Genomic DNA, 288,358 nt, shown 5'->3' with positions numbered 1-288,358 from the left:
CTCGTACCTAGCCGGTGGAAAGTCCGGTGGAGTAACCCCACCCAGGTAGTGACAGAGCTGGCAACACTGGCTACAGTAAACCATGTGGAGGGGGTCACACTAATACAATCAGGTGGAGAGGGGGGGGGGTAAAATAATTGGGGCCCTGGAAGAACAAAATAATCAAATGGTCTGACTGCAGAGGTGCTTAGCAAGTATGGTTAGTCAGTATGGTACCAGCGTGTGTGTGTCTGAGGGAAGGAGATTATCCAAGCTCCACCAGCTAAGCTTAGACCTTAGTTAATCAAATCTCCCCACACCTGCTCATTTTTGCATGCCTTCTCAAACAGCTACAACTGTATACACATTCACACATCAAGTCTTCCCTTGAGTCGGGCTTGGGTATGGAACAACTGTTGAACATATGGTTTTGTACAGTATGTGAGTGTGTGTGTGTGTGTGTGTGTGTGTGTGTGTGTGTGTGTGTGTGTGTGCGCGTGTGTGCGTGTGTGTGTGTACATGTTTACCTATTCTTGTGGGGCACATTTTGCACTGCATTAAGTAAGTCTGAATACCAACTACTGAGAAGTGGGTAGGAAAGGCTGAATCAGGCCCATACTACACTGCTGGAGCTAGAAACATAAGCATTTTGCTGCACTTGCTTTTTAACATCTACTAATCTCTGAATGCGACAAATACATTTTGATTTGACACACTAACACACTCTACACACACATATTGTAATATTGTTTTATTGTTATATTGTAGTAATGTACATTTTGTATTGTACATTTTTTAAATTGGAGTGAAGATGTAATAATGTCTTATACAATGTATTGCTTTTTTTATGATGTGGGCTGTTGCGTTTTTGTTGTGATGTAATTGTTTTAATCCTGTTTGGACCGAAGGAAGAGTAATGGGGATCCTATTAAATACACATAAAAAAGTGGATGTTTTGCAAGTGCCTGGGTTAATTATTTAACTTTGTCTCTGATTAATTTTCTCAACATTGTAAAATGCCACAGTTCAGTAATTCGGAGTTATGTAAACAATACATTTAAAAGTTTAATTTTACAACTGTAAAGCCCTCAGATTATAGAAGTGAGTAAATCAACATAATTTATAAATGAGGACTGAAGCAACAATTGTCACGACTTCCAGCTCCTCTCCCTGTTCGGGCGGCGCTCGGTGGTCGTCGTCACTGGTCTACTAGCTGCCACTGAATCCTTTTTCTTTTCTGTTGGTTTTGTCTTGATTGTTTTGACCTGTACCTTATTTGTTGTTAATTCAGGGCTATTTAAACTTCCAGGGATCGCCTTCTTTTATGCGGGCTTATTCCTGTGTCAGTGGTAGATTTTTGTTTTGCTTATACGTATTTTTGCTGTTCGTTATTTTCCCTGGTTTTGGGGGACTTGACTGTTTATTGGTCATTGTGCCTGTATGGACCCAGCTGAATAAATACGTCAACATTGGAAGCTTTGCTCTCTGCGCCTGACTCCACACCCACCACTCCTAGCTTTGCTCTCTGCGCCTGACTCCACACCCACCACTCCTAGCTTTGCTCTCTGCGCCTGACTCCACATCCACCACTCCTAGCTTTGCTCTCTGCGCCTGACTCCACACCCACCACTCCTAGCTTTGCTCTCTGTGCCTGAATCCACATCCACCACTCCTAGCTTTGCTCTCTGCGCCTGACTCCACACCCACCACTCCGAGCTTTGCTCTCTGCGCCTGACTCCACACCCACCACTCCTAGCTTTGCTCTCTGCGCCTGACTCCACACCCACCACTCCTAGCTTTGCTCTCTGCGCCTGACTCCACATCCACCACTCCTAGCTTTGCTCTCTGCGCCTGACTCCACATCCACCACTCCTAGCTTTGCTCTCTGCGCCTGACACCACACCCACCACTCCTAGCTTTGCTCTCTGCGCCTGACTCCACACCCACCACTCCTAGCTTTGCTCTCTGCGCCTGACTCCACACCCACCACTCCTAGCTTTGCTCTCTGCCCCTGACTCCACACCCACCACTCCTAGCTTTCATGGCAACAATGCTACTATGAACACAATGCCTTGGTATTGTAGGCTTGATGAGCTATATACATTTTGCAATATTTACAGTATAATAGTATTGTATAGTGATGGTATATTATGCCTTCAGAAAGTATTCACACCTCTTGACTTTTCCCACATTTTGTTGGTACAAAGTGGGATTAAAATGGATTTTATTGTATTTTTTGTCAATGTTCTACACAAAACACACTGTAATGTCAAAGTTGAAGACAATTTTTTGTAAACATTTTATTCATGGAAAATTAACAGTAATATATCTTGATTAGGTAAGTATTCAACCCCCTGAGTCAATAAATGTTAGAATATCCATTGGCAACAATTACAGCTGAAAGTATTTCTGGGTAAGTCTCCAAGAGCTTTGCACACCTGGATTGTCGAATAATTGCCCATTATCCTTTAAAACATTATTCAAGCTCTGTCAAATTGGTTGTTGATCATCGCTAGACAGCCATTTTCAAGTCTTGCTAGGCCACTCAGGGACATTCAATGTAATCTTGTTAAGCAACTCTAGTGTATGTTTGGCCTTGTGTTTTAGTTTATTGTTCTCCTGAAGAGTGAATTTGCCTCCCGGTGTCTGTTGGAAAGCAGACTGAACCTGGTTCTCCTCTAGGATTTTACCTGTGCTTAGCTTTATTCTGTTTCTTTTATTCAAAACAACTCTCTTGCCAATGACAAGCATACTCATAACATTTACATTTGAGGCATTTAGTAGACGCTCTTACCAGAGAGACTTACAGTTGTGAGTGCATACATTTCAATACTTGTTTCATATGAGGTTCACCTGACATGATGCAGCCACTACCATTCTGAAAATATGAAGAGTGGTACTCAGTGTTGTGTTGGATTTGCCTCAAATTTGTATTCACAAAAATGTAATTTATTTTTTGCAGTGTGACTTTAGTGCCTTATTGCAAGCAGGATGAATGTTTTGGAATGTTTGTATTCTGTACAAATATTATTTTCACTTTCATTTAGGTTAGTATTGTGGAGTATCTACAATGTTTTTGATCCATCCTCAGTTTTCTCCTATCATAGCCATTAAAATCTGCAACTGTTTTAAAATCACCATTGGCCTCATGGTGAAATCCCTGAGAGGTTTCCTTCCACCACAGCAAGTGATTTAGGAAGGGCTCTGTGTCTTTGTAGTGACTGGGTGTATTGATACACCATCCAAAGTTTAAAATTAATAACTGCACCATGCTCAAAGGGATGTTCAATACAGTATCTGTTTTGTTTTTTTACCCATCTACCAATAGGTGCACTTTGCAAAATATAGGAAAACCACCCTAGTCTTTGTGGTTAAATCTGTGCTTGAAATACACTGCTCGACTTACGGACCTTACTGATAATTGTATGTGTGGGGTACAGAGATGGGGTAGTTTATTTAGAAATCATGTTAAAATCATGGTATTAATGCACACATTAATCCATTAGTCCATGCAACCTATTATGTCTTGTTAAGCACATTTTAACTCCTGAACTTATTTAGGCTTGCCATAACTGTCACGTTCTGATCTTTATTTCTTTGTTTTGTCTTTATTTAGTATGGTCAGGGTGTGAGTTGGGGTGGGCAGTCTGTGTGTTTTTCTATGTTGGGGTTTTGAGTTCAGCCTAGTATGGTTCTCAATCAGAGGCAGCTGTCGTTAGTTGTCTCTGATTGAGAATCATACATAGGTAGGCTGGGTTTTGAGTTGTGGGTGTTTGTTTCTGTGTGAGTGTTTGTTGCCACACGGTACTGTTTCGGTTTCGTTCATGTTCACGTGTATTGTTTTGTATTTCATAGTGTTCAGTTTATGTCTTAAAATAAACGGTATGGATACTTACCATGCTGTTCATTGGTCCTCCGATCCTTCTCGCTACTCCTCAGAAGAGGAGGAAGAATGCCGTTACAATAACAAAAGGGTTGAATACTTTTCAGCTTTTAATTTTTTATTTAATTTGTAAACATTTCTATAAACATAATTCAACTTTGACATGATGGGTTATTCTGTGTAGATCAGTGACACACAATCTCAATTTAATCAATTTTAAATTCAGGCTGTCAAACAACAACATTTGGAAAAATCATGGGGTGTGAATACTTTCTGACGGCGCTGTATAGGGAAAGATACATGTCTCTCTTTTGGACTGCAGTCTCTCGCTATTAGTAAATCAATATAGATGTAGAATCTTAATTTGATCACCCTGTTGCAGTAGAACTTTCCTGCAAGAAAGGAAAAAATGTCAAACTTGCAGTGTATTTGAGGTTTAGAACGTTTTCTGAAGTTTGTAATTTCCACTTAGAGATTTCAGACTTGATTTTCTGCTACAAAAAATGTATCAACCCCAACATAAATGTCCTTTAATTATAATCCACATAATAATTAACATGTCTTGTTGCTGCAAGATTATTTTCCTGCTCTATAAAACTAGCTCAAATGAATATGCTCCATCTGTACACGTCCTTAGAAGGGGTGGTTAAAATCTAAACGTCTGCTGAAATCTCCATCACAGCAAATTACATTTAAGCAATGTCTTATTCTCGCTTTTGGGCTAATTAAGTTATTTTCCAGAGTAAACCAAGGCAAGGCACCTGTTAATGTTCTTTAATTTGCAAAGATAATTACAAGGCTCCACTTAACATGTCAACAAATGCTTCCAGTCTGTCAAGACTGGTAATGCACAGAGGTAATTATTTGACTCATAGATATGCTATATGTATGACAATGATCAGATTGTTGATGTAAGCATAGGACATTTTAGTTTTAATCAAACTCCCTACAGTATTTGGCAAATAACAATGCTTGCATACTGTATGATGCTTATGCCTACTTTCTGAAGAGAAATTAATTGAGGCTACTACAGCTTGTGCCACCAAGATCATATGAAGTACCAGAACATACTTCATAACGTACTTCGTACTTCACTAGAACGTTATTATCTTAGACACAAATCAGACTGTCTTTGTTGAGGAGAACTGATTGAGGCTGGGAGATTTAGCAGGCGTGATGATTTTAATGACGTACAGTATTAATTAAAATGTTGCTCACAGCATCTCTGGAGGTGTGGTTCCTGTCAGAGTTGTCGTGCTGAGTTAGTGCTGGTGCTGAATGTGAACAGCACCATATGGTCTGCCTGTTTGACAGAACTGTAACCCAGAACAGATGTGCTCTCCCATGATGTTGTAGTATACTCAGTCAGACCTGTGTTTTCCCCTAAGCCACACAAAAACTACAACAAATAAGACTGTTACATTGCCCTTTAAATGTCTGAGCCTCTTCAACAACTGAACAGTTGACTTCTCCATAATGATATCAAAAGAGCATGGTATTGAACGCCTGGCTCACTGTTTCATTGAGAAAATTGAGTGAAAGCTATATCAAAATCCTAACAGTAACCCAGAGTAAAATAGTTTTTCTCAATGTCACATATTTGCATATTGATATAGTGGATGGCACTCAGCAGTACCATGGATTCCAAGAGAGAGGACATGACTTTTTGGACTGGTTGTCTGGATGTCCAGATGGTTTGCATTCAAACTGAAATCTCAATTTGTCACTGAGACAAATGATAGACAGACTGTGCAGCTAGATTCCATGTCAGTGGTGATTTAGAGGGTTATCTTGCCCAGTCTGTCCTGTGCTATACAGCTTATGTAACCCGTGAGAAATGGCTAGCTAGTTAGCGGCGTGCGCACTAATAGCGTTTCAATCGTTGACGTCACTCGCTCTGAGACCTTGAAGTAGGTTGCTCTTGCTCTGCAAGGGCCACGGATTTTGTGGAGCGATAGGTAACGATGCTTCGTGGAGATAGTTGTTAATGTGTGCAGAGAGTCCCTGGTTTGAGGCCAGGTAGGGGCGGGGTGAGGGACGGAAGCAAAACTGTTACATTGATGCTGTTGATCCATGGTTGCTGTGAAAAAAGGAAGAGGTCAAAAAGGGGGTGAGTGTATCCGGTGTGAAATGGCTAGCTCGTTAGTGGGGTGTGTGCTAATAGCGATTAAATTGGTGACTTCACTCACTCTGAGACCTTGAAGTAGTTGTTCTCCTTGCTCAGCAAGGACCGTGGCTTTTGTGGAGCGATAGGTAACAATGCTTCGTGGGAGATAATTTTTTATGTGTGCAGAGGGTCCCTGGTTCGAGCCCAGCTAGGGGTGAGGACAGGGACGGAAGCAATACTGTTACACTTATAAAGAGCATACAAAGCATACACATGATAAAATGACAGTAATTCATACTCGATGGAAAAGCAACTTCATAAGAACATGCCTGAATGCTAATGATCAGATTTCAAATATGGACCTGGCAATTCAGCTATGTGGGGAACTGATTGTTCATATAGACAGAAATGAACTATTCTGTGAATTGTTTACCTTCATTTCCAACCTGGTTATGGCATCCCTTTGCTGCATTCAGGTTTGAAGGTTGAAGGTATGAGCAATAAGAAGGAAGTTACTTCACCTGGAAGTGATGTCACACACCAGGATTCCTTGTGCAAACAATAAAAGAGAGATTTTTTACATACAAACATTAAATTGAGATCAATTGACACCCTTTACCATGGCACTTTGAGATTTATTTTAAACTGCAAAACCATTACGCACCACTGAACTTTGTATACCAGGGTTGGCTAGTCACTCATAAGGCTCAGGCGCTGGTATACTTTTATTTACAAAACCATTTTGGGTTTACTACCTTTTTATTTGGGCATTTTTAATGTTCAGAAATGTGGTGGGAACTCTCTTCGTTCGCTGGACTTTATCGTGCTAACTGTTCCAAATGTCCCAACTGAATTTGGTAAAAGGGCTTTTATGTACTCTGCGCCATCATCTTGGAACGCCTTACAAAATACTTTTAAACTGGGAGAACTTGTCCCGATTGGTATTTTTAAATCACTGATGAATGATCTTGAGACTGATTCCCTGACCTGTCAATGTTTTTAATTTGCTGTTTTTGATTTTGTTATACTCTACTTACTTGAATTCTATGGTTTTTACTAGATTACTTGTAGTTTTTCTTGTTGTCTGTAATTTTTGTAATGACTTGATGCTGCCTATCTTGGCCAGGACGCTCTTGAAAAAGAGATTTTAAATCTCAATGAGCTGATCCTGGTTAAATAAAGGTTAAGTAAATAATAAATCAAATAAATGATGAGGGTCTATAATGCCTGTCTAATTGTTATGAATGTAATTGTCTATCTACAGCAGCAGCGGTCTGCTGTCACCATAGTCTAATCCATCTCAGTTTGAAGTAAATGTCAATTCCTCCTTTATATATGCACATGCATAAACCTGGTAGAGTGGAGTGGCCAGTAATCACGGCATAGGGGCATAGGGGAGGAAGAATATCTGCAGGCAAACACTGTGCTGCGGCACTAGTCTATCTGCAATAAGAGCAAGGTCCATAGAGTTTAATGGATGTCCCCTAGTGAAATGCCATCTGGAGAGAAGCAGGGGACTATGGATTAATCACTTGAGGAGTTGTCTCTAGCCTCAATTATGCATCCTGCATATATTTATTATTTGCTGTAACCTTCTGAACAGGTGGGAGAATCATATTTTTACCTGTGGTGCTGCTGTTCTACACTGTAAAACCAAGTGTTTAGGATCTGAACCCATAACTTAACACTTTTCTGGAAAACTTTTTAAACGCCTGAAGGATTTAGAATTGCAATCGAAATGCATCACAGTGTTTACATTTAAACACCAGAACATGTTCATTCACTGTAACATGTTTTAAAAGCAGGAACACATATTCAAAACAAGGCATTTAGGTTTTAAACACTAAGCACCGGGGTATTGTTTTAACACTGTAGGGTTTAAAGCCGTAATTGCGTTTTTCCCAGCATGCCTTTCGAGTAAATGTGAGAGATACCCACCAATGGCACACCCACCCACCCGTGACATAGAAATGGTTGTTGCATTCAATATTTTATATTCCTGAAACCTTCACAAAGTGACCCTTAATAAAGTAAACACTTTATGACTAGATATTATACATTTCACAAGGCATTTAGTTATTGCCTAGCTTTTCTTGACACTGTAGTCTGAAAATCCTGGCTCATGGGCCACATCAGACCTGCACGTCACAATATGCTGGGTTGTGAAGTGATTTATAGTTCCTATCAGAATCCAGGCAGAGGGAAAATATCTAAATATCGGAATATTCTATTACCCACAACCTGCACTCAGAATGACTGCCATGTGAAAAGACGTTATAAGCAAGGCTACCAAAACCATCTCAACTGGAACAACCATCTCATTACTGGGTGCAATAAATTACATATTTGATTAGTTTACAGATTGAATTACTTTAGGAAAATGTAAGTTACAGTGCATTCAGAAAGTATTCAGACCCCTTTTAGTTTTTCCATATTTTGTTACGTTATTCTAAAATGGATTCTAAAAGCCTTATTCTAAAATGGATTCTAAAAGCCTTATTCTAAAATGGATTCAATTGTTGTTTTTTTGCCCACTCATTAATTTACAAACAATACCCCATAATGACAAAGCAAAAAATAGGTTTTTTAGAAATCTTTGCAAATGTATACAAAACAAAACTGAAAGTATTCTTGGCTATAACGCTATGAGCTTGGCACAACTGTATTTGGTAAGTTTATTAGTTAGTTTATTCCATTCTTCTCTGCAGACCCTCTCAAGCACTGTCAGGTTGGATGTGGAGCTTCGCTACCAGCTAATTTCAGGTCTATCCAGAGATGTTCGATCGGGTTCAGGTCCGGGCTCTGGCTGGGCCACTCAAAGACATTCAGAGACTTGTCCCGAAACCACCCTTGTGTTGTCTTGGCTGTGTGCTTAGGGTCATTGTCCTGTTGGAAGGTGAACCTTTATCCCAGTCTGTGGTCCTGAGTGCTCTGGAGCAGGTTTTCATTAAGGGTCTCTCTGTACTTTGTCTCCTGACTAGTCTCAAAGTCCCTTCCGCTGAAAAACATCCCCACAGCACTCCCACCACCATGCTTCACCTTAGGGATGGTGCCTGGTTTCCTCCAGATGTGATGCTTGGCATTCAGGCCAAAGAGTTCAGTCTTGGTTTCATCAGACCAGAGAATCTTGTTTCTCATGGTCTGAGTGTCCTTTGCATGCCATTAGGCAAACTACAAGCAGGCTGTCATGTGCCTTTTACTGAGGAGTGGCGTCCGTCTGGCCACTCTACCATAAAGGCCTGATTGGTGGAGTGCTGCAGAGATGGTTGTCCAATGATTTCGTACCCTTTCCCAGATCTGTGCCTCGACAGCTCTAAGGACAATTCCTTCCACCTCATGGCTTGGTTTTTGCTCTGACATTTAATAAAAAATGTAATGTAATGTAATTTAACCTTTATTTAACTAGGCAAGTCAGTTAAGAACAAATTCTTATTTACAATGACAACCTACCCCGGCCAAACCCTCTTGCACTGAGATGCAGTGCCTTAGACTGCTGCACCACACGGGAGCAAAAATGAACTGACATGCACTGTCAACTGTGGGACCATACATAGACCCGCTTTGAGGACAATACAGTGCCACTGACACGACCTGCAACGGAAACATGCGGTCTCTCCTTCACTGCAGCCGAGGTGAGTAAAACATTTAAACGTGTTAACCCTCGCAAGGCTGCAAGCCCAGACAGCATCCCCAGCCGCGCCCTCAGAGCATGCGCAGACCAGCTGGCTGGTGTGTTTATGGACATATTCAATCAATCCCTATACCAGTCTGCTGTTCCCACATGCTTCAAGAGGGCCACCATTGTTCCTGTTCCCAAGAAAGCTAAGGTAACTGAGCTAAACGACTACCGCCCCGTAGCACTCACTTCCGTCATCATGAAGTGCTTTGAGAGACTAGTCAAGGACCATATCACCTCCACCCTACCTGACACCCTAGACCCACTCCAATTTGCTTACCGCTCAAATAGGTCCACAGACGATGCAATCTCAACCACACTGCACACTGCCCTAACCCATCTGGACAAGAGGAATACCTATGTGAGAATGCTGTTCATCGACTACAGCTCGGCATTCAACACCATAGTACCCTCCAAGCTCGTCATCAAGCTCGAGACCCTGGGTCTCGACCCCGCCCTGTGCAACTGGGTACTGGACTTCCTGACGGGCCACCCCCAGGTGGTGAGGGTAGGTAACAACATCTCCTCCCCGCTGATCCTCAACACTGGGGCCCCACAAGGGTGCGTTCTGAGCCCTCTCCTGTACTCCCTGTTCACCCACGACTGCGTGGCCACGCACGCCTCCAACTCAATCATCAAGTTTGCGGACGACACAACAGTGGTAGGCTTGATTACCAACAACGACGAGACGGCCTACAGGGAGGAGGTGAGGGCCCTTGGAGTGTGGTGTCAGGAAAATAACCTTACACTCAACGTCAACAAAACTAAGGAGATAATTGTGGACTTCAGGAAACAGCAGAGGGAACACCCCCCTATCCACATCAATGGAACAGTAGTGGAGAGAGTAGCAAGTTTTAAGTTCCTCGGCATACACATCACAGACAAACTGAATTGGTCCACCCACACAGACAGCATCGTGAAGAAGGCACAGCAGCGCCTCTTCAACCTCAGGAGGCTGAAGAAATTTGGCTTGTCACCAAAAGCACTCACAAACTTCTACAGATGCACAATCGAGAGCATCCTGGCGGGCTGTATCACCGCCTGGTACGGCAACTGCTCCGCCCTCAACCGTAAGGCTCTCCAGAGGGTAGTGAGGTCTGCACAACGCATCACCGGGGGCAAACTACCTGCCCTCCAGGACACCTACACCACCCGATGTTACAGGAAGGCCATAAAGATCATTAAGGACATCAGCCACCCGAGCCACTGCCTGTTCACCCCGCTATCATCCAGAAGGCGAGGTCAGTACAGGTGCATCAAAGCTGGGACCGAGAGACTGAAAAACAGCTTCTATCTCAAGGCCATCAGACTGTTAAACAGCCACCACTAACATTGAGTGGCTGCTGCCAACACACTGACACTGACTCAACTCCAGCCACTTTAATAATGGGAATTGATGGGAAATTATGTAAATATATCACTAGCCACTTTAAACAATGCTACCTTATATAATGTTACTTACCCTACCTTATTCATCTCATATGCATACGTATATACTGTACTCTATATCATCGACTGCATCCTTATGTAATACATGTATCACTAGCCACTTTAACTAAGCCACTTTGTTTACATACTCATCTCATATGTATATACTGTACTCGATACCATCTACTGTATCTTGCCTATGCTGCTCTGTACCATCACTCATTCATATATCCTTATGAACATATTCTTTATCCCCTTACACTGTGTATAAGACAGTAGTTTAGGAATTGTTAGTTAGATTACTTGTTGGTTATTACTGCATTGTCGGAACTAGAAGCACAAGCATTTCGCTACACTCGCATTAACATCTGCTAACCATGTGTATGTGACAAATACATTTGATTTGATTTGATTTGATTAGACAGGTGTGCGCCTGTCCAAAACATATCCAATCAATTGAATTTACCACAGGTGGACTCCAATTAAGTTGTAGAAACATCTCAAGGATGATCAATGGAAACAGGATGTACCTGAGCTCAATTTTGAGTCTCATAGAAAAGGGTCTGAACACATGTAAATATGATGTTTATATTTTTTATAGTTAAGAAATTTGCAAACATTTCTACTAACCTGTTTTCACTCCGTCATTATGTGGTATTGTGTGTAGATTGATAAATTTGGTATTTAATCAATTTTAGAATAAGGATGTAAAAAAGTAAATGTGCAAAAAGGGATGGGGTCTGAATGTTTTCCGAATGCACTGTATTTATCTTTGTATAGTATAAGGTAAATTCATCAATGGAAACATAAACTATTAAAAAAACATCTACCTGCAACATTGCATGCTGGGAAATATGATAGTGAGGCCCCTTTCACATATTTTTTACTCTGAGAGAGTTAACAGAAATGAACTCAACACATTCGAGTAACAACACGCAATTGAAAAGATTTCTTTAATCATAAACTCAGCAAAAAAAGAAATGTCCACTCACTGTCAACTGCGTTTATTTTCAGTAAACATAACATGTGTAAATATTTGTATGAACATAACAAGATTCAACAACTGAGACATAAACTGAACAAGTTCCACAGACGTGTGACGAACAGAAATGGAATAATGTGTCCCTGAACAAAGGGGGGTCAATTCAAAAGTAAATGTCAGTATCTTGTGTGGCCACCAGCTGCATTAAGTTCTGCAGTGCATATCCTCCTCATGGACTGCACCAGACTTTCCAGTTCTTGATGGGAGATGTAACCCTAGTCTTCCACCAAGGCACCTGCAAGTTCCCAGACATTTCTGGGGGGAATGGCCCTAGCCCTCACCCTCCGATCCTACAGGTCCCAGACGTGCTCAATGGGATTGAGATCCGGGTTCTTCGCTGGCCATGGCAGACCACTGACATTCCTGTCTTGCAGGAAATCACGCACAGAACGATCAGTACGGCTGGTGGCATTGTCATGCTGGAGGGTCATGTCAGGATGAGCCTGCAGGAAGGGTACAACATGAGGGAGGAGGATGTCTTCCCTGTAATGCACAGCGTTGAGATTGCTTGCAATGACAACAAGCTCAGTCCGATGATGCTGGGACACACCGCCCCAGACCTTGACGGACCCTCCACCTCTCAACTGATCCCGCTTCAGAGCACAGGCCTCAGTGTAACGATCATTCCTTCGACGATAACCGCAAATCCAACCATCACCCCTGGTGAGACAAAACCGCCAGTCCTGTAGGGTCCAGCGATGGTGAGTATTGCAAACAGTCTGAGCACTGATGGAGGGATTGTGCGTTCCTGGTGTAACTCGGGCAGTTGTTGTTGCCACCCTGTACCTGTCCCGCAGGTGTGATGTTCGGATGTACCAATCCTGTGCAAGTGTTATTACACGTGGTCTGCCACTGCGATGACGATCATCTGTCCACCCTGTCGCCCGGTAGCGCTGTCTTAGGCATCTCACAGTACGGACATTGCAATGCATTGCCCTGGCTACATCTGCACTGTTCATGCCTCATGCCTCCTTGCAGCAGGTCTACCATCTTTCTTTAGGTGTTTTTCCAGAGTCAGTAGAAAGTCCTCTCTAGCGTCCTACGTTTTCATAACTGACCTTATTTGCCTACCGTCTGTAAGCTGTTAGTTTCTTAACGACCGTTCCACAGGTGCTTGTTCAATATTGTTTATGGTTTTTATTTTATTTATTTATTTCACCTTTATTTAACCAGGTAGGCAAGTTGAGAACAAGTTCTCATTTACAATTGTGACCTGGCCAAGATAAAGCAAAGCAGTTCGACACATACAACGACACAGAGTTACACATGGAGTAAAACAAACATACAGTCAATAATACAGTATCAACAAGTCTACATACGATGTGAGCAAATGAGGTGAGATAAGGGACGTAAGGGCAAAAAAATGCCATGGTGGCAAAGTAAATACAATATAGCAAGTAAAACACTGGAATGGTAGATTTGCAATGGAAGAATGTGCAAAGTAGAAATAAAAATAATGGGGTGCAAAGGAGCAAAATAAATAAATAAAATTAAATACAGTAGGGAAAGAGTTAGTTGTTTGGGCTAAAAATGGTTAATTGAACAAGCATGGGGAACAGTGTTTAAACCCTTTACAATGAAGATCTGTGAAGTTATTTGGATTTTTACGAATTATCTTTGATAGACAGGGTCCTGTAAAAGGGACGTTTCTTTTTTTTGCTGAGTTTATGTGCTCTTCTGTTGTGCTTAGTTGTAGGAAAGGTGGCAGACAGTCCTAACACTAATCTGAATAAAAGGCATGGAAACTCACATCAATTTCAAATGACTAAATGCACTTTCTAAGATGAGAACACTTATTGGCAAATATAAATGCCTAATGTTTAACTATTATTTAAACACTGACGTTTAGGCTGTAAACGTGTCACGTTTCATGGTTTTACAGTGTATTTGCTGTCCAGATATAGGTCCTCTCACAGCTCTTGCTATCCTCCAAACAATTTTTATTTTTTTTATTTTTTTTATTTTACCTTAATTTTACTAGGCAAGTCAGTTAAGAACAAACTCTTATTTTCAAACAATCCATCTGAATATGACTTTACAACAAGTAAACAAGTGTCATCACAAGTATCCTACATCCCATGTGAAATATCTGTTTTGTTTTTATGAATGACTTTGCCACAAAACCAATTCCCCCGTTGGGAATCATCAAGGACTATCATGCATTACAATTAGCCATAGATATTTCAGTGTCTCTCTAACCCTTTCCCTCTAGACAGACTGTATTAATGTAAAATAAACACACTGTTGTTATAGCCAACATCAATTATATACAATATAAAGTTGTTTAAAGACCACAGGAGGCTGCTGCAGGGAAAATGGCTCATAATAATGGCTGGAACGGAGTAAGTGGAATGGAATCAAACAGCTGGAACCCATGTGTTTGATGTATTTGATACCATTCCACTAATTCCGCTTCAGTCATTACCATGAGTGCGTTCTCCCCAATTAAGCTGCCACCAACCTTCTGTGTTAAAGATATATCTGATGTTTGGACTTGCAGCTCATCATACCAATTGCTTGCAGGATTGTATAGTGCCTCAGTTGCACTTTGATGATTTGCTTAATATGGCTATTGCGTACTTGTGACAGCTAGGCTACACAATTAATACACAAACACAGAAATGCCTCCCAGCAGCTTTGTCCATGTGAAATGTAACAAGGTCAATTGGTTGGTGCACTGATGATTAGAGTATATAGTATGTCCTCATATCACTGGATACTAGATGTGCAAGCCTTATACACAAATTGAGCACATTTGCAGAAGGTCTTGTCTGGACGAGCTCTATTTTATTTATTTAGTTAGACATAACATCCAAAATCTCATTCCCTCTTTACTGCCCTCTTCTGGTTAAAATATCCCCATAGATTCCTCAGAGGAAGGTAAGTCTTAATCTACTAATTAAACTACGATTATGTTCCACTAATCAAACTCTTTCCGGTTCCTCGATGGTTGGCAAAGTCAATTACATCATATCTATCAATTTTAATTTCTCATTATTTATTTTTTCTTTCAGTTTTAAATTAAAGCAAGTATTGAGTGCATTGAGCCTGGTTTAATCAAGTGGAAACCACCAAAGCCCTCTGACTCTGCAGCAGGCAATCTCACTGAGCCTCTCAGCATATCACTGTGAGGAGGGCTTCATCAGGCTTAGGTGCACTGTGTCATATCTGCATTACGGCTGATGGAACTAGCAGCGACCATGGAAATAACCTCCTGTGACTAATGAACGAGGTGAAGCAGAAGCCACAACCATTCGCTCCTTCTGGTGGCGAGAGGAGAGGGGAAAGGAAACGACCCCTTGACGTTGTTTGAAAACACACTAATATCTTAAATTATGACAGGATGTAGTCTTTATGAATTATTTATTCCTGGTGAAAATGAGCATCTGCGGAGGAACACAGGCTGTCAGCTGTCTGAAGATGAAAGCCTGGGATAGGATTGGCTTGCAGGGCTTGACGGCACCGTAGCTACAAGCTCCGGGACAATGAGTGGAAGGATGGGGGAGTCAGGGCCAGCTGTCGCAGTTACCCCTACCACCGTCATCACGTTGCATGGTGCTAAGGGGTCCAGGGCAGTGGAGGCTCGTGTCAAAATCAAATCAAATTGTATTTGTCATGCACTGAATGCACTGCATACAACAAGTGAAGACTTTACCATGAAATGCTTACTTACTGTACAAGCCCTTTCCCAACAAAGCAGTTAAAAAGTAAGAAAATTAACAAATAAATAAAAAGAAAATAGTAACAATAAAATACCACAATAAAAACTATAACGATGCTAGATACAGGCTATATACAAGCAGTACCGGTACCGAGTCAGTGTACTGGGGTACGAGGTAGTTGGGGTGATTGATTGAGGTAATATATACATGTAGGTTTGGTTAGGTGATTGATTGAAGTACAATGTACATGTAGATAGGGGTGAAAAGTATGAAGTCCAGGTAGCTGTTTAATTAATGGTTCAGCAGTCTTATGGCTTTGGGGTGGAAGCGGTTCAGGAGCATTTTGGTCCCAGACTTGTCATTCCGGTACCGCTAGTCGTACCGGAACAATTGATTGCTCTCAAAAACACTCTCTCTCTCTCTCTCAATTCAATTCAAGGGGCTTTATTGGCATGGGAAACACGTGTTTACATTGCCAAAGCAAGTGAGGTAGATAACAATGAACAGTAAGCATTATACATACAGAAGTTTCAAAACAATAAAGACATTACAGATGTCCTATTACGTATATATACAGTGTTGTAACGATGTACAAATGGTTATTTATTTATTTATTTTTATTTCACCTTTATTTAACCAGGTAGGCTAGTTGAGAACAAGTTCTCATTTACAACTGCGACCTGGCCAAGATAAAGCATAGCAGTGTGAACAGACAACACAGAGTTACACATGGAGTAAACAATTAACAAGTCAATAACACAGTAGAAAAAAAGGGGAGTCTATATACAATGTGTGCAAAAGGCATGAGGAGGTAGGCTAATAATTACAATATTGCAGATTAACACTGGATTGATAAAATGATCATGTACAGGTAGAGATATTGGTGTGCAAAAGAGCAGAAAAGTAAATAAATAAAAACTGTGGGGATGAGGTAGGTGAAAATGGGTGGGCTATTTACCAATAGATTATGTACAGCTGCAGCGATCGGTTAGCTGCTCAGATAGCTGATGTTTGAAGTTGGTGAGGGAGATAAAGGTCTCCAACTTCAGCGATTTTTGCAATTCGTTCCAGTCACAGGCAGCAGAGTACTGGAACGAAAGGCGGCCGAATGAGGTGTTGGCTTTAGGGATGATCAGTGAGATACACCTGCTGGAGCGCGTGCTACGGATGGGTGTTGCCATCGTGACCAGTGAACTGAGATGGAGCCGGTGGGTCTTGCGACGAATATGTAGCGAGGGCCAGCCGACTAGAGCATACAAGTCGCAGTGGTGGATAGTATAAGGTGCTTTAGTGACAAAAGGGATGGCACTGTGATAAACTGCATCCAGTTTGCTGAGAAGAGTGTTGGAAGCAATTTTGTAGATGACATCGCCGAAGTCGAGGATCGGTAGGATAGTCAGTTTTACTAGGGTAAGCTTGGCAGCGTGAGTGAAGGAGGCTTTGTTACGGAATAGAAAGCCGACTCTTGATTTGATTTTCGATTGGAGATGTTTGATATGGGTCTGGAAGGAGAGTTTGCAGTCTAGCCAGACACCTAGGTACTTATAGGTGTCCACATATTCAAGGTCGGAACCATCCAGTGTGGTGATGCTAGTCGGGCAAGCGGGTGCAGGCAGCGATCAGTTGAAAAGCATGCATTTGGTTTTACTAGCGTTTAAGAGCAGTTGGAGGCCACGGAAGGAGTGTTGTATGGCATTGAAGCTCGTTTGGAGGTTAGATAGCACAGTGTCCAATGACGGGCCGAAAGTATATAGAATGGTGTCGTCTGCGTAGAGGTGGATCAGGGAATCGCCCGCAGCAAGAGCAACATCATTGATATATACAGAGAAAAGAGTCGGCCCGAGAATTGAACCCTGTGGCACCCCCATAGAGACTGCCAGAGGACCAGACAGCATGCCCTCCGATTTGACACACTGAACTCTGTCTGCAAAGTAATTGGTGAACCAGGCAAGGCAGTCATCCGAAAAACCGAGGCTACTGAGTCTGCCGATAAGAATATGGTGATTGACAGAGTCGAAAGCCTTGGCAAGGTCAATGAAGACGGCTGCACAGTACTGTCTTTTATCGATGGCGGTTATGATGTCGTTTAGTACTTTGAGTGTGGCTGAGGTGCACCCGTGACCGGCTCGGAAACCAGATTGCATAGCGGAGAAGGTACGGTGGGATTCGAGATGGTCAGTGACCTGTTTGTTGACTTGGCTTTCGAAGACCTTAGATAGGCAAGGCAGAATGGATATAGGTCTGTAACAGTTTGGGTCCAGGGTGTCTCCCCCTTTGAAGAGGGGGATGACTGCGGCAGCTTTCCAATCCTTGGGGATCTCAGACGATATGAAAGAGAGGTTGAACAGGCTGGTAATAGGTGTTGCGACAATGGCGGCGGATAGTTTCAGAAATAGAGGGTCCAGATTGTCAAGCCCAGCTGATTTATACGGGTCCAGGTTTTGCAGCTCTTTCAGAACATCTGCTATCTGGATTTGGGTAAAGGAGAACCTGGAGAGGCTTGGGCGAGGAGCTGCGGGGGGGACGGAGCTGTTGGTCGAGGTTGGAGTAGCCAGGCGGAAGGCATGGCCAGCCGTTGAGAAATGCTTGTTGAAGTTTTCAATAATCATGGATTTGTCGGTGGTGACCGTGTTCCCTAGCCTCAGTGCAGTGGGCAACTGGGAGGAGGTGCTCTTGTTCTCCATGGACTTCACAGTGTCCCAGAACTTTTTGGAGTTGGAGCTACAGGATGCAAACTTCTGCCTGAAGAAGCTGGCCTTAGCTTTCCTGACTGACTTCGTGTATTGGTTCCGGACTTCCCTGAACAGTTGCATATCGCGGGGACTGTTCGATGCTATTGCAGTCCGCCACAGGATGTTTTTGTGCTGGTCGAGGGCAGTCAGGTCTGGAGTGAACCAAGGGCTATATCTGTTCTTAGTTCTGCATTTTTTGAACGGAGCATGCTTATCTAAAATGGTGAGGAAGTTACTCTTAAAGAATGACCAGGCATCCTCAACTGACGGGATGAGGTCAATGTCCTTTCAGGGTACCCGGGCCAGGTCGATTAGAAAGGCCTGCTCACAGAAGTGTTTTAGGGAGCGTTTGACAGTGATGAGGGGTGGTCGTTTGACTGTGGCTCCGTAGCGGATACAGGCAATGAGGCAGTGGTTGCTGAGATCCTGATTGAAGACAGCGGAGGTGTATTTGGAGGGCCAGTTGGTCAGGATGACGTCTATGAGGGTGCCCTTGCTTACGGAGTTAGGGTTGTACCTGGTGGGTTCCTTGATGATTTGTGTGAGATTGAGGGCATCTAGCTTAGATTGTAGGATAAGGGTACACAAGGGAAAATAAATAAGCATAAATATGGGTTGTATTTCCAATGGTGTTTGTTCTTCACTGGTTGCCCTTTTCTTGTGGCAACAGGTCACACATCTTGCTGCTGTGATGGCACACTGTGGTATTTCACCCAGTAGATATGGGAGTTTATCAAAATGGGGTTTGTTTTCAAATTCTTTGTGGATCTGTGTAATCTGAGGGAAATATGTGTCTCTAATATGGTCATACATTGGACAGGAGGTTAGGAAGTGCAGCTCAGTTTCCACCTCATTTTGTGGGCAGTATGCACATAGCCTGTCTTCTCTTGAGAGCCATGTCTGCCTACGGCGGCCTTTCTCAATAGCAAGGCTATGCTCACTGAGTCTGTACATAGTCAAAGCTTTCCTTAAGTTTGGGTCAGTCACAGTGGTCAGGTATTCTGCCACTGTGTACTCTGTTTATGGCCAAATAGCATTCTAGTTTGCTCTCTCTCTCTCTCTCTCTCTCTCTCTCTCTCTCTCTCTCTCTCTCTCTCTCTCTCTCTCTCTCTCTCTCTCTCTCTCTCTCTCTCTCTCCAGACAGTCCCTGAGACTGCACAGATGACTGAGAGGGGAGAGCTTTGGCAGCATGGACCGACCCAGGAGAGACCATGTCAAAATCCCATCTCACACAGAGGGAGGGAGGAATAGAGAGAGAGGGGATACTGTGTGCTTCCTGTGCTCGCTCATGTCTCAGCTGTTCAAAGAGAATTGATAAAGTAACATCCTCAGGCCTCAACAAACAGCATGGCTGTGTGGTCCATGCCTGGGTGCCTCTTCCTCACTGGGCAAACCAAACATGCCAGTCCTGGCATTTGGGGACTGCGCCCCCCCCTCTCCCCCTCTCTCTCTCTGTCTTTCAGCCCCTCTCTCTCTTTCTCTCTCTCATTTCTCCCCCATCTCTCTCTCTCTCCCTCTCCCTCTCTCCATTTCTATCATCTGTATGCACAGTGGACATGCTCAAAAGGGAGGAATTCTGTTTGTTTTTCTTTTTCGTTAGTGTCCTCTCCAAGTAGTCTCTAAGGGATGTTGGGGGGTGAAGTCGTGAGTGAGTTCAAAGATGGTAGCACACTAAAAGAAAACTAGATCATCTCAGTATCAATGATGTACTGTTTATTACCCCTGGAATGTCAGTGGGTATTTATTTTTACGTATTTACAGTCCCTGGGATAATCATGGACTTGAGAAGGGAATGAAGCATCTTCCAAATATCTTCCCACTTTGCTGTATAGTTTACATTTCATATATGGCACACTAGTTACTGCTTTAGTGATGCAGTGTCCCTTGAGAACAAACTTTCATAACTACTAGAATGAAATACAGAACTCTGAGTGTTGGATGCAATACATGTTTTCCCCACCATAACCAACAATGGATTTTGGATAGCCTTTGCCTCTAAAGCTTTACGTGACAAGTTGAACAAAAGACTGTCAAATCATCAACCCCTGAGTGGTAATGTGAAAAGTACAAAGCTTGCGGCGAGGGGAATATCTGGCTATGTTAGGAGCTGAGAGTGAATCTTCTGCTCCTATCTATCTGAACGAATCAGCTGCTCACAGTCTGTATCTTTCTTCAGCAAATTGGCCCTCAGACATCCTCCTGGCCTCATTGTCAATCCATTCTTGTTGATCTCCTCATGCTCCATGTGATACACATTGCACACCACAGCACCATTTCTTTGTGTGATACTGACAGAAAAGAACACCATTACTACCATTAGCTCGCATTCACTAAACAGACCAATTTCTGCTCTTTGAGACCGGCTAGAAGCAATGAAGAAAGACCATCTTTAACTGAAAGTCTGTGTCCCCGAAAAAGTTTGCTTCCCTCCTGACAGGAGCATCAGAGGGTGATGGGGTGGGATAGGGACAGACAGGACTTTAGGTTTACACTTCCTGAATGGGAGTTTCATTACCATGGAATTAATAATCATATCCACTCTAAATGATACATCTGATATTTCACATTTCATGCCATTCCTATTTTGATGCTCTGGTGATGTACATTAGAAAATGAAGACATGATATCGCTGCTGCCACAGTTATGATGAGTAGAATATGTTATGTAAATTCCACGAAATGACTGTCTTTGCATCCTTTGGATATTAGAGGACAAGTACATTAGAGTGTCTAGTTTGAGAAACAGATGCCTCACAAGTCCTCAACTGGCAGCTTCATTAAATGGTACCCGCAAAACACCAGTCTCAACGTTAACAGTGAAGAGGCGACACCGGGATGCTGGAATTCTAGGCAGAGTTCCTCTCTCAAGTGTCTGTGTTATTTTGCCCGTCTTAATATTTTATTTTTATTGGCCAGTCTGAGATATGGATTTTTCTTTGCAACTCTTCCTAGAAGACCAGCATCCCGGAGTCACCTCTTCACTGTTGACATTGAGACTGGTGTTTTGTGGGTACTATTTAATGAAGCTGTCTGTTGAGGACTTGTGAGGCATCTGTTTCTCAAACTTAACACTCTAATGTACTTGTCCTCTTGCTCAGTTGTTCACCGGGGCCTCCCACTCCTCTTTCTATTCTGGTTAGGGCCAGTTTGTGCTATTCTGGGAATGGAGTAGAACACAGCGTTGTACCAGATCTTCCGTTTTTTAGCAATTTCTCTCATGGAATAGCCTTCATTTTTCAGAACAAGAATAGACTGACGAGTTTCACAAAAAAGTTATTTGTTTCTGGCATTTTGAGCCTGTAATCGAACCCACAAATGCTGATGCTCAATAATACTCAACTAGTCTAAAGAAGGCCAGTTTTATTGCTTCTTTAATCAGAACAACAGTTTTCAGCTGTGCTAACATAATTGCAAAAGGGTTTTCTAATGATCAATTAGCCTTTTAAAATTATAAACTTGGATTAGCTAACACAACATGCCATTGGAACACAGGAATGATTGTTGCTGATAGTGGGCCTATGTAGACATCACATAAAAATTCTGCCGTTTACAAAATCTGTCATTTACAACATTAACAATGTCCGCACGGTATGTCGGAATAATTTGATATTATTTTAAAGGACAAAATATTGTATTTTCTCTCAAAAACAAGAACATTTCTAAGTGACCCCAAACTTTTGAACGGTAGTGTACAATAAAAACAACATACATTTAGAATCAAGGCAGGTAAAATAGCAATAGTGGGCTTAGTGCTAAATACATTTTAGATTGGGACTAGGACTATGAAAATGGCAGTCTGTAGAAGTGTTTTTTAAACAAGGGCTAGGGAGTAGAAGGCTGAGTCCCCCATATTACGGAGACGGGTCTTGGTGACTTGAAGCAATGGTGAGTTGCTAGAGCGAATTGTGTGAGGTGGCTCTCTGATTGAGATGATGTCGCTGATGAAGGTGGAGCTCAATCCATTCAAGGCTTTAAATACAAGCATGAGGATTTTGAAGTCGACCTTATAGTTGACCGGTAGCCGGTGGAATTGGGCCAGGATCAGGGTGATGTGATATGACTTCTTGGTCCTGGTCATGACTCTGACAGCCCTCCTTTGGATTAGTTGGAGCCTCTGTAGTGGTTTGGCTGGGAGGCGTCCAAACAGTGCATTGCCGTAGTCGATCCTAGAGAATATGAAGGCGTGGGTGAGTTTCTTTTCATCTGGCCGGGAAAGTGATGGTGATGACTCAGGTAATGTTTAATATGAATAAAATACAGCATTTTGACATGTCCGTCTGTCAACCCTGTGTCACTTCTAGGAAGATTTTAACCCACTTAACTCCCAAATGTATCCAAGTTTCAAAGTCATTGTAAAACCATAGTTATTGTGTTGCTTTGACAAAGTTATTTCTGAAGATGATTATTTATGTGATTAGTGATTCATTTAGGTCTGTCCCTCATTTTAAGGTCAACTGTCACACCCTGACCATAGTTTACTTCCAATTTGTAAGTCGCTCTGGATAAGAGCGTCTGCTAAATGACTTAAATGTAAATGTATGTTTCTATGTTTTGTTTGGTCAGGGTGTGATCTGAGTGGGCATTCTATGTTGTGTGTCTAGTTTGTCTGTTTCTGTGTTTGGCCTGATATGGTTCTCAATCAGAGGCAGGTGTTAGTCATTGTCTCTGATTGGGAACCATATTTAGGTAGCCTGTTTGGTGTTTGGGTTTGTGGGTGATTGTCTCCTGTGTTAGTACCACATGGGTCTTGTTTTTGTAGTTTATGCATGTATGGTTTCATTATTAAAAAAAACATGAATTATAACCACGCTGCATTTTGGTCCGCCTCTCCTTCACCAGAAGAAAACCGTTACATCAACCCCGTTACATGACCTGAACTCTTGTTTTAATATGGTGAAACTATTCCTTTTTCAATATTATTTTCAGAAGAAACATTAAACATCTAATCGACAAATCATAGTGTAAAAGCAGGTGAGCTGGTTCAACTCTTTACTTAAAAGCACTTGAGCTGGTTCTACTCTTTACTTAAAAGCACTTGAGCTGGTTCTACTCTTTACTTAAAAGCACTTGAGCTGGTTCTACTCTTTACTTAAAAGCACTTGAGCTTGTTCTACTCTTTTTGGCTGTTTTGTGGTGCTAAAAACTGAGTGTCGAACATCAACCCTGTTACCAATAGATAGACAGCCTAAAAATGTTTTTACCCCCCAAAAATATAGCCACTTACTATTGTAAAAAATATATTTAACCTCTTGAGATGGGATAAGGTGTTTTTATGAAGTTACTCTTTATGTCCAAATGTTAAAATAAGGTGAAATCAACATCTTTTTGGACCAAGTTACAGTTCTCAAAAGAAACCAAATTGATGGAATGACCCAGCTAGCTAAGCCATTTTTAATGGCTTTACTGCTGCTGTTGCTATGTTTTCATTTAACTATGTATACAGTATAAAGAAAAAATCTGCTTTCATCACTGGATATGGACAGTGTAATGGTTGCTTAGTGATGCATCATGCTGGCTTACAACCCGCTGACCCTCTGGCAGTAAATGTAACCAGAGCAACAGTATGTATTTTGAGTTACACCAATTTGTATCATTTTTTACATTGTTCTAATTCTAGACATTCAGTTACATAGCATTGTTTAAATCATAGATCCTATAAAATTACAAAATGACTCGTCTAATTCCTACTTCTGTGGTTTAAATATTCCCCATGTAATGTTAACGTGAGGCTAACATGGGTGCCATGGAATTTTGAAGTTTCATGTAAATGCATCATAATGCTCATTCTAGACATTCAATTACAGTACATAGCATTGTTTAAATATTCCCCATATATTGTTAATGTGGAGCTAACATGGGGTCAAGGAATATTGAGGTGTCATGTAAATACAAGCAGAACAGCTCCCAAGTGGTGCAGCGGTTGTAACGGTTCTCGTCTGGTGAAGGAGAAGCGGACCAAAATGCAGCGTGGTATCTTTGATACATGCTTAATGACGAAGAACGAACAATACAAAACAACAAACGGACCGTGAACACCTATACAGCCTATCTGGTGACAACAAACAAAGAGACAGGAACAATCACCCACAAAATACTCAAAGAATATGGCTGCCTAAATATGGTTCCCAATCAGAGACAACGATAAACACCTGCCTCTGATAACCACTCCAGACAGCCATAGACTATGCTAGATAACCCCCACTAAGCCACACACTCAATACCCAACAAAACTCCAAGACAAAACACACCACAATAAACCCATGTCACACCCTGGCCTGACCAAATAAATAAAGACAAACACAATAAACTTCGACCAGGGCGTGACAGCGGTCTAAGACACTGCATCTCAGTGCTAGATGCCTCACTACAAACCCTGGTTCGGTCCTGGGCTGCATCACAATCGGCCATGATCCAGAGTCCCATGGCCGGAGTAGGCCGTCATTGTAAATAAGAATTGGTTCTTAACCTCTTGAAACTCTAGGGGCGCTATATCATTTTTGGATAAAAATACGTGCCCGTTTTAAGCGCAATATTTTGTCACAAAAAGATGCTCGACTATGCATATATTTGGTAGCTTTGGAAAGAAAACACTCTGACGTTTCCAGAACTGCAAAGATATTTTCTGTGCGTGCCCTAGAACGTGAGCTACAGGCAAAACCAAGATGAAACGGCATCCAGGAAATGAGCAGGATTTTTGAGGCTCTGTTTTCCATTGTCTCCTTATATGGCTGTGAATGCGAGAGGAATGAGTCTGCCCTTTCTGTCGTTTCCCCAAGGTGTCTGCAGCATTGTGACGTATTTGTAGGCATATCATTGGAAGATTGACCATAAGAGACCACATTTACCAGGTGTCCGCCCGGTGTCCTGCGCCGAAATTGGTGCGCAAACCTCAGCTGCAAGTATTTTTCCATGGAATTCAGAGAAGAAAGCAGGCTTCCACGAACGATATATCAATGAAGAGATATGTGAAAAAACATCTTGAGGATTGATTCCAAACAACGTTTGCCATGTTTCGGTCGATATTATGGAGTTAATTCAGAAAAAGTTTGACGTTGTTGGTGACTGAATTTTCGGTTCGTTTCGGTAGCCAAATGTGATGTACAAAACGGAGCGATTTCTCCTACACAAAGATGCTTTCAGGAAAAACTGAACATTTGCTATGTAACTGAGAGTCTCCTCATTGAAAACATCCGAAGCTCTTCAAAGGTAAATGATTTTATTTATTTGGTTATCTGGTTTTTGTGAAAATGTTGCGTGCTAAATGCTACTCAAAATGCTAAGCTAGCTTAGCATACTCTTACACAAATTAGTGAATAGCGATGGTTCAAAAGCATATTTTGAAAATCTGAGATGACAGTGTTGTTAACAAAAGTCTAAGCTTGAGAGCAAATATATTTATTTCATTTCATTTGCGATTTTCATGAATAGTTAACGTTGCGTTATGCTAATGAGCTTGAGGCTATAAATAGAATCCCGGATCCGGGATTGCGCGACGCAACAGGTTAACTGACTTGCTTATTTATATAAAGAAAGCAAATTAAGGTCATTGTCCCAGCTCTCTAAATACATGGCTCGGTGTGTAAGTATCTCCACCTAATCTCCTGTATCATTGCACCGTTCTGCATTTTACCTAGTACAATACAACACTGAAAAGACTGGGGACATGCGTATTGAAGGACATCTGGGCTTTTAAACAATAAAACAGACATCCTGTAAGAGACAATCAATGCAAACAGAGTTGAAGGGCAGCAGTACACTAGCCCCCAGGGGAAATCTGTGATGGGGAGACATTTTACCTGTCATGCTTGTGATTTAACCACGAAGGAAAGTTACAGTTACAGCATGTCCCCGATGCTGCTATTGGCTGAATGTTAGAAGGATGAACATTCAGTGATTTTTTTTATCAAAATGCCCCATATATATCTAGTCTTTTTGGTGTGAAAATTTCACCTCAGGAAGTTGAGGTTGTCTCAGAACATGACCTTGAGCCTGCTAAAACCTGCCTGAAGAGAAAAGTTGTTTAGGGCACTATGATTAGAACAAAAAAGCTGTGTTTTTATTGACGAGACCGATACAAGGTTAGTCTCCATTCTCCACCTCCTGAAAGCTTTAGCTCTGAAGGTTCGAACATCACTCCAGTCTGGCTCCCCAGTAGCCCGTAGCTTGTGAGACCCACGCCAATACTAGATAAGGAATTTAATCTCGGCAGCCTTATATGTTTAATATAAAGGGATACCTTTGTGGTCTCAGTAAGTGCAGTCTAATGAACTGTGTGGAATGCAATTTGGCACTAACTAAAAATCATTTCCCCCTAATTTTCAAAGGGCATTGTTTTGAGACTTAAGAGACTGGCTATTTTTCAAACTGAGAAATTGTTGCTAGCATGTACTATAGCAATTCACAGGCTTCTTTTAACTTTCAGGGACATCTTAAAAGCATGACACTGCCATTCCGTGGAACTTAAGGACATGATTGTTGAGAGGTTCGCCTGCCTGCAGCTGCATTTGTACTTCAGTATCTTTACCCATGCTCTTAGTGAGGGCAATGGAAATAATGCAATTCATATCTGTTTTGTCTGACTGCCAGTCAAAGATGTCTGTAAAGAGGATTATGCTGAAGAGATGGAGTTTGGACAGAGAGGAATACTGGCTTGATGACAGAAATACTCAACAAGATGGTTGTGCATGTGCCAATCTAGCAGCCATATTTGGCTATTAACATATAGATAATCCATCAAGGTCTGATTACATGTCAACATTGTCTGGTTTCATTTAAATAAATAAAAAAGACTGAATCCCCAAGAACAACGAGGGTCTGAAGCTTAAACCTGAGCCCCACTATGTGCACAGACCACACAGCATGACACATATTTCCCTGGAACAGTCAGACAAACAAGTCATAGACACTTCCTCCTTCTTTTTCCCATTGGAACGAATGAGTGGTTATGCTGGATTCTATTATTACGTGTCAATTTGCAGTGAAGCCAAGGTACTCAGTGGTGTAATAAGCGTAGGCTCCATGAATTCCTGCTATAAAGTGGCCTGATCCAGGCATGTGTGACTGCTCTCTGTGGGCTTTTAGTGTTCAGATACCATAGGCCTCCAGGGAAGTCCCTCCAGGGAAGTCCCTCCAGGTTCCTAAATCAGCCCCAGGGACAGTTGCTTGAAAAAGCTGGGAGAAGGAGACAAGGACAAAGAGGACAATTGTTTGAGTTTCTAGGTCAGTGATGCATGACCCTGCTGATTGTTGACTGGGTCTACATGTACAGTAATGCCCCAGCAAACTATCAGGAGTTCTTCCACTGCCCTCCAGTGGCCCAGAAGATTAATATGGTTGTGTGGTTGATCGACTAAAGTAATGCTACATGTTTATTTCATTTGGTGTCCCTCTCTACACCCCTCAATAAATTACATTCAATGTAAATATGGAAGTTACAAGTTACCAACCCATTTCATTTAAGAATATGATACACAAATAAGCAGAATTATCCTCCATTTATTATCTGAAACCTATTTTTAAAACGTAATCAAAATTGGGGAAAGATTCTTGCTAGGCAAAACCAGATGTGGTTTCTTCGGCCTTTCCAAACCAAACCTTGAGGAATGTATGGCTCTGACTGGCTGCTTCTGAGCGTGAAAGTATGTGTGGTGAGGAAAAGAGGGTTGCGGGGTCGGAGGGTTCATTAGGCTGAATGTCTACATGAACAGTGGATGAGTTTTGGGGTCACACACCACCCCTGCTGCAGCCTGCAGCGCAGGGTGACTGAGGGTGCCAGGCAGGGGCTTTCTGAGAGAGAGCAGCCGTGGCTTAGACAGTCAGCAGGGGGCGATGTTGTCTCTCCAGACACACAGTCACACAGTCAATCAGATTGAGCCCAGAACCTAAAATAACACTGAGACTTATTAGTGAAGAGGACTGCTTTATTTCCTCTGAAGCTTGTTTGTTCTAATTCCACATCCAAATCACACTGGCCCTTTCAAGTTTCAAATCCGCCCGATGTTTAGGCACAAGGAATTGACATACATTTGCTGAATCTGGAGACAGAACAGGGAAACTTGAGGGGAAAGTATTTTGGTCAGTTTAACCATATCCTTTACACTTCTAAATTTACCAAAATCATCTTAAACATTGATTGTATTTGCCGTTCCATTTAACGAGTGTGGTTGCTGACACACGCACACACACACACACGTAGGCTTAAATACAGAAGACATACACACAGAGCCAACTTATAAATGCAACAGCAGTTGAACATTTTGTTATCTTGGCCAAAACAAGATTATCTAGTTAGAATTCCAATTGACCAACCCAATGATTAAAATATTTTTTCATCATTTTCAAAAGCAGCCTTCCCATTAGAGAAAACATTCAATTCACTTCATACATTAACTGGTTATTCATGTCTCCACTAATTTCCAGTTAACTTATTCATCTCAAAGTTTAATTTGATGACTTGTTCATTCTTACACTGTTTTCCCAGAAATAATATAATCCTTGAAATACTACAAATTATTGAATTTGATTTAAATCAGGTACGGTATGTCTCTTTAATAAACCATAGTCTCTGTTACAGGCCATAGTCTCTGGTACAGGCCATAGTCTCTGTTACAGGCCATAGTCTCTTTTATAAACCATAGTCTCTGTTACAGGCCATAGTCTCTGGTACAGACCATAGTCTCTGGTACAGGCCATAGTCTCTGTTACAGGCCATAGTCTCTGTTCCAGGCCATAGTCTCTGGTACAGACCATAGTCTCTGGTACAGGCCATAGTCTCTGTTCCAGGCCATAGTCTCTGTTCCAGGCCATAGTCTCTGGTACAGGCCATAGTCTCTGGTACAGGCCATAGTCTCTGGTACAGGCCATAGTCTCTGGTACAGGCCATAGTCTCTGTTACAGGCCATAGTCTCTGTTACAGGCCATAGTCTCTGTTCCAGGCCATAGTCTCTGTTACAGGCCATAGTCTCTGGTACAGGCCATGTTCTGGTACAGGCCATAGTCTCTGTTACAGGCCATAGTCTCTGTTACAGGCCATAGTCTCTGTTACAGGCCATAGTCTCTGTTACAGGCCATAGTCTCTGTTCCAGGCCATAGTCTCTTTTATAAACCATAGTCTCTGTTACAGGCCATAGTCTCTGGTACAGACCATAGTCTCTGGTACAGGCCATAGTCTCTGTTACAGGCCATAGTCTCTGTTCCAGGCCATAGTCTCTGTTCCAGGCCATAGTCTCTGGTACAGGCCATAGTCTCTGTTACAGGCCATAGTCTCTGGTACAGACCATAGTCTCTGTTACAGACCATAGTCTCTGTTACAGGCCATAGTCTCTGGTACAGGCCATAGTCTCTGGTACAGGCCATAGTCTCTGGTACAGGCCATAGTCTCTTTTATAAACCATAGTCTCTGGTACAGGCCATAGTCTCTGTTACAGGCCATAGTCTATTTTATAAACCATTGTCTCTGGTACAGACCATAGTCTCTTTTATAAACCATAGTCTCTGTTACAGGCCATAGTCTCTATTCCAGGCCATAGTCTCTGTTACAGGCCATAGTCTCTGGTACAGACCATAGTCTCTGTTACAGGCCATAGTCTCTGTTCCAGGCCATAGTCTCTGTTACAGGCCATAGTCTCTGTTACAGGCCATAGTCTCTGGTACAGGCCATAGTCTCTGTTACAGGCCATCGTCTCTGTCTCTGTTACAGGCCATAGTCTCTGGTACAGACCATAGTCTCTGTTCCAGGCCATAGTCTCTGTTACAGGCCATAGTCTCTGGTACAGGCCATAGTCTCTGGTACAGGCCATATTCTCTGGTACAGGCCATAGTCTCTTTTATAAACCATAGTCTCTGGTACAGACCATAGTCTCTGTTACAGGCCATAGTCTCTGGTACAGGCCATAGTCTCTGGTACAGAACATAGTCTCTGGTACAGGCCATAGTCTCTGTTACAGGCCATAGTCTCTGTTACAGATCATAGTCTCTGTTACAGACCATAGTCTCTGGTGCAGGCCATAGTCTCTGGTATGGTCCAGGCCATAGTCTCTGGTACAGACCATAGTCTCTGGTACAGACCATAGTCTCTGGTACAGGCCATAGTCTCTGGTGCAGGCCATAGTCTCTGGTATGGTACAGGCAATAGTCTCTGGTACAGACCATAGTCTCTGGTGCAGGCCATAGTCTCTGGTATGGTACAGGCAATAGTCTCTGGTACAGACCATAGTCTCTTGTACAGGCCATAGTCTCTGTTACAGACCATAGTCTCTGGTACAGACCATAGTCTCTGTTACAGGCCATAGTCTCTGGTATGGTACAGGCCATAGTCTCTGGTACAGACCATAGTCTCTGTTACAGACCATAGTCTCTGTTACAGACCATAGTCTCTGTTACAGACCATAGTCTCTATTACAGGCCATAGTCTCTGGTGCAGGCCATAGTCTCTGTTACAGGCCATAGTCTCTGGTACAGACCATAGTCTCTGTTACAGGCCATAGTCTCTGTTACAGGCCATAGTCTCTGGTACAGGCCATAGTCTCTGGTACAGGCCATAGTCTCTGGTACAGGCCATAGTCTCTTTTATAAACCATAGTCTCTGGTACAGGCCATAGTCTCTGTTACAGGCCATAGTCTATTTTATAAACCATTGTCTCTGGTACAGACCATAGTCTCTTTTATAAACCATAGTCTCTGTTACAGGCCATAGTCTCTATTCCAGGCCATAGTCTCTGTTACAGGCCATAGTCTCTGGTACAGACCATAGTCTCTGTTACAGGCCATAGTCTCTGTTCCAGGCCATAGTCTCTGTTACAGGCCATAGTCTCTGTTACAGGCCATAGTCTCTGGTACAGGCCATAGTCTCTGTTACAGGCCATCGTCTCTGTTACAGGCCATAGTCTCTGGTACAGACCATAGTCTCTGTTCCAGGCCCTAGTCTCTGTTACAGGCCATAGTCTCTGTTACAGGCCATAGTCTCTGTTACAGGCCATAGTCTCTGTTCCAGGCCATAGTCTCTGTTACAGACCATAGTCTCTGTTACAGGCCATAGTCTCTGTTACAGGCCATAGTCTCTGGTACAGACCATAGTCTCTGGTACAGGCCATAGTCTCTGGTACAGACCATAGTCTCTGTTACAGGCCATAGTCTCTGGTACAGGCCATAGTCTCTGGTACAGGCCATAGTCTCTGGTACAGGCCATAGTCTCTGGTACAGGCCATATTCTCTGGTACAGGCCATAGTCTCTTTTATAAACCATAGTCTCTGGTACAGACCATAGTCTCTGTTACAGGCCATAGTCTCTGGTACAGGCCATAGTCTCTGGTACAGAACATAGTCTCTGGTACAGGCCATAGTCTCTGTTACAGGCCATAGTCTCTGTTACAGATCATAGTCTCTGTTACAGACCATAGTCTCTGGTGCAGGCCATAGTCTCTGGTATGGTGCAGGCCATAGTCTCTGGTATGGTCCAGGCCATAGTCTCTGGTACAGACCATAGTCTCTGGTACAGACCATAGTCTCTGGTACAGGCCATAGTCTCTGGTGCAGGCCATAGTCTCTGGTATGGTACAGGCAATAGTCTCTGGTACAGACCATAGTCTCTGGTGCAGGCCATAGTCTCTGGTATGGTACAGACCATAGTCTCTTGTACAGGCCATAGTCTCTGTTACAGACCATAGTCTCTGGTACAGACCATAGTCTCTGTTACAGGCCATAGTCTCGTGTGCAGGCCATAGTCTCTGGTATGGTACAGGCCATAGTCTCTGGTACAGACCATAGTCTCTGTTACAGACCATAGTCTCTGTTACAGACCATAGTCTCTATTACAGGCCATAGTCTCTGGTGCAGGCCATAGTCTCTGTTATGGTCCAGGCCATAGTCTCTGGTACAGACTATAGTCTCTGGTACAGGCCATAGTCTCTGGTACAGGCCATAGTCTCTGGTACAGGCCATAGTCTCTTTTATAAACCATAGTCTCTGGTACAGACCATAGTCTCTTTTATAAACCATAGTCTCTGGTACAGACCATAGTCTCTTTTTTAAACCATAGTCTCTTGTACAGGCCATAGTCTCTGGTACAGGCCATAGTCTCTGTTACAGGCCATAGTCTCTTTTATAAACCATAGTCTCTGGTACAGGCCATAGTCTCTTTTATAAACCATAGTCTCTGGTACAGGCCATATTCTCTGGTACAGACCATATTCTCTGTTACAGGCCATAGTCTCTGGTACAGGCCTGGAGAATGTTATCCCCTCTCCTTCTCCCCTTCTCTCTCTCCACTGATCTTAAGGTTCCCCAGGTGTTGTTCTATTCCCCCAGAATCCATAATCTCATATTAGTCCCTCTTCTCACTCTGAGCTGTGTGTGCGTGTGCATGTGTGTGTGTGTGTACCACCCTACTGAACACCCATGTGTGCAAGTATTGTGATGTACAAAAAAATAACAATTCAATTAATTTTAGCAGTATTGTGTGTATTTGCTATGACTACTTTCAAAGTAAATGAACATTTAACGTTCAACTCTATCTCAACCTTCCAGTTTTTCTCTTTTAGTGAAGAGTTCATTTCTTTCTTTCTGCGGTACAGACTATGTTTTGGTAACCTATACCAAAATGCATGTCTTGCTGACATTACACAGTGCTGGCTTCAAACTGAAACCATTCTCCCATCTCAGAGCTTTTGCAATCTAAATGCCGTTCCTCTTTCAGGAGAATTTCTGCTGCACCTGGTCTATGTCAAGCGAAGCAGACACAAAGGGACAGTTGACGCGTATCCTTTTAGAGGGTCATATTTTCAGATTTCCTTTACATTTTCCTACCATGAACTTGGAGTGGTGTTTCTGAGGCTCTAAAACAGCTCTGATTGAGTGGGGTCATTACATGAAAAGCAGTTACAGTATACAGGTTTAGGTGATTCAAATTGCAGCAGCATGACAGCATGCCATTTGCAAAAAAAGGACAAAAAAAACATTTGGTCAACAATGCAGTCCTTTGTCATGGGGCCGATTGGAGAGCCGTTTAAACATTATTCCTGACAGATTTGTCATCTGCGAGTCAGAGAGATGGAGAGGTGCAGAAATGTTGCGTCAAGAGTTGTGTTGATTACAGGCGACAGCAGGGGTTATGTTGAGAGATGAGTGTGTTCTCTTCTCTCCCCACACAATGTGAATTAACTGGGAGCCAGTTCTCTCTCTCCGCTGAGTACTGCCAAGCCAACCAGAAAAGGTACCATGCATTCTGCCTTGTTCTGTGCTCGACATAAAAGGAGATACTGCTACTTGTACTACTACCGCTACTGCTACTACTGCTGCTACTACTACTACTACTATTACTAAATCAAATCAAAGTTTATTTGTCACGTGCACGTTTCTTGGCCTTCCTCTGACATCGCATTCTGTAGTGCCTTGTGGTCAGTGGCCGAGCAATTTCCTTACAAGGCAGTGATGCAACCAGTCAGGATGCTCTCGATGTTGCAGCTGTAGAACCTTGTGAGGATCTCAGGACCCATGCCAAATCGTTTTAGTTTCCTGAGGGGGAATAGGCTTTGTCGTGCCCTCTTTACGACTGTCTTGGTGTGTTTGGACCATTCTAGTTTGTTGTTGATGTGGACACCACTTGAAGCTCTCAACCTGCTCCACTACAGCCGCGTCGATGAGAACGGGGGCGTGCTCGGTCCTCTTTTTCCTGTAGTCCACAATCATCTCCTTAGTCTTGGTTGCGTTCAGGGATAGGTTGTTATTTTGGCACCACCCGGCCAGGTCTCTGACCTCCTCCCTATAGGCTGTCTCGTCGCTGTCGGTGATCAGGCCTACCACTGTTGTGTCGTCTGCAAAATTAACGATGGTGTTGGAGTTGTGCCTGGCCTTGCAGTCGTGGGTGAACAGGGAGTACAGGAGGGGACTGAGCACACACCCCTGGGGAGCACCCCAAGTTGAGGATCAGCGTGGCAGATGTGTTGCTACCTACCTTTACCACCTGGGGGTGGCCGGTCAGGAAGTCCAGGATCCTGTTTCCTCGAAGTGAGCATAGAAGTGATTTAGCTCGTCTGGTAGGCTTGTGTCACTGGGCAGCTCGCGGCTGTGTTTCCCTTTGTAGTCTGTAATCGTTTGCAAACCCTGCCACATATGACGAGCGTTGGAGCCGGTGTAGTATGATTCAATCTTAGCCCTGTATTGACGCTTTGCCTGTTTAATGGTCCGTCGCAGGGCATAGCAGGATTTCTTCTAAGCTTCTGGGTTAGAGTCCCGCACCTTGAAAGCGGCAGCTCTACCCTTTAGCTCAGTGCGAATGTTGCCTGTAATCCATGGCTTCTGGTTGGGGTATGTACGTACAGTCACTGTGGGGACAACATCCCCGATGCACTTATTGATAAAGCCAGTGACTGATGTGGTGTACTCCTCAAAGCCATCAGAAGAATCCTGGAACACGTTCCAGTCTGTGATAGCAAAACAGTCCTGTAGCATCTGCTTCATCTGACCACTTTTTTATAGACCGAGTCACCAGTGCTTCCTGCATTCATTTCTGCTTGTAAGCAGTAATCAGGAAGATAGTTGTGGTCAGATTTACCAAATGGAGGGTGAGGGAGAGCTTTGTACGCGTCTCTGTGTGTGGAGTACAGGTGACCTAGATTTTTTTCCCTCTGGTTGCACATTTAACATGTTGATGGAAATTTGGTAGAACTGATTGAAGTTTCCCTGCATTAAAGTCTCCGGCCACTAGGAGCGCCACCTCTGGGTGATTTCCTTATACAGCTGACTGAGTGCGGTCTTAGTGCCAGCATCTGTCTGGGGTGGGAAATAAACAGCCATGAAAATTATAGCTGAAAACTCTCTAGGCAAGTAGTGTGGCTTGCAATGTATCACAATATACTCTACTTCAGACAAGCAAAATCTAGAGACTTCCTTAGATTTCGTGCACAGACCGCCGCGCCCCCCCCTGTTAAATCCCGCTAGCTGAATATCCATGTCGTCATCCAGCCACGATTCCGTGAAACATTGGATAATAAAGTTTTTGATGTCCCGTTGGTAGGATATTCGTGATCGTACCTCGTCTAGTTTATTGTCCAATGATTGCACGTTGGCGAGTAGTATTGTCCAATGATTGCACGTTGGCGAGTAGTATTGACGGTAACGGCAGCTTTCCCACTCTCCTTTTTCGGGTCCTGACCAGGCATCCGGCTCTTTGTCCTCTGTACCAGTGTCTCATCCTCTTGGAATTTAAGGGGATGTTGGCCCGGTCGGGTGTTTGGAGAATGCCCTGTGCGTCTTGCTTGTTGAAGAAAAAATATTTGTCTAAACCGAGGTGAGTGATCGCTGTCCTGATATCCAGAATCTCTTTTTTGTCATAAGATATGGTTGCAGAAACATTATGTACAAAATAAGTTACAAAGAACGTGAAAAACCCCCACATAATAGCACAATTGGTTGGCCACCCATAAAACGGATTTCTTCCAACGCGTACTACTACTGCCGCTGCTACTACAGCTACTACTACTACTACTGCTGCTGCTACTAATACTACTACTGCTGTTACTGCTACTTCTGCTACTACTACTACTACTGCTACTACTAATACTGCTGCTGCTACTACTTGTTATGGGATTTTTATGAATAACTAGTATGTATACTAGATTATGTATACATTTAACTTAGAACTATAACTAAACAGAATACTACTATGTTACTGTATGAATGTATGGATCTTATTACAATCATAATACTGAATGTAATGTGTGTAGTTTTAGTCAAGAATTATAACAAGGCCTTTCTGTTCCTTGTTAGAAATGAATGGAGCTATCGTCAGACCGGCTGGAATACAGTGTTCCTTACAGGACATCCTGTCTCTACCCAGGGAGGGGAGAGACCTTGGGCTAGTAGTAGATTGTTTAACAGGTGGCAGACAATGTGGGAAGGCTTGTGAACTATACTGCCATTGTATCTGAGAGGAGGAGAGACATTTATGACGAAATATGTGTTATATAAACAAATGTACATGATTTTATGGAGAGAGTTCTCGGAGAATAAACGCTACTGATTAATTTTGAGACTGGTCTCTGTCCATCTTATGCAAATAAGTATCTTACAAATTCTTAGAAACGGACAGAGTGTTTTAAATGAATTGGTTAATGAACATATGGGAGTTAAATTCCTCTAACACTACTACTGCTACCACTACTCCTGCTACCGCTGCTGCAACTACTATTGCTACCGCTACTACTGCAATTACTAATACTACTACTACTACTACTGCTACTACAAATGCTACTACTACTACTACTACTACTACTACTGCTAATATTACTACTAAAAGAGTCAAGTCATTCTCCAAGTAGTCCCTGTGTCTGGATATTGTTAGTTCATGAATGAGAGTGTTGGTGCGTAGTCTACTGTACCTGCTTGCCATCTCTCTTATCCGGAGGTGTTCTGACTCTGATGCAAGTGATCATCACCCATTCCCTGATTAAAGGCTTTCTCATACACACACAAAGACATGAGAGACAACCATTCCTCCAGATCACAGTAGGCCCATAATGAGATGATCATATCATAAAACAACCTCTCTTTTTTCACTTGTCTTCAATTGTGAAATACCTACAGAATGTCCTGGGAATCTCAACATATGTTCAGAAGAAATGGCCCATACATGTTGGAGTATGGCTGAGAAAGTGCACTTAGTGTGGCAGCCACACATGGACTGGACTCTTGCCATTCACTGCCCTGTGTTCGGTGTTTACTTAGCGATGGCTAATAGATCCTCAGCATACTGCCGAAGAGGGTGGTTGATGCTCACATACATTGCTTCCATAAATTAGTCATACCCCTTCAGAGTTGGGTAGGTTAGTTTCTAAATGTAATTCAATACAGTTACTAGTTACCAATCCAAAACTGTAATCAGTAATGTAACTTTTGGATTACCCAAACTCAGTAACATTATCTGATTACTTTCATTTACTTTTAGACAACTTTCCCCTTAAGAGGCATTAGAAGAAGACAAAAAGGATCCATCAAAGCATTTCGTGTGTCATGATAGTGGTCTCTTACTTGTGGTCAGACTCGCTCAGATGCTGAACTGAATGTTCAGATGCTCAGATGCTGAGAATGTCAAAATAATGTACATTTTCACAAACGTCCTTTCTGAATTTAAAAGTAATCCAAGAAGTATAATCTAGATTTTTTTCAATATCTGTAATGTGATTTAGAATACTTTAGCTGCTTATGTAACTGATTACAGTTCCAACTTTTTTGAAATCAGAATGAATGTAACTCATTACATGTGATCAGTTAGTCCCCAACCTTGTACCCCTTGACTTCGTCCACATTTTGTTGCGTTACAGCCTAAAAACAAAATGGATTAAATCAAATTAAAAATTTCATCCATCTATACAGAATACCCGATAATGACAAAGTGAAAACATGTTTTTAGAAATGTTAGCAAACTTATTGAAAATTAAACACAGAAATATCTAATTTACATAAGCATTCACCCCCCTTTACTATGAGACTACAAATTGAGCTCAGGTGCATCCAATTTCCTTTGCTCATCCTAGAGATGTCACTACAACATGGAGTCCACCTGTGGCCAGTTCAATTGTTTGGACATGATTTAGAAAGAAACCCACCTGTCTGTATAAGGTCCCACAGTTGACAGTGCATGTCAGAGCAGTCATAAAAAATCAACACTGCAGTCCTCTCCCCGCCCTCTGCCATGCCCTGATTGTATTACTGTTGATTATATCTTGAAACGTGCATCTACTGTTGCTAGCCCCAACTCTGACTTGTGCTCTGATATCTGCTTCACTGATATCTGCTCTCGTAAAAGCCTGGATTTTCTACACATTAACACAAGCTTATTACCTACATTGATCAATTGAAAGTGTGGGTTCACAGCTCCAATCCAAATGTGTTGGTCATTACTGAGACGTGGTGGAAGAAGAGGAGGACCAATGCGCAGCGTGGTAAGTGTCCATATTGATAATTGATTATCATAAACACAAAACAAAATAACGAGAACGAAACTAAACAGTCCTAAACAGACAAAAAAAGACTGAACAGAAAATAATCAACCCACAACTCAAAGGTGAAACCAGGCTACCTAGGTATGGTTCTCAATCAGGGACAACGATTGACAGCTGCCTCTGATTGAGAACCATACCAGGCCAAACACAGAATTCCCAAATGATAGAAATGGAACATAGACTGCCCACCCCAACTCACGCCCGGACCATACTAAAACAAAGACAAAAAAAAGGAACTAAGGTCAAAACTTGACACCCCCACAGGTGCGGACTTCAGTCAGGAGCTGCCAAAGCTTCCGGTCAGTCAGGAGCTGCCGGAGCCGTCCATTACTCCGGTGCTGCCGGAATCGCCCTTCACTCCGGAGCTGCCGGAATCGCCCTTCACTCCGGAGCTGCCGGAATCGCCCTTCACTCTGGAGCTGCCGGAATCGCCCTTCACTCCGGAGCTGCCGGAATCACCCATCACTACGGCGCTGCCGGAATCGCCTTTCACTCCGGCCGGAGTCTCCCGCCTGTTTGGTGCTTCCTGAATCTCCCGTCCATTCGGGACCTGTGGCGAGGGTCGCCACTCCTAAGGTGCCACATAAGTGGGCCGAGACTATGGTGGAGTGGGGTCCACGTCCCGCTCCAGAGCCACCACCGCGGTAAATGCCCACCCAGACCCTCCCCTATAGGTTCAGGTTTTGCAGCCGGAGTCCGCACCTTTGGGTGGGGGGGGTACTGTCACATTCTGACCTTAGTTCTATGTGTTTGGCCTAGTATGGTTCTCAATCAGAGGCAGGTGTCAGTCGTTGTCTCTGATTGAGAGCCATATTTAGGTAGCCTGTTTTCTATTGTGTTTTGTGGGTGGTTGTATCCTGTGTTAATGTTTTCACCATACGGGACTGTTTCGGTTGTTTGTTTGAACTTTTGTTATTTTGTTCAGTGTTCTGTTGATTTATTAAATATATCATTATGGACACATACAACGCTGCACATTGTTCTGATCCTTGCTACTCCTCCTCTGAAGAAGAGGGATTCCGTTACATAACCTTTCTGGTTATAGCCTTTTTCGGCAAGACAGAACTTCCAAAGGTGGTGGAGTGGCAATCCTTACCAAGGAACACCTTCAGTGCTCAGTTGTCTCCACCAAGTCTGTTCCCAAACAATTTGATTTGTTGGTTTTAAGCATTAAACTTTCAAATAGCTATTTTTTTATATTGCTGGGTCTTATCGTCCACCATCAGCACCGGCCTGTACCCTAAATGCCCTAAGCTCTCTCCTGACCACTTACACAAAGGCTGAATTTGTCCTGCTAGGTGACCTAAACAGGGACATGCTTATACCACCTGACCAAGTCCTAAAGCAATGGGACTCAATAAATCATTCTCAGATTATTTCCAATCTTACAAGGCATGACTCCAAAGAATTGGCTACTTTCCTTGATGTTATCCTCGCAAATAATCCTGATAGTTATCAGTTTGGTGTTTTCTGTAATTAACTTGGTGATCTCTGTTTTACAGCCGGTGCTCATAGTGGCTGCTCAGTGAAATGATCTGTCCTGATTTGTCATAGACGCTTGCTTAAAAACTTTAATGAGCAAGTCTTCCCACATGACCTGGCCTCTGAAATTGGTATAGAATCAGCTTGATCCCCTCTTTCGAAGATGCTTGGACCTTCTTTTTTGATATTTCTAAAGGAATCATGAACAAACACATGAAGAAAATGAGAATAAAAAACAGGTTCAGCCCCTGGTTCGACCGTGATCTGGCAGTTCTCCTCTTCAAGAATTCCATTTGGAGAAAGGCTGGGCACACGCATACTCAGGCTGACTGCCTCTTGTTCAGGAAAATTTGAAATAAGTGCACTCAGGCCATCTGGAAAGCCACAGTTAGTTAATTTAAGGAGCAGTACTCTCTGTGGGTCTAACCCCAAGAAGTTCTGGAAAACTGTTAAAGACCTGGAGAATCAACCCTCCTCATCATAGTGCCCATGTCCCTTAATGTTGATGATGTGGTTGTTACTAACAAGGAGCACATGGCTGAGCTCTTTAGTCACCACTTTATTAAGTCAGGATTCCTATTTGACTCAGCTATGCCCCTCCCACCCCTTCTAATGTGTCTAGCCCCGATGCTCCTCCCTCTTTTCCCCCTGCCCCGCTACAAAGTTTCTCCTTGTAAGCGGTCACTGAGTCCCAACTTCTCTGGGGAAGTTCCCATTGATTGGAAGGCAGCCATCCTTAATTTAAAGGGGGAGATAAAGCTGTTCCTAACTTTTATAGGCCAATTTCTATTTTGCCCAGTTTATCAAAAGTGTTGGAAAAACTTATCAACTGACTGGCTTTCTTGATGTCCATACTATTCTCTCTTGTATGCAATCTGGTTTCAGCTCAGGTTACACAGGATGTGTCACTGCAACCTTAAAGGTCCTAAATGATGTCACCATTGTCCTTGAGGCTTTTGATATGATAGACCATTCCATTCTTGTGGGCCGGCTTATGAGTATGGTGTCTCTGAGAGGTCTTTGGCCTGGTTTGCTAACTACCTATCTCAAAGAGTGCAGTGTATAAAGTCAGAACATTTGCTGTCTCAGCCACTGCCTGTCACCAAGGGAGTACCCCAAGGCTCGTTCCTAGGCACCACGCTCTTCTCAATTTACATCAACTACATAGCTCAGGCAGGAGGAAGCTCTCTCATCCATTTATATGCAGATGATAGTCTTATACTCAGCTGGCCCCTCCCCATATTTTGTGTTAAACCATCCTTCCGGTTCCGGGTTGGAGCGAGCGGTCGCATCTACACTTCGGTCCGCAGGTAGTATAACTTTTCATTACATTTTCATTACATTTCATTATAGTACAACGGTTTGATTTGTCTAATCTTAGCAATTCCTTCTTAGCTAGCTACATAGCCGTCTTTGTATCAAAGATAATTGCGTAATTATCGTATTTCGTCGTCCTAACGTAGTCTACACTGCTATCTGCTATCTGCCCAGCAGCTAGCTAATCGTCCACCGTCTACCAGCACTGTAGAAACTATTACACTCAACTGAACGACTCGATTAGTGTAGTGTTAGCTAGCTACATAGTTGTCTTTGCTGTCTTCGTATCCAAGATAATTGTGTAGTTTAGAGTGTGTAGACTTAGAGTGATTATCTTAATTTACCGAGGTTAGCTAGCCAGCTATTTGTCGTCCTTAACGTAGGAGATACTGCTAGCTAGCTAGCCAACAGCTAGCCAACGTCTACCGAATAAGAACTTCAACAACCCGGTCAACATTCCGCTTCGCTCCACAGGTAGTATCACATTTTCATTTCACTTCATTACAGTACAACGGTTTGATTTGTTTGATCGTAGCTAGCTAGCTACATAGCCGTCTTTGTATCTAAGACAATTGTGTAGTCTAGAGCGATTTTCTAGGTTAGCTAGCCAGCTATTGTCGTTCTTTTAACGTAACGTAACGTAATCAACACTGCTAGCTAGCCGGCTAGCCCCCGAATAGCAGCACTGTAGAAACTATTACACTCGACGGAACGACTTGATTAGTGTAGTGTCAACAACGCAGCCACTGCCTGCTAGCCTACTCCAGCAGTACTGTATCATTTCAATCATTTTAGTCAATAAGATTCTTGCTACGTAAGCTTAACTTTCTGAACATTCGAGACGTGTAGTCCACTTGTCATTCCAATCTCCTTTGCATTAGCGTAGCCTCTTCTGTAGCCTGTCAACTATGTGTCTATCTATTCCTGTTCTCTCCTCTCTGCACAGACCATACAAACGCTCCACACCGCGTGGCCGCGGCCACCCTAATCTGGTGGTCCCTGCGCGCACGACCCACGTGGAGTTCCAGGTCTCCGGTAGCCTCTGGAACTGCCGATCTGCGGCCAACAAGGCAGAGTTCATCTCAGCCTATGCCTCCCTCCAGTCCCTCGACTTCTTGGCACTGACGGAAACATGGATCACCACAAATAACACTGCTACTCCTACTGCTCTCTCTTCGTCCGCCCACGTGTTCTCGCACACCCCGAGAGCTTCTGGTCAGCGGGGTGGTGGCACCGGGATCCTCATCTCTCCCAAGTGGTCATTCTCTCTTTCTCCCCTTACCCATCTGTCTATCGCCTCCTTTGAATTCCATGCTGTCACAGTTACCAGCCCTTTCAAGCTTAACATCCTTATCATTTATCGCCCTCCAGGTTCCTCGGAGAGTTCATCAATGAGCTTGATGCCTTGATAAGCTCCTTTCCAGAGGACGGCTCACCTCTCACAGTCCTGGGCGACTTTAACCTCCCCACGTCTACCTTTGACTCATTCCTCTCTGCCTCCTTCTTTCCACTCCTCTCCTCTTTTGACCTCACCCTCTCACCTTCCCCCTACTCACAAGGCAGGCAATACGCTCGACCTCATCTTTACTAGATGCTGCTCTTCCACTAACCTCATTGCAACTCCCCTCCAAGTCTCCGACCACTACCTTGTATCCTTTTCCCTCTCGCTCTCATCCAACACTTCCCACACTGCCCCTACTCGGATGGTATCGCGCCGTCCCAACCTTCGCTCTCTCTCCCCCGCTACTCTCTCCTCTTCCATCCTATCATCTCTTCCCTCTGCTCATACCTTCTCCAACCTATCTCCTAATTCTGCCTCCTCAACCCTCCTCTCTTCCCTTTCTGCATCCTTTGACTCTCTATGTCCCCTATCCTCCAGGCCGGCTCGGTCCTCCCCTCCCGCTCCGTGGCTCGACGACTCATTGCGAGCTCACAGAACAGTGCTCCGGGCAGCCGAGCGGAAATGGAGGAAAACTCGCCTCCCTGCGGACCTGGCATCCTTTCACTCCCTCCTCTCTACATTTTCCTCCTCTGTCTCTGCTGCTAAAGCCACTTTCTACCACTCTAAATTCCAAGCATCTGCCTCTAACCCTAGGAAGCTCTTTGCCACCTTCTCCTCCCTCCTGAATCCTCCTCCCCCTCCTCCCTCTCTGCAGATGACTTCGTCAACCATTTTGAAAAGAAGGTCGACGACATCCGATCCTCGTTTGCTAAGTCAAACGACACCGCTGGTTCTGCTCACACTGCCCTACCCTGTGCTCTGACCTCTTTCTCCCCTCTCTCTCCAGATGAAATCTCGCTTCTTGTGACGGCCGGCCGCCCAACAACCTGCCCGCTTGACCCTATCCCCTCCTCTCTTCTCCAGACCATTTCCGGAGACCTTCTCCCTTACCTCACCTCGCTCATCAACTCATCCCTGACCGCTGGCTACGTCCCTTCCGTCTTCAAGAGAGCGAGAGTTGCACCCCTTCTGAAAAAACCTACACTCGATCCCTCCGATGTCAACAACTACAGACCAGTATCCCTTCTTTCTTTTCTCTCCAAAACTCTTGAACGTGCCGTCCTTGGCCAGCTCTCCCGCTATCTCTCTCAGAATGACCTTCTTGATCCAAATCAGTCAGGTTTCAAGACTAGTCATTCAACTGAGGACTGCTCTTCTCTGTATCACGGAGGCGCTCCGCACTGCTAAAGCTAACTCTCTCTCCTCTGCTCTCATCCTTCTAGACCTATCGGCTGCCTTCGATACTGTGAACCATCAGATCCTCCTCTCCACCCTCTCCGAGTTGGGCATCTCCGGCGCGGCCCACGCTTGGATTGCGTCCTACCTGACCGGTCGCTCCTACCAGGTGGCGTGGCGAGAATCTGTCTCCTCGCCACGCGCTCTCACCACTGGTGTCCCCCAGGGCTCTGTTCTAGGCCCTCTCCTATTCTCGCTATACACCAAGTCACTTGGCTCTGTCATAACCTCACATGGTCTCTCCTATCATTGCTATGCAGACGACACACAATTAATCTTCTCCTTTCCCCCTTCTGATGACCAGGTGGCGAATCGCATCTCTGCATGTCTGGCAGACATATCAGTGTGGATGACGGATCACCACCTTAAGCTGAACCTCGGCAAGACGGAGCTGCTCTTCCTCCCGGGGAAGGACTGCCCGTTCCATGATTTCACCATCACGGTTGACAACTCCATTGTGTCCTCCTCCCAGAGCGCTAAGAACCTTGGCGTGATCCTGGACAACACCCTGTCGTTCTCAACTAACATCAAGGCGGTGGCCCGTTCCTGTAGGTTCATGCTCTACAACATCCGCAGAGTACGACCCTGCCTCACACAGGAAGCGGCGCAGGTCCTAATCCAGGCACTTGTCATCTCCCGTCTGGATTACTGCAACTCGCTGTTGGCTGGGCTCCCTGCCTGTGCCATTAAACCCCTACAACTCATCCAGAATGCCGCAGCCCGTCTGGTGTTCAACCTTCCCAAGTTCTCTCACGTCACCCCGCTCCTCCGCTCTCTCCACTGGCTTCCAGTTGAAGCTCGCATCCGCTACAAGACCATGGTGCTTGCCTACGGAGCTGTGAGGGGAACGGCACCGCAGTACCTCCAGGCTCTGATCAGGCCCTACACCCAAACAAGGGCACTGCGTTCATCCACCTCTGGCCTGCTCGCCTCCCTACCACTGAGGAAGTACAGTTCCCGCTCAGCCCAGTCAAAACTGTTCGCTGCTCTGGCCCCCCAATGGTGGAACAAACTCCCTCACGACGCCAGGACAGCGGAGTCAATCACCACCTTCCGGAGACACCTGAAACCCCACCTCTTCAAGGAATACCTAGGATAGGATAAAGTAATCCTTCTCACCCCCCCCTTAAATGATTTAGATGCACTATTGTAAAGTGGCTGTTCCACTGGATGTCAGAAGGTGAATTCACCAATTTGTAAGTCGCTCTGGATAAGAGCGTCTGCTAAATGACTTAAATGTAATGTAAATGTAAACACAGTTTGTTGGACACCAAGCTTTCTTGGTGTCCAACAAACTTTCTCGGCCCTTAACCTTATTCTGAACACCTCCAAAACAAAGGTCATGTGGTTTGGTAAGAAGAATGTCCCTCTCCCTACCAGTGTGATTACTACAGTGCCTTGCGAAAGTATTCGGCCCCCTTGAACTTTGCGACCCTTTGCCACATTTCAGGCTTCTAACATAAATATATAAAACTGTATTTTTTGTGAAGAATCAACAACAAGTGGGACACAATCATGAAGTGGAACGACATTTATTGGATATTTCAAACTTTTTTAACAAATCAAAAACTGAAAAATTGGGCGTGCAGAATTATTCAGCCCCTTTACTTTCAGTGCAGCAAACTCTCTCCAGAAGTTCAGTGAGGATCTCTGAATGATTCAACGTTGACATAAATGAATAATGATGATAAATACAATCCACCTGTGTGTAATCAAGTCTCCGTATAAATGCACCTGCACTGTGATAGTCTCAGAGGTCCGTTAAAAGCGCAGAGAGCATCATGAAGAACAAGGAACACACCAGGCAGGTCCGAGATACTGTTGTGAAGAAGTTTAAAGCCGGATTTGGATACAAAAAGATTTCCCAAGCTTTAAACATCCCAAGGAGCACAGTGCAAGCGATTATATTGAAATGGAAGGAGTATCAGACCACTGCAAATCTACCAAGACCTGGCCGTCCCTCTAAACTTTCAGCTCATACAAGGAGAAGACTGATCAGAGATGCAGCCAAGAGGCCCATGATCACTCTGGATGAACTGCAGAGATCTACAGCTGAGGTGGGAGACTCTGTCCATAGGACAACAATCAGTCATATATTGCACAAATCTGGCCTTTATGGAAGAGTGGCAAGAAGAAAGCCATTTCTTAAAGATATCCATAAAAAGTGTTGTTTAAAGTTTGCCACAAGCCACCTGGGAGACACACCAAACATGTGGAAGAAGGTGCTCTGGTCAGATGAAACCAAAATTGAACTTTTTGGCAACAATGCAAAACGTTATGTTTGGCGCAAAAGCAACACAGCTCATCACCATGAACACACCATACCCACTGTCAAAAATGGTGGTGGCAGCATTACGGTTTGGGCCTGCTTTTCTTCAGCAGGGACAGGGAAGATGGTTAAAATTGATGGGAAGATGGATGGAGCCAAATACAGGACCATTCTGGAAGAAAACCTGATGGAGTCTGCAAAAGACCTGAGACTGGGAAGGAGATTTGTCTTCCAACAAGACAATGATCCAAAACATAAAGCAAAATCTACAATGGAATGGTTCAAAAATAAACATATCCAGGTGTTAGAATGGCCAAGTCAAAGTCCAGACCTGAATCCAATCGAGAATCTGTGGAAAGAACTGAAAAATGTTGTTCACAAATGCTCTCCATCTAACCTCACTGAGCTCGAGCTGTTTTGCAAGGATGAATGAGAAAAATTTCAGTCTCTCGATGTGCAAAACTGATAGAGACATACCCCAAGTGACAGCTGTAATCGCAGCAAAAGTTGGCGCTACAAAGTATTAACTTAAGGGGGCTGAATAATTTTGCACGCCCAATTTTTCAGTTTTTGATTTGTTAAAGAAGTTTGAAATATCCAATAAATGTCGTTCCACTTCATGATTGTGTCCCACTTGTTGTTGATTCTTCACAAAAAAATACAGTTTTATATCTTTATGTTTGAAGTCTGAAATGTGGCAAAAGGTCGCAAAGTTCAAGGGGGCCGAATACTTTCACAAGGCACTGTACCTCTGAGGGTTTAGCGCTTGAGGTACTCACCTCATACAAGTACTTGGGAGTATGGCTAGACGGAACACTGTCCTTCTCTCAGCACATATCAAAGCTGCAGGCTAAGGTTACATCTAGACTTGGTTTCCTCTATCGTAATCACTCCTCTTTCATCCCAGCTGCCAAACTAACCCTGATTCAGATGACCATCCTACCCATGCAGGTAAGGGTGCTCTTGGGTGCTCTTGAGCAGCACCATTTGGCCATCAGATTTGCCACCAATACACCTTATAGGACACATCACTGCACTCTATACTTCTCTGTAAACTGGTCATCTCTGTATACCCGTCTCAAGACCCACTGGTTGATGCTTATTTATAAAACCCTCTTAGGCCTCACTCCCCCCAATCTGATATACCTACTGCAGCCCTCATCCTCCACATACAACACCCGTTCTACCAGTCACTTTCTGTTAAAAAGCACACACATCCATGGGTCTCTCCTCTTTTCAGTTCGCGACTGGAGCAATTTGCAGAAAACACTCTAACTGCACAGTTTTATTTCCATCTCTTCATTCAAATACTCAATCATGGATACTTACTGACAGTTGTGGCTGTTTCGCATGATATATTGTTGTCTCCATCTTCTTGCCCTTTGTGCTGTTGTCGGTGCCCAATAATGTTTGTACCATGTTTAGTTCTGCTACCATGTTGTGCTGCTGCCATGTTGTGTTGCTACCATGTTGTCATGTTGTGTTGCTGCCATGCTATGTGGTTGTCTGAGGTCTCTCTTTATGTAGTGTTGTGGTGTCTCTCTCGTAATGTGTGTTTTGTCCAACATTTTTATTTTTAATCCCAGCCCCCATCCCCGCAAGAGGCCTTTGCCTTTTGGTAGGCCGTCATTGTAAATAAGAATTTATTCTGAACTGACTTGCCAAATTAAGTAAAGGTTAAATAAATAAAAAGAGCATAAACTATATCATGAAGTCCAAGGAGCTGTCTGAAGATCTCCGAGATATAATTGTGATGAGGCATGTATCTGGGGAAGGGTATAAAACAAATTATAGAGTGTTGAAAGTTTCCAAGAACACAGTGGTCTCCATCATTGGGAAATTATGTAACTACCCAGACTCTTCCTAGAGCTAGTTGTCCGACCAAACTGAGCAACCGGGCAAGAAGGACCATGACCAAGAACTCAATGATCACTCTGACAGAACTACATAGTTCCTTTGCTGAGATGGGAGAACCTGCCAGAAGGACAACAGCATTTCCCCAATCTTGGCATTTTGGGAGAGTGGGCAGACAGAAGCCACTCCTGAGAAATAGGCTCATGACAGCATGCCTGGAGTTTGTAAAAAGGCACATGAAAGACTGGCCTGATAAGACAAAAATGTATATATTTGGACTGATTGCAAAGTGCTATGTCTGGAGAAAACCAGGCACAATTCATTATCCGTCTAACACAATCCTTACCGTGAAGCACGGTGGTGGCAGCATTGTGCAATGGGGATTATTTTCAGAAGCAGGGACTAGGAGACTGGTAAGGATAGAGGGAACAATGAATGGAACCAAATACAGGCACATCATTGATGAGAACCTGCTTCAGAGTGCAATCCACCTTAGACTGGGGCAAACAGGAATGTGACTTCCGAATAAGAATGTGAAAGCCCTTGAGTGGCCCAGCCAAGCCCACACCTGAATCCCACTGAAAATCTGTGGAAAGACTTGATGATTGCTGTTCACTGTCACTCCCCATCTAACTTAACAGAGCTTGAGAAAATTTGCAAAGAAAACCACCAAATCCAGATGTGCAAAGTTGATACAGAAATTGGTGCGGCAGCTACCCTAGTGGTTAGATTGTTGGGCCAGTAACCGAATCCCCGAGCTGACAAGGTAAAAAATCTGTCATTCTGCCCCCGAACAAGGCAGTTAACCCACTGTTCCAAGGCCGTCATTGTAAATAAAAATTTGTTCTTAACTGTCTGGTTAAACAAAAATACACAAATATAATACGCAGGATGACTCAAAGCTGTAATTGCCACCAAATGTGTTTCTACAAAGTATGGACTCGTGGGAGTGAATACTGTTCATTTTCAATACATAAAAAAAAATACTTTGTCATTATGGGGTATTGTGTGTAGATGGATTTAAAAATAAATTTATTCCATTTTGAATTCAGGCTGTAACACAACAAAATGTGGAATAAGTTAAGGGGTATGAATACTTTCGGAAGGCACTTTACGCCAGATATTCAACATTTTGTTTTAATCACCGTGGTAACAGAATTGCAGATTTCTTTTTTATTTCTTTTTTTTACTTTTCCCTGTGGCGAACATCTCCCCCTTTGTAAATCCAATCAAATAAACCTGATATTGCTGATATTCCGTAGATTTCTTGTCCATTGAACTTAATGTTTATATCACCATAAATTATAGATAGTGTTATAGTCTGGAAAAGCATATAATGACAATGTCACACCCTGATTTCACCTGCCCCTTTGCTTGTCTCCATCCCCCTCCAGGTGTCGCCCATCTGCCCCATTATCCCCTGGGTACTTATACCTGTGTTCTCTGTCTGTTGACAGTTCGTCTTGTTTGTCAAGTCAACCAGCATTTTGTCTCAGCTCCTGCTTTTCCCTAGTCTCTCTTTTTCTCGCCCTCCTGATTTTGACCCTTGATCCTTGACTCTGAGCCCGCCTGCCTGACCACTCTACCTGCCCCTGACCCTGAGCCTGCCTGCCGTCCTGTACCTTTGCCCCTACTCTGGATTACCGACCTCTGCCTGACCTGACCCTGAGCTTGCCTGCCGTTCTGTACTTTGCCGTTCTGTACTTTGCCCCACTACTCTGGATGATCAACCCCTGCCTGCCTTGACCTGTCGGTTGCCTGACCCTGTTGCTGTAATAAACATTGTTACGTCAACACAGTCTGCATTTGGGTTTTACCTGAAATGCGATAGTACGAACTGGCCATGACTGACCCAGCAGACTTGAACCAGCTCCACAATGCCATCTCCTCCCAAGGAGCCACCATTGGTAGGCAAGAGGATTTGCTTCATGGTCTGATGGAAGGGTTCCAGGACGTGGCTGAAAGTCACGACCTAGCATTGGACGCATTGCTGGAGCAATTCCGTAGGCAGCCTACCACGACGGTAACCTCCCAACCACGGTGGTGTGGGAGCAACAATCCACCATCTGCCTCAGTCTAGAAGTATTCGTGCGGAGGTGAGAAAGGTTTTTGAGGCTCCGGTGTCCGAGAGATAGGCTGGCCGGAAGTTACTTCAGCTTTGTCAGGACTCCCTCAGTGTGGCAGACTATTCTGTGGATTTCCGTACGCTAGCAGTGGAGGGAGCCTGGAACCCGGAAGCGCTGTTTGACACATTCCTGCACGGATTATTGGAGGACGAAAAGGACGAGATTTCAGCCCGAGAAATACCTACGGATCTCGACTCACTCATTGCTTTGACCGGCTACAGGAACTTAGGAGGGAGAAGAGGTATGATTGCGGTCACAATCACTCACTCAAGGATCCCACCGTGCATCTGATGAACTCCGGAAGTCCCCAGTGTTCCTGAGAGGATCCGAGTTTACCCGAGTTCCTCGAAGAGTCTCCGAAGTCTGCCAAGAGACCCACCCCTCCCTGTTGCTGTAATAAACATTGTTACTTCAACACAGTCTGCATTTGGGTCTTACCTGAAATGTGATCTTAATGTAATATTAACTCTCGCAAACCTAGCCTGGTTTTCAGTGGTAACCCCTACCCTGACATATGTATTTCTTCACACAGCAATAACGTACCTTGATGGCTTCTTCAATGCTGTCTAAAACACCTAATTCATTACATTACCACTGTAGTTGATTGAGAATGTTGCTTTGAACATTATACTTTATGTGGGCTACTGCTGCATATGAACCATTTTGTGCAAATAGATAGAGCATAAATGATCAAATGTTTTTATTACAACCAAATCATATCATAATTAATTGAAGAAGGGAACCCATAATGTTATACAATTTTTTCCGGAGTCATTTCACTGAACATAACGCATCAGAATTCAGAGAAACAAGAAAATGCTTGACTCCAAAATGGCCGTTTAATAGAGTGTTATGCATCTCTACAGCAGATCCCATAATTCAAGACAGTATCCTGGTTGTTTTATTTTCTCCCCCCACCCACACATTGTGGAATAAGTCAACCCACAAAGGAAGCATTCGAGTGGGCTTTTATCAGTGCAGGCATCGCCCTCTGAGTTCTCAGTGAGATTCTGAGATTCTCCATGTAATGGGAACTGACCAGTAAGACCTGCTGTATTGTGATCAATACATAGGGAGCCATAGGGAACATCCCTCAACATGTCTGTCTACAGAGACTAGTTTACCACAGATACTATGGATCTGACTCTGTTTGTGGGGTCAGGAATTTCGATTTGTGTGAATGAAGTGACCTGGTATACAACATTGAATTTAAACATATACAATTTAGAATGTTGGGGGGTTTACTATGTTTCACAAACCAGTCATAAACCAGCTGTTTCCTTGTGCAATCTATCATGCAAAACATCACCATGGGGCCTAGCATGTCCACATAATGTCTGTAATGTTCTGCATATCAATTATTCCACTCTATGCCAGCCCTGCAGTCAAAAGAGGAGTGACACCTCAACTGTGTGTTTAGAGGTGCTGTGTACGCTAGCTTCCTCTCCCTGTTGTTCAGACATGTTTCTATTTTCCGCCTTGGATCTGAATTGATGCATTAACCACATTCTTCTCACTCCAAAACATATGGGTTTCCAGCATTCTTCACAATCCACTATCCTCCTTTTCCCTCCTGGTTTTTGCATGCCCAGTGTCCCTCCTGGTTTTTGCATGCCCAGTGTCCCTCCTGGTTTTTGCATGCCCAGTGTCCCTCCTGGTTTTTGCATGCCCAGTGTCCCTCCTGTTTTTGCATGCCCAGCGTCCCTCCTGGTTTTTGCATGCCCAGCGTCCCTCCTGGTTTTTGCATGCCCAGCGTCCCTCCTGGTTTTTGCATGCCCAGTGTCCCTCCTGGTTTTTGCATGCCCAGTGTCCCTCCTGGTTTTTGCATGCCCAGTGTCCCTCCTGGTTTTTGCATGCCCAGCGTCCCTCCTGGTTTTTGCATGCCCAGTGTCCCTCCTGGTTTTTGCATGCCCAGCGTCCCTCCTGGTTTTTGCATGCCCAGTGTCCCTCCTGGTTTTTGCATGCCCAGCGTCCCTCCTGGTTTTTGCATGCCCAGCGTCCCTCCTGGTTTTTGCATGCCCAGCGTCCCTCCTGGTTTTTGCATGCCCAGCGTCCCTCCTGGTTTTTGCATGCCCAGCGTCCCTCCTGGTTTTTGCATGCCCAGTGTCCCTCCTGGTTTTTGCATGCCCAGTGTCCCTCCTGGTTTTTGCATGCCCAGTGTCCCTCCTGGTTTTTGCATGCCCAGTGTCCCTCCTGGTTTTTGCATGCCCAGTGTCCCTCCTGGTTTTTGCATGCCCAGTGTCCCTCCTGGTTTTTGCATGCCCAGTGTCCCTCCTGGTTTTTGCATGCCCAGTGTCCCTCCTGGTTTTTGCATGCCCAGTGTCCCTCCTGGTTTTTGCATGCCCAGTGTCCCTCCTGGTTTTTGCATGCCCAGCGTCCCTCCTGGTTTTTGCATGCCCAGCGTCCCTCCTGGTTTTTGCATGCCCAGTGTCCCTCCTGGTTTTTGCATGCCCAGCGTCCCTCCTGGTTTTTGCATGCCCAGCGTCCCTCCTGGTTTTTGCATGCCCAGCGTCCCTCCTGGTTTTTGCATGCCCAGTGTCCCTCCTGGTTTTTGCATGCCCAGTGTCCCTCCTGGTTTTTGCATGCCCAGTGTCCCTCCTGGTTTTTGCATGCCCAGTGTCCCTCCTGGTTTTTGCATGCCCAGTGTCCCTCCTGGTTTTTGCATGCCCAGCGTCCCTCCTGGTTTTTGCATGCCCAGCGTCCCTCCTGGTTTTTGCATGCCCAGTGTCCCTCCTGGTTTTTGCATGCCCAGTGTCCCTCCTGGTTTTTGCATGCCCAGTGTCCCTCCTGGTTTTTGCATGCCCAGTGTCCCTCCTGTTTTTGCATGCCCAGCGTCCCTCCTGGTTTTTGCATGCCCAGCGTCCCTCCTGGTTTTTGCATGCCCAGCGTCCCTCCTGTTTTGAATGTTTTCAGACTAGAGTCAGTCAGGTTAGAAAGATGGATGTTGTGTAATGAGTGTAATTGCACTAATCCTTCAATTTCACAGCACTTTAATTTGTTCATGCTGTTACCTAATCTTTATTGGGCCATAATTTGTATTCTGTATGTGATTACATTTCCTCTTTCGGTCAGTTGGCAATTATGGGCCTTGCACACTCATGCTGGCTTGCACAATACCTACCATCATTACTTTGGCACAGGCTTCTAAACAACAAAACAGAGGCCGTGGTTACAAGGGGAAATGCCGATATACTCTATGCACTATATAGTATACATGGGTATGACGAGCTCAGAAGCTACAAACAGAAATGTCATGTAAATCAGGAGAGATGGTTATTCCAGATGTCTATACTTTTTCTATTAAACTTTACTGTTATTTCACTCGCTACTGAACGCCACTGACTGGTCTTGGATATTGAAATGAACATCAACATTCAATTATCTGGTGCCTGTATGTCTCAGACTCAGAACCTTTTGCATTTTCTTACAATTACAACATATTCCCATTGAACAGCCTGGCAGGCAGATGGAATATTAGCGATGTCATTGTATGGTCTGTGGACGAGTGGATCGTGCTATCTGATATCTCGGGAGGAGGGAGACATTTTCAGGTCAACAAAATGTTTATTTTGAGACCCATTCAGCATGCGAGGGAATGGCTTCTGTCTGAATCAGAGCACACCTGAGCAGGGAATATGCAAAAGTAGTCCAATGGACGGCCATATCGACAACGATAAAGTAATTTATTTTTTTTACCTTTATTTAACCAGGCAAGTCAGTTAATTAAGAACAAATTCTTATTTTCAATGACGGCCTGGGAACAGTGGGTTAACTGCCTGTTCAGGGGCAGAATGCCAGATTTTGTACCTTGTCAGCTCGGGGGTTTGAACTCTCAACCTTCCGGTTACTAGTCCAACGCTCTAACCACTAGGCTACACTGCCGCCCCAATTGCAGCTCTGACCTGTGTTGAAGGATATCTCTGTACTAAATGATGCAAAACTCCTAGATAATAATAATTTCTGTACCAGATTATGCTAAACTCTCTGTACGAGATGATGATAAACTCTCTGTACTAGATGATAATAATTTCTGTACCAGATTATGCCAAACTCTCTGTACGAGATGATGATAAACTCTCTGAACTAGATGATAATAATCTCTGAACCAGATTATGCTAAACTCTCTGTACAAAATTATAATAATCTCCACACTAGATGATGCTTAACTCTCAGTACTAGACGATGCTAAACTCTCTGTATGTCACGCCCTGACCTGAGTATTCTTTGTTTTCTTTATTGTTTTGGTTAGGTCAGGATGTGACATGTGTGGTGTATGTGTTTTTTGTACTCTCTATGGGTTTTGTAGATTTATGGGGTTGTTTACCATCTAGGTGTTTATATATGTCTATGATTGCCTCGATTGGTTCTCAATTAGAGGCAGGTGTTTATCGTTGTCTCTGATTGGGAACCATATTTAGGCAGCCATATTCTTTGGGTATTTTGTGGGTTATTGTCTATGTCTATGTCTAGTTGCCTCTGTCTGCACTAGTATTATTATAGGTTTGTTGTTTTGTATAGTTTGTTAAGTGTTCTTCGTCTTCATTAAAAGTATGTATTCATCTTACGCTGCGCCTTTGTCTCCTTCATTCGACGAACGTGACACTGTACTAGATGATGATACACTCTCTGTACTAGATGATAATAATCTCTGTACTAGATGAAATAACCTATCTGTACTGGATGATGATAAACTCTCTGTAAAAGATGATGATAAACTCTCTGTGCTAGATGATAAAACTGCTGTAATAGATGCTGACAAACACTCTGTACCAGATTATGTTTAACAATCTGTACTAGTTGATGACAAACTCTCTGTACTAGATGATGCTAAACTCTCTATACTAGATGATAATAATCTCTGTACTATATGATAATAACCCCTGTAATAGATGATGACAAACACTCGTTACCAGATTATGCTAAACTCTCTGTACTAGATGATATTAAACTGTCTGTACAAGATGATGATAAACACTCTGTACTAGATGATATTAATATCTGTCCTAGATGATGATAAGTATTTGTACAAGATGATGGTAAACTCTCTGTACTAGATGATATTAATATCTGTCCTAGATGATGATAAGTATTTGTACAAGATGATGGTAAACTCTCTGTACTAAATGATGCTAAACTCTGTACTAGATTACAATATTCTGTGTATAAGATGATGATAAACTATTTTCTTAATGAACTCTCTGTTCTAGATTATAATAATCTCTGTACTAGATGAGAATAAACTATATGTACTAGATACACCCTCTGTACAATATGACACTATTCTGTGTTTTAGATGATGATAAACTCTTTGCTTAATGTTGATGAACTCTCTGTACTAGATGATGACAAACTCTATACAAAATTATAATAATCTCTGTACGAGATTATGATAAACTCTCTGTACTAGATGATGACAAACTCTCTGTACTAGATGACACTAAACTCTCTATACTAGATGAAATAACCTCTGTGTACTGGATGATTTTATTTATTTTTTTAAATTTTATTTCACCTTTATTTAACCAGGCAGGCTAGTTAAGAACAAATTTTAATTTACAACTGCGACCTGGCCAAGATAAAGCATAGCAGTGTGAACAGACAGCAACACAGAGTCACACATGGAGTAAACAATAAACAAGTCAATAACACAGTAGACAAAACAATACATTAAAAAAAGGGAAAAAAATGGAGTCTATATACATTGTGTGCAAAAGGCGAATAATTACAATTTAGCAGATTAACACGAGCGATAAATGATCAGATGGTCATGTGCAGGTAGAGATACTGGTGTGCAAAAGAGCAGAAAAGTAAATAAAGAAAAACAGTATGGCGATGAGGTAGGTAAATTGGGTAGGCTATATACCGATGGACTATGTACAGCTGCAGCTATCGGTTTGCTGCTCAGATAGCAGATGTTTAACCTGTTGAAACTCTGGGGGCGCTATATCATTTTTGGATAAAAAGACGTGCCCGTTTTAAGCGCAATATTTTGTCACAAAAAGATGCTTGACTATGCATATAATTGGTAGCTTTGGAAAGAAAACACTCTGACGTGTCCAGAACTGCAAAGATATTATCTGTGCGTGCCCTAGAACGTGAGCTACAGGCAAAACCAAGATGAGACGGCATCCAGGAAATGAGCAGGATTTTTGAGGCTCCGTTTTCCATTGTCTCCTTATATGGCTGTGAATGCGAGAGGAGTGAGTCTGCCCTTTCTGTCGTTTCCCCAAGGTGTCTGCAGCATTGTGACGTATTTGTAGGCATATCATTGGAAGATTGACCATAAGAGACCACATTTACCAGGTGTCCGCCCGGTGTCCTGCGCCGAAATTGGTGCGCAAAACTCAGCTGCAAGTATTTTTCCATGGAATTCAGAGAAGAAAGCAGGCTTCCACGAACGATATATCAATGAAGAGATATGTGAAAAAACACCTTGAGGATTGATTCCAAACAACGTTTGCCATGTTTCGGTCGATATTATGGAGTTAATTCGGAAAAAGTTTGACGTTGTAGGTGACTGAATTTTCATTTCGTTTCGGTAGCCAAATGTGATGTACAAAACGGAGCGATTTCTCCTACACAAAGACGCTTTCAGGAAAAACTGCACATTTGCTATGTAACTGAGAGTCTCCTCATTAAAAACATCCGAAGCTCTTCAACCAAATAAATAAAATCATTTACCTTTATCTGGTTTTTGTGAAAATGTTGCGTGCTAAATGCTACTCAAAATGCTAAGCTAGCTTAGCATACTCTTACACAAATTAGTGAATTGCTATGGTTCAAAAGCATATTTTGAAAATCTGAGATGACAGTGTTGTTAAGAAAAGGCTAAGCTTGAGAGTAGGCGCATTATTTTCATTTTATTTGCAGAAATCGTTAACGTTGCGTTATGCTAATGAGCCTGAGGCTTTAGTCACGATCCCGGGTCCGGGATGGGGAGTTGGTGAGGGAGATAAAAGTCTCCAACTTCAGAGATTTTTGCAATTCGTTCCAGTCTCAGGCAGCAGAGAACTGGAAGGAAAGGCGAGCAAATGAAGTGTTGGCTTTAGGGATGATCAGTGAGATACACCTGCTGGAGCGCGTGCTACGGGTGTGTGTTGCCATCGTGACCAGTGAACTGAGGTAAGGCGGAGCTTTACCTAGCATGGACTTGTAGATGACCTGGAGCCAGTGGGTCTGGCAACGAATATGTAGCGAGGGCCAGCCGACGAGAGCATACAGGTCGCAGTGATGGGTGGTCTAAGGTGCATTAGTAACCAAGCGGATGGCACTGTGATAAACTGCATCCAGTTTGCTGAGTAGAGTATTGGAAGCCATTTTGTAGATGACATCGCCGAAGTTGAGGATCGGTAGGATAGTCAGTTTTACTAGGGTAAGTTTGGCAGCGTGAGTGAAGGAGGCTTTATTGCGAAATAGAAAGCCGATTCTAGATTTGATTTTGGATTGGAGATGTTTGATATGAGGTTGGAAGGAGAGTTTACAGTCTAGCCAGACACCTAGGTACTTATAGATGTCCACATATTCTAGGTCGGAACCATCCAGGGTGGTGATGCTAGTCGGGCGTGCGGGTGCAGGCAGCGAACGGTTGAAAAGCATGCATTTGGTTTTACTAGCGTTTAAGAGCAGTTGGAGGCCACAGAAGGAGTGTTGTAAGGCATTGAAGGTCGTTTGGAGGTTAGATAGCACAGTGTCCAAGGAAGGGCCCGAAGTATACAGAATGGTGTCGTCTGCGTAGAGGTGGATCAGGGAATCGCCCGCAGCAAGAGCAACATCATTGATATATACAGAGAAAAGATTCTGTCCGAGAATTGAACCCTGTGGCACCCCCATAGAGACTGCCAGAGGACCGGACAACATGCCCTCCGATTTGACACACTGAACTCTGTCTGCAAAGTAGTTGGAGAACCAGGCAAGGCAGTCATTAGAAAAACCGAGGCTACTGAGTCTGCCGATAAGAATATAGTGATTGACAGAGTCGAAAGCCTTGGCCATGTCGATGAAGACGGCTGCAAAGTACTGTCTTTTATCGATGGCGGTTATGATATCGTTTAGTACCTTTAGCCTGGCTGAGGTGCACCCGTGACAGACTCGGAAACCAGATTGCACAGCGGAGAAGGTACGGTGGGATTCGAGGTGGTCAGTGATGTGTTTGTTGACTTGGCTTTCGAAGACCTTAGATAGGGCAGGGCAGGATGGATATAGGTCTGTAACAGTTTGGGTCCAGGGTGTCTCCCCCTTTGAAGAGGGGGATGACCGCGGCAGCTTTCCATTCCATCTCAGACGATATGAAAAGAGGTTGAACCTCCCTTTCATTCTAGATGATAAAACTGCTGTAATAGATGATGACAAACACTCTGTACCAGATTATGCTAAACTCTATACTATACTAGATGATAATAATCTCTGTACTAGATGGTAATAACCTCTATAAGAGATGATGACAAACACTCTGTACTAGATTTCTCTGTACTAGATTTCTCTGACAAGATTTCCTGTTCCAAGAAAGCTAAGGTAACTAACCTAAATGACTACCGCCCCGTAGCACTCACTTCCGTCATCATGAAGTGCTTTGAGAGACTAGTCAAGGACCATATCACCTCCACTCTACCTGACACCATAGACCCACTCCAATTTGCTTACCGCCCAAATAGGTCCACAGACGATGCAATCTCAACCACACTGCACACTGCCCTAACCCATCTGGACAAGAGGAATACATATGTGAGAATGCTGTTCATCGACTATAGCTCGGCCCCGCCCTGTGCAACTGGGTACTGGACTTCCTGACGGGCCGCCCCCAGGTGGTGAGGGTAGGCAACAACATCTCCACCCCGCTGATCCTCAACACTGGGGCCCCACAAGGGTGCGTTCTGAGCCCTCTCCTGTACTCCCTGTTCACCCACGACTGCGTGGCTACGCACGCCTCCAATTCAATCATCAAGTTTGTGGACGACACAACAGTGGTAGGCTTGATTACCAAAAACGACGAGACAGCCTACGGGAGGAGGTGAGGTCCCTCGGAGTGTGGTGTCAGGATAATAACCTCACACTCAACGTCAACAAAACTAAGGAGATGATTGTGGACTTCAGGAAACAGCAGAGGGAACACCCCCCTATCCACATCGATGGAACAGTAGTGGAGAGGGTAGTAAGTTTTAAGTTCCACGGCGTACACATCACAGACAAACTGAATTGGTCCACCCACAGAGACAGCATCGTGAAGAAGGCGCAGCAGCGCCTCTTCAACCTCAGGAGGCTGAAGAAATTCGGCTTGTCACCAAAAGCACTCACAAACTTCTACAGATGCACAATCGAGAGCATCCTGTCGGGCTGTATCACCGCCTGGTACGGCAACTGCTCCGCCCACAACCGTAAGGCTCTCCAGAGGGTAGTGAGGTCTGCACAACGCATCACCGGGGGCAAACTACCTGCCCTCCAGGACACCTACACCACCCGATGTCACTGGAAGGCCATAAAGATCATCAAGGACAACAACCACCCGAGCCACTGCCTGTTCACCCTGCTATCATCCAGAAGGCGAGGTCAGTGCAGGTGCATCAAAGCTGGCACGGAGAGACTGAAAAACAGCTTCTATCTCAAGGCCATCAGACTGTTAAACAGCCACCACTAACATTGAGTGGCTGCTGCCAACACACTGACTCAACTCCAGCTACTTTAATAATGGGAATTGATGGGAAATGATGTAAAATATGTCACTAGCCACTTTAAACAATGCTACCTAATATAATGTTTACATACCCTACATTATTCATCTCATATGTATACGTATATACAGTACTCTATATCATCTACTGCATCTTTATGTAATACATGTATCACTAGCCACTTTAACTATGCCACTTTGTTTACATACTCATCTCATGTGTATATACTGTACTCAATACCATCTGCTGTATCTTGCCTATGCCGCTCTGTACCATCACTCATTCATATATCTTTATGTACGCTTATGTATGCTTGTCGATATTGGCCAGCAATAAATTTTTCCACCTGAGATTGCTTCTACCAACCTTAGGCCAGACATGGTACTCTGGTCCCCTTCACAAAAGGCTGTGTACATCATAGAGCTCACATTCCCGTGGGAAAACTTTGTTGAAGAGGCCTACGAGCGTAAGAAACTGCGTTACACAGAGTTGGCAGCAAACGCAACTCAGCGTGGCTGGAATGCAAAAGTCTGGCCAGTTGAAGTGGGATGCAGAGGATTCGTGGCTTCTTCCACCATCAGGTTGCTGAAAGAACTTGGAATCCATGGACAGGCTCTGCGGCAGACCGTCAGAGCAGTTTCTCAAGCAGCTGAAAGAGGCAGCCGGTGGATCTGGATTAAACGGAAGGACCCTTGCTGGGCTATAACTTCATGACCCCCCACCTGAGAACCCAATTCAGATCCCTCCAACTTGAGGAGGGCATATGAGGTATGCGGTCAGCTGTAGGGCTGGCTCAGGGAAGAGGACGCCCCTGCCTTGCATAGTCCCGTGGGACATCTTAATTGGGCATGGGACACAAGCTAAGGCTTGATCACCCTTTAGCTGGCCACCTTTGATGAGGGTGTTTAGTGATTAAAGGCTGAAACACCCACTGATTCGAAGGCACACTACTGAGGATGTGTCCCAAAATTGACATCTTAACCCAGTCTAAGAAATAAACCTCCCATGCCACTCTGTCAACATCACGGCAAATCTCATGCGAGTGCATTCCATCTATTGGCACAATGGACAGTTTTTAACATCTCGTCCCGTGTTTTATAATTCTACATATTCTTTATCCCCTTACACTTGTGTCTATAAGGTAGTAGTTTTGGAATTGTTAGCTAGATTACTTGTTGGTTATTACTGCATTGTCAGAACTAGAAGCACAAGCATTTCGCTACACTCGCATTAACATCTGCTAACCATTTGTATGTGACAAATAAATTTGATTTGATTTGAGATTATACAAATCTCTCTTCTAGATTATAATAATATCTGTCCTAGATGATGATGAAGTATTTGTACAAGATGATGATAAACTCTCTGTACTAGATGATAATAATCTCTGTACTAGATGATAATAATCTCTGTACTAGATGATGATCATCTCTCTGTACTAGATGATGATAAACTCTCTGTTTTAGATAATGATAAACTCTCTGTTTTAGATGATGCTAAACTCTCTATACTATATGATAAAAATCAATACTAGATGATGATAAACTCTCTGTTTTAGATAATGATAAACTCTCTGTTTTAGATGATGCTAAACTCTCTATACTATATGATAAAAATCAATACTAGATGATGATAAACTCTCTGTTCTAGATGATGAACTCTCTGTTGACGATGATGATACACTCTCTGTACTAGATGACAATAACCACTGAACTAGATTTTGCTAAACTCTCTGTGCTCGATGATGAAAAACTCTCTGTACTAGATGAAACTCTCTGTACAAGATCATGAAACACTCTCTGTACTAGATGATAATAACCACTTTAATAGATGATGATAATCACTCTGTACCAGATTATGCTAAACTCTCTAAAATATGATGATAAACTCTTTGTTTTAGATGATAATAATATCTGAACTAGATGATGATAAACTCTCTGTTCTCGATGATGATAATATCTGTACGAGATGATAATAATCTCTGTAGTAGATGATATTACACTCTCTGATCTGTACTAGATTATGATAAACACACTGGACTAGATGATGATAAACTCACTGTTCTAGATTATACTAATCTCTGTACAAAATGATGCTAAACTCTGCACTAGATGATAATAATATTTGTACTGATGTACTGATGATCATTACTCTATACTAGATGATGATAAACTATCTGTCTTAGATGTTGCTAAACTGTCTGTACTAGATGTCAAAACAGATAATGACAAAAACTCTGCACCTGATCATGCTAAACTCTCTATACTAGATGATAAACTCTCTATACTAGATGATAAACTCTCTGTACTAGATGATGATAAACTCTCTGTACAAGATCATAATAAATTATCTGTGCTAGATGAGGATAAACTCTCTGTACTAGATGATTATAAACTATGTTCATGATGCTAAACTATCTGCACTAGAAGATGATAAAATCTCTGTAGAAGATGATAAAACCACTGTAATAGATGATGACAAATACTCTGTACCTGATTATGCTAAACTCTCTGTACTAGATGGTGAGAAACTCTCTACTAGATGATAAACTCTGTGTAATAGATGACAATAATCTTTGTACTAGATGATGATAAACTCCCTGCACCAGATAGTGATTAACTCTCTGCACTACATGATGCTAAATGAGATGATACTAATCTCTGTATTAGATTAAAATAAACTCTCTGTACAATATGATATTAAACACTTTGTACTAGATGATACACTCACATTACTAGATGATAATGAACTCTTTGTACTAGATGATGATAAACTCTCTGCACAAGATGATGATAAACTCTCTACCAGATGATTAATTAACTCTCTGTACTAGATGATGATAAACTCTCTACTAGATGCTAAAATCTTTGATCTGGCGGCACTGGTGGCCCCTGGCTGACTGGCGGCCCCTGGCTGACTGGCGGCACTGGCGGCCCCTGGCTGACTGGCGGCCCCTTGCAGACTGGCGGCACTGGCGGCTCCTTGCAGACTGGCGGCACTGGCGGCTCCTTGCAGACTGGCGGCACTGGCGGCTCCCTGCAGACTGGCGGCACTGGCGGCGCTGGGCAGACGGGTGGCTCAGGCGGCGCTGGGCAGACGGGTGGCTCAGGCAGCGCTGGGCAGACGGGTAGCTCAGATGGCGCTGGGCAGATGGGTAGCTCAGATGGCGCTGCGCAGAATAGCGACTCTGATGGCGCTGGGCCGACGGGAAGCTCCGGCAATGCTGGAGAGGAAGGCTCTGGCAGAGCTGGACTGAGTAGCTCTGGCGCCTCTGGAATGAGGGGCTCTAGCGCCTCTGGACTGAGGGGCGGGAGCTCTGGCAGCGCCGAACAGGCGGGAGACTCCGGTAGCGCTGGAGAGGAGGAAGGCTCTAGCAGCGCTGGACAGGCGGGAGACTCCGGCAGCGCTGGAGAGGAGGAAGGCTCTGGCAGCACTGGACAGGCGTGAGCACCTGTAGGGATGAGACGGAGAGACAGCCTAGTGCGGGGGGCTGCCACCGGAGGGCTGGTGTGTGGAGGTGGTACCGGATAGACCGGACCATGCAGGCGCACTGGAGCTCTTGAGCACCGAGCCTGCCCAACCTTACCCGGTTGAATGGTCCCAGTCGCCCTGCCAGTGCGGCGAGGTGGAATAGCCTGCACTGGGCTATGCAGGCGAACTGGGGACACCATGCAAGGCTGGTGCCATGTAAGCCGGCCCAAGGAGACGCACTGGAGACCAGATGCGTAGAGCCGGCTTCATGGCACTTGGCTCGATGCCCACTCTAGCCCGGCCGATACGCGGAGCTGGTATGTACCACACCAGGCTATGCACCCGCACTGGGGACACCGTGCGCTTCACAGCATAACACGGTGCCTGCCCGGTCTCTCTAGCCGCCGGTAACCACAGGAAGTTGGCGCAGGTCTCCTACCTGGCTTCGCCATACTTTCTGTGAGCCCCCCCCCCAATACAATTTTGGGGCTGACTCTCGGGCTTCCATCCACGCCGCCGTGCTGCCTCCTCATACCAGCGCCTCTCCGCCTTTTCCGCCTCCAGCTCTTCTTTGGGGCGGCGATATTCTCCAGGCTGTGCCCAGGGTCCTATTCCATCCAACTCATCCTCCCATGTCCAGTACTCCTCGCACTGCTCCTGCTGCTGCTGCCTGTCACCACGCCGCTTGGTCCTGTTGTGGTGGGTGATTCTGTAACGGCTTTCTTGAGTCGAAGGAGAGGAGGCCCAAAATGCAGCGTGGCTATTTAGATTCATGTTTAATGAAAAAAGAACACAACAGTACAAAAACAATAAACGTAACGAGAAAACCTAAACAGCCTATACTGGTGCAAACTAACACAGAGACAGGAACAATCACCCACAAAACCCATTACCAAACAGGCTACCTAAATGACTAACACCTGCCTCTGATTGAGAACCATATCAGGCCAGACATAGAAATAGACAAACAAGACATCCAACATAGAATGCCCACTCATATCACACCCTGACCAAACAAAACATAGAAACATACAAAGCAAACTATGGTCAGGGTGTGACAATGCTAATCTCTGTACTAGATTATGAAAAAGTATCATTACTAGATGATAAACTCTCTGTACTAGATGATAATAACCTCTGTAAAAAATGTTCATAAACACTGTACCAGATTTTGCTAATCTCTCTGTACTAGATGATGATAAACTCTCTGTTCTAGTCTCTCTACTAAATTATAAACTCTTTGTCCTGGATGAGGATAATCTCTCTTTATTAAATAATAATAATCAATGTACCACACAATGATAAACTCCCTACGAGATGATAAACTCTCTGTACTAGATGATGCTAAACTCTCTGTAACGGCGTTCTTCGTTTGTCGAAAGAGAGTCGGACCGAAATGCAGCATGTTGGTTACTCATGTTTTTTAATGAATGAATCGCGGTACATGAAATAACTTATAAATACAAAAAAAAAACGGAATGTGAAACCTATTACAGCCTATCTGGTGAACACTAACACAGAGACAGGAACAATCACCCACGAAATACACAGTGAAACCCAGGCTACCTAAATACGGTTCCCCATCAGAGACAACAAGAATCACCTGACTCTGATTGAGAACCGCCTCAGGCAGCCAAACCTAAACTAAACACACCCCTAATCAACCACAATCCCAATGCCTACAAAAATCCCAATACGACAACACAATAACATAAACCCATGTCACACCCTGGCCTGACCAACTAATTAACTAAAACACAAAATACTAAGACCAAGGCGTGACACTGTTCTAGATGATAAAAATCTCTGTACTAGATGATGATAACTCTCTGTACTAGATGATAATAATCTCTCTACTAGAAGATGATAAATTATCTGTACTAGATGATGATATTCTCTCTACTGGATTATAAACTCTCTGTACTGGATGAGGATAAACTCTCTTTATTAAATAAAATTAATCAACATACTAGAATATGACAAGCTCTCTAGGAGATGATAAACTCTCTGTACTAGATGATGATTAACATTCTTTACTAAATAATGATACCCAATGTACTAGGTTATGATAAACTCTCTACGAGATGATAAACTCTCTGTACTAGATGATGCTAAACTCTGTACTAGATGATGATAAACACGCTGTAATCGATGATGATAAACACTCTGTAATAGATGATGATAAATGATCTGCTTGATGATGAAAAACTGTGTAAAAGATGATGATAATCTTTTAATTAGATTATGCTAATCTCTCTGTACTAGATGATGATACATTTTGTACTAGATGATGATACACTCACATTGCTAGATAATGATACATTCTCTATACTAGATGATAATAATCTCTGTACAAGATGATAATAACCACTGTAATAGATAATGATAAACTCTCCGTACCAGATTATAATAAACTATGTACTAGATGATGAGAAACTCTCTGTACTAGATGATAATTATATCTGTACTAGATGATGATAAAGTCTCTGTACTAGATAATGATAACCTCTTTACGAGATGATAAACTCTCTGTACTAGATGATGATAAACTCTCTGTACTATATGATAATAATCTCTGTTCTAATGATGATAAACTCTCTGTACTAGATGATGATAAACTCTCTGTACTATATGATAATAATCTCTGTTCTAATGATGATAAACTCTCTGTACTAGATGATGATGATAAACTCTCTGTACTGCATTATAATAAACTCTCTTTACTATATGATGATAAACTCTCTGTACGAGATGATAATAATCTCTGTACTGCAGTCGTCGCCCCAAAAAATATTTCTCACAAAGTCTGATGCCTCAGTGTCTTTAGATATTGTTGTCGGATGTTACTATGAAATACTGAAGTGTAATTATTGTAAGGGGTGTGTAACTGGTGGCAGAGAAGTCAGACACAGTAGAGCAGAACTGGGTAATAACCGGAGCAGTTTAATATACAAAACCACCGGTATCCAGAATAACAACGTATGGGTACAAAACCCATTGCGCACCAGACAACAATGTCCACAAACACTTACAATAAACAATTCCCCCCAAAGACATGCAGGGGGAACAGAGGGTTAAATACACAACACGTAAATAGGGAATGAAAACCAGGTGTATGGGAAAAAAAGACAAAACAAATGGAAAATGAAAAATGGATCTGCGATAGCTAGAAGAACGGTGACATCGACCGCCGAACATCGCACGAACAAGGAGAGGAACCGACTTCGGTAGAAGTTGTGACAAATATAACCATTTCATTTGTGTCAAAGGCTTTTATTGACAATTACATGAAGTTGATGCAAAGAGTCAATATTTGCAGTGTTGACCCTTCTTTTTCAAGACCTCTGCAATCCGCCCTGGCATGCTGTCAATTAACGTCTGGGCCACATCCTGACTGATGTCAGCCATTCTTGCATAATCAATGCTTGAGTTTGTCAGAATTTGTGGGTTTTTCTTTGTCCACCCGCCTCTTGAGGATTGAGCACACATTCTCAGATTATGGTCTGGGGAGTTTTCTGGCCATGGACCCAAAATATAGATGTTTTGTTCCTCGAGCCACTTAGTTATGGCAAGGTGCTCCATCATGCTGGAAAAGGCATTGTTCATCACCATACTGTTCCTGGATGGTTGGGAGAAGTTGCTCTCGGAGGATGTGTTGGTACCATTCTGTATTCATGGCTGTGTTCTTAGGCAAAATTGTGAGTGAGCCCACTCCCTTGGCTGAGAAGCAATCCCACACATGAATGGTCTCAGGATGTTTTATTGTTGGCATGATATAGGACTGATGGTGGCGCTCACCTTGTCTTCTCCGGACAAGGTACTCACACCTGCCTGCTGCCATTCCTGTGCAAGCTCTGTACTTGTGAAGCCCCAATCCCGCAGCTGAATCAACTTTATGAGAAATCCTGGTGCTTGCTGGACTTTCTTGGGCTCCCTGAAGCCTTCTTCACATCAATTGAACCTCTCTCCTTTAAGTTCTTGATGATCCGATAAATGGTTGATTTAGGTGCAATCTGGCAGCAGTATCCTTGCCTGTGAAGCCCTTTTTGTGCAAAGCAATGATGGCGGTGCGTGTTTCCTTGCAGGTAACCATGGTTGACAGAGGAAGAACAATGATTCCAAGTACCACCCTTCTTTTGAAGCTTCCAGTCTGTTATTCAAATACAATCAGCATGACAGAGGGATCTCCAGCCTTGTCCTCATCAACACTCATACCTGTGTAATCAGAGAATCACTGACACGATGTCAGCTGGTCCTTTTGTGGCAGGGCTGAAATGCAATGGAAATATTCTGGGGGGATTCAGTTCATTTGCATGGCAAAGAGGGATTTTGCAATTAATTGCAATTCATCTGCTCACTCTTCATAACATTCTGGAGTATATACAAATTGCCGTCATACAAACTGAGGCAGCAGACTTTGTGAAAACTAATATTTGTGTCACTCTCTCAACTTTTGAACATGACTGTAGATGATAATAATCTCTGGAATAATGATGATAATAAACTCTATACTAGATGATGATAAACTCCGCATAGTACATTATGTTGTTTGTTCTCTCTCCAACTGTTCTGATTGAGATTCACAATCTCATCTGATTGTGGGCTCTCTCAGACTTGCACTGATTCTGTCAGTCCTTTCACTGTCAAGCTTGATCAGCAGTACACCAAGAAACAAAGTGATCTTTGAGCTCAGTCTTTTGTCTGCCTGTCTGCCTGCTTGTTCGCTCACTGGCTGCAAGTGAGGACAGAAATATTATTTACATGGGGAGGGAGGAGAGACAACGTGACTCCTGAAGGATATGATTTTGGTCACCATATGCCTCAGTCAATACCTTGAGTGTAACATCATGAATGGCCAGGATGATGGATAGGGTGCTGTAGAATGCCCTGCTAGACCCATTATCATCAGAGGAACATTCTTCGCTGGTCATGCTGGCTTCTGTATCACTACCATCTGACTCTCTGACTCGTCCTTTCCCTGCTGCTGATTCCCAGGGAATGTCCCTTTGAAGCTATCTACAGCGTCTAATTAAGCTGTCTATTGCCCATCCAATCTCTGTTCGTTCGCATGCTAGTGGCACAGAGGAGGTGGCCGGGTTGACGTAAAAACGGACTTGACCTGAATGTCCAAGAACATACAGGCTTCTGTAGAGGAACATCAAAACTTCATTAAATAAGCCTCTCTCAGCCTTATAAGACTGCCACAAACAGTTTTTTGACGGGTTTGTTCATTTGAAGAATGTTGCTAATTTCAACCAGACTTTCGATCCCTGTAAATTCACAGACTCTAGACACATTAAATAGGCAACATGGGATTGAGTGTAGATTGCATTCATTTTCGTAATGCAGCAGTTTATGTTAGAAATGCATTTCTTAATTTGAGCCAGTTTGCTACAGCAGGAAAATAATCCTGCAGCAACAGGAAATCTGAATTGTTACATGGATTATAATTCATTTATATGTCTAAGGCTTGATCATTTTTTTGTTAGGGCAAGTCAAGACATTTTAAAGTGGAAATTACAAACTTTAGAAGCCTTTTTAAAAGTTGAATACACAACAAGTTTGGATTGCGCAGGAAAATTCTCAGCGACAAAAAGGTGATCAAATTAAGATCCCATATCTGTAGATAAGCATGCAGCTAACATGTCAGGCTCCTCATCCCTGGCCTTGCTGTGTCTGTGTCTGTAGTGTAGCCAGAGGCCAGAGTGTCAGTAAGGACATTCTCCAACTGGTCTGTGAGAAAGAACAGCAGAGCAGTCACTGCTTTGAGACTGGTTCGTGTGACAGAGTGTATCAACAAGAATAGAAAGTCCAAAGTCAAGTCCACAATATGTTTTTACAATTCCCTGAGTTTTGTTCATGTCCATATTCTTTCCCTTTCGGAGTATGTCAACTGATGTGGGGTGGATGTATGTATCTGGATAGATGGATAGATGGATGGTTCTGTATGTGCTGACACTGAGCAGGAGCAGCTGTTGCTCTGTGAGGCCACAGGATCAGACACAGGAAGCAGATGCATTCACGTGTCAAACTCAGTGGAGAACATCACATCAACAAGCTCTATTCAACCTAACTGGGCATTGTCAAACAGATCCTGCATCTGAGGATGCGTTCTAATCCGGCCCCTCTGTTGGAGAGAATATTCCATTATCACTTGTCAAAGTGTCAACAGTGTGCAAAGAGGGAATGTCTTCTGGCTGTGAGATGTGACAGGGTATCACAGGACATCTGTAAGAGTTTACATCGCCAGGTTGTTGATTATTAATGGCATTTTTCAAATCGAGGGCATGATCAAAAGCAATGTGGAACCACGTGTTTATATTTAACAGTTGAGAGCACAGCCTCTTTCTACTCTCATACAAGCTATCCAGCTGTTTCTTATCAATATTTAGCACTAGCTCTCTTTTTGACACAGAAAGCAGTTTGCTTTAATGTTGTAAAGCTGCTTTTGTATTTATGTATTCGGAGAGTTTAAGAAGATCTGAAGTGGAAAATAGTGGAAAACTGTTTGAAATTGTTAGCAAACTGAGCTGTCAGCTATGCATGAAAATATGTGTGTCTCTTCAGTGTGGCAGGATGATTTATTTTATTTTTAATAATTCATTTATAGAGGTTCAAAGTGCTTCTATTCATCCATGATAAATTCGGGCAATTACATGGATTTATGTTTTGTTAAAAATAACATAAACTGCATAACCTTGTTCGGGTGACGAGAGGTTTTCATTATTTACAAAACAAAGATGTCTGACTCGTGTTCAGTTAACCTCGGGCGATTAAGACATGAAAAATAATTTGTACTTTTTAATAATGGTTGTTCTATGGCATAATTCCTAGTCTTTGTTTTCTATCAATTAGATAAAAGTCAATAATAATTTGTCTCTCTTGTCTGTGTGAAACTGCTCCGTAATCACAGTCAATAAAAATGTGGGACAATAACTTATCTTTGAAGACTTTTGGTTTAAAACACCATGCCATAAAATACTAAATTTACATTTACATTTAAAAGTCATTTAGCAGACGCTCTTATCCAGAGCGACTTACAAATTGGTGAATTCACCTTCTGACATCCAATATACAGTATATACAATTCAATAGGAACCCATTACTGGTATAATTTAGCAGGTGCTATGAAATCGGAAAGGTTTAAGCACTCATAGTTCTTCAGGTCCACTTCCAGGACAAAGTTTAGGCAGGGAGTTGGGGCGGGGAATTTCCTTGAACTTTCCTCCTCTAGCATATGATCATATACACCTGTCTGCACAGGACATAGCCATTAGACAGGTTAGAACCTGACTGACCGTTCCTATTCTCTGCCATCTCCCAACCTGTCGACCAGCCTTCAGACTGCATGAGCAGACGTGCCCCAATTGTCCCGCATGCATCCATCCCTGCCTGTGTATGTGAGGAGGATACCATGCCGTCAGTGGAGATAAGTAATTTGATTTTCGGGGTTAGGAACAAGCAAGTGCCAATGTTTCTCAAACCTCTGGCTTGATAAGGCCTTGTGATAATGGAGCAGCCACTGATTTAAGAGGATTCCTCTCCCCAGCTTGTGTTCCTCACACGTACATGGATCTCTGAGAAAGTGTAATGTTTCTCATAAATGTTGCATTCAAACTCCCATAAATAGCTTCGCATAACAATGCATGTTTGACCTAGTACTCTAGTGTTTCATAAGTAAGCTCATCTAACATTTTTGTGGACATGTTTCATTTAAGTGGGGTCATTTCTTTTATAGGTTGGATATTTTCTCTAAGCATTACATTGAATTCCTGCAAAAAATGCTAAGAAGATTCAGTACACATCTCACCTCTTCAAGCACCTCACTACTGATGAAAGAAATAGCTCATTATCAAGTGAGGTCATTAGCTAAACTGACACCAAAAGAAGAAGACATTAATTAATGTGGGATAATGAAAAATCAAGAATGAGAAATTAAGGCAAAATCACAGACAAGTACAAAAAAAAGTTCAATTAAATTATGTATTTTTTTTTATTATTACCTATTTTGGTTCAAAATTTGCAGTTACTTTATGAATAAAATTATATTAATTCAATCAACAGCTACATCACATCTAAGTAAATACATCTATCATTTGTTGTATTTCTTCAATTGTATCTAAGTTGTGTCTGCTGGCAGTTCCTTTTAGTGTCTCAGCACGGTAGGCCAGCTGTGAGGGTTTTACAAAGACTAATGCTCTGTGTGAACACAGTTCCTACATGATCTACAAACCCAGCAGCATGGGAGGTAATAGGCCACAGCATAAGAGAGAGCGAGCCGTCAGGGGAAGCCTCAGAAGTCACTTTGATACACAATCTTAGCATGCAACAGGGGAACAAGAATGTGCCCTCTAGAGAAGCGCTTCAATTTCCACATAATATAACTCTCTTTAGTGGGGTGTCTGGGCCTCTTGACCAGATCTCCTCAGGACAACACACTGCTTTATTGACATACATTCTGAACTGTTCACATTCTTTCTCCCTTCTTTCTCTCTCTCTCTCTCTCTCTCTCTCTCTCTCTCTCTCTCTCTCTCTCTGTCTCTCTCTTACCCCTCTCTCTCTCTCTGTCTCTCTGTCTCTCTGTCTCTCTCTCTCTCTCTCTCTCTCTCTCTCTCTCTCTCTCTCTCTTCCTCCCTGTCATCTCTCTCTCTCTCTCTCTTTCTCCCTGTCATCTCTCTCTCTCTCTCTCTGTCTCTCTCTGTCTGTCTCTCTGTCTCTCTCTCTCTCTCTCTCTCTCTCTCTCTCTCTCTCTCTCTCTCTCTCTTCTCCCTGTCATCTCTCTCTCTCTCTCTCTCTCTCTCTCTCTCTCTCTCCCCTCTCTCTCTCTCTCTCTCTCTGTCTCTCTCTGTCTCTCTGTCTGTCTCTCTCTCTCTCTCTCTGTCTCTCTGTCTCTCTGTCTCTCCCTCTCTCTCTCTCTCTGTCTGTCTCTCTGTCTCTCTCTCTCTCCTCTCTCTCTCTCTCTTCCTCCCTGTCATCTCTCTCTCTCTCTCTCTCTCTCTCACTCTGTCTCTCTCTGTCTCTCTCTCTCTCTCTCTCTCTCTCTCTCTCTCTCTCTCTCTCTCTCTCTCTCTCTGTCTCTCTGTCTCTCTCGGTCTGTCTCTCTGTCTCTCTCTCTCTCTCTCTCTCCCTCTCTCTCTCTCTCTGTCTCTCTCTGTCTGTCTCTCTGTCTCTCTGTCTCTCTCTCTCTCTCTCACTCTCTCTCTGTCTGTCTCTCTGTCTCTCTCTCTCCCTCTCTCTCTCCCTCTCTCTCTCTCTGTCTCTCTGTCTCTCTCGGTCTGTCTCTCTGTCTCTCTCTCTCTCTCTCTCTCTCTCTCTCTCTCTCTCTCTCTCTCTGTCTCTCTCTGTCTGTCTCTCTGTCTCTGTCTCTCTCTCTCTCTCTCTGTCTCTCTCTCTCTGTCTGTCTCTCTCTCTGTCTCCCTCTCTCTCTCTCCCTCTCTCTCTCTCACCCCCACTTTCCTATTTTCCCTTCTTCCTTTCTCTCCCTAGCTGTCTCTTTTGTTTTGTGTGATGAAATTCTTCCCCATCCTCTTGTTTATGCATTCGATAGTTGTTCCAGATGTTGTGGATTATTGAGTCAGTGTTCTGAGAAATTGCCTGCAGTTACAGTTGTGTGGGAAGCCTTCATCAACGACACAGATAATGACAGTTCTACTCAGCTACTGTGTCAGCACTAGCAGTGGGATGTTGAGTACCAAAAACTGCCAATGTTATGGCAGATGATGATGATGGATATGGATTTTAATTTGAATCTTTCATTGCACATATTTCTCAGCTTTGCAATGCACATCTGATCTGCTGTACTGTACATGATTTTGGTGAAGTATAACATGTTGGCACATGTCCAGAAGAGTGAATCTGTACCATATCAAAACAGCCAAGTCATCACAGTAATTTTGGGTGTCTGTCACTTCATTTTCTTTCTCCTTAATGGACTGAGTATCAGTAATAGACCAAAACAAATTAGCAAGGCAATAAATCTTGCCTATGTTGCATAAAAACGGAGTAGCTATCTTGAAACTATGCGAGCTGACGCCACTGACGCACCCCCCCTCCCCCCTCCCCCCCTCCACCAAGTGCAAGTGCGTGGTGTTTAAAAGATTCCAGGCACATATCTGTTAGACACACAAATAATGATAATCAGACCACCCTGGGGATGACACACTCTGGTTTGAAATAGAACTAATGTCCGACAGGCCAGGGTCTCTCAAAGCCAAGCTTGTGTAAATGCTTTCTGCTGATTTGCTAGTCTGTTGAAAGGTTTGTCACATTGATTGATTACTGACAGTGCTGGAAAAGGGAGAGAGACATGGGGTAAGTTTGCAAAGGCAGCTGGTTTCGACTAGACTGGACTATTATAATATACATGTGGAAAACAAACATCTGGAATAATTGATGAGATAAATGCATTTTATAACACTTATGATGTTCTTAGTGGTGCTCTTATGCAAATATTATTTGACTATGTTATACAATAAACCCATAATAATAAATTAACATTTGGCTTTTCAGTTAATTTCCTAATGCTAAAGAAACATATGTAACTTAATCATTCATTAGATCTAATTAATACAACCGAGACCAACGATGGTGGTGTTTGGGGTTGATATATGATGGTTTTTTTATTTTCCTCAGTACTTCACAAAATGTTCCTTTTTGCGATTAATGGTTACGGTTCTATTTCTGACTTTCTCATTCTTACAACTTTGATGGTCAATTATATTTAAATAACAGTTATGGTGCGGAAATAAATCAATATCAGGAGGACCTAGTCCTCTTCTGAAGCAGACTGTGAAGCCACAAATCCTGGAGAAATATTTGAAATGGGCCGTAATGGAACACATATGTCATGCTACAAAGGCCTCTGGGACAGCGATATCCCATACTGCTCTCTGCTAGGTGAAAAAATAAAGAACTGAAGTCAGGGAACTAAGGGATGAAGAAAGACTCTGTACTTCATCCATTGACTGCATGTCTATTTTCCCAGAGCAGACTTGTGAGGGATGGTTGTCTCCTGCTCTGGGCCCTGTATGGCCTTCAGATGAGGCCTTTTCATTAACCTAGCGTTTGTACATGACACAGTCACCATTTCTGCACTGCTGTTGAGCTCCACACGTGTGGTTGGGATAGTTTACAATCTGTTGGGTCAGACGGATAGTCCTCTCACCAGCCCGGTTAGCTTGGAAAACCTTGGGCGGGTCTGGCAGACACTCAAGTGGATCTCAACAACAGTCTCATTCTCCCGATTAGGATCCTCTAATGCAAGGAAAGGGGATATGTAGAAGTGCACTCTTCATGAATTGTCCTCTGTGGAAGATTATTTGTTTGAAAGCACTGAAGGTGTGCCATGGGTTGTGCAGTTGATTCGGTATGCTCAAGTTTGAGTGTCATATTGAGCAGGGGTTACCAAACTTTCTTACTCTGGGCCCCCTTTCAGCATTTGGGAGAGAATTTTACAAGTTTTAAAACTAATTTCCTCCAATCCTACACATTTTGTCATGGGGTGCAAAGAACATTTTGCCGTTTTAAAGCTAATTTTCTTGCAATTCTATAGATTTAGCCATGTCTAATGTGTATTCATGTGATATTTGAGTGACAAAAAATTACAACAATATCTATGGGCTAATTGATCTGGACATTTCTAGAGTTATAAATAGCTCTGTAAGGCAGGGTTTCCCAAACTCGGTCCTGGGGCCCCCTCCTGGGCGCACGTTTAGTTTTTTTCCTCGCAATACACAGCTAATTCAAATAACCATGTCATCATCAAGCTTTGATTATTTAAATCAGTTATGTAATGCTAGGGCAAAAACCAAAACAGTCCCCAGGGGGGGGCAGGAACTCTGCACCCCCTGTACCGACCCCTCGCGCTCCCCACAGTTTGAGAACGACTGACAAAGACTGTTGGATAACGTGCTGTTTTTGCTTTGTCCAGCCCACAAAAAAGTTCCAATATTGTGCAAACATTTACAATGTAATGATTATAATGCAGTTTCTTTGTGAATCATCCTACAATAAATGGCTGATAGGCCTGTATATGTCTCAAACATCTTACATGTCCCTTATGAATGTGTGTCTGTTTTGTCTAGTTGATTATCCATTGCTAAGCAACAGTGGCCATGTTCAGTTTGTGCTGGTACGAATCCAGAAGGTTGAGGATGACGCTTTGACTGCTTAATTAATTGAGATTTTAGGTTTAGATATTAAAGGATTGGCGAGAAGAGAGGCATCATTTTAGGAATTAAAAATAAAAATTTTGATGCAAAGGATTCTATGGCATTTCAGTGATGCTTCAAACTTTAAAAGGGAATTTTGTCCAATTTCTGTCAAGAACCATTCCCCCTTCACCATGCTTTCAATTATGCCAACAGCATATCATTTTAAAAAGTACATTTTTGAAAGAACACTAATGACCTGGTTCATAGTTCTAAATCATTTGTGTTGTACACAGCAAAAGAATGCTTCAATCACGTGGACTGGGATATGTTCCAGATAGCCTCAGAAAACAACATTGATGTATACGCTGACTCGTGAGCAATTTTACTAGCAAGAGCATCGGTGATGTTGTACCCACTGTGACAATTAAAACCTTCCATAACCAGAAAACCGTGGATTGATGGCAGCATTCGTTCAAAACTGAAAGCGCGAACCACATCTTTTAATCATGAAATATAAACAGTGTAGCTATTCCCTCCTCAAGGCAATCAAACAGGCAAAGCGTCAGTATAGAGACAGTAGAGTTGCAATTCAACTGCAAATATTCGTATGAACATAACAAGATTCAACAACTGAGACATACACTGAGCAAGTTCCACAGACATGTGACTAACATAAATGGAATAATGTGTCCTTGAACAAAGGGGGGATCAAAGTCAAAAGTAACAGTAAGTATCTGGTGTGGCCACCAGCTGCATTGAGTACTGCAGTGCATTGCCTCCTTATGGACTGCACCAGATTTGTCAGTTATTGCTGTGAGATGTTACCCCAATCTTCCACCAAGGCACCTGCAAGTTTCTGAAAATTTCTGGGGGGAATGGCCCTAGCCCTCACCCTTCGATCCAACAGGTCCCAGGCGTGTTCAATGGGATTGAGATCCGGGCTTTTGCTGGCCATGACAGAACACTGACATTCATGTCTTGCAGGAAATCACGCACAGAATGAGCAGTAAGGCTGGTGGCATTGTCATGCTGGAGAGTCATGTCAGGATGAGCCTGCAGGAAGGGTACCACATGAGGGAGGAGGATGTCTTCCCTGTAACACACAGCATTCAGATTGCCTGCAATGGCAACAAGCTCAGTCCGATGATGCTGTGACAACCCGCCCCAGACCATGATGGACCCTCCACCTCCAAATCGACCCTGCTCCAGACTACAGGCCTCAGTGTAACACTCATTCCTTCGACGATAAACGCAAATCCGACATCACCCATGGTGAGACAAAACCGCGACTCATCAGTGAAGAGCACTTTTTGCCAGTCCTGTCTGGTCTAGTGACGGTGGGTTTGTGCCCATAGGCAACGTTGTTGCTGGTGATGTCTGGTGAGGACCTGCCTTACAACAGGCCTACAAGTCCTCAGTCCAGCCTCTCACAGCCTATTGCGGACAGTCTGAGCACTGATGGAGGGATTGTGCGTTCCTGGTGTAACTCGGGCAGTTGTTGTTGCCATCCTGTACCTGTCCCGCAGGTATGATGTTCGGATGTACCGATCCTGTACAGGTGTCGTTATACATTATACTTTTCATCACCATAACCATCAGATCCAATAATAACATTAGAGGATTAGAAATCCAAGGCCTAAAAACAAAGGTGTTCATGTATGCAGGTGACTCAAGTTTTATGTTGAGTCCGCAAGCTAGATCCCTGCAATGTCTCATTAAAGATCTAGATAACTTTTCTGTGCTCTCTGGACGAAAACCTAATTATGATAAGTGTACAATATTTCGTATTAGATCTTTAAAAAATACACGTTTTACATTACCCTGCAGCTTACCTATAAAATGGTCTGATGGTGAAGTAGACATGCTCGGTATTCATATCCCAAAATATATAAATAAGCTCTCCACAATGAATTTCAATTGACAATGAGTAAAAACAGACAAGATCCTGCAACCATGGAGAGGTAAATACCTGTCTATTTATGGAAAAATTGCCCTGATTAACTCCTTAGTCATATCTCAGTTTACTCACTTACTTATGACGGTGTCACTCCCTGACCTTAGATATCTCTGTTTTTTCTTTATATTTTGGTTAGTTCAGGGTGTGACTAGAGTGGATATTCTAGTTTTGTTCATCTAGGATTAGTTTTGTTCATTTAGGGTTAGTTTTGTTCTTCTAGGGTTTTTGTATTTCTATTTTGGCTTGATATGGATCCCAATCAGAGACAGCTGTATATTGTTGTCTCTGATTGGGTATCATATTTAGGTAGCCCTTTTTCCCACTTTCTGGTGTGGGATCTTGTCTATGTTTAGTTGCATGTCAGCACTAAGTTTGTATAGCTTCACGTTTAGTTTGGTTGTTTTCGTTCAATTATTAAAAAGAGAATATACGCATACAACCCTGCGCCTTGGTCCTTATGACGAACATGACAGGTGCTGCCTACTCCTGATGATTCATTTTTCAAATCGTATGAGCAAAAAAAATCTTTCGCTTTGTCTGGGATGCTAAACAAGACAAAATAAAATGAGCCTATCTAAATAATGAATATAAATTGGGTGGGTTGAGATTATTAAATATAAAAGCATTAAACCTCTCTCTAAAAGCTTCACTAATTCAAAAGTTTTATTTGAACCCTAAATGGTTCTCAAGTAGATTAATAAGAAAATCTCATACATTGTTTAAAAATGGACTTTTTGCCTATGTGCAGATTGCCATGTCTCATTTTCAATTAATTGAAAAAATATATATATATACTTTTTTCAAAGTATCTGTCTTTTTCAAACAAGCATTGCAGAGCTGGCTACAATTTCAATTTCATCCCGCTGAAAAGATAGAACAAATATTATGGCTGAACTCAAATGTGCTGGTTGATTAGATACCTGTATTTATGGGAAAGATATTTGAAAATGGTATTTTGTTCTTAAATGATATTGTAAATTGTAATGGTAGAGTTATGTCCTTCATGGAGTTATCAGAATTGTACGGGAAGGTCTGCTAAATCCAAGAGAACAACCAATTGATTACAGTATTGCCTCAAATGGAGGAGGCGGGTGGCAGCAGGAGGAGGTAGGGAACTGGTCTGTCTGCCCAATATAAAGGATCAAAACTGGTGGAGGAATAAAAATAGCATAAATAGAAAAGTATACCAGTTTCATTTGAGGACCAGGATGTTGACAACTGTGCCATACAGATTGCAAAATAGTTGGGAAGAGATTTTTGATGTACCGATTCCATGTTAAAGGGTGTATGAGTTTATATATAAAACAAAGCAATATTCAAGACTTAGTGCTTTTCAGCTAAAATTATTGTATAGAATTCTTGCCACCACCAAAATGTTGAATATTTGGGGCATAAAATCATCGAAGCTCTGCAGATTTTGTTGTGAGGATACAGAATCAACAGACCATTTATGTTGGTATTGTCCTCAGGAAGCCTGTTTCTGGTCTCAGGTTCATGAATGGCTGAAAATGCACAGCATTGATCTAAACGACCCTAGAAATAGTACTGTTAGGAGATCTGGAGAGACCGGGTCAGTCAATTACTAATATACTAATACTCTTAGTAAAAGTATTTATCTTCAACAAGCAATCTGTAGATTCTATTCGATTAGATAGATTGAAATTGTACGTTAAACATAGTTGAAAGATATGTGTTGCGTAGAAACACGAAGTGGGTGGCCATCAGAGAGAGATGGGATGGGCGGAGGGAAGCTGAGGGTTGGGATGTGGAATTGGAGACAAGTGGGAGTGGAGTTGCTGTGTGAGAGAGAATGATGGTCAAAAGATAAAGGGGAACATATTTGAATGGCAGTGTTTTTACAACTAATGCCAGTTTGCCTGAGGCTGATGCTGTGCAGGTGTTTGTACACATGCATATACATATACATATACACACTCTCATTCAAATAAACACATACAAGAACACACACATACATGTAGTAGTGCCAGACATGCACACAAACATATACAGTTGGCATTGCTGTTATGATTTTAGTTGTACTTAATGTCCTTTGTTATAAATGTAATATTATTATTTATTCATTTTCATTGTTGTTTGCTGTTTTCTTTTCCATCCTCTTTAATTTATTCTCTTGGTTGTTGGTGCATTGGGGGGATCTTGGGGTGGGGGTTCATTCTCTTGGTTGTTGGTGCATTGGGGGGGATCTTGGGGTGGGGAATGGAATTAATTTGATTTTTGATTTTTCTTCTTGGGGGGGCTGTGGGAGGGGTCTCGAATGGTTGAGGGACAGCTATTGGGGAACTGTGGGGGGATCTTGGAGGGTTTGGGTTTCAAAAGATTGTGATCATGAAAAATGAAACTGACATATATTTTATATCACTATCATGCACACACACCCTCACACATAAGGATGACTCTGTTACGGAAAGACTGATACGTTTTAAAGTGTCTTGCTGCTGTATTGTTTGTCCTTCATGTTCTAATACTTCAATGTTACCCCTTCCTTGTGTTTTTTGTAATAAATCTTTTTTTAAATAATTTAAAAAAAGGTGTCGTTATACTTGATCTGACACTGCGAGGACGATCAGCTGTCCATCCTGTCTCCCTGTATCGCTGTCTTAGGCGTCTCACAGTACGGACATTGCAATTTATTGCCCTGGCCAAATCTGCAGTCCTCATGTGTCACGCCCTGGTCAAAATATATTATGTTTATCTTCATTTATTTGGTCAGGCCAGGGTGTGACATGGGTTTATTGTGGTGTGTTTCGTCTTGGGGTTTTGTGGGGTGTATAGCGTAGTCTATGGCTGCCTGAGGCGGTTCTCAATCAGAGTCAGGTGATTATCGTTGTCTCTGATTGGGAACCATATTTAGGCAGCCATATTCTTTGAGTGTTTTGTGGGTGATTGTTCCTGTCTCTGTGTTTGTGGTCACAAGATAGGCTGTATAGTTTTTTCACGTTTCCGTCTGTTGTTTTTTTGTACATTTCAGTATTTTCATGTCTAGTCATTTTTCAACAATAAATATGAGTAACCACCACGCTGCATTTTGGTCCGCTCCTCCTTCAACAGAGGAACGTTGTTACAGAATCACCCACCACAACAGGACCAAGCGGCGTGGTAACAGGCAGGTGCAGCAAAGAGAGGAATGGACATGGGAGGACGAATTGTTCAGAGAAGGACCCTGGGATCAGCCTGGAGAATATCGCCGTCCCAAAGAAGAACTGGAGGCGGCAAGAGCTGAGAGGCGCTGGTATGAGGAGGCAGCGTGGCGACGCGGATGGAAGCCCGAGAGTCAGCCCCAAAAATGTCAGAGGGGGGGGTCTCAGGGAGAGTGTGGCAGGGTCAGGAGTCAGACCTGAGCCCACTCTCCCTGTTTATTGTGAGGAGCCAAGGAGGAGACCAGAACCAGAGCCTGTGTTGGAGGTGAGCGAAACAGAGACTGTGAAGGAGTTAATGGGGAAATTGGAGGAGAGAGTAATGAGGGAGTTGCTATGTTGGTGCATTAAGCATGATATTCGCCCGGCGGAGCGTGTTGGGGATCTGATGGCACCTGGGTCAGCGCTCCATACTCGTCCTGGGGTGCGTCTTAGTCGGCTGGTTAAGATGGTGCCAGCCTCACGCACCAGGCCTCCTGTGCACCTTCCTAGCCTTACACGTCCTGTGCCAGCACTGCTCTCAAGATCTCCAGTACGCCTTCATGGTCTAGCCCATGCTGTGCCACCTTCACACACCAGTCCTCCGATGGCAGCTCCCCGCACCAGGCTTCCTGTGCGTGTCCTCGGCCCAGTACCACCAGTGCCAGCACCACGCATCAGACCTACTGTGCGCCTCGCCTCTCCAGCGCTGCCGGAGCCTTTCTCCTCTCCTGCGCTGCCGGAGTCTCCCGCCTGTTTAGCGCAGCCAGAGCCTTTCTCCTCTCCTGCGTTGTCGGAGCCTCTCGCCTCTCCAGCGCTGCCGGAGTCTACCGCCTGTTCAGCGCAGCCAGAGCCTTCCTCCTCTACAGCGCTGCTGGAGTCTCCTGCCTGTTTAGCGCAGCAAGAGCTGCCAGCCTGCATGGAGCAGCCAGAGCTGTCAGTCTGCATGGAGCAGCTAGAGCTGTCAGTCTGCATGGAGCAGCCAGAGCTGTCAGTCTGCATGGAGCAGCCAGAGATGCCAGTCTGCAAGGAGCTGCCAGTCTGTAAGGAGCTGCCAGTCTGTAAGGAACTGTCAGTCTGCAAGGAGCTGTCAGTATGCAAGGAGCTGTCAGTCTGCAAGGAGCTGTCAGTCTGCAAGGAGCTGCCAGTCTGCAAGGAGCTTCCAGTCTGCAAGGAGTTGTCAGTCTGCAAGGAGCTGCCAGTCTGCAAGGAGCTGTCAGTCTGCAAGGAGCTGCCAGGCTGCAAGGAGCTGCCAGTCTGCAAGGAGCTGTCAGTCTGCAAGGAGCTGTCAGTCTGCATGGAGCAGCCAGAGCTGCCAGTCTGCATGAAGCCGCCAGAGCTGCCAGTCAGCATGGAGCAGCCAGAGCCGTCAGTCTGCCAGGATCCGCCAGTCAGACAGACTCTTCCAGATCTGCCAGCCAACCAGACTCTTCCAGATCTGCCAGCCAACCAGACTCTTCCAGATCTGCCAGCCAACCAGACTCTTCCAGATCTGCCAGTCAACCAGACTCTTCCAGATCTGCCAGTCAACCAGACTCTTCCAGATCTGCCAGCCAACCAGACTCTTCCAGATCTGCCAGCCAGCCAGGATCTGCCAGAACCGCCAGCCAGCCAGGATCTGCCGGATACAACTACCTGGTTGAGCTTTCTCTCAGTGCTGGGCTTCCTCTCAGTGCTGGGCTTCCTCTCAGTGCTGAGCTGCCCCTCAGTTCCGAGCTGCCCTTCAGTCCAGTGGGGTTCTGGGTGAGGATTACTAGGCCATGGTCGGCGGCGAGGGTGGACTACCCTAGGACGCGAGGAGGGGGGACTAAGACATTTATAGAGTGGGGTCCACGTCCCGCGCCGGAGCCGCCACCATGGACAGACGCCCACCCGGACCCTCCCTATTGTTTTGATGTGCGTCTGGGAGTCCGCACCTTAGGGGGAGGGTTCTGTCATGCCCTGGTCAAAATATATTATGTTTATCTTAATTTATTGGGTCAGGCCAGGGTGTGACATGGGTTTATTGTGGTGTGTTTCGTCTTGGGGTTTTGTGGGGTGTATAGCGTAGTCTATGGCTGCCTGAGGCGGTTCTCAATCAGAGTCAGGTGATTATCGTTGTCTCTGATTGGGAACCATATTTAGGCAGCCATATTCTTTGAGTGTTTCGTGGGTGATTGTTAGTGTCTCTGTGTTTGTAGTCACAAGATAGGCTGCATAGTTTTTTCACGTTTCTGTCTGTTGTTTTTTGTACATTTCAGTATTTTCATGTCTAGTCATTTTTCAACAATAAATATGAGTAACCACCACGCTGCATTTTGGTCCACTCATCCTTCAACAGAGGAACGTCGTTACATCATGCCTCCTTGCAACATGCCTAAGGCATGTTCATGCAGGTGAGCAGAGACCCTGGGCATCTATCTTTTGGAGTTTTTCAGAGTCAGTAGAAAGGCCTCTTTATTGACCTAAGTTTTCATAACTGTGACCTTAATTGCCTACCGTCTGTAAGCTGTTAATGTCATAACAACCGTTCCACAGGTGCATGTTCATTAATTGTTTATGGTTCATTGAACAAGCATGGGAAACAGTGTTTAAACCCTTTACAATGAAGATCTTTTTTTGCTGAGTATATGTGGCAGGGTCTACAGTCAATCACGGATTACAAAAAGAAAAACAGCAACGTCGAGGACATCGACGTCTTGCTCCCAGACAAATTAAACAACTTCTTTGCTTGTTTTGAGGACAATACAGTGCCACTGACATGGCCCGCTACCTAAGCCTGTGAGCTCTAATTCACAGTGGCCAACGTGAGTAAAACATTTAATCGTGTTAACCCTTGCAAGGCTGCCGGCCCAGACGTTATCCCTAGCCATGTCCTCAGAGTGCAGACCAGCTGGCTTGTGTGTTTACCGACATATTCAATCAATCCTATCCCAGTCTGCTGTGCCCACATGCTTCAAGAGAGCCACCATTGATCCTGTTCCCAAGAAAGCTAAGGTAACTGAACTAAATGACTATCGCCCCATAGCACTCACTAATTATTATGTAATTATGTAATTATGAAGTGCTTTGAGAGACTAGTCAAGGATCATATCACCTCCACCCTACCTGATACCCAATACCCATTCCAATTTTCTTACCGCCCCAATAGGTCCACAGACGACGCAATCGCCGTCACACTGCACACCACCCTATCTCAACTGGACAAGAGTAATACCTATGTAAGAATGCTGTTCATTGACTACAACTCAGCATTTAACACCATAGTACCCTCCAAACTCATCATTAAGCTTGAGACCCTGGGTCTCGACCCCTCCCTGTGCAACTGGGTCCTGGACTTTCTGATGGGCTGCCCCCGGGTTGTGAGGGTAGGAAATCTCCACCCCGCTGATCCTCAACACTGGATCCCCACAAGGGTGCATTCTCAGCCCTCTCCTGTACTCCCTGTTCACCCATGACTACATTGCCATGCACGCCTCCAACTCAATCCTCAAGTTTTCAGACAACACTACAGTGGTAGGCTTGATTACCAACAAGGACGATATGGCCTACAGGGAGGAGGTGAGGGCACTCTGAGTGTGGTGTCAGGAAAATAACCTCTCACTCAACATCAACAAAACAAAGGAGATAATCGTGGACATCAGGAAACAGCAAAGGGAACACTCCCCCATCCACATTAACGGGACAGTAGTGGAGAAGGTGGAAAGTTTTAAGTTCCTCTGCGTACACATCACGGACATACTGAAATGGTCCACCCACACAGACAGCGTGGTGAGGAAGGCGCAACAGCGCCTCTACAACTTCAGGAGGCTGAAGAAATTTGGCTTGTCACCGAAAACACTCACAAACTTTTACAGATGCACAATCGAGAGCATCCTGTCGGGCTGTATCACCACCTACTTCGGCAACTGCTCCGCCCACAACCGCAAGGCTCTCCAGAGGGTAGTGCGGTCTGCACAACGCATCACCAGGGACAAACTACCTGCCCTCCAGGACACCTACAGCACCCGATGTCACAGGAATGCCAAAAAGATCATCAAGGACAACAACCACCCGAGCCACTGCCTGTTCACTGCCTATCTCAAGGCCATCAAACTGTTAAACAGCCATCACTAACATAGAGTGGCTGCTGCCAACATACAGACTCAAATCTCTGGCCCCTTTAATAAATGTTATTTATTTATTTAATAAAGGTATCACTAGTCACTTTAATAATGTCTAGATATCCTACATTACTCATCTCATATGTATATACTGTATTCTATACAATCTACTGCATCTTGCCTATGCCGCACAGCCATCGGTCATCCATATATTTATATGTACATATTCTTATTCATCCCTTTACATTTGTGTGTTTAATTAAGGTAGTCGCTGTGAATTTGTTAGATTACTCATTATTGCAAAGTCGGGACTAGAGGCACAAGCATTTCCCTGCACTCGCATTAATATCTGCTAACCGTGTGTTTGTGACCAATGCAATATGATTTGATTTGAACTATAAAAAAAAATCTGTTTTGTTACACACTGTTTTGTTACATATGAATGTGCTGATATACAGTAGGTATACTATCCTACACTGAAGTGGAATGTAAGAGCAAGTTTTTATATCAAGCTCAAATTAATAAATATAATTTTATAAGTAGCTTGCTAAAAGGAGCTTACTGTGAATTTTGTATTTTATGCCCAGGAGTAATGTGAGTCTATTGGATTACAGCAGTACTCAATTTGCCTGAGAGCGAACCCACAAGTCTGAACCTATAATTGGAAAATAAAAATTGAAAGGCTCTGGCTTTGATAACTTTTATCATATAATATAATCTTACTGAAATGTTTGCTTACCGAATGTGCAATCCATCCATAAATACAGATTGTTCTTGTTTGTTTTAGATTTTTGGTCAATTTGGTCAGCTACTGTATCATTATGGATACATATCTCCAAAGAATATTTCAGATGATTTACTTTCCTGTCTGCTTTTGTATGAAAGGGGCCAGTTATGTTCACCTCCATAACCTCAAAAGTTAGTGCTGAATCTAAATTATGCCAATTCAGCAGATTCAAGTAACTACAAATATGTGTAGTTGAGATAGTGGAGATGGTAACAAATGGTGATGTATTTGTTCACATTTAGTAGTGGTAAGATTATGTACTTCATCATGGCTAATTGTAACCACACCTCTTCCCTTTGCGTCGGAGTACACAAATTCAGTGTCATGCCTCCACTACCTCTCTCTCTCGCTCTCTCTCACTCCTCCTCTCTACTGTGTGAAAGTCATATCACACGTAAAGTGGAAATAAAAAATAAAACATTCATCTTAATTAGATTTATTGCACCCACTCACAATTTAACATCTGAAGCCTGAACAGTTTGAATCCACTACAGATGCCATGGTTTGGTGAGCATGCCATATGGTTTTGTGTTGTTACATTAAAAGGACCATGCACGGCAACGAATTGGAGCAGATTTGTACAGACCAGATTGAGTGGGAGTAAGGAACTGCACTACTTTGTAAAAACCTTGTGTTATGTCAAAGCCGTACCTTTCTTGTGGTTTGGTTCTGTTTCACAGATTAAAAGTCGTGATGGATATTTCTCTTACAACAAGGCCCTATGTACTTTCTAGGTTGTCATGTCGAAGCATGACATGATTGTAACATAGTTCCAGTCTGGAAAATCTCCAGATATGTAAATGGAAGAATACTGTGTGTGATTCACTTGAGTCCGGTCTCCACTGTCTTCACTGAAGAGTACATTATGTGATCATAAAAGTCTTCTGTATGAAGCATAACACACCAGGACAAAGACATGGCTGGTCCGGAGACACTAGCTGGACAAACCGCAAACCATCTCCACACCCACGCAACGCCACTCTGATTATGGCCTAGTGAAGAGAAGCCATGTGACAGCAGCACACAGACCCCAGGGCAGGTGAAGAGTTCACAGGGACCCAAAGGCTGACACTGAATATGACAGGATGTAAAGGCACAACGTAATGCGCTGTTAGTTAAAGGGATTCTCTGCTGCTTTTGTATACTTTTTAGCCAGGTGTTCTGAAATTTGCATCAAGAGCCAAAAGTGTTCCCCGAAAATGGTATACTACTTCACATATGTGCAGATATGTGCGCCACGTCACCTTGCTAGCTGCCACTCAAATGGCGAGAGGATGAAGCTCATTTGCTAGAACTTGAATTTGCTCAGGGGCTGACCCATGTGGAGGAAATGGTGCCGCACAGCTTCCAGAAAACAGTCGCTTTCAAACTAGGGATTTCGTGGCCAATTGAGGTAAGATAGTCATTCTGCTCATAGATTATGCATATATAAACTACGCATTGACACATCCAGCTCAAAGCAGGAAGTCAAAAAAATACTTACTAGTCGCCAAAGTTCATGAGCATGTATTTAATGTTTAAAATGTTCAAAATGCGTCAATCTCACACTCAATTCCTGCAAATACTGTATGTACAAAAACAATTTCAGCAGATTTTGTGCATTTTTATGCACTTTTGCGTGGCTTAATTTTAATTCCTGTGAAAGACACAATTTTGTGTGACGTAATTCATAGGAAAAGGCACAAGGTCTGGTGCGACTTAATTAATAGGAAAATAAAATAATTGTGAGGGGGGGGCAAACTTTGGTACAATCTTTTTTTTAATTATTAGAGCTATACATAATGGGCAATGGTGTTCTACACTGCATTATTTTTGTGTCCCAAAATTATTTATTTAAAAAAACAAACTCGTTAACAACACAATATTGTTAATCAACCAGGTTGTCACCAATATAATGATAATATAATAGGTACCTTACATATTTTTTTTATTTTATTAATGCCAATACTGTCTTCTATGCTTGTTTTCACTTAATACTTTGAGATAATGGTGCACTGGTCAGAAAGGCCCTTATTTAGTTTAGGCAACAGTAGGCCTACATGATTTTATTCATAATACATTTTATATTTCATGGAGCCTACATTATACAATTTTCTTCATAATGCATTCAATACAAGGCTCCACTTTTCGTTTACATTACACCTTTACTTTCATAATACATTTTATAGAAGGCTATGTCTAATTTTATGAGGTTTGTCAGACTGGAGACTATTTGTTATAAAATGGAAATTGCTTTCCATATATAAATGGTGAGGAATTCTCAGTCTAAAGACGTGGCTATGGGTTTCAAATGGGGTTATTTAAAACCTATGGGGTGTAAGATGTTGGGAATAGTGTTATAGGAGAGTCTCCAATTAATTAAATAACCTTCACCGAAGCTAAGCTATGTTCAATTTCAGCAGCAATTTCCAGTGAAAAATTCTCAGTCTGAAGACATTTGGCTATGGGTTTCACAGCCCTATAATAATAATACAAGTTACATCACCTTAAAAAATGTTTTTTTTTTGCAACCTATTGGTGTAACATGTTGGGCATAGTGGTATAGGAGTGACATGTAACCCCTAACCTGAGTTCAGTCTTCACCAATGAGAACCAAGAGGGGTCTAGCTTCATCCTTCATGACTGGGGAAGGCCTCAAATTTTAGGCCGTAGAAAATCCTACATCCATCTCATTAGATCAGAACAGGATAGATCAACAGGGATTCATATTACTGGTTTGCATCCTAAAAAAAGATAGTTGTGTTTTGCTGCATAACACTACCCATATGATGTGGATCATTGTCAGGTTGTTAGATATAAACTCAGAAAAAAAAGAAACTCACTGTCCACTCACTGTCAACTGCGTTTATTTTCAGCAAACTTAACAAGTGTAAATATTTGTATGAACAAAACAAGATTCAACAACTGAGACATGAACTGAACAAGTTCCACAGACATGTGACCAACAGAAATGGAATGATGTGTCCCTGAACAAAGGGGGGGCTCAAAATCAAACGTATCAGTCAGTATCTGGTGTGGCCACCAGCTGCATTAAGTACTGCAGTGCATCTCCTCCCCATGGACTGCATCAGATTTGCCAGTTATTGCTGTGAGATGTTACCTCATTCTTCCACCAAGGCACCTGCAAGTTCCTGGACATTTCTGGAGGGAATGGCCCTAGCCCTCACCCTCCGATCCAACAGGTCCTAGAAGTGATCAATGGGATTGAGATCTGGGCACTTCGCTGGCCATGGCAGAACACTGACATTCCTGTCTTGCAGGAAATCACGCACCGAATGAGCAGAATGGCTGGTGGCATTGTCATGCTGGAGGGTCATGTCAGGATGAGCCTGCAGGAAGTGTACCACATGAGTGAGGAGGATGTCTTCCCTGTAACGCACAGCGTTGAGATTGCTTGCAATGACAACAAGCTCAGTCCGATGATGCTGTGACACACCCAGACCATGATGGACCCTCAACCTCCAAATCGATCCCACTCCAGAGTACAGGCCACTGTGTAACGCTCATTCCTTCGAAGATAAATGCGAATCTGACCATCAACCCTGGTGAGACAAAACCTTGACTCGTCAGTGAAGAGCACTTTTTGCCAGGAATGTCTCTCTCTTTATACGGAACTCAAACCGGCTGCGTGCGTGCGCCATCATGCATAAATGTATTTTGTCCCCCCACACCAAACGCGAACACGACACGCAGGTTAAAATATCTAAATAAACTCTGAACCAATTATATTAATTTGAGGACAGGTCAAAAAGCATTAAACATGTATGGCAATTTAGCTAGCTAGCTTACACTTGCTTGCTAATTTGTCCTATTTAGCTAGCTTGCTGTTGCTGGCTAATTTGTCCTGGGATATAAACATTGAGTTGCTATTTTACCTGAAATGCACAAGGTCCTCTACTCCGACAATTAATCCACACATAAAACGTTACACCGAATCGTTTCTAGTCACCTCTCCTCCTTCCAAGCTTTTTCTTCTCTTGACTTTTTGCAACTTGCGATATGCAACTTTCATAAATTAGGTGCATTACCGCCACTGACCTTGTTTGTCTTTCAGGTACCTGCTTCTATAAACCAATGAGGAGATGGGAAAAGCAGGACTTGCAGCGCGATCTGTGTCAGAAATAGAACTGACTTCTATTTTAGCCCTTGGCACGCAGACGCTCGTTGGCTGCAATGAGCGGTGTAGTCAGCCTGTTATTGTCCTAAGTTTTTATAACTGACCTAATTGCCTACCGTCTGTAAGGTGTTAGTGTCATAATGACCGTTCCACAGGTGCATGTTCATTAATTGTTTATGGTTCATTAAGTAAGCATGTTTAAACGCTTTACAATGAAGATCTGGTAAGTTATTTTGATTTTTACGAAAGACGGTCCTGAAAAAGGGACGTTTTATTTCTGAGCTTATAAGTAACAAAAGAACACCATGGTTGTAAACACTTTAAACAGGTACTTTGTAAATGTGCAGAATGTGTTTGTTTTGGGTCCACACAGGTAAGTTAACTTGTAAATTAGACAGACACAGAGGATTTTTTTCTGAATAACTGGTCAGGGCATAGCACTTTCTGTAGTGACTACTTCTATCCGTCATGCCCATTGTTGCTTGTCCATTCTTCACTAGATATATCACCCAACACAATGATGAAAGACAGAATGCTTCCCACCACTAGATCACATAACTAGACATGAGCTAGACGTGATCCCAACGCTGCCACAAATGTAGTGTAAGAAAGTTAAAGCTGCAACAGGGACTCTGACCAGGGCTTATACGTGGCAAAGAGAGCTCTATCAGCCGTTGCTCTATCAGCCGTTGCCTCTGGGCAGAGGCAGTAGGTCTACAATGCTGGCATATACAGTACCTTGCTACAATAGCTTAAGTACATAACATGATTGACACAACCATAATAATCATCATGAAATGATCTTGGAAGTGCCAAAAGTGTAAGCCAACATAATTCATTATTTTACATTAACCTGTTTAAATGCATTGATATGGCTTAATTGATCATAGTCCAGACTCGTCATGGTTGCAAATACCATGCAGTTGCTTGAGGGGAATTTATTCCTATTTAGAAAATATATCCCCATTCCCCCAATCAAATACCTTCATCGATAACAAAAAAAAGAACAGACACATATGACTGACTGCCTTGATTCAGTCTTATTTTGGCAAAATTTGAAATGGTGTTTTTTACATTGGATAAAAGCAGAGACACAGAGCTACAACATGGTTTATCATACACTGCATTTGAGGAACAATGGGAAAGTCATTCTGCTTTGAAAGTTGATGAACTTGTAACCTCACTTTTGAGAAAATGGCTTTTGAATGTTTTGATACCAACCAGAGAGCTCTTCTTGGACTGCACCCCTTCAGCATCGTTCACACACTCTTAAGCTTTAGCCCGACCCATCTCTTTAAGGGTTGGTCTGAGCGTTCTGTACTAACAACAGCAGTCAAGCACCCAAGCTAACTGGCTAAAATCAAATATATTGAAACTTCATTGGGATCGGTGTCCCTTCCATGGGATGGTTGAGCAAACATAGGCTAATGCGATTAACATTGCGTTGTAAGTAAAAATAACATTTCCCCAGGACATAGACATGTCTGATATTGGCAGAAAACTTAAATTCTTGTTAATCTAACTGCACTGTCCAATTTATAGTCGCTATTGCAGTGAAAGAATACCATGCTATTGCTTGATCTGCTTAAGTCCTTCAAATCATAGAACTAATGTTCTAAGTTTGATATACTTCATGTAATCAGTTACAGAACTAATGTTCTAAGTTTGATATACTTCATGTAATCAGTTACAGAACTAATGTTCTAAGTTTGATATACTTCATGTAATCAGTTACAGAACTAATGTTCTAAGTTTGATATACTTCATGTAATCAGTTACAGAACTAATGTTCTAAGTTTGATATACTTCATGTAATCAGTTACAGAACTAATGTTCTAAGTTTGATATACTTCATGTAATCAGTTACAGAACTAATGTTCTAAGTTTGATATACTTCATGTAATCAGTTACAGAACTAATATTCTAAGTTTGATATACTTCATGTAATCAGTTACAGAACTAATGTTCTAAGTTTGATATACTTCATGTAATCAGTTACAGAACTAATGTTCTAAGTTTGATATACTTCATGTAATCAGTTACAGAACTAATGTTCTAAGTTTGATATACTTCATGTAATCAGTTACAGAACTAATATTCTAAGTTTGATATACTTCATGTAATCAGTTACAGAACTAATGTTCTAAGTTTGATATACTTCATGTAATCAGTTACAGAACTAATGTTCTAAGTTTGATATACTTCATGTAATCAGTTACAGAACTAATATTGTAAGTTTAATTACAAATAATATCAGATCTTCACAACTGCATAACATTTAGGTGATAGTTTGGGATTAGCACTTTGACCTCACATCTTGTACAGTTTGGCAAGAATTCTCTGGTGGTCTATGCATAACAACAAAGCGATATTTTAACAGAAACGTAAATTAACGATTTTTCTTAATAGACTTTACACAAAGCACAGTATGAATTTTAGCTCAAATACAACCTCATTCAAACTGTTTTAGATTAATCAAAACATGGGTTTTCAAAACATACATTGAACATATTGTTACAAAATATATGCCAAATTGTCCCTTAAACCTGACTCCATATGCACTAGTGAAGCCTATATGGACATATTTATATTATTTTGACAGATATAAGCATTCTGGGTATAACTCCACCTTGCCTCCTTAGGTAGCCTAAAACCCCAACTCCAGCCACTTTAATAATGGGAATTGATGGGAAATGATGTAAAATATATCACTAGCCACTTTAAACAATGCTACCTAATATAATGTTTACATACCCTACATTATTCTTCTCATATGTATACGTATATACTGTACTCTATATCATCGACTGCATCTTTATGTAATACATGTATCACTAGCCACTTTAACTATGCCACTTTGTTTACATACTCATCTCATGTGTATATACTGTACTCGATACCATCTATTGTATCTTGCCTATGCTGCTCTGTACCATCACTCATTCATATATCTTTATGTACATATTCTTTATCCCCTTACACTTGTGTGTATAAGACAGTAGTTTTGGAATTGTTAGTTAGATTACTTGTTGGTTATTACTGCATTGTCGGAACTAGAAGCACAAGCATTTCGCTACACTCGCATTAACATCTGCTAACCATGTGTATGTGACAAATAAAATTTGATTTGATTAGGTGACGTAACATCCAGATAGCTTGCACCTGACTACAAATTATCTCAGAAATCTAATTGTGCATATGGAGTAAGTTTTAAAACAAAGCTGTTTTTTAAACGGGAATTGACAATGTCTCTTGACAATTGACAAGCTTACTGAACAAGTTTTAGACCACAGTTTGTGAGTAGCCCTTTGAGAGTTCTCATAGATATCCTTAGATATCTCTGAAAAGAAATAACTTCATCTTTAGAGCTTGGACCCGTGGGGAGGTCCTGAGATCATCCAAGTTCCAAGAATACTTTTTGGAACACCTCAAAGGTATATTTCAGTTCTTTGTGGTACCTTAGATTTAAGCCATAGATGAGGCCCATAAGCAACGTACATGACTGTATAAGACTAGGAATACCAGCCAGGACCTCTGCTCCTTCGATGCAGATCCCATACTCTATATTCTGGTGCAGATCCCATGCTCTATATTCTGGTGCAGATCCCATGCTCTATATTCTGGTGCAGATCCCATGCTCTATATTCTGGTGCAGATCCCATGCTCTATATTCTGGTGCAGATCCCATGCTCTATATTCTGGTGCAGATCCCATGCTCTATATTCTGGTGCAGATCCCATGCTCTATATTCTGGTGCAGATCCCATGCTCTATATTCTGGTGCAGATCCCATGCTCTATATTCTGGTGCAGATCCCATGCTCTATATTCTGGTGCAGATCCCATGCTCTATATTCTGGTGCAGATCCCATGCTCTATATTCTGGTGCAGATCCCATGCTCTATATTCTGGTGCAGATCCCATGCTCTATATTCTGGTGCAGATCCCATACTCTATATTCTGGTGCAGATCCCATGCTCTATATTCTGGTGCAGATCCCATGCTCTATATTCTGGTGCAGATCCCATGCTCTATATTCTGGTGCAGATCCTTCACAGTGAACATCCTTTATCACATGCTGAATGAGGTCCTCTCAGATCATGGTGTCGTCAGCATCCTGAGTGAAATAATTAAGAAATAACAGACTAGTCAAATCAAATCAAATTTACTTATATAGCCCTTCGTACATCAGCTGATATCTCTAAGTGTTGTACAGAAACCCAGCCTAAAACCCCAAACAGCAAGCGGTGCAGGTGTTGAAGCACATTGGCAAGGAAGAACTCCCTAGAAAGGCCAAAACCTAGGAAGAAACCTAGAGAGGATCTAGGCTATTAGGGGTGGCCAGTCCTCTTCTGGTTGTGCCGGGTGGAGTTAATAACAGAACATGGCCAACATGTTCAAATGTTCATAAATGACCAGCATAGTCAAATAATAGGTCTGGGACAGGTAGCACGTCCGGTGAACAGGTCAGGATTCCATAGCCGCAGGCAGAACAGTTGAAACTGGAGCAGCAGCACGGCCATGTGGACTGGGAACAGCAAGGAGTCATCATGCCAGGTAGTCCTAAGGCATCGTCCTAGGGCTCAGGTCCTCAGAGAGAAAGAGAGAATTAGAGAGAGCATACTTAAATTCACACAGGACACCGGATAAGACAGGAGAAGTACTCCAGGTATAACAAACTGACCCTAGCCCCCCGACACATAAACTACTGCAGCATAAATACTGGAGGCTGAGACAGGAGGGGTCAGGAGACACTGTTAGGCAACTTGAGAGGAGATAGAGGGAAACAAAGGAAGATACCTCATTTAGAGATAAATAAGGATACAAAATAAAACCCTTTACCTTGTATTCTGTGATAAGGTCTTCAACCCTCTCACCGAGGTATATGACCAGGCCACAGATCACACTGTCTATTCTTTCCTGGATGGTGTTGCACAAATACAGACAACTAAATACATACAGTACAACCTATATACTATTGTGAAGGTGTTACTGTGCATACCCCACACAGAACTTCAAGGATTTTCTGCATGTCCGCCTTTATAGCACCTCCTCTTGACTTAAACATGTCCAATACTTCTGGTCTGTATTCGTCCAGCTTCTGGATAAAGGTGGAATCAAGCAACAGTTGTAATTCTTCTGAGCTCTTCCTTAGTCAGCCAGCCAGCCAGCCAGAGAGAGAGAGAGAGAGAGAGAGAGAATATCTTCTGAACCGATAAGGACAAAAGATGATCTGAGAGCCAGAATGCTATTGGGAAACCCCTCCCAAAGCATGAGTGAGAATGTTCAGACGAATCTTCAATGCATATTTCATTGTAGATAAGAACATTAGGTCAAGGCAACACAAAATATTTAAATCAATATAAAATGTTTTACCTACATTGACTATTTTCGTTCAGCAGTATTTTGTACCTGAATGGGCTCAAACAGGGCTGGCCATCTTTCTTGTAATTGGGGCCGGAACGACATCTTGTCTTCAATATGAGGTCTTTGCCATTTTGGCACTCACAATGTTGTGGTTGTCATGTATTTGTACTTGAATGCAGCAACACTGAAGATCTTATATTTATACATGTAGGACGATCTCAACGGAATTAAGATAAAATCAATAGTTTTTTTGTGTATACATAAGCACTACAAAAGCTTAAACATACTGTTACTTACACATCCCATTTGCTATTTCATTCTAAAATAAGGAAGACACATTGTCAATGCCTTCCTGGGCGACAACATATTGAGTAAAACACTAATAGGACCCTATGAAATCCTTCCCAAAATGCTGTTTTATTTTCTGGAGTTCCGTGTTAATTTTTTATTGCCTAACATGTTCAACCCATTTGGTTGATTTAAAAATACGGTATATATCAAACACCTATTATTCACAGTAATGTTGGGTTTCTGTAATAAAAATACCCTGTGTATCCTGTCCGAGGGGAACCGTGTATTCTGTTTACATTTCTGGATTCCTAACTAATGTGAGTTACAATGAAAACGCACAGACATTTGAATATATTGACATACCTTGTCAATGTGTTCTGAAAAATATGGTATGTCCAGTACTCAGGTACGTCTCAATACGTGAATACCTATACCTAAAGAAGAGGAGTTGTATTAAAATCTATGACAATGTCAGGAAAATAAAACATGAATGACTTCAGCTTTAGCTAACTAAAAAAACGGAAACATCGCAATCCAAGCTGACTTGGAAGAGCTGCTTGTTATATATCTTACTAGCCAACCCAGTTATTTAATTTAGCTAGTTTGGCTGTTAGATTATTGACTAGATAATTACTGCACAAGGTCAACGTTTGCAGTGCTGCCTTGAACATGTTGTGAATACGTGACGAACAAGAAGGTTTCTGCAAGGACAGGTGTAGCTAGACAGCTAGGTGTAGTTAGCAAGCTAGCTATGTATTGTTCCTACCGGTCTCTGCCTGGGTAGCTTTCCTAGCAGGCAAACATTACATTGCAGAGGTACATGTGTTCAGTTCTACTGTAATGATAGCTGACAATGCATTTTTTGGTAAACTAGGAGGCTAATATGTTACATAGCTATTTTGGTTAATATAAAACATACACAAAAATTACAAAACACCACTAGCTAACTATACAGACATCACGGCCATTAAATAGCTAGCAACGTGAAAATATATAAAGGACTCTGGCAATATAGCTAGCTAAAGGCTTTTCATACTTGAAGAATACTATTTAACGTTTTCCGCAAATATTTTTGACATTTCGGAGAAAATATGTGTAGAGAGATCCAAACTACATTCCAAGTTATAATTTGGTACTTACCTGCCGCATGGAAGAGAAAGATCAAGATGATGTCCGTTGAACTGTTCCAAGAACAATTGACATTCAGAACTAGATTTAGCATGTCAGCCCAACATAATAACGATAATTTGAATATCACATTTTTAAGTTGTTGGTTGTGACTTAGAAATATTTGTTCAAATTTAGCAGCGTATTACCTTGGATTTTTATTTGCAATTGCCAGTCTTTTTCAACACATATAAACTCAGCAACAAAAGAAACGTCACTTTTTCAGGACCCTGTCTTTCAAAGATAATTCATAAAAATCCTCACCTCACAGATCTTCATTGTAAAGGGTTAAAACACTGCTTGTTCAATGAACCATAAACAATGAATGAACATGCACCTGTGGAACGGTCGTTAAGACACTAACAGCTTACAGACGGTAGGCAATTGAGGTCAGAGGTATGAAAAGTTAAGACACCAAATAGGCCTTTCTACTGACTCTGAAAAACACCAAAAGAAAGATGCCCAGGGTCCTTGCTCATCTGCGTGAACATGCCTTGGGCATGCTGCAAGGAGGCATGAGGACTGCAGATGTGGCCAGGGCAGTAAATTGCAATGTCCGTACCGTGAGACGCCTAAGGCAACGCTACAGGGAGACAGGACAGACAGCTGATCGTCCACACAGTGGCAGACCATGTGTAACAACACCTGCACTGGATCGGTGCATCCGAACATCACACCTGCGGGACAGGTACAGGATGGCAACAACATATCCCTGAGTTACACCAGGAACGCACAATCCCTCCATCAGTGCTCAGACTGTCTGCATTTGGCTGAAAGAAGCTGGACTGAGGGCTTGTAGGCCTGTTGTAAGGCAGGTCCTCGCCAGACATCACTGACAACAACGTCGCCTATGAGCACAAACCCATCATCGCTGGACCAGACAGGACTGGCAAAAAGTGCTCTTCACTGACGAGTCACGGTTGTCTCACCAGGGGTGTTGGTCGGATTCGCAATTATCGTCTAAGGAATGAGCGTTACACCGAGGCCTGTACTCTGGAGTAGGATCGATTTAGAGGTGGAGGGTCCATCATAGTCTGGGGCGGGTTGTCACAGCATCATCGGACTGAGCTTGTTGTCATTGCAGGCAATCTCAATGCTGTGCGTTACAGGGAAGACATCCTCCTCCCTCATGTGGTACACTTCCTGCAGGCTCATCCTGACATCACCCTCCAGCATGACAATGCCACCAGTGCACTGCTCGTTCTGTGTGTGATTTCCTGCAAGACATGAATGTCGGTGTTCTGCTATGTCTAGAGAAGAGTCCGGATCTCAATCCAATTGATCACGTCTGGGACCTGTTGGATCTGAGGGTGAGGGCTAGGGCCATTCCCCCCAGAAATGTACAGGTGTCATTAAGGTGTCACCAGCCGCCTATGGTTGATATGCCTTTTCCACCCTAAACCTCACACTTTTATCAAAGCTTATCATGTTGAAACTTGTTTAACGTTGTATCTACGTTCATTATCCCCTGCCTCGTCCGCCTCCTCTTCTTCCTGTTTCTCCTCATCATCATCTGCATCATCCATCCTTGTATTTGTTTTTTGTTTTGTAAGTGTTTGAAATCCCTAGCTGAGAAAGGAAGGCCTTTTCAGGATAAGGACAGGGTGAGTTCTCCTGAGCTGTGGAACTGAGTATATGACCAAAGCCACTGTCTCCACTCCCATCTGGTCCCGCAACTGAGAGCTTTGGCAAGTGAAGACTGTCAGGGGAGCAGGACAGGTATTTACCTCCGATGTGTAACGCTACTGAAAGAGGATGCTGCTTTGGACGATATGATTAAGTCAGCAGATTCCCAAACCTTGGGTCTGCTGTGTAAAGAATGGATAACCCATTCATACTCAGACGTCAAATAGTTAAAAACTGAACAGAGTATTAGATGATACCCAGGCCTCATGCGTTTGGAGTACATTGGTTATCGTAGATCATAGTAGGGAACGTAGAGACAGTTTGTTCTCAGCATTTACAGCGAGTCTATCTTTCCAGAGGGTTCTGTTAAAATAACACATTTGGTCAATTATTTCATTACATACAGTGCATTTGGAAATTCAGACCCTTTCCCTTTTTCCACATTTTGTTACGTTACAGCCTTATGCTAAAATTGATTAAATAAAAAAAATTCCTCAGCAATCTACACACAATACCCCATAATGACTGTTTTTTTAGACATTTTTGCACATTTATTAAAAACAGAAATACCTTGATTACATAAGTATTCAGACCATTTGCTATGAGACTCGAAATTGAGTTCAGGTGCATCCAGTTTCCATTGATCATCCTTGAGATGTTTCTACAACTTGATTGGAGTCCACCTGTGGTAATTTCAATTGATTGGACATGATTTGGAAAGGCACACACCATTCTATATAAGGTCTCCATGATTCTTAAGTGGAGGAAGTTTGGAACCAACAAGATTTTTCCAAACTGAGCAACCGAAGAAGAAGGGCCTTGGTCAGGGAGGTGACCAAGAACCCGATTGTCACGCTAACAAAGCTCTAGATTTCCTCTGTGGAAATGGGAGAACCTTCCAAAAGGACAACCATCTCAGCGGCAATCTACCAATTCACCAAGGGCTTTATGGTAGAGTGACCAGACGGAAGACACTCCTCAGTAAAAGGCACATGACAGCCCGCTTGGAGTTTGCCAAAAGCCACGTTAAGAGTCTCAGACCATGAGAAACAAGATTATCTGGTCTGATGAAACCAAGATAGAATTTTTTTACCTGAATGCCAAGTGTCACGTCTGGAGGAAACCTGGCACCATCCATACGGTGAAGCATGGTGGTGGCAGCATCATGCTGTGGGGATGTTTTTCAACGACAGGGACTGGAAGACTAGTCAGGATCGAGGCAAAGATGAATGGAGAAAAGTAGAGAAAGATCCTTGATGAAAACCTGCTCCAGAGCGCTCAGGACCTCAGACAGGGGCGACGGTTCACCTTCCAACAGGACTACGACCCTATGCACACAACCAAGACAACGTAGGAGTGGCTTTGTGACATGTCTCTAAAATGTCCTTGAGTGGCCCAGCCAGAGCCGGACTTGAATCCGATCGAACATCTCTGGACAGACCTGAAAATAGCTGTGCTGCAAAGCTCCCCATCCAACCTGACAGTTTGAGAGGATCTGCAGAGAAGAATAGGAGAAACTCCCCAAATACAGGTGTGCCAAGCTTGTAGCGTCATACCCATGAAGACTCGAGGCTGTAATCACTGCCAAAGGTGCTTCAACAAAGTAGTGAGTAAAGGGTCTGAATACTTATGTAAATGTGATATTTCTGTTTTAAATTTTTTATAAATTTGCACAAATGTCTAAGCCTGTTTTTGCCTTGTCATTATGGGGTATTTTGTATAGATTGAGGTCATAAAAATATTTGATCCATTTTTAGAATAAGGCTGTAACGTAGCAAAATGTTGAAAAGTCAAGTGGTCTGAATACTTTTCTGAATGCACTGTATATCTGCCAGATTGATACAGATAACAAGTGCACTTTGAACTCAGTCTAAATATACATCACTCGAGTTGCAGCTTACAAAATGTCTAGTGTGATACTCCCTAGCTCCCCACAAGGGATAGCAATAACAATGACCTCAGTCTGTTTTTTTCCTAATGGGCAATTAGAGGGCTTGTTTCCGATTTGCTCCTAATGTTATTTACACAAACCATTGCCTTGTTTCCGTGTATATTAAATTATCCTGCAACAAACCCCTCTCTATAATGCACTGCTGGACATTTTACCTGGTACTACTACCTATTTGGGCTGAGATTCAATGTGGTCTGGTTCATTTCTTCTTGGAATATGTGTTCCCAAACCCAGCCAGCTGTTGTGGTGAAGCAAAAGTTCAGGTGGAACTAAACAAATGTTTTGTATTTTGTATTTATTATTGTTCCCCATTAGTTCCTGCCAAGGCAGCAGCTACTCTTCCTGGGGTCCAGCAAAATTAAGCCAGCTATACAAATTTTTAAAACATTACAGTACATTCACAGCAGATTTCACAACATATTAAGTGTGTGCTTCTTAAGTTACGTGATGTGGAATAGTTTCTGATTATAAATAACAAACAGCCTTGTTCTCTACACTTGAATTCTTGTTGCATCATGTTAAATGTTCCAAAAACGAAGGCCCATAAGTAGGTTATGAAGCCATGTCTGGATGGGCACGTCTAAACACAGCCGAGCTATTGGTTTAATGTCAGTGGGAAACATTTCTCTGTCTCTTTATTTCAGAAGGGTTATTAATAATAATACATTTAATTTGTATAGCACTTTTCATTGCAGTGTTATCTCAAAGCTCTACATAGGCAAACATATAAATAACGATAAACAGATTTAAAAATACAATAAAAACATAAAACATTTACAATCCAGACAGGAAATAGGAATAATAGGCTATTTTCCAAAATGTCCTCCTTCCTTTTTACACATGTAAACTTTTCATGGCCATTTGGGTTTTAGGGTACGTTGAGTATAAATTTGTTGAGAAACTGTAATTCAATCCTCACTATCCTGTACAGTATTCAGACCCTAGACCACTGAAGGAGAATTCCCGAAGCCACACCTGCGTTGTCTTGGCTGTGTGCTTAGGGTAGTTGTCCAATTGGAAGGTGAACCGTCGCCCCTGTCTGAGGTCTTGAACACTCTGTAGCAGGTTTTCATCAAGGATCTCTCTTAACTTTTCTCTGTTCATCTTTCCCTCGATCCTGACTAGTTTCCCAAGGAGTCTGACAGAGCTTGAGAGGTTCTGCAGAGAAGAATGGGAGAAACTCCCCAAATACAGGTGTGCCAAGCCTGTAGGGTCATACCCAAGAAGACTGAAGGCTGTAAGTGCTGCCAAAGATCCTCTAACATAGTACTGAGTAAATGGTCTGAATACTTACAGTACCAGTCAAAAGTTTGGACACACCTACTCATTCAGGGGTCTTTCTTTATTTTTACTATATTCTACATTGTAGAATAATAGTGAAGACATAAAAACTGTGAAATAACACAATGGAAACATTTATTTATATTTTAGATTCTTCAAAGTAGCCACCCTTTGCCTTGATGACAGCTTGGCATTCTCTTAACCAGCATCACCTGGAATGCTTTTCCAACAGTCTTGAAGGAGTTCCCACATATGCTGAGCACTTGCTGGCTGCTTTTCCTTAACCCTGTAGTCCAACTTATCCCAAACCATCTCAATCCCCTTCTTTCTAAACCCCATGGTGTGCGTCCATGTTTACATACAGCACATTTCCCTTCACTTGTGCCTTCCTGTATTATACTTACGCTAAAATGTTCATCTATTCTGCAGAGCCATTTACTTTATGTTCGTGTTCTTACCTTTTGTTATTTCTTATTGTTGTTGAATTATCGAGAACGAATCTGCAAGGAAGTCTTTCGTCGGACGGTGTTCCATGTACATCCTGTACATACAACTAATTAACCTTGAAACTTTGCACTTTTCCCCTTTTCTCTCTGCACACATTATACTCTTTAAAATAAATACTAAATCTTATATCCTTATCTTAAGCCATAAGGACTCCCTTAGATAGTGAAACAGGAAGACTAGTGAACTAGAACACCTACTGCCTTTCTCACACTTCAGCATGTCTCTCTAATCCTCTAGATGCTGTAGTAGACTGGTATGCAGAGGGGTAGGACTGCAGTGTTCAGGGGTTGAAGGGGTTACAGTGGCATACATCTCACAATCCTGCTTGTTTAACAACGCTGACATGATCACATTGATGAATATCATTGTAACGATGTGCGCTGAGAGTCGGGAAGCAAGTTCAGAGAGTGAGTGTTTTAATAAATGCAACATAAAACAAAACAAGAAAAACAAACAGACTAAACACTGGAACAGAAACAATAACACCTGGGGAAGGAACCAAAGGGAGTGACAGATATAGGGAAGGTAATCAGGGAGGTGATGGAGTCCAGGTGAGTGATGACGCGCAGCTGTGCGTAACGATGGTGACAGGTGTGCTCCATAACAAGCAGCCTGGTGACCTAGAGGCCGGAGAGGGAGCACACGTGACAATCATCGTGCACCAGTTTCTTTGGGAAACAATTTACATTGCAAAGTGCATGTGTTTTTTAATTTGTCATCAACGTTAAGTTCAATAAAATATTACGGAACTGAAATGTTGAAATCATAAAAACAAAAATATGGTTTTAAATGGGCTGGCATTATCTCTGGGTTTGCATTCTTCTTTTTCTACTTCTTAATTGTAACAGTTTTTAATAAGTGATAAGGGTAAAAAGTGCCAAGACTACTTAGTATCTCATTTATTTAGCCCGTGTAGAGAGCTTCCAGAAAATCTGTGGTGACACTTAGGCTTCATCATGGAACTTTTGATTATTTCCTCCATCCTGTTTTGAACAGTCTCGGGTGTCCTTTGCAAAAGGAATCATCTGTTTCTAATATTCCACACTTGGAAACCTCTGTAACTAATGCATTATGTTAGTCCATTTGCCAGAATGCTGAGAGCTTTACGCAAGATTTACGGCAGATCACAGTCTGAAGATAATACCTTATTTTTCAGGTAGATTTATCCCCTCTCTCAATTCAATAGAAACCAGCTTTGCACTTCATTTAACCAATACCATTCATCCTTTTGACTTAAACTCTCTTGCCATCACCATAGAAACATTGGAAAGACACAGCAAATACCACCTCATATTTCTATATTTTTTCCAAAGCTGTACTGACTCACAATGATGTGAAGAACCTTGAATCAGCAGTTGTCAACCCTTTACATACTGCAAACCTGAATATAGAAACAAAGGACTATGCATAGTGAAGGCCTACTTCAAATCGCTGTGAATTAGCTACTGTGTTAGGCTACAGATTAAGGTCAAATTTTGTTCTCAGACCTTGACTCGGTTCCTATAAAATGGGGATTACCCGTCTTGTGTAGTTGTGCTTTGGTGCTTATCCTTCCAGGTTCCTCTCTGACCCAAATCCTTTCTCTCCACCTCCCAAAGAGTTTTCACTCCATTCTGATGTCTGTTAAGTGAGCAACAGCTCTGTTCTCTATCCTCTGAGGGTGAACATACATAATAAACATTGCAAAGCTCATAGTCTAATTGCTGTCAAAGCAGTACTATAACACTGGGATTACAAAACATTAAGAACACCTGCTATTTCCATGACATAGACTGACCAGTTGAATCCAGGTGAAAGCTATGTTCCCCTGTTGATGTCAATGGTTAAATCCACTTCAATCAGTGTAGATGAAGGGGAGGAGACAGGTTAAAGAAGGATTTTTAAGCCTTGAGATAATTGAGACATGGATTGTGTATGTGTATCACTCAGAGGGTGAATGGGCAGACCAAAGATTGAAGTGCCTTTGGATGGGGTATGGTAGTAGGTACCAGGCGCACTGGTCTGAGTGTGTCAAGAACTCCAACGCTGCTGGGTTTTTCATGCTCAACAGTTTCCCATGTGTATCAAGAATGGTCCACCACCCAAAGCACACCCAGACAACTTGACACAACTGTGGGAAGCATTGGAGTCAACATGGGCCAGCATCCCTGTGGAACACTTTCAACACATTGTAGAGTCCCTGCCCTGACAAATTGAGTCTGTTCTGAGGTCAAAAGGGGTTGCAACTCAGTATTAGGAAGGTGCTCCTCATGTTTTGTACACAGTGTGTAGACAAATGCTGTGCGCTGATAACCATGGTCTGCATGACATGTCACTCGGACTCTCCTAATGTTTGGTATACTCGGTGTATGTATAGACTGCAATTTATTTTTGAGGCAATAAAGAATTCCATACCTTGACAAACACATTTCATCATACTCATTTGAGGCCCAAACTCGTGATGTGAGAACATTACCAATCCAATTCCTACATGTTTTTGCCTCAGATTATATTGTGACAGTTGAGCTGCTGTTCACTGTCATAACACATGGAGAGGGGCTGGGTGGTTGTTTAGTTCTCTCACCATCTGTCATCAGCATCTTCTGGAAGACAAGTGTGGCCTTGCTTTGCCTGTTACCAGTTTGGACCCCTCCCTCCCAATGCAGCTCCAATACACATGTTCACAAGGTCACCCTAATACCCTTACTAACATGTTTTACCCACTGTTCCCTAACAGGGAACCCTATGAACATTTAGTTCATTCATAGGCACAGTAGTTTTCTTACCAGAGAAGGAACTGTCAGGAACAGCATTATAGGAATGTCAGTAACTTAACTAAACAAAACAAATGTACTGGACAGTATGCTGTTTCAGCAAGGTTTGCAAAGTTTGCAATACACACTAGTTGACCATGAAAAAATCCGTATGAACAAAGGGAACTGAATGATTTAGATTTAAGTATTTATTTTAGAAAGTACACCATGTTACAGTACAACGCCACATGAAAAACACATCCCCAAAAAGCAATAACTCATCTTCACAGTCTCCCACATGGTCCTCGTTTTTCTGACCTATCAAAAAAAGTCTGGGGATGGTTACTATGGCCTGGTTCCAAAGACTCACAGAACACCCTCATCACACGACTAAAACTCACATTACTTCAGCTGTACTAGCTACAATAGAATAGAGTGAGAGGATTCAGTGATGACGTCCAACAGCATTCTATCGATGTCACACACTGTGTGTATTGAAGTATGCATTTTGCTATCAAATGAAAAGAGCTAAGTTCTTATTTTTACATCTGTGCAAAACTAATCACGCAATTTACCCTCCTACGATGACACATATAGCTAACTTCCTGCAATTCTACACATTTTGCCATTGGGCAGAGAGAAAACATTGCAGTTTTACAGCTACTTAATCTCATGTTATTCTACACACGTTGCCACAGTGAGTTGCATTAGCACTTTTATAGCTAATTTCATGCTTTTCTACACATTTTGCCATGAGGCTGAGAGAAAACATTGCAGTTTAACAGCTAATTTTCAGTCATTCTAAAAAACAAATTGCCATGGTTTATGACGTGTTCATATGCTATCTGGGGAGGGGAGGCCAGTTGGGGAATGTTTTATTTATTTATTTATTTCACCTTTATTTAACCAGGTAGGCAAGTTAAGAACAAGTTCTCATCTACAATTGCAACCTGGCCAAGATAAAGCAAAGCAGTTAGACACATACAACAACACAGGGTTACACATGGAATAAACAAACATACAGTCAATAATACAGTAGGGGGAAAAAAGTCTATATACTGTGTGCAAATGAGGTAGGATATGGGGGTAAGGCAATAAATAGGCCATGTTGGCGAAGTAATTACAATATACCAATTAAACACTGGAATGGTACATGTGCAGAAGATGAATGTGCAAGTAGAGATACTGGGGTGCAAAGGAGCAAGATAAATACATAAATACAGTTTGGGGATGATGTAGTTGGATGGGCTATTTACAGAATGGGCCATGTACAGGTGCAGTGATCTGTGAGCTGCTCTGGCAGCTGGTGCTTAAAGCTAGTGAGGGAGATATGAGTCTCCAGCTTCAGTGATTTTTGCAGTTCGTTCCAGTCATTGGCAGCAGAGAACTGGAAGGAAAGGCGGCCAAATGAAGAATTGACTTTGGGGGTGACCAGTGAGAAATACCTGCTGGAGCGCGTGCTACGGGTGGGTGCTGCTATGGTGACCAGTGAGCTGAGATAAGGCGGGGCTTTACCAAGCAGAGACTTGTAGATGACCTGGAGCCAGTGGGTTTGGCGGCGAGTGTGACGCGAGGGCCAGCCAACGAGAGCGTACAGGTCACAGTGGTGGTTAGTATATGGGGCTTTGGTGACAAAACGGATGGCACTGTGATAGACTACATCCAATTTGTTGAGTAGAGTGTTCGAGGCTATTTTGTAAATTACATCGCCAAAGTCGAGGATCGGTAGGATGGTCAGTTTTATGAGGGTATGTTTGGCAGCATGAGTGAAGGATGCTTTGTTGAGAAATAGGAAGCCGATTCTAGATGTAATTTTGGATTGGAGATGCTTATTGTGAGTCTGGAAGGAGAGTTTACAGTCTAACCAGACACCTAGGTATTTGTAGTTGTCCAGAGCCGTCCAGAGTAGTGATGTTGGACAGGCAGGCAGGTGCAGGCAGCGATTGGTTGAAGAGCATGCATTTAGTTTTACTTGTATTTAAGAGCAATTGGAGGCCACGGAAGGAGAGTTGTATGGCATTGAAGCTTGCCTGGAGGGTTGTTATCACAGTGTCCTAAGAAGGGCCAGAAGTATACAGAATGGTGTCATCTGCGTAGAGGTGGATAGGAGACTCACCAGCAGCAAGAGCAACATCATTGATGTATAGAGAGAAGAGAGTTGGTCCAAGAATTGAACCCTGTGGCACCTGAGTGGGAGACCTTCCCAGGCAGTAGCTTTCCCAGCTCACAAACTAGAATCAGGGCACCCACTCCAACAAGGTTAATTGACCCACAGTCCCACACCATGACATGATATCATTGATGTGACATGCAAATGAGCGTTAGAAAACCGATTGCGCAAATGTCACCATTCTGAATATTATTATTATTATTATTTATTTTTTTATATTCTGTGCGGGTGTCCCATGCCTCCCCTGACAAGATGCCGCCCTGGGGAGCTGCCCATGTCGCCTATGCCTAAATCCGCCACTGCACATTGGCTACGGAGAGCGTGATCACACAGTCATCCAGAACAGCTGATGCTCTCATGCATGTTTCAGTGTTACTTGCCTTGAAGCGAGCATAGAAGTTATTTATCTTGTCTGTTAGGCTCGTGTCACTGGGCAGCTCGCGGCTGTGCTTCCCTTTGTAGTCTGTAATAGTTTGCAAGCCCTGTCACATCCACCGAGCGCCGGAGCCAGTGTAGTACGATTCAATCTTTAATCCTGTTTGATGGTTCATCAGAGGACATAGAGGGATTTCTTATAAGCTTCCGGGTTAGAGTTCTGTTCCTTGAAAGCAGAAGCTCTACCCTTTAGCTCAGTGCGGATGTTGCCTGTAATCCATGGCTCTGGTTGGGGTATGTACGTACAGTCACTGTGGGGAGGATGTCATCGATGCACTTATTGACGAAGCCAGTGACTGATGTGATGTACACCTCAATGCCATCGGAAGAATCCCGGGACATATTCCAGTCTGTGCTGCAAAACAGTCCTGTAGCTTAGCATCTGCTTCATCTGACCACTTTTTTATTAACTGAGTCACTGGTACTTCTTGCTTTAGTTTTTACTTATAAGCATGAATCAGGAAGATAGAATTATGCTCAGATTTGCCAAACTGGCCAATATTCTCAAAACGGCTGGTTATAGCTTTGTACTATTAAAGTTTGTTTTCATGTTTTTATCCATTCTGGAATACTAATATTTCAATTAGTTTGATGCTTAAAGGAAGACCCCACAGCTCAGCCCTAGAATAAACAACTGGGGCCTGTAATTCCATTGTCAGAAATAATAAATCATTAGCAGAAAAATTGGCAAGGAAACACAAACAGACAGTACTTTAGCTGTGTAGCATATTCAAATCTCATCATTCACAGCAACACACTACTGGAAATTTAAGAATCATTGTGCGGGCAAAGGGGTATAATAGAACAAAAGGATATGTCACAACTAAATTTTCCAGTTTTTATGACCTATTATAAACTGGGTGGTTCGAGCCCTGAATGTTGATTGGCCAAAAGCCATGGTATATCAGACCATATACCATGGGTATGACAAAACATTTATTTCTACTGCTCTAATTAGGTTGGTAACCAGTTTATAATAGCAATAAGGCACATTGGGGGTGTGTGGTATATTGCCAATATACCATGGCTAAGGGTTGTATCCAGGCACTCCGCGTTGCGTTGTGGTTAACAACAGCCCTTAGCCGTGTTATATTGGCCATATACCACACCCCCTCAGGCCTCAATTCTTAAATCTACTATGTGTCTGTGTCTCTCTCATCCAATCATACGGGTCTGTGGATATTGTACAAAACTGATGATTTTGTACTTTTGAAAGAAGAAGAAGAAGAAGAGGTCATGACATTACTCACGATATAGCCAAATAATACCATAAAGGTGTCAAGAAATTACATCACATTTTACTCGTGAAATACCCATTTATCATGTGTAAGAGTTGACGCGTTACCTCAGACTTTAATTGAATGCTAGTGTGCATTCCCCTTCTGTCACTGTGTCCCACAGAGCCATTGATGAACCTCTGGTTTTAGTCTTTGATAGTAACGCATGTGGAATGGATTTATAAAGCATGGCATCACATGTAATTGGGTTTCCCAGAGAGTAGACAACCAATAGATGTGTGTTTCCCATCAGCAATATTATGGAGTCTGATCATGAACAAAGATGGACTTTGCTCAAAAAAGAAAGTTAAGCTGCCAGTGTGCTGGTGATTCTTGTCCCATCACTGAGCATAACTGGTGTGCCCTATGAGTTTATGACCATAACACTTCCTGCCGAGATCGAAAATGCACGAGTTTAAATAAAGGTGCTTTTTTCTTTATGCAGAAAATAAATTGACAGAGAAACAGCCACATAAGGGCACGTACACAACTACACACAAACACACATTTATGGGGATTGGCTAATAGAGTGCAGACTGTCCCTCTGGTTCTATTACAGTAATTAGCCAAAGACCTAGCCTAAGGTATGTACATGTTTGACATGTTTTTCATGCTTCACATACATTTTAAATAATTGTTCTGTATGATATTGTCTGTATCTAGGTTACATTTCTGTATCTACTGTAGGTTACAGTTTTGTCATCTGTCCCCGAGTGTACTCACTGCACTGTGTAAAATAGGAAGATAGCCTGTCATTGTCAACATGAGTGTAAGAGCTGCAGGGTGGCCTACATGCCAGCCAAAACACTTGTAAGAATATCCTATTTGCTTGTTCTCTCTGTCTTCTGGGATTTTAAGTGTGTGTTTCGGGGGGAAATAAAAATGTCACTTGCTATTAAGTGTTCTTCCACCCATTTGTTTTCACAAGTGCTCTGCCCATCTGAGCCTTCAGCAGTTAGCGTGTGATGTCTCCAAAGTCCTAGTGACATGTCATGCACACCATGGTTATCAGCACACAGCGTTTGTTTATACACTGTGTACAAAACATTAGGAACACCTTCCTAATACTGAGTTGCAACCCCTTTTGACCTCAGAACAGACTCAATTTCTCAGGGCAGGGACTCTACAAAGTGTCGAAAGAGTTCCACAGTGATGCTGGCCCATGTTGACACCAATGCTTCCCACAGTTGTGCCAAGTTCTCTGGATGTCCTTTGGGTGTTGGACCATTCTTGATACACACGGGAAACTGTTGAGCATGAAAAACACAGCAACATTGCAGTTCTTGACACACTCAAACCAATGCGCCTGGGACCTACTAACATATCCCATTCAAAGGCAGTTAAATATTTTGTCTTGCCCATCCACCCTCTGATGGCACACATACACAATCCATGTCTCAATTGTGTCAAGGCTTAAAAATGCTTCTTTAACAAGTCTCCTCCCCTTCATCTACACTGATTGAAGTGGATTTAACAATTGACATCAACAGGGGATCATAGCTTTCACCTGGATTCACCTGGCCAGTCTATGTCATGGAGAGAGGATACCTTGTCAGTTGGGCAACTGAATGCATTCAACTGAAATGGGTTTTATATATTTAACCCAACCCCTCTGAACCAGAGAGGTGCGGAGGGCTGCCTTGAATGAATTCCACGTCATCGGTGCCAGGGGAGCATTTGTTGTTGGGGCTTAACTGTCTTTCTCAAGGGCAGAATGGGTTCTTTTTCCACCTTTCAATTACTTCCCAAACGCTTTTAATCAATAGGCCACCTGCCGCCCTGTAAGAGCAGATGTTCCTAACGTTTTGTACACTCAGTGTATACATAGCTAATACCCTGAAGTGTCAGTCACAACTAGCTAGGTAAGACATAGAGCCATAGATTTGTGTAATAATATCGCAGACACTAACATGGTTTGACACAATGAGAAGTCACTATCAGAGCACCATCCCTCTAAAGAGAAGCATAGCATTAAGCGTAATGAATATGGCTCTAAATTGCAGGAGAAAGCTGTTTCATGTGTTTGAAAAAATGCTATATTCGGCCATTTACAGACTGGGGGCATAGCCCCCATATGGACCACCCCCAAGCTATCTTTGTGTCCGCTTAGATTTTTGGGGGGTGCATGACACCCCTATGTGCAGCCTATTTTTCTTCGTAACTACAATGTAATAATTGCATTCCACGTTTCCTCGATTGAGTTACAATTTAAAAAGCTTAAATAATTTTTCGATTCGTAAATTAGGCCAATTGATGATTGCGTTTCAGTCTGTTGCACGGCTCTTACGGCAGTTACGGTAGAGAATTCCTCCACTTTTTTCCGAAGAAGTCTCGGTCAATTAGTTTAGACAGTCAGGAGAGCTTGAAGTCAGTCTACTCCTCCAATGACAAATTAAAGCACCCATTACTCCTACTTCGATCTGTGGGAATCCCGGCGGAGTTTTGGATTTATTTAAAAACATGGGATTTGAGTTGGATCGGTTTAAAGGGGCTGTGGACCCAGATTTTAAATGCAATTTGTGTAATAAGGTTCTAGAAGACCCGCTCACTACTCCGTGTGGTCACGTCTTCTGCGCAAACTGTGTGCTGCCATGGGTTATCCAGAAAAGCAGTTGCCCCGTCAAATGTCAAAGGATCTCCACGACAGAGCTGAACCACGTTCTCCCTCTGAAAAACCTGATTCTGAAGCTGGACATAAAGTGTGACAACCATGCCAGAGGCTGTGAAAAAGTGGTAAAGCTGCATCATCTAGCAGAGCATGCCGAGATGTGCGATTACTCACCGGCCAAATGCAGGAATAAAGGATGCAAGGAGGTGCTCAATCTGAAGGACATGGATGCCCATATGCGCGAATCGTGTGATTACAGACCGGTCGGGATATGCGACAGTGGATGTGGCTTGATGCTCATCCACAAAGAGCAAAAATTAGACACCCATTGCTGTTTGAAAGCCATGAAAGCACATAATAGTGCATTGCACGGGAAGGTGGTCAACTTGGACAAAGAGTTCAAAAAGCAATCATTGAAATCAAGCAAAAGAGAGAAATCACTTATTGCTCAACTCTCCGCGGTGCACAATGAGCTACAAATGACAGCGCTGAAGTATCAGAAGAAATTCACTGAATACAGTGCAAGGATCGATTCGCTGACTAGGACCCTTGCTCCCCCGTGCAAGGTAAGAACGTTTCAAAAAGCACGCTACGGAATTTGTGGCTATTACAAATAGTTACTTTGTTTGTGATTGTCCATAGTTCTATGTTACCTTTTATCTATAGAGCGCGCGTACTGTTATTATTTTCACATCTGCTCTACTTTTTGGCATTTTCCGTTAGTTATGATACGTTTGTATAAACCAGTTTAAAACTTTAGTGGTCCGATGTCTGCCAGGTTAAATCATTGACCAGATAGACTTTGAGTCTCCTGTGGTCAAACACCGTTGCATTAGGCCTAGTCTACTACTAATGTTTAAAAGTTTGTTTATTTTCCTCAGTTTGCCACACATAGGCTATATAAATTAGTTGCGGCTTCCGGGTGGCGCAGTGGTCTAAGGCATTGCATCTCAGCGCTAGAGGCGTCAATACAGACACCCTGGTTCGAATCCAGGCTGTATCACAACCGGTGATTGGGAGTGTCATATGGTGGCGCACAATTAGCTCAGCGTTGGCCGGTGTAGGCCGTCATTCTAAATAAGAATTTGTTCTTAACTGACTCACTTAATTTTTTGTCTTGCCCATTCCCCATCTGAATTGCGCACACACACACAAATGTCTCAATTGTCTTAAGGCTTAAAAATACTTTTCAATAACCCCTTCATCTACACTGATTGAAGTGGATTTAACAAATGACATTAATAAGGGACCTCGATTCACCTAGTAAGTCTATGTCATTGAAAGATATGACCTTGATGTTTTGTACACTCAGTGTATATTGCATATATTTATATGCTAGTCAGTGCATAGTTTTTGCCATGTTCTATAGCCAAGTCTTGGACTCAACACAGTGGACATAAAAGGATAGAGGCCTCCCTGGTCAGCTAGGGAGAGGTTGAAATGTTTATGATCTTGTATAAGTCCATATCAACCCATGGTGGAAGAACAGGTAAGGTACACTACAAGCCTACAAGCATTCTGAATATAAGGGAACATACACACCAGCCTGGTCTCATAGACTAGATGTAACATAGTAAGGGTAAATCCGGACACTCAAATTAGTATGATATGTAATGTTTGGTATGGCTTCATAAGACAGAAGGTTACTTAGTAGGGTGGGTGGGCGTATAACTTGAACGTCTAGTAACCCAAAGATTGCGTGTTCGAATCTCGTCATGGACAACTTTAGCATTTGTCACCCGTTTCAGGAAACTAGGCATATGTCACACTTCACTCCTTCACAGAGAGCCATTTAAAAGTACATTTTTTAAATCAAATTGCGTTTTGGGGAAGAAATGCGTTCTGGAACAGGTGAACTTTGATGCGCATTCATAACAAACGTTTATGCCATCTTACGAATACAATTGTTAAATTAGCCCCGGAAAAAGTGAGTAACCTTCCCGCTAGCTATGATTGGCTGAGATAATGAGTGTGCTGGACATGCCGAAAGATGAGTTTGGATTGGTCTGCCATGTAGTACGCTTCTGTCTATAATATGAGCTGGTCAGTATGTGTAGGTAATGCTTTCTAACGCTGCTTTTTTGAAAGATATCACATAGTAGAATTGCATAAGTGTTGCTCTCCACTTTCTGGAGGACCGAGTTTTGAAATCAGTGGAATTAGAGTATGATAGCTATGGAGATGGAGAAAATTCTGTTGTTTGATTGCAAATATGCAGACGGAGTTGAAAAAGAGAACACACAGAAGGCTGTTGTATAAAAAACCTGTCTCCGATTTACTTCTTCAAACTAAGGGCAACCATGGCATCCGTGACAGAGAAGGAGAAGCGTCCATCCATGTATACGGACAGGTAAGAGAGCCTACCCAGCTAGCACAGTGGATCTGGCCCAATTCTGGCTGAGAGTCGGGGCACTCGGCTGAGAGTCAGACTCTGCCGATGTCATGTGGCCCGAGTCTGGGCCTCCTTCAGCAGTAGTACTTATGGCTAGAGTGCGGGGATAGAGCTCGGGCCGATTCCTGTGTGAGTTACCTGGCCCACATGTATTAATTGGGGCTCGGGCTGATTCTGGTGAAAGTTATCTGGCCCAAATGTATATATTACCTGGGGCTTGGGCCGATTGGGGCTACTCTCTGGCAGATGATTACACCGTTTTTTTCTAATTAGCATTTCATTATTTATTTTTCCATATTTTCTCATTGTTTCTGATATCAAAAATACAATTAGCATTGTAATGAAATTATTTAAGAGTCCTGTGTAGTATTTTTGTATTTTGATACTTTGTGCAAGGCATTAAACACCTCCAGAGTGGCATAGCGGTCTAAGACACTGCGTTGTTACAGATGTTGGTTCGAGACCCGTGTCGGCTTTGCCCAGGAGATCCATGAGGCGACGCACAATTAGGGGAGGGTTTGGCTGGCCAGGATGTCCTTAGCTGGCCAGGATGTCCCAATTCCTGTGGCGGTCCTTGCTTTTGCACTCTTTTTAAAAATGTGTGCTGCACCCCATTACCACAGTATTACTTGATACACTATCAGATTTGACGACTAACATGTTTTTTCAGCCTGGTACCAGAAAGAAATTAAGATTACACTTTCAAAACACTTTACAGATTCAGGTTTCTTATTTAGTACTGTCTATTCAATCCTTTGAAATACACTGTACAAACTCCGTTAAAGTGGATGAACAAAGAAAGTTGTTCTCCTCCTTGAAGCTCTAATCCCTGGAAAACATCTCCAAATGAATTATTTTTCAAATTATCCATGAAAGAAAAAGAGGAAGCAAGAAAAATAAATCATTATGTGGATGATGTGGTTAGTTTAAAAGGCTTTTTCTCTTCAGATTTTCTTCCCAGGTTCAGTCAAGCAGTATGAACAAGATTGCTTGGCAGGTAACATCAGTGCACATGTGGCAATATCTGTGGCAGTATCAAACAGAAAGACACAAGTGGAATTAACTGTTGGAGTCGGGCGACATGTAGACTGTCGCTGCATTGTGCTGCTACCATGTTGTCATGTTGTGTTGCTACCATGCTGTGTTGTCCTGTGTTTCGGCCATGCTATGTTGTTGTCTTAGGTCTCTCTTTATGTAGTGCTGTGGTGTCTCTTGTCGTGATGTGTGTTTTGTCCAACATTTTTATTTTTAATCCCAGACCCCACAGGAGGCCTTTTGCCTTTTGGTAGGCCGTCATTGTAAATAAGAATTTGTTTTTAACTGACTTGCCGAGTTAAATAAAGGTTAAATAAATAAATAAATACATAAAATGTATAGAACTGAACATAATAAGGAAACTGGCAAAGATTGACTGGGCTGAATATGGGATGTGGTCTTTCTCCGTGATCCTGTCATAAATAAGGCTACATAGGTTAGGTGAATGCGAAACAAGATCAACATTGTCTGCAGTGATTGACGTCTGTCTGTGGGATTAGTGTCTGTCTGGCGTGACATGCTCACCTCACTGGTTTTAGAAGTATTCAGTCCTCCGTACACATGGTCTTGTTTCTCAGTTCCTACAGATGTAGGCTATCCTTACAACATATAGTATAAAAGGAAGGAAAGTCTTTCTATATTTTTCATATTCTTAGATATATATTTTATTTTATTTATTTTTTCACCTTTATTTAACCAGGTAGGCTAGTTGAGAACAAGTTCTCATTTGCAACTGCGACCTGGCCAAGCTAAAGCGTAGCAATTCGACACATACAACAACGCACAGTTACACATGGAATAAACAAAACATACAGTCAATAATAAAGTAGAACAAAAGAAAACAAAAAGTCTATATACAGTGAGTGCAAATGAGGTAAGTTAAGGAAATAAATAGGCCATGGTGGCGAAGTAATTACAATATAGCAATTTAACACTGGAATGGTAGATCGGCAGAAGATTAATTTTCCTTTCAGGAAATAGCCAATAGTTGTTTTGAAACATAGAACTCTGTACACATGCGCCGACACAACATGGTCCAGCAGCAGTGCACATTCTTCCCTGGCAGACCTACAGTATGGGCTAGTGCTCTGCACCTTATCCTGTAGCCTATATAGTAGCCGGACTCAGTCATGACACTGTACATACCCGCTTTTATATTTAGTCCCTGTATGCTATAGCATTCTCCACACTGGGATGACCGCTGACATGATGGTCCCAGCACCAGTCCCACCCTCTGACTGTCCCCTTAAAAAGCAGATGAAGAGAGCTGACTGCTCTACTGATTAATCGTCCGATTTTTAAAATGTATTTGTAATAATGACAATTACAACAATACTGAATACACAATACACTTATTTTAACTTAATATAATACATCAATAAAATCAATTTAGCCTCAAATAAATAATGAAACATGTTCAATTTGGTTTAAATAATGCAAAAACAAAGTGTTGGAGAAGAAAGTAAAAGTGCAATATGTGCCATGTAAGAAAGCTAACGTTTAAGTTCCTTGCTCAGAACATGAGAACATATGAAAGCTGGTGGTTCCTTTTAACATGAGTCTTCAATATTCCCACATAAGAAGTTTTAGGTTGTAGTTATTATAGGAATTATAGGGCTATTTCTCTCTGTTCCATTTGTATTTCATATACCTTTGACTATTGGATGTTCTTATAGGCACTTTAGTATTGCCAGTGTAACAGCATAGCTTCCGTCCCATTCCTCGCCCCTACCTGAGCTCGAACCAGGAACACAACGACAACAGCCACCCTCGAAGCAGCGTTACCCATGCAGAGCAAGGGGAACAACTAGTCCAAGTCTCAGAGCGAGTGACGTTTGAAACGGCACCCCACTAACTAGCTAGCCATTTCACATCACATCGTTAAACCAGCCTAATCTCGGGAGTTGATAGGCTTGAAGTCATATATAAACAGCAGAGCTGCTGGCAAAACGCATGAACGTGCTGTTTTAATGAATGCTTATGAGCCTGCTGGTGCCTACCATCGCTCAGTCAGACTGCTCTATCAAATCATAGACTTAATTATAACATAATAACACACAGAAATGCGAGCCTTAGGTCATTAATATGGTCAAATCCGGAAACTATCATCTCGATAACAAGATGTTTATTCTTTCAGTAAACTACGGAACCGTTCCGTATTTTATTTAATGGGTGGCATCCATTAGTCTAAATATTCCTGTTACGTTGCACAACCTTCAATGTTATGTCATAATTACGTAAAATTCTGGCAAATTAGTTCGCAATGAGCCAGGCGGCCCAAACTGTTGCATATACCCTGACTCTGCGTGCAATGAACGCAAGAGAAGTGACACAATTTCACCTGGTTAATATTGCCTGCTAACCTGGATTTCTTTTAGCTAAATATGCAGGTTTAAAAATAAATACTTCTGTGTATTGATTTTAAGAAAGGCGTTGATGCTTATGGTTAGGTACACGTTGGAGCAACGACAGTAGGACACGCTCGATAAACTAGTAATATCATCAAGCATGTGTAGTTATAACTAGTGATTATGATTGATTAAGTTTAATGCTAGCTAGCAACTTACCTTGGCTTCTTACTGCATTCGCGTAACAGGCAGGCTCCTTGTGAGGCAGGTGGTTAGAGCGTTGGACGAGTTAACCTTAAGGTTGCAAGATTGAATCCCTGAGCTGACAAGGTAAAAATCTGCCGTTCTGCCCCTGAACAAGGCAGTAAACCCACCATTCCGAGGCCGTCATTGAAAATAAGAATGTGTTCTTAATTAACTGACTTGCCTAGTTAAATAAAGATGTAAAAAAAAAAATCGGCGTCCAAAATTACCGATTTCCGATTGTTATGAAAACTTGAAATCGGCCTTCATTAATCGGCAATTATGATGAATCGGTCGACCTCTAGTCCACACCAGTGAAGTACTAAGATGTGAGAACAGATGGATCTCCCCACCTGCTACCAGCCGTGTTGGTTACGCTGATATCTTTACATATCCATTTACTGTGTATGGAGTAGCTTGGGGTTCTGCCCTTTTACCTGAGGCTATTTCTATCGTACCTCAAATACTCCATTAACTTCTAGGTCAATTTCATAGATTTGTTCAGTACTTTCATTCCAAGTTATTTTTGTGTTGTTTTAAGTGAAAATAAGCACCTGCCCTTTGTCTACCTGTCTGTATGTCTGTCTGCAGGGAGTTTTATTTTATGATTTTTTATGATTTGTTCAATAATTTATTTTATTCAGTGGTATTTGTTATTTGGGTTGTTAATGACTTCCTGTCCTCTTTCTGTCTGTCTGTCCACAGGGTGGGGAGACAAAAAACCTCACAGCCATCCTTCATCGGGAGGGAGGTTCTCTGGGCTTCAACATCGTGGGAGGACGACCATGTGCGGTAGGTTACAAGTGGCATCTCTGGGTTACTGTTTTATCTCATTGATGGTCAGCCAAGTGTCATATGGGAAATCAGGAATGGAGGCAAAATCTTGAACTTCAATTAACTATAGTTTTGTGTTTTACCGACATAGCTTGCACACACAGTGCAAGTATTTTTTGGGCTCCCGAGTGGAGCAGCAGTCAAAGGCACTGCATCTCAGTGCAAGAGGTGTCACTACAGTCCCTGGTTCGATTCCAGGCTGTATCACATTCGGCTGTGATTGGGAGTCCCATAGGGTGGTGCACAATTGGCCCAGCATCGTCCGGGGTAGGCCATCATTCTAAATAAGAATTTGTTCTTAACTGACTTGCCTTGTTTAAAAAAAAGGTCAAATTAAAAAGTATCTCTCTTGAGCCTATGTGGATAGATCGCATTACTTCATATGAGGATTATGACTGTGCCCACACTATTGTCCTCTTCAATTGAGGCGACTATGATGACATAGTAAAAACAGACGTGGTGTGAAGTGGGTCCTCTGCCCTGAGCTGATAATCTGTTATGGCCTCTGTGTTTGCTGTCTCACTGTCTGCCATTGGCTCCCGAGAGGAGAGGGAAGGAATATCACTGCTGAACTGGGATTAGGGCACATATTCACAAAGATTCTTAGAGTAGAAGGACTGCTATAGGATCAGTTTTGCCTTTCTAGATAATACTGAATACAATTATATGGAAAGGGGGACCTGATCCAAGATTGGCAATCTTACTCAGATAAATTTCGGCTCAGAGCTCAGTTAGAACTGGGTCTCGTATACTTGGAGCATCTCAATCTCTGTACAGAGTAAGCTGGTCCCAGTTCGCAGTATCTTTTTTTTGCTGGGAAGAATTTGTGCCAAAGTGTTCCACTCAGGGCTGTTGTTCTGTGGTTAATTTAAATTGCTATAGTGACGCACTTTGCTGTGGCGACATGGATTATTACAGTAAAACGTTTTACAGCAGGAAACTATAAAAAGGACCAAACACTGAAAGCATTTTTTCTTGATTCCATGGTCTTTCCGGTTCCCTTGACAGAACCATGCATCAATCCAAAGAGAGTTTTGATAGTGAAGAGAAAATGTGTAAGTTATTGCTCATTATGTATATTGAAATATGTACTTTGCAATCAAATGAAAAGAGCTCTTTGTTATTTTTACATCTGGGGAACTGATCTGCGGGCCTACAAAACACAGGAGGCAGGTGAGGGGAGGACAGCTTGTAATAATATCTGGAATGGTGTAAATGGAATGGTATTAAAACACAGAAACCATGTGTTTGATACCATTCAATTTACTCTGTTCCAGCCATTACTATGAGCCCGCCCTCCACAATTAAGGTGCCACCAGCCACCTGTGCTACAAAACGGGGTCCCATGCACTCAACTTTTGCTCGAATTGTCTTTAAGGCCAGAATAACTTCATAAAGAGGTCACCAAATCCTCCACAACAAACGATTGATTAATGGCGTTTTCACCCTTGACTAGTGTTGATGCGATTCAGAGACAGAGTTGGGTTGGACACCAGGCTGAGTATGATTAAAGGCTGGCCTTCGTAGACACTGTAGGGTCTAAGTACTGAGTTTGTCCACGCTGTGGCCCCAGGGCAGGTGGATGCATGGCAAAGCATCAGTCCTCTCACTCTCCTGCTGTGACATTCCCTTGGCAACCCGTGCCATTTTGGGAGGAAATGTGTTTGTTTCACAGTTAAAAATGTGCTGTGATGAGCTCGGGAAAAAGGAAGCAGACCTAAAATAATGAATTGCAGCATTCACACCTTGACTTCTGAGGTTTCTTTAAGTATTCCATATAAATTTAGCACACTGTCGCACGACTTGGCAGAGGCACAGGGTTGGTTTGATGTGGTTTTAGGAGAGAGCTGAGAGGGATGTTGGCAGTGCTTTGTTAACCTATCGTAGCTCTTACAACTCAGGGGTCACAGCCTCACTGATGGACGCAGAGTAACTCATATCGTTCCAACACATCCATTCAACATTTGGGCCCTCTAACGGGCTGGGTCAGAGTTGTATTATCCAGCCCTAGGAAACATGTCAACTGGCAGGCATTTTGGCACTGGGGCTCTGTGGAGCCCAACATTAAGCCCTGTGTAATGTGCACCTGCAACCACTTGCCAGTCACTACAGGCTGTTGAGCCCTGCGGTTAATCGCTGGGTTAACAAGGCTGCGTTGATGACTGCAGTTGCGTTCACATGTAAAGACCGGCAGGGTGTCTCTGACCCTGATTGGTGGGAATGGGTAATGGGAAAACCATTTTGAATTGTCTGCATAATGTCCTCAGGACTTTTGAAAGTAGGTTAGGCAGATTTAGAGACTTGTTTAATATTTTAAAGATATTATTTTTGCTGAATATTTTAAAGTAAATTAGCATGTATTGTAATTAAATATTTTTATGTAATCATCTTCAATAGTTACAACTATTTCTTAATCAATTTCATCAATGTGTTATCTGAGATGATCAGAAAATGGGTCATGAACATGGCAGTTTTTTCGCCACAGGACGACCGTGAAGGCACTTCGAATGAAGGAATTTTTGTATCCAAGATCGTTGAGAAGGGACCAACAGACAAGGAGGGAGGCCTTCAGATCCACGACAGAATAATGGAGGTATGTGACTCACCTTCTGTACCGTTTCGTGTGAAGGCCAAGAACCAGGAGGTGAGGTGGCTTCTGGGGCATTTAGCACAGCACTTAGCATGTGTCCATTTTCTCCATGCTAAGAAATAAAGCAACAGATAGTTTGATGGTGATAAACGATCAAAACCAGGAATGTTTTTTTTTTAAATACAGACACGACAGTAACAGATAAATAGTGCTAAACAACTTTGACTATATTTGCAGAAGTTACATGCAGCAAATGTCTCTTATGGTAATCATTAAGACTTTTAGTGAGACATCACTGTAAATAGAGTTAGACCAACCTGAGCCCAGGCTGTCTCTCTATGTTTGCTATAGCTGCTCAAAAGAGGCACTCGTTTACTGACTAGCTGACGAATTTCTTCTGACAGACCTGCAGTGGAACAGCATCCTCTCACCTTCATACAAAATCTCACTGTGTAAAGGTCATGTGCTCCTGCGGGTCACTTTTAAGCGTGTACAGAAAACCAACTTCACAAAGGTTTATTTTATAGTGTGAACTAGAGGTTGTCACAAAGGATGCATGGAACTCAGATGTTAAGTTTAACTGTGCATTACTGTATTTGTATTTATTATCGTTCCCCATTAGCTACTCTTCCTTGGCGCCAGCAAAATTAAGGCAGTTTATACAATTTTAAAAACATTACAATACATTCACAGACTGTGTGCCCTCAGGCTGCTACTCCACCACTACCTCATATTTACAGTACAAAATCCATGTGTGCGTGTGTGTATAGTGCGTATGCTATCGTGTGTATTTATAGTGCGTATGTTATCGTGTGTGTGTATATGCATGTGTCTGTGCCTATGTTTGTGTTGCTTCACAGTCCCTGTTGTTCCATAATGTGTTTTTTTATCTAATTGTACTGCTTGCATGAGTTACTTGATGTGAAATAGAGTTCCATGCAGTCATGGCTCTATGTAGCACTGTGCGCCTTCCATAGTCTGTGGACGTGGGGACTGTGAAGAGACCTCTTGTGAAATGGCTTGTGGGGTATGCATGGGTATCCCGAGTTGTGCGCCAGTAGTTCAAACAGACAGCTCGATGCATTCAACTCTCATAAGGTATTATCAGAAGTAGTGATGAAGTCAATCTCTCCTCCACTTTGAGCCAGGAGAGGTTGACATGCATATTATTAATATTAACTCTCTGTGTACATCCAAGGGCCAGCCGTGCTGCCCTGTTCTGAACCAATTGCAGTTTTCTTAAGTCCGTTTTGTGTCACCTGACCACGACTGAACAGTAGTCCAGGTGCGACAAAACTAAGGCCTGTAGGACCTGCCTTGTTGACAGTGCTGTCAAGTGCCTTATCATGGACATACTTCTCCCCATCTTAGCTACTGTTATATCAATATGTTTTGACCATGACAGTTTACAATCCAGGGTAACTCCAAGCAATTTAGTCAACTCAATTTCCACATCATTTATTATAAGATTTAGTTGAGGTTTAGGGTTTAGTGAATGATGTGTCCCAAATTCAATGCTTTTAGTTTTAGAAATATTTAGGACGAATTATTCCTTGCCACCCACTCTGAAACTAACTGCAACTCTTTATGTGTTGCAGTCATTTCAGTCGCTGACACGTATAGTGTTGAGTCATCCGCATACATAGATACTCTGGCTTTCCTCAAAGCCAGTGGCAATTCATTTGTAAAGATTGAAAAAGTAAATGGGCCAAGACAGCTGCCTTGGGGAATTCCTGATTCTACCTGGATTATTTTGGAGAGGCTTCCATTAAAGAATACCCTCTGTGTTCTGTTAGACAGGTAACTCTTTATCCACAATAGCAGAGGGTTTAAAGCCATAACACATACGTTTTGACAGCAGCAGACTATGATCAATAATGTCAAAAGCTGCACTGAAGTCAAACAAAACAGCCCGCACAATCTTTTATCATCAATTTCTCTCAGCCAATCATCAGTCATTTGTGTAAGTGCTGTGCTTGTTGAATGTCCTTCTCTATAAGCATGCTGCAAGTTTGTCAATTAGTTTACTGTAAAATGGCATCGTATCTGGTCAAATGCAATTTTTTCCAAAATTTTACTAAGGGTTGGTAACAGGCTGATTGGTGTGCTATTTGAGCCAGTAAAGGGGCTTTACTATTCTTAGGTAGCGGAATGACCTTTGCTTCCCTCCAAGCCTGGGGGCACACACATTCTAGTAGGCTTAAATGGAAAATATGGCACATAGGAGTGGCAATATCATCTGCTATTATCCTCAGTAATTTCCCATCCAAGTTGTCAGACCCTGGTGGCTTGTCATTGTTGATAGACAACAATCATTTTTTCACCTCTTCCACACTAACTTTACGGAATTTAAAATTACAATGCTTGACTTTCATAATTTAGTCATCTATACTTGGATGTGTAGTGTCAGCATTTGTTGCTGGCATGTCATGCCTAAGTTGCTAATCTTGCCAATGAAAAAATCATTAGAGTAGTTGGCAATATCCATTGGTTTTGTGGTGAATGAGCCATCTGATTCAATGAATGATGGAGCTGAGTTTGCCTTTTTTCCAATAATTTAATTTAAGGTGCTCCAAAGCTTTTTTACTATCATTCTTTTTCATTTATCTTTGTTGCATGGTGTAGTTTCTTCTTCTTTTTATTCAGTTTAGTCAAATGATTTCTCAATTTTCAATAAGTTTGCCATTCGGTTATGCAGCCAGACTTATTTGCCATTTATTTTGCCTCATCCCTCTCAACCATACCATTCCTCATCAATCCACGGGGATTTAAGTTTTACAATCATTTTCTTAATGGATGCATTCTTATTAGCAATTGGAATAAGCAATTTCATAAATGTGTCAATTGCAGTGTCTGTTTGCTTCTCATTACACACCACGGACCAACAGATATTATTTTAACATTGGAATCACTACAAAACCTCTTATACACTATATTAGGCCCAGCCTTTGGGACTTTGGTTTTCCTAGATATGGCTACTATTTTGTGATCACTACATCCGATGGATCTGGATACTGCTTTCAAGCAAATGTCTACAGCATTAGTAAAGATGGGATCAATACATGTTAGCCGCAAGATGACAAATGTTTCCCTACAGCCGTCATTGTCAGACCTCAGCTACATATTTTCAGAGCAATGACTAGATGTTTGTGTTTATCCCTTGAAATATGTTTATTTTAAGTATGCATCAAGACTAGATTGATAATAGTAGTTTCTGTCCTGTAGTTCTTCCACTTACTCTAAGACACGTTCTGAGTTCTGAGCAAGCATCACACTTTCGCATTAAGTAAGCATTGATACTTAAATGGGAGATTTGAGCAAAAATGTAAGCTACAATGTAAGCTACTCAGATTTGTAGTTACTATGCATCCCTCTAACCAGATCCTTGTTATTGACATGCACATGTTTTAATGTTAGCACCAGAGAGACAGATACAGTACAACAACCTATCCCTCAACAGTAACCACTTCAAGCAGCAGTAACAAGTGGCTGAATTCCCACTGTTCGTTGAGATATATCATAAGAACCCTTGACAATAGGCAGATTTAAGCCACCAAAACCGACAGCAGTTCGGTGCCTAGTGACTAAGACCTATGGGGCCTCCAAGTGGCCTTGTTGGCTGTTCTGTAGGGAGAGATTTGTTCATGTGCTGTGTGTGTGTGTGTGTGTGTGTGTGTGTGTGTGTGTGTGTGTGTGTGTGTGTGTGTGTGTGTGTGTGTGTGTGTGTGTGTGTGTGTGTGTGTGTGTGTGTGTGTGTGTGTGTGTGTGTGTGTGTGTGTGTGTTACCAGGTGGAATCAGTGTACTGAGCCATCTGAGAACACCTCTACAGGATCCTGCTATGCCCAGTTAATAGCCATCCATCTTTTATCAATTAAAATAAAGCAGATTTAGCTTAAGGACGATATTGGAGCCACATTGGTGTTTTGTCTCTGTATTGTCTTTGACCTAATGTGTGAGAAGTCACAGAGAGTAGTGGGTAGAGCTTTAGGAGAACAAGGACATGCAGAACCTCAGGACAAGACGAGAAACCAAACCGATCCAATTAATAATACTCATTGTGTACACTGACGGTGCATGGTTGCTGTATCCCTGGGTGCTTTTCATTTGATAGGGAATCTGATAGAGGTGGTTTAAGTTTCTCAATCTCAACAATGCTCTTTGTTACAGCTAAGCAGAAAAAAGTACCCTTTCATATTTTATAAGGCACAATAGTTCAGTTTTGTTTCCTACCTGGGGGGATGGAGGTCTCAGTGGGACCAAGTGATGAACTGAGGATGAAAATGAATAGCAAGAACCCACCGGCAGTTCCGTGTACTGTACTCCCAACCCTGTGTGGCTAAACCAACAGCCTGTAGCCTCATCCTGCTCCGCTCGCTATGTAGGGCCCTGTGCACAGCTGGAGCATGCATTTTTAAACCTGTGCCACCGGAACCCTCCCAGTACTGCCTCGTCTCTCCCACAACTCTTCTGGCAGTGCTTTTCTTTCTTTAGTGCTACTTTTCTCTACTTTAAAGTTGGATACAACGTGATTCATTTTGAATGGTTGTTTGTGGATGTGGCACATTTATGGGGGGGTGGCAGGTAGCCTAGTGGTTAGAGCGTTGAACTGACAAGGTCAAATTCAGTCTTTCTGCCCCTGAAGAAGACAATTAACCCACTGTTCCCCAGTTGGCTGTCATTGTAAATAGTAATTTGTTCTTAACTGACAGACTTGCTATGTTAAATTAAGGTTTCATTTATTAATTTCCTGGCATATTGGTATGTAGGCTATGTGTAAGTTGACGATCTAGTTTAAGTCAGGAATGTATTCGTCCAAATCCACATGGTATGTAGCATTCTGGTTGTATTGTGATAGTTTTGGCTTGACTTTCTGCTCAGATTCTCAAAGGACTGGCTGACATGACAGACATCAGGGTGTCACTCATCATGCTTTTACCATTCTGATTTCATTGTCCCTATCCCCTTTACAGTTGGACCTGCACAAGAGAGATGTGAGATCCAACAACTTTAGTGCTTACTCATCTCCACCCTCCTACCATTTCCATTGCCTTTGGAAATGAAAGCCCTTTTTTTAATGAACACCATATGAAAGTAGATAATCTAAAAGCAGATAATGTGGATCACCATTCATGCATCACAAAAAAGTCCCAGTGCCTTGCCTTGCTGCGGGGATCAGCTGCCCTATTTGGAGTCATTTACATAACATGTGGAACTACGACAGAATAACAAGTTCAACTGAGGAGGCAAAAGCACTGGGGTCAATTCTTACAAAACACATGGTGTGGTGTTCCATCTTCCCCCTGTGAAGGTTGTCGTTCCAGGAAGTATACATGGATGGGGCGGCAGGTAGCCTAGTGGTTAAGAGCATTGGCCAGTAACCGAAAGGTCACTGTTTTCAATCGCTAATTTAAAAATCTGTCGATGTGCTCTTGAGCAAGGCACTTAACCCTAATTGCTTCTGCAAGTCGCTCTGGATAAGAGCGTCTGCTAAATGACTAAAATGTAAATGGTCCTGGCTTGTTCCTCGGTAACAGCCTCTTCGTGGGGGAGTGTGATGGCAGATGTCCCTCCTCTGCAGCACTGCTAATACTTCAGCCTGGGATGAATCAGTTCATGAATGCCTCCTTGTTCAGCACACACATTCTCTCATAACCTGGATCTATGTTTGCTTTCGCTCGCTCTCTCCGCAAGCTAAATATCTGGTTCGGAGTGGATGTGTTTGCCTGAGAAGATTGAATAAATAGGTTTATTTAAATGAAACTTATGTGGCTCGGTATAGGCAAAGAGAGCTCTGTGTTGTGAACCTTATCTCGACAGGGGGACTTAGTTTAGTCAATATTTTCGCATTTGTCTTAAAGTGAGATGCTGTAGTAGATATAAGAAATTATTTTCAAACATGTTTAACTCTTGATGTTTTCCTCTTTTCTTTTTTATTTTACAGTTGCCTAGCCATCTGCCTGCACATTTCATGTAGCCCTCGTCTCTCGGGGATAGATCTTCACATTGACACAGCACACATTGTTAGTGCTTATACAAGGAAATGTGTGCTTGGCTGTTTTTGTCTCTAAGAAATGTCTCCGGGTGTTTACTCATGCCTCAAATGTTATGCTGAATCCTAGCACCATTGTCTGCAGGACTAAACCAATGTCACAATCCCAAAATGACTGTTTCTGAGCTCTCAGGGAATGGAGTTGTTTTTGTAGGAATCCAAATACAAGAATGGGAGTAGAATGAGGACGCTGAGGCTTCAGTTGTAAATGTCACCTTGTAAATCCTCTGTAAACACTCTCAGGTCATGAAGGTTGAAAAACAACAACTACTTTAAAATAAACTGACATTGAGGAGAAACCAGTTGTAGTCTTGAGAGGCCATGTGTCATTGCCAGCAGATATGTGTCCAACTTTAATTGTGGCAGCAATGTAAGCTGTAGTCAAGAACTCACACAGGGCTGTGGAGTCCTGCTAAAGCCTGTCTAATGTCAGAATAATAGAGTCTTTAGTGTTGTCATTGTTTGTACTTGCTTGGTCTCTTTCTCTCTCTGGCCCTGTTTCGTCTGTAGCATTTGAAGTAAAGGCTCAAGCTAAGGCTGTGATAGAGTTTAGCAGCAGTAAAACAACTTTGTGCCGCATCTCCTGTAAATGTCCGTCCCAGGGTGTAATCAACTGTATTTTATTTAGGTCACTGTCGTATGGTACTGATTTAAGGAATGTGCTTTTGAGTTTTTCCCCAGAAATGCATGTAATGCTCTCCTTCAGGCATAATGTAGGCTTGTTGTTACAAAAGTGACTCTCCAGTTCGAGGGTGGGTTGACTAGCCACCCTGAATAGAATGTAAAAGCCTGTCATTTGTTTCTACACAACAAACAAAGCATGACATATGACATATGAATTCACTTGCAATTCCTTGTTTTTCTAACTTGCTTGGAAGTGCATGGGGACTGGGGAGGACTGGTTGAAAAATGTATCTGCTAATGTCCACATGTCTGATATGCTATGATACACTATTTTGACTTACCCTCACCCATCCCCTTATTTTTATTAATGTTGAAATGTTTATCACAAGACTGTTGAAATATGTTAACTGCTACAGCTGACAATTGCCAAGACATCAAGGTAACATTTTACTTTGGCTATCTACTGACTGCCATGTTGTACCAGCTTAAAATCCCAAATCAGGATTGTTTGAAGGATAGGTGACTAGAAAGCAGAATGCTATTCATTTAGACAATTATGTGACCTAGTCCGGTTAGAGTGGGGAGGTGACACCTTCGTTCAAGGTCTGGAATTTTGTGGGTCACGCCAGAGCAGTTCTTCCTTATCTCCATGTGACCGCTTTGCTGTAAGGTTACTCACGGTGCACCACTTAACTCCCCAGAGCTATTTTAGTGGCGACTCACCAGCCAGACCTTCCCAGTGCTAAATGGCAGCCTGACTGCCTGGCCAGGAGTTGTGAATGGTGGCTGGTAGATTTGTTTAGGGAGTTGTGGAAGAAACAAAGCTTGCATGTTGATGAAGCCTAATTCTGTCTGAAGTCCTGTTAGCATTTCTCCCGCTTACATTTTACATTGGTCATTTAGCAGACACTTATTCAGAGCGATTTACAGGAGAAATTGGTGTTGTGTGCCTTGCTCAAAGGCACATTGACAGATTTTTCACTGAGTCGGCTCAGGGATTTTTGTATGTTACCTGAAACTGTCAGGGTTGTGTGGAGAGACGGACCAAGAAGCAGCGTGATTAAAGTTCCACATATTTGTTTAAGCGAAACTTCCAAACAAAAAGACCCGCAACCTCAGCAGCGCTACATACACTAACTCAAAACAATATCCCACACAGCAGGGGGAAACAGGGAACCCTTAAGTATGATCCCCAATTAGAGACAACGAACCTCAGCTGCCTCTAATTGGGAACCATACCAAAAGCACCAACATAGAAATAATAAACCTAAAACACCCCCTCGTCACGCCCTGACCTACTATACCATAGAGAACCAAGGGCTCTCCATGGTCAGGGCGTGACAGAAAATGTATTTCAAAAATGAGTGAACCTTTCAAACTTGGGTTAAAAGGATTTAGGGATTTTCGTCACTTGACTAGAATGAGATGAACTCTCCCGCTAAATAAAGGTTCAATAATTCTTTATTCATGTTTTCCCCCTGAGAGGGACAGAATGCCAGGTCCGACAGCATGGCGTGGGCAGTCCATCCTGACTGTCGCTAATAAGTTGTCACAGCACATGGCATCTTGGACCAGACATGTGTCACAAGTTCCCAGGCGTTATTTCTGACCCGGAGGTTATGAGGAACAGAAATGGCAGTTATTTCCCTAAGGGGGATCACATGTTGTTTGGCATCCCGAGACAAGAAGCAGGCCTTTGTCAGGGCCTTTATTGGATTCAGGCCCCCGTGCAGTCGGCCGGCTCCTCTCTCTCTCAGTCTCTTGCTCTCTCTCTCACTCTCTGTTTCTCTCTTAGTCGCTCGCTCCCTGCTCAGTGCAGGCAGGCCAGTCTCAGCCCCATGCAGCCCAGCACAGGGAGGCACATTCTGAGCCTCTTTGGCTCATCTAAGGGAGGACATTAAATCAAATCTAACTTTTAAAGAGGCCATAATCAGCTTCTGGTAGTGGCCGCTGCGCTGTGCAGGGCGCACAGTAAGGCCCCCAGACTGGAACAGGCGAAGGCACATTTTTTGTTTTTCCTTCTCCATATGGAAATGAGAGCAACATCGATTTTTGAAGCTGTGGAGTGATTACATATACAACCCTAAGACGGTATGAGGTGAAGTGTCACCTCGTGGGGCCCACCACTTGTCTTCATCTGCAGCACCACTGTATGCCAATGCCACACACAGAAACATAGTTTATTCCCTTCCATCTGAACAGCATCCCTTCCTCAAAGCAGAGCTGGCGGGTGAGGATTTTCATGGAGACTCAATGTTTGACCTACTATAAATGTGTTTGCTTTTGCTCTGACAACAGTCTCTCTTTATTCATAGAACTCATTCCCTCTGTTCATTTTAGGGCCCTAAAGGTTTTAGGGACAGAAATAGACAGGTGTAATTAAGGCTAATTTTCCTGTCAATCAATCTCTGGGCTTGTGTAAATGGCTCAGTAACAATAGGCTGAGGTTGCCCTGCACCAGCTGCTCTCCCTGTCAGCCCCCGACCCCAACCCCTCCTCCCCCTGTAGACTGCCCACTGTCTCCCTAATTAACTACCCTCAATTAAACGCTAATAGGCTGATTAACAGACCCTTGTTGGTGCTGTAATGGCCCGTTGTTTCCTCCTGGTGCCCCTCTGAAATGTTTCCTGACTGCTGTACGTTAATCACTGCCCATTCGGAGTGCTCTCTCTCTGGGCTCTGCAGGCACCAGCTTGGCCAGCTTCACGCTCCACTGTCCTACAGCTAATTCTACTGTGATTGATTTCCTTACCAAAAAAGCCTAGAGTCTGAACCACAGTTGTTTCTATGATTTCATCTGTGTATTATGTCAAATAAAAAAGTCAGGGAGGACTGGTGATTGTAAGAAATTATCCATGAAGTAAAATTTGACCGAGGCAGCTAGTGCTGCTAACCCACAGCTGTACACTTTAGGATAAATCACACATAATGCTGACATGCATGTGGTTTGGGCTGGACAGTTTGGGTGTAAGGCTTTTTTATTTGTAAAAGAATCATCATTTTATGGGACTGCAGCCTTTAACTGTTTAACTGATGGAACAAGATAAGTATCTTTTCCTAATATGATACGTGGGAGTTTTTTATGACAGTCCAGCATTATGGTGATACATGGAAGTACATTCCTGGTTTACTTCCTGGATATTTCCTGGATCATCTTTTCTAAAGTTGGCTTCAGATGCTGCGCGTGTGCATGTGTGCATGTGTGCGTGTGGCTGTTGCTATTCAAATGGCCATACTGTAATTTGAACAAAGTTTGTTCAACATTTCAACAGTGACTTCATGTTCCAACATCAGTCCCTTCAGCAGGTTAAATCTATAGATGTCCTGCTCTACAGACGTCTCATTTACTATCATAAATCATATACAGAATGAGAGGGGATTGAGTGTGCTCTCTTCAAATGGAAACTTTTTATAGCCAGGCTCTTGTAAGCTGTGAGTGTTAAATTGATTTTCCATTCTTCACCAGCACTTTAATCAGGTACATTATACTGTTGAACTATATTGTATATGCTGAAATTCATGGCAGGAAACTCTTCGTGCAGAGTAGCTTATAACAAAGACCCCATAAAAGCTCTTTGTCTTCCTCCCTGTACTGCAGTCAGACTTCTGTCTAACGTGCTCGGTTACACAAACTCACTTTTCCTTTTGAAAACGTTCTTATCTCTCCCTGGTTAGTGCCAATAGATGTTACTGTATTGTTTATTTTTCTTTGTAATGTCCTTTACTGATTTTATTTACGCGGAAGAACACAAAGGGTTGACATCAATTTACTGCAGGTTATTCTCCCTCTTCCGACTGGCAGATGTTGGGTGATATCTGAGCTAATTGGAATACTGTACATCACCTTGCAGATGTTTCTTTACAGAAATCAACGACTGTACCATTCACACAGAAAACATGCTCTACCATTTACAGTACATCTTAAAGAGCCGTGCACCTGCTTTTACATCCCATTAGGCTGTACCCTGTCTAGACAGTGGATGGGTCACAATGTGTCATTGGAGGCTGAAGTGGTATCCCAGGATGGCAGGGAGGTTGGACAGGCAGACAGTGATGATTCAAGGCTTCATGGTGGCAGCCTGGCCTCCATTGTAAAATGCTCTCTTCCAATCACTAATCCTGACAACATGGACCGCTTTAGAATTTGACTGCTCCCACCCTCGTCAGCGTCTCTTCACAAGGGTTTTAGATGGCCTCCCTTTCACTTGCCAACAAAGTAGAACTGGTGGCCGCTGCGCGCCTTTCTGATGCAAATGTGTCTAAATAGAAAAACATTGTTAGAAAGGCTTGGTTCATAGTCTGTGTTATGCTGGTTTTGCCTTTCTCTCATTCTTCTGTGAGAGATGTTTCACTTTCAAATTGTACCTTTCTGTCTGATTCAAAACTTCCTCTTTCTTTAAAAAGAAACAGAGAAATTGCCAGAACTGCCACATCGAGGAAGCAGTGGAGGAACACACACACGTGGCGTGGGAGTGGGGCCAGGCTGTGGGCACCTCCCTCAAAATACCTCCTCGCTCCACTCATGTCTCTTCTGTATGCGGATGAGGAAGCCTGAAGCAGGAATCAACGTTCTCCCTTCACTGTCAATGTAGAGTAGAACTATTCTCTCTCTCTCGTGAAGGAGAGCATTACACATCCTTGATGTGTTTGCTGATGCTGCTTGTCATGTATCGTTGTTTAATCAAGAAGAATGTCTGTTAGTCATTATGAGATGTTGGAGAACATAATTGAAGCAAAGCCACAGTCAATGTAACCACACACTAGTCTGGTATGTGTGTTTAAAGGGTCAGTGTTGTGTTAAACCAACTGCTAACTGTTATACAGTGTTAGTGAAAGGCTTTGAGGGCGTCACAGATTAGTCTTTCTTGATGAACCATCTGCTGTTTCAAATATATGTACAGCCCAAAGTATTTACTTTATGGAATATTACACTGTTATAGTTATTTACTGAATCTCTGCTTGGCACAACTACTCTCTAGAAACATTCCATTGTTAACTTGATTTAGTGTGTGCAACCATATCACTCTTAAAGAATCTATTAAGTCTGTCCCTATTTTTCTGAATCTCACCATCTCTCCCTACCAATCTTTTTCACACTTACATATACAGTGTGGAAATGAAAAGAATATGGTGTAATTCAAGCACATTGTCCAGCTAGGACTGGCATGGCGTTAAACAATGAGCCATTGTGGACTGAACTGCTACATTTTTCACCTTCTGTCTATCAACTAATGACACGGCAAGCAATGCCTCCTCAGGTTCTCTTCTAAAGATGTCTCTTTCTTTTACTGACATTTTAATGAGTCCATTCTCCATTACGATCTGCTCTGCTATTTCCTGAGGAGAATGAAGCAGCGCGCTCTACCCTCGTACCCATATACGGGTTGAAAATGGAACATTTGGGTACTAATAAGCCCCTAAATTGGAATGTAGTGGCAGTACAGTAACATGCTATACATGACAGAGTTCAGGCTCTGCACTTCACAGCACTGCATGGGTTTTGACTGACAGTCGTTCTAGACTTGAGCACCGCACGACAAGAATTTGCCCTCATCCCTCCCGGTAATTGAGCAACTTTTGCAAATGGGAAATGCTGAAAATGAAGATGACTCTATGTATTTTGAAAGATGAGATGTTGAGGATTATAGTAAATACTGCCTGTGTCCAAATGTGCACTTCATATTTCCAAATCCTAAAACTCATGTACAGGGTAAATGTTTAAGATCACTATGTTTGATGTACAGTTACAAGATGACTTGGAGTCATACACAGGGTTGTTCTCAACAGAACGAGTCTGTGTATTGTGAAGAACATTTTCCGCTGCACACACACCTGAATGCACTCATGACTCTTTTCTATGAGCACCAACATGACCATCGGTTTCTCTGAATTACACTGTGAAAGCCTAACACTGTAAGATCATATTTAATAACTTAGCTCGTCATGTTGGCAATCAAACACTCTTTCAATTGATTCCCACCTGATTTTTCCATTATCAGATGATTCCCACCTGATTTTTCCATTATCAGATGGTTCCCACATGATTTTCAAATGATTCCCACTGTTTCCTTTCAATTGCTACCATGGTTATGCATTTCATATTTCTTCTGTAAGAAACATTTCAATTTAGCTCTATCCACATAGGCCAATTCCCACGAGTGTAAAGGGTTAAAGAAATAGGATAAAGTATGTTCTTCTGTGGTGAGGTGAGTTGACCCAGATTACATGGGTTTTGGTGGGAGTCCGAGTGCTCTCTTGAGCCTACCTGCCTGGGTTCTCACTGAGTCTAAAAACAGTGGTATCTAATACTATCAGGCCCCATGCCCTGCACTCGGAGCAGGAGGCTCAGAGCTGGAGTCTACCTCCAATCTGAGACGGAGACCCAGAGAGTCAGGGACAGAGATTAAACGGACCTCAGGCAGAGGGAAAGTCGTTTATCACCCCGGGAAAGCAGAGGATAGAGTGGGCATGTGGAGGGAGAGACAGCCGACAGAGGGACAGATTTAGGGAGTGTCTTGTTGTTGGACATGGTAGGTTATATATTAAATAAACCTCCCCACATCTGCGGTGAGCCTCCAGTTACTGCCAGCGCTGCTTGAATTATGAGAGTTATTTGATAAAGGTAAATGTCATAGAAACGGCAAAATATGATCTTTCTGATACTATATAGTAATATTTTACTTGATAAAGTGATGCTCCTTTCGATGCATTTGTAGAATATAGTATGTGCCCACCTCTTCATATACAATTTGATAACTGATAGGCCTAATATTGCCACTCGTCAGATTATTGCCAATTTAATCTTGTGTATAGGCTGCGTGAAATTAGCTTTGGTATAGTTTAGGTGTAGTTTCAATGGGCCGGCTGTGCAGGCTGACTGGCATCGTTTGTTTCCCGCTCATCAACTTGGATACGGTCAAGGATATGTTTTGCATTATTCTAAAGGCCTACGGCAACACATAGCATGTTTTCGTTCCCCTTACAATACATTTGATTAGTAATATAATTTAATTAAATAATACAGTCCTGTAACTGCTTATTTTTTACAAAGTAAAATGTAAAAGAGAATGGTATCAAACTGCAAGGCACGTGGTCAAATTATTTGCACAAACTAATAATGACACAATTGTCTTTAGAAATTAAATCAACCTCTTCACCCACCTTAACATTCAGTTAGGCGTAATTTAAATTAAATTGTGAAATAAGGTGCACAATTATCGGCAGTTCGTCCATTTGTCATTCATTCAGTGAGGAGAAAGAGACCCATTAGTGCCTGGCTGGGTACCAACGTCCTACAGCACATGTTAAGTTAAGAATATAGGTGTGAAAAACAAACTGGTAGAAAAGCTCTAAATACTTTCCTGTTTTGTGATTTCAAAATTCTGGCAAATGAGCAGTGTAAAACACAAACATTTAGGAAGAGTCAGAGAAGAAGCATTTTATTTATTTACTGAATCAAACATCAGGGGCCGTTGGCCTATGGTGGTTCTAGTGTTAAACAGGAAGATTCATTTTGGGTTACTTATACTATGTACTCCAGCAATTCAAGGATTGAGAGAGATGGCATTCACTGTATGTTAGAAAACAAGCAAGAAAACAAGCAAACCAAAAACATTGTGACTCTTTTGTTCGTCATATTTTGTCAAGTAGAGAAGTCGAAAATAATAATTCCCCACTGTTCCTCTGGCCTTAGAAGATCATGGCATGAGACGGAATAGGCTGAGAGAGAGACGCTAAAAGAACACGACGACAGATTTTAAGGGTCTGCCTGCCCCCTCTACTTTCCTCTCCTCTCCAGCCATGCTATATCAGGCCAGCAGCTGCTGGACTAGGTTTCCATGCACACTACACCAGATCTTACACAAGGCCCTTTATTTTGGGGCTTATGGCCCTTCTACGATAACAACCAGACCATGCTCAATGTTTATTAGCTGGGAATTATGAAAACATTTATTTGTGTCTGTCATGGTGTCTAAATGGCTTTGGCATAGTTAGCCACAGTGACACAGGAGTTGTGGGTTTTGAGATGGAAGGTGAAAGTTACAGAATAGGCAGACCAGCGTGAACAGTACCTCTGTGGCCTGCAGCACTATGGGCAAACACAAAGTCACTTCATTTAGTCAGAGAGAAGTGGTTCCAGACTGTTAATGTCTATCAGAGGAGAAAGCGAGCCCTATGATTATTTTGGTGTAAAGGTCCAAATAAACCCTGTGTAGGTCGTGACCCCACTGATCTGAACCAAATGTGCCATGGTGTCCTCACTTTTGTTGAAAGCATTACCTAGCCTAGTGACTAAGGTAGAGCACGAAATGAATTTTTCACAGTTGCCTTCCTTCCCTAAGCTCTTCCTCAGCGAATGTTGCTATAAAACATTCTTTGGGTAATAACATCTCTGCACACATCTCTGCCTTGCTTTATCCACACAATGGTTTATTGACACAACTTCTTTGTCAGGTAGTCAGCAGGCAGGTTTTAGAAACATGTACACATGCTTATGTGAGCCCAGGTTTTGAAAACAACACCTCTAAAGTATGTTTAAAATTAATGGATTGTATTCAAATCAAATTGTATTGGTCGCTACACATATTTAGCAGATGTTATTGTGGGTGTAGTGAAATGCTTGTGTTCCTTTCTCCAACAGTGCAGTAACATCGAATAATTCATCAATTACTTTATTTCATAAGGCTAATATAGTTAGTTGTTACTTCCATTTCAGCCACCACTGCACTGAAACTACATAAAAATCGCAACAGATCGATATAACTGGGAACATTTCCATTTCCATTGTGTACATATCTCTTTGAAGTTTGGGTCATCCGTAAAATGTCAAACACATTCAGACTAAGACAAAGGAGAGTCCATGAAACGTTTTGACTATCACGCTCCTGTAATGAACACAATGGGAGACAGAGAGCTGGTTTCAAGTGCAGGGCACAGCAGGTGTTTATTGTGAAGGCCCACAGGAGGAGGCAGGTAGCTGGGTCCAGGGGCAGGCAGAAGGTCATACACAGGGGGTCCAAAACAACAACAGTACAGGCAGGGAAAAGGCTAGTAACATAGTCCGGGAGATCAGGCAATAGGTTGATAACAGGAAATCTGAAAGGCTAAAGTACAGACAGGGAATAGGCAAAAGGCGTCGTTAGTGAGGCAGGCATAAACTATCATACACGGGATGATTAAATTATGGGAAAAACAGAGCTCCAAATAGAGGTGTGTCACAAAACAAACAATACCTCACAATGACGGGGTGCAAAGAACTGAACTAAATAGTGTGTGATAATGACATACATGTGTGTGAACAGGTGATCAGAATTCAGGAGATTGGGATCTGGAGAGTGAGCTGCGTTCAGGGGATCTACGTGTTTGAGTGTGTGAGTTTGAAGCAGACGTTACAGCTCCCTTTTCTCCCAGGGGTGTCAATCTTATTTTGCCTCGGGGGCCGCAATGAGGGCCGCACTGAAAATGTGTTATTTCCTCGCCTTAAAGTTTTAAAAAATAGTCTTCTATTCAGAATTTTTGGAAATTCCTATGATCCCTGAAGATCTTTAATTTCTGTTATTATTCGTGAGCTATAATTTCTGAGATTATTAGTGAGCTGTGATTTCTGTGATTATTAAGAAACAGTATAAATTAAGGTCCATTATCATTTATTAACAGTTTCCATTTGGTTTTAGTCATGTTAAAGTATATTGAAATCGTAATATATAACTTTTTTACTCAAACCACCCCTGGGCCGGACTGAACCCCTCGCGGGCCGGACTGAAACCCTCGCGGGCCGGACTGAACCCCTCACAGCCTCCCGGCCATAGTTTTGACACCTGTGATTTACATGGTTCTCAAAATCCGGTCAATATTTATGTAAGCGTGCACATTAGGTCAAGCTAACGGCCCGGGGCCCTGATCAAACAGCCCTTTCATCTGTGGTTTGACCTTCATTGGACTCGGCTCCCAGAAGCCCCTAAAGAAGCTAGGGGTAATCAGATGTCAGGCTGGGTGTTCACCAGGGACTCTGACAGGCAGCACCTTACCCCACACACACTGAGCTCTCTCTCTCTCTCTCTCTCTCTCTCTCTCTCTCTCTCTCTCTCTCACGCTTGCACGCACGCACGTGCTGTCCTATAACAGTGTCCCTCATATACTCATATCCTCCTCCTTGATAGATGTGCTTCTCTGGCTGGCTGTGTGGAGGCAGCTCAGCTCTTCAGGTCTCAGGGTAAATAAAGAAGAGATGATTTGATGACATTGGACCAGAATATACTGTTAGGAGATCCACAGGAAACTACATTGGCCCTCTCACCTACCTGACAGTTCCTTCACAACACTGCCTCTTCCAGGGGACTTAGCTAGCCCTGCGCAGTAGACTTGGGTTGCCTCTGGGTGTGGGCAGTGGGCTGGGCTGGCTACAGACGGCTCACTTAGATTCTCTCTGTGTCCAGTCTGTGTGTGGGCTGTGGGAATATTGCCCTGATGCAGATCAACTCAAGAACACTGCTTACACTGTATCATTGATATGACGTCATGACATTGTATAACTACACAATTACTGGGCATAATGCTGCTTCATGAACAGTGAATAAACATCTCTCCTATGTTGTTTGTGTGTGTGTTATCCATACCATTACATATGTTTGTCAGTTATCAGGACAAAACAGTGTATATGTACTGCAGATTGATTTGTACATTTCGGAAGTGTGGTAATGGTTTGCTGCCCTGTCATGATGAATCATGAACAATGTGTTGTTCCACGGTATGTCATCATAAATGTGTCAAAGTATACCCATATTAAGGTAGACTCTGCAAGATGAAAAAGCAACGTTGCAAATTCTGAAGTCCTAAAGAACATACAATTACTATATGAGGTCGAAAGCCTCTTAAACAGTCGCCACTGTTCTCATTGTGGTGCCGCCTCACATTAAAACATATATATAGTAAGTGGTCATCTAAATGGATAATCCACAAGGCTATGTATTTACTCAGTAAACACAGAGTTAGGATATTTCACTACCCGAGAGGTGTATGGCAGATAAAAGGCCTAACTTTGCGATTTACAATTACTGGAAATGTTTTCAGAGGTTTCTGGAAGTCATTTGTCTGGCGTGGTAAGTTACCGCCACTATCCTCCAGCAATGGGAGCCTTGGTTATGTGTCTGGTGGTTCAGTGTAGCTACTCCTGAGCCAAGTGCAGTCAGAGAGCTCAGTAGGTGGACACTAGCTGTGTTTCGTGGCTCATGAATAAAATTACATGATGCAGAAACTCTAGGGGGGCAGACTCGAGACTCCGGTCTCCAAGCGGTGAGCAGCAGTAAAATATTTCCTAGTTTCCTTTTCAAGAGGCTCTTGTGCTATCAAGCTGAAATGACAAGTAGCAGCTTTTGACTTTGAAACTGCTGCTCTTATGTTGTCTGAAAGATCTCCTTTTTGCTTTCTGTCTCTCATACTCTCTGCCTTTCTCTTTCTGTCTCTCATACTCTCTGCCTTTCTCTTTCTGTCTCTCATACTCTCTGCCTTTCTCTTTCTGTCTCTCATACTCTCTGCCTTTCTCTTTCTGTCCCTCTCTCCCTTAATCTCTCTGACTCACTCTCTCTTCTCTACCTCTGACTAATGAGGGATGACTCTGAGGAAAAAAATGTAACTTTGTGGTCCTCCAGTGCTTCATTCCTGGTTGCTGTGTCCAAAAACAGATTATTTTAACTAAATATTAAGTCTGGAAATGTAGCCCACCCCATTACAAGTACCATCTGTAGATACATTTTCCTGCTACATTGTAAATCCTCTCATTTAAGTCATATCTAGGGCTATTCTTGAAAATGAAAAAGTTATCATACCATGGCCTCGAAAGGAATCAAAATGATGTTTCCAGTTCACTAAAATTGGAGAAAGACTGCACTGTCCCTGTTTGGATGTATTGTAGTCAGGATATGGAACATGACACACAGCTTGCTTAAATCCATATTGTTTATGCTAACCGATTGATTCATATTGCAAATTCTAATTGTCTACATGTTTCTTATGGCTCTTGTTCACCAGTGGAAGTTGAGTTTAGGGCTGGGTGATACATTTGAATTAATCAAATTAATTAGATACAGTTGAAGTCGGAACTTTACATACACCTTAGCCAAATACATTTAAACTCAGTTTTTCACAATTCCTGACATTTAATCCTAGTAAAAATTCCCTGTCTTAGGTCAGTTAGGATCACCACTTTATTTTAAGAATGTGAACTGTCAGAATAATAGTAGAGAGAATTATTTATTTCAGCTTTTATTTATTTCATCACATTCCCAATGGGTCAGAAGTTTACATGCACTCAATAAGTATTTGCTAGTATTGCCTTTAAATTGTTTAACTTGGGTCGAACGTTTCGGGTAGCCTTCCACAAGTTTCCAACAATAAGTTGGGTGAATTTTGGCCCAGTCCTCCAGACAGAGCTGGTGTATCTGAGTCAGGTTTGTAGGCCTCCTTGCTCGCACACACTTTTTCAGTTCTGCCCACAAAGGATTGAGGCCAGGGCTTTGTGATGGCCACTCCAATACCTTGACTTTGTTGTCCTTAAGCCATATTGCCATCTTTGGAAGTATGCTTGGGGTCATTGTCTATTTGGAAGACCCATTTGCGACCAAGTTTTAACTTCCTGACTGATGTCTTGAGATGTTGCTTCAATATATCCACATACTTTTCCTACCTCATGATGACATCTATTTTGTGAAGTGCTGCCACCCCCGTGCTTCATGGTTGGGATGGTATTCTTTGGCTTGCAAGCCTCCCCCTTTTTCCTTCAAACATAACGATGGTCATGATGACCAAACAATTCTATTTTTGTTTCATCAGACCAGAGGACATTTCTCCAAATAGTACGATATTTGTCCCCATGTGCAGTTGCAAACCGTAGTCTGGCTTTTTTTGGTGGTTTTGAAGCAGTGGCTTCTTCCTTGCTGAGCGACTTTTCGGGTTATGTCGATATGGGACTCGTTTTACTGTGGATATAGATATTTTTGTACCTGTTTCCTCCAGCATCTTCACAATGTCCTTTGCTGTTGTTCTGGGATTGATTTGCACTTTTCGCACCAAGGTACGTTCGTCTCTAGGAGACAGAACGCTTCTCCTTCCTGAGCTTTATGACAGCTGCGTGGTCCCATTGTGTTTATACTTGCGTACTTTTGTTTGTACAGATGATCGTGGTACCTTTAGGCTTTTGGAAATTGCTCCCAAGGATGAACCAGACTTGTGGAGGTCTACATATCTTTTTCTGAGTTCTTGGCTGATTTCTTTTGATTTTTCCCATGAATTGTGATGCAGTGAAATAATCTGTCTGTAAACAATTGTTGGAAGAGTTACTTGTGTCATGCACAAAGTAGATGACCTAACTGACTTGCCAAAACTATAGTTTGTTAACAAGAAATGTGTGGAGGGGTTGAAAATGAGGTTTAATGACTCCCACCTAAGTGTATGTAAACTTCCGTCTTCAACTGTATATGTTTTTGAGCGATATTCCAAATGCCTGTATCGCAAGAGTCAGGTTTTTTTTATATATATTTTTTTATGAGCGTTTATGTCCCCTTGTTCTCATGTTGTATTTTTGGTCTCGTCTCCATCGCTCCTCTGTGCTGTGTGCACCTTCCCATTTACACCAGAGATCTGTATATTATGACAAGATGCATGTCTCCGCCCTAACAATGGGAGTCGTCCCAAAGGCTGGAAGGCAGGCGACTAGTTTAGGTCCAAAATAAGCCCATAGAAACGCATTGGGCTTATTTTGGACAGATTTTAGCGAGAGTGAAACATCTCACTTCAAATCAAATCAAATTTTATTTGTCACATACACATGTTTAGCAGATGTTATTGTGGGTGTAGTGAAATGCCTCTTCCTCTATGGTTTACACACACACCAAGACACTCCCCCAGCCTCTCATGCCAGCTAAGTTGAGAGATCATATGTCATATGGACCCTAAAATACATTGAGACAGGTTTTTACTGTAATAAAGGAGATGTTCACTTTTCTAACTATACCCTTTTTATGTCTCAACTATTGAAATTGTGTGCAGGGTGGACACTACTAAAACAAGAGTATCAATGAACATTGATTCTGGAAAATTGTGGTACCACCTACCGCTAGACCAACGACTGTTATGCTAGCTGTCTAGTCAGTGTCTAATACATGTGCAATATAAATAAAACACAATTATATAAGGAATTGACAATTTGTTGTCATTTTGCGAAATAAGTTAGGCCACTTGATTTCAACATCTGAACAAAGTGGACAGGCTAGCATACTTTTCAAACAATTGGAGACAGACAGAAGGGTGTGTTCAACTGTTAAACCTTGTTAGCTAGCAAATAGATCCAAGTTTCCGGTTCCGGTTGGAGCGAGCGGTCGCATCTACACTTCGGTCCGCAGGTAGTATAACTTTTCATTACATTTCGTTATAGTACAACGGTTTGATTTGTCTAATCTTAGCAATTTCTTCTTAGCTAGCTACATAGCCGTCTTTGTATCAACGACAATTGCATAATTATCGTATTTCGTCGTCCTAACGTATCTGCCCAGCAGCTAGCTAAGCAGCTAGCTAACATCCACTGTCCACTAGCACTGTAGAAACTATTACACTCAACTGAACGACTCGATTAGCGTAGTGTCAGCTAGCTACATAGTTGTCTTCGCTGTCTTCGTATCCAAGATAATTGTGCAGTTTAGAGTGTGTAGACTTAGAGTGATTATCTTAATTTACCGAGGTTAGCTAGCCAGCTATTTGTCGTCCTTAACGTAGGAAATGCTGCTAGCTAGCTAGCCAACAGCTAGCCAACCTCTACCGAATTGAACTCCAACTACCCGGTCAACATTCCGCGTCGCTCCACAGGTAGTATCACATTTTCATTTCACTTCATTACAGTACAACGGTTTGTTTTGTTTGATCGTAGCTAGCCAGCTACATAGCCGTCTTTGTATCTAAGACAATTGTGTAGTCTAGAGCGATTTTCTAGGTTAGCTGGCCAGCTATTGTCGTTCTTTTAACGTAGCTAGCCAGCTAGCCCCCGAATAGCAGCACTGTAGTAACTATTACAGTACAACGGTTTGTTTTGTTTGATCGTAGCTAGCTAGCTACATAGCCGTCTTTGTATCTAAGACAATTGTGTAGCCTAGAGCGATTTTCTAGGTTAGCTGGCCAGCTATTGTCGTTCTTTTAACGTAGCTAGCCAGCTAGCCCCGAATAGCAGCACTGTAGTAACTATTACAGTACAACGGTTTGTTTTGTTTGATCGTAGCTAGCTAGCTACATAGCCGTCTTTGTATCTAAGACAATTGTGTAGCCTAGAGCGATTTTCTAGGTTAGCTAGCCAGCTATTGTCGTTCTTTTAAGGTAACGTAACGCAATCAACCTGCTAGCTAGCCAGCTAGCCCCGTATAGCAGCACTGTAGAAACTATTACACTCGACGGAACGACTTGATTAGTGTAGTGTCAACATCGCAGCCACTACCAGCTAGCCTACTCCAGCAGTACTGTATCATTTCAATCATTTTAGTCAATAAGATTCTTGCTACGTAAGCTTAACTTTCTGAACATTCGAGACGTGTAGTCCACTTGTCATTCCAATCTCCTTTGCATTAGCGTAGCCTCTTCTGTAGCCTGTCAACTATGTGTCTATCTATCCCTGTTCTCTCCTCTCTGCACAGACCATACAAACGCTCCACACCGCGTGGCCGCGGCCACCCTAATCTGGTGGTCCCAGCGCGCACGACCCACGTGGAGTTCCTGGTCTCCGGTAGCCTCTGGAACTGCCGATCTGCGGCCAACAAGGCAGAGTTCATCTCAGCCTATGCCTCCTCCAGTCCCTCGACTTCCTGGCACTGACGGAAACATGGATCACCACAGATAACACTGCTACTCCTACTGCTCTCTCTTCGTCCGCCCACGTGTTCTCGCACACCCCGAGAGCTTCTGGTCAGCGGGTGGTGGCACCGGGATCCTCATCTCTCCCAAGTGGTCATTCTCTCTCTCTCCCCTCACCCATCTATCTATCGCCTCCTTTGAATTCCATGCTGTCACAGTTACCAGCCCTTTCAAGCTTAACATCCTTATCATTTATCGCCCTCCAGGTTCCCTCGGAGAGTTCATCAATGAGCTTGATGCCTTGATAAGCTCCTTTCCTGAGGACGGCTCACCTCTCACAGTCCTGGGCGACTTTAACCTCCCCACGTCTACCTTTGACTCATTCCTCTCTGCCTCCTTCTTTCCACTCCTCTCCTCTTTTGACCTCACCCTCTCCCCTTCCCCCCCTACTCACAAGGCAGGCAATACGCTCGACCTCATCTTTACTAGATGCTGTTCTTCCACTAACCTCATTGCAACTCCCCTCCAAGTCTCCGACCACTATCTTGTATCCTTTTCCCTCTCGCTCTCATCCAACACTTCCCACACTGCCCCTACTCGGATGGTATCGCGCCGTCCCAACCTTCGCTCTCTCTCCCCCGCTACTCTCTCCTCTTCCATCCTATCATCTCTTCCCTCTGCTCATACCTTCTCCAACCTTTCTCCTGATTCTGCCTCCTCAACCCTCCTCTCTTCCCTTTCTGCATCCTTTGACTCTCTATGTCCCCTATCCTCCAGGCCGGCTCGGTCCTCCCCTCCCGCTCCGTGGCTCGATGACTCATTGCGAGCTCACAGAACAGAGCTCCGGGCAGCCGAGCGGAAATGGAGGAAAATATCCCTGCGGACCTGGCATCCTTTCACTCCCTCCTCTCTACATTTTCCTCCTCTGTCTCTGCTGCTAAAGCCACTTTCTACCACTCTAAATTCCAAGCATCTGCCTCTAACCCTAGGAAGCTCTTTGCCACCTTCTCCTCCCTCCTGAATCCTCCTCCCCTCCCCCCCCTCCCTCTCTGCAGATGACTTCGTCAACCATTTTGAAAAGAAGGTCGACGACATCCGATCCTCGTTTGCTAAGTCAAACGACACCGCTGGTTCTGCTCACACTGCCCTACCCTGTGCTCTGACCTCTTTCTCCCTCTCTCTCCAGATGAAATCTCGCTTCTTGTGACGGCCGGCCGCCCAACAACCTGCCCGCTTGACCCTATCCCCTCCTCTCTTCTCCAGACCATTTCCAGGACCTTCTCCCTTACCTCACCTCGCTCATCAACTCATCCCTGACCGCTGGCTACGTCCCTTCCGTCTTCAAGAGAGCGAGAGTTGCACCCCTTCTGAAAAAACCTACACTCGATCCCTCCGATGTCAACAACTACAGACCAGTATCCCTTCTTTCTTTTCTCTCCAAAACTCTTGAACGTGCCGTCCTTGGCCAGCTCTCCCGCTATCTCTCTCAGAATGACCTTCTTGATCCAAATCAGTCAGGTTTCAAGACTAGTCATTCAACTGAGACTGCTCTTCTCTGTATCACGGAGGCGCTCCGCACTGCTAAAGCTAACTCTCTCTCCTCTGCTCTCATCCTTCTAGACCTATCGGCTGCCTTCGATACTGTGAACCATCAGATCCTCCTCTCCACCCTCTCCGAGTTGGGCATCTCCGGCGCGGCCCACGCTTGGATTGCGTCCCTACCTGACAGGTCGCTCCTACCAGGTGGCGTGGCGAGAATCTGTCTCCTCGCCACGCGCTCTCACCACTGGTGTCCCCAGGGCTCTGTTCTAGGCCCTCTCCTATTCTCGCTATACACCAAGTCACTTGGCTCTGTCATAACCTCACATGGTCTCTCCTATCATTGCTATGCAGACGACACACAATTAATCTTCCTTTCCCCTTCTGATGACCAGGTGGCGAATCGCATCTCTGCATGTCTGGCAGACATATCAGTGTGGATGACGGATCACCACCTCAAGCTGAACCTCGGCAAGACGGAGCTGCTCTTCCTCCCGGGGAAGGACTGCCCGTCCATGATCTCGCCATCACGGTGACAACTCCATTGTGTCCTCCTCCCAGAGCGCCAAGAACCTTGGCGTGATCCTGGACAACACCCTGTCGTTCTCAACCAACATCATGGCGGTGGCCCGTTCCTGTAGGTTCATGCTCTACAACATCCGCAGAGTACGACCCTGCCTCACACAGGAAGCGGCGCAGGTCCTAATCCAGGCACTTGTCATCTCCCGTCTGGATTACTGCAACTCGCTGTTGGCTGGGCTCCCTGCCTGTGCCATTAAACCCCTACAACTCATCCAGAACGCCGCAGCCCGTCTGGTGTTCAACCTTCCCAAGTTCTCTCACGTCACCCCGCTCCTCCGCTCTCTCCACTGGCTTCCAGTTGAAGCTCGCATCCGCTACAAGACCATGGTGCTTGCCTACGGAGCTGTGAGGGGAACGGCACCGCAGTACCTCCAGGCTCTGATCAGGCCCTACACCCAAGCAAGGGCACTGCGTTCATCCACCTCTGGCCTGCTCGCCTCCCTACCATTGAGGAAGTACAGTTCCCGCTCAGCCCAGTCAAAACTGTTCGCTGCTCTGGCCCCCAATGGTGGAACAAACTCCCTCACGACGCCAGGACAGCGGAGTCAATCACCACCTTCCGGAGACACCTGAAACCCCACCTCTTCAAGGAATACCTAGGATAGGATAAGTAATCCTTCTCACCACCCCCCCTTAATGATTTAGATGCACTATTGTAAAGTGGCTGTTCCACTGGATGTCAGAAGGTGAATTCACCAATTTGTAAGTCGCTCTGGATAAGAGCGTCTGCTAAATGACTTAAATGTTAAATGTAAGTTGGCTAAACTTGAAGTATAAAGATTAGCTGGCTAATCACTAGCACTTGGGCTTGAAAGATTGTTGATGAGGCCTGTGCTAATTTTAGCCGCCTAATGCCTGCTGCAAGAAGGTAGTCATTAGTGAATGTGCATTATGCATGTTTCCAGTTCAATTTGAAACAATAAAAGGGAAGTTTCATAGACAGACTTGAAAGCCATGATTAGCGATTATTGCAAAAAAATCTAATTACATTATTAGTGGGTCTTAGTCATTATTAGTGGCTGTGGAAGGCTTATATATATTTAGCCGAAGTATAACTTCACAAGCACCTGAATTCATTAGATTTTTGCTGACTGTTTGAAATGCAGTGTATTTGACCTTTAATTGTATAACAACGCTTATTTAGAAGAAACATATATTTTATATATATATATATATATATATATATATATATATATATATATATATATATTGTGCATCGCCCATACATAAAAAAAAAAACAAATAGGCCATATCGCCCAGCCCTAGTTGAGGCAGTGTTCAGGAATTCAGTACAGGCCCATTGTTATATATATCGTTGGGAAAGTTGTGATGGTTGGAGCGGGGATAGCCAACTGGCCTCTGGGTCCATATGGAGGGAACAGACCCTAATGCAGTCAGTTCTGTCAGTTTGGACAGGGACCATTCTCAGATGATCTTCTCTCTACCAGTTTTTCTCTGTTCCCCTTGTTGTTGCAGTCTCTCTGAAAACCAGGTTGCATTGCCTTTCACAGATGACTAACAACCCCACCCCCAAAAAACCTTCTCCCTCCGTCGCCCCTCCTTCCCTCTCTTCTCCCATCCACACCACTCTACATATAGCAAGAATCACTCAACTGGAACTGAGGAGAAACACTTGCCTGCGAACACATGATTCACTTAGTCAATTAGCCCTTTCATTCAATGCTTTTTTTAATATCTCCTGAAAGATGCTTTGGCTTTTGTGTGCTATTCATTCCAGAGACAGTAATCGGTTAACAAGCCGATCTTGAAGCCGCTGCCCTTCCAAGCCCTAGAGGCGAGAGACCGAGACAGAGAGAGAGAAAGAAAGGGGGAGAGAGAGTGGAGTAGTTAGCACAGAGTTAGTCTTAAACTCTGGGGCTCTTAAACAACGCTAGAAGCTGTGATTCAACAGCAGCTATATCACAACTACAGAAAACCCCCTCAGGGACTTAATAAATAATACACATTTAAAGTACTGTGCACTAAACACACACACACACACACACACACACTCATTCTGACACACACACTGAAACCCACTCATTGTATTTACAGTTGCTCCGAGGCATTGTATTTAATGATACAGTGTGCTACACGGCTTTGATGGTGAAGAAGAAGAAGAAGAAGAAGAAGAAGAAGAAGAAGAAGAAATCTACTCTGAACTCTAAATATGAAATGTATGGTTGCTAAGTACATCAAACGTAATCATTTATTCATCTGGATGTTACTTTAGGCAGTTCTGTATGATAATCATGTGTAGCGAGGCGCAGAGAGACATAATTTCAACCTATGGCTATATGAGGAAATGTCTACTGTATCAGCTAGTCCAACAGAATTTGTCAGCTGTGAGGAAATGTGGTGCACAGTCCTTGCTCGGATGAATTAAGACTGCAGAATAGTGAAAAGCTGCTGGCTGGAAGACTAATGATCTATCTAAATCCTGTGTCAAATGCCCTCTCTTTCCATAATGTCACTAACATATTTGGTACATCTAGTCACAGAATGCCCACTGAACTGAATTTGGTTTTAATTTCAACAGTTGGATTAAGATGGCCTTAGAGACACATTGGCCTACATCTATTTGGATAAAAGCAGACACTTTTGCAAGCTTGATTGTGTCAAAACATCCTAAAAAGCCCAATGGCGTTGGCGGATGAAAAACTATGTGTATTTTCAAACTTGTGGCACTTTTGTTAATGCACTGCTGCTCTTGAATACCAATGGGCTGACCTTGGGACCTTTGGCGTTCGTTGGGCTGTAGTCATCAACATAGTCATCTGTTTGAGCTTTTTTTTAAGTGAGCGAAGGTGCTGCATGGCAGGTGCCACCCTGAATGTGCACGTCTCCGCCTCACAGAGCACAGAGACGGGCTGATTAGCAAGTGTGAGATCACCCGCCTGTCAAGTCTATACAACAGTTGTGTAGCCCTCCTGAAGAGAGCATTGTGTTAGAACATAGAAAATAAATAAATAAAGCACAAAGAAAAGTTCAAAGTTCAACGCTCTACAATGTATACATTATGGACACTACAGAATAGTTTAAGATTTTCCATTTAACATTTTCCCTCAATTATACTGCAGAATCCCAATTGAATTGACTCTTACTAACAAATAGATATATATCTACAATGCTGATTGGAGGTATATCATACATTTGGTCAGTGGGAATTTTAGGAGAGAGTCAAATTTGGAATGGGCATAGGGGTATGTGCTGGTTGTTTCCATATGTACAGAAGAGGAGGGGACACAATATATTTCACCATAGGTTTAGTAACATTATTTTTTTCTACTCGCCTTCCTGCTGTCTGCTGGCCTGGGTCAGGTTTGTGGTTCCCAACCTTTTTCGGTTACTCTACCATCAACTGTTTTTTGCTCTGCCTGGAGTATCCCTGAAGTACCCCTCGTGTGCATTTTACCAGTAGGCCTATGGTCTCATGGCTCTATCCCCTGTGGGAGTACTCCCAGGGGTCCTAGTACCCCTGGATGGGAACCACTGTTCTAGAAGGACGATCACCCTGCCTGGTTCTGCTTATCTAAGCTAACCAGTCTGGTCCAGTTTTGCCCACTGCTCACTTTAAGCTGAGCTTTATGCATAGTTTCCCCATTGAGCTGAATGTGTGGTCCATTGTGAGTGTGGTGACAGGCAAACAGCATACGGACCAACAAGGGGAATATAGAAGAAGTAGTGGGCACAGCTACAAGCAACAGGGAAAGGCAGGCAGACAGCTCGGTCACTCAGGGACTGAAACAAAACATCACACTGTGCTAGAACCTCTCTATTCTCCATTAAAGTTAAGAGGCCTCACACCTAATAATCCTGAAGGGCACTTCATGATAACAAAAAATGTTTGTCCAGGTATTTATTTTAGTTTAACAGTAACTATGCCTTACATGCCTTTAACCACCACTGGTAGAACTAGAGGAGACACCTCCATGTTGGAATGCTCTCTCTCTAGTGTATCTCTCTGTGTCATATCTGGGATGATACTCTGCACGACACTACACATTTTACAGCTAGCCTAGTTCATCATGCTGAATGACAGACAGAGCTATAGAAGACACTGAGCAGTGAGCTGCCTTCTTTATTAGTTCTCAGTGAGCTGAGTATACTATAGTGTAGTTAAACAAAAAGGCCCGAGGAGGTGTGGTATATGGCTGTTCTTATGTACAAGCAACGTGGAGTGCCTGGATACAGCTCTTAGCCGTGGTATATTGGCAATATGTCATAAACACCCAAGGAGCCTTATTGCTTTTATAAACTGGTTACTCATGTAATTAGAGCAGTAAAAATAATATTTTTGTCATACCCGTGGTATACTGTTTGATATACCATGGCTTTCAGACAGTTAGCATTCAGGGCTCAAACCACCCAGTTTATAATATGGTATATATACTGTAGTATTCACTGTGGAGTTTTTGCAGACTAAAGTCCATAACCTGTAGGTAGGTAGGACAGGGCTCTGAATGGATAGTTCTGAGCTTTTGATATTTTCTTAAACCTGTATAGAACACAACATGGTCTATACTCAGCGTGTAGGTTTCTCACTTATGAATAGCACAAATTGGGATGTGTGGGTATATGCAATATAATGCAATATTCAATATTGTAATGTTTACTATATTTAAAGTGTAGTGTTTTTGTGGTAGTGTTGAACAATTAACCAACATTTCTGAGGGTTTTCGGTTATTAAACAACTAATTGACTGACGTCGGTTCAGTTACTTGAATGAATTCCATTTACTTGTTCTTTTTTGTGAGCCGTGCCATTTCTCTAGAGAGAAATCAAGTATGGAACTGTGGGCCACTGGGCTGAAGGGAGTTGTAGTTTTCATTAAGCAAATATTGAATCTAGTTCAGCGCAGAAACGTGGTAATTAACTACAATGACCATAATCCAGTGTGCCTGTTTTTTTTCCTTCTCAGACATACAGATCTCTGGACAGATACACTTTTAAGCTTGCTACTTTAGGTTAGACACACACACACACACACACACACACCCCACACACCACATGAGAGAGGAATGTACACAACACAACGACATTAGGGACAGAGACAGTTCATGAAAGTATGGCTTATCTACTAATAAAATGATCGTCAGACAGCTATTTCTATTGATATCTACCCAATGTGGAACTGATAGAGACAATGGATGATTTTCAAGGATTTGCCTATTGGGATGTTCATAATTTTTGGCTTGTGAATTTCCAGTAAAAAGCTCTAAAATCATTGTAATGTCATTATTTCACAAGGCATTTCATGTTTAAAAAAAATGGAAAACTGCGATGATTTTTTGGTAATTGAACCGCAACCGTACCAACGTCAAAAAGCACTAATCGCTCAACACTATATTGCGAACATTACTGTAGTATTTACTGCAGGTTTTTTTTGCGGATAATACTGTATTTTCATTAGTATCCTAGAGTATACTACAGAATTCTATAGTAAGTACTGTAGTATTCTATAGTAAACTGTAGTATTTTTTCATGTGGGCTAGCTGCCTCTGAGCAGAGCCCAAAGAGCCTCAGCCAGAGCAGCTGTGGGTCTCACATGACTCACTCATTACTAATGTGTTACACAGCTCTGCCAATGGAAATCTGACCGCTGAATCTCAATCAGTGTTTGATCTGTTCCACTCTTTGAATAATGAGCTTGAAAGGAATAGATACTGAATACGGTGGAAAGTCTAGATGAAATTATTATTATTTCAACATTGTCTTTTTCCATATAATTAACCATGTCTGTAATGCTATCCATATTTCAGGGAGTGTTTTGATGTCGATGCTCTGTTCACCAGCAACTGGGTTTGGAATTACAAGCCTGGAATAATAAGAACTTTTTTTTTTTAAGGTTTGTTGTTCTGCTGTTCAAAGTGTGTCCCATTTCTCAACACAATTTTATACACCAGTCTGCCTCAATGAGTGGGTTGTAAATGTGTTTCCGTCTGGCACAGTGTTATAATAATCACAATAATTTGCCTGCATAAACAGCTCACACAAAAAAAGAGGCAGTGATTGCAGTGCAGGGCTTGTTGCCGAACTGGGACCACATCATACACCACATGATCTTTGTGCCCTTCCTACATTACATCAGCCAGCCTCACAGTTCACACTGACAGACAGACAGCTCGGATGAGATGACAAGCCCATACACCATGTTCGTGTCAGCAGTGCTCTGATATGCTCCTTGTCCAGAGAACATGAGTGTCATTCTTCACATTCTTCCCCAGAGCCTCAGTTCTTTCAGGATAACCTTCAAGTTATCTCTCCATCAGTACATGTCTGTTAGGGAGTGAAGGAGAGAAGAGAGAGGGGAAGGGGGAGAGAGGGGAAGGGGAAAAGAGGGGAAGGGAGCGGGTGGGGCTAGTAGTAGATTGGGTTGCTTGTTACAAACACTGAGTTGGTCTGGCCTGCTTGAGGAACGGGAGCTCTCAGTAGCAGCAGGGCCCTGGCAGTCTGGCATGGCTCCTAGATGTATACTGTGTAGGAGTGAGCAGGCAGACTTCAGGCCAATACTGTTGTGTGAACCCTTCCCATGGTCCCCTTGGGAATAGTGTTCTCCAGACAGGCCAGGCCAGAGAGGAAGTGGACTGAGCCTAGGACGAGGAGACCGAGGGGACGGCCCTCTGGGGCGGGGTTACTGAGGTTGTCTCCACGGACACGCCAGTGCCCAGTGGGAGACAAGCAGCAGACTTGTTTGATGTGCTGCCATTACACAGGTTCTCATGGTCCTAGCTGCTAACACATTCACACTAACACACACACACACACACACCTACAGTACAGCTGAATAGGAAACTGGAGTAACGCTCCAAGCTCTCCAAAAGTTATGCTTCCACCTTGGCACTGAAAATGTCAGCTCCCGTTTATTACGTCATTTTAGGCCCATAGCATCCAGATTGCAAGCATCTTGCCTTGCGTCACCATAATGCAGTCATACTGTGGGAGGGAGTTAACGCACAGAGGCTGCACACCCAGAGCTCTGATGTGAGTCACTCTGCAGATCTGATTGCTGTCTCTCTGCTGACTGTAGCCTAGCATCATTCAGATGTTACCTTGATCTGCAATGTCCTGGTCTGGCTATCAGTTAACTGCATATGACCGTGACAGAACGTAGTCTGTTAGGGCCACAGCAGGATAGACGTGTGTAGTCACTAACCATAAGTAAGGCTCTTAGTTCATGCAACCTGACCAGGCACAACTTAGGGCCCTAGACATAAGCTTTAACCTACAGTTATATCTGGACACACAGTAATGCGGTCCGCCTAAACACAGGACCTAAGCCATATAACCATTTAGATTTCTCACACCAGCCTGTTTGTGATCTTTACGGCAAAGATGGCCGATAAATGAAGATGTCTTAGGCCGTTTATCATTGAAGAAAAATGGTCACATTACCAGTCCGCTTAAGGGGTGGCTCTGCCATAGAAACAAATGCGATAGCAGCTGGGTCTGGTCTGCTAAGTTTATTCACTGTATATAAACCTGAAAAAATGAGGGACAGGGAAGTCTCACTTCCTTTTCTGTCTCTGCTTACAGTCCTGTAATCCTGATAGTCAAACAGGCCAAACCTAATTGGTGGATATGTGTCCATGTGCTCAGGGTGTCATGCCCTGCCTAATCAACATCAACTGTCTGCAAATGACCTACACGCTGCCTCATTAGAGAAGAAGGCCTCAGCAGAAACACAGGGCTTATAGGGAAACGATATGCCATTGCTACAGTATGCTGCTCGCCAATGGCAGAGAACTACAAGGGTCAGTTTCATGGTGGGAGTGTTTGGCCTGGAATGAGACGATCACTTACATAGTTATTTTTGTGTCATGACTCATGCCTCATGTAAAATAACAACTTGCTCGTTTTATGCTGACATTGTTGCCTGAAATCTTTTGCGTTTTTTACCCTTCCAATGTTCCACTTTTATACACACCAATGCCTCATTTCTCACCATTTGCTGTACAAAAATACTATTTCAAAGACTTTGATCGCTCTGATTTGTTCGTCTTTGGTCGATCTACCACAGTTCACATCAACACCCAATACTAGTCTCTGCAAAAGAGAACATAGTCGAGATAGGCACAGAGCCTCCAACCATTATGCAGCCCGGCGTATTCCATTGAGTCCCAGAGAACACATTAAACTCCAAAACCACCAGCTGCTGAACTTCACCTCCCATCAGCTCTCAGGCTAAATTCTTAATCGCTCTTTTCCGATTGAACACTGCCCAGATGGCCACTGTACTGTAGCTACAGTAAGTATCTTCCCTCCCCCTGCCCCCTAGTTATTCTCCCTGTGCGGTGACTGAGGCTCTGCTGTGCCACATAGGACTCCGTAGGAGTGTTTGCATACCTACTGTAGCTAGCTAACCATGTCTGATAGTACTGTAGTGAGGTCATGGAGAACGTGGCATGGAGTCCTGGAGACCTCCTGAAAAGCACTCACCAAACCACACACTCCCCAGGCCAGCACGCAGTCAGCCGCTCTGAACTCTGCTCTCCTAATTAGTCCTTTCTAGTAACAGTCATGATTTAGGTCCACACAAAAACACCCCTATTCCCAACTGGAGTCCATCAATCTCCTGTACGGCAGCAGCCCCAGTCCCAGCCAAGGTATACACCACAGCAGGCCAAGCATGTACTATTATGTACACTACCTATGTTCACGTGCACACAGATGACACATTCTAATTTCATTAACAGACCAGTTTCGGCAAGTCTTTGTTGCTGCGGCTTCGCCAACTCGGCTGGAAACTTGAAATACCAAATGAAATATTATATTTTCTCTGAGTTGCTGATTTAGTGATCTGTGTCCTGTTGTAGCCAGGCTAAGCTGTGGGTTGAGCTGGGCCGGGCTGGCCTGAGCTGCAGGGAGATTGACTGACTGACTCTATGTCCAGCTGGAGTCGACTTAATCTATCTGGACTGACTGACTCAGACAGAAGGACTTAATGGGCGAAGCAGATGATATTTGGGGAGTTAGGGAGAGGTGCAATAACAGACATCATTTATTGATCTATGTGACCTGGTTGGTCAAGTTGCCAGAGTGGGACATCAGAGCTCCCATCAAGGAGGCAGGTCTGGAAGAAGTGCAGTTATGATCTAAATCTCCTGCTAGCTAGGTGTTTTAAAAACACGATGGGATATCAGGTCAACATGTACTTTTACCTCTAAGCTTGTTTTCATATCTCTCTCTCTATTGTGTCATCTCCTAATCTAAATTGAAGAGTCTTACATAGGTATTCTCCTTGGTTCCAGTGACATTGACTATTTGTGGATTTGTGTTTGTGTGTGCACAGTATATTGTTTATCGGATATAGAGTTACCAGTCTAATGAGTTTAAAGACTGTCTAGAGTAGACCTTAGCAGTGTGTCCACAGCCCCTCCGTTATCAGATGTCACCTGTATTCTCAGTATGTAGCCTCCTCTTCCATCTTCATAGGCCTTATACGATACATATTGTGGCATAACACATGATCAGTCCTTCTGTGCTTTTGGTAGTTCTCTCCAAATTACAATTACGCGGCTTGTTTACATGCTCTTCTCATCGCATGAACATTTTAGTCTTTTAATTTGGCTGATTTGGGAAGCTGATCTGTTTTACCTGTATGTCTGGATGGTTGGAAGTGTAATAGCAATCAGCAGAGCTGCAAACTAATAACGTTGAAGAGGGCACACTGGTGCGTAATGCCATATGGTCTGAGCCCATGCCTCCGAGTGGATTTCTGCTGATAACCAGTAACATACAGTGGTGCTGAGTGGATAAGAATCACATGAACATCCAAGAAACACGATGTGTGCTCATAAACAGACTGTATTAATAGTGGTGCTCAGGTGTTGGAATTCTATTTGCATGTGAGCCAGCCAGCCAGGAGGTCTCTGTGTAACTATAGCCAGGCTGCCAACATATTACTGTAATGTCCATATCCCAGAAATTGAGACCTGGGCCACTGCCCTATTGAGGTATGTTCATATAAGAGTACAGGCGAGCTGAGAGAGGGTAAAGCATTTTCAGAGTTGAGTTGTAGCTTCTCTTGTAGTGAATGACAGTGTGTGTGGTTGCATTCCCTGGTTTTGGTTGACTTGTTTGTTTGCTGCGTATGTTCTTCGTGAGTGGCGTGCTGCTGGAGTCCAAACATCCTGCATGTGACATGGGGTTTTAATTGTGCACGGCGCTGTGTGTGTGTGTGTGTGTACACGCATGTGTGTGGGTGTGTTCGTGTGCGTGCATAAGCACTCTTAAAGGTCCACATTCATTCATCCAGCGGTACCCAGCAGCTCCCAGCCAGCTCAGCTCCCTTCAACAGAGTGGCTGTTGTGCGGCCCGTCTGGAACTGCGTCAGCTCCTCTGGGAAAAATTGAGAAATTGCTAAGTACATTTCTGGAAAGGACGTTATGTGAGGAGTAATCCTGGATTCTGGTGGGTCGATTCAGGGGGAATCTGAATGGTGGGTAGATTAGGGGCTGGATATGATCTGTATTCCAGTCTCTTCTAATCTCTCTGAGCTGGATAAGGGTTTGTAAAGCAGCTCTGAGGCACACTGACTGTCTTCCTCCTGTCTGTCTTCTCTTCATAAAGTATGCCACCTGGCTGACCAGACACCATTATTCACAGTCCCAGGGGTGTGTCGGTTACCCTGGGGTGGAGTCTGTGTCCCCAGCTCCTCCTCCAGCATCCTGGGGCATGTCATAGGTCATAGAGGAGATGTCTCCATGTGTTAAAGACCAAACCTGGCTCTCCTCCAATGGAACATGTGAACAACACGACCCCCTCAGGACTTCACCTCATCACTGCCTGATTCGGATGGAAGCAGAGCACCAAAAGCAACTAGATTCAGCCGCAGGCCTATTTGTGTTGGCACGGATGGTTGGCGGGGCATTACATAATTATAATCATTTGTACACTAAAAATGAACCACAACTAAGCCCTAAAAGAGATTTGTACTTGACAATAACAATAGTCATACCTTGATTATACTGAGACACGATCACATTCCTCTTTTTATTGTGGGAATTCTTGGTGAAGAGATTTCCTAAATTTCCAGGCCTCCTTCATTCTCTCACAGTTTTATGATGCAATTCTATTTCCCAGGTCCATTTTAGATATGATTTGTATTATTCTCATGAACCCTCAACTGACCTGAATGGCATAACTCATGGTGATGGCTGCATTTGCGTTAAACCTACTGTCAGAATGGGATAAGATGTTTAATGTGTTGAGCAGACTTGTGTTGAGCTCGAGGGAGGGAGGGAGGGAGGGAGGGAGGGAGGGAGGGAGGGAGGGAGGGAGGGAGGGAGGGAGGGAGGGAGGGAGGGAGGGAGGGAGGGAGGGAGGGAGGGAGGGAGGGGGAGGGAGAACACTGTACAGGCCCAGCTTATATTGGCAGGTTGGGAGGGAGGGAGGGAGAGAGAGAGGGCATTGGAGGTGTGTACAGGCCCAGGTTACACAGGGAGGGTGGTAGTTAGGACTGAGCCCAGGCCATGCAGGGTTGTGTGTTGGGCCACAGCAGACCCTCTCTTTATCAGCCTGATTGGTCACATCTGGCATCATTACTCCCACCTTTGAGTCATCCAGCATGGAGGGGGAACGGAGGAGGCTGGGGTGGACAGAGGGGGCTGAAGGGGGATGGATGGGGCTGCAGGCTCTGAGGGTCAGACCTGCATGTGAGGGTTTAGCGAAAGGAAACAAGTTAGTGTTTATCGTCACTGGCCAAGTGGCCAGGCTATGCTGCTGTGTTTTATGTTCTGTTGGTGTTTCCACATAAACACAGTCTGGAGGACAACATGGCTCCTTTAATCAGACTCCTTTTCCTCTTAAGGTATCCAGTTTCTCTATTTCCAATTAGCTACATCAGAGATTGACTCAAGACAAAAGCGAGGTCCACAGAGCACTCTAGCAGTTCCTGTCATTACAATTCTACTGCTCCACTGTATTAGAATCACACAAATGACAAATAAGACCTTAAGTACTTTACATACCAATACTATACTGTGTGGAATATTGTAAGTTAAGGAAAGTATACTTAACAAAAATATAAATCAGTCAATTTTATTAAATTCATGAGGCCCTATGGATTTTACATGACTGGGAATATAGTTTCCGTTTAAGTCTGTTTGTCACACATATCTTAAAAAAACATGCTGTCGTACACATCGATCCAGAGCATCTCAAACATGCTCAATGGGTGACATGCTGGGTGGGTATGCTCAATGGGTGACATGCTGGGTGGGTATGCTCAATGGGTGACATGCTGGGTGGGTATGCTCAATGGGTGACATGCTGGGTGGGTATGCTCAATGGGTGACATGCTGGGTGGGTATGCTCAATGGGTGACATGCTGGGTGGGTATGCTCAATGGATGACATGCTGGGTGGGTATGTAGGCCATGGAAGAAGAACTGGGACATTTCTGACTGACCGGCTCTAAATCGGTTTTATGTAGAAAAAATTACAATTGTGATTTTTACATTGGCTAAAAGTAGAGACTCGGAGCTAGAAAATGTTATATCATACACTACAGTTGAGGAACAATGGGAAAGTTATTCTGCTCTAAAAGTTGATAAACTTGTAACCTCACTTTTGAGAGTGCTCCAAACCCGCCATAAAAAAGCCAGACTACGGTTTGCAACTGGACATGGGGACAAAGATCGTACTTTTTGGAGAAATGTCCTCTGGTCTGATGAAACAAAAATAGAACTCTTCGGCCGTAATGACTGTCGTTATGTTTGGAGGAAAAAGGGGGACGCTTGCAAGCCGAAGAACAGCATCCCAACTGTGAAGCACGGGGGTGGCAGCATCATGTTGTGTGGGTGCTTTGCTGCATGAGGGACTGGTGCACTTCACAAAATAGATGGCTTCATGAAGACGGAAACGTATGTGGTTATATTGAAGCAACATCTCAAGACATCAGTCAGGAAGTTAAAACTTGGTTGCAAATGGGGCTTCCAAATGGACAATGACCCTAAGCATACTTCCAAAGTTGTGGCAAAATGGCTTATGGACAACAAAGTCAAGGTATTTGAGTGGCCATCAGAAAGCCCTGACCTCAATCCTATAGAAAATTTGTGGGCAGAACTGAGAAAGCATGTGCGAGCAAACCTGACTCAGTTACACCAGCTCTTCTAGGAGGAATGGGCCAAAATTCACCCAAATTATTGTGGGAAGCTTGGGGAAGGCTACCCAAAACATTTGACCCAAGTTAAACAATTTAAAGGCAATGCTACCAAATACTAATTGAGTGTATGTAAACTTTTGACCCACTGGGAATGTGATGAAAGAAATGAAAGCTGAAATAAATAATTCTCTCTGCTATTATTCTGACATTTCACATTCTTAAAATAAAGTGGTGATCCTAACTGACCTAAAGCTGGGATTTTTTTCTGGGATTAAATGTCAGGAATTGTGAAAAACTGAGTTTAAATGTGTTTGGCTAAGGTGTATGTAAACTTCCGACTCCGACTGTAGCTTGCTAAACAATGAACCATAATTACAACTCATAACGTTACTACCCTGCATGAATCTACAGGTAGCTAACCAACCAGGTTCAATGTAAGCTAGCTAACATTAGGCTATAAGTAGCAATGCAAATGGCTCTGAAATACGAATAATATTACTACACAGATCATACAAGTGAAATTAGCTAGCCAGCCAGCTAACGTTAGCAAGCTAGCTATCAGTGCACTTTAACTTGAAATGAAAATGACTTTGACAAAATTAGAAACGTGTAATATCTGAAAATGTAGCTTCTCCCTCTCTGTCACGGATGTCATGGTTGCCCTTAGTTTGAAGATAGTATAAAACACCTGTTTCCAGAATAAAACAGCCTTCTGTGTGTTTTCTTTTCAAATCTGTCTGCATATTTGCAATGAAACGACAGAATTTTCTCCTTCTCCTTAGCTATCATACTCTAATTCCACTGATTTCAAAACTCGATCCTCCAGATAGTGGAGAGCATCACTTATGTAGCTCTGTAGAGCATTCCTGCAGTCAGCATGCCGACTGAACGCTCCCTCAAAACCTGCAGTCAGCATGCCGACTGAACGCACCCTCAAAACCTGCAGTCGGCATGCTAACTGCAGGAATGTCCAACTGTGCTGTTGCCAGAGAATTTAATGTTAATTCCTCTACCATAAGCCACCTGCAACGTCGTTTTAGAGAATTTGGCAGTAGCAACTGGCCTCACAACTGCAGACCACGTGTAACCACGCCAGCCCATGAGCTTGACATCTGTGGCATTGTGTTATTGTCCCCAGCACAAGGTGCACCTGTGTAATGATTATGCCATTTAATCAGGTTAGTAAAATGCCACACCTGTCAGCTGGATAGTAAAGGAGAAATGCTCACTGACAGGGATGTAAACAAATATGTGCTCAACATTTGAGAGGAATAAGCTTTTTGTCCATATGGAACATTTCTGGAAACTTTTATTTCAGCTCATGAAACACTTTAAATGTTGTATTTATATTTTTTATTTTTGTTCAGTATAGTTTTAGCCTCAAAACAGCCTATCCAGCACTAATTCCCAGCACATGTGGTGAGTAATGTCCCTGTGGCTCTGTTGTGGAGTGGTGATCCAGATGCAGATATTGGCCGAACTAGTGGAGAGAGAGGCAGCCTGAACTGAGCTGACCTTTTGAATTTCACAGAGGTTTTTGAGGCCAAATCTGTGTTGATAGTTCAAACTGTGCCATCTTCCATTTTGTGAGGGCCGTCATCTTCATATTTAGAGTAAGATGTGGAGTGTCATGTGAGGATTGTAGAGGGGTTTATAGAGATGTGATCTCTCTCGCTCTCCCTCTTTCACCCCCTTCTCTCTCTCTCTCTCTCTCTCTCTCTCTCTCTCTCTCTCTCTCTCTCTCTCCCCCTCTCTCCCCCCTCTCTCTCTCTCTCTCTCTCTCTCTCTCTCTCCCTCTCCATCTCCCTCTCTCTCACACTCTCTCTCTCTATGCGTGGCTGTGGACCCACACCCCTCCCCCAGAGGAGGCCGTTTCCTGCCATGCCTCTGCTGAAATCAGATCCCAACCTTCTCTTACGCCTTGTTTTTCTTGGCCCGGGTCGCACACAGACACTCATAGTTCTCTGAGTCGGCATGCTGACTGCAGGTTTCTTCCTCCTCTTTTTCTTCTCTGTCCACCTCTCGATCTCTCTCTCTCCACTCTTGACTTTCACATATGTTTGTTAGTGAAAGTCCTCGTCGTCTCACTCCCAAAAAACACTTTTCACTGTAGTGGCTGATATAGATGTGTGAGGTGTCTTCAGGAGACTCTCTGCAGTCAACCTCAGTGATGGTTCTCCGGCCACTTTTGGCAGTTATTTGAGCCCCGCCAGTTCACCCAGTACATATTTGAATGCCATTTAAACATCTCCAGATGCAATTTGAAAGAAGAAAAAAAACAGTGAAACAAAGTGGCTCTGCTTAAGACTTTTTTGTTTACTTTTTGCATTGTTACACTACAGGCTGGAAAATCATTCAGAATGTTTACAGGTTTGAGATGTGCTTTTTCTCGATTAATTATCATTCAGCATTATGAATGACCTTGTATCATAAGTCATATTTTAGTGAACAAGACGGTATTATTGTTATTTCATGTATTTGTTGTGCTGTAGTACCCTATACTATCCCCCTGGCTGTACTCAGCTGAGGTTGTGTGGGTTGCCAGCATATTGTTTCCCAGGACGGCTTTGTGGCTTGTGGGGACAGAGTCGTAAAGAGTTTTGAATGACAGAAGTGTGCACTCTGGTCAGTCTGCGCATTGTAGTCTAGTGTTTACATGCCTCTGGTCCTCACACCACCGCCATAGCCCAGAGCAGTTAAACTGCTAGTTTGAGTAAGTGCTGTGAAAAGGTGCTCTGTCTCAAAGGCTATCAGTGACGAGGAACTCCTGAGGATGTGTGCTTTTCATGGATGAGCACACATCCCGTGTGTATGTGGGAGGGGGGCTGAGGGTTGGAACAGACTGAGCTCATCAGCGACTTTAAACAGTCCCACATTTCAGAAAGAAAACGGTAATGTTTCTCAGCAGTTTACTACTCTGTAAGAGAGTTTGCAGGCAAAAGACTGTTGACCACTTAAAGAAAGTGCCTTATCCCCACACAGCAAAGACATTAAATCAGGGATCTAAGTCATGATTTAGAATTTGGTTATCTGAGGCTATGTACTTCCACTCCTCTTACCTACATCAGAGTTCAAATCAAACCCATATGACTATCTACTAGGCTCTGTAAGTTACTGAATCGAAGAATGACCCTGCTATTAGCTTTCCATCTCCTCCTCATTTAATGTTTTCCATCGAAGTACAGGCCATACCCCGGAGAGAGAATCGGGGAAGGGAGGAGGGAGGGAGCGAAGTAAATGAGATGTTGATGCCCAATGTTACATCATGTGGCCTACACAGACCCATGATTGAGTTATCACACAATTACTGCTGTTTAATTATTATATAAATAGACAGGTGTTGTAAAAGACCCATTATAGATCAACCACAGTGCCTTCCATCCTATCCCACTCCAACCAGCAACAGGGTGTGCCATCGCTCATGATGCCAGGATATGTACACTACCAATGAATCGATTACATGTCCATGTACTGTACTGCCTCATCTATCCTATAATGTGATGGCAGTCGTTCAAAACTAACAAAGATCTTTGAACATGGTGGTGTTGTTTTCCCAGTATTCCCATGACTAGTAATAAGAGGCGTGTGAGGTGAAGGGGTGTGGTGAGGGGGCGAGGCAGGGGTTTTAGATGAGACCTGAGCTGCCCGCCACTGAGGGCCCAGTGCTTGTGTCTGTAGCTGGGGCCAAATTAAAAGCTTCTGCATCTCCTCCTCACTGTCGTGATGTGTTGTGTTGTGTTGTGCCAGACCAGGTCTCCTCTGCAGACACACTCACACACACACAATTGTGTATTACTATAGTTGTGAGGACTTTTTGGCGACCAAGAATTGATTCCCATTCAAAATCCTATTTTCCATAAACCCTAAAAATTAATTCCTAACCTTATAACCCCAAACCTCTAACCTTAATTCTAACCCTAAACCTAAAATAGCCTTTTTCCATTTTATGACCAGTCAACAGTCCTCAGTTGTCTGAATTCTCCTTGGTTTACTATTCTTGTGAGGACTTCTGGTCCTCACAAGTATAGTGAAACTGAGAAGCAGCAAGTTTAGATCAAAGCCAAAACATGGAAATTGCTTACATGAGAGGCGGCGTCCCGACTTCATCCGTGCTTATCTGGCCTGTATAATAAGGCACAATTATAGAATAGATAAGACGACATGGACAACAAGCTAGCAAGAAAGGTAGTGAGTAATAGCTTGAGAACATATGTTGGCCTGTAATCGTTGATGCAGAAGGCAGAGTATCTCCAAGACATGACTAAAGAATATTATATATATCCCAGCTCTGCAGATTTTGCTACGAAGAGACAGAATCATTAGATCATTTGTTTTGGTACTGTCCATATGAACCTCGTTTTTGGTCGCAGGTTCAGGAATGGCTGAAGAATTGCAACATTTACCCAGAGTTAATTCTGCAACGAGCACTGCTGGGTGATCTGAAAAGTCTTAGTCAATCGATCAATAAAATAATAATACTCTTAGCAAAAAATCTTATCTTTAATTTACAATATGTAGAAACTATGAGAATAGAAAGTTCAAAAAAATTGGATGGTGATTTGAGATAGATTGGTGGGGTTGAGGTTAGCTGAAGGATGGGACTAAAAACAAGCTAAATATATATATACACTACTGTTCAAAAGTTTGGGGTCACTTAGAAATGTCCTTGTTTTTGAAAGAAAAGCCAAATATTTTAAAATAACATAAAATTGATCAGAAATACAGTGTAGACATTGTTATTGTTGTAAATGACTATTGTAGCTGGAAATGGCAGATTTTTAATGGAATGTCTACATAGGCGTACAGAGGCCCTTTATCAGCAACCATCACTCCTGTGTTCCAATGGAACATTGTGCTAATCCAAGTTTATTGTTTTAAAAGGCTAATTGATCATTAGAAAACCCTTTTGCAATTATGTTAGCGCAGCTGAAACCTGTTGTTCTGATTAAAGAAGCAATAAACTGGCATTCTTTAGACTAGTTGAGTATCTTGAACATCAGTATTTGTGTGTTTGATTACAGGCTCAAGATGGCCAGAAACAAAGAACTTTCTTCTGAAACTCATCAGTCTATTCTTATTCTGAGAAATGAAGGCTATTCCATCTGAGAAATTGCCAAGAAACTGTAGATCTCGTACAACGCTGTGTTCTACTCCCTTCACAGAACAGTGCAAACTGTCTCTAACCAGAATTGAAAGAGTAGTGGGAGGCCCTGGTGCACAACTGAGCAAGAGGACAAGTACATTAGAGTGTGTAGTTTGAAAAACAGGTGCCTCACAAGTCTTCAGCTGGCAGCCTCATTGAATAGTACCCGCAAAACACCAGTCTCAGCGTCAACAGTGAAGCGGCGACTCCTGGATGCTGGCCTTCTAGGCAGAGTTCCTCTGCCCATCTTAATCTCTTCTTTTTATTGGCCAGTCTGAGATATGGCTTTTTCTTTGCAACTCTGCCTAGAAGGTCAGCATCCTGGAGTCGCCTCTTCACTGTTGACGTTGAGACTGGTGTTTTTCTCGTCCAACATCTCATTCCAAAATCATGGGCATTAATATGGAGATGGTCCTCCCTTTGCTGCTATAACAGCTTCCACTTTTCTGGGAAGGCTTTCCATTAGATGTTGAAACATTGCTGCGGGGACTTTCTTACATTCAGCCAAAAGAGCATTAGTGAGGTTGGGCACTGATGTTGGGCGATTAGTCCTGGCTCGTAGTCTGCATTCCAATTCATCCCAAAGGTGTTCGATGGGGTTGAGGTCAGGGCTCTGTGCAGGCCAGTCAAGTTCTTCCACACCAATCTCAACAAAAAAACATTTCTCTATGGACCTCGCTTTGTGCAGGGGGGCATTGTCATGCTGAAACAGGAAAGGGCCTTCCCCAAACTGTTGCCACAAAGTTGGAAGCACAGAATTGTCTACGATTGTCATTGTATGCTACAGCCCCAGACCATTATTCCTCCTTCACCAAACTATACAGTTGCCGCACATTTGTCCGTCGGACTGCCAGATGGGCAAAGCATGATTCATCACTCCAGAGAATGGTTTCCACTGCTCCAGAGTCCATTGACGGCGAGCTTTACACCACTTCAGACGACGCTTGGCATTGCACATGGTGATCTTAGGCTTGTGTGCGGCTGCTCGGCCATGGAAACTCATTCCATGAAGATCCCGACTAACAGTTATTGTGCTGACGTTGCTTCCAGCGGTAGTTTGGAACTCGGTAGTGAGAGTTGCAATCGAGGACAGATGATTTTTAAGCGCTACATGCTTCAGCACTCTGCGGTTCCGTTCTGTGAGCTTATGTGGCCTACCGCTTTGCGGCTGAGCCGTTGTTGCTCCTAGACATTTCCACTTCACAATAACAACACTTACAGTTGACTAGCAGGGCAGAAATTTGACAAACTGACTTGTTGAAAAGGTGGCAACCTGACAGTGCCATGTTGAAAGTTACTGAGCTGTTCAGTAAGGCCATTCTACTGCCAATGTTTGACTATGGAGATTGATTGGTTGTGTGTTAAATTTTATACACCTGTCAGCAACAGGTATGGCTGAAAGAGCCAAATCCACTAATTTGAAGGGGTGTCCACATACTTTTGTATATATAGTGTAGCAGATGATCAATGGGGAGATTAAGAGTGGAAATAGTTTCAATATTAAGGTTTCTTAATGTGGACTAATCTTGGTAACCCAGAAGTAAAATTTTGTCATTTCCTGTTTTACTTCTGGGGATAATGACATTAAAATTTTTGTTTACTTTTGTACAAAGTAAGGAAGCAAAGTCTCCTAATTTCATGGCCAAAAGTGTTTATCATGGCCAAAAGGGAGTTTTAGTTTTCATTAATTTTTACGATATAGCCAATTTTGACTTTGTGGTGGTGGAATCTATTGGAAACTGTTTATCATCCACACACAGGCTTGAAAATCCCCGCACCAGTTTAAGCACCGCCTTCGCCCAATACTGATTTGTCCAAATAATCAGTGACTAAAACCCAAAACCAGGAACTACTGCTGCTCGTAATCACATAATTCTACGTGAGTCTTGACAGATTCTCGCCATTTCATCTGTCCACGAGAGATTAAATGGGGACCATCTCTGTTGAAAAATATCCATATCTACTCTCAACCTGTTTGTGGCTTACACATTCTCTACCGAAACTCATATGAGCAGCAGGTACGAGACAGCACAGAGAAGTTATACTGTAGCAAATGTTATACTGTAGCAGTATTTTGACTTGCATTTCACACTACTTTTGGATTATAATTGGATTTTAAGGTTTGTATGGATGTCCTGCTTAATATAATGTTTGTGTCATCATTGCAAATCAATTGCATTATTCTTAAAAAACACTTCAACTTCAACCAGTAAAATGGCACTTTGGTTAATTTTTGCTACAGCCTATATCAATGAGCGTTAGCATTCTAGCAAACAACTGCTCCATCCAAAATAGTTGTTTTGCAAAGAAAACAACCAAATATAATCTTAGTGACTCAAAATATTATTGTAAGCCGGTGAGAACCCAAAAAAAGTTATTTTGTTTAGGAGTAACAAAAACATACCTTTCTTACTGCCGTCAAGAGTGTTGTTAACTGGAAAAGGGTCTATCATGTAGGGGTTTCCTGTAGGGTTTATTAACTGCATTCGGGTTGTGTGTGCTGTGTGGCAGTGTTGATTATGTGTCTGCTTTGAATTTATGTTGACTTTGTGTGAAGTAAATACACTAAGCTAAAGGCTTCCATGCGACAACCTGTTTGGATAATGCATTTTTTTTGCTAATCTGCTGCTGCACATGTTGTGGATTCTGTGGATTTGCATAAGTGCGACATTGGGGAATTCTTGATTTATTGTATTTTCTATTTTTTTATCTGGAAATGTGAAGGGTTCCCGGGACAGTCCCGGGATCCCGGTTACCTAGGATAATCCCTACTGTGGACAGATATAGTCTCGCCAGCCTGAGGTCTGCCTCATTCCAGCCACTGATCATCATCCTGGGCAGTCAAGGCTGGGTCATGCCTTTGGTATGTTCACTCATGTCTCTTCCTCCTTCCCTCTCTTCCACCCTCCCTCCCTCCTTCCCTACTTCCACCCTCCCTCCCTGCTTCCCTACTTCCACCCTCCTTCCCTACTTCCACCCTCCCTCCCTCCTTCCCTACTTCCCTACTTCCACCCTCCCTCCCTCCTTCCCTACTTCCACCCTCCCTCCCTACTTCCTCCCTCCCTCCCTCCTCCCTACTTCCTCCCTCCCTCCCTCCTTCCCTCTCTTCCTCCCTCCTTCCATCTCTTCCTCCTTCCTTCCCTCTCTCCCTCCCTCCTTCCCTCCCTCCTTCCCTACTTCCACCCTCCCTCCCTACTTCCTCCCTCCCTCCCTCCTTCCCTACTTCCTCCCTCCCTCCCTCCTTCCCTACTTCCTCCCTCCTTCCCTCTCTTCCTCCCTCCCTCCCTCCTTCCCTACTTCCACCCTCCCTCCCTCCTTCCCTACTTCCTTCCTCCCTCCCTCCTTCCCTACTTCCTCCCCATCTTTCCTCTCCTCCCACTCCACTTAAATGGATGTGTGGGGTAGAGGCAAGCTGTTATCAGATGAGGAGATTTATATACTAGAATGCCTACAACTGGTTTGTAATCAAATAGCGTGTTGATTGACAGCTAAAGTAATCTCATTCTATTTGTAGTTAGCTCACTGTACCAGATGCACTTTGCTTTATCCTTATCTGACATGTACACCGTTCACCTTATGCAAATCAGACGTTGGCTTGGACAGTGTATTTTCACCCAAGTCATTAAAAGGTTGTTGGTTATCAGTGTTCTCTGTCACTAAAGAGTCTGAGGGACAGATTCAGTCTACTGCCATGCTTATGTGTGTCATATTCTGATAACAGGATACACACACACGCAAAGACACACACTCACTCACTCACATCTGTAGACATGACCTCACCCCCAGTCCACTGCTGATTTTCAGAAGAGATTGTTCCTGAGATGCTCTCTCCTATAAGCTGCCTTGATGGTCCTTGATGTTGATATGGGGTCAACTCAAATCCTCACCCATCACTCTCACTATTCTATTGATAATGTCCAGCTGTCTAACCAACTCAATGACAGAACCAGAACTAGTTCAACTCTAGGGCTGGGAATTGCCAGGGACCTCACGATGCGATATGACGGTACTCAGTTGCCGATTCTCACCATTCTATAGGTATTGCCATTCCATACTGTGATTTTATTGCGATTTGATGTTCTTAAACGTATTGCTCAGCATGTCTGCTGCGGAGGGACAAGAGAGTTTTGATCAGTCATGGAAATAAAAGTTCTGAAAACATATTGTCTCCTTATTTAAAAGAAGGAGAACATGCTATGAAGGAAAAATACTGGGGTTTTGGTGCAGGTACAGCCAACGAGCTCAAAAATAATATTGCGATATTGTCAAAACGATACGATATATCGGCAAAAATAATATCCCGATATGTAACTGTATTGATTTCTTTCCTCCATCACTATTGAACTATAGAACTCGTTTAGTAACTGTGGAACTTCTGTAGCTCATCCACATGAGAAAGGGAGCGGTATAATTGACATGGATAGAAAGAGGAGAAACACACGGTCTAATATAGGGAAGAGCCCCAACGGTATAATAGCATGTATTCCAGTCATGTGAAAATGGTCTGTCTGGTGTTAGAATGTATGCCTGTGTGGGGGAGGAGGATGAGCAGCCTGTAGATAAGAGTGAACTGGAGGAGAATCTGCTGCCTGTCAGGCTCCCTGGCCAGCTGAGACCAGCGCAGAGACCGGCGAGGGGAGCCCCCAGCAACCACACTCAGCACCAAATAAGGCCAAAAGCTCACCCTCTCACTGCCGGCCTCACCGTTCTAAATAATGAACCCAATCTACAGGCTGTCCTGGCACACTCCAAATACTGTACATGCCTCACTGTCAAATAATGTGCAAAGTTTTAACATATTCCTCCCTCTCTCGTATTGCTCTCCTTCTCCCCCAGGTAAGAAAGACTGCCCTCTCTTAAAGCCTTTGTGATCTGCCATGTAAGTAGAATGTCAGTGTGGATTCCCCATCCTCTTTCAGAATGTCACTGTGTGGATTCCCCATCCTCTTTTAGAATGTCACTGTGTGGATTCCCCATCCTCTTTTAGAATGTCACTGTGTGGATTCCCCATCCTCTTTTAGAATGTCACTGTGTGGATTCCCCATCCTCTTTTAGAATGTCACTGTGTGGATTCCCCATCCTCTTTTAGAATGTCACTGTGTGGATTCCCCATCCTCTTTTAGAATGTCACTGTGTGGATTGCCCATGAATCACTGTGTGGATTCCCATCCTCTTTTATCCTCCCATCCCCTTTTAGAATGTCACTGTGTGGATTATCCCCTTTTAGAATGTCACTGTGTGGATTGCCCATCCTCTTTTAGAATGTCACTGTGTGGATTCCCATCCTCTTTTAGAATGTCACTTGTGGATTGCCCATCCTCTTTTATAGAATGTCACTGTGTGGATTCCCCATCCTCTTTGGATTGCCCATCCTTTTTAGTCAATGTCACTGTGTGGATTCCCATCCATCCTGTGTGGATTGCCCATCCTTTTCTAGAATGTCTCCTTTTTAGAATGTCACTGTGTGGAGAATGTCACTGTGTGGATTCCCCATCCTCTTTTAGAATGTCACTGTGTGGATTGTCACTGTCACTGTGTGGATTCCCCATCCTCTTTTAGAATGTCACTGTGTGGATTCCCCATCCTCTTTTAGAATGTCACTGTGTGGATGGATTGTGGATTGCCCATCCTCTTTTAGAATGTCACTGTGTGGATTCCCCATCCTCTTTTAGAATGTCACTGTGTGGATTCCCATCCTCTTTTATTGAATGTCACTGTGTGGATTCCCATCCTCTTTTAGAATGTCACTGTGTGGAGAATGTCACTGTGTGGATTGCCCATCCTCTTTTAGAATGTCACTGTGTGGATTCCCCATCCTCTTTTAGAATGTCACTGTGTCATCTGTGTGGATTGCCCATCCTCTTTTAGAATGTCACTGTGTGGATTCCCCATCCTTTTTAGAATGTCACTGTGTGGATTCCCCATCCTTTTTAGAATGTCACTGTGTGGATTGTCCCCATCCTCTTTTAGAATGTCACTGTGTGGATTGCCCATCCTTTTTAGAATGTCACTGTGTGGATTGCCCATCCTCTTTAGAATGTCACTGTGTGGATGAATGCACTGTGTGGATTCCCATCCTCTTTTATAATGTCACTGTGTGGATTGCCCATCCCCATCCTTTTTATGTCACTGTGTGGATTCCCATCCTCATTTAGAATGTCACTGTGTGGATTGCCCATCCTTTTCTAGAATGTCACTGTGTGGATTGAATGTCCCCCATCCTCTTTTAGAATGTCACTTGGATTGGAATTCCCCATCCTCTTTTAGAATGTCACTGTGTGGATTGCCCATCCTCTTTTATAATGTCACTGTGTGGATTGCCCATCCCCTTTTAGAATGTCTTTACAGAATGTCACTGTGTGGATTGCCCATCCTCTTTTAGAATGTCACTGTGTGGATTGCCCATCCTCATTTAGAATGTCACTGTGTGGATTGCCCATCCTTTTTAGAATGTCACTGTGTGGATCCTCTTTTAGAATGTCACTGTGTGGATTCCCCATCCTCTTTTAGAATGTCACTGTGTGGATTCCCCATCCTCTTTTAGAATGTCAATCCTCTTTTAGAATGTCACTGTGTGGATTGCCCATCCTCTTTTAGAATGTCACTGTGTGGATTCCCCCTCTTTTATCCTCTTTTAGAATGTCACTGTGTGGATTCCCCATCCTTTTCTAGAATGTCACTGTGTGGATTCCCCATCCTTTTTAGAATGTCACTGTGTGGATTGCCCATCCTCTTTTAGAATGTCACTGTGTGGATTCCCCATCCTCTTTTAGAATGTCACTGTGTGGATTGATCCTCTTTTAGAATGTCACTGTGTGGATTCCCATCCTCTTTTATGTCCTTTTTTTAGAATGTCACTGTGTGGATTCCCCATCCTCTTTTAGAATGTCACTGTGTGGATTCCCCATCCTCTTTTAGAATGTCACTGTGTGGATTCCCCATCCTTTTCTAGAATGTCATTGTGGATTCCCCATCCTTTTCTAGAATGTCACTGTGTGGATTCATCCTGTGTGGATTCCCCATTTTAGAATGTCACTGTGTGGATTGCCCATCCTCTTTTAGAATGTCACTGTGTGGATTCCCATCCTCTTTTAGAATGTCACTGTGTGGATTCCCTATCCTCTTTTAGAATGTCACTGTGTGGATTGCCCATCCTCTTTTAAAATGTCACTGTGTGGATTCCCCATCCTCTTTTAGAATGTCACTGAATTCCCTATCCTCTTTTAGATGTCACTGTGTGGATTCCCCATCCTCTTTTAGAATGTCACTGTGTGGATTCCCCATCCTCTTTTAGAATGTCACTGTGTGGATTCCCCATCCTCTTTTAGAATGTCACTGTGTGGATTGCCCATCCTCTTTTAGAATGTCACTGTGTGGATTGCCCATCCTCTTTTAGAATGTCACTGTGTGGATTCCCCATCCTCTTTTAGAATGTCACTGTGTGGATTCCCCATCCTCTTTTAGAATGTCACTGTGTGGATTCCCCATCCTCTTTTAGAATGTCACTGTGTGGATTCCCCATCCTTGTCACTGTGTGGATTCCCCATCCTCTTTTAGAATGTCACTGTGTGGATTGCCCATCCTCTTTTAGAATGTCACTGTGTAGATTGCCCATCCTCTTTTAGAATGTCTGTGTGGATTCCCCATCCTCATTTAGAATGTCTGTGTGGATTCCCCATCCTCATTTAGAATGTCTGTGTGGATTCCCCATCCTCATTTAGAATGTCTGTGTGGATTCCCCATCCTCATTTAGAATGTCTGTGTGGATTCCCCATCCTCATTTAGAATGTCTGTGTGGATTCCCCATCCTCATTTAGAATGTCTGTGTGGATTCCCCATCCTCATTTAGAATGTTTCCTTGCAGGTACTGTATGTGTGTGATGTCCTTTTTGGATACGTGTTGTTTCGACAGCCGTTTGAGTCGGTCTGCTTTAAAACACTGTTTGAATTGCTAGCGGTGAGCTCTCATTCCCCCACCTCTCTACCATGGAGCAATCCCGTGTGTCAGTCGATCCATGCCCCTGATTACTGGCACAAGCTGGTATCTCCTCTCTCCTAGCCATTGTGCTGCCATGACTAAAGGAACCATTTACTGCCAACAATTTAGCAGGAGCCGTATTGGCTTAGTGATAATAGAGACTTAACCTGTTTTAACTACACCTTTGCATAATTCTGGCTAAAGAGTAACATCCAGTGTGTCTGTAATTACTACCAGGCCAATAGCACCAGAGTAAACAGGCTGGCTGGCTGGGGAAAGCTCCAATCCTGCTGCGGGGGTTACTTTGGTCTTCAGGGGGAGGGAGAGAGGGAGGTAAATGTGGGTCTCCTCTGAGGAGAGAGAGGACTTCAAAAGAAAGGAGTGAATCTGGGCCATAATGGCAGTGTTTGGGGTGAAAGCAGAAGCCGTGTTGATCAGAGGGGCCCGGGGCCACTAGGTCACTGGGAGGAGTGGGCTTGGACAGGCAGATCACTCAAACACACAGACTGATGCTCCCCCCCGCCTGCTTATGTAAGGCAGCCTCTTCCTCGGAGTGTGGAGAAAGACGAGGTTGGGGAGCTGGTGATAGGCGTGCGCTTTCTGTTCCAGGACTGGCAAAGGAAGAAAACATGACCTCCATCACTATAGAGAGGAGAACCCAGTTGGGCTGAGGGACCGGCGGTGCAGCACTGATTTACCACGTCTTTATTTACCAGTAGAAGCCAGGGAGTCTTGGTGTTAACTGAGTCAGGCGATTCTATCTTTGCTCTGGTTGTTTTGGTTGACGTCAACAGTGTTCCACCACACGTTAGCTTTGCTCTTACCGAATGTCCTGACAAGAAACAGATGCGTCACTCAGATGGGGAGAGAGACCATGGTTGGAGGGTATATTTAGGCAGCAGTATTAAACAGTGTGTCTGATCTGGGTTCTTTATAGGGGCCGGCCAGACATCCAACAGTTCTGGGCAGTAGCACACATCATGGAGTAGAGCCGCACTTTTTGCTCCAGAACTTCATACACTTTGCCCAGACCACACATCCTGTAATTGGTTTGCATATATGTTCTCTCTCTCTCTCTCTCTCTCTCTCTCTCTCTCTCTCTCTCTCTCTCTCTCTCTCTCTCTCTCTCTCTCTCTCTCTCTCTCTCTCTCTCTCTCTCTCTCTCTCTCTCTCTCTCTCTCTCTCTCTCTCTCTCTCTCTCTCTCTCTCTCTCTCTCTCTCTCTCTCTCTCTCCCTCCCTCCCTCCCTCCCTCCCTCCCTCCCTCCCTCCCTCCCTCCCTCCCTCCCTCCCTCCCTCCCTCTATATATATATATATATATATATATATATATATATATATATATATATATATATATATATATATATATAGAGAGAGAGAGAGAACCAGGGAGATCATATTCATCTTCACTGGCCAGTTACCTGAACACCCAATTTCATCAATATACAGCAGAGCAGAATCCTACAGCTGAGACCCCTCTAGTATTTATAAACATCTCAGATCATACTGTAATATGCCAAATATTATTTGTTAAACTAAATATTATCTAATTAGTATTTTTCTGCTAGGTCGACGTAAGCAACATTTGCAGAGTGTCTCCTAACCTAATTTTGTTTATGCAGACCTGGCTAGGCTGCCAGTGCAGAGGCTGCTGGGTAGAAGGAGGGCTTGAGGCTACGGAGCCCGCTGGCTGCCATGTTAAAACAATCTGTGGCTGTAGCCTAGCTGGGACTGGGTCAGGTCTTATAAATATAGGTCCTGTCTGTGCTTGTTTGCTCTGGGGGAAATGGGTGATGGGTGAGGTCGTATTGAAGGAAAACTCCAAAACTCTCTATTGGTATTTGTTTCATTAGTCCTTTGTTGATATTGTCCCAAAATGTTTGCATGTCAGCAAACAAGTTATCAAGATATCTAACTTTCAAAATACAGGAATACAGCAGGTATGGTGCATTTTGCATCATATGATGCTGCGTTTTGAATCATATGATGCAAAATGCATCATACCGGCTGTATTTCTGTATTTTGAAAGTTAGATGTCTTGATAACTTGTTTGCTGACATGCAAACATTTTGGAAACAGTTTTCCTTAACTTCATGCGACGAGCAATCCCGGATCCGGGTCCTATTTATAGCCTCAAGCTCATTTGCATAACGCAACGTTAACTATTCATGAAAATCGCAAATGAAATTAAATAAATATATTTGCTCTCAAGCTTAGACTTTTGTTAACAACACTGTCATCTCAGATTTTAAAAATATGCTTTTCAACCATAGCTAAACAAGCATTTGTGTAAGAGTATTGATAGCTAGCATAGCTATAAGCCTAGAATTCAGCCAGCAACATTTTCACAAAAACAAGAAAAGCATTCAAATAAAATAATTTACCTTTGAAGAACTTCAGATGTTTTCAATGAGGAGACTCTCAGTTAGATAGCAAATGTTCAGTTTTTCAAAAAATATTATTTGTGTAGGACAAATCGCTCCGTTTTGTTCACGTTTGGCTACGAAAAAAACCTGTATCCAGTTATAGCCTCAAGCTCATTAGCATAACGTAACGTTAACTGTTTATGAAAATGAAATAAATATGCTAGCTCTCAGTCTTAACCTTTTCTTAACAACGCTGTTATCTCCGATTTTCTAAATATGCTTTTCAACCATAGCAAAACAAGCATTTGTGTAAGAGTATTGATAGCTAGCGTAGCATTTAGCGTAGCATTTAGCATTTACCCAAACCAGAAAAGCATTCAAATAAAATCATTTACCTTTGAAGAACTTCGGATGTTTTCAATGAGGAGACTCTCAGTTAGATAGCAAATGTTCAGTTTTTCCTGAAAGATTCTTTGTGTAGGAGAAATCGCTCCGTTTTGTACATCACTTTTGGCTACCAAAAAAAAACAAAAATTCAGTCACCAAAACGCCAAACTTTTTTCCAAATTAACTCCATAATATCGACTGAAACATGGCAAACGTTGTTTAGAATCAATCCTCAAGGTGTTTTTCACATATCTCTTCATTGATATATCGTTCGTGGAAGTCTGCTTTCTTCTCTGAATTACATGGAAAAATACTTGCAGCTGAGGTTTACGCACCAATTTCGACGCAGGACACCGGGCGGACACCTGGTAAATGTGGTCTCTTATGGTCAATCTTCCAATGATATGCCTACAAATACGTCACAATGCTGCAGACACCTTGGGGAAACGGCAGAAATTGTGGGCTCATTCCTGGCGCATTCACAGCCATATAAGGAGACATTGGAAAACTGTGCTTCAAAAATTTTGCTCATTTCCTGTTTGAAGTTTCATCTTGGTTTCGCCTGTAGCATCAGTTCTGTGGCACTCACAGATAATATCTTTGCAGTTTTGGAAACGTCAGAGTGTCTTCTTTCCAAAGCTGTCAATTATATGCATAGTCGAGCATCTTTTCGTGACAGAATATCTTGTTTAAAACGGGAACGTTTTTTTATCCAAAAATGAAATACTGCCCCTAGAGTTCAGAGGTTTTATACGACCTTAAATACGACCTCACCCATCACCCATTTTCCCTAGAACAAATGAGCCTTCCTCTGGAATTACATGGGTTTCTGCATAAATTGGTCATAAAATGTGATCTGATCTTCATCTAAGTCACAGACAATCAAAGGGTGCTTAAATTAATAACACACCAATTATTATATGTTTCATGTCTATATTGAATACATTATTTAAACATTCACACTGTAGTTTGGAAAAAGTATGTGAACCCCTAGGCTAATGACTTCTCCAAAAGCTAACTGGAGTCAGGAGTCAGCTAACCTGGAGTCTAATCACCAGGTATCAATCAGCGCAGAATGCTCAATGAGGGTAAGAAGGATCCAGGAGTGTCTGCGCAGTGCACGTTGACCGGGTCGCTAGGTGTACGGTGTTTCCTCTGACACATTGGTGCGGCTGGCTTCCGGGTTGGATCTGCGTTGTGTCATGAATCAGTGCGGTTGGGTTGTGTTTCAGAGGACGCATGGCTCTCGACCGAGTCCGTACGGGAGTTGCAGCGATGAGACAAGACAGTAACTACTACCAACTAGGGAGAAAAGGGGGGTAAAAAAAACAACATTTTTAAAAAAAATAGAAAAAGGTGTTCATTGGAGGACACTACGGAAGAAGCCACTGCTGTCCAAAAAAACCATTGCTGCACGTTTGAAGTTCACAAAAGAGCACCTGGATGTTCCACAGCGCTACTGGCAAAATATTCTGTGGACAGATTAAAGTTGAGTTGTTTGGAAGGAAAACACAACACTATGTGTGGAGAAAAAAGGCACACCAACATCAAAACCTCATCCCAAGTATAAAGTATGATGGTTTGGTGCTGCTTTGCTGCCTCCAGGCCTGGACAGCAAATTAATTCCCATGTTTATCAAGACATTTTGCAGGAGAATGTAAGGCTATCTGACCGCCAATTGAAGCTCAACAGAAGTTGGGTGATGCAACAGGACAACGACCCAAAACAAAGAATTAAATCAACAACAAAATGGCTTCAACAGAAGAAAATACGCCTTCTGGAGTGGCCCAGTCAGAGACCTGACCTCAACTCGATTGAGATGCTGTGGCATGATCTCAATAGATAGGTTCACACCAGACATCCCAAGAATATTGTTGAACTGAAACAATTTTGTATAGAGGAATGGTCCAAAATTCTTCCTGACCGTTGTGCAGGTCTGATCCACAACTACTGAAAACGTTTGGTTGAGGCTATTGCTGCCCAAGGAGGGTCAACCAGTTATTAAATCTAAGAGTTCAGATACTTTTTCCACCCTGCGCTGTGAATGTTTACACTGTGTGTTCAATAAAGACATGAAAATGTATAATAGTTAGTGTGTTATTAGTTTAAGCTGACTGTGTTTGTCTATTGTTGTGACTTAGATGAAGATCAGATCAAATTTTAGGACCAATTTATGCAGAAATCCAGGTAATTCCAAAGGGTTCACATATTTATTCTTGCCACTGTACATTTATAAGACCTGACCCAATCCCAGCTAGGAAACAGCCACACTACCACAGTTTGTTTTAACATGGCAGCCAGCGGGCTCCGTAGCATCAAGCAACCTCCCCTCCACCCCCCCTCACCAATGACATCTGTTGCCATCATGGGCACAGTTTATCCTGAGAAAACCTCCCTCTTTACCACTCTCTATATCTCTGTATCCCTCTATCTCTTTCTCTTTCTTTGAATCCCTCAATCATCCTCCAGTAGCAGCACAGATGGCCAGGCTGGGGGGGGGGGGGTGATCAGCTGAGTTGATGAGGGGTTAGGGTTAGTCAGGGCAACACAGATTACAGCAACTCCCACTGTTGATGAGTAAGGTCCCGTTGATGGAGGGAACACAGGGAGTTGAGCCCTGGCTGTCCAAGCACTAGATTCTGGATGGGATAGCAAGTGATGGACAAGGAGTATATTAAGATTCACTGACAGTACTGTCAATTGGTTCTTCCTCCTCACATTTGACTGCTCCATTGAAAATGAAATAGCTGGTGAAGCTGCTAGGACAGCCAAAATGGAATAGAAAGAAGGGTTTAATTTATTTTGAATATAATGATTTTACATTTATGATGGGCTATTTTTAAGCATTGACAACTGAAAGAAGTGCCCCAACACAAAGCAGTAGTGAAAGGAATAGTTAGCTAAGCCAGCAGTTTCTGTGCTGTAGCTGGTCCATTAATAACTCTACTGCCACAGCTGGAGGAAATAAATCCTCTCCAGAACATTCTCTATCCCCCCCTGAGACTACCCTGTGACTCATACCAGTTGGCATTAGTTTTACAGAAGGTTGGGATTGAAAACAACTGGCTTTGCCCTATATAAGAAAGCGGGAAACCGCTTGAAATCAAATGGGAGTTGCATTAAAAGATAAGAAGAAGGGATAGGGAAGGGGATGGAAGGGTTACAGGAGAGTATAGAAGAGGACAGGGAAGAGAAAAGCAGTAGAGAGGAGGGTAGGACAGTATAAAGTGGGGGTGGGTTGGTGAGACTCATACTGCCGAAAGTTTTGAGAATGACACAAATATTCATTTTCAAAAAGTCTGCTGCCTCAGCTTGTATGATGGCAAATTGCATATACTCCAGAATGTTATGAAGAGTGAGCAGATGAATTACAATTAATTGCAAAGTCCCTCTTTGCCATGCAAACGAACTGAATCCCCAAAAAACATGTCCACCTCATTTCAGCCCTGTCACAAAAGTACCAGCTGACATCACGTCAATGATTCTCTCGTTAACACAGATGTGAGTGTTGACGAGGACAAGGCTGGAGATCACTCTGTCATGCTCTGATTGAGTTTGAAATAACAGATTGGAAGCTTCAAAAGGAAGGTGGTGCTTGGAATCATTGTTCTTCCTCTGTCAACCATGGTTACCTGCAAGGAAACACGTGCCGCCATCACTGCTTTTCCATAAAAAAAGGCTTCACAGGGAAGGATATTGCTGCCAGTAAGATTGCACCTAAATCAACCATTTATCGGATCATCAAGAACTTAAAGGAGAGAGGTTTAATTGTTGTGAAGAAGGCTTCAGGGAGCCCAAGAAAGTCCAGCAAGCGACAGGACCATCTCCTAAAGTTGATTCAGCTGCGGGATCGGGGCACCACCAGCACAGAGCTTGCTCAGGAATGGCAGCAGGCAGGTGTGAGTGTATCTGCACGCACAGTGAGGCGAAGACTTTTGGAGGATGGCCTGGTGTCAAGAAGGGCAGCAAAGAAGCCACTTCTCTCCAGGAAAAACATCAGGGACAGACTGATATTCTGCAAAAGGTACAGGGATTGGACTGCTGAGGACTGGGGTAAAGTAATTTTCTCTGATGAATCCCCTTACCGATTGTTTGGGGCATCCGGAAAAATGCTTGTCCAGAGAAGACGAGGTGAGCGCTACCATCAGTCCTGTGTCATGTCAACAGTAAAGCATCCTGAGACCATTCATGTGTGGGGTTGCTTGTCAGCCAAGGGAGTGGGCTCACTCACAATTTTGCCTAAGTATACAGCCATGAATAAAGAATGGTACCAACACATCCTCCGAGAACAACTTCTCCCAACCATCCAGGAACAGTTTGGTGACGAACAATGCCTTTTCCGGCATGATGGTGCACCTTGCCATAAGGCAAAAGTGATAACTAAGTTGCCCGGGAACATAACATCGATATTTTGGGTCCATGGCAAGGAAACTCCCCAGACCTTAATCCCATTGAGAACTTGTGGTCAATCCTCAAGAGGCGGGTGGACAAACAAAACCCCACAAATTCTGACAAACTCCAAGCATTGATTATGCAAGAATGGGCTGCCATCAGTCAGGATGTGGTCCAGAAGTTAATTGACAGCATACCAGGGCGGATTGAGGAGGTCTTGAAAAAGAAGGGTCAACACTGCAAGTATTGACTCTTTGCATCAACTTCATGTAATTGTCAATAAAAGCCTTTGACACGTATGAAATGCATGTAATTATAGTTCAGTTTTCCATTGTAACATCTGACAAAAATATCTGACGACTGTAGACTGAAGCAGCAAACTTTGTGGAAATTAATATTTGTGTCATTCTCAAAGCTTTTGGCCACGACTATATAGGTTTTGAGCCTGCCTGCAGTTACGTTGTGTGTTTGCATGTGCTTGTGTAATGCCGCAGCCTGCTTGTTTGTGCCATGTCAGATATTTCTATCAGTGACAGTCTGCTCACTTTCCAAGACAAGCCTCCAACCTCGGCATGGACTTTACCTTTCTATCTCTGGCTATTACCTCTCTCCTGCTGCTTGCTTTATCTCGCTCTGTTTTTTTCCTGCTTCAGGTTTCTTTTCAATTACATTTGCGTTTCATCACTTTGCAGTTCAGATGTTTTTCTCTCGCCCCATGTCCTTAGCTTGTTCTTTCAACATCCACACGTGAAACCAGATTTTCTGTGGGGGTGTATTATGGTTTTCGACACTGTTTCATTTAAATCCTTAAATCCTTTTTTAATGTCTGAGCGTTTCAGGGACAACTATTTCTGACATTTTCTCCATGCAAGGTTATCCCTCTTAGTAAAAAAAAACTCTGCTCTCTTCTGTTAGTCTGTATAACACAGAACCCTGGCCCTCCCCCTCTATGCACCTCCACCTTCCCCAGCCTGGGCAGATTGACATAAAGTATAGTCAACTTTTTTCTAAAGGCAGAAATAATCTGATTAGTTTAGGGCAGAACAAATCCGATTGGTTTCTAAAAGGTCAGTGGGAGGAGTTTAACAGATTACACAATTTTTGGAAACATGGCAGAGGTTTGATAATCTTGTAAATAAAATTAGACTTACAAGTTTAAATGTTTTGAAGTCATTATTGTGTTACAGTAGTTAGACAAATGTGACAATATCTCTACAATCGGAAGCAAAGAGTAAAATGAAGCAAGCTAGCGGCAACATGCTAAACTAATCAGCCAGCTACCTAAGCATTTATCAACCAATTAGCTACTCACGTTGAATGAATAAATAGAACAGAGTAGAAGAGGGAGGAGAGGAGAGGGGAGGGGATGGAGGAGAGGAGGGGAATGCCTTTTATTCAGCCTGACTGATCTTACTTCAAAGGTGGCCGAGGCAGCACCAGGTATCATTTCTTTTATTACCAGGAGTTTTGTGCTAATCTGTGAGGACACCTGACAGCCTCTCAGATCGGGGAGTAAATGCTGTGTAATCTGTGTATAAAGGAGGCTTAATCCCTGGCTTTGGGGTCGCATACTCTACTCCTGCACCACTACCTGGTCCAGGATCAGCTCCGGAGCTTGTTAATTTGTTAATCAGAGCCAGGTTGGAGTCAGGGCCATGTGTGGATCGGAGTAAGAGCAGGGTCAGGAGCTGACATCCTGACTACCACACACAGAGGGAGGAAGAGCAGGGTCAGGGGCTGATATCCTGACTACTACACACAGAGGGAGGAAGAGTAGGGTCAGGGGCTGACATCCTGACTACCACACACAGAGGGAGGAAGAGCAGGGTCAGGGGCTGACATCCTGACTACCACACACAGAGGGAGGAAGAGCAGGGTCAGGGGCTGACATCCTGACTACCACACACAGAGGGAGGAAGAGCAGGGTCAGGGGCTGATATCCTGACTACCACACACAGAGGGAGGAAGAGCAGGGTCAGGGGCTGACATCCTGACTACCACACACAGATGAAGGGAAGAGCAGGGTCAGGGGCTGATATCCTGACTACCACACACAGAGGGAGGAAGAGCAGGGTCCTGACTACCACACACAGGGGCTGACATCCTGACTACCACACACAGAGGGAGGAAGAGCAGGGTCAGGGGCTGATATCCTGACTACTACACACAGAGGGAGGAAGAGTAGGGTCAGGGGCTGATATCCTGACTACCACACACAGAGTGAGGAAGAGCAGGGTCAGCGGCTGATATCCTGACTACCACACACAGAGGGAGGAAGAGCAGGGTCAGGGGCTGGCATCCTGACTACCACACACAGAGGGAGGAAGAGCAGGGTCAGGGGCTGACATCCTGACTACCACACACAGAGGGAGGAAGAGCAGGGTCAGGGGCTGGCATCCTGACTACCACACACAGAGGGAGGAGAGCAGGGTCAGGGGCTGGCATCCTGACTACTACACACAGAGGGAGGAAGAGCAGGGTCAGGGGCTGACATCCTGACTACCACATACAGAGGGAGGAAGAGCAGGGTCAGGGGCTGGCATCCTGACTACCACATACAGAGGAGCAGGGTCAGGGGCTGATATCCTGAGAGAGGGAGGAAGAGGGGCTGGGGCATCCTGACTACCACACACAGAGTGAGGAAGAGCGGGGTCAGCGGCTGATATCCTGACCACCACACACAGAGGGAGGAAGAGCAGGGTCAGGGGGAGGAAGAGCTGGGCTGACATCCTGACTACCACACACAGAGGGAGGAAGAGTAGGGTCAGGGGCTGGCATCCTGACTACCACATACAGAGGGAGGAAGGTCAGGGGCTGGCATCCTGACTACCACACACAGAGGGAGGAAGGTCAGGGGCTGACATCCTAACTACCACACTCAGAGGGAGAGGGAGGCTGTGTAGGGCAGCATGGGTATTTGACCTACCCCTTGTCTTTGACTTCCACAGGTTAATGCACAGTAAATGGCAGTTTGGGAGTTTGCAAAGACAAATTCCATAGCTCTATTAAGACAATGATGTTACTGTAAGACCGATATATGAATGATGACCAGGGACAATGGGACTCTCTATTACAAGACTTCACTGTTTAATAGCCGAGTACAACAACTTAGGGAAAGGTAAAATAATAAAACATGCCACTGCACTGTTGGAGTTAGTAACATAATGGTATTGCTGCACCTGCTATAACACCTGCAAATCTGTGTACGTGACCGATAAACTTTGATTTGATGTGATGAGCATGGCACTTGCTGTCACTCTAATCTCAAGACTCCCCCAATTACCCAGAAACCTCTGCTCTTCTGTTAACCTGTAGAAGAACAAATCAAAATAAAAGTCACATGCTGTTCCCGAAGTAAAGGTCCCACATTACTATAAAGCCATGTGGAACAGAAATACAGTCTTTAGTAAAGCAGAACTGTAGATACCATTGTAAATGGTTTATTCACTGTGTATCTTCTGTGGCCTAAACATTGATTCCTGCCCCCTACTGTAGCTCAATTTCTGGGTCAGCTCATTGGGTGGCTAAGCATAAAAATAGCCCATTAGCAGCCAACCAGGAAGCATCCAGAGATGGGGATTCAGAATAGTAATCTAATCCCCTCCCCAACATAAATTCTACAACATTATTCTATGATTATTACAATGTCATGACTCTAGGAGTTCATTTCAGTTTAATCTTCAATGTCTCGCAGGCTCAAGGCTGCTGTGAAGATCCCATTAAAACATGATGGAAGTTCTGTCATCATCTATGTTACTCATAGTCTTTTCCTCTCATTTCTGTCAGAAGGGGCAGACTTTCCATACATTTGGATGTTGTTTGTGGGTGTGTAGGTGAAATGGTTAACAACAGAGCCCCTGTCTCTCTCTAAAGAGTTTTTTTGGAAGTTAAAGTAACTTTTAATGGACACAAGTAGAAACCATTTGAAAGATACAGTGCCTTCGGTCTAGCTGCCATGGAGTTTGGAGAAAGGTACATGTGGGCTGCGCTAGCAAAACACAGCACAAAGTTGTATAGATAATTGGCCTTGTTCCTTTAGGGTTTTGCTGTCAAAAAAAGGAGATAGACAAGCCGAAAGGTTCTCCAGTACAAAAGCAACAGACGCGTTCTGGCTTACAGGTCTGCAGAGACATTTTAATTCCCATTTCCTTGAAGGCTTGTTTCCAGTTTAGTTTGGAGATACTTTAATTTTGTGGTAAGCTGAATACATTCTTCCCTAACCTACATGGAACTGTCTTTAAGGTGTATGAGTTCACATTATCAGAAAGCAGTAGAGGAGACAAATAAATTCATTAGGCCCTATGGATTTCATGACTGGGCAGGGACACAGCCATGGATGGGCCTGGGAGTGCATAGGCCCACCCACTGGGGAGCCAGGCCCAGCCAATCAGAATGAGTTTTTCCCCACAAAAGGGCTTTATTACAGACAGAAAAACTCCTCCGTTTCATCAGCTGTCTGGGTGGCTTGTCTCAGATGATCCCGCAGGTAAAGAAGCCAGATGTGGAGGTTCTGTGGAGGTTCTGGGCTGGCGTGGTTACACATGGTCAGCAGTTGTGGGGCCGGTTGGACGTACTGCCAAATTCTCTAAAACGACGTTGGAAGCAGTTTATGGTAGGGAAATGAACATATAATTCTCTGGCAACAGCTCTGGTGGACATTCCTGCAGTCAGCATGCCAATTATGCTCCCTCAAAACTTGATACATCTGGTGCATTGTGTTGTGTGACACAACTGCACATTTTAGTGGCCTTTAATTGTCCCTAGCACAAGGTGCACCTGTGTAATGATCATTCTGTTAATCAGCTTCTTGATATGCCACACCTGTCAGGTGGATGGATTATCTTGGCAAAGGAGAAATGCTCACTACCAAATTTATGCACAGACTTTGAGAGAAATAAGCTTTTTGTGAGATTGGAACATTTTTGGGATCTTTTATTTCAGCTCATGAAATATGGTACCAACACTTTACATGTTGCATTTATATTTTTGTTCAGTATACTATATGTAGAAGTAGAGAATCCAGCAATTTCTGAACCCTGTTGATGGACCTTTTTCTGCTCTAACTTTCACATTTCAACAGACTACACTGTTGTTTGAGATGATTTGCCAAGGGCCTCTGGAAGATAACTGAAAATGTTCTGAGAACTTTTGGCTTGAGAGTGAAGACAGAGTAGTATGAACTGAACCCTCTCTCCACCCAGCTTCCATTCCCGATCCCTCTTGGCCCTTTGGTAGAAAAATCCTATTTGATTCATTCCTTGGGAATCTGCAGCAGATAAAGATCAATGTCAGTATCGGCCGGAGTCTTTTCCTCCCTCTTCCCCCTCCTCCTCCTCCTCTTGGTCTTATTCATCTTCTCATGACCACCAGTATAATAACAGTAGCGAGCTCCTCAACTCAGCCGTACCCAGAATGAGCTGTTTACTTTGGGCTACTTGCCTCTGGCTGCTGTGGTTGAGTTCTGATCCCCATAGTACTCAGTGGGGGCAGCCACACAGTCACCAAACTCAACCAAACGCCCACCAGCCAGACCCTGCTCATCCAAGCTCCTACCCAGCCGCCACACAGCCGCTGTGCTCCTCCCAATGCAGGACAGCCAGCGAGTCATAACCACGTTGGACATATTACCATCCTACTCTCGCCTCTGCTTTTCTCTCTTGTGTAGCGGTAAGTAGCTGGTACATTAAGAAATCATCTCTTGTTGAGGAAAATCATATTTCATTTAGTAATGTGTTTGGGATGTATGAGGAGGCATTAAGCTGGCTCTGGATGGGCACAGCTACCACATGTTTTCCCTGAGAGGAATGAACGAGTTTCTCCCCTATGCCACTTCTCAGTGCAGGGGAGGGGAAGCATGTTTGTTTGCACACAGCACAGCCCATGCAGGCAGGCTGACTGTTGGGTCACAGATCCACATAGATTCCTTCCAGCTGCGCTGATGATGTGTAGTGTTGGTTAGGTACAGGACCCCTGCCTGCCTGCCACTCTCAGGCCTCTGGGCCCAGGTGCTTCCGGTCTACAGTTTGGTAAAGTGTGAGTAAGCCCATGATGGGCCAACTCAATCATGAGAATTGCACCGTCCCTGCTCTTATCCTATGGGACTGGCAATAGGACTTTAAATATCCAACTCTATTTTCTCTCTCTTTTAGTCTTTCTACCTCTTTTTCTCTCTTGTAATCAGTGATGGCAGCAAATCCATTCGTCACTAACATCTGGTCAGGAAGCAAGATGAAACCTTAAGTGGAGATCCTTGTAGTTCCTCTCCATCTATTTGTAGGCTGTTTCCTGCTGCTGAGGTGTGGTGTGTAATGCTGGTAAGACACACTGATATTACACATGGATCCTATCTAGGGCTGTGCTGTCTGTGTGTTGTTCTGTTGCTGTTCCCTGTGATTTTCTGCTCTCTACGCTTTTCTTGTTTTGGAAAGGAGCTCTCAAGTTCTTTCATTGGTGCACACTGTTCATACTGCGCAAATTGTGGCCAGAAAGTACGTTTGAGGTAAAGCCGAGGTGTAGAATATGCTCAGAAATATTTTCACAAGTGAGAGGGGATTTACGCGCTTTCATGCCAGCTGTGGCAGTACCGTAAAATATTTATATGCTCCCTAAAAAATGCATTTTATGTGTAACTGAAGCTGTTGTCTGTTAAACGGAGCCTCAGTCGACCCGTTAGAGCCGTGTGTTTTTCACAAGACTGGTTTTCATCCGAAGGGAGACTCTGGGCTCTGTGTGCGAGGATAATTCTTGACATCAGTCCAGCTAGTCTAGAACAACATCAATGGCAGAGGTGTAGAGAGTCTCCTAGTGGCCACAGTCTGCACTCACAGTCTCAAACTCCCTCTAAATCTACTCTAAAAAGTGTAAATCAAATATAACTCAGCCAAGCAGGTTTTTGGAAGGTTGTTTTTTCATCGGGCTTAGTCTTGATGATTCTGTACCTCTGTTACATACATTTTAGTGCTGTCTGGGATTTATGAGACAACAGCTGACTCGCTCTTCCAGTACGTACATAGTTTGTTTAACAAGCTTGTATTTTACCTCTTGACACATGAGCACTTAAAGGGGCAATCTGCAGTTGCTACATACATTTTGGACTTGTGAATTAATTATATGTATCCATTGATCTTGAAGATAACTTATATAACTTCTAAATGCTTCATGAGCTTAGTTCAACAGTCGCACCCCATCTGAACCCAAAATATAAGATTGTTTTTACTGCAATGTTGGTCAATAAAGTAAATCTAAACAAACACTATATAGCCTAAAACCATGGTTACAACTATAATTTTGATATCATGGAAGGTCAATCTTTTCATCCTTAGCTCTGTCTATGAATTTAAGAGTCGTTACATTTCTCCAGCCCTATCTCTCAGATTTTTACCAAAACAGGGGCGGGGAGTTCGCTTTATTGTTTCAACTACTGATTGCTGCTTTAACATAACAATGTATGATTTATGACCACCATGAAGGTATAATTTTCAGTTTCCAGTAGAAGCTTAAGAAATAAGTGAGCCACTCAGCTGTGAAATCATGTAGGAAACAACAGCAGGCTTTTGGTTTGGGATCCTCCAGCCTGCCAGCTCCTTGCCTCTCCAGAAGAACCCTTTCACCTTGGCTGGTTCTGGTGTGAAGAGGGGGCAGAACATATTGTCTCTCGTCCTCCGTGGAGTAGCACAACTGATCTGATAGACAGCATGCAGGACTCGTGTGTTTCTGGGCTGGTGTCATTCAGGAGGCCTGGTGCTGTATAGAGGACTAGCCGATCGAACTGAAATAATGGGGTAGGCTAGACCGATGCGGCAATACATTAACTGCTCATAAAATAGCTGATGGTACTCATTTACAACCTGGCCCCAGTTGTCTCATTTTGATTGGTCCTGACAGAGTATCTCCATGGTGAGGGGAGCAGTTAAGGTTGTGTTGTTTACTTCAGTTTGCAGCATACCGATGTAGTCCGCCCAGCCTGATTCCAGTCCGAGCTCTGTCTGCATGTGCTGCTGATAAGAGACTGCACTGCATGGCTGCACTGGGACTGTAGAACTCCTCAAGGATGGGTTAGGCCAGGGTCTGTCTCAGTCAGACAGAGGGGGCTGTTTGAACTCCTGAAGGTTGGGTTAGGCCAGGGTCTGTCTCAGTCAGACAGAGGGGGCTGTTTGAACTCCTCAAGGATGGGTTAGGCCAGGGTCTGTCTCAGTCAGACAGAGGGGGCTGTTTGAACTCCTGAAGGTTGGGTTAGGCCAGGGTCTGTCTCAGTCAGACAGAGGGGGCTGTTTGAACTCCTGAAGGTTGGGTTAGGCCAGGGTCTGTCTCAGTCAGACAGAGGGGACTGTAGAACTCCTGAAGGTTGGGTTAGGCCAGGGTCTGTCTCAGTCAGACAGAGGGGGCTGTTTGAACTCCTGAAGGTTGGGTTAGGCCAGGGTCTGTCCCAGTCAGACAGAGGGGGCTGTTTGAACTCCTGAAGGTTGGGTTAGGCCAGGGTCTGTCTCAGTCAGACAGAGGGGGCTGTTTGAACTCCTCAAGGATGGGTTAGGCCAGGGTCTGTCCCAGTCAGACAGAGGGGGCTGTTTGAACTCCTGAAGGTTGGGTTAGGCCAGGGTCTGTCCCAGTCAGACAGAGGGGGCTGTTTGAACTCCTGAAGGATGGGTTAGGCCAGGGTCTGTCTCAGTCAGACAGAGGGGCTGTTTGAACTCCTGAAGTTTGGGTTAGGCCAGGGTCTGTCTCAGTCAGACAGAGGGGACTGTAGAACTCCTCAAGGATGGGTTAGGCCAGGGTCTGTCCCAGTCAGACAGAGGGGGCTGTTTGAACTCCTGAAGGTTGGGTTAGGCCAGGGTCTGTCCCAGTCAGACAGAGGGGGCTGTTTGAACTCCTCAAGGATGGGTTAGGCCAGGGTCTGTCCCAGTCAGACAGAGGGGGCTGTTTGAACTCCTGAAGTTTGGGTTAGGCCAGGGTCTGTCCCAGTCAGACAGAGGGGGCTGTTTGAACTCCTGAAGGTTGGGTTAGGCCAGGGTTTGTCCCAGTCAGACAGAGGGGGCTGTTTGAACTCCTGAAGGTTGGGTTAGGCCAGGGTCTGTCTCAGTCAGACAGAGGGGGCTGTTTGAACTCCTGAAGGTTGGGTTAGGCCAGGGTCTGTCCCAGTCAGACAGAGGGGGCTGTTTGAACTCCTGAAGTTTGGGTTAGGCCAGGGTCTGTCCCAGTCAGACAGAGGGGGCTGTTTGAACTCCTGAAGGTTGGGTTAGGCCAGGGCTTGTCTCAGTCAGACAGAGGGGGCTGTTTGCTCCAACCAGGCTGTAGTAAGTAGAGAGCATAATAACTTCCTTGAAAGAACAGCTGAACCACTCAGATGTAGGTCAGTGCCCTCAAGCATTTTGCCCACCTATCTGTTGACCTGCTTTGAGAAGGAGAATTGAATGTTCAGGCCCGAAGATGAACCTTGCTTGATTGCACTCTTCCAGTTGAGTAAAATGGTTCTACTTAACGTCCTGCATTCATCTCTGTGAAAGGACAATCCCGGACCAAGTTCAACCACAGTTCAGGTGCTGTCACTGTCTTCTTGGGGTACCTTAAACGATTGCCACTGCTCCATACTGCTCTTTTCGTACTATGACCTGAAAAACATCCACAGACAGGCTGAAAGGTTTCATAAAAGCTTTGACTCAGTTTCTGCTGACTGGTCTCTTCTGTCAGCTCTGTCCACATGGTGATTATTGCATTGTTGTGTTTTGAGTTCGCAAGAAAGGCATTTCACTGTACTTGTGCATGTGACATTAGAACATGAACTTGGCGGAGGAATGTGATTTCATTGGATCAGGTGTATTATTTATCCCGTTCTCATTCTGTAACAGTTTACCCACAGCATTGTAAAGATGTATTTAATGTAAGAAATATTTGGGGGCCTCTTTTATCACAAGAGAGTGGTTTATACGTTTTAGTTTTCACCCTCTTCAAGTTTTGAATTCAGCTCTGTGTTCGCTCCAGATCTCCGGACAGCTGTGGAAACAGCAGACAGTGGGCTGTGTGGCGACTATGAAGGGGGATTTGGTGTGCTGGATCCTTGTGGCTTTGTGGAGATGGAAGTTTTCATTTCCTTAGGATAGCGTTGGCTGTTTGAACAGGTGGTGGAGAGATCCCCCTGGGGAACCGGCTCCACTCATGTCGTCAAGTTATCCCTCCTCTCTTCAGCGTCGCATTCCCCAGCCAACAGCACAGTCGTGACGAGTAGAGCAGAGGTCCTCCTCGACGCAGAGCAGCACAGGGGCCCATTCTCCCCCTCTGCTCTGCAAGTCCTCTCATGATAGAGAGGCATCCCACTCCCATCTCAGCCCGTGCCACACAGCAAGCTTCAGAAGAAAAAGCCCAACCACACACATCTCCTAATGTGTTTCCAGTCCCCCTGTCATTGGTGTTATAACTGCTGTGTGCAGCGGGCAGGGCTGGAACTGGGGACCTGGGAGCACCTGTTGAGGGGGAAAGTAAGCATTTGAATCCTGTAATTACAGGAGGAGGGGGATGTGTGGGACTGGCTGTGTGTTTTGTCTTCTAACCCCCAGGGGAAGGGATGCGCACTGCCTGAGTCATACTAGACTGGTGCCATTGCACCGTGTCTCTCCCTCCCTCTTCCTCTCCTCCCACTGCCTGCACAACCAGCTAGGCTAACAGAGAGAGATGCGCACACACACACAGAGACGTAGATTTATTCCATGGGAGCATGGAGAGGGGAGTGTTGAAATGCAATGAGGAAGAGGAGAACGGAGGAGGAGGAAGAAGAATAGGGGGCGGGTGGAGCGTGTGAGGTCCTGGATAGATTTCTGGCTTGCTGTAGAATCTATCAGGTAGATACCAGCGAGCCCCTCCTCCCACGGAGGACACGGCTCTGGGATTAGGCCACTTGTTGAAGCTGTTTGCACAGATTCTCAGTTTGGCACAAACTCCTGCAGGGCAGGACCTGTCTTTCACCACTCTCACTTCTACTCCCACTCCCACTTCTACTCCCATTTCCACTCCCACTTTCACTCTCACTCCCACTCTCACTGCCACTTCCACTCCCACTTCTTTTCAGTCAGTCTGTCTGACGGTCTGTCTGTAGTTTTCCTCCCCGTCTCCCTCCCACTCTCTATTTCTTGATTTCACAGTGTTATTTGAAATTTCAAGATAAAGGTCAACTGACAATGTTTTGAGCACATTATGCCAAACATAGTCAAAGGCTATGTGAGCACACTAAAACACATGACCAATAGGTGGCAGTATGGAACCTAAAGAATCTATTGAGGTTCTTAATTAGTTTGTGGAGACAGAATCTTTTCACTTTGCTCTTTGATCTGACTCCCCTCAGCCAAATGGTATCTTGTTAGTGCAGCGCACATTTAAAAACACCATTGGGTGCTGTAGAAAATGTACCTGACCTATATTTGTTTCTGTTGTCTAAAAGACAGTACTATTTATTTTCTGGTAGATTGCAAGGCTTCGGTGCTCTAGACACCCTGTGTCCAGGACGTCTGTGGTATAATAGACTGACTTAACACGCCCTTAATGACTGAAAACAGGTGCTCATTGGTCAGATGTTCTGGCTATCATGATTACCTGATTGCCTATTTGCGTGTGGGTCATCATTTGCTCTAATGGGGGAGAACACAATCGCCTTGTAAATAAAGGCATCCGGACTAATTAATAACTCTAATATCACTATTGCCCATACTGTGCTAATATGACCACATGCAGATCTAATCCAGCAAGTTTGTGGAACTGTGTCCATTCTAGTTTTGATGGATTCTCAGAACAGAAGCTCTGCTCTTGCAGCAGTCATAAGGCGCTTTTAACCCCAAATTAATCCTCTTAGTGTGGATCATGACGCATCAACGTTCATTCTCTTATTTCTCAATGGGACTCCTCTAAATCAGCTGACCTGGTGGGTGGAACTCTGGGAGGCATCTGTCCCCTTCATATTACATGGCCTTCTATGATGGAGAGCAGATACAAAGTCATCTCTGAGGGTTCCTTGGAGCAAATGTTGCATTGTCAGAGCAGAGGGCAGTCTTTTTTTAAATGTATTTTTTTATTTCACCCTTATTTAACCAGGTAGGCCAGTTGAGAGCAAGTTCTCATTTACAACTGCGACCTGGCCAAGATAAAGCATAGCAGTGTGACACAAACAACAACACAGAGTTACACATGGAATAAACAAATGTACAGTCAATAACACAATAGAAAAAAGTCTATATACAGTGTGTGCAAATGAGGTAAGATTAGGGAGGTAAGGCAATAAATAGGCCGTAGTGGCGAAGTAATTACAATTTAGCAATTAACACTGCAGTGATAGATGTGGAGAAGATGAATGTGTAAGTCGAGATACTAGGGTGCAAAGGAGAAATAAAATAACAATATGGGGGAGGATGTAGTTGGATGGGCTATTTACAGATGGCCTATGTACAGGTGCAATGATCTGTGAGCTGCTCTGACAGAAGATGCTTAAAGTTAGTGAGGGAGAGATGAGTCTCCAGCTTCAGTGATTTTTACAGTTCATTCCAGTCATTGGCAGCAGAGAACTGAAAGGAAAGGCGGCCAAACGAGGAATTGGCTTTGGGCGTGGCCAGTGAAATATACCAGCACCCACCTGTAGCGCGTGCTACAGGTGGGTGCTGCTATGGTGACCAGTGAGCTGAGATAAGGCGGGGCTTTACCTAGCAAAGACTTATAGATGACCTGGAGCCAGTGGGTTTGGAGCCAGTGGGAATATTAAGCGAGGGCCAGCCAAGGAGAGCATACAGGTCACAGTGGTGGGTAGTAAATGGGGCTTTGGTGACAAAACGGATGGCACTGTGATAGACTGCATCCAATTTGCTGAGTAGTGTTGGAGGCTATTTTGTAAATGACATCGCCAAAGTCAAGGATCGGTGAGATACCCTCATAAAACTGACTATGTTTGGCAGCATGAGTGAAGGATGCTTTGTTGAGAAATAGGAAGCCGATTCTAGATTTAATTTTGGATTGAAGATGCTTTTTGTGAGTCTGGAAGGAGAGTTTACAGTCTAACCACACACCTAGGTTGTCCACATATTCTAAGTCAGAACCGTCCAAAGTAGTGATGCTGGACTGGCGGGCAGGTGCGGGTAGCGATCGGTTGAAGAGCATGCATTTAGTTTTACTTGCATTTAAGAGCAGTTGGAGGCCACGGAAGGAGAGTTGTATGGCATTGTAGCTCATCTTCAGGTTAGTTAACACAGTGTCCAAAGAAGGGACAGAAGTGCACAGAATGGTGTCGTCTGCTTAGAGGTGGATCAGAGAATCACCTGCAGCAAGACCAACATCATTGATGTATGCAGAGAAAAGAGTCGGCCCGAGAATTGAACCCTGTGGCACCCCCATAGAGACTGCCAGAGATCCGGACAATAGGCCCTCTGATTTGACACATGAGGCAAGGCAGTCATTTGCGAAATCAAGGCTGTTGAGTCTGCTGATAAGAATGTGGTGATTGACAGAGTCAAAAGCCTTGGCCAGGTCGTTTGAATATGGCTGCACAGTATTGTCTTTTATCGATGGCGGTTATGATATCATTTAGGACCTTGAGCATGGCTGAGGTGCACACATGACCAGCTCGGAAACCAGATTACATAGTGGAGAAGGAACGGTGGGATTCGAAATGGTCGGTGATCTGTTTGTTAACTTGGCTTTTGAAGACCTTAGAAAGGCAGTGTAGGATGGCTATAGGTCTGTAAAAGTTTGGGTCTGGAGTGTCTCCCCCTTTGAAGAGGGGGATGACCGCGGCAGCTTTCCAATCTTTGGGGATCTCAGACGATACGAAAGAGAGGTCAAACAGGCTAGTAATAGGGGTTGCAACAATTTCAGCTGATAATTTTAGAAAGAGAGGTTCCAGATTGTCTAGCCCAGCTAATTTGTTGGGGTCCAGATTTGGCAGCACTTTCAGAACATCAGCTATCTGGATTTGGGTGAAGGAGAAATGGGGAGGCTTGGGCAAGTTGCTGTGGGGGGTGCAGGGCTGTTGACCAGGGTAGGGGTAGCCAGGTGGAAAGCATGGCCAGCCGTAGAAGCATTGTTATTGAAATTCTCTATTATAGTGGATTTATTGGTGGTGTTTCCTAGCCTCAGTGCAGTAGGCAGATGGGAGGTGTTCTTATTCTCCATGGACTTTACAGTGTCCCAGAAACTTTTGGAGTTTGTGCTAGAGGTTGCAAATTTCTGTTTGAAAAAGTTAGCCTTAGCTTTCCTAACTTGCCTGTGTATATTTGTTCCTAACTTCCCTGAAAAGTTGCATATCACGGGGGCTATTCGATGCTAATGCAGAACGCCACAGGATGTTTTTGTGCTGGTCAAAGGCAGTCAGGTCTGGAGTGAACCAAGGGCTATATTTGTTCCTGGATCGAACATTTTTGAATGGGGCATGCTTATTTAAGATGGTGAGGAAAGCACTTTTAAAGAATAACAAGGCATCCTCTACTGACGGGATGAGGTCAATATCCTTCCAGGATACCCGGGCCAGGTCAATTAAGGCCAGGCATCTAGCTTAGATTGAAGGATGGCCGGGACGTTAAGCATGTACCAGTTTAGGTCAGCTAACAGTACGAACTCTGAAGATAGATGGGGGGCAATCAATTCACATATGGTGTCCAGGGCACAGCTTGGGGCTGAGGGGGGTCTATAACAAGCGGCAACGGTGAGAGACTTGTTTCTGGGAAGGTGGATTTTTAGAAGTAGAAGCTCAAATTTCTTGGGCACAAACCTGGATAGTATGACAGTCTGGGCTTTTAACAGAAAGGCATATATGAATTCTCAATAGCCTTTTTCACCTTCAAGGTTTAAATGTGTATGTTTGTCATTCCCCGTGTGTGTGTTTGGGGGGGGTGGGGGCAGTACGAACAAATATAAAAGTGTATGCACTCACTACTGTAAGTCCCTCTGGATAAGAGCGTCTGCTAAATTACTAAAATGCAAAGGTGTGTGTGTGTGTGTGTGTGTGTGTGTGTGTGTGTGTGTGTGTGTGTGTGTGTGTCAAAAATCAAATCAAATTTTATTTGTCACTTACACATGGTTAGCAGATGTTAATGCGAGTGTAGCGAAATGCTTGTGCTTCTAGTTCCGACAATGCAGTAATAACCAACAAGTAATCTAACTAACAATTTCTAATCTACTGTCTTATACACAGTGTAAGGGGATAAAGAATATGTACATAAGGATATATGAATGAGTGATGGTACAGAGCAGCATAGGCAAGATACAGTAGATGGTATCGAGTACAGTATATACATGTGAGATGAGTATGTAAACAAAGTGGCATAGTTAAAGTGGCTAGTGATACATGTATTACATAAGGATGCAGTCGATGATATAGAGTACAGTATATAGGTATGCATATGAGATGAATAATGTAGGGTAAGTAACATTATATAAGGTAGCATTGTTTAAAGTGGCTAGTGATATATTTACAACATTTCCCATCAATTCCCATTATTAAAGTGGCTGGAGTTGAGTCAGTGTCAGTGTGTTGGCAGCAGCCACTCAATGTTAGTGGTGGCTGTTTAACAGTCTGATGGCCTTGAGATAGAAGCTGTTTTTCAGTCTCTCGGTCCCAGCTTTGATGCACCTGTACTGACCTCGCCTTCTGGATGATAGCGGGGTGAACAGGCAGTGGCTCGGGTGGTAGATGTCCTTGATGATCTTTATGGCCTTCCTGTAACATCGGGTGGTGTAGGTGTCCTGGAGGGCAGGTAGTTTGCCCCGATGATGCGTTGTGCAGACCTCACTACCCTCTGGAGAGCCTTACGGTTGAGGGCGGAGCAGTTGCCGTACCAGGCGGTGATACAGCCCGCCAGGATGCTCTCGATTGTGCCTCTGTAGAAGTTTATGAGTGCTTTTGGTGACAAGCCGAATTTCTTCAGCCTCCTGAGGTTGAAGAGGCGCTGCTGCGCCTTCTTCACGATGCTGTCTGTGTGAGTGGACCAATTCAGTTTGTCTGTGATGTGTATGCCGAGGAACTTAAAACTTGCTACTCTCTCCACTACTGTTCCATCGATGTGGATAGGGGGGTGTTCCCTCTGCTGTTTCCTGAAGTCCACAATCATCTCCTTAGTTTTGTTGACGTTGAGTGTGAGGTTATTTTCCTGACACCACACTCTGAGGGCCCTCACCTCCTCCCTGTAAGCCGTCTCGTCGTTACTGGTAATCAAGCCTACCACTGTTGTGTCGTGTGTGTGTGTGTGTGTGTGTGTCAGCATACTTGATTGGGTGGATGAAGACGTGTGTATGTTTAAGTGTTGGCTATAGGTCAGAGTGTGTATCAGTCTCTTGAGGCAGACCAAAAACTTCTGCCATCTTTGAGTGCAGTTGCCTATTCGCTTCCGATTCTCAAAGTTCGGGATATCGAAGTGTGTATTGGTTTGTGTGACAGTTGGTGTATATACAGTACGTGTGTATTTTGGGGAGAGGAAGAAAGATTTGTGACGTAATCAGGAGTTCATCTGTGCCCTGATGTTTGCTGAGTGGCTCCACTGCCACAGCACGGCACCCTTCCTGCAGGAGTTGACCCATCCCTATCCACCAGTCCTCAGAGCCCATTTGAACTGATCATCTAATAAGCAGAGTGAGAGCATTCAGAGATCAAAAGCTCTACTTCCCCTGAGCCCTTACATTCAGTAACACATCAATAGCTGCTTTAGAGCCCACTGGATAGATGGGTGGGTGGATGGCGTATCCAGATAACTAATAGTAGAGCAGAGCGGGTGGGCGAGTTGAGGAGCAGCCACTGCTGTGTGCTCTACACTGGCCATGGCCCTCTGCCTATTTCTTATAGACAGAGTAGTTCATTATGAATGAGCTGACTCCGGTATTGATAATTAAACAATCTTTTAAGAGTACTAGGTTCCCAAACAAGGTTTTTACCGGTATCTGCATCGGTAGCAGCATTTCTAATTTCTTCAAATATTTTTTATTTATCTCTCCAGCATCCCAGGTGTCTGGAAAGATTATGTAAGAAGCAATTAAATGGCCGACATGATGTGAAGTGAATTTAAGACATTTCTGGAGCTTACATTGAATATGGGCTTCAGAACTTCTATTCAGGGTTTGATGAAATATTCAGAGCTTGTTCATTCTTCTCACAATGTCTGTCCTCCTTCAGTCTCTGTATGCCCTTCAGTCTGCCCTCCTTCAGTCTCCGTATGCCCTTGTGTCTGCCCTCCTTCAGTCTCCGTATGCCCTTGTGTCTGCCCTCCTTCAGTCTCCGTATGCCCTTGTGTCTGCCCTCCTTCAGTCTCCGTATGGCCTTGTGACTGTCCTCCTTCAGTCTCTATATGCCCTTGTGTCTGTCCTCCTTCAGTCTCCGTATGCCCTTGTGTCTGTCCTCCTTCAGTCTCCGTATGCCCTTGTGTCTGCCCTCCTTCAGTCTCCGTATGCCCTTGTGACTGTCCTCCTTCAGTCTCCGTATGCCCTTGTGTCTTCAGTCTCCTCCTTCAGTCTCCTTCAGTATGCCCTTGTGTCTGTCCTCCTTCAGTCTCCGTATGCCCTTGAGTCTGCCCTCCTTCAGTCTCCGCCCTTGTGTCTGCCCTCCTTCAGTCTCCGTATGCCCTTGTGTCTGCCCTCCTTCAGTCTCTGTATGCCCTTGTGTCTGTCCTCCTTCAGTCTCCGTATGCCCTTGAGTCTGCCCTCCTTCAGTCTCCGTATGCCCTTGTGTCTGTCCTCCTTCAGTCTCTGTATGCCCTTGTGTCTGTCCTCCTTCAGTCTCCGTAAGCCCTTGAGTCTGCCCTCCTTCAGTCTCCGTATGCCCTTGTGTCTGTCCTCCTTCAGTCTCTGTATGCCCTTGTGTCTGTCCTCCTTCAGTCTCCGTATGCCCTTGAGTCTGCCCTCCTTCAGTCTCCGTATGCCCTTGTGTCTGTCCTCCTTCAGTCTCTGTATGCCCTTGTGTCCCCTTCAGTCTCCGTAAGTTGTCTGCCCTCCTTCAGTCTCCGTATGCCCTTGTGTCTGTCCTCCTTCAGTCTCTGTATGCCCTTGTGTCTGTCCTCCTTGTCTCCGTATGCCCTTGTGTCTGTCCTCCTTCAGTCTCTGTATGCCCTTGTGTCTGCCCTCCCTGTCTTCATATGCCCTTGTGTCTGCCCTCCCTGTCTTCATATGCCCTTATCTCTGAGAATGGAAGAGACAGAAAACCTAAGGACAGCATGATCTTCAATGGACCATCATCCCCTTCACAAGAGCCCCGGAACACTGTTGGGATCCAGTTTGCCATAGTGACTGACAATAACAGGGACTGTCCCTGTTCCTGCCATGCAGGGTACATTAGCATCATAGGGCCGGCAGGTAGCCTAGTGGTTAGAGTGTTGGACTAGTAACTGAAAGGTTTCAAGATCGAATCCCTGAGCCGACAAGGTAAAAATCTGTTGTTCTGCCCCTGAACAAGGCAGTTAACCCACTGTTCTTAGGCCGTCAATTGAAAATAAGAATTTGTTCTTAACTGACTTGGCTCATTATATAAAGGTAAAATACATTTAAAATAATAAATAATTGTCTGTCTCTCGGTCCTGGTCTTGTCTACATCTACACAGAAGCACAGAGACACTCACAGAAAGCTGTGTCTAACAGGAAAACTCTTTGCTTGAGTGTGAGAAGGAGGTCAGCTATTGTGGCTGTGTGGCGCACCATGAGCACCTAATACTACTGGCCCTTTCCCATTTCAGTCCTTGCCTTGTTGCCAGATCTGTTGGAGCTTTGGCCAACACTGTCATGTTTGAGCGGCCTGAAAATGAATGTCTGCAGAGTTGATCAGAGCAAACGCAGTTCTGGCAACTAGGCTCTGAGACTACTCTTTTTCCAAAAGGAAGATTTGAATCCGTTCACTTTGTCATCTCTATGCTGCAGCGGAGTAGACATGTTGAGTTATGGCGAGGTTTGTTCATGGTTTTCTGTGCTCACCTGTTTGCCTCATTAGGGCCCAGTGTCTGGTGGAGCATGAAGGAGCAGCAACAGCAGCATCAAAGGAGAGAGGCCTGGCAGTAATGAGAGGCTTTGTCATCCTGGGCAACTCAATTAGCCCAGACAGCCCTGAGTCCATCAGGATGACTGATGACACCCCACTGGGACCACAAAACCCTGCAGGGAGAAAGAGAGGGTGTGGGTTTAGGGAGGCAGGGGTGGGGAACGACAAGTACCCAATAGTGGGCTCTTCACTCTGGACTTCTGAAGGAAATAACCTCAATACTCAACACAGAAAACCACGTCCAGATCACACATACATTAACTAGGAATTCACAAATACGACTCCTGGGCAGTTGTGTGGTCAGGAAAAATGCAAGGCCCCACCCACAACACAGTGGGAACTTTACAGACATAGCACTGGTTCTCATACTCGAATATCTATAATTCACATTTACCTATGATCTCTTAGATAGTCAATCCGAGCCTACAGCTTTCAACGGTGGTCTGTGTATTCCTAGGTGATCCTGTAGTTGAACTGTGTACTTTCATTACTGTTATCTTGGCCAGTGATCGTTCTGACGGGTCAGGCTCTGTGACCCCATTGGGCCTGCTGTCTACAGCCAGTCACTCACCCGCCAGCTCACTGTGCTGTGATTGACACATACTGTAATAGAGCTTTTAACATTGATCAGAAAACATTGATATTTTTCAACAGCAGAGCAAGTCCATTGGCTTTACACATGAGTTGGAGTCAGTGTGAATGAGCTAGCGGTAGCTGACTGTGAAAGATAAGGGAGGACTGATGGAGAGGGTGAGAGGACTGATGGAGGGGTGAGAGGACTGATGGAGGGGTGAGAGGACTGATGGAGGGGGTGAGAGGACTGATGGAGAGGGTGAGAGGACTGATAGAGAGGTGAGAGGACTGATGGAGAGGGTGAGAGGACTGATGGAGGGGGTGAGAGGACTGATGGAGGGGGTGAGAGGACTGATGGAGAGGGTGAGAGGACTGATGGAGGGGGTGAGAGGACTGATGGAGGGGGTGAGAGGACTGATGGAGGGGGTGAGAGGACTGATGGAGGGGGTGAGAGGACTGATGGAGGGGGTGAGAGGACTGATGGAGGGGGTGAGAGGACTGATGGAGGGGGTGAGAGGACTGATGGAGGGGGTGAGAGGACTGATGGAGGGGGTGAGAGGACTGATGGAGGGGGAGAGGACTGAGAGGACTGATGGAGGGGGTGAGAGGACTGATTGAGAGGGTGAGAGGACTGATGGAGAGGGTGGGAGGACTGATGGAGGACTGATGGAGGGGGACTGATGGAGGACTGATGGAGAGGGTGAGAGGACTGATGGAGGGGGTGAGAGGACTGATGGAGGGGGTGAGAGGACTGATGGAGGGGGTGAGAGGACTGATGGAGAGGGTGAGAGGACTGATGGAGAGGGTGGGAGGACTGATGGAGGACTGATGATGGAGAGGGTGAGAGGACTGATGGAGGGGGTGATGGAGGACTGATGGAGGGGGGAGGACTGATGGAGGACTGATGGAGGGGAGGGTGAGAGGACTGATGGAGGACTGATGGAGAGGGTGAGAGGACTGATTGAGAGAACTGATGGAGGGTGAGAGGACTGATGGAGGACTGATGGAGAGGGTGGGAGGACTGATGGAGGGTGAGAGGACTGATGGAGGGGGTGAGAGGACTGATGGAGAGGGTGAGAGGACTGATGGAGAGGGTGAGAGGACTGATGGAGAGGGTGAGAGGACTGATGGAGGGGGGGGAGGACTGATGGAGAGGGTGAGAGGACTGATGGAGAGGGTGAGAAACTGATGGAGAGGGTGAGAGGACTGATGGAGGACTGATGGAGGAGGGTGGGAGGACTGATGGAGGAGAGGGTGGGAGGACTGATGGAGGGGTGTGAGAGGACTGATGGAGAGGGTGAGAGGACTGATGGAGAGGGTGAGAGGACTGATGGAGAGGGTGAGAGGACTGATGGAGAGGGACTGAGAGGACTGATGGAGAGGGTGAGAGGACTGATGAGAGGGTGAGAGGACTGATGGAGGGGGACTGAGGAGGACTGATGGAGGGGGTGAGAGGACTGATGGAGAGGGAGAGGGTGAGAGGACTGATGGAGGGAGGACTGAGAGGACTGATGGAGAGGGTGAGAGGACTGATGGAGAGGGTGGGATGGAGAGGGTGAGACTGATGACTGATGGAGAGGGTGAGAGGACTGATGGAGAGGGTGAGAGGACTGATGGAGAGGGTGAGAGGACTGATGGAGAGGGTGAGAGGACTGATGGAGGGGGATGGAGGAGGAGAGGACTGATGGAGGGGGTGAGAGGACTGATGGAGAGGGATGAGAGGACTGATGGAGGGATGGAGAGGGTGAGAGGACTGATGGAGGGGTGAGAGGACTGATGGAGAGGGTGAGAGGACTGATGGAGAGGGTGAGAGGACTGATGGAGAGAGGACTGATGGAGAACTGATGAGAGGACTGATGGAGGACTGAAGGAGGAGATGGTGGGAGGACTGATGGAGGGTGATGGAGAGGGTGAGAGGACTGATGGAGAGGGTGAGAGGACTGATGGAGGGGTGAGAGGACTGATGGAGAGGGTGAGAGGACTGATGGAGAGGGTGAGAGGACTGATGGAGAGGGGGAGAGGGTGAGAGGACTGATGGAGAGGGTGAGAGGACTGATGGAGGGGTGAGAGGACTGATTGAGAGAACTGATGGAGGGTGAGAGGACTGATGGAGGACTGATGGAGAGGGTGGGAGGACTGATGGAGGACTGATGGAGAGGGTGGGAGGACTGATGGAGGGTGGGAGGACTGATGGAGAGTGTGAGAGGACTGATGGAGAGTGTGAGAGGACTGATGGAGAGTGTGAGAGGACTGATGGAGAGGACTGATGGAGAGGACTGATGGAGAGTGTGAGAGGACTGATGGAGAGGGTGATGGAGAGGACTGATGGAGAGTGTGAGAGGACTGATGGAGAGTGTGAGAGGACTGATGGAGAGGGTGAGAGGACTGATGGAGAGGGTGAGAGGACTGATGGAGAGGGTGAGAGGACTGATGGAGAGGGTGGGAGGACTGATGGAGGACTGATGGAGAGGGTGAGAGGACTGATGGAGGACTGATGGAGAGGGTGAGAGGACTGATGGAGAGGGTGGGAGGACTGATGGAGGACTGATGGAGAGGGTGGGAGGACTGATGGAGGACTGATGGAGAGGGTGGGAGGACTGATGGAGAGGGTGGGAGGACTGATGGAGAGGGTGGGAGGACTGATAGAGAGGGTGGGAGGACTGATGGAGGACTGATGGAGGGTGGGAGGACTGATGGAGAGGGTGAGAGGACTGATGGAGAGTGTGAGAGGACTGATGGAGAGGGTGGGAGGACTGATGGAGGACTGATGGAGAGGGTGGGAGGACTGATGGAGGACTGATGGAGGGTGGGAGGACTGATGGAGAGGGTGAGAGGACTGATGGAGGGGTGAGAGGACTGATGGAGAGGGTGGGAGGACTGATGGAGAGTGTGAGAGGACTGATGGAGAGTGTGAGAGGACTGATGGAGAGGGTGAGAGGACTGATGGAGAGGGTGAGAGGACTGATGGATTTAATTTATTCAATTTCTTCAATTGTGGTGTTTCCACCTATAGTATAAGTTTTGTTGTGATGTACAGTAGCTGGCTGTTGATGGCAGAGTCTGTGTGATTTCATGGGCAGCCCTGTAGCACCTCAAACAATCTTAAAAAATCCATGGAGTTGTCCAACCAAACATTCTACTGTTGTGTCCCAAGGAGCCAGCTGCTGGAGGTGTCATTGTTCTGAGGCTGGGTTGGGGTAACCTGCTGGCCTGGGACCCCTCACCTCACCCTATCCCAGGGATACCCCACCATGAGCCCACATGACCTCTGTGTCACAGGCCACAGCTTGAATGGCAGGTACAAAGTAACCATTCTCTGCCCTGAACTCCCGGAGAGAGGAGCAGATGCTCCCCTGTCACTCACCCTTCCCGGGACAATGATGGGGCGGAACAGGCGATGGCCTTGTCTGTCTTTGTGTGCTCAGGGAGTAATTGACAACGTGTGGCAATAAGGAGGGTGGAAAATGGAGGATGTGATCCATCGAACATGACTCCACCAGCACAGACTGTCAGTCAGTGAAACGAGCCAATGAAAGTTAATATCATGGCATGCTGATCACAGTGCTCAAGTGGTACTTTTGTAGGTTTCAAAGGTGCAATATGCAGAAATCGAGAATGTAGAGAATCACTTACCACCTAAACCGCTGTGAAATATCTTTTCCATAACCAAAAATATTGTATTTTCAGCTGTTTGAAGCTTGTGTACAACACCGACGCAAAAACGAAACTTATGAACGTAAAGCATAGAAATAGCGCGCATAGAACATATATCAATGCTTAAACTTGGTTTCGATGAGAATTACATCTATAACTCACATTTCTATGTGATTTGGTCAGGCCACCCAGAAAGTTACATATTGGATGGATGGAAGCAGGCTTTTAGGTGACTGGAGGGACAAAGCTGTTCTCTGACAAGAAATGAAGTTGTGTTCAAACCAGTTTGTGCAGGCAGAACCTCATGGTGGGTCTAGAATATAAAGGCCGATAGTGGTCAGTTGGGATATAGGAGAATACTTACACCCAGCCCCGCTCCTCTCTGCTTTGGGTTAGAGGACAGTCAGTGATCACTTGGGGAAAGCGTTTACAGTGCCCTCACATAAACTCTCTTATGCCTTGATCTTCAACTCTCAGTAAACCCAGGAAACCTCGCGTACACAAGAATTTCCCTGTCGGTCTCAGATTTGTTACCTTAACGTTTTTGTCTCAAATGTCTCATTCCAACCATATTATATGGTAGAACTCCATCCCAAACTTATTGAAAAGCATTTGTCCTAGTAAAAGTCATTGTAGAGGGAGGCAGCTATCCTAGTGCAGTATTCCACACTCCTCTGTCTGTCTGCAATGCCACATTTCTGTCATGATGACCCTGTTACACATGAGGTGTGTAGAGCACTAGTGAATGAACCACAAAGTCCCACCGAAAATGACCCACTGCCACAGGGAAGAGAAAGGCTGTGATTACTATAACATTGAATTAGACACGCACGCACCAACACACACACACACAGGGGGTAGAGAGAGTGGGGTACATAATGTTTTTTCTGAGGGTACACGTGAATATCAACATGTGCCCTTTTCTCATTTTATTTATTTATTTTTATTTAACCTTTATACCTTTAACTAGGCAAGTCAGTTAAAAACAAATTCTAATTTACAATGACAGCCTATCTAAAGGCAAAAGGCCTCCTGCGGAGACAGGGAACGGGTCTGGGGTTGAAAATAGAAATATAGGACCAAACACACAACACTACATAAAGAAGAGACCGAAGACGACGACAGCAATACATGACAACACAGCATGGTAGAAACACTACATGACATCAACATGGTAGCAACACAACTTGGCAGCAACACAACATGGTAGCAGCACAAAACATGGTACAAACATGATTGGGAACAGACAACAGCTCAAAGGCAAGAAGGTAGAGACAACAATACATCACGCTCATTACTCTGTTGATGACCTTAATATTGCCTCTGATCTAGGACCTATCATATGCACCAAGGGATCTGAGGGTCATAGGTCAAACCATCCCCCTGCTCGCTCTCCATTCTCCTCCAAAATCACTGTCACCTCATTATAAACAGGGCTCTCTGTCTCGCTCCCGTTCCCCTTCTTACGCCCCCATCTCTCCTTCTCTCCCCCTATCCCTCTTTCTCTCTTATCTTTGTAAATGGAAAAGGTGTACAAGACCCTTCCCTCATCTTTCCATTTAATGGACACAGGTCCTTTTCACTGTGCCATACCATTGCGTTCTGTAATGCCAGCATTTGCTGAGCACTTCAGTGCAAAATGAAGTCGGAATTGGAGGAAAATGATAGGGCCAGGCGTTTTAAAACCAGACATCTATTTTCTCCTATCCATTTGGAGAGAGCAGGGGAAAGCAGAGGCTACATTTGTGGGATATATTATATTCAATCAAACATAATTCTCTCTAAGGGTCTGTGGAGGAAATAATACTTAGGGAATTACAGTTGTACTAATAACAATGGGCTCATGGAAGCGTACCGGATCTCAAAGGGGAAACCTGCACTTCATGGCAATTCTCCCATCCCCAACCTGAAGTGAATTGCTCACAGAGATACAGAGGCTTGGAAATGAAATGGTTTCAATCAGTATCTTGTTTTGACTCAAACACCATCTCTGCTTGATTCATCCCATTTTTACTCTCGATAGAACACAACCAGCTACTGGTCATTCATTATGCGAAACACTGAAAGACACACAGCAAAAATGCTTCTAACATGACAAATTCTTTCTGCTGTTAATGTTGTTGAAGCATAAAGATTCATACTGGTATGTGGGAAATTAACAGGAAAATGACAGGCGTTCACCTGTTTCCTCTTAACATTCATAAGGAGCTTTTATCATGGATTATAACCCCCACATAGTAGTTGCATACATTAATGGTTGTATACACACATTAACATGTATTAAAAGTTGAGTCGTCACAATTTGATAAACTGAGCGCATTAGCCTACACTGTTAGCGAAAAGGTATTGGAGGTATTCAGTTATGATATCTGTCGCTATTGAATTTAGTCAATCTCCTTTAAAAGCAGTAACCTTTCTGTTATCTGGGGATCAGAGGGAGAGGGAGGAAGTGGAGTTGTGATAAATTGTACTTTGATACTCTGGGAGTTGCTTATTAAATTCACTTATCGGCCTAACGAGGTTAGCATTGTTTTGAACAGATGTCAGGGCAGGCCCGAGAGAGACTGTCAGGGACAGGGGGGACTGGATTAGATGGACCAGTCTGTTACTGTATGTCCCTGGGCTCCACTCTTCCACCATATTATCACAACACCATAGTGCCCGCAAAGCTCATCACTAAGCTAAGGACCCTGGAACTAAACACCTCCCTCTGCAACTGGATCCTGGTCTTCCTGATGGGCCACCCCCAGCTGGTAAGGATAGGCAACGACACATCTGCCATGCTGATCCTCAACACGGGGCCCCTCAGGGGTAGTCCCCTCCTGTACTCCCTGTCACCCATGACTGCGTGGCCAAGCACTAGTCCAACACCATCATTTAAGTTTGCTTACGACAGAATGGTGGTAGGCCTGATCACCGACAACGATGAGAACGTGTATAGGATGGAGGTCAGAGACCTGGCAGTGTGGTGCCAGGAAACAACCTCTCCCTAAACATGAGTAAGACAAAGGAGATGATCATGGACTACAGAATAAGGAGGGCAGACCACGCCACCATTCACATCGATGGGGCTGCAGTGAAGCTGGTCGAGAGTTTCAAGTTCCTTGGTGTCCACATCACCAACAAACTATCATGGTCCAAACACACCAAGACAGTCGTGAAGAGGGCACGACAACACCTTTTCCCCCTCAAGAGACTGAAAAGATTTGGCATGGGTCCCCAGATACTCAAAAGGTTCTACAGCTGCACCATCGAGATCATCCTGACCAGTTGCATCACCGCCTGGTATGGCAACTGCTCGGCATCCGAACGAAAGGCACTACAGAGGGTATTGCGTATAGCCGGGTACATCACTGGTGCCAAGCTTCCTGCCATCCAGGACCTATATACTAGGCGGTGTCAGAGGAAGACTCCAGTCACCCAACTCATAGACTGTTCTCTCTGCTACCTCATGGCAAGCGGTATCAGTGCATCATGTTCATGTGAAGTATCATTCTTATTATAACAAGTAAATATTATGCGTTACTCTCCGGCTTGGAGAATAGTGGACGACTGAAAAGGTTCACGAAATAACCATATGAGGTTTAGCCAGTGACAGGAAGTGTTATGGTAGAAGGTTTGTGTGCTGTTACTGTGCAGTAGTTTAATCCAATACACTATGGGAGTAATCAGTGGTGTTACCAAAACAGATTGCCATAGGAAATCTTCAGGGCCCGGTTTTTCAAAAATTATCTATCTGGATTTCAGCTATCGAATAAGATTAAATGCATAGAAATATAAAGAATAGAACATACAAATCATTGATTTGGGTGGGGACTCCCATTCTATGCATTCTATTTCTATGCATTTAATCCTATCCGATAGCCAGATAGATCATTTTAGAAAACTGGGCCCAGAAAGCTCCGGGTCACTGGATATACATTATATACAATGGGGAGAACAAGTATTTGATACACTGCCGATTTTGCAGGTTTTCTTACTTACAAAGCATATAGAGGTCTGTAATTTTTATCATAGGTACACTTCAACTGTGAGAGACGGAATCTAAAACAAAAATCCCGAAAATCACATTGTATGATTTTTAAGTATTTAATTAGCATTTTATTGCATGACATAAGTATTTGATCACCTACCAGTAAGAATTCTGTCTCTCACTGGCCTGTTCGTTTTTCTTTAAGAAGCCCTCCTGTTCTCCACTGCACCTGTTTGAACTTGTTACCTGTATAAAAGACACCTGTCCACACACTCAATCAAACAGACTCCAACCTCTCCACAATGGTCAACAACAGAGAGCTGTGTAAGGACATCAGGGAAAAAAATTGTAGACCTGCACAAGGCTGGGATGGGCTACTGGACAATAGGCAACTGTTGGAGCAATTATTAGAAAATGGAAGAAGTTCAAGATGACGGTCAATCATCCTCGGTCTGGGGCTCCATGCAAGATCTCACCTCATGGGGCATCAATGATAATGAGGAAGGTGAGGGATCAGCCCAGAACTACACGGCAGGACCTGGTCAATGACCTGAAGAGAGCTGGGACCACAGTCTCAAAGAAAACCATTAGTAACACACTACGCCATCATGGATTAAAATCCTGCAGCGCACGCAAGGTCCCCCTGCTCAAGCCAACGCATGTCCAGGCCTGTCTGAAGTTTTCCAATAACCATCTGGATGATCCAGAGGAGGAATGGGAGAAGGTCATGTGGTCTGATGAGACGAAAATAGAGCTTTTTGGTCTAAACTCCACTCGCTGTGTTTGTAGGAAGAAGAAGGATGAGTACAATCCCAACCGTGAAGCATGGAGGTGGAAACATCATTCTTTGGGGATGCTTTTCTGCAAAGGGGACAGGACGACTGCACCGTATTGAGGGGAGGATGGATGGGGCCATGTATCGCGAGATCTTGGCCAACAACCTCCTTCCCTCAGTAAGAGCATTGAAGATGGGTCGTGGCTGGGTCTTCCAGCATGACAACGACCCGAAACACACAGCCAGGGCAACCAAGGAGTGGCTCCGTAAGAAGCATCTCATGGTCATTGAGTGGCCTAGCCAGTCTCCAGACCTGAACCCAATAGAACATCTTTGGAGGGACCTGAAAGTCCGTATTGCCCAGCGACAGCCCCGAAACCTGAAGGATCTGGAGAAGGTCTCTATGGAGGAGTGGGCCAAAATCCCTGCTGCAGTGTGTGCAAACTTGGTCAAGAACTACAGGAAACGTATGATCTCTGTAATTGCAAACAAAGGTTTCTGTACCAAATATTAAGTTCTGCTTTTCTGATGTATCAAATACTTATGTCATGTAATAAAATGCAAATTAATTACTTAAAAATCATACAATGTGATTTTATGGATTTTTGTTTTAGATTCCGTCTCTCACAGTTGAAGTGTACCTATGATAAAAATTACAGACCTCTCCATGCTTTGTAAGTAAGAAAACCTGCAAAATCGACAGTGTATCAAATACTTGTTCTCCCCACTGTATACAAAGTATGTGGACACCCCTTCAAATGAGTGGATTCGCCTATTTCAGCCACACCTGTTATTGACAGGTGTATAAAATTGAGCACACAACCATGCAATCTTCATAGACAAACATTGGCAGTAGAATGGCCTTATTGAATAGCTCAGTGACTTTCAACGTGGCAACGTCATAGGATGCCACCTTTTCCAACAAGTCAGTTCATCAAATTTATGCCCTTCTAGAGCTGCCCTGGTCAATTGTAAGTGTTGTTATTGTGAAGTGGAAATTTCTTGGAGCAACAACGGCTCAGCCGTGAAGTGGTAGGCCACACAAGCTCACAAATGGGACCGCCGAGTGCTGAAGTGTGTAACGCATAAAAATCACCTGTCCTCGGTTGCAACACTCACTACCGAGTTCCAAACTGCCTCTGGAAGCAATGTCAGCATAATAACTGTTAGTCGGGAGCTTTATGAAATGGATTTCCATGGCTGAGTAGCCGCACACAAGCCTAAGATCACCATGCTCATTGCCAAGCGTTGGCTGGAGTGGTTTAAAGCTAGCTGACTCTGGAGCAGTGGAAACTCGTTCTCTGAAGTGATCAATCACGCTTCATCGTCTGACAGGCAGATGGAAAAATCTGGGTTTGGTGGATGCCAGGAGAATGCATAGTGCCAACTGTAAAGTTTGGTGGAGGTCAGAATAATGGTCTGGGGCTGTTTTTCATGGTTTGGACTAGGCCCCTTAGTTCCAGTGAAGGGAAATCAGATTATGTGCTTCCAACTTTGTGGCAACAGTTTGGGGAAGGCTCTTTCCTGTTTCTGAATGCCAATGCCCCTGTGCACAAAGCGAGGTCCATACTGAAATGGTTTGTTGAGATCGGTGCGGAAGAACATAACTGGCATGCACAGTGCCCTGACCGCAACCTCATCGAACACGTTTTGGATGAATTGGAAATCCGACTGCGAGCCAGGCCTAATCGCCCAACATCAGTGCCCGACCTCACTAATGCACTTGTGACTGAATTGAATCAAGTCCCCGTGGCAATGTTCCAACATCTAGTGGAAAGCCTTCCCAGAAGAGTGGAAGCTGTTATAGCTGCAAAGGGGGGAACCATCTCCATATTACTGTCCATGAGTGTCCACATACTTTTGGTCATGTAGTGTACTTTACTCAATACAACTGTGATGATTTCCTATCACAGGGAAAACTACTGAGAATAAAACAATGACTTTTCTCTACATGTACTGTATGATTGCCCTGAAGATGACAAGATTTAGGATGAACTACTCTGCCTTCAAATGTTCCATCTGGTATCAGATGTTGTTCCTGAATCCTTCTGCAAGACAATCTAACAACTAGAATTGTCTTTAAAGACCAAGCAGAAACTGTGTGTAAGTGTATGTTTAGTTACTTATCGGTGAGCGGTGGAGGTTTCAGCCTCCATAAATTTACTTTAGCTATCATTCATAGTGTAGTCCAATGTGTCTGGATGTCAGGCATGACTGATCTTAAGATGGGACATCTACCTCACTTTAAAACTGCTCAGTGACTCTGCAAAAATAACAGGGAGGCTGGGAATTTCCCCTCTAGTTCTCGCTTGGCCACACAGAGGTCACTGTCTGTCTGCTGGCTGAGTGACTAACGGGGAGAGGGGTTGTTAATGTAAAGATTTACTGAGTGTCTCAGTCTTTGAGTTAAGCCCAGTTAAGATGTTTCAATATCATTAAATCTTGTGAAGTAACACAGGCGGTCAGCTTTGCACATAGAGAAATATTGTTTCTTTACTCCTTCGGCAGTGATCCTCATTCATACTGTAGGCCCACGACTTGTTGGTCGTGGGCCTACAGTAGGTCTCTGTTCTAGTATAGAAGTCAGTGATATCATCCTCATGTCAGTTACTCACCTGTCAATGAGGTCACCCCTCACTCAGTCCTTTCAGTTGGGAGGGCACTGTAATGTAATGAGATGGACTCCTGAACATGGACTTGTCCAATATCTTTCCATCCACAGCCCCAGAGACAGACCACCTGCAACACAGACCTACTGATTCAATCCCACAGTGGTCCTGTCTCACTCCATGCCCAACAAATTGAGCTCTGTCCAGTCCACAACCTTGGCTGTGAACACACTGACTCAGCCAGGAGTGCTGATGGGTCTGTGAATGAGCTGGTGACAGGAGCCAGTGTCCAGGTCAGAACTGAGAGATAGAGTCCCTGGTCATGGAGAATGGAGGGTGCCCCACTGCCCACCTAGCTGTATCTCTGCTCTCAGAACAGGAGAGATGCGACAGGGATGAAATATGAACTCCTTTAATATTCTGCCTAATAACTGTGTTGACAAGCGGCATGAGTTACCTTCAGGAGGAATGTCGTGGCATTTGGATAATTAGCTGTAAATAGTGTTTTATGATACCTTGCTGGAGGCAATCGGCAGACCTTTTATTTGTAGCAAAGGTTAGGTGGTGATTTTAGTGGCCCTATTATGGCCGTTAATTTTGCTGGGACCAGAGGTCCTGCATTGGATGGTTGGAGTCCTGCCATGGCTGGAGGCATATTGGATCTCTCAGCCCCCTGGCCAGGGAGAATCCATTACCTCAGACTCAGTCACTCTCTGTCATCACAGAACCAATTTATTTACATTCAAATCCCTGTGTGAACACCCAGCTCTCGCTCGCTCTCTCTCACCCTCGCTGTTGCTCACTATCTCTGTCACTCACTATCTCTCTCTCTCTGACAGACAGCAGTTTATAGCCAAATCACTCCATTAGAAGCAGCATGGAGCCCTGAAATCTCCAGTGTGTGAACACTGTTTATTTTTTAAAAGCTAACAAACTCTGTGTTGGATCTGTTGTTTTGCTGTTTGGTAGTGAGTGAATTTTCTTTTCAGATATGGCATGTGGTTGTGTGCTTTTGTAGTGACTTTGTTTAGTTTTCCCATATCCCACAAGATGGCAAATATAGACAGGTAGAGATAGAGGTAGCCCCAGCTGAATGCTGGAGAGGAAATTAGATTTAAATGCAATCTGATGTTTTGTTTTCTAACTCCTCTAAGAGTAGGAAGGAATCTAAATAACATCTATTCTGCTTTGTCACATTACAGCGTCGTTTATGTACTCTCTGAAAGAGATATCTAGTGAGAGACAGTGATCCTCTGCATGGTTTTCTCCCAAGCCAAGTAAATGACCATACTTTACAGCAGGGGTAGACATTATTAGTTGCTCTCCCCTCCAAATTAAAAGGTTGTGGGGACTGTGATTCCCCTGGTGCCTGTCTCTGTTGGTGGAGGATCTGTGGATCACAGTCAACAGCAACGTGGAGCTGACAGATGTCTGTTAAATTATGCACACACTATTGTTCTAGGGGTGGACACACACACACACACACACACACACACAGGCCCCAACGGCAAGGCTTAAGGGAGGGGAACTCATTCAAGTACACCCTCTGCTGACTCTTCCTCACTCTCCTCTTACACCCACCATCTCTCTCCCTCTCTCTCTCTCTCTTTCTCTCTTTCTCTCCCCTCTCTCCTTTACTCTCTCCCCCCCTCTCTCCCCTCTCCCTCCCTCTCTCTCTCTCTCTCTCCCCCTCTCCCTCCCTCTCTCTCTCCCCCTCTCCCTCCCTCTCTCTCTCCCCGCTCTCTCTCTCTCTCTCTCGCTCTTCCTCCTCCTTGTTCTTGTTCATCTTTTTCTTCTTCTTCTCTGTCCCTCTTTCTCACACCTGTTCACCTGCTGTCTCCATTATTCATAAAGCCAGTGCTGAACAGAGTGGGTCCTCCATCCCTCATATTGTCTACAGATTAAGGAGATGATAGGAGTAGCCCAGATCCAAAGTCAACTCGGGAGACGCCAATATATCAGCCATGGAAGGAACCAGAGACTTCTATTTATTTGTATAGATGTCTCTACTCCACCCCTCCCACCACCTCTGCTGGTGTCTGGACAGAGCATTATGGAGTGTGAGAAGGACTGGACTCTTATCACTGTCAGTCATCGTTTCCTGTTTATTTATATAGATGTCTCTACTCCACCCCTCCCACCACCTCTGCTGGTGTCTGGACAGAGCATTATGGACTGTGAAAAGGACTGGACTCTTATCACTGTCAGTCATCGTTTCCTGTTAATTTATATAGATGTCTCTACTCCACCCCTCCCACCACCTCTGCTGGTGTCTGGACAGAGCATTATGGACTGTGAAAAGGACTGGACTCTTATCACTGTCAGTCATCGTTTCCTGTTTTCCTTCTTCACATGTTGCCACGTCGTCACGACCCCAGATCATTCTCAACATTCTGCTAAATCCCCTGTTTCCTTCTTCACATATTTCCACGTCGTCACGACCCCAGATCATTCTCAACATTCTGCTAAACCCCCTGTTTCCTTCTTCACATGTTTCCACGTCGTCACGACCCCAGATCATTCTCAACATTCTGCTAAACCCCCTGTTTCCTTCTTCACATGTTTCCATGTCGTCACGACCCCAGATCATTCTCAACATTCTGCTAAACTCCCTGTTTCCTTCTTCACATGTTGCCACGTCGTCACGACCCCAGATCATTCTCAACATTCTGCTAAACCCCCTGTTTCCTTCTTCACATGTTGCCACGTCGTCTAGATCATTCTCAACATTCTGCTAAATCCCCTGTTTCCTTCTTCACATGTTTCCACGTCGTCACGACCCCAGATCATTCTCAACATTCTGCCCAAACCCCCTGTTTCCTTCTTCACATGTTTCCACGTCGTCACGACCCCAGATCATTCTCAACATTCTGCTAAACCCCCTGTTTCCTTCTTCACATGTTTCCATGTCGTCACGACCCCAGATCATTCTCAACATTCTGCTAAACTCCCTGTTTCCTTCTTCACATGTTGCCACGTCATCACGACCCCAGATCATTCTCAACATTCTGCTAAACCCCCTGTTTCCTTCTTCACATGTTGCCACGTCGTCACGACCCCAGATCCTTCTCAACATTCTGCTAAACTCCCTGTTTCCTTCTTCACATGTTGCCACGTCGTCACGACCCCAGATCATTCTCAACATTCTGCTAAACCCCCTGTTTCCTTCTTCACATGTTGCCACGTCGTCACGACGACCCAGATCATTCTCAACATTCTGCTAAACCCCCTGTTTCCTTCTTCACATGTTGCCACGTCGTCACGACCCCAGATCATTCTCTACATTCTGCTAAACCCCTGTTTCCTTCTTCACATGTTGCCACGTCGTCACGACCCCAGATCATTCTCAACATTCTGCTAAACCCCTGTTTCCTTCTTCACATGTTGCCACGTCGTCACGACCCCAGATCATTCTCAACATTCTGCTAAACCCCCTGTTTCCTTCTTCACATGTTGCCACGTCGTCACGACCCCAGATCATTCTCAACATTCTGCTAAACCCCTGTTTCCTTCTTCACATGTTGCCACGTCGTCACGACCCCAGATCATTCTCAACATTCTGCTAAACCCGCTGTTTCCTTCTTCACATGTTGCCACGTCGTCACGACCCCAGATCATTCTCAACATTCTGCTAAACCCCCTGTTTCCTTCTTCACATGTTGCCACGTCGTCACGACCCTATATCATTCTCAACATTCTGCTAAACCCCGTTTCCTTCTTCACATGTTGCCACGTCGTCACGACCCCAGATCATTCTCAACATTCTGCTAAACCCCCTGTTTCCTTCTTCACATGTTGCCACGTCGTCACGACCCCAGATCATTCTCAACATTCTGCTAAACCCCCTGTTTCCTTCTTCACATGTTGCCACGTCGTCACGACCCCAGATCATTCTCAACATTCTGCTAAACCCCCTGTTTCCTTCTTCACATGTTGCCACGTCGTCACGACCCCAGATCATTCTCAACATTCTGCTAAACCCCCTGTTTCCTTCTTCACATGTTGCCACGTCGTCACGACCCCAGATCATTCTCAACATTCTGCTAAACCCCCTGTTTCCTTCTTCACATGTTGCCATGTCGTCACTACCCCAGATCATTCTCAACATTCTGCTAAACCCCCTGTTTCTCTCTGATCTTCCCAGGTCATAAAAACCATATCCAGGTTAGAAGACATTCACACAACTTATTTTTCCCAGGCGAATCATCCGATAGATAGGAAGACTGATAGCTTGACATTTTCCAGCTTGGCGTGCTGAAATGCCGAGGTCATCTTCACTTAACTCAGTGGCACGGTGAAGAGACCCTGGTAGATCTACAGAGATGCTGCTCTGCCCTGCAGTCAGACAGGCAGTAAAGGCACTGTTTAAACTGCACCACAGATCAGCACTGAGACTGACCCTGTTAACACTGGTGCACTCACAGTAAATCCTCAATCAGTCTGAGCTGAGCGGGGGTTCACCTGCGCACTTGTGAATACATGCCACCTGTATCCGAGTGGATCATAGTAGAATGGAGACATTGTCAAACTTTGGTCAATAGTTTATAGGCTGAGGAAGGACACACAATCATGGTAATAGCAGGTGAAATAACTGTTGGAGATACTGCACACACGTATGTGATTTCTGGTCTCTTCAATCCAAATGTATCCTGAGAACTTGCCTAACAAAGAAAGAGTAAGAGAGAGACAGATCATGAGAAAGTGTGTGGAAGACAGAGAGTGACTCTGAGCCAGATCCAGTCAGTGAGTGTCGCACCGCACCTCTGTTGCTGTAGTTAAAAACACAACTGTTAAACTGGCCCCAGTGGGACCCTTACAGAGCAGAGTGCTACAGAGCGGCACTACAGAGACACCATGAATATAAATGACCCAGTCAAGCAGGGAGCTACACAGCACAGGAGACCCACACTTTCAAAGGACCCCATAGCCAATGAGGGAGGGACATGATAACCCCTGTCCCTTCCTCTAGCCAAACCCCCCGATGTTTACAGTGACACACATGACATTATTACCTATTGGTCCTACTTGTTACTGGGTCCTGTGTAGAGGCAGGAAACTGTGTCTCTGTCTGTCACTAATGACTGGGACTTGCTGTTGGACTCCTTGTCTCCAGAGCCCATAGATCAAGCTGCTGTTTGAAGTCTGTTTACACCCCAACATTTTTGCAGTGGTGGGGGAGGGCGGGCGATGGTATACTGTTGTCACAGCAACTAGAAATTAATTGGTAATTTGATTAATGCAGTGACAGTATCACGTTTCAGGTAAGACTCAAGTGCAGACTGTGTTGAAGTAACAAAGTTTATTACAACAGCATCAGGCAAACGACAGGTCACAGCAGGCAGGGGTCAGTAATCAGGTAGGCAGACTCAGGGGCAGGCAGGCGGGCTCAGAGTCAGGACAGGCAAAGGTCAAAACCAGGAGAGTGAGAAAAGAGAGACTGAGGAAAGCAGGAGCTGTGACAAAACGTTGGTTGTCTTGACAAACAAGACGAACTGGCAATGGAGAACACAGGTATAAGTACCCAGGGGATAATGGGGAAGATGGGCGACACCTGGAGGGGGGTGGAGACAAGCACAAGGACAGGTGAAACAGATCAGGGCGTGACAGACAGATTATTAGGCTATTATTTCCATTGTCACATTTTTGTGATGAATTAATCAAGTCTACGTACAGTTGAAGTCGGAAGTTTACATACACTTAGGTTGGAGTCATTAAAACTTGTTTTTCAAGCACTCCACGCATATATCCACAGTAAAATGAGTCCTTTATCGACATAACCTGAAAGGACTCTCAGCAAGGAAGAAGCCACTGCTCCAAAACCGCCATAAAACAGCCAGACTATGGTTTGCAACTGCACATGGGGGCAAAGATTGTACTCTTTGGAGAAATGTCCTCTGGTCTGATGAAACAAAAATAGAACTGTTTGGCCATAATGACCATCGTTATATTTGGAGTATAAAGGGGAGGCTTGCAAGCCAAAGAACATCATCCCAACCGTGAAGCACGGGGGTGGCAGCATCATGCTGTGGGGGTGCTTTGCTGCAGGAGGGACTGGTGCACTTCACAAAGTAGATGACATCATAAGGGAGGAAAATGATGTGGATATATTGAAGCAACATCTCAAGACATCAGTCAGGAAGTTAAAGCTTGGTCGCAAATGGGTCTTCCAAATGGACAATGACCCCTAGCATACTTCCAAAGTTGTAACAAAATGGCTTTAAGGACAACAAAGTCAAGGTATTGGAGTGGCCATCACAAAGCCCTGACCTCAATCCTATAGAAAATTTTGGGCAGAACTGAAAAATCATGTGTGAGCAAGGAGGCCTACAAACCTGACTCAGTTACACCAGCTCCGTCAGGAGGAATGGGCCAAAATCCACCCAACTTATTGTGGGAAGCTTGTGGACGGCTATCCGAAACGTTTGACCCAAGTTAAACAATTTAAAGTCAATGCTACCAAATACTTATTGAGTGTACTGTATGTCAACTTCTGACCCACTGGGAATATGATGAAAGAAATAAAACTGAAATATATCATTCTCTCTACTATTATTCTGACATTTATCATTCTTAAAATAAAGTGGTGATCCTAACTGACATAAAACAGAATTTTTACTAAGATTAAATGTCAGGAATTGTGAAAAACTGAGTTTAAATGTATTTGGTTAAGGTGTATGTAAACTTCCAACTTCCACTGTACTTTATCCCATCCATATTGTTTCTTTGTCAGTCATGTGGTTCATTCTCCAGTGTGAATATCTCTCTGGCTCTCTTCTCTTTCAGGTGTTCCTATATGAGATTGAGTGTGTGCTCTTTGTTCTTGAATATAGTGTGAAAGAGATGCATAGAGAGTGTGCTCTCTCTCTAAATTGCTCCATTCATTCCAGCCCCAGGCAGGCCAACACTGTGGCTAAGACTAGCATAGCACTGGCTGTCATGGTGGGACTAAATACCACTAAATACTAAATACTACTGGGGCTAAATACAAGCTGTTGGACTACACACTATAATACTGATTATAATAACAGTTCCTGCAAATGTAGCTAATCCTTAATTTGCCAGGTGTGTGACAGGTTTTCCTGAGTATCAGCTCTGTAATACTATCATATTGTTTCTGTTGTTAAGGCGTGCTGGGTGTTTCAAAACTAACGTGGTGGGAAAAGAGATGGTTATTCATTGCCAGTTCTCCAATGGTTAAACCTCTGCAGATGGATAAGGCTTGGGCTGGATCCTATAGAATGAACACCGGAGGGGGTTCTCTTGCTCTGAAGGAGGATGCCATGGAGCAGTGCCATGGAGCAGTGCCATGGAGCAGTGCCATGGAGCAGTGCCATGGTTAGCCTATGTGGAGTAGCCAGAAAATGCTAACATCTGGTTTTCATGGATACGGTATTTTCAACTTAACTTCTATTTCCTCTGAATAAGGGAAGTGGGAACTACACTCGGGTGTCTTTCTACACCTGCAACATTAGGCTATGCCATGGTTCATGGTGGAGCAGGCCTGAGATGCTATGTTAGGCTATGCCATGGTTCATGGTGGAGCAGGCCTGGGATGCTACATTAGGCTATGCCAGGGCTCATGGTGGAGCAGGCCTGGGATGCTACGTTAGGCTATGCCAGGGCTCATGGTGGAGCAGGCCTGCGATGCTACATTAGGCTATGCCAGGGCCCATGGTGGAGCAGGCCTGGGATGCTACGTTAGGCTATGCCAGTGCCCATGGTGGAGCAGGCCTGGGATGCTACGTTAGGCTATGCCAGGGCTCATGGTGGAGCAGGCCTGCGATGCTACGTTAGGCTATGCCAGGGCCCATGGTGGAGCAGGCCTGGGATGCTACGTTAGGCTATGCCAGTGCCCATGGTGGAGCAGGCCTGGGATGCTACGTTAGGCTATGCCAGGGCCCGTGGTGGAGCAGGCCTGGGAGGTAGTGGTGAGAGAAGCAATGCTGACAGACGGATAGGGATTGGTGGAAACATCTGGCCTGCGGAAACCCTGCACAGTGCTCATGTACCACTATCAACACCAGCCACCACGCCAGGGACACAGCCAGCCATGTGATGTAGACCGGTATGAATACAACCCAGCATGCTCTATGAAAGAGAGGACATGGGATATGGGCTGGGGCTCTGTTTACCAGTGTCTGAAATAATGTATTTTTGTGATAACCCCCACATCTGACAGACGCAGGAATGACAACCCTGTAGGAGCTAGTAGCGGTGTGTGGTTAAACTCACTGGGGAAGCCAAGCCAGGAAAAGCCATAATTCCAACTATGTGTTGTGATAATTGTGTTGTTTGATCTATAACCTGTTAGTTCATATGCCTTGACACCGTGTTATATAGACCTAAGGCTGAGACAATAAGAAGCCACAGCGGCAGAATAAATATAACCACAGCTTTGTTTCATCACAAAACCGTAGAGCAACCTCTGTCTGGTGGAGTCCATATAGCAAATTGTATGTTACGAAAACATGGTCAATCAAGTTAATGTTTCCGACATTTTTGGACTACTAAACAACCACTGATTTCAGACGGCGGAGAGTTACTGCAAATCGCAAAGAAAATAGGATTTGGCTCCACTTCCGGACCATTTCAACATCATCAAATCATCGCTGCTTAGTCTAACACAGTCACAACGAAACGATTCCAAAAACATTTAGTCCAATCAATGTAAGCTAAATGTTATGTGTCTGTGTGTGTGTGTGTGTGTGTGTGTGTGTGTGTGTGTGTGTGTGTGTGTGTGTGTGTGTGTGTGTGTGTGTGTGTGTGTGTGTGTGTGTGTGTGTGTGTGTGTGTGTGTGTGTGTGTGTGTGTGTGTGTGTGTGTGTGTGTGTGTTTCTCGACTTGTAGAGAAATATCAATGCCATCCTCTTCTCTTTAAGGTTGCCGAAATGGAAAATTATGAAACACAGAGAGATGAAAGATAAATGTATTAAATGTTTTCTTCTTTTATTGGGTTAAGTGCCTTGCTCAAGTGCACATCGACAAATGTTTTACCCAGACAGCTTGGGGATTCAAACCAGCAACCTTGCAGTTACTGGCCCAACCCCCCCAACCCCCCTAAACGCTATGCTACCTGCACTTATCACACAATCCGTCATTTCCTTACATAATTGGCCTCAATAGGTCATTAACCTTTGCCAGTGTACTGACCTGAGCGGCGGGTTGCCCTTCTCCCAGGACTCCCCAACATAGGCCTTGATGATCACTGACTGCCAAGTGACATCAGCCGTGACGGACCGATGTGTCACTAACTGCGTAAGTGGAGCAGAGGCAGAGGGTACCACAGTGGCACTCTGTTTCTGGGAGGGCACTGCCACCCCTTATCGAAATACGCAGGGCCACCCGGCGCCCCACTATCAAACCCTAATTGGCATTACAGTTTGGATGGCTGCATGGCACTGGAGCGTGTACCAAGACCCATGCCAGGTTTTGCACACTGGAGCCGTAGCCATTGTCAGCTCAGGTGCTGGAAAGGGCAGCTTTTGACTTAGCGTTGCGACACCACCGAGGATGCAGAGAATGGCATGTCACTTACCATCAGTGGCTCCATTGGCTGAAGCTTCCCTCTATGTTTTAGGAAGCTTAAACATTTGATTTGTTTGTTTGTTTGTCCGTCTACCCACCCAATAGGAGAAAGAATAGTTTGGCTTTTCCTAAGAAAGAATGTGACAAAGGTCATGGTGACAAAAAGCCTAAATTGAACCCGGGGCATGAAACATTTCAAATTCCCTCTACTCCTTTGTTTTATGTCAACCTCTTTTGTGAAAAAGCTATAGAGCATTTCTGTGGACTTTGTGTCCAAATGGACATTGGAGATGGATGCCTTTATGTGGCTCCGTGCACATGGGACTGGGCTCATTGTCACAATGCTAAACCATTCAAATGAAATTCCTGGAAGAATTAAGACTGACAAGATCTCCTTGCCCCCATAAAAGGAAATCATGTTTGTTTGCAGTGACTACAAAAAGCCTCTATGTCACTCATTTTGTCCCCAGCACAATAGGCGTAATTATTGTTAATTAATAAAACTTCCACTAGCATAGTCTGCAGTTAGCTCACCCTATCATATTGGGACAGTCCCTCATGATTATTCAATGAGCGGCTGCTTAATATGCATGAGGGGGTGTATTTGGGCTGAGGAGAGGCGCTGGCTCAGAGTGAGGGAGGGAGTGAGTTAGTGAGAGACAGACTGAGAGTAGAGCGTGCTTACTCCTACTCAGACACACTCAGGACACGCGTGCATGACTGGTTGCACAGCCTTCATGTAAATCCTTTCAGCTAAACCTATTTCCTGGGTGAGTTTGCGAGACGGAGCAGCCTGGTCAGCAGCTCCATGTGAGCCAGCAGCCCAGAGAGAGAGACAACTTGCCTGGCAGACTGGAGAGCAAGACTGTATGGTGAGATTCCTCCACCATGGGATGCAGCCTCTGTACCCTGCAGAAGCCTGATGAGCAATACAAACTACTCTATGAAGTCTGCCAGGTAATGTAACCAAGCTACTTCTGCCCTCTTCTGAACAGCTGAACTTTCAGGGCTGTTGAATCACTGCTGATATTCAACTCAAAGTGTAGAGGTTCTACAGATGTTTTGTTGTCTACTGCAATGTTAATGTATTGAATGTGGTGATTCATGGGCATACGTCTGCATTACGTCTTGTAAGTACTGATTTATTCACTAGCTGGGATTCCTTTTCAGTTTGATGTGGTTGTAGAGGTTGTAGATGTGTTGTAGTTTGGTGTTTTTCCTTTGCATTGGCCTCTGTGTTGGTTTGATGCCAGTCTGGCTAGGGCAGATTGAGTGACAAGGTTGGAGTATAGTAGAGTGTAGTAGAGTGTTGTTGCGGCTGCCTGGCTGGCAAGCTGGATCCCCACTGGTGTTGCAGTCGTGTGAACTCTGGACGCGAGGTCACGGAGCGGTGGTGAGGAGGTCTTGATAAAGGAGGACTGAGGGAGAGCTGACAGCTCTCTGAAGGTGTCTGTTAGTGTGTGCTGATCATAACCCACCTCATTGTCAACTGACTCCCGACTCAGCCACTTCTGACTTTAACCCCTAGTTCACTTCCGTTTAAAATGTGTTTAACACTAAAGTGCTTAGACTGCAGATGTTTCACTATGATAATAGACCAGAAGTGTTGTATAGGTATTTGATTAATGTAAACAATTGTTTGTTGTTTTGAACAAAGTTAATATATCAATGAGGAATGAATCATCCCTTGTCCCTATGTTTAGGTACACCAAGTATTACAAAACATTAAGAACACCTTCTCTTTCCATTACATAGACCGACCAGGTGAAAGCTATGATCCCTTATTGATGTCACGTGTTAAATCCATTTCAATCAGTGTAGATGTAGGGGAGTGTAGGGTAGGGGAGGAGACAGGTTATAGAAGGATTTTTAAGCCTTGAGACAAATGAGACATGGATTGTGTATGTGTGCCATTCAGAGGGTGAATGGGGAAGACAAACGATTGAAGTGCCTTTGAACGGGGTATGGTTTGTAGGTGCCAGGCGCACAGGTTTGTGTCAAGAACTGCAACGCTGCTGGGTTTTTCATGCTCAACAGTTTACTGTGTGTCTACAATGGTCCACCACCCAAAGGACATCCAGCCAACTTGACACAACTGTGGGAAGTATTGGAGTCAACATGGTTCAGCATCCCTGTGGAAGGCTTTTGACACCTTGTAGAGTCCAAGCCCCGACAAACTGAGACTGTTCTGAGGGGAAAAAAGCACCCTTGATTTGTATGGAGAAGATATAGCCTTCAGAAAATAAATGTATTACAAGCCATCAAGCACACATTCCTGTTTTTTATGAAAGGTAGTTACTTCTGTTCCAGTATACTGTAATACCAACTTGAAGAAGATCACTTGGACATTGTACAGCCTGGGACTTGTGCTCTGGTCACGAAGACCATGATTAAAGGGAATGGTAGAGTGGGGTACCATGAATAAAAGGGAATGGTAGAGTGGGGTACCATGATTAAAAGGGAATGGTAGAGTGGGGTACCAGGAATAAAAGAGAATGGTAGAGTGGGGTACCAGGAATAAAAGAGAATGGTAGAGTGGGGTACCATGAATAAAAGAGAATGGTAGAGTGGGGTACCAGGAATAAAAGGGAATGGTAGAGTGGGGTACCAGGAATAAAAGGGAATGGTAGAGTGGGGTACCAGGAATAAAAGGGAATGGTAGAGTGGGGTACCATGAATAAAATGGAATGGTAGAGTGGGGAACCAGGAATAAAAGAGAATGGTAGAGTGGGGTACCATGAATAAAAGAGAATGGTAGAGTGGGGTACCAGGAATAAAAGAGAATGGTAGAGTGGGGAACCAGGAATAAAAGAGAATGGTAGAGTGGGGTACCATGAATAAAAGGGAATGGTAGAGTGGGGTACCAGGAATAAAAGGGAATGGTAGAGTGGGGAACCAGGAATAAAAGAGAATGGTAGAGTGGGGTACCAGGAATAAAAGAGAATGGTAGAGTGGGGTACCAGGAATAAAAGAGAATGGTAGAGTGGGGTACCAGGAATAAAAGGGAATGGTAGAGTGGGGAACCAGGAATAAAAGGGAATGGTAGAGTGGGGAACCAGGAATAAAAGAGAATGGTAGAGTGGGGAACCAGGAATAAAAGAGAATGGTAGAGTGGGGTACCAGGAATAAAAGACAATGGTAGAGTGGGGTACCATGAATAAAAGAGAATGGTATAGTGGGGTACCATGAATAAAAGAGAATGGTAGAGTGGGGTACCATGAATAAAAGAGAATGGTAGAGTGGGGAACCAGGAATAAAAGAGAATGGTAGAGTGGGGTACCAGGAATAAAAGAGAATGGTAGAGTGGGGTACCATGAATAAAAGAGAATGGTATAGTGGGGTACCATGAATAAAAGAGAATGGTAGAGTGGGGTACCATGAATAAAAGACAATGGTATAGTGGGGTACCATGAATAAAAGAGAATGGTAGAGTGGGGTACCAGGAATAAAAGAGAATGGTAGAGTGGGGTACCATGAATAAAAGACAATGGTATAGTGGGGTACCATGAATAAAAGAGAATGGTAGAGTGGGGTACCATGAATAAAAGAGAATGGTATAGTGGGGTACCATGAATAAAAGACAATGGTATAGTGGGGTACCATGAATAAAAGACAATGGTAGAGTGGGGTACCATGAATAAAAGAGAATGGTATAGTGGGGTACCAGGAATAAAAGACAATGGTAGAGTGGGGTACCAGGAATAAAAGAGAATGGTATAGTGGGGTACCAGGAATAAAAGAGAATGGTATAGTGGGGAACCATAAGGCTCTTCAAGGTCCAGACAGTCTACATCCCCTCTGTCCTCAGATGAAACTTGTACGTTAGCTGCTGCTGCTATGCCTAATAAAATTCTGTCTGGCAGGGAGAACATATCTTCATTTATAAAATGTAGATAGAGTCAGCAATGAAGGACTATCTTTTTTTCTTAAAAAAATAATCTTATGATGGGAAAGATACACCAATGTGTAGTTTCCTTTGTGGCCAGAAGGGGGTTATTCAGATCAAACATGACCATTCCCTCTAGTGTACACATACATCTTCATTATCTTCTTCACTATACAATATGATTATTACACTCGTAGAAAAAAGGGTTCCAAAAGGGTTCTTCTGTCCCCAATCTGTCCCCAACGGAGAACCATTTTGGTTCCAGGTAGATCCCTTTTTATTTCCAGGTAGAACTCTTTTTGGGTTCCATGTAGAACCCTATGTGTAAAGGGTTCCACATGAAACTCAAAAGGGTTCTACCTGGAACCAAAAATGGTTCTTCAAAGGGTTTTTCTATGGGGACAGCCGAAGAACCCTTTTCGGCTCTAGATAGCACCTTTTTGTCTAAGAGTGTATATTAATCTTAAAGCAGGTATGCACTACCAATGTGTTAATAAGAACACAACTACAGATTTTGTCAGCAGACAAGGCTTTAGCTCCAAGTTTCTCACTCTGACAGACTGGGCTTTAGTCTTATGAACAGAACCCCAGTAATGTTTTTTAGCTTTGGGTTTTTGTCTCTGTTCTTCCTTGAAGGGCACCAGCTGAGTGTTGTCAGCATATTACATACCCATTTAGTGAGCAGGGTGCTGCTGTGTGGCAGGCTGCATGGTGGCTATTTAAGTGAAGTTAATGAGCAAGCTCTGTGTGGATTTCCCTTATTGTTCCCTAAGAAGCTGTTCTGTTCCCATTAGTGAGAGATGACAGCCCTGGCCCTGTCTCAGTATTGTGTCTGCAAATCACCCTGCTTTGATCATTGCAGGTCTGGTTCAAAATGACTAAAAGGTTTTGCCCTGACTGGAGGACTCTGGTAAGGAAGGGGTATGTCTGTGTGATGGTAAATGGATTCTGGGTTTGGGTAAATCAAACAGCTGATGTGATAGGGACCAGACAACCCCATCTTCTTCTCCATTTCATGTTTTCACCCACCAGCCCCCTACAAAAAAACATGACAGCAAGAAGATGGTACTAGAGGGAGGCTGCAAGTTCCTTTGTTCCTCTCCATCTCCAGCCACAGCCAGGCTGTCATTCTCCCTGTTGATTACTGTTGATTGGCTGGCTGTTAGCTGGCTGTTAGCTGGCTGTTAGCTGGCTGTTAGCTGGCTGTTAGCTGGCTGTTCGCTGGCTGTTAGTTGGCTGTTTGCTGGCTGTTTGCTGGCTGTTAGCTGGCTGTTAGCTGGCTGTTAGCTGGCTGTTCGCTGGCTGTTCGCTGGCTGTTTGCTGGATGTTTGCTGGCTGTTTGCTGGCTGTTCGCTGGCTGTTAGCAGGCTGTTAGCTGGTGGAGTCCTACTGTTTGTCTTTTGGCTCCCTCCTTCCCTCCTTCTTGCCCATTACTCCTACCTGGAGGGAGAGCCACCTGACCAGACTGAGCCAGGCAGAGCAGACAAAGCCGCTCAGCTGCTCCGTGTTTCACATCAAACCCTATTCATCAGTGGGAGCTAACCTCAGACTAGCCCATCAGCAACCTTCCCTCCCTTCTTTCCTCCCCGATCACACAGAGAATGCTTACATGCCTTTCAACTTGATACATCTTTTTGTATTGATGCACCTTGACTTGAATGATACACAGAATAAATAAAGAAGGATGTTGTCAGCCTTGGTTTCCCCAGGCTACTCTGCTGGATAAAAGATTAAGCATCATCTCAATGTGACATTACCAGTAAAGAAAATATTAGCAATTCGATTAACCTTCCTTGCACTGTAAAACCGTCTGGCTTTTTGCGTAAGTGGCAGCAGGATAGTGGCTTATAAACCATGGAATTGTTGTGTTGTGCAGATTCATTTTGGTCACTCACTCACTGTCTTGAGGAGTGTGCCTCAGGCCGGGGTTGAGGTGAGGTCACTTCCTGTTAGAACCGGACCTGTACTGTGACAGGGAGGGTGGTCTCAGGCTTCCAATAATCTACCAACGTGTCTTGAAAATAATTGATTTTCAGAACATTTTGTTCATTTTTACTGTGGTTATTTTATTGTCATACTCCTGTGTCAGTTGGATGTGGGTAAACATTGTCTTTTCACTGCCAGCATATATCTTCACATGGCTTCGGTCTTTCCACTATTACAATCCGTGGATCAGATCTCGGTGCCTTTCCGTGTGTGTGTGTGTGTGTGTGTGTGTGTGTGTGTGTGTGTGTGTGTGTGTGTGTGTGTGTGTGTGTGTGTGTGTGTGTGTGTGTGTGTGTGTGTGTGTGTGTGTGTGTGTGTGTGTGTGTGTTTGCCCTCACGCCTGTTCAATTAATCCTGTGGGGCTGGAGCTGTGGTTGCAGACAGAGATCAGGATGGGATACATTGGGGATCAGGCAGCAGGCTTGTTTCATCTACTGATAATACACACAGATCCTCTAGATCAGGGTGCCTGGCACACTGCCCATGCCCACACCACGCTACACACACACACACACACACACACACACACACACACACACACACACACACACACACACAGCTCCCTGGGGTTTTATTGATCCTCAACACTCCCTGCTACTCTCTCTATTTCTCACTGTTTACGCACACCTACTGCTCCCAGACAGGGACAGCATCGCTATCCTTCTAGTTAGTTATGGGTACGAATCTCCGATCTAGTGGGTGTGTCATCTCTACTAAGAATGACATTTTAACAAAGTTGGTTTAGAAATCCCTTTTGAATCATTTTCCTTGCCTCTTCAGTTGACTCTTTTGAAATTGAGCGCAATAAGCTAAATGCTACAAAAAAGGCTTCACAGATCATATTTGAGTCATGTCTTTTAAACCATCTACTTAACAAAACATCTTCTGTACTATGCCAAATATGTGAAGATCAGTTATGACATTGATTTCAATGAAGAAACCCTTTGAAAAGCCTCTGTTTAGGAAAGAGTATTAGTAAGCAGCCTGAAGGCAGAAGAAGTACAGATAATTACAGCTTGAGCAGGGCAGGCTAGGTATGGGAGGGAGGGAGGGAGTGTCTCAGTCCCCCCTCTATGTAAACTTGACCCCTAGAACAGCCTGAACCCCATGCTCAAGCCTCACAGCTGGAAAGGTAAGTGCCATGCAGAGATGCAAGCTCTGCTGCTTTTGTCAGGGCAGTGAAGGTAGGGAGCTGGAAACTGTCTGACAGTCCTGTCTGACCGACGGCTCTTAATCTCTCCACAAGTGGCCTGTAATGGTCCTGGCGCCTGTCTGTGTTTCATAGAAGACCCAGGGCTTAATGAGACCTCCAACACAAGGCCCCCATTCAATCTCCGATCCAGACGGGAGTTGGCCTCATCACCGTTTTCACTGCTGCTTGACTGTGTCGTCTTTACAGCTCGTTATAGAGGGAGAGTTTGAGTAAAGAAAGAGATTGACACAAACAGATTCCATGCATTTGTGATCTGAGACAGCAGTGAGATACTATTGGACCCCTTGTTGGCAATATTTATCACTTCAAAATATTCTGATATTCATCAAAAGTATATGAAAATTGACCTTGTTCCAAAAAGACTTAAGCATGTCTTCCTTCATCCGGACAGAAGAGAATGAGATGAAATATTTGTCCAACATGGCTCTGACCCCCACTGTCAGGACCCCTGTCATTAAAGCAGCATGACATCTGGAGCTCCAGGATGGCTCTCCCGCTCTTCCTCCCCCTCTCCCCCTCTCCTGGTAATGAGGCTTGACAGAGGCGGGGTGGAGAGACAAAGCGGGCTATGCTGATGGGATGGCTGGAGGAGCCCACTACACTGTTTAATAACAGGCAGGTTCACCCTGGTGTGCCTCCACATCTGTTCAACACTGTAGCAGGTGGCAAGCAGCCACAGGGGAGCGCTCCTCCTCGCACCAGCCCATGTCCCCCGTTCCTCCGTCAAGCCTGAGGATGGCACTGAGGAGCACAGACACCATATGTAGATATAACAGCACAAGCCACAAACACACTCTGAAACAAGTTATGCAATGCACTAAAGACAGAGAGAGAATTGATTGCCAATCACTATAACACTGCGAAGAAGAAGAAGGTGTAAATGTACCCATAGTGTCAGACATGGAAAAACAACTGATAGACAGAATCATAGCAGTTTGAACTCTCAGTATGGCGTACTTGTACAGTAGGTAATGTTTGGCTGCTTTCTGAGTGGTTATTGTGAAGCATTATTCTTCATTTACTCTCTGGAATGACACGAGGTGGTCTCTGGCTGCACTCTACCAGGCCGATAGAAATACAATACTGGAGGTTATAACAATGACATGAAGATTATTACATTTGCCACAAAGGCCCGGCAGTATCCTGAAATAGAAAGACATCATTTGGACCCATATTGGGTCACAGATTACAGTGTGGGAGGACAGACACAGGTGGGACAGTTCCTTTTATGAGGACATAATATTTCCTCAACTGCGTGATTCTGTATGTGGACAGAAACCCCCAGAGAGATGAACAATATAAGCCACATTTCTGCTCATCTACTACATGTATATTGTCTTGTTCAAAACAATCACCCATTGTAGGCCAAAAACTATTCAGAATCGTTGTAATGCATTTGGTAGCTACACCTCTTGCTATCAATTAAATGTGCTTGTGTACTTCTGTTTGCATTTGTTTCTCAAAACAAAACCCATTCCTGCACTGTGGATGGTAACTGTTCATTTACAGTTACACATCTCTTTCATTGGAGCCTTATGTACAAACCCAGAGACTGGTAATGTAGTTGGTAGTGATATGACATGATTAAGAGAGAACCAGGCCTCCCCTGTGAATACCCCAATGTGTCCCCTGTGTCTGTCTGTAATCCACTGTCATGAATAAACCATCTCAACAGACAGAGAGAGGGGTTTAAGCACTTATTAAAGCACACCAAGATGCGGGGGCCATTTTGCTAGAGGGTCATTATTCCTCATTATGTATCTGAGCTGCTATTCACCAGGAGCCCCTCACTGACAGGGCTACCACACACAGGGCTATCGCAGACAAGCCTGAGGCAACGGCTGAGGACAGGAACAAGTACAACAAGCCCCGTTAGGATCTCTGCAGAGTCAACAAAAATAACAAAAGGACAATATAGGAATAAAAAGTGTGGTGATATTACGCAGGCTCAGACGGCTGTGGCAGGGACTACAGTCCATTACGGAGCCTTGATCTGCCCAACCATACCTCTCTACCAGACGAATTCAACACATTTTATGCATCAACAATAACACCCACCGAACCAGAGGACTGGGTGATCACTGGCAAGGCCACGGGGCCTGATGGTATTTCAGGGCGCGTTCTCAGAGCACGCGCAGATCAGCTGGCAGGCATATTCACGGTCATTTTCAACATCTCCTTGTCCCAGTCTGTATTCACCACATGTTTTAAGATGACCACCATCATTCCTGTTACCAATAACTCGAAGGCTTCATGCTACAATGATTACCGCCCTGTAGCACTCACATCTGTAATCATGACGTGCTTTGAGAAGCTGGTTATGGCACACATCAACTCCATCGTTCCAGACACCCTAGACTCACTCCAATTTGCATACAACCCCATAGACGACGCAATCTCAATTGCACTCCACACTGCCCTCACCCACCTAGATAAGAGGAATACCTATGTGAGAACACTGTTCATTGACTACAGCTTAGTGTTCAACACCATTGTCCCCTCAAAATCCGTCACCAAGCTTAGGACCCTAGTACTGAACACCTCCTTTTGCAACTAGATCCTGGACTTCCTCTGCAATGCTCAACACGGGGGCCCCACAGGGATGTGTGCTTAGTCCTCTCCTGTAATGCCTGTTCATCCACGACTGAGTGGCCACGCACGACTCCAACGCCGTCATCAAATTGCTGATAACTTTGATGATATCGTTGCCGGTGATCAGGCCTAAGAAAGCCTACAGGGAGGAGGTCAGTGACCTGGCAGTGTGGTGCCGGGAAAAACAACCTCTCCCTCAACATCAGTAAAACCAAGGAGCTGATAGTGGATTACAAGAAACAGGGTGGCGAGCACGCCCCCATCCACATCAACTGCGCTGCAGTGGATCGAGACCTTAAAGTTCCTCAGGGTTCAAATCACTAAGGACTTTAAATGGTCCACACGTGTAGTCGTGAAGAAGGCTCGACAGCGCCTCTTCCCCCTCAGGAAGTTGAAAAAGTTTGGCATGGGCCCCTCAGATCCTCAAAGTTCTACAGCTTCACCATTGAGAGCATCTTGACTGGCTTTATCACTGCTTGCTATGGCAACAGCACCGCTCTCGATCGCATGGCGCTACAGAGGGTAGTGAGGACAACCCAGTACATCACTCGGGTCAAGCTCCCTGCCATCCTGGAACTCTATATCAGGCGGTGTGAAAGGAAGGCCCGGAAAATCGTTAGACTCCAGCCATCCAAACCATAGACTGTTCTCTCTGCTTCAGCATGGCAAGTGGTACAGGTGCATCAAGTCTGACACCACCAGGCTCCTGAACATTTTCTATCCCCAAGCTATAAGACTGCTAAATAGCTAACAAAATGACTACACTGACTATCTGAGTTGACCCTTGTATTTATTTTAAAAAATGTCACTATGCACACTGTCTCTATGCACACAACTCTACACACTCACGCACACTGACACTCAAGCACACACATAAAATGCATGCACACACACTCACATTCAATCATCACATATGCTGCTGCTACTCTCTACTCAAAAGTATATGGACACCCCTTCAAATTAGTGAATCTAGATATTTCAGCCACACCCATTGTTGACAGGTGTATAACATAGAGCACATAGCCATGCAATCTCTGTAGACAAACAATGGCAGTAGAATGGCCTTACTATAGAGCTCAGTGACTTTCAACGTGGCACCGTCATAGGATACCGCCTTTCCAACAAGTCTGTTCTTCAAGTTTCTGCCCTGCTAGAGCTGCCCCGGTCAACTGTAAGTGCTGTTATTGTTTAGTGGAAAAATCTAGGAACAACAACAGCTCAGCTACTAAGTGTTAGGCCACACAAGCCCACAGAATGGAACCACTAAAGCGAGTAGCGCATAAAAAACATCTGTCCACGGTTGCAACACTCAGTATCGAGTTCCAAACTGCCTCTGGAAGCAATGTCAGCACAAGAACTGTTCATCGGGAGCGTAATGAAATGGGTTTTCATGGCTGAGCAGCCTCACACAAGCCTAAGATCACCATACGCAATGCCAAGCATCGGTGGGAGTGGTGTAAATCTCGCCGCCATTGGACTCTACCTACCCCAATGCATAGTGAACGCTACCTACCCCAATGCATAGTGCCAACTGTAAAGTTTGGTGGAGGAGTAATATTGGTATGGGGTTGTTTTTCATATTTCGGGCTAGGCCCCTTAGTTCCAGTGAAGGGAAATCTTAATGCTACAGCATACAATGATAATCTACACGATTCTGTGCTTCCGACTTTGTGGTAACAGTTTGGGGAAGGCCCTTTCCTGTTTCAACATGAAAATGCCCCCGTGCAAAAAACAAGGTCCATACAGAAATTATTTGTCAAGATCGGTGTGGAAGAACTTGACTGGCCTGCACAGTGCCCTGACCTCAACCCATTGAACACCTTTGGGAGCAATTGGAATGCCGACTGCAAGCCTGGCCTAATCGCCTAACATCAGTGGCCGACCTCACTAATGACTGGAATCAAGTCTTTGCAGCAATGTACCAACATCTAGTGGAAAGCCTTCTCAGAAGAGTGGAGGCTGTTATAGCAGCAAAGGGGGGACCAACGCCATATTGATACCCATGATTTTGGAATGAGATGTTCGGCGAGCAGATGTCCACATACTTTTGGTCATGTAGTGTATATCCTGATGCCTCGTCACCTTACACTTAAACATATCTATCTCTATAACTCCAGTATCCCTGCACATTGCAAGTATGATATTGGAACTGACCCTCATGTTCTTATTTTCATTTATTGTGTGTTTTTGTTCTACCTTTTACTGTGGGGGCACCTGGGACCCAGAGCTTTAATTCCCTGTGTGGAGATGAGGATGCCCCAGGTGGCTCCTGTAGCCATGCTGCGATCCCTGCAGGATACGGCTTGATGCCATTAGTCACTGTCGTTTAAACAGACAAGTTTATTTTGATTGGGTGTGTTTGTAGTTTGTGTCCTGGCTTTCTGAGATGATTGAGAGAGGAAGGCATGGGTTACACACACAGCAGCTGTTTCTCTGAGTGTACTACTATATCATCTGAGATGAAGCCGTCCTGGGTAAAGGATGGTAAAGCTAACAGGAGATGCTGCCTGCTGGAGTAAAATATGATCCGCTGTCGGTCCTCACAGGGGGGGTGTGGAGAAATGAGCCTGTGCGTGCTGCTGCTGGGCTGCTGGTGGGATTGGTGACTGTGGGCCAGCAGAGGGAGATAGTGAAGGGTGACAGAGCCCTGGGTCCCAGCCCCACTGCCAGTGATTACTACCGCACTGGGTCAATCCCTCGCTCCCCTTTTGTTTCTATCTCCTGCCTTCACGGTGCAGCAACAGATAGAGGCAGACAGAGTCGGAGACTGCTGTGGTATACTGCCAGCAGACACACTCCACTCCCATCCTCATGTTATCCATGAGGATAACACACAGACTCGACCTCGCGGCCAGATGTTCTATCCTGACCAGTGTAAACCAATGTCACACAGCACAGCCTGGTTCAGAGCAATTCTCAGTCATCTCAGTTAAAACCGTTGTTCAAATCGTAAGTAAAAGGTGCTTGTTCCATCAGTGTGGGAAACTAGGAAAGCCCTTCTTGATTAGCACCTTATGTTGAGCTCATGAAGAGGAAAGCAGCAGAATGCCTAAAGGAAGTGATTCTGGGTGTTTTATTGATCTACTATGGATAACAGTATATCCCATGCTTATATCAGATTAGGAGAAAGTAATCAGTAGTGTCTTTTTCAGCCTGCCATGCTTATTAGCAGAATTAGTTTCTTTCTATTTGTTCTGTAATCCTCTGTAAACCTGCCTGCTGCAGTAAATAAAGACTGCTGTGTTTTTAACTCAGAAATGTAAAGACTTTCCCCTCAGTCAGTCAAAAGAATAAAACCCACACAAACCACACACACTCAGAAGAAGACCATTAACAAGCTCACCAAGCCGTACTGCTTTTTTGTTGAACATTTTTAAACGTGAAATAAAAGAAGGGATTAACTGCAGTTGGGAACTGAATTAACCCACATTGAGAAAACACTTCCACTGCCACTCAAGCAGCTATAGGCTCCCTGAAACTAAGCCGTCAAGCCTCCCTCCACTCTCTCTATCACGTCAGCCCTTCCTCTCTCTGTTAAAATAAATTCAGACTTTGAAGAATTTTCTTAAGAGGTGTATTGAACCATAAAGAGAGACTTTAGAGAGAGAAGTGAGCCCCACTCATGGTCCCTTCTGAACAAGTGTCTATATAAACAGAGGTTCCCAGGGCTCTCCTGCCTACCCACTGTTGAAAGGTACCGTCTTCACCTGACCATTTCCACTCCATTCACCTCACTGGCTGCATCGCCTAAAGGAAAAGAAACAGTCCTTCTTTAATTATGTACTCTTCTTTAATTAAGAAAGATTAGTTGGAGCATGAACAACTATATAAGAGACAAGTCTAACATGTTGCATTGTATGCCTTGGCTCAAATCTGTAGTTTCCATAAAGCCTTTCCAAATATAATATTTTCATCAATTATACTCAACGTTCTACACCTCCACTTGGTGCTGTTGACGTTTCTTCCACATGACTTGAGTTCTCTTAAGGCAGCCCACAGCTACAGTATTGGGCTAGAATGAGTTACTTTTCTCACAAATTGACAGATATGCCTATTTGGCAGCAGATCAGCAATCAGGGAGAGGCTGATATACACACACACTAAATCAAATCAAATGTATTTGTCACATACACATGGTTAGCAGATGTTAATGCGAGTGTAGCGAAATGCTTGTGCTTCTAGTTCCGACAATGCAGTAATAACCAACAAGTAATCTAACTAACAATTCCTAAACTACTGTCTTATACACAGTGTAAGGGGATAAAGAATATGTACATAGGGATATATGAATGAGTGATGGTACAGAGCAGCATAGGCAAGATACAGTAGATGGTATCCAGTACAGTATATACATATGAGATGAGTATGTAAACAAAGTGGCGTAGTTAAAGTGGCTAGTGATACATGTATTACATAAGGATGCAGTCGATGATATAGAGTACAGTATATACGTATGCATATGAGATGAATAATGTAGGGTAAGTAACATTATATAAGGTAGCATTGTTTAAAGTGGCTAGTGATATATTTACATCATTTCCCATCCATTCCCATTATTAAAGTGGCTGGAGTTGAGTCAGTGTCAGTGTGTTGGCAGCAGCCACTCAATGTTAGTGGTGGCTGTTTAACAGTCTGATGGCCTTGAGATAGAAGCTGTTTTTCAGTCTCTCGGTCCCAGCTTTGATGCACCTGTACTGACCTCGCCTTCTGGATGATAGCGGGGTGAACAGGCAGTGGCTCGGGTGGTTGATGTCCTTGATGATCTTTACACACACCACTACACACACACCTGCTGCCTTCATGCTAAAATCTCAATCTGGATTTATTTGCATTCCATGGTTGTTTGGGGGTGAGTAAGGTTAAGGGAGGGTGGCTGGGCTGTTAATTTGTGTTCCTCATTACCTCCAGGACGAGACACAGACAGACATCTCTATCACATGTCTGAGGTCCAACATTCAACTCATTTTATGGCCAATGATAACATTCAGAACATTTAGTCTGCTGTATCATGCCATCTCGGACTCTCAGATTATTGTGCGGAATGCTCCAGCTCTCCTGGAGGGGCCTGGCTTTGTCTCCGGGTCACTGCCTTCAAGGACAACTGGGATTACAGGGCAAACAGGCTTGTCTGAGAAAGGGACGGCCACACAGACAAGAGTCTGCTAACCCAGAGAAATGAACATAGAGAGACAGAGAAAGCGGTGACAGCGGAACTTTGTTTTAACTTTTTTGTTAATAGCTTGTGTGTGTTTGCCAAATGTCTCCAAAGCCTCTCAGCACTCGTCCTCACATTAAGATTTTTTTTATTATTTCAATTTCATAATGATTCGGCACATCTCTTCTCATTCCATTTTCTCTCAATTATTAAATGCAAATTGTAAATGGAAGTTATTACTTTTGGCCAAATTGTGACGTTGGAAAAGTGGAAATTGAACTCATTTGAGATGATACAATTATCCTCTAGGCTGGGATGAGCGTTAATCCTCTCTGGTTATTAGTGAGCACATAACCTCTTCAAAGTTGAAGTACACAATGTCCCCTCCTCCTCCTTACACACATACACACACACACACACACACACACACACACACAGCTCAGTGCTCTGTGGTGATGTCTTAGCATGGAGCACATTCTAAGATACAAGTATTACCACAGAGCACTTGGCAATTTACCATAGAACGTTGGCAAATTTGGCTACTATAATAGGTATTAGATACAAGCACAACCAGACTGGAATCAGAATCCAGGATGGCACACATGCCATAATTAAGTCACAGGGACAGGATTGACATTGCTGCTGTCCCTGTTCTACAGCGTCCCAGTTAAGCCTGAACTTCTGCTGTGAATTAGAATGAGACAAATATGGCAAGAGGAAACAGTAACAGTTTCAACCAATTCCACGCTTTTCAGAAAATGAATCCAGAGAGAGAGAACATGTCTAATGAGCTCCAGAGGTATACACCTGGACATCAGTCTTCTCAGTGAGCCCACAGTGAGCTATCTTGGCCCTGGCCTGTGTTTGTGGAGAGCACGCAGGGGGAGAGGAGAGCGTAGCCAGTCACTGAAACAAGAAGAGCCCCCGGGCTCAGATCCTATCAAAGCTCTCACACGTCCAGGAATCACAAGCAAACAAATTCCAAATGCTGCGGAATTTGAGAGTGGAACTGGCGAAGGCTCTGGGAGAGGCCTGATAAACCGAGAAGAGAGGCAGGCTGCTGACCCAGGGTGCCGTGCAGCAATGCAAGCAAGAGGACAACCGATCTTGTGTGGTGCTGTGTTTTCTTCCTGACATCTTAATGAAGTTCACTCCTGTTTTGTTGTTTTGGCTGTTCTTTTTGGGGGTTAGGGTTTGGTCTAGGATTTTTGCTCTGGTGAACAGGTAGGCTACACAGTTCTCAGTGCTTTTTCTTTGTCATGTTTTGTCATGTAAAAACTACATGTTTTAATGAAATAATATTGTCCTATGCTGTTTTGACTATTATGTAACCACCTAAACAATGCATGTATAACAAACGGTAAATCCCTAATGAGATTCAATGACACATCCTCTTCATTATAAGGATTGAGAAGGCAGAGGGGATTGACTTTAGTGGCTCATCCCAATTTAACTTCTTCTGTGTGACACCGCAGACCGGCCTGCTGCTCAACATAATAATCTCCCCCGGTTAACATACTGCAGCAGCCTGGCATAGCAGCTAATCTCTGAGTGGAGGTCAGGTTCTTCTTCTTGATTAATTAAAGAGAGGCCCAGTCCTAATTAACGTCCTATGCTGCTTGGTCATGTGACCCTGTCAAACAGACTGAGGCAGTAATACATTATCACACGCAACTGGCAAACCGGAATACTCTCCTCCTGGGTTTCTGTGGAAATCCACAGACACACTCATCCAGTGATCTGATGGTGTAATCATCTACAATATGATGATATCAGGGCTTATGTAGCATGAGGAGGGATTTTGTATCATCTTGGGGATGTACTGTATCCATCAACTTACAATAAACCCCAGCTTGTGAACATGAGAGATGGGGGAAGCAATATAGAGAGATTAATAGTGTAATTTAAGTATGTGTCATCCCCTCATTTAGTCTCTGTGTGTGTGTTACAACAGTGTGCTGTGTACAAGCAAACTGTCATATAGCCACTGAAAAATAAATACGTTTCAAAGTCAAATCCAGACACCTAACGCTGTTCTTCTATAGTTAACCATATCCTGTCTCATCTGTGTGTGCAGGTGAATGGGAAGGACCTGTCCAAGGCCACCCATGACCAGGCAGTGGAGGTCTTCCGCACGGCCAAGGAGCCCATCATGGTCCATGTGCTTCGCCGGGCCCCCCGCCCCAAACCCTCTATCCCTGCCTCAGACACCGAGGTGGTAGACATCAGCACCCAGACAGACATCACCTTTCAACACATCATGGCCCTCACCAAGCTACCTGCCCCCACCCCTGCCGTGGCTGTGCTGGAGCAATACCTAATGCCTGAGGAGTGAGTGACAGTACACTGTCCTATCTGCTGGGATAGAGTTAAGGGGAGGGACGGGGTTAAAAGACAAGATGATTCCTTTCTTAATTTTTTTGTCCATTCATGGTCAATGATTGGAAAAGGACTTGATAGGCAAAATAATGTTGTTGAAAACTTAACCGGTCAGTAAAGAAAAGGCTCAGGTAAAGGAAAAATATTTGGATGCAGTGTCACTTTGTCAGTTCATTAAAACAGAACCTTCAAACTGAAGTTCATGTGAATGTTACAGCTGTCACTTCATGAGATATCAGGTCCAGGCCTTGTTAATTTGTGTTAGCATATTGAATTACTACCTGTCTGTCGTCCACTAGCTGTGTGTCTGTGTGGCCCAGAGCTCACAGTCTATGTGTGGCCCAGAGCTCACAGTCTATGTGTGGCCCAGAGCTCACAGTCTATGTGTGGCCCAGAGCTCACAGTCTATGTGTGGCCCAGAGCTCACAGTCTATGTGTGGCCCAGAGCTCACAGTCTATGTGTGGCCCAGAGCTCACAGTCTATGTGTGTCCCAGAGCTCACAGTCTATGCGTGGCCCAGAGCTCACAGTCTATGCGTGGCCCAGAGCTCACAGTCTATGCGTGGCCCAGAGCTCACAGTCTATGCGTGGCCCAGAGCTCACAGTCTATGTGTGGCCCAGAGCTCACAGTCTACGTGTGGCCTGGGGCTGTGACCCAGAGCTCACAGTCTATTTGTGGCCCAGAGCTCACAGTCTATGCGTGGCCCAGAGCTCACAGTCTATGCGTGGCCCAGAGCTCACAGTCTATGCGTGGCCCAGAGCTCACAGTCTATGTGTGGCCCAGAGCTCACAGTCTACGTGTGGCCTGGGGCTGTGACCCAGAGCTCACAGTCTATTTGTGGCCCAGAGCTCACAGTCTATGTGTGGCCTGGAGCTGTGACCCAGAGCTCACAGTCTATGCGTGGCCCCGAGCTCACAGTCTATGTGTGTAACTCATTATCGGTAGGAACAGCTGCTCTTTAATCGTCAATCATTATTATTTTAATTGATTTAAGTCAAATTAAAAACAGAACATTTTAATTTCTGATTAACCTCAGGCCAAAGACACTTCTTAAAACTTGATTTAAGATTCCACTCTTACAAAATAATGTGGGCAGTTGTTTTCCATTCTCAAGTAATTTCAAATTTAGCAATGTAATAAGATCTAACTGAAACACTGTAGTAACAGATTAATAATGACAAGCCTTGTAATCTGTAAGAACAATAGTGTTATTAGTTTCTGTAGGTCGGTCTACTTCCTATATAACTATCTTTATTGCATGGAATTACTTTCATAGGCATTCCCCTGGGCACGAGTACTTTGACCCCAATGATTTCCTGGAGGGCATGCAGCAGGAGATTGATCGAGAGGAGCTGGAATATGAGGTAACAGACAGACGACTACCTTCTCTTTTTCTCCCTCTCACCATCTACCTTTCTCCTCCTCTCTACCCATCTCACCCTTTCTACCCATCTCACCCTCTCTTCTTGTCCCCATCTCACCCTCTCTACCCATCTCACCCTCTCATCTTCTCCCCCTCTCTTCTTCTCCCCCTCCTCCTCTCTACCCATCTCACCCTCTCATCTTCTCCCCCTCTCTTCTTCTCCCCTCTCCTCCTCTCTACCCATCTCACCCTCTTCTTCTCACCCTCTCCTCCTCACCCTCTCCTCCTCTCTACCCATCTCACCCTCATCTTCTCCCACTCTCTTCTTCTCCCCTCTCCTTCTCTCTACCCATCTCACCCTCTTCTTCTCACCCTCTCCTCCTCTCTACCCGTCTCACCCTCTCATCTTCTCCCACTCTTCTTCTCACCCTCTCCTCCTCTCTACCCATCTCACCCTCTCATCTTCTCCCACTCTCTTCTTCTCACCCTCTCTTCCTCTCTACCCATCTCACCCTCTTATTCTCACCCTCTCCTCCTCTCTACCCATCTCACCCTCTCATCTTCTCCCACTCTCTTCTTCTCCCCCTCTCCTCCTCTCTACCCATCTCACCCTCTTCTTCTCACCCTCTCCTCCTCTCTACCCATCTCACCCTCTTCTTCTCCCCCTCTCCTCCTCTCTACCCATCTCACCCTCTTCTTCTCCCCCTCTCCTCCTCTCTACCCATCTCACCCTCTCTTCTTCTCCTTCTGTCTCCCCCTCTCCACCCCTTCTCTCCCTCTCACCTTCTCAATGAAGATAAAGTTGAAGTCGGAGTTTTACATATACTTAGGGTGGAGTCATTAAAACAACATTGGATCATTCAGAGATCCTCACTGAACTTCTGGAGAGAGTTTGCTGCACTGAAAGTAAAGGGGCTGAATAATTTTGCACGCCCAATTTTTCAGTTTTTGATTTGTTAAAAAAGTTTGAAATATCCAATAAATGTCGTTCCACTTCATGATTGTGTCCCACTTGTTGTTGATTCTTCACAAAAAAATACAGTTTTATATCTTTATGTTTGAAGCCTGAAATGTGGCAAAAGGTCGCAAAGTTCAAGGGGGCCGAATACTTTCGCAAGGCACTGTACATATGAGATGAGTAATGTAGGGTATGTAAACAAAGTGGCATAGTTTAAAGTGGCTAGTGATACATGTATTACATAAAGATGCAGTAGATGATATAGAGTACAGTATATACATATACATTTGAGATGGGTAATGTAAGGTATGCAAACATATTAAGTAGCATTGTTTAAAGTGGCTAGTGATATATTTCCCATCAATTCCCATTATTAAAGTGGCTGGAGTTGAGTCAGTGTGTCACGCCTTGGTCTTAGTATTTTGTGTTTTCGTTAATTAGTTGGTCAGGCCAGGGTGTGACATGGGTTTATGTTGTTGTATTTCGTAGTGGGGTTTTTTAGTTATTGGGATTGCGGCCGAGTAGGGGTGTTGCATAGGTTTGGCTGCCTGAGGCGGTTCTCAATCAGAGTCAGGTGATTCTCGTTGTCTCTGATTGGGAACCGTATTTAGGTAGCCTGGGTTTCACTTTGTATTTCGTGGGTGATTGTTCCTGTCTCTGTGTTTGTTGCACCAGTATAGGCTCAGTGACTTTGGATTTTATTTTTTCCTTGTTTTGGAAGAGTAGAAAACAAGCGCCATTCTCCTTGCGGAGATGGTGCAAAATACATCAACTCGGTCGGTCCCTGGGATTGGGCTGGCCAACACGATTCGGTTTGCTTGGAAGGAAAAGGAGTTGGAGCCGGGAATCTTTTGGAAGCATAATATTGATGGGGATTCTAAAGCTGACGGTGAAGGACGTGTTTTGTTTCCAAGGCAACTCGTTGGAGGGAGCATACGACGTGGCACTATATACAGAGGAGAAACACGATGATATCCTGAGAAGGGCAAGAGCAGTGGGAGGTGCGAGGCCGATGAGCCACTACGAAATAACAAGCCTGGCGAAGAATAACTTTAGGGTTGTCACTGTCAACATTTACAACCCTTACGTTAAGGACGAAGAGGTGAGGGCTTTTCTGGGGAGATACATGGATAACGTCTCCTCAGCAAGGCACCTCAAAGACTCCCTTGGGTTTTGGAATGGGAGGAGAGGCTTCCAGGCCCTCCTCAGAGAGGACCCAAAGGGACATGGTGGATACCTCCATCCTCCTGCTATGTTCTCCCTAGGGGCTGACAGGGGGACGTTGTTTTATGCACGTCAGCCCCCATTTTGCAGGCGCTGTATGGCCTACGGTCACATATTCGCCTCATGCAGTACAAGAAAATGCAGATTTTGTGCATCTGAGGATCACGAGGCGAGGGATTGTGACAAGCCTAAGACGTGCCATGGATGTGGCTCGTCAGCACACCTGTGGCGGGGGTGCCCGGCCCGTCAGAGATCATATGCGTCTGCGGCTGGGGGGGAGCAGGAGCGGGGGATGGGGGAAGAAGAGGAGGGGAAGGAAGCACGCCTCATGACAAGAGTACAAGTCCAGAGGGGAAGGCCACAAGGAAGGAAGAGGAGCAAGAAGCAGCGGATGAAAGAGAGAAGGAAACGGAAGGCACGGGAGTAGGAGAACCAGGAAAAGCGGCGGAAGAAGGCAACCGAGTGGAGGAGCATGAGAGAGAAGAAAGCGAGGGAGGAGTGGTGGAGAAGGAGACGGTGGAAGAGCAAGTGGACTGGGGGGAAAGTGCCCTGGTGGAAGAGATGAGGGGTATGGTGGAGGAGCTGGTGGGGGGGGGTGGTATCTCTCCACTGCCGCCATCACCAAAGAAGAGAATGAAGAGGAGGGTGCGATTGGCCGACAGTGAGGGGGAGGGGATGGCCAAGAGAGTGATGGGGGTGGGAGAAACCTCTGGGTTGCTGCTGGTTTCCCCAGGCCCTCAACTTCTGTTGGGTGGGGACACACCTAACAAGACTCAGGACTGGGTACAGGAGGAGGTGGGGAGTTTTTTGTTTGGGGACTCCCCAATTTTTTTCCAACCCAGCTGCAACACTGGGGAGGGGGAGGATTGTGGGGGTAGACCCAGGGTGCAGGACACCCCGGAGCCAAACACTATTCCTGCATCCTGGGATGGTGTGATGGAGGAAGAGGGGGGATGTCGGGATTACGGATGGTGTTCTCACCGGTAGATATGGAGCAGGGGAGCATCGGGTGAGTCTCCTGTTTTTTTTTTTTTTATGTCTGGGTTTAGAATTTGAGTGTATTACATGTTTTTATTTTTTCATGGAATCTAATTTTACTTTTGTTAGTTTAAATGTAAGGGGTTTAAGGGATTTTGTTAAGAGGAGGGCGGTTTTTAGTTATTTGGAGGGTGTGGGGTTTGATTTTTGTTTTTTACAGGAGGTTCACCTGAGGGATGGAGGGGATGTTAGTAGGTTTAAGAGGGAGTGGGACAAGGGAGAGTCGGTTTGGGGTGTTGGGGGGGTGCACTCATCGGGGGTAGGGATTTTGTGTGGGCACAGGGAGGTAAAAGTGGATGATTCTTTTGTGGTAATGCAGGGGAGGGTTATAGGGGTGGATGTCACGATAAGGGATTGTACATTTAGATTAGTGGTGGTGTATGGGCCACAGGTGGTGGCAGACAGGAGGGAGATGGTGGACTGTCTGAAGCCCCTGTGTGTCACAAATAGGAAATTAGTGATAGGGGGGATTTTAATACAGATTTAGGAAGAGGGGGGATAGCAGTGCAGGCGCCATTGCCAGGCTAATGGCTTGCCATGGTCTGGTAGATGGTGGTCTGCACACTACTCCGAAAATGGACGGTCCTACATGGCGCAACTCCAGGGGGGTTGAGCGGAGGCTCGACTATATTTTTGTACCCAGTTCTTTGGGTAAGTTGTCTGGGCGGCTGTTGCCTGTTTTCTTTTTGGATCACGACGGGGTGCTCCTGCAGGTGGGGTAGCCAGTCTGCCTCTTTGGTAGGGGGTACTGGAAGCTAGATCGGGATGTGCTGGAGGAGCAGGCTTTTGTTGACGGGTTTTATGGTTTCTTTTGGAGGCTTGAGGGCCTCCGTTCCATGTGCGAGGGGGTGTTAGAGTGGTGGGAATTAGTTAAGGTGAGGATTAGGGCTTTTATAATAGGGTATTGCAAGAGGGAAAAAAGGGAGGAGAGGAGGGAGGTGGATTGTATCCAAAGGTTAATTGAACTCGAATACGAGGCAGGTCGTTTGACTGGGAGAGATCCGCAACCCTAAAGGCGCAGCTCAGGGAGTTGCAGGAGCGGAAGGCTCGAGCTTTCCTGGAGCGTGCGCATAGTGGCTTTCTAGAACATAATGAGACTTGTTCTGCTATGTTCTTTAAATTGGTTAGGGCAAGACAGAGTAGGAAGGTAATGCATGGTGTTAGGGAAGAAAATGGTAGTATAGTTAGAGAACCAGAGGATATGGTCAGGGTGACAACTGATCATTTCCAAGGTTTATTTAAGGAAAGGGAAATAGATGTAGAGCAGGGAAATGTGTTTTTAGAACACTTGTCCAGGCGGTTGCCGGAGGACATTAAAGAAGTGATGGAGGCCCAGATCTCACTAGAAGAGGTTGAGAGCGCTCTTAGGAGGATGGGAAAAGGGAAGGTGCCTGGGATGGATGGGTTGCCGGCTGAGTTTTATCTCAAGTTTTGGGGTATACTTGGACCAAAGGTCCTCGAAGCCTTGAAGGCCATCCTTGAGACGGGGGTCCCGGGGGGATCAATGGCTGTTGGTGTGCTGTCACCTTTATATAAGAAGGGGGAAGTAACAGACCTTGGCAACTGGCGGCCGTTGACCATGCTGTGTGTAGATTACAAGCTACTTGCAAAGGTTTTAGCAGACCGGTTGCGCACAGCCCTTCCCTACGTCGTTCATGAGGATCAGATGTGCGGGGTAGAGGGCCGCTCTATTAGATGGAACCTACAGTTAATCAGGGACTCCATCGCTTGGGTTGAAGATAGAGGACTGCCTTTTATGGTAGCAGCGCTAGATCAGGCGAAAGCCTTCGATCGCGTGAATAGATCCTTTTTATTCAGAGTGTTAGGTCGATTAGGATTTGGGGAGAAGTTTATAGGATGGATTCGTACATTATATGTCGGAGCGGGGTGCCGAGTTAGTGTAAATAGTCACTTGGGTGACGTTTTTGACCTCTCGTCTGGGGTCAGGCAGGGGTGCCCACTCTCGGCTCTCCTCTTCGTTCTGTACATGGAGCCTCTGGAGGCTGCCATTAGGGCAGACACAGGGGTGGAAGGTTTGCAGATCCCTGGAAGTGGTGGGCTGCGTGTTAAGATGACGCAGTACGCCGACGACACTTCCTTGCTGTTGTGCAAGGACTCGTGCCTGACAAGGTCCCTTGCCATCTTTGGGGATTTCACCCGAGCGTCGGGAGCAGTTCTGAACCATGCAAAGTCTTCCGTCATGTTTTTCGGAAGATGGCGCGGTAGAACGGATGTGCCTGGGGGGTTATCTCTCTGTGAGGGGGCCCTGAGGATTCTCAGGGTCCATTTTGAGACCTCCGGCTCAGCGACACTAAACTGGAACATGCGTATCGCAGTGGTACAGAGGAAGCTAGCAATGTGGAAAGCTAGGTATTTGTCTTTTATGGGCAAAGTCCTGGTCCTAAAGGTGGATGTGTTGCCGTCTCTTTTGTATTTGGCATACATCTACCCATTGCCGGCTTGTCTGAGGAGGCCTCTAGTGAGGCTTGTGTTTCAGTTTATGTGGAGTGGCAGGTGCGAGTGTGTCGCCAGGGCACGCATGATCTGTCCCATCGGGGAGGGAGGTAGGGGGGTACCACATTTCCCCCTCAAGCTGGACACAATTTTTGTTTCTTTCTTGTTAACGGAGCTTGCTCCGCCAGTGATACACCCGTCCGGTTACCTCCTGCGGGTATTTTTCTCGTATCAGGCGAGAAGCATAATGGTGTGGTCTAACACGGGTCCTCGGGCGGAACAGCTGCCGTGGCACTTTGGTCATGCGGCCAAGTGGCTGCGTGCGCACCCTGAGGTTGAAGTTGCCCGAGTAGGTTTAGATCATAGGCACCTGTACGAGGAGGTCAGAAAGGCAGGGAGTCTGGCGCCTGTAGTAGGCATCTCGGAAGCGGTCTGGGAGGGAGTGCAGGTGCGGGGTCTGGACAACAGGCTCAAGGACCTGAATTGTTTGAGCCTTCATAAGTGTTTGCCGGTACGTTCCATCTTGTACCGGTATAGTTTGGTGCAATCCCCCACCTGTCCAAGATCCTCTTGTGGCAGGGAGGAGACTGTGCGCCATGTCTTTTGGGACTGTGCATTTGCCGGAGTAGTATGGGCTAGGGCACGGGTGTTGTTAGGTTTGGTAAAGGGGGATTTTGTATTGACGTGGGCCAGGTTAGAGAGGGGTGTAGGGAGAGCGAGAGGGACGGATAGGGACAGGTTTCTGCTCTGGCTTCTCATGAGTCTCTTTAAACAGGGGCTGTGGGAAGCAAGGCAGAACATGGTGAAGACAGGGAGAGATTGGGGGGTGGAAGGGATAGTGAGGAGGGTGGAAGGAGATTTGAGGGGGAGGATGAAGAGGGAGGAGAGGAAGTGGGGGCAGCATGCTGCTCGGGAGAGGTGGAAGGGGGGTTTAGGGCTGGGTGTCATTTAGATTTGTAAGAGGATAGATTAGGGATGGGGAGATAGGGAAAGGTATTTTGTAGGGTGACGGGGAGGGAAGATGCTCGCCTGAGGTTTTGTTTGGGGTTTATGTTTAGTTTAATTAGTTTAATTAAAATACCATTATTTGAGTATGTATGTAAATTATGAGTTGTTAAAGAATGAATGGTATTGAAGAAAATAAATTATTTTTATAAAAAAAAATAGGCTGTAATTAGGTTTCACGTTCCATTTTGTTGTTTTTGTATTTTTCTCAGTATTTTTATGTAATCGTCATTTTGTTTCATTAAAAAACATGAGTAACCAACACGCTGCATTTCGGTCCGACTTTCTTGCGACAAACGAAGAACGCCATTACAGAATCACCCACCACACACGGACCGAGCAGCGTGTTAACAGGCAGCGACAGCAGGAGCAGCGAAGGGAGGTCGTTATGGACAGCAGAGGCTTGGAGTATACGACATGGGAAGAAATAGACAGGTGGGCGGCTGACCCAGAGAGAGTGCCGGAGCCCGCCTGGGATTCGCTGGAGCAGTGCGAAGAGGGCTATAGGAGAATGGAGTCGAAAAGAAAGACACGGCGGCGCAGAGCGAAACCCGAAAGTCACCCCCAAATATTTATTGGGGGAGGGCTCAGGGAGAGAGTTGCAGAGTCAGGAGTCAGACCTGAGCCTACTCTCCCTGTTAATTGTGAGGAGCAGCGATCAAAGGACTTCTGGACTTGGGAGGAGATATTAGACGGAAAAAGGACCCTGGGCTCAGCCTGGTGAATATCGCCGCCCCAAGGAGGAACGAGAGGCGGCTAAAGCGGAGAGGCGCTGGTATGAGGAGGCAGCATGCGACGTGGATGGAAGCCCGGGAATCAGCCCCAAACATGTCTTGGGGGGGGGGGCTTTCAGGGAGTATGGCTACGCCAGGTAGGAGAGGTGCGCAAACTCCCTGTGCTTACCGGGGGGCTAGAGAGACCGGGCAGGCACCGTGTTATGCAGTGGTGCGCACGGTGTCCCCAGTGCGTGTGCATAGCCCGGTGCGGTATATTTCAGCTCCGCGTATCGGCCGGGCTAGAGTGGGCATCGAGCCAGGTAAGGTTGGGCAGGCTCGGTGCTCAAGAGCTCCAGTGCGCCTGCACGGTCCGGTCTATCCAGAGCCACCTCCACACACCAGTCCTCCGGTAGCAGCTCCCCGCACCAGGCTTCCTGTGCGTGTCCTCGATCCTGTAGCACCAGTTCCAGCACCACGCACCAGGCCTTCTGTGCGCCTCGCCTGTTCAGCACAGCCAGAGCCTTCCTTCCCTCCTGCGCTGTCGGAGTCTCCCGCCTGTTCAGCGCTATCAGAGCCTTTCTCCTCTCCAGCGCTGCCGGAGCCTCCTGCCTGTTCGGAGCAGCCTGAGCTGTCAGTCTGCATGGAGCAGCTAGAGCTGCTAATCTGCATGGAGCAGCTAGAGCTGCCAGTCTGCATGGAGCTGCCAGTCTGCAAGGAGCTGTCAGTCTGCAAGGAGCTGCCAGTCTGCAAGGAGCTGCCAGTCTGCAAGGAGCTGCCAGTCTGCATGGAGTTGCCAGTCTGCATGGAGTTGCCAGTCTGCAAGGAGCTGCCAGTCTGCAAGGAGCTGCCAGTCTGCAAGGAGCTGCCAGTCTGCGAGGAGCTGCCAGTCGGCAAGGAGCTGCCAAAGCTGTTAGTCTGCATGGAACAGTCAGAGCTGTCAGTCTGCAAGAAGCCGCCAGAGCTGTCAATCTGCATGGAGCAGCCAGAGCCGCCAGTCAGCATGGAGCAGCCAGAGCCGCCAGTCAGCATGGAGCAGCGAGAGCCGTCAGTCAGCATGAAGCAGCCAGAGCCGTCAGTCTGCCAGGATCCGTCAGTCAGCCAGACTCTTCCAGATCTGCCAGTCAGCCAGACTCTTCCAGATCTGCCAGTCAGCCAGACTCTTCCAGATCTGCCAGTCAGCCAGACTCTTCCAGATCTGCCAGTCAGCCAGACTCTTCCAGATCTGCCAGTCTGCCAGACGCTTCCAGATCTGCCAGTCTGCCAGACCCTTCCAGATCTGCTTGTCTGCCAGATCTGCCAGTCAGCCAGACTCTTCCAGATCTGCCAGTCAGCCAGACTCTTCCAGATCTGCCAGTCAGCCAGGATCTGCCGGATTCAACTGCCTGGCTGGGCTTCATCTCAATACTGGGCTTCCTCTCAGTGCTGGGCTTTCTCTCAGTACTGGGCTGCCCCTCAGTCCCGAGCTGCCCCTCAGTCCCGAGCTGCCCCTCAGTCCCGAGCTGCCTCAGTCCCGAGCTGCCCCTCAGTCACGAGCTGACCCTCAGTCACGAGCTGCCCCTCAGTCACGAGCTGATCCTCAGTTCAGTGGGGTTCTGGGTGAGGACTATTAGGCCATGGTCGGCGGCGAGGGTGGATCATCCCAGGACGCGAAGGGGAGGAACTATGACATTTATGGAGTGGGGTCCATGTCCCGAGCCGGAGTCCGCACCTTAGGGGGGTTCTGTCACGCCTTGGTCTTAGTATTTTGTGTTTTCGTTAATTAGTTGGTCAGGCCAGGGTGTGACATGGGTTTATGTTGTTGTATTTCGTAGTGGGGTTTTTTAGTTATTGGGATTGCGGCCGAGTAGGGGTGTTGCATAGGTTTGGCTGCCTGAGGCGGTTCTCAATCAGAGTCAGGTGATTCTCGTTGTCTCTGATTGGGAACCGTATTTAGGTAGCCTGGGTTTCACTTTGTATTTCGTGGGTGATTGTTCCTGTCTCTGTGTTTGTTGCACCAGTATAGGCTCAGTGACTTTGGATTTTCTTTTTTCCTTGTTTTGGAAGAGTTGAAAACAAGCGCCATTCTCCTTGCGGAGATGGTGCAAAATACATCAACTCGGTCGGTCCCTGGGATTGGGCTGGCCAACACGATTCGGTTTGCTTGGAAGGAAAAGGAGTTGGAGCCGGGAATCTTTTGGAAGCATAATATTGATGGGGATTCTAAAGCTGACGGTGAAGGACGTGTTTTGTTTCCAAGGCAACTCGTTGGAGGGAGCATACGACGTGGCACTATATACAGAGGAGAAACACGATGATATCCTGAGAAGGGCAAGAGCAGTGGGAGGTGAGAGGCCGATGAGCCACTACGAAATAACAAGCCTGGCGAAGAATAACTTTAGGGTTGTCACTGTCAACATTTACAACCCTTACGTTAAGGACGGTGAGTAGGGGTGTTGCATAGGTTTGGCTGCCTGAGGCGGTTCTCAATCAGAGTCAGGGGATTCTCGTTGTCTCTGATTGGGAACCATATTTAGGTAGCCTGAGTTTCAATTTGTATTTCGTGGGTGATTGTTCCTGTCTCTGTGTAGTTTCACCAGATAGGCTGTAATTAGGTTTCACGTTCCGTTTTGTTGTTTTTGTATTTGTCTCAGTATTTTTATGTAATCGTCATTTTGTTTCATTAAAAAACATGAGTAACCAACACGCTGCATTTCAGTCCGACTTTCTTGCGACAAACGAAGAACGCCGTTACACAGTGTGTTGGCAGCAGCCACTCAATGTTAGTGGTGGCTGTTTAACAGTCTGATTGCCTTGAGATAGAAGCTGTTTTTCATTCTCTCGGTCCCTGCTTTGATGCACCTGTACTGACCTCGCCTTTTGGATGATAGCGGGGTGAACAGGCAGTGGCTCGGGTGGTTGTTGTCCTTGATGATCTTTATGGCCTTCCTGTGACATCAGGTGGTGTAGGTGTCCTGGAGGGCAGGTAGTTGGCCCCCGGTGATGCGTTGTGCAGACCTCACTACCCTCTGGGGAGCCTTACGGTTGTGGGCGGAGCAGTTGCCGTACCAGGCGGTGATACAGCCCGACAGGATGCTCTCGATTGTGCATCTGTAGAAGTTTGTGAGTGCTTTTGGTGACAAGCCAAATTTCTTCAGCCTCCTGAGGTTGAAGAGGCGCTGCTTGCCTTCTTCACGACGCTGTCTGTGTGGGTGGACCAATTCAGTTTGTCCGTGATGTGTACGCCGAGGAACTTAAAACCGTGAAGCAGCAAACTTTGTGGAAATTAATATTTGTGTAATTCTCCAAAACTTTGGACACGACTGTACACAGCCCATCTGTAAATAGTTCACCCAACTCCCTCACCCCAAATTGTTATTTTTTTTAAACTCTTTTGCACCCCAGTATCTCTACTTGCACATCATCATCTGCACATCTATCACTCCAGTGTTAATGCTAAATTGTAATTATTTCGCCACTATGGCCTATTTTTTTATCTCCGTAATCTTACTACATTTGCACACACTGTACATAGATTTTTCTGTTGTGTTATTGACTGTACGTTTGTTTATGTGTAACTCTGTGTTGTTGTTTGTGTCACACTGCTTTGCTTTATCTTGGCCAAGTCGCAGTTGTAAATGAGAACTTATTCTCAAGTGGCCTACCTGGTTAAATAAAGGTGAAATAACAGAATAAAAAATAAAATAACTAATGCCCATTCTCCCAATATGTCGCTGTTTTTGATGACCTGTGCCCATTCCAGTCCATGAACGACACTTGAGTATGTAGGCCAGACAGGAATCAAGTGACTTGTTTGCTCCATAGTACAGCAGATGCGAAATGGTGACATCATTACTTATTTTTGTGACAATGCCTAATGTTTCTTTGCATTGGAGGGGGGCGCTCAAAAAGGCTTATGCGCTGAGGAGAATTACTGTAGATGGCACTGATAATAGGAACCAGAGAGATTTACAATAGTGGGATGAAGACTCCAAGGTCTCTGGGTGCTCCTCCTCTGACCACTGCTTCCTCTTCTCTCCTCCCCACCAGTGTAGTACATTAGAGAGAGGAGAGTGAGGGGAAGTTCATGCTGTCCAAGCCAAGGACAGATGCACAGCAGACAGACCTGCTCTGACCCTGTCATAGACCCAAAGTCTATCTGGTGAAGCCTTCCAGCTCAGAGCCACAGATCTCAATGCTGTGGACAAAGGATCCAGTGGACTACCTCTGTTGGACCTTGGTTTAGTCCATGGTGGATGTTCTCCCTGTCTTCCTTTCTACTGCAGTACTATAAGATGCGTCGGTTGATACTCTGAGTTGTTATGAAGGGTTTCTGTCTCAGTCCCCTCTGCCCTGGTATTTATAGGTGCTTTCACTGGAATGCTGGTGCTAAAACATTTGCATACTGATGCCATGCTACATCTAAACGGCTTATGATGTAGTTCCACAACAGAGGTGTGAATGAGATCTGGCCATCAGTTCAGATGAAAGGTCATTTTAAAGGGATATTGTACTCTAACAGGAAAATAATACACTTTACTCTTTGTTTGTGTGTTTATGGAAATCCTTCAATTGTTTTGTTTAAACCCTGTCTGAAACCACAGAGTATTCTGCATGTTCTGTTTTGGAGATTAGGGGGATTTCAATAGTCAGCTGCCGTGGTAGAGAACAGTTGTGTTGAGCGGTTAACCCTCTCTACCCCCCTGACCCAGAGGCATAGGACAGCTAGTATCAGGGTCTGTATCTCACAGATTACAGGTGTTGACTAGTGACATGGGATACTGCTCAGCTGCAAACCAGTGGATCATCGTTCATCCTGTCACTGTCTCCAAGAGATACAGGGCATTGTCTTGAAGGAGCCATTATTGTGATGGATGGATCATTGTGTGTTCATGGACCTATGTTGAACTCAATATACTGCTGGGTGTATAATAAAACAACTGCAACCATGGAAATCCACTCCACACATTGAGAGAGAGATCAGTGATTTAAATGTTTTTGTTTTTGCCTTGTTGCAGGAAGTGGATTTGTACAGAACCAACATCCAGGACAAGCTTGGTTTGACTGTCTGCTACAGGACTGATGATGAGGACGAGACTGGGATCTATGTCAGTGAGGTATGTAGCACATCTGCAGGCATGGTCAGATACAGACATCATTTTTTGAAAGAAAAGAGACAAGCCCTTTCCCCTTGGATCCCCCTCCCTGTTGTCACGGTTAGGATGTAAAGAAGAAGCAGGAATAATGGGTGCTGGTTGGATAGAACTTCAAGTATCATCTTATGGTCACTAAAGTAACAGACAGTACACCTCTGAATTGAGAATATCAAAACCTGCAGATAAGAACTGTATTTTCTTTATGCTGTGTCTTTCCTCTGTGACTGAAAGTCTGCTTGAAATTAAAACATGCTCTGCGTTATTTCTTTAGATTGACCCAAACAGCATCGCTGCAAAGGATGGCAGGATCAGAGAGGGAGATAGAATTATCCAGGTAAGGATGAACATTCTCAAATACTTACAAGGAACTTTATAATAATATATTGTGCATGACCATTTTGGAGCCCAGCTCTGATTCCATTCCTCTACTTCTCCATTTAGATCAATGGAATTGAGATCCAGAACCGAGAGGATGCTGTGGCTTTGTTGACCAGTGAGGAGAATCAGAATGTGTGCCTTCTGGTAGCCAGACCAGAGATCCAGGTAATCTCACCACCCACCTCCTAGACCCCTCTCTAGTACTGGGCATGTATAAACTCAGTTTCCTGAGTTGTACTGTAGCCTTAATTGGAAGAGACTAACATCCTCCTCCCTCTCCCTCCTGTCCCCTGTGTCCTAGCTGGATGAGGGTTGGATGGATGACGACAGGAATGACTTCCTGGATGACCTCCACATGGACATGCTGGAGCAGCAGCACCACCAGGCCATGCAGTTCACCGCCGGCATGCTGCAGCAGGTACGGTACAGCAGCCAGCATAGAGCCCCTCAGCACTGTAGACACACACAGTACACACAGCGTGAGTCAACAAGATGGCTCGATCAATCATAGATTCACATATGCTCACCTGCATGTTGCTGAAGATGAGCCAATTCCATACAGGGTAACATATGCTCAGTTGCCATAATGGCCCACAGTACTCTACATTCTGAAATGTAGTAGCAGTGATGTGGGTAGGTTCACATAGTCAATGATAAGTACAGAGAAAACTAATAATGTGTGTTAAAAGGTGATTCAATTATTAATTCTATTGTCTGGTGTTGCAGAAGAAGCATGAGGAGGATGGTGGAACAACGGACACAGCCACCCTGTTGTCCAACCACCACGAGAAGGATAGTGGGGTTGGCCGCACCGACGAGAGCACGCGCACCGACGAGAGCACACGCAACGACGAGAGCTCTGAGCAGGAGAACCTGGGGGATGACCAGACTACAGCCTCCAACACACTGGGCAGCTGCAGCCGCAGGAAGCTGACCTACAGCCAGGACACCCTGGGCAGCACTGAACTGCCTTTTAGCAGTGAGTCCTTCATCTCTGCAGACTACGACCATGCTGACTTCCTGGGTATCCCTGCCGATGAGTGTGAGCGCTTCCGAGAGCTCCTGGAGCTGAAGTGCCAGGTGAGGAGCGTGGGGGGCCCCCATGGACTGTACTGCCAGAGTGCCAGGGCCGGAAGGGCCGAAGAGGGGGTGGACAAGGAGCTGGAGCTGCTGAACGAGGAGCTGCACAGCATTGAGCTTGAATGCCTCAACATTGTCCGGGCCCACAAGATGCAGCAGCTAAGGGAGCAGTACCGCGAGTCGTGGATGCTGCACAACAGCGGCTTCCGCAACTACAACACCAGCATCGATGCGCGCCGCCACGAGCTCTCTGACATTAACGAACTGCCCGAGAAGTCGGACAAGGACAGCTCCAGCGCCTACAACACTGGAGAGAGCTGCCGCAGCACCCCCCTCACCCTGGAGCTGTCCCCAGACAACTCCCTCCGAAGGGGGGAAGAGAACCAGGGCGAGGCCGGGGCCTACGGCAGCGCAGGGCTCAACAACAGGATCCTCAAGCCCCTGCTGTCTCCTGTCCATGAGGCCGATGGTCCCAGCAGAATCAGGCCCTCCTCCTCTAAGGAGTCTGAGTGTGACCTGCAGGCGGAGGAGAAGGAGCGTAAGCTGGGAGAGTCTACTCACAAGCTGGCCCAGCCCCGCTCCCTGTACAAACACGCCCACATCCCGGCCCATGCCCAGCACTACCAGAGCTACATGCAGCTGATCCAGCAGAAGTCTGCCGTGGAGTATGCCCAGAGCCAAATGAGCCTGGTCAGTCTGGTCAGCCGCGGTGACCCTGTGACCCCCAGAGACATGCTGGAGCCCAAGAAGGAGTGGAAGGTGAAGATCCGCAGCGATGGCACACGCTACATTACCAAGAGGCCCATCAGGGACAAGCTGCTGAAGGAGCGCGCCCTGCGTATCCGCGAGGAGCGCAGCGGCATGACCACAGACGACGACGCCATCAGCGAGCTGAAGATCGGGCGGTACTGGAGCAAGGAGGAGAGGAAGCAGCACGCGGTGCGCGCCAAGGAGCAGAAACAGCGCCGCGAGTTCATGAAGCAGAGCCGCGCCGACTGCCTGAAGGAACAGGCCAGCCTGGATGACGACAAGAAGGAGCCCAATATCATTGAGCTGAGCCACAAAAAGATGATGAAAAAGAGGAACAAGAAAATCTTTGACAATTGGATGACTATCCAGGAACTTTTGACCCACGGTGCTAAGTCGCCTGACGGCACGCGAGTGTACAACTCCCTCCTGTCTGTCACCACAGTGTAGGAGGCAGACAGGACAGGCCAGGCCTGGGTGTAATGTACTGTAAATAGGACACTACCGATTGGGGTACAGATTTCTGCCTCGTTCAATGTGGCAACATTTTGTAAATATTAAACAGGTAAAGCCTTTCTGAAGGACCTTTTGGCCCCTGCGGGCGGTTGAGAGATACTTTACAAAGTGTTCCATGGATGGACTTTGAAGATGATTATTGACAGGATAATACTGTTTTCAAATGCTTTCAATAACTTTCCTTCTGGGCACATTTCCAACTGGGCATTTTGGCTCAATGTAATTTCATTGAAATGATGTGGAAACAACGTTGACACAACCAGTGTGTGCCCAGTGAGTTTCTACCTTTGTTCTGTGTGTCAAAACCGTTTGTCATAAGTAAAGAGCAGCCAACATTTACGCATTTTTTTGTTTTATTACATTTTTAACAAGTATCTCTTATCAGTATTTTACTGTTATACACTAAACAGTGCCTTCAGAAAGTATTCAGACCCATTGACATTTTGTTACGTTACAGCCTTATTCTAAAATGTATTAAATCATTTTTCCCTCATCAATCTACACCCCATAACGACACAGCAAAAACAGGTGTTTAGAAATGTTTGCTAATTTATAAAATAAAAAAAACAGATATCACATTTACATAAGTATTCAGACCCTTTACTCAGTACTTTGTTGAAACACCTTTGGGAGCTATTACAGCCTCGAGTGTTCTTGGATATGATGCTGCAAGTTTAGCACACCTGTATTTGGGGAGTTCTTCCCATTCTTCTCTGCAAATCCTCTCAAGTTCTGTCAGGTTGGATGGGGACCGTTGCTGCACAGCTATTTTCAGGTCTCTCCAGAGATGTTCGTTTGGGTTCAAGTCTGGGCTCTGACTGGGCCACTCAAGGACATTCAGAGACTTGTCCCAAAGTTACTCCTGCATTTCCCTGACTGTGTGCTAAGGGTCATTGTTCTGTTCGAAGGTGAACCATCGCCCCAGTCTAAGGTCCTGAATGCTCTGGAGAAGATTTTCGTCAGGGATCTCTCTGTACTTTGCTCTGTTCAGCTTTGCCTCAATCCTGACTAGTCTCCCAGTCCCTGAAAAACATCCCCACACTATGCTGCTGCCACCACAATCCTTCACCGTAGAGATGGTGCCAGGTTTCCTCCAGGCGTGATGCTTGGCATTCAGGCCAAAGAGTTCAATCTTGGTTTCATCAGACCAGAGAATCTTGTTTCTCGTGGTCTGAGAGTCTTTATGTGCCTTTTGGCAAACTCTAAGCGGGCAGTCATGTGCCTTTTACTGAGGAGTGACTTCCGTCTGGCCACTCTACCAACAAGGCCTGATTGGTGGAGTGCTGCAGATATGGTTGTCCTTCTGGAAGGTTCTCCCATCTCCACAGGGGAACTCTGGAGCTCTGTCAGAGTGACCATTGGGTTCTTGGTCACCTCCCTGACCAAGGCCCTTCTCCCCTGATTGCTCAATTTGGCCAGGCAGCCAGCTATAGGAAGAGTCTTGGTGATTCCAAATTTCTTCCAATTAAGAATTATGGAGGCCACGGTTTTCTTGGGGATCTTCAATGCTGCAGAAATGTTTTGATACCCTTCCCCAGCTCTGTGCCTCAACACAATCCTGTCTTGGAGCTCTAGGGACAGTTCCTTCGACCTCGTGGTTTGGTTTTTGTCTGACATGCACTGTGAACTGTGGGACCTTATATAGCCAGGTGTGTGCCTTTCCAAATCATGTTAATTCAATTGAATTTACCACAGGTATACTTCAATCAAGTTGTACAAACGTCAATGGAAACAGGATACACCTGAGCTCAATTTTGAGACGTATAGCAAAGTGTCTGAATGCTTACGTAAATAAGGTATTTATGGTTTTTTTCTCGCTTTGTCATTATGGGGTATTCTATGTAGATTACTGAGGATTATATATTTTTTAATCCATTTTAGAATAAGGCTGTAACGTAACAAAATATGGAAAAGGTCAAGGCATCTGAATAGTTTCCGAAGTCACTGTCTATGCAAAAGTATGGGGACACCCTTTCAAATTAGTGGATTCGGCTATATCAGCCACACCCGTTGCTGACAGGTGTATAAAATTGAGCACACAGCCATGCAATCTCTATAGACAAACATTGGCAGGACAATGGCCCATACTGAGGAGCTCAGTGATTTTCAACGTGGCACAGTCATAGGATGCCACCTTTACATCAAGGCAGTTTATCAAATTTCTGCTCTGCTAGAGCTGCCCCGGTCAACTGTAAATGCTGTGATAATGAAGTGGAAACCTAGGAGCAACAACGGCTCAGCCGTGAAGTGGAAGGCCACAGAAGCTCACGGAACAGCACCGCCGAGTGTTGAAGCGTGTAGCGAGTAAAAATCATCTGTCCACGGTTGTAATACTCACTACCAAATTCCAAACTGCATCTGGAAGCAACGTCAGCACAATAACTGTTCATCGGGAGCTTCATGAAATGGGTTTCCATGGCCGTGCAGCCGGACACAAGCCTAAGATCACCGAGTGCGATGATAAGTGTCTGCTGGAGTGATGTAAAACTCATCGCCATTGGAATCTGGAGCAGTGGAAAGACGTTCTCTGGAATGATGAATCATGCTTCACCATCTGGCTGTCCGACGGACAAATCTGGGTTTGTCGGATGCCAGGAGAACGCTACCTGCCCCAATGCATAGTGCCAACTGTAAAGTTTGGTGGAGGAGGAATAATGGTCTGGGGCTGTTTTTCATGCTTTGAACTACAGCCCCAGACCATTATTCCTAAAGGTGTTTGATTTGGTTGAGGTCAGGGCTCTGTGCAGGTCAGTCAAGTTCTTCCACACCAATCTCGACAAACCATTTCTTTATGTACCTCGCTTTGTGCATGGGGGCATTGTCATGCTGAAACAGGAAAAGGCCTTCCCCAAACTGTTGCCACAAAGTTGGAAGCGCATAATCATCGAGAATGTCAAAAATATGCTGTTGTGTTAAGATTTCCCTTCACCGGAACTTAGTTCCAGTGAAAAAGGCCTTCCCCAACTTAGTTCCAGTGAAGGGAAATCTTAACAGCATATTTTGACATTCTAGATGATTCTGTGCTTCCAACTTTGTGGCAACAGTTTGGGAAAGGCCTTTTCCTGTTTCAGCATGACAAAGCCCCCGTGCACAAAGCGAGGTCCATAAAGAAATGATTTGTCGAGATCGCTGTGGAAGAACTTGACTGACCTGCACAGAGCCCTGACCTCAACCAAATTGAACACCTTTAGTAGGAATTGGAACACCTCACTAATGCTCTTATGGCTGAATGGAAGCAAGTCCCCGCAGCAATGTTCCAACATCTAGTGGAAAACCTTCCCAGAAGAGTGGAGGCTGTTATAGCAGCAACTCCATATTAATGCCCAAGATTTTGGAATGAGATGTTCGACAAGCAGGTGTCCACATACTTTTGGGAATGTAGTGTACATAACTTTTGCTTATTGAAAGAAATACATAAATATTTAGCTTCAAGGTCAGCACATAATCCGCAAAATACTTTTGTAAATGTAACTCAACCTCAGTTTTCTTTTTTATAAACAAAACACTTTTTAGTTATTGAAGATCTCGATGGGTGCTGTTTAAAAAAAGTTATACAACGAGTGGGTATCATTTGTTACATATTCTACCTTCAAGAAGTGATATTGTGTATGTATCAGGATAGAGGTAAACTGTCACGCATTTTTTTAAATCAAAATCTTTCTGTTATTGTTGAAGCACCTTGTAGTCGCCTTACCTTCGTAGGACTCCAAATGACACAGCTTAACAAATCCTTACTTAGCCACCCAATTTGATGTCTTGTCAAATGAGAGAAATAATAAATTATTGTTTTATATTTGATGAGCGTTCAAACACTGGTGTGGGGTTTTTAATTGACCTACTGAGTCAGTGTGGGTAGATGGCAGGTGAGTAAAGGAGAGAGCAACTCTTATACAGCATCAGCCTACTGTATCTGCTTTGAAGATGCCTTAGTAAATTTCTAATGTGCTATGGGAAATAGTACCTACATTCAAAATTCAGGATTTCAATACAAAATGAAAGATTTTATGGAGTATTAGCAAACATACAATAGCCTGACAATTCATGGCATTGTTCTTTTCAGCCACTGACTATAATCGCAGCTGAGGTCCATAATAAGGCTAAACTCCCTCACCATCCCAGACAGATGAGGTCCATAATAAGGCTAAACTCCCTCACCATCCCAGACAGATGAGGTCCATAATAAGGCTAAACTCCCTCACCATCCCAGACAGATGAGGTCCATAATAAGGCTAAACTCCCTCACCATCCCAGACAGATGAGGTCCATAATAAGGCTAAACTCCCTCACCATCCCAGACAGCTGAGGTCCATAATAAGGCTAAACTCCCTCACCATCCCAGACAGATGAGGTCCATAATAAGGCTAAACTCCCTCACCATCCCAGACAGATGAGGGCCATAATAAGGCTAAACTCCCTCACCATCCCAGACAGCTGAGGTCCATAATAAGGCTAAACTCCCTCACCATCCCAGACAGCTGAGGTCCATAATAAGGCTAAACTCCCTCACCATCCCAGACAGCTGAGGTCCATAATAAGGCTAAACTCCCTCACCATCCCAGACAGATGAGGTCCATAATAAGGCTAAACTCCCTCACCATCCCAGACAGATGAGGTCCATAATAAGGCTAAACTCCCTCACCATCCCAGACAGCTGAGGTCCATAATAAGGCTAAACTCCCTCACCATCCCAGACAGCTGAGGTCCATAATAAGGCTAAACTCCCTCACCATCCCAGACAGATGAGGTCCATAATAAGGCTAAACTCCCTCACCATCCCAGACAGATGAGGTCCATAATAAGGCTAAACTCCCTCACCATCCCAGACAGCTGAGGTCCATAATAAGGCTAAACTCCCTCACCATCCCAGACAGCTGAGGTCCATAATAAGGCTAAACTCCCTCACCATCCCAGACAGCTGAGGTCCATAATAAGGCTAAACTCCCTCACCATCCCAGACAGCTGAGGTCCATAATAAGGCTAAACTCCCTCACCATCCCAGACAGCTGAGGTCCATAATAAGGCTAAACTCCCTCACCATCCCAGACAGCTGAGGTCCATAATAAGGCTAAACTCCCTCACCATCCCAGACAGATGAGGTCCATAATAAGGCTAAACTCCCTCACCATCCCAGACAGATGAGGTCCATAATAAGGCTAAACTCCCTCACCATCCCAGACAGCTGAGGTCCATAATAAGGCTAAACTCCCTCACCATCCCAGACAGCTGAGGTCCATAATAAGGCTAAACTCCCTCACCATCCCAGACAGCTGAGGTCCATAATAAGGCTAAACTCCCTCACCATCCCAGACAGCTGAGGTCCATAATAAGGCTAAACTCCCTCACCATCCCAGACAGATGAGGTCCATAATAAGGCTAAACTCCCTCACCATCCCAGACAGCTGAGGTCCATAATAAGGCTAAACTCCCTCACCATCCCAGACAGCTGAGGTCCATAATAAGGCTAAACTCCCTCACCATCCCAGACAGCTGAGGTCCATAATAAGGCTAAACTCCCTCACCATCCCAGACAGCTGAGGTCCATAATAAGGCTAAACTCCCTCACCATCCCAGACAGATGAGGTCCATAATAAGGCCAAACTCCCTCACCATCCCAGACAGCTGAGGTCCATAATAAGGCTAAACTCCCTCACCATCCCAGACAGCTGAGGTCCATAATAAGGCTGAACTCCCTCACCATCCCAGACAGCTGAGGTCCATAATAAGGCTAAACTCCCTCACCATCCCAGACAGATGAGGGCCATTTGTTTGAACAGAGGAGGAAGGATACTGACTAGGGTCTCAGCTGAGGTCCATAATAAGGCTAAACTCCCTCACCATCCCAGACAGATGAGGGCCATTTGTTTGAACAGAGGAGGAAGGATACTGACTAGGGTCTCAGCTGAGGTCCATAATAAGGCTAAACTCCCTCACCATCCCAGACAGATGAGGGCCATTTGTTTGAACAGAGGAGGAAGGATACTGACTAGGGTCTCAATTTGTTTATTTATCTTTTTTACCTTTATTTGACTAGGCAAGTCAGTTAAGAACAAATTCTTATGTACAATGACGGCCTAAGAACAGTGGGTTAACTGCCATGTTCAGGGGCCGAATGACAGATTTTTACCTTGACAGCTTGGGGATTCAATGTAGCAAACATTCGGTTACTGGCCTAATGCTCTAACCACTAGGTGTCACGTCTGGTCAAGGTGGGTGGAATCAGGCGCAGAGAGCAGAAATGCGAATAATCAAGTTTATTCTCCGGTGAACAAAACAACAGTCAACCCAAAAGAAAGACAGGGTGAAAAAACAGCAAAACAGGGAAAAGGCAATAACCGGGAGAAAAAACAGCAAACACCGACAGACAAAACAAAATGACAAAAATAACAATCCCGCACAAAACACAAGGGCGGGACAACCTACATAAATACAGATACTAATTAACTAAACAACACACAGGTGAAACCAATTAGACAAAACCAACAGATACACGAAAAAAGGATCAGTAGTGGCTAATAGGACGGTGACGACGACCGCCGAGCACCACCCGAATGGGCAGGAGAGCCAACTTCGGCGGAAGTCGTGACAGTACCCCCCCTTGACGCGCGGCTCCCGCAGCGCTCCCGCCACCGTCCCGAGGACGACCCGGAGGACGAGGTGCTGGGCGATCCGGGTGGAGGTGGTGGAAATCTCTCAAGAGGGAAGGATCCAAAATATCCCTCACCGGAACCCAGCATCTCTCCTCCGGACCGTACCCCTCCCAATCCACGAGGTACTGTAGGCCCCCCACCCGGCGTCTCGAATCTAGAATGCGTCGAACAGTATAAGCCGGGGACCCCTCGATGTCTAGAGGGGGCGGAGGGACCTCAGGCACCTCACCTTCTTGCAGGGGACCAGCCACCACCGGCCTAAGGAGAGACACATGAAACGAGGGGTTAATACGATAATACCTAGGAAGTTGTAACCTATAACACACCTCGTTTATTCTCCTCAGGACTTTAAACGGCCCTACACACTGCGGCCCCAGCTTCCGACAGGGCAGGCGGAGAGACAGGTTTTGGGTCGAGAGCCAGACCCTGTCACCTGGTGCAAACACGGGGGTCTCACTGCGGTGCTGGTCAGCGCTCCTCTTCTGCCGCTCTCCCGCTAACCGTAATGAGTCCTGAACGGCTTTCCAGGTGTCCTTGGAGCGCTGTACCCATTCCTCCACCGCAGGAGCCTCGGTCTGACTCTGATGCCATGGAGCCAGGACCGGCTGGTAACCTAACACACACTCAAAAGGAGACAAGTTAGTAGAGGAGTGGCGTAAGGAGTTCTGGGCTATTCGGCCCATGGAACATACCTTGCCCACTCACCAGGCCGGTCCCGACAATAGGACCGCAGAAACCTGCCTACGTCCTGATTAACGCGCTCCACCTGCCCATTACTCTCGGGGTGAAAACCTGAGGTTAAGCTAACCGAGACCCCCAGTCTCTCCATAAATGCCCTCCACACTCTGGACGTAAATTGGGGACCCCGATCAGAAACGATATCCTCAGGCACCCCATAGTGCCGGAAGACATGGGTAAACAAAGCCTCAGCTGTCTGCAGGGCCGTAGGAAGACCGGGCAACAGAATGAGACGACAGGACTTAGAAAACCGATCCACAACGACCAGGATCGTAGTACTTCCCTGGGACGGGGGAAGGTCGGTAAGAAAATCCACCGATAAATGTGTCCACGGCCGTTGTGGAACGGGGAGAGGTTGTAATTTACCTCTAGGCAGGTGCCGAGGAGCCTTGCTCTGAGCACACACTGAGCAGGAGGAGACATAAAATCTCACGTCTTTAGCCAGTGTGGGCCACCAGTATCTCCCTCTCAGACTCTGCACTGTCCTCTTGTCGATGAGGTGGTAATTGGGTCGCCCTCCCTTTACTGAAAACGATAGCCAAATTGGCATACTCAGAGGGAATGCGCACGGTGGAAACTTGGTCTGGACTCTCCACCGAGGTCGCACCAACGGCAACTCCTATGCACCTACCTGAACACTCCTCTGACCACCCCTTAAGAGCCCCCTCTCGCCAGAAAATCACTGGGTTGTGTTGAGCTAACCAGGGAACCCCCAACACCACTGGAAACGCAGGTGAATCTATAAGGAACAGGCTAATCTGCTCCTTATGATCACCCTGCGTTACCATGTCCAGCAGCACCGTAGCCTCCCTAATTACTCCTGACCCTAATGGTCGGCTATCTAAGGAGTGCACGGGGAAAGGTCGATCTAACGACACCAGGGGAATCCCTAGCCTCAACGCAAGCCCACGATCCATAAAATTCCCAGCTGCGCCTGAATCAACTAGCGCCTTATGCTGTAGAAATGGGGAAAAACCCGGGAAAGAAATCAATACAAACACATGACCGACAGGATGCTCTGAATGAGTTTGGTGCTTACTCACCTGGGGTGATCGAGCAGTGTTCTGCCTGTCCTCCCGACTCCCTGACGAGTTTCTCCAGCACCGGTCGGACGTGTGCCCTCGTCGACCACAACTGGTGCAGGAGAATACTCCTCCTCCAGTCCTCCTTGACGCTGTACCTCCCAAATCCATAGGGATAGGATCTGGGGGCTGGGGATAGGAAACGACAGGACCTGATCCGAACGCCCGCGAGCAGCCAGCAAGTTGTCGAGACGGATAGCCAGATCGATAAGACCATCTCCCCCACACTTCTCACACACAATCCTCACAGAAATAACCCAACTCCCAGAGAAGTTAACAGTCTCTTGAGTTACCACTGCCAATTAGAAAACAGAACAGAGGCGTATGAAATGTGTCAGTGCATGGATGATATACAACTTTACAATAATACATCTGTCTATCAGAGATTATTTGGTCTGTAAAATACCTTTGACCATCACAGACCAGTGATAGAATTTTTCTCCAGTATCTTAATCTATGTTGATACAGACACCAAAGGCATGCCTGTGGACACTGATCTGACTCTGTGTACTTGTCCATCCATGTCTCCATGAGCCTTATTGTCACACTGTCTTGGATGTTTGAGTGCATCTCAGTGCGCCACGGGTTGGTGTCTATGTCCCAGACTGCATCACTTAAGGGGGATGATTATGAAGATAAGAGTAGCCCAGGGAGCAGGCTCAGGTACTTCCTCTATGTCTACTGGAATGTAATGGATTGCTCCTCCTTAAGCCTCACAGAGCCCAAGCTCTATGATTTATGTCTGGGTACAAGGCTGTGTACACACTCCTTTAATGGGAGATAACAATTTGGCACGCAAGGCAAACAAAAAGCTCTTACAATCAATTCTGGGCCGCCCCCTCTTGATGCAGGGAGATTATTCCATCACACACTTGGCTTTGTTGCCACTGTGTTTTTATGTTTTTTTTTCAGAATGAAAAGTGTTCCGTTATTCATTCGTTGGTTGTCCTCCTCTGTTTGAGCTGGAGAACTGCTTGCTCTGTTCCGTTTAAATGGCAGCGAAGAGAAAGGCTGACATTCCAATGTAATCATCCATTAAGTGATAAGGCTGGTGCTCTATTGCCTGGCTGGCTGGTGGTGCTGCTGAGGCTGCTGTTTAAATTCTTCAGGGTGAGAGGAATAGTCTTACTGAACCAACGGCAGTTAGACCAGAGTATACATACTGGAGTTTCTGGTGGCCATTTTGGTCTGACTATTTATTTACTTACTGCAGGTGGATATAAGACTATGAAAATGCTCTGGCCATTTTCTCAATTCCTTACTACTAACTAAAGGATGGGCGTGTTTTGTTATGTGGTTTTATATTGAGTTTGATATCCCTCTATTTATCCGAACAGTCTAAATTAGACATATTTTATTAATAAAAATGGAAATTGTAACACAATAAAAACAATAACGAGGTTATATGGGAGTAATACAGTACAGTGTGTGTGTGTGTGTGTGTGTGTGTGTGTGTGTGTGTGTGTGTGTGTAACGTGTAACGTGTAACGTGTAAATATTTGTGTGAATATAACAAGATTCAACAACTGAGACATAAACTGAACAAGTTCCATAGACATGTGACTAACAGAAATGGAATAATGTGTTGCTGAACATGGGGGGGGGATCAAAATCAAAGTAACAGTCAGTATCTGGTGTGGCCACCAGCTGCATTAAGTACTGCAGTGCATCTCCTCCTCATGGACTGCACCAGACTTGCCAGTTCTTGATTCGAGATGTAACCCCACTCTTCCACCAAGGCACCTGTAAGTTCCTGGACATTTCTGGGGGGAATGTCCCTAGCCCTCACCCTCCGATCCAACAGGTCCCAGACGTGCTCAATGGGATTGAGATCCGGGCTCTTCGCTGGCCATGACACTGACATTCCTGTCTTGCAGGAAATCATGCAGAGAATGAGCAGTATGGCTGGTGGCATTGTCATGCTGGACGGTCATGTCTGGATGAGCCTGTAGGAAGGGTACCACATGAGGGAGGAGGATGTCTTCCCTGTAACGCACAGCGTTGAGATTGCCTGCAATGACAACAAGCTCAGTCCGATGATGCTGTGACACACCGCCCCAGACCATGACGGACCCTCCACCTCCAAATCGATCCCACTCCAGAGTACAGGCCTCAGTGTAACACTCATTTCTTCGACGATAAACGCGAATCCGACTATCCCCCCTGGTGAGACAAAACTGCAACTTGTCAGTGAAGAGCACTTTTTGCCAGTCCTGTCTGGTCCAGGTGGGTTTGTGCCCATAGGCGACCTGTGCCTGTCCTGCAGGTGTGATGTTCGGATGTACCAATCCTATGCAGGTGTTGTTACACGTGGTCAGCCACTGCGAGGACGATCAGCTGTCCGTCCCGTCTTCCTGTAATGCTTTCCTTGGCGTCTCACAGTACGGACATTGCAATTTATTGCCCTGGCCACATCTGCAGTCCTCATGCCCCTCGCAGCATGCCTAAGGCACATTCACACAGATTAGCAGGGAACCTGGGCATCTTTCTTTTGGTGTTTTCCAGAGTCAGTAGAAAGGCCTCTTTGGTGTCCTAAGTTTTCATAACTGTGACCTTAATTGCCTACCGTCTGTAAGCTGTTAGTGTCTTAATGACCGTTCCACAGGTGCATGTTCATTCATTGTTTTTGGTTCATTGAACAAGCATGGGAAACAGTGTTTAAACCCTTTACAATGAAGATCTGTGAGGTTATTTGGATTTTTACGAATTATCTTTGAAAACAGGGTCCTGAAAAAGGGACGTTTCTTTTTTTGCTGAGTTTAGGTGCTGTTTATTTCACTTTATCTGAGTTGAGTTCCTTTGCTGAAACAATGTGACCTAAATGAATTTTATATTTTGCAGTTGGTGCTGGCCTTCGGGGGAGGCACAGGGATTGGTAGTAAGCAAAAAGAAACAAGAATTTAGCAGGTGGAGAAAAGCGTATTAGCTGATCCCGAGTGTTGGATTAAAAACAACAAGCTGCTTGATACATGCTGCAAGGAATGCTGTCTGACCCACTTTTCTGTTATTTACATCACAACACAAAGGTGCTGTAACTAACTGCAAAGCTGATCAGGGAGACGCATAATTATTCACACCCTATCACTGGCAGGCCTACCTTGTCCATCTAGAAACATTTTCTGTAGTGACAAATATTTAGCAGTAAAGCTATTTCATTTTCTTTGAAATTATATTACTGTGCATTCATTATTGATGTACTTTCAGGTGTAGTATTTTGACCTCAAATCAAATTTTATTTTAAATCTAAATCTATTTGTCACATGCACCAAATACAACAAGTGTAGACCTTACTGTGAAATGCTTACTTACAAGCCCTTAACCAACATTGCAATTCAATAAATAGAGTTTATAAAATATTTACTAAAAAAAATGAAAGTTATTAAAAAATGTACTCAAACAGTAACACAATACAATTACATATAAGCGGGGGATACCGATACCGAGTCAATGTGCGGGGGAACAGGTTAGCCGAGGCCATTTGTAAAGTCACTATGTATACAGTAGATAATTGACCATGACCTTGACTTAATCACGTGTTACTAATCAGTGAAAACAATCCCTGGAATTAGTGGGATTGCCTATATGCCAGCGGTGTTGACAAGTAAGGATTTACAATGTCTCAAAGGACCCTTCATTTACCCTGGCTTTATGATATTAAAAATATTCCTGAATAATATCTGAGAAGCCTTGTGCGCACTGGAGAATCCACATCAGAAGGGAGATAAAGAGTTACATATGCTGCATGTTTTTAATAATAACACTTTTCTATCCTATTTCCATGTGAATCAGACATTCATTCCTTTTTACATAGACAATGTCTGCCAAAAATAAAAGCCCCCAAGCTAAAGAACCTTCCAATTATAGGAAGCTCTATACTAGGGATTGTTATTATGTAGTAAGACACCAATTGTGTTTCATTTCCATTTCTATGAATGTTTTAAAGGAACCAAAGCAATAAATACTGTCTCGAGTACATTGTTCTTCATCCAACCTTGTTCAATCATGCAAAATGGCCAGAATCAGAGCCTGTCCATTTGGAGTGCTGGGAACGATTTCCAACTGCCATTTCCAAAGCTGAGTTAGTCTGTATCATTTCACACAGATGTGGCTGATAACAAGATGTATACTGTTGATTGGCCACCTTCCTTCAATCACTAGACAAACATTATTCACTGAAATTGCACACAGTATTTACAAATGTATTTCTTTTTCATTTGGTGATTTTGATATTACACTTAATGTAATGAGTATTTTTTTTTTATCTGGCAGAAACATAGGCCTTCTATCACTATAAATATTATCCTCGACAATGAGGATAGAGGACATACAATACCTAAATGCATCACACATAAAATGAATAATAAAACTTGAACCCTGATAAGTGTTATCACAAACAAAAGGTGGAGTGGCAGGAGACAAGACCAAGATTAATGACCTAAAATAATATGAGGAAGGGCCTTGTACTTTTACAAGATTAGATAGGATGGAAATGTGTACAAGCCTCCACCCTATTTTAATGAGTTGTTGGCTGTTGAAAGGTTCCTTAATTCAATCTCAAACGGCACAGCCCACTGTCCATCAGATAATATCAATGACTTATTGTATGTTGGCATTTCAATAAATGTAAAAAGCATTGTTTATGGGTAAGTCAGGTGTGCCAATATCAGAATGTACATTTTCAGTCATTCAATGGTGTAGCCCAGACATCTTTCATTTATGATGACGTGTCTCATGTAATGGAGCAAAGCATAAACTAAATAATTACATGATGAAGAGAAGCATATTATTTAGGTCAAAGGATGCCTCCACCCATCCAGGTATTGTGGTGGAAAACAAATTTACAGTCATATTTCAAACAGTATCACCACCTCCACAGAGTTGTGACAATAACTTTTGTCACTTCCCAATGACAATGCCTTGAATAAGTATAGTTTTTCAACAACTTCACAATGCCTGTTGAGAATATCTCATTTAATTTATTTCAACCATTTCTGGTTGCTGAGCCAAGAAGACATACAGTCATCCAATGAGCATGACAGCAAAGACAGGATTCAAATGTTAATCCAAGAGTCCACCCATGGGGTGATCTGCTTCCTCAGCATGAATCCTGTCTTTGCTGTCATGCTCAATGGATGACTGTATGTCACTGGCTTTGTGCTTGATCATTTTGTGCTCCTTGCCATGGTCACACTATAAAGGAGAGATTTACATGTGGTAATGCAGCGTATCAATAACTTCAAATTCCTCAGACACCAAACCCCGATGAAAATGGGGACAAATTTGCTCCCATTAAAATCTTCCTGCCATGGGCTACGCAGTGAAATGTGAGGGATTTCCTCTGATCTACTTGAAGGAGCAAAGAATTAAAATCTCAGTGTGTGACAAGACTTCACCCAAACAGTGTTAATAAAATAGTAAAAGGGTTAAGAAATGTCAGAACGAGCAATGTCAGAGTCTGGAATATAAATATGTATATGATGGTGTGTATAGACAGATGGTGTGGACAGTTTATATGAATAGAAAAGTAGCTACATAGGGTGAGCCTTGACTAGAACACAGTATATACTCTACATATGAAGTGGGTAAAACAGTATGTCAACATTATTAAAGTGACCAGTGTTCAATGACTTTTTACATGGCAGCAGTCTCTAAGGTGCAGGGTAGAGTATCGGGTGGTAGCCAGCTAGTAACAGTGACTAAGTTCAGGGCAGGGTAATGGGTGGAGGCAGGCTAGTGGTAACTATTTAACAGCTTTGATGCACCTGTACTGTCTCCGCCTTATAAATGGTAGCGGGGTGAACAGGCCACTGCTCGGGTGGCTGAGGTCCTTGATGATGTTCTTGGTAGTGGGGTGAACCCATGTTTGATACCATTCCACTTATTCCGTCCAGCCGTTTCCACGAGTCCCTCCTCCCCAATTAAGATGCCACCAACCCCCTCTCGTATGATGTGCTCAGCGTGCAGACAGGAGAAGCGTTATTTCCTGCCGTTGATTTAGGATACTACCAGCAACCCAAGATTGATTGTAGCAGTAAATGGCCACTGCTCATTGTGCACATTCTTCTTGGAGGCACGTTTTCACAAGCAACAGTCCAATCAATGCATTTCATTTGTCAGTCTGTGTTTACAAGATATTTGTTCATCAAACTACTACCTATGTGATGAAGGCCTAGAGTACGAGTGAAGACAAAATGGCTCAGTGGATTGATCAACCACGTTTATCTAATTCAACTCCTAATGATCACGGCACCTTGTGGCACTGATAAAGGAAATGGTGTGGTGTATCGTCTGAATACAGTCTGTTCATTTGTTGCTTTGTGCTTCATATGATGCCCTCTATAACAGTGTGGAGTGCCTAGTACAGGCAGAGTGCTAGAACTATAGGGGGAGTATGCTCCTGGTGAAGTGATGTTCTCCTTTTGAGCTCTCTCATCCCTGCCTCTCCAATGTGGCCTAACTAGCACTTACAGTTACGCAACAGCAGCCAGGCTAATTCAACAACAGGACACACACACACCAGTGTCTACACGCTCTTACCACCAACGTCACGGACAGATTTGGCTCAGATTTAGCTCCCAGTCACACTTTTACAGCTCAATGCCAAGATCAGCACGCCTCTTACAAAATGCCCATAAAAGCCCTGTAAGAAACAAGACCCTTCAGTTCCATTCGCTGGAGTGCCTGGATGAGAAGCACGGAGAGGCCAATGTGCAGACAATTAATGCTCTTCATTACACTGTTGTACTCCTATACAGCAACCTGGTGACAACCCTGGCAATGTGAGCAATCAAAATCAGCATAAAATAGAGCCACTGGTCTAAGCAAGTACCCACTCCTTGTTTTGTAACAGAGTGCTATGCCAGTGCAAGATCCAAACAGTTACCCTATGGTTGTACTCATACCTGCATCATATTTTCCACTGACTTACAGTTGGCTCCAGTGATGCAACTAGTGATGAAACAGTTACCCTATGGTTGTACTCATACCTGCATCATATTTTCCACTGACTTACAGTTGACTCCAGTGATGCAACTAGTGATGAAACAGTTACCCTATGGTTGTACTCATACCTGCATCATATTTTCCACTGACTTACAGTTGGCTCCAGTGATGCAACTAGTGATGAAATTCCATCATGGTTGTAGCATGAACTGAACAGACGTCATCAACATAAACCCTGTCTCCTTACTCCAAAGGAAGACATTCTATTATCTCAGTACTGTTCTCTTCTTAGTCAGATCGTACATACAAAATATGACATTTTGACACCTAATTTATGTTGTAAAACGTGTTGCAACAAACACGATGACTAGGCAAACTCACAGATTATATAAAACAAAACAAGGAAAGACCTGCTTGATTTAATTTGTGCTCATTTGCAAGCAGCTGCAACACATTTTATGTAAGGTTAAAACTGACTCTTCCCACTCAGTAGTTTTATTATTTCTGGACACATTTGTTTTCAAATGAATTCTGGCGAGAGATACATTGCCTCCCTTTGCGTCATTCACCATACTTACAGGTTTTACCATCATCAATAGCCTCATCATGGGCCAGGGGTTGGGGCCTGAAGTACTATATTTTCATGATTCTGTAATATCACCTCCTAGTACCAGGCACCGGGTGCTTTTACCATCTAACATAAACTTGGTAGAAAAAAGAGAATCACTCAAATGCAACATTCCATAATATGTGGGAGTGTCCTGCAGTTAAATGCTTCTGGGACAAAGTTACATTTATTTTGAAGTGCATGAATGTAATTATTCAATGCATTGTATCTGCTATGTTATTTAACAATGATAGCTCAATGATTGAGAGATTCAATCAGAGATGATTACTACTGGCAGACAGCACTGCTGCAAAAAAATATGTTTGGTCTAAGATGGCAATCATTCCACTCTCTCCCAATTCGCCAGTGAATACAGTTACTATTAGAAAGTATAACATTAGAATTTTCGACAGCGAGAAGTATGTCAAGGAACAATTGAGGCCTGGATAAATACACTTGACTCTGTAAAGAATAATCTCAGCTAAATCCCAACACATACAAATAAACAATTCATAAAGCCCAACACATACATACAAACTAAATATATGATTCAGGCCCACAGGGAAGGGATGGTATGGTGAGGGTTTCTCTGGAAGCTGGGAAGAGAGGGGGGAGGGTGGATCTATGTCATTTTTGAGTATTACTGCCTGTTTGTGATCTGAACACCTCACAAAAAAACAAAACAAAACAAAAAAAAGTTCAGCACAAAAATAAAAGAAATGCCACAAAGTGGTGTGGGAGTTGATTTGGTGGGAGGAAAAGAGAATAGAAAGGAGATGAACTGAAACATGACTGGACATGCACGCACGCCAACACAGTCTGTTGAGACAAAACCCTGGGGCTTTGTGCTCCGTGCATAGGCTTATCTTTAACTGCACAAATAACAGGGGCAGGGCCTGTTTTATTGCTTTTGTTTTTCATGAGGATTTGTTTTGGTTACGCAAGCCTGATTATTTCATAAACAATTAACCAATTTTATTACACTGCAGTGTCTAAGCTTGTTAGCATTCAGTTGAAACCAGTGTAAGCATTCAGGTGTGAATAATAAGTACCACGACTATAGAGAAGGCCAAGAAACAGGGGTTTAAGAGCAGTGCTCGGACATGCTCCCTCACCTGACTGTCCATATGGGAGAGCAGATTATAAGGAACCTGTCATATAGACTAATGATATGAAGGCTTATTCAAGAGGCCTTTATAGCTGTGTATTTTTTCAGATATTTACATGTGTAAAATACATTTGTGTAGTTTTACATACAATTCCTTATTTTACTGCTTCCTCTCTTTAATAGAGATGTGCAGACAGAGGAAAACTCAATGGAATTGTTCTACATCTCTCTCTGATGCCAGTCTGGCAGGTAAGTGGCAGTTCAACTTAGCTGAGAATGGTGCCAGCTTGGACTTACACCCCTGCAGTAAGCAGCACAAGACAAACCTCAACACCCCAGGGCCTAAAGCTAGGACAACTTCCAGTCCCTTTTCCTCCGAATATTCGAAGACATTACACAGTATTCCTCAGGAGTCTCCTCTCCACTAGGTGGCTCTAATGGAGTCATAAAGTGTAGCATGTCTGGTGCTTCTTCCAATGTTGTCCCTGGGCTTTCAGGTTCAGTATTCCATCCGCTGGGTCGCAGGGCAACAGGAGAAGGACAAGATCTTTTCTCACTCCTGTACTGTCTGGTCTACAAACAGAGTGGACAGCACCCGGCACCCACCCACTAGTAATGCTTTCCATTGGTCAGAGCAGTGCAGAATGTTTGAACTTGCTGTATACCAGACTATAGAACTTGATATTGAACGAAAGAGTGTGCAAAGCTGTCATCAAGGCAAAGGGTGGCTACTTTGAAGAATCTCAAATATAAAACATATTTTGATTTGTTTAACACTTTTTTGGTTACTACATGATTCCATATGTGTTATTTCATAGTTTTGATGCCTTGACTACTACTCTACAGTGTAGAAAATAATAAAAATAAATAAAAACCCTGGAATGAATAGGTGCGTCCAAACTTTTCACCGGTACTGTATATATATGATACTGTGTATATATATATATATGTTGTTGTTGCAGGATGTAAAATATCATATGAAATGAATACAAAACCTCTGTAGCATCATTTTAAAAAATACATTGTTTTTTTTTGTTTATTTTTTTATGTTGCAATTTTCCTAACCAAATACACACAATGGTGTACAGAATTGACATAGGTTACTATCAAATAGGTGACCTATGGATCAGATCAATTCACAGACATCTACAACATATTTAACATCATCCTAGTAATAGGCTCTAGCCTTTGCCTATATGAAAAGAAAATGATGCACATTCAGTGCATGAGTTCATGTGGAGGAATTCACTGCATTGGATGCAGTAAACCCAGGAGGTGGAGTGGTCCCTATGATGTGGGGGAGTGTGACAACATGGCGCGGAGAAATGTGTCACAGCTGCAGGCAGTACTGGGTCTGCGCCTTCATTTCAGGCTAGGACTATCAAGTTAAATCTGCCTGGGAAACTAAACAGTACCCTCTATTGGATAGCACAGAGATTGTGCACCGGGATGCCTGACCTCGACAGAGGAACATGCCTACTGATAGTTCAGATGCTGCTACACTTAAAAGTCCAGACACTGTTCCCTTCTGAACTCAATCCTTTCAATCAATTGTTGGGGGTACTGGAGGACCAGGGCCGGTGTATTGTTGGGGGTACTGGAAGACCAGGGCCGGTGTATTGTTGGGGGTACTGGAGGACCAGGGTCTGTGTATTGTTGGGGGTACTAGAGGACCAGGGCCGGTGTATTGTTGGGGGTACTGGAGGACCAGGGCCGGTGTATTGTTGGGGGTACTGGAGGACCAGAGTCGGTGTATTGTTGGGGGTACTGGAGGACCAGGGTCTGTGTATTGTTGGGGGTACTGGAGGACCAGGGTCTGTGTATTGTTGGGGGTACTGGAGGACCAGGGTCGGTGTATTGTTGGGGGTACTGGAGGACCAGGGCCGGTGTATTGTTGGGGGGAGGACCAGGGCCGTACTGGAGGACCAGGGCCGGTGTATTGTTGGGGGTACTGGAGGACCAGGGCCGGTGTATTGTTGGGGGTACTGGAGGACCAGGGTCGGTGTATTGTTGGGGGTACTGGAGGACCAGGGTCGGTGTATTGTTGGGGGTACTGGAGGACCAGGGTCTGTGTATTGTTGGGGGTACTAGAGGACCAGGGTTGGTGTATTGTTGGGGGTGACGCATAAATTTCCTCATGATTTCTACCACCGACCAAGCTGCAGTTAAAGTCGGAAGTTTACATACACCTTAGCCAAATACATTTCAACTCAGTTTTTCACAATTCCTGACATTTAATCCTAGTAAAAATGACCTGTCTTAGGTCAGTTAGGATCACCACCTTATTTTAAGAATGTGAAATGTCAGAATAATAGTAGAGAGAATGATTTCTTTCAGCTTTTACACTCAATCAATATTTGGTAGCATTGCCTGTAAATTTTTTAACTTGGGTTTCGGGTAGCCTTGTACAAGTTTGTACAAGCTTCCCACAATCAGTTGGGTGAATGTTGGCCCATTCCTCCTGACAGAGCTGGTGTAACTGAGTCAGGTTTGTAGACCTTCTTGCTCGCGCAAGCTTTTTCAGTTCTGCCCACAAATTTTCTATAGGACTGAGGTCATAGCTTTGTGATGGCCACTCCAATACCTTGACTTTGTTGTCCTTAGCCATTTTGCCACAACTTTGGAAGTATGCTTGGGGTCATTGTCCATTTGCAAGACCCATTTGCGACCAAGCTTTAACTTCCTGACTGATGTCTTGAGATGTTGCTTCAATATATCCACATATTTTCCCTCCTCATGAAGCCATCTATTTTGTGAAGTGCACCAGTCCCTCCTGCAGCAAAGCACCCCCACAATTTTCCACCATAATTTGCAAATAAATTCATTAAAAAATCCTACAATGTGATTTTCTGGATTTTTTTTCTCATTTTGTCTGTCATAGTTGAAGTGTACCTATGATGAAAATTACAGGCCTCTCTCATCTTTTTAAGTGGGAGAACTTGCACAATTGGTGGCTGACTAAATACTTTTTTGCCCCACTGTAAGTGTATGTAAACTTCCGACTTCAACTGTACATTTGGAATTCATGCTTTTCTGCAAGCAAACAATCAATGTACTAATTCTAAAACAAAAGCTAGCATTACAGTAGAGAATCATAAACACTTGCAAACAATCACTGAGTTTTAATAAGCATCACCTGTTGTAATAAATTATAAGTAATATGGAAATTAGGCATGGCTCCTGATCCAAGGAACTCATAATTAAACTGTAAAGAGAAGTCAAAAGCAGTTAGCTTGATTGATTATGCTAGGGGTGGGCAAACTATTTGGCGCGAGGGCCACATTGGGATTCGAAATTCAACAGAGGGTTGCACAGACGACATGTTTTGTCAAAATCTGTTTGCGGACCAGAAAAGGGGCAGTTGTTTAAAACTATATAGGTCCATTATCATTTCTGTCTAGTTTTAGATGTTCAAGTGTGGCCTGGAGTGTTGTTTTTTCAACCCCAAATAATCATCCCCTTAAAACGTTTGTAGTAGTTTGTCCAACCTTGTGTTATGCACTGGAGCAAGCCAGCAAGTTCTACTGAATTTAGATTCAGGGTTTGGTGTCTTGGGATAGAAGATGCAGGACATATGAAAGTAGGCTACTATAGACATACAGATCTGCATTGTGAAACAGCTGTGTAGATAGGCAACTCAGCTTCTTTCTCAGAAGGGCTTTTTCCATTCTGGACTGTAGGAGAACACTTGGGGACTTATCCAATAAATCACAAATTGTGTGACGTAGATACCGAAGGGTTTCTGTAGACTGAAACAGTAAGGCTTTGTTTATGGAAATGGAGGTTTTGGAGCAGATTATCTGATGTCCTTGAGAGGGCCACATTTTTATCTTTGATTCTCAGTGAATAGGAAAACAAAGATCACTTACATTAGTCAAATTCATAAAAATGATTTGAAACTACTCAATCTGTGTTTGTATAAACCAATACTTTTTTCAAAAGCCTCTACCATAAAAGCTTGCTTCAGATCCAAAGCACACACAGAACTCAAATGGGTTGTACTGGAGCCCAGTGCCAAGGAGTAAAAGTTGGCACCGTCACCTGGGCAGCGATTAATTAATTAAAGCTATATTGAGCCACTTAAATTTACATTTCATCCAAGTTTAAGTTAGACTACAAAAGTGCCAAGAACAATGAACTCCCATTAAAGAATAATTAGAAATGCATAAAAAAGCTAAGCCAACTATGTGCAAGTCATTCATTTCACACTGTATTTCCTTAAATTACTACATTTCTTAAATTTGGCAAGCCTAAAGAAAGGGTTGCTGTTGGTCTTTGTACCGTGTGTTACCTTTGTGATGTTATGAGAGGCAGATAATGACCCTACTCTACATGCAGACCTGACCATGGGCTGCCTGGATATTTACCTTATTTAGCCTTCTTTGATCCCCAAGTAATGAAGCCAGGTCCCCTGGGATCAAACAATAGAGTTTATATCAAAGATAGTCTTTCAAACACAGTTGAGAAATAATGAGGCTCCTTCAGCAGCATACACCAGTGTGTAAACGTCTATGAGACAGAAAACACAGCAATCTGTTTACATTTTAAATTAACCCAGCTCTTTGTAGTGTTGGTCCCATGTTTCATGTGCTGAAATATAAGATCCCAGAAATGTTCCATACACACAAAAAGCTTATTTCTCTCAAATTTTGTGCACAAATTTGATTGCATTCCTGTTAGTGAGCGTTTTTCCTTTACCAAGATAATACATCCACCTGACAGGTGTGGCATATCAAGAAGCTGTTTAAACAGCATGATCATTAAACAGGTGCACCTTGTGCTGGGGACAATAAAGGGCCACTCTAAAAATGTGCTGTTTTGTCACAACACAATGCCACAGATGTCTCAAGTTTTGAGGGAGCGTGCATTTGGCATGTGGACTGCAGGAATGTCCACCAGAGCTGTTGCCAGAGAATGTGTTACTTTCTCTACCATAAGCCACCTCCAAAGTCATTTTTAAGAATTTGGCAGTACGATCAACCAGCCTTACAGCTGCAGACCACGTGTAACCACGCCAGCCCAGGATCTCCACATGCAGCTCATTCACCTGCAGGATCGTCTGAGACCAGCCACCTGGACAGCTGGTTTCATCCACAGATGAAACTGAGGAGAATTTCTGTCTGTAATAAAGCACTTTTGTGGGGTAAAACTAATTCTGATTGTATGGGCCTTGCTTCCCAGTGGGTAGGCAGTCTCCCAAGTGGGTGGGCCTATACCCTCCCAGGACATCCTGGGAAACTGCCCAGTCATGTGAAATCCATATAGATTAGGGCCTAATTCATTTATTTCTGATTTCCTTATATGAACTCCAACTCAGTAAAATCGTTGAAGTTGTTGCATGTTGCATTTATATTTTTTGTTCAGTATCGTATTCCAAATGATGGGTTGAAGGCCTTCTGCAAGTAGCAACATTGGGGGCAAAGTAATGAGCAGGTCTCTCCCACCCTGTTCTTGGAGCACTATAGTCCTGTAAGTATTCACCCCAACCCCAATTGTAATTAACCTGACTAATCATATCAACCAGTTAATTATTAGAATCAGATGTGCTAGATTAGGGTTGGAATGAAAACCTACAGAATGGTAAATCTCCAAGAACAGGGTCCTGAGCCTGAACTAACTTTTAGTATGAAACAAACTTTTAAAAGAAGCCCAAATGAAATACAGTGTTGTCACTCTACAATAACCTCTGCCATTTCTGGAGAAGGGATGAAATTATATCTCATTAGATTGAGAGCTCCTCTTTATTCCTTGGTTGGCCTGGCATTTATTTCCCTGGAGGTGCCTTTTTAAAGACTACAGTTTAATGCTGTCTCCCATCCCACAGAACAGCACTGCTGCTCGGATTCATACAAGCCACTATTTATTTCCTTAGAGAGCCTGGGTAAATTTCAGCAGCCAAGAGACAGACATGTCGCACACTGTAAGACAACCCACAAAAGCACCTTTGCAGGCTCCCTTGTAAAAACAAGACATGCAAGAATTTGTGATTATTAAAATATTAAAAGCGCCAGGGTGGTAACAAAGGCTCTTCCAGCCCCAGATTATGATCCCCTAGTTAACTTTTATTCTCACGAGAAAGACATATGTTCAGAATGGATGTGTTTAGTCAAGGCACACAAACTTAAGGTACCAGTGAGCCTTCACAAATACACTGAGTGAACAAAACATGACAGACCTTTCCATGACAGACAGACCAGGTGAATCCGGGTGAAAGCTATGATCCTGATTGATGTCACCTGTTAAATCCACTTCAATCAGTGTAGATGAAGGGGAGGAGACAGGTTAAAGAGCGATTTTTAAGCCTTGAGACAATTGAGACATGGCTTGTGTATGTGTGCCATTCAGAGGGTGAATGGGCAAGACAAAACATTTAAGTGCCTTTGTACAGGGTACGGTAGTATAGTGTATTCAGAAAGAATTCAGACCCCTTGACTTTTTCCAAATGTTGTTATGTCACAGCCTAACTCTGAAAAAAAACTGGTTTTAGAAAAAAACATGTTTTTGACATTATTGTGAATTTAATACAAATAAAAACAGAAAAACCTTAATTATTCAGACCCTTTGCTGAGACTAGAAATTGTGCTCAGATGCATCCTGTTTCCATTGATCATCCTTGAGATGATTCTACAACTTTATTGGAGTCCACCTGTGGTAAATTCAATTGATTGGACATGATATGGAAAGGCACACACCTGTCTATGTAAAGGTCCAACAGTTGACAGTGCATGTCAGAGCAAAAACCCAGCCATGAGGTCAAAGAAATTGTTTGTAGAAATCTGAGACAGGATTGTGTTGAGGCACAGATCTCGGGAAGGGTACCAAAACATTTCTGCAGGAATAAAGGTCCCCAAGAATACAGTGGCCTCCATCATTTTTAAATAGAAAAAGTTTGGAACCACAAAGACTCTTCCTAGAGCTGTCCGCCTGGCCAAACTGAGCAATCGGGGGAGAAGGGCCTTGGTCAGGGAGGAGACCAAGAACCCGATGGTCACTCTGACAGAGCTCCAGAGATCCTTTGTAGAGATGAGAACCTTCCAGAAGGACAACCATCTCAGCAGCACTCCACCAATCAGGCCTTTATGGTAGTGGCCAGACGGAAGCCACTCCTTGGAGTTTGCATCTAAAGTAGAGGTCGACCGATTATGATTTTTCAACGGCGATACCGATTATTGGAGGACCAAAAAAGCCGATACCGATTAATCGGACAATTTAAAAAAAAAAGTATTTGTAATAATGACAATTACAACAATACTGAATGGACACTTATTTTAACTTAATATAATACATCAATAAAATCAATTTAGCCTCAAATAAATAATGAAACATGTTCATTTTGGTTTAAATAATGCAAAAACAAAGTGTTGGAGAAGAAAGTAAAAGTGCAATATGTGACATGTAAGAAAGCTAACGTTTAAGTTCCTTGCTCAGAACATGAGAACATATGAAAGCTGGTGGTTCCTTTTAACATGAGTCTTCAATATTCCCAGGTAAGAAGTTTTAGGTTGTAGTTATTATAGGAATTACAGGACTCTATACCATTATATCTCTCTATACCATTTGTATTTCATTAACCTTTGACTATTGGATGTCCTTATAGGCACTTTAGTATTACCAGTGTAACAGTATAGCTTCCGTCCCTCTCCTCGCTCCTCCCTGGGCTCGAACCAAGAACACAACGACAACAGCCACCCTTGAAACAGCGTTACCCATGCAGAGCAAGGCGAAGAAGTACTCCAAGTCTCAGAGCGAGTGACGTTTGAAACGCTATTAGCGAGCACCCCGCTAACTAGCTAGCCATTTCACATCGGTTACACCAGCCTAATCTCAGGAGTTGATAGGCTTGAAGTCATAAACAGTGCACTGCTTGATGCATAATGAAGAGCAGCTGGCAAAATGCACAAAAGTGCTGTTTGAATGAATGCTTACGAGCCTGCTGCTGCCTACCACCGCTCAGTCAGAATGCTCTATCAAATCATAGACTTAGTTATAACATAATAACACACATAAATACGAGCCTTAGGTCATTGATATGGTCGAATCCGGAAACTATCATCTCGAAAACAAGACGTTTATTCTTTCAGTGAAATACCGTATACGGAACCATTCCGTATTTTATTTAATGGGTGGCATCCATTAGTCTAAATATTCCTGTTACATTGCACAACCTTCAATGTTATGTCATAATTACACAAAACTCTGGCAAATTAGGCGGCCCAAACTGTTGCATATACACTGACTCTGCGTGCAATGAACGTAAGAGAAATGACACAATTTCACCTGTTAATATTGCCTGCTAACCTGGAGTTCTTTTAGCTAAATATGCAGGTTTAAAAATACACTGCTCAAAAAAATAAAGGGAACACTGAAACAGCACAATGTAACTCCAAGTCAATCACACTATTTCTGTGTAATCAAACTGTCCACTTAGGAAGCAACACTGATTGACAATAAATTTCACATGCTGTTGGCGGAAATGATAGGCAATTAGCAAGACACCCCCAATAAAGGAGTGGTTCTGCAGGTGGTGACCACAGACCACTTCTCAGTTCCTATGCTTCCTGGCTGATGTTTTGGTCACTTTTGAATGCTGGCGGTGCTTTCACTCTAGGGGTAGCATGAGACGGAGTCTACAACCCACACAAGTGGCTCAGGTAGTGCAGCTCATCCAGGATGGAACATCAATGCGAGCTGTGGCAAAAAGGTTTGCTGTGTCTGTCAGCGTAGTGTCCAGAGCATGGAGGCGCTACCAGGAGACAGGCCAGTACATCAGGAGACGTGGAGGAGGCCGTAGGAGGGCAACAACCCAGCAGCAGGACCGCTACCTCCGCATTTGTGCAAGGAGGAGCACTGCCAGAGCCCTGCAAAATGACCTCCAGCAGGCCACAAATGTGATGTGTCTGCTCAAACGGTCAGAAACAGACTCCATGAGGGTGGTATGAGGGCCCGACGTCCACAGGTGGGGGTTGTGCTTACAACCCAACACCGTGCAGGACGTTTGGCATTTGCCAGAGAACACCAAGATTGGCAAATTCGCCACTGGCGCCCTGTGCACTTCACAGATGAAAGCAGGTTCACACTGAGCACGTGACAGACGTGACAGAGTCTGGAGACGCCGTGGAGAACGTTCTGCTGCCTGCAACATCCTCCAGCATGACCGGTTTGGCGGTGGGTCAGTCATGGTGTGGGGTGGCATTTCTTTGGGGGGGCCGCACAGCCCTCCATGTGCTCGCCAGACGTAGCCTGACTGCCATTAGGTACCGAGATGAGATCCTCAGACCCCTTGTGAGACCATATTCTGGTGCGGTTGGCCCTGGGTTCCTCCTAATGCAAGACAATGCTAGACCTCATGTGGCTGGAGTGTTTCAGCAGTTCCTGCAAGAGGAAGGCATTGATGCTATGGACTGGCCCGCCCGTTTCCCAGACCTGAATCCAATTGAGCACATCTGGGACATCATGTCTCGCTCCATCCACCAACGCCACGTTGCACCACAGACTGTCCAGGAGTTGGCGGATGCTTTAGTCCAGGTCTGGGAGGAGATCCTTCAGGAAACCATCCGCCACCTCATCAGGAGCATGCCCAGGCGTTGTAGGGAGGCCATACAGGCACGTGGAGGCAACACACACTACTAAGCCTCATTTTGACTTGTTTTAAGAACATTACATCAAAGTTGGATCAGCCTGTAGTGTGGTTTTCCACTTTAATCCAGACCTCCATGGGTTGATAAATTTGATTTCCATTGATAATTTTTGTGATTTTGTTGTCAGCACATTCAACTATGTAAAGAAAAAAGTATTTAATAAGAATATTTCATTCATTCAGATCTAGGATGTGTTATTTTAGTGTTCCCTTTATTTTTTTTGAGCAGTGTATGTACTTCTGTGTATTGATTTTAAGAAAGGACATTGAAATGAACATTGATGTTCATGGTTAGGTACACATTGGAGCAACGATATGCACCGCATCGATTATATGCAACGCAGGACGCGCTAGATAAACTAGTAATATCATCAACCCTGTGTAGTTAACTTGTGATTATGATTCATTGATTGTTTTTTATAAGTTTAATGCTAGCTAGCAACTTACCTTGGCTTACTGCATTCGCGTAACAGGCAGTCTCCTCGTGGAGTGCAATGAGAGGCAGGTGGTCAGAGCGTTGGACAGTTAACTGTAAAGTTTCAAGATTGAATCCCCCGAGCTGACAAGGTGAAAATCTGTCATTCTGCCCATGAATGAGGCAGTTAACCCACCGTTCCTAGGCCGTCATTGAAAATAAGAATGTGTTCTTAACTGACTTGCCTAGTTAAATAAAGATGTTTTAAAAAATTGTTTAATCGGTGTCCTAAATTGTTATGAAAACTTGAAATTGGCCCTAATTAATCAGCCATTCCGATTAATCGGTCAACCTCTAATCTAAAGGACTCTGACCATGAGATTCTCTGGTCTGATGAAACCAACGATTGAAATATTTTGCCTGACTGGGGTGAAGATTCACCTTCCAACAGGACAACGACCCTAAACACACAGCCAAGACAATGCAGGAGTGGCCTCGGGACAAGTCTCTAAACATCCTTGAGTGGCCCAGCCAGAGCCCGGACTTGAACCCGATCTAATATCTCTGGAGACCTGAAAATAGCTGTGCAGCAACGCTCGCCATATAATCTGACAAAGCTTGATAGGATCTGCTGAGAAGAATGGCAAGGTAGCCTAGTGGTTGGAGCGTTGGACTAGTAACCGGAAGGTTGCAAGTTCAAATCCCTGAGCTGACAAGGTACAAATCTGTCGTTCTGCCCCTGAACATGCAGTTAACCCACTGTTCCTAGGCCGTCATTGAAAATAGGAACTTGTTCTTAACTGACTTGCCTAGTAAAATAAAGATTTAAAAAAATACCTCAAATACAGGTGGCCAAGCTTGTAGCGTCATACCCAAGACTTGAGGCTGTAATCACTGCCAAAGGTGCTTCAACAAAATACTGAGTAAAGGGTCTGGAATACTTACATAAATGTGATATTTTTAATAAACTTACAAAAATGTCTGAACCTGTTTTTGTTTTGTCATTACGGGGTATTGTGTGTAGATGAGGGGGAAAACAACGTAATCCATTTTAGAATAATGCTGTAATGTAACATGTGGAAAGGGTAAAGGGGTCTGAATACTTTCCGAATGCAATGTACGTGCCATGCGCACCAGTCTGTGTGTCAAGAACTGCAACCCTGCTGGGTTTTTCATGCTCAACAGTTTCCTGTGTGTATCAAGAATGTGTGGTGGACCAAAGGACATCCAGCCAACTTGACACAACTGTGGGAAGCATTGGGGCCAACATGGGCTAGCATCCCTGTGGAACGCTTGACACCTTGTAGAGTCCATGCCCCGACGAATTGAGGCTGTTCTGAGAGCAAAAGGGGATGCAACTCTGTATTAGGAAGGTGTTCTAATATAGGTGTTAAAATAGTTATACACTGTGTGTAACCTAGCAATTCTCATACATCTTGTGTTTGGTCTTAAACTGACTGCAGTTTGAGGATTTCAAGAATACATAAGTAACCGATCAGGTTGTCTGCATGACTGCATTGGCCCTTTGAGCCAAAGCCTAGACATTAGTCTTCAGCTCTTAAGACCTCAGGCAAGGGACACATTGTACAACCTGCTCAAATACAAAATGTGACCAAGGAATAGTCTTGAACTGAGGATTTAATGGCTAAATGGCCATAAGTTCACATTGTTTTCAACACATGTATTTAAAAAAATTCTGCAGAGGTGTTGAGGTTGTGACATAGGTCATCTGATACCAGTCGGGTTAACATGCAGCTTTTAAAGCAGCTCAGTGGACTAAACGAGATGCCTCACGGGTAAGAAAGCATGACCACACAAAAATGTGAACATTTATTGCTTTATCTGAATACTGCATTGAAAGCAAAATCATTCAGAGTATACACAGAAATTATACAATTATATGGTTTCACAAAGGAAGTGAACACATACTGTATTACAATCTACAAAAGTCTACTTTACAGAAATTTAAAATTCTAAATATCAAAAGTACAGCTATAGAAAGAAACCAGTAACTGCTCTGGATATCTGTCAGTCAAACAACTTGGTGACATCACAATCCAAATTGGAAGTCATCTTGTACTTACAGCTGGTTTTGGAAACTAAACTGGCTGCCACAAAATAACATTTTACAAAATAAGTAGTTGAGTTGAAATGTTTATATAAATTATGGTGCCCCCAAAATGATATAATCTTATATCTGAAGGTAAAAGTAGCATGTTACATTACTCTTCGAGTTGGGTCGGTAGTGCATCATAGCAAAGACAACAGACACATTTTAAAAAGGAGAATATGGTCTCACATGGAAAATCTAATACAATACTCCATCTCACGAGGAAAATAGATTTTTTTAAATAACATAGAAAGATACTTTTTCCTCAATAGCCAAGATGGCGGCACATGAGTAAAAACAGTGGTATGGGCTGGATGCTGAGGCTCGAGCTTCAGTCAAACAGAAATGCTAGCTAGCTCATCTCTGGAGTAAGTAACTAACGGCATAAATAATGAAGAGGTTAGTTAGCAGGGTTAGCTCTGTCCTGACTCTGGTGGTTTGGCGGGGGTGATAATCCACAGAGAAAAACAACTGGCTACAGGAACAAAACTGGGCCTGCTTTACCTGTCAAATGCTCAAATTGATGAGAAAACAATACCCAGGTGAACACACCGTCCAATCAGCACAGTTTGAACAAACATCATATGCAACCCAAAAGACTGACCAAGGCTGAAACAAAGACCTCTGGAGACCACAAGCCTTAAAAGGAAACTCTTAAATAGAGTGTAGGGGAAGAAAATAATCCAGTTAAAAAATCTTCAATTGAAAATAAAATGTGGATGTCCACATCAATGACAGGTGGTCATTTTGAGGAGTAGCCAAAATGTAGACAAGGCGTAAAGTCTCTAGGGGACCAGGATGGAGTAGCCCCTTCACCGGTGACACTCAAGCTAGACTTGAGGACAGATGTTCTTAATGGTCAATAGATCGATCCTGAGGAGCTGTTAGTCCTGCTCCATGGGCTCTTCACTGGTCCCAGTGTCCTGGCTGCCACTCTCCTGGCTGCCACTCTCCATGGCACCCTCTGCAGCTGGCTCAGGAGTACTGCTGGAGGGAGCAGGGGCTGCCTCTTCCCTGGATTCATTCTCCGCACTGTTACAGCTGCTGGCGCTACTGCTGCTGACTGGGTCACTGCCCTCATCGCTGTCCCGGGCCTCAGGGTTCTTCAAGACGCCAGCAGTGGCCTGCTGTTCTGACTGGTCCATGTCATTACCTTCCTCTTGGGAGTCACAAGGTACCTCCCCCTCTGCCTGCTTATCCGCCCCGGGCCCTGCTGATGGCTCCGACTGTGTGCTCGATGGCTCTGTGGGACAGGCAAGGAAACAAAAACAGAGTAAGCAATGTTACCTGGGTTCTCATAGATCTGGCACACAGATAAGCTGAACTTGCAATGAACACCTATGAATTCAGGCAACTCCTGGTTCTGCTCATACACTTACTAATATCCACAAAGGATTTCACCAACGATGTATACCGGCATGATGGAAAAAGGTGAAAATTCAGTCCTACCTTGGTCTTCACAAGTCCCAGCAGTACTGGCAGCCTCACTGTCCTCCTCCTTCTCCTGGACCATGGACTCTGTCTCTTCCGACAAGCTGTCAGCATGGCAGGAGCTGAGGGTGTCCACCTTCTGCTCCTCCTCTTTATCTTTGTTGAACTTGAGCCTCTTCACCTCGTGCTGCTCTGCCTCCATAACCTCCTGATCGTCATAGTGCTTGTTCTTCACAGAGCTCCCTAGCGTATCCGATGCTGACACCTCACTGAGAAAGAAGATTCAACACACATTAAATTCATAAAGGAACGGTATGAAGTGAGTATCACATGGTCTTTTGGGTAGCAACTGAAGTACCTGGAATGTGTGTCATGTCCCTGCTCTGTGGTAGGATCTTTGTTTTCTGTACTGTCCGGTAGACCGTTTGTCGCTAGTGAGCTGGCTAGAGAGAGTTTTGGTCTGTTCAGAGGCCTGGGGGTCCCTGGGCCATTAACTTTCCTGCAAGAAAATAATAAGAGACTAAGAAAAGTGAGGTTTACTTTCTGCATTTACCTTTAGGCAATTATCACTGATGTGAAACTAGGATGGGAGAATGAGAGCCTGTCCTATGCGCTTTACCTCTCTGTAAAAGCAGATGTGTTTCCAGGCAACATAACACCATTAATTCTATTCACACCACTGCATCCGTTTTTCCTTCATGACAGAGAGAAACATCACAATGACAATTCCGAACATCATATAAACTTAAAACACACCTCTGTGTGTCTAAAAATGTTTCATTGCTATAATGTATAACAATAAGGAAAAGACAACCCTTACTCTGAGGTAGGATGCACACAGCTGACCACCATCACATTCTGGGAGAAGAAAAACCCTATTACAAACACTGCAATATATAAATACTAATTTATTGAGATATATACACACACAGCCAGTCAAAAGTTTGGACACACCTACTCATTCAAGGGTTTTTCTTTATTTTTACTATATTGTAGAATAATAGTGAATGCATCAAAACTATGAAATAACACATGGAATCATGTAGTAACCAAAAGTGTTCAAAAAAATAAAAATAAATATTATATTTGATATCCTTGATGGTTTTTGCGACTGCATTTGAACATTCAAAGTTCTTAACATTTTCTGCATTGACTGACCTTCATGTCTTAAGGTAATGATGGACTGTCATAATATGGACTTTGTCTTTTAACAAATAGGGCTATCTTCTGTATACCACCCTTACCCTTTCCTTAAGAAGGAAAGAAATTCCACAAATTAACTTTAACAAGGCACGCCTGTTAATTGAAATGCATTTCAGGTGACTACCTCATGAAGTTGGTTGAGAGAATGCCAAGAGTGTGCAAGCTGTCAAGGCAAAGGGTGGCTACTTTGAAGAATCTAAAATATATTTGAATTTGTTTAACACTTTTTTGGTTACTACATGATTATTATTGTGTTATTTCATAGTTTATGATGTCACTATTATATTACAATGTAGGAAATAGTACAAATAAATAAAAACCCTTGAATGTGTAACTTTTGACTGGTACTGTTAATGATAGATGTGTATATCTCCCTCTCATATATATACACACACACACACACACACACGTATATATATATATATATATATATATATATATATATATAACACACACTATAAAAATCCTATCTAATGTGGCACTGAACTCACCTTCTCAACACCTCTGAGGAATTTCTCTGTTCCTGTGTAATTCCTCTTGGGTTCTGTAAGCAGCTCACACAAACGCTGGATCGTAAATGGAATTCTGAGGGAATGATGGTAAGGAGTTGATTAAAATAAACCCAATTTTTCTGCGAAGAGAGAATAATTAGATAATTTATTCTGGTATTGCCCCATGTAGCTTGTTTCTGGTCACAGGTTCAAGAGTGGCTGAAAAAACAACATTGATTTAAAATGAACACTACAAACAGCAGTGTTGGGTGATTTGGAAAGCCATAGTCAATCAACAATATCATAATACTTGTAGGAAAGGCTTTCATCTTTAGCTCTGTGGATACTATGCAATTAGAAATGTTTCAAATTCATGTAGACATCACAGCACAGTTGAAAATTATATGGCACATGGAAATCAAAAGAGGGTGATGGGTGAGATGGGCTGTGAGTAGCTCAAGGGTGATATTAGAGAGCTCATGATCGGTAATGGTCATTACTGGAAAACCCTACATATAATGTATACCGGAGATGTCAGTACTATTTATTAATTAAATGTAATGTGTATAAAAAAAAATATATATATATATATAAATGAATGCTGTGTATAAAAGTATCATGTATGTAAAAAAAAAAAGCTGTAAAAACTAAAGTGAAAAACAGACTAGCTAAAGAAAAAAAGTGATAATATTAGATAGTGGTATGAATACTTTCTGAAGGCACTTGACTTATTCCACATTTTGTTGTATTATTGCCTGAATTCAAAATGGATTTCTCACCCATCTACACAGAATACCCCATAACGACAGTGAAAACATGTTTTTAGAAATGTTTGCTAAATGATGGAAAATGAAAGATAAATATCTAATTTACACAAGTATTCACACCACTGAGTCAATACATGCAAGTCTAAGAGTTTTACACACCTGTATTGTACAATATTTTCACATTTATTTAAATATATGTGTCAAGCTCTGGCAAGTCTTGCCTTAGATTTAAGCCAAAACTAACTACACCACTCGGGAACAGTCAATGTTATCTTGGTAAGCAACTCCAATGTATATTTGGCCTTGTGTTTTAAGTTAAAATCCTGCTGAAAGGTGAATTGGTCTCCCTGTGTTTGTTAGAAAGCAGACTGAACCAGGTTTCGCTAGTATTTTGGGCTGTGCTTAACTCTATTCAGTTTATTTTATCCTAAAAAACTCCTAGTCCTTGTCGATGACAAGCATACCCATAACATGATGCAGCCTCCACCATGCTTGAAAATATGAAGAGTGGTACTCAGTGATGTGTTGTATTTTCCCCAAACATACTGCTATGTATTCAGGACTCAAAGTGAATTTCTTTGTCACATTTTTGCAGTTTAACTTTAATGCCTTGTTGCAAAAAGGATGCACGTTTTGGAATATTTGTATTCTGTAACGGCTCCTTTTCACGTTCATGTAGGTTAGTATTGTGGAGTTACTACAACGTTGTTGATTCATCCTCGGTTCTCTTTTGTTACAGGCATTAAACACTAACTGTTTAAAAGTCACCACTGGCCTCATTGTGAAAACCCTGAGCGATTTCCTTCCTCTACAGCAACTGAGTTAGGAAGGATTTTTATACACCATCCAAAGTGTAAGTAATAACTTCACCATGCTCACCCCCCCCCCCCCCTAACAATTCCACTTAGACATTATGGGGTAGTGTGTGTAGGCCAATGACAATGTCTAAGTTTAATCAATTTTCAGGCTATAGCAACAAAATGTAGAAAAAGTCCAGAAAATATAGCCAAACTTTAATGAGACTTTTAATTACATAAATAGAGGCTAAGTGGCGAGTCATGTTTGACAAATAAAATTGAAGGATAATTAACATTAACGTCTAAAGGCTTGATTCTGTCGACATACTTGAAGCACGGTTCTTTCAGATCAAATGGTCACAAGACCAGAGTGAAGGACAGTGCCTGTGGCGCACCACTCATCACCCACCTTAAATCTGAGGTGGTGAGCATTTAGAAACTATTTAAACAAACTTAACTGCCTGGATATTTTAGGTAATTTTATGAAGCATGCTTTACCTTGTTTCAAAGTAGCCTAGCCAAAAAAGCTACCATAGAAATGTTGAGGCAATTATTTTACAAATACTTAATATGCAATTGAAACCAGGAATTGTTTCATGTTCTACTGGTTTTCAAATAAACTTAATTTTATTGTCCAGCAGCCAAAGGCATAATCCTAGTCATATTAGTAACCCAATCTAGTCGATGCATCTTCAGATTTCCCCACTTAATTTCTAATTAGGGATGCACAGATTACATTTTTGTCCAATATCCAATATTTTCCTTGCCAAAAAAACCCGATACCGATATTTAACATCTTTGCGGACTAGTACAGTTAAATAGTTGAAACACACAAAGTTATTTTGTTGGCATTTACATGTGTCCCCATTACCAGTAAAACTGCACTGTTGGTAAAGAGCTTGTAAGTAAGCATTTCACGATCAACTTGTATTCGGCGCATGTGACAAATAAAGTTTGATTTGATTTGACATAATCACAAACCTTTTTTCACTCACTTGCTGTTTCATTGTTAATTTTTTCAGTCTCAACCAGGATTTCATCATACATGTCAAGCAGTGAAGTTTCAGCTCTGTGGCCTCTTCTGCGATGCGCAGTCACTGTGTCTGTTTCCATCTTGTCCAGCTGTGGCTAACATTTCACATGAACCCTGTTTCTTGTCTGAATCAAAGTAGAGGTCCTTGTACCTAGCATCGAGCATGGTGGCAACACAGTAAAGAGGCTCAGAGAGAATGCCACCGATTCGCTTGTTCACAGCCTTGAGTACTTTTGCAAGTTTTAAACCCACGGTCTGTTGGCAGTTTTGTTGAGCAGGTGTTCTATGCCATGACAGAGGGTAAAATGTCTGCAGCAGAAGCAGTTGATGAGCTTATTTCTCAAGTCAGTTGTGGAGCTAGGAGTGTGTTCATATTTCCAAGTTTCAAACATGTTCTCAAATGCCATTGAAATGGCAGCAGCGGTATGAGAACCGGCACATTCTTGAGCATGTAATACGGCTGTCGACCAACTGTGCTGTCAGACTCAGCATGCTCATGGGCCGGACATCGCTGGTACAAATGTCAGTCGTGAAGTTAATAGCAGTGACGCACATAGCAAGTAGCTCATGGATGTGCGTTTCAACAATACTGTGTAACTCCGGCAGGGCAAAATCTGAAAAATAGCACCTACTTGGTGGTGTGTACCGGGGCTCAAGGTGCTTGACCAGTCGGCGAAAGCCGACATCATCCACAACAGAGAACGGTTGATTGTCAAAAGCAATGATTTCCATTATCTTGGCGTTAATGGATTTTGCCTTTGAGTTGTCTCGCTGAAATTTTCTTACTCATTCAAATGACTGCTCGTCTTGAACTTGTTTAGTTGTTGGAAGTGTGCGCTTAGTATTTTTCTGATTTTATTCTGTGTAGCGCTGTATTTTTGTGGCATCATTCCGTCATCTACCAACATTATATAGGTATGCACGTCAGCTTTGACATCGGTTTT

General features: G+C 44.1%; 2 protein-coding genes and 1 pseudogene across 4 annotated transcripts in view; 1 reads left to right on the top strand and 2 right to left on the bottom strand.

Moving 5' to 3' along the window:
* Window positions 1-71,719: 71,719 nt before the first annotated feature.
* On the bottom strand, window positions 71,720-72,720 carry LOC135529809 (zinc finger CCCH domain-containing protein 13-like; annotated as a pseudogene).
* Window positions 72,721-110,816: 38,096 nt separating this feature from the next.
* On the top strand, window positions 110,817-255,065 carry LOC135540232 (E3 ubiquitin-protein ligase PDZRN3-B-like). 2 transcript variants are annotated; one of them, XM_064966741.1, is made up of 10 exons: window positions 110,817-111,631; window positions 117,789-117,875; window positions 120,403-120,510; window positions 235,494-235,747; window positions 237,072-237,159; window positions 249,548-249,646; window positions 249,957-250,019; window positions 250,127-250,228; window positions 250,365-250,481; window positions 250,790-255,065. In XM_064966741.1, the coding sequence occupies exons 1-10, from the start codon at window positions 110,918-110,920 to the stop codon at window positions 252,338-252,340; spliced, it is 3,183 nt and encodes a 1,060-aa protein (XP_064822813.1). In that variant the 5' UTR covers window positions 110,817-110,917; the 3' UTR covers window positions 252,341-255,065. The 2 variants fall into 2 exon arrangements, with proteins under 2 accessions (XP_064822813.1, XP_064822814.1); XM_064966742.1 differs by lacking the exons at window positions 110,817-111,631; window positions 117,789-117,875; window positions 120,403-120,510 and adding an exon at window positions 219,473-219,541.
* Window positions 255,066-281,379: 26,314 nt separating this feature from the next.
* Window positions 281,380-288,358, bottom strand: part of LOC135540231 (serine/threonine-protein phosphatase 4 regulatory subunit 2-B-like) — a 9,291-nt gene continuing 2,312 nt past the window's right edge. The window contains exons 4-9 of one of the 2 annotated variants that reach the window (XM_064966738.1): window positions 284,818-284,911; window positions 283,944-283,981; window positions 283,743-283,817; window positions 283,482-283,643; window positions 283,142-283,392; window positions 281,380-282,935 (exon numbers count right to left, since the gene is read on the bottom strand). In XM_064966738.1, coding sequence (XP_064822810.1) covers window positions 282,577-282,935; window positions 283,142-283,392; window positions 283,482-283,643; window positions 283,743-283,817; window positions 283,944-283,981; window positions 284,818-284,911 — 979 coding nt within the window. In that variant the 3' untranslated portion in view covers window positions 281,380-282,576. The remainder of the gene's footprint in view (window positions 282,936-283,141; window positions 283,393-283,481; window positions 283,644-283,742; window positions 283,818-283,943; window positions 283,982-284,817; window positions 284,912-288,358) is intronic. The other variant, XM_064966739.1, reaches the window with a different exon arrangement.

This window comes from Oncorhynchus masou, chromosome 5, assembly GCF_036934945.1.
Source record: "Oncorhynchus masou masou isolate Uvic2021 chromosome 5, UVic_Omas_1.1, whole genome shotgun sequence".
Classification (NCBI taxonomy): domain Eukaryota; kingdom Metazoa; phylum Chordata; class Actinopteri; order Salmoniformes; family Salmonidae; genus Oncorhynchus; species Oncorhynchus masou.
Note: the sequence above shows the minus strand (reverse complement) of the source record. Positions and strands in the feature narration are given on the sequence as shown.

Excerpts from the sequence above, each read along its gene's own strand:
- LOC135540232 (XM_064966741.1), top strand. The coding sequence starts at position 110,918 with ATGGGATTTGAGTTGGATCGGTTTAAAGGGGCTGTGGACCCAGATTTT. Across the intron at positions 120,511-235,493 it reads TCCACGACAGAATAATGGAG|GTGAATGGGAAGGACCTGTC; the intron begins GTATGTGACTCA and ends CTGTGTGTGCAG. Across the intron at positions 250,020-250,126 it reads AGGGAGATAGAATTATCCAG|ATCAATGGAATTGAGATCCA; the intron begins GTAAGGATGAAC and ends TTCTCCATTTAG.